The sequence below is a fragment of the Hyalella azteca genome, unplaced genomic scaffold (genome assembly GCF_000764305.2).
Source record: "Hyalella azteca isolate HAZT.00-mixed unplaced genomic scaffold, Hazt_2.0.2 contig1645, whole genome shotgun sequence".
In the NCBI taxonomy this organism is placed as follows: Eukaryota; Metazoa; Arthropoda; class Malacostraca; order Amphipoda; family Hyalellidae; genus Hyalella; species Hyalella azteca.
In genome coordinates, this window is record NW_025931949.1 from 668,459 (window position 1) to 923,176 (window position 254,718).

General features: G+C 38.2%; 7 protein-coding genes across 20 annotated transcripts; 2 read left to right on the forward strand and 5 right to left on the reverse strand.

Moving 5' to 3' along the window:
* The first annotated feature begins 1,627 nt into the window (after window positions 1–1,627).
* On the forward strand, window positions 1,628–122,701 carry LOC108669458 (proton channel OtopLc). 12 transcript variants are annotated; one of them, XM_047883448.1, is made up of 17 exons: window positions 17,639–17,707; window positions 51,173–51,232; window positions 79,655–79,812; window positions 80,498–80,628; window positions 109,036–109,150; window positions 109,736–109,840; window positions 110,625–110,684; window positions 111,854–112,022; window positions 112,578–112,738; window positions 113,068–113,230; window positions 114,374–114,484; window positions 115,369–115,543; window positions 116,654–116,683; window positions 117,860–118,117; window positions 118,599–118,779; window positions 119,086–119,259; window positions 119,519–122,701. In XM_047883448.1, exons 1-17 carry the CDS (start codon window positions 17,671–17,673, stop codon window positions 119,651–119,653), a joined length of 2,223 nt encoding a protein of 740 aa, XP_047739404.1. In that variant the 5' UTR covers window positions 17,639–17,670; the 3' UTR covers window positions 119,654–122,701. The 12 variants fall into 12 exon arrangements, with proteins under 12 accessions (XP_047739398.1, XP_047739404.1, XP_047739385.1 ...); XM_047883442.1 differs by lacking the exons at window positions 17,639–17,707; window positions 51,173–51,232 and adding an exon at window positions 1,628–2,360; XM_047883410.1 differs by lacking the exons at window positions 17,639–17,707; window positions 51,173–51,232 and adding an exon at window positions 35,190–37,341.
* A 10,323-nt stretch (window positions 122,702–133,024) lies between these two features.
* Window positions 133,025–155,034, forward strand: LOC108669451. Of its 2 annotated transcripts, none has more exons than XM_047883481.1 (7): window positions 133,025–133,134; window positions 140,307–140,496; window positions 140,909–141,109; window positions 141,468–141,635; window positions 141,948–142,070; window positions 151,865–151,991; window positions 152,194–155,034. In XM_047883481.1, the coding sequence occupies exons 1-7, from the start codon at window positions 133,124–133,126 to the stop codon at window positions 153,723–153,725; spliced, it is 2,352 nt and encodes a 783-aa protein (XP_047739437.1). In that variant the 5' UTR covers window positions 133,025–133,123; the 3' UTR covers window positions 153,726–155,034. The 2 variants fall into 2 exon arrangements, with proteins under 2 accessions (XP_047739437.1, XP_018012269.1); XM_018156780.2 differs by lacking the exon at window positions 133,025–133,134 and adding an exon at window positions 138,925–139,022.
* Window positions 155,035–157,066: 2,032 nt separating this feature from the next.
* Window positions 157,067–200,386, reverse strand: LOC108669452 (RB1-inducible coiled-coil protein 1). The gene is made up of 25 exons (XM_047883455.1): window positions 200,012–200,386; window positions 197,759–198,360; window positions 197,249–197,322; window positions 196,730–196,878; window positions 196,270–196,392; window positions 195,811–195,965; window positions 195,034–195,544; window positions 194,622–194,792; window positions 194,190–194,285; window positions 193,859–193,929; window positions 193,086–193,272; window positions 192,431–192,610; window positions 191,658–191,839; window positions 190,685–191,035; window positions 188,705–189,577; window positions 187,834–188,392; window positions 187,112–187,201; window positions 185,805–186,812; window positions 185,360–185,464; window positions 184,549–184,665; window positions 182,598–182,678; window positions 181,037–181,987; window positions 180,373–180,532; window positions 179,317–179,384; window positions 157,067–161,106 (listed from the first exon to the last, which is right to left on the reverse strand). The coding sequence occupies exons 2-25, from the start codon at window positions 197,824–197,826 to the stop codon at window positions 160,216–160,218; spliced, it is 7,221 nt and encodes a 2,406-aa protein (XP_047739411.1). The 5' UTR covers window positions 197,827–198,360; window positions 200,012–200,386; the 3' UTR covers window positions 157,067–160,215.
* A 12,319-nt stretch (window positions 200,387–212,705) lies between these two features.
* LOC108669462 lies at window positions 212,706–217,002 on the reverse strand. Its single transcript, XM_018156800.2, has 2 exons — window positions 215,952–217,002; window positions 212,706–215,748 (listed from the first exon to the last, which is right to left on the reverse strand). Exons 1-2 carry the CDS (start codon window positions 216,932–216,934, stop codon window positions 214,503–214,505), a joined length of 2,229 nt encoding a protein of 742 aa, XP_018012289.1. The 5' UTR covers window positions 216,935–217,002; the 3' UTR covers window positions 212,706–214,502.
* Window positions 217,003–238,336: 21,334 nt separating this feature from the next.
* LOC125178802 lies at window positions 238,337–240,146 on the reverse strand. The gene has a single exon (XM_047883457.1). The coding sequence runs from the start codon at window positions 239,907–239,909 to the stop codon at window positions 238,968–238,970; it is 942 nt and encodes a 313-aa protein (XP_047739413.1). The 5' UTR covers window positions 239,910–240,146; the 3' UTR covers window positions 238,337–238,967.
* Window positions 240,147–240,200: 54 nt separating this feature from the next.
* Window positions 240,201–245,238, reverse strand: LOC108669446 (bromodomain testis-specific protein-like). Of its 2 annotated transcripts, none has more exons than XM_018156775.2 (5): window positions 245,043–245,238; window positions 243,120–243,273; window positions 242,746–242,930; window positions 242,030–242,139; window positions 240,201–241,722 (listed from the first exon to the last, which is right to left on the reverse strand). In XM_018156775.2, the coding sequence occupies exons 1-5, from the start codon at window positions 245,064–245,066 to the stop codon at window positions 241,605–241,607; spliced, it is 591 nt and encodes a 196-aa protein (XP_018012264.1). In that variant the 5' UTR covers window positions 245,067–245,238; the 3' UTR covers window positions 240,201–241,604. The 2 variants fall into 2 exon arrangements, with proteins under 2 accessions (XP_018012264.1, XP_018012265.1); XM_018156776.2 differs by having other exon boundaries at window positions 240,201–241,719; window positions 245,043–245,236.
* LOC108669445 (splicing factor 3B subunit 3) lies at window positions 245,160–249,459 on the reverse strand. Its single transcript, XM_047883491.1, has 6 exons — window positions 249,125–249,459; window positions 248,658–248,736; window positions 247,637–247,807; window positions 246,980–247,152; window positions 246,258–246,319; window positions 245,160–245,190 (listed from the first exon to the last, which is right to left on the reverse strand). The coding sequence occupies exons 1-6, from the start codon at window positions 249,269–249,271 to the stop codon at window positions 245,160–245,162; spliced, it is 663 nt and encodes a 220-aa protein (XP_047739447.1). The 5' UTR covers window positions 249,272–249,459.
* Window positions 249,460–254,718: the final 5,259 nt, after the last annotated feature.

Consider the following 254,718-nt stretch of genomic DNA (forward strand, 5'->3'; position numbering starts at 1 on the left):
GCGCTGCTGCGCCGTGTTCGGTACTGCAGGACTCGGGAGCCGCCCTTGCCTTACGACATCTCGAATGTTCCCCATTATATCTAAAAGTAGTAAATTTTCCCTGTATAATTTCAACATGCACACTGTAAATAAATTGTTGGTAACAACCCTCAACTGGGATTCATCAGAGTTTTTTTCGTGTTTTCTATTCAAATGAAGGCTTAATTCTGTCCTGATCGAGAGGGTGTGAGCGCGAGATCAGAACGCACCAGGATCGCAGAACGCTGGCCGCCCAACCCAAGGGTTTATTGATCGGCTGAGACCAGCCGCCTCTGTAGTAGCAACAAGCGCCAGCGCTGGACGCTTGAGGCTGCGAAAATTCGTCCAAGTCCCGTTGATTACGTCTCAGAAGTGCGCAGTTTTCCACGATGTACGAGTTTTTTTTGCAAACGGATTCACTTTTTTTTCACCTAAGCTGCCAGTAAAACTTTATTGTTTCAATGAAGCTTCTTCTTGCTAGGTTTTATATAATCTGTCTGCATTTTCTTTAAATTCCGAGTAGTAATTTACCTACTTACTTTTATCATTAAAAAATCAGTTAATATAAATAGCCTTGGTTGAACATTTTTTTTTTTTTTGCTCACCAGAAGCCAAGGGTACACGCAAAAGGCGATCGATAAGGACGCTCAAGCTAAGCCTCGTCAATAAAAATTGATTTTCCACCGTTCTCGGCCTGTATGAATAATCATTCCCCTTAATACTAATATGCATACAAACGAAACCTGAATGAGGAGAAATAGCAATGAAATTGGAAACGGTGTGCTTGAACTCACAAATAACGAAGGTTAAATACATCATAAGTCCTAATTTTAGCATTTTTAGCGCATTTTCTCATTTATGGAAAAAGGCGCTATTGTGCTCGTCATGTCCGTTCGTCCGTCCGTCCGTCTGTCTGTCCGTGACTTCACGTTTTCATCGACGAGAAAATGCGCTCTCTGTCACTCACTGCAGTGAGTACTGAGTTATATTTTTCAGGTAAGAGAGTTTTCTCAAAGTTCCTGTTAACCGAAATTTTCAGAAGCACCTTTATCTCTTCAAGCAGCCACGCTCTCGAAGAGAGATTCTACTGCGTGCTTAAGCCCTTCCATGCAGGGCGTCATCCGGCTTGTATTACTGCTCTCATCTCAGCAAGGAGTGCCAGCAATATTCATACGAGGCGCCGGAATTGTTCTGCTTTAGTAAACCCTTTTTACCCTCGTTAGCAAGGATAAAACCGCTTGTCGCTCCATTGACAAACTAAATCTCACTTTCTAAAGAAATTTCTTTTGCCCTAAAATTGTATAGGAATTGAATTTATAGGTTGTGTTTTGCATTCTTGGAAATGTTTTTAACCTAACCCAAGTTTTGACTACTTCAGCTCGCCTCTTTCTCTCTTTTCAGAGCGTATGGACCGAGCCCGTGACTCTCTCTCTTTCTGTGCGCGCGTCGCTCGATTCTCTTCTCTGAGTGGAGTGACTGGAAATGCCCCCTCCCTGCAGCGTCCCGTGACTCTTTGATACCCACTCCCCACTCCTGGAGTGGTCGCTCTCCCCTCCCTCCAGTGTCCCGTGGCCCTCTGACGTTAGGTCCCCACACCGACACAGGGTCATAAGGCTGCCGGGCTGCCTCACGAACATAGAGCCGCGCTCGCTCGTCGTCCAGTTGATGTCAGTCAAAGCGCGTCTTAGGCTTACTGGGGTCAAATCCTCTGAATTTTGTGACGTGCATGTCGGAGTGTATTATCTGTGATTTCATTGAATCGTCTTGTGTTTCAAAGTATGAAATAACGTTCTGGAAAGTCTCGTGTTCCAAGAAGCTAGCTCGTTCTCGTGATTCGTGGCCTGCTATAGGCGGCTTTGTTGAAGTGCATGCAAGCGAATCTCGGAAGCCTGGTTGTGCGGTGGCGTCATGTAGAGAACCTGTGAAGCTTCATTATCTGTGTGTATAAATCATTCAAAGTGTGTATTATAGTCCTTGTGAATTTAAAATGTTATTTCTTTTGCTCGTGCAGTAGGTTAGTCTCATTTCTCCCATTTATTGTGCTTGGTCGATTATAGGCTCGGGTGGTGCTGTAGTTGTATTAGCAAAGCATCGCCCGTGGAGAATGAGAGGCTTTAGTAAATTTCTTAGACGAGGACAAACTGAAGAAGAAGAACAAGAGCAGCTGCAGCAAAGCCAGCCGCAGATAACTGAGAGTGACCCAACGCTGCTCGTGAACCGAGGGCCTGCCCTTGGTGAAGACGTCGACCTTCCTGCTGTGGATCAGAGCGACGACTCCGACGGACCTCCTTCCCACCCTCCTCCTCCTCCTCCTGGACAAGGGAGCCCTCGACAAAGTCAAGGTAAGCATTTGGTGAGGTAAATTTTTCTAACTCATTCTGTTGTTTGGAGTATCGGGCCGAGTGAATAATTATTTTACTGTTGGTGTTAAGGCTAGGCAGGGTAGTTGGGCTGGCCATGAAAACCACTTTCGAGATAAAGTCTGCACAAAGATGGGTTTGGAGACAACGTGGTAGCGCGATTACAAGCTTTCCATCCGGTCATGGAAAAAACCTCACACAATACGTCGGAAAATTTACCTCAAAGCACTCAATCCTCTAGTAAAATCCAGATAACAAAAGGCATCAAATTAACAGAATTTTGATTTGACACTGTTCTCTAAGTTGTGTCATCCGTGTTAATTATTTGTCGAAAAAATTTTATTGTGATTACATGAGTTTTAACAGGGTTTTCGATTTCATCAATGCTCAGGAAGGAAGTTATATTTGAATGTATTGTCGCGCTACAATTTATCTTGCTGCATAAAACACGTACCCCTATAAAATACGCTCCAAGTATAATTTGCGGCATATGCTTTGTTGTTTCGAAATGTTGATGTATTCATTCCTCTATTGGTTCCCACTTTGTTATTTCAACTGTAATCAAAACCCGCGTGTTGTTATTAGCCGTATTAGCCTCCCCCTGAGGACCAAGCGACAAAGCTGCTCTCTTGAGCATTCCTTCCTATTCGAGGAATCAGCGGCGTTATTAGGCCTATTTTAGGGGGCCTCGACCTCTAAAATACTCTAAAACCAGTAAGTAATTTTATGTTACTTTATTAAGATTCCTAATTTTTTTGTTTGACAAAAGTGCCGACAAATTAAATATAATGTGGCCGGAATATAAATTTACTTAAACAATCATGTGTTTGGTCTTCATAAACTTATTATGATCACAAATTTAGAAGGCTTAGCCTTCCTTTACTTAGAGCCTAGTAAATTGCCTGCTATAGTACAGAAGTGCCCTCGGGTAATTCTGCTAGCAAATGATTGCAGGAAAAAATCTAGTTCTAAATAGCAGCATATTGTACTTGACCAAATGGCGTTAGCTTTTTAGATCATTTTTTTTAACTGACACTGTAGCGGCAAATAATTTCAATTATAATTCGAAACACAAGCGGCATTCAACACAAAACAAGAAAAATTTGCTGCAAAAAAAAGCACTCCATTGCGAAAATGTCCGCCGCACCTTATCTCATCTGTTTTTACGAGATTGGACCTCGTGCCACTGAATTATTTGTATCAGTTGTTATCTCATTGAAGCACAGGCATTCCATGCCGTACTCTAGCGCCTATCAGATACGGCGCGTGGTTAGAAGCCCTATACTGCGCTGCAATCGCAGATCGATGCTTGTTGGCTGCTCGTCGTTCCTCCAGTCGGTGTGTGCTGCGCCTGAACGAACGCTCCCTGCCTCATCGATCAGCACGAGCGGACGCTTTGCCTGCCTGTACAACCCTGCCTGCTGCTGCCTGCCTGTACAACCCTGCCTGCTACCTGCCTGTACAACCCTGCCTGCCTGCCTGTACAACCCTGCCTGCTGCCTGCCTGTACAACCCTGCCTGGTGCTGCCTGCCTGTACAACCCTGCCTGGTGCTGCCTGCCTGTACAACCCTGCCTGGTGCTGCCTGCCTGTACAACCCTGCCTGGACTTCCTACAAGAAGAACTTCCTACAAGTCGAATTTAGGTGAACATTGTTTTCAAATTGCTCCCGCGGTCTTATTTCATCAAAGAGTAGACAATCCGAATAAAATGCATTCATATTTTATTCGAATTAAATGTAAGGTCAGTTTGGGACTTATTTAATTTTTCAAATGCTTATCTGCACAGACTAGCAAATGTAATCGGCAAATGGTCGTCCTCTGATATTTATATTATATTTGCAGCGCGTATGAGGTGCACGTAGACTTGAATAAGAAAGTAAATCGTGCAATCAATTGAGCGAAAATTGTGATTCAGAGCATTATTTCTCCAAATGTATCCGTTTCCCCAAAAAATAAAGCGGGTTACTGTTAATATTACACACTCATTTATTTTAAAATTACACAGTCAAACGACACTGCGCAAATTAAGCTGGCCGCCCAAATTGGCTAATTACCTTGAATTTGCTTGGCATTTATTTAACTTTGTTTTTAAATGCGAGCTCAATCATATTTACCTATAATAATTACGACCTGAATATATGGTCTACTTCAACACGAAATCTTTGATACGACAAATTTTCAAGTGTCAATTTCTGTGCAAACTCTTTACTAAAAAGTTAATTTTACCTTGTGGTTGAATCTCTCAATTCAGCCAGTCTTAAATATGCACAAAAAAAATCAAAGGGTTTCGTGTCATAAGTTTCATTTAAGTCGTTAGATTGAGGTGCAATTCTCTTTCAATTATTTTGATTGAGATTTTGTACAATATTTTTACTCGTTCAAAAATTAAATCACACCTTGGAAGGAAAAAAATCATCTCTCATGACGACGTAGTACATTGCGAAGCCATGCCATCCGGAGCAACGCTTGTCGTCGACCTAGCACACTTTTTCATTCTTGTCTATTATCTTATCCTTCATTTTTGTTAAATCTAGACGAGTGACCTGCTTTAGTCGTCGAGTACAGTGCAGAATAATTGTTAACTTCCACCATAGATGTACTGGTGTATCCAAAATGTTCAAATGAATTTTCTTCAAACGATTGCCTCATGGATTTCGCAACGTCTATTCATAATTTAGTTTTCATACTTTAGTTGATATTTAGGTTCCGGGAACTTAAAAAACTGAATCATGTGATTTAATGCTCAATTCCAAATGAAATTAGAACAAATTGAGAGTTGTCAAGTCATTCTCTCTTGTAGTATAACTTTGTACATCGATACAAACCGTAGGCGTAAATTAATATACACATTGCAGCTTGTCTTGACCGTAAAGAAATCCTACTTTTTCCTCTCATGGATCAAGAGAATTTTTCGGAAAGTCTCGGCAGCTCAACTTCCTCGAGCCGACAAATTGGTTCGGTAAAGATATATGTTGACGCGCTCAAAATATCACGTTACTGCAAAAGATGCGCGTATTATTCCCAACAGCATGACGGTATCTCGCCTTTAATTTAATTCAGGGACAGTGACATACGAGCTTCAGTCTTAAGTAACTGAACTTGCTCAGCTTAAGTTGCCGAACTTGCTGAATTTTCTCACTAAAAATCTTGAGATGCGGTGGAGGGCGTCCGACACGCCGACCGAGGCTCCTTCTCGGTCATCTTAATTCAACACGAGAAGATCAAGCGAATTGGTACTACGAGCCTTTAAATTTATGAAATTCATGATAATAATTAGACGATGAAGATGTTCAAAAAATATGGATAAAATTAAGAGGCAAAAATTTGCTACGTAATAACATTTGTTGACTTGCTAGATTAACGGTAAATAGGAATTCTTATAACTTACTATTCTTTGCATTGAGGCACATATATCTTCTTAAAATCCTTTGTGCATTACTGGTATCACTATTACCATTTAACAACATGTGCTATGGATACGTATTCTTTAACCTTCAATTAGGAAGTCTTGTCTGAGTTAAAAATAATCCTGTAGTCGTGCCAAAAGCAAACAATAACAAAGACGGTGGGTGAAGGAACAGTAGGGGTTTACTGTAGAGGATTATTCCATCTCTTCCTAATTCTGTTCCAACTTTTTTATGAGGATTAAAACCGATAAAAAGTTACGATAAGCCGTGCTAGAGCAACGATGTGTTATTTGCACCGCATTGGAAATGTTCCCACTTTGAATCAACGATCTCATTAAAGCGAATAACTGCAGTTATAATGATACCTGATTACCATTACCTGAAATAGACTCCTCCAATCGATTCCGGAGTCCATTCGCAAACCCGAGAATTCGTTTATAGTCCGCGAACCGCAAAACATCACTGCAAACATCGTGTGAGGTTTCGGGAATGAGGTTAAATACGATTATATTATGAATTAACATCTTAGATAAATGATAATGGAAAGGGATTCCTGAAACAAATAAATTTATTATATGAGCGATTTGAAATAAAAGGAAAATTAAAATTCTCAGCCTGGGTTTATTAAGAACGCAGTATATGTGAAGGCACGACTCCCCGGCATATCGGCTTAATTGAATTACAGGAATGCCTACACGCGGAGCTCCACGTTCGTCAAATTTAAGCTTAGACTCGTTTATTAGAAAGCGTTCTCATGAGCGTGAAGCGGCGTGGAAGAAATGGCAAGAGACAAGGTAAATGAGAGACTAGCGAGTAAAGTAAATATGCACAACTATGTGTGACAACTAACTGTTGAAGTGAGTTATAACTCTCAATTTGGGATGCAAAAATTTTTCTGGAATTTTTTTACACGTTTTCCTAGAATTTGATGGCTACTTATGTCACAACTTAGAACTATCGAAGGTTGAGTAGCTATTTTTGCGTGATATTGACCTTGATTTGCTCAGGCATTTCAAAAAGCTATATTTTTCATGTTGCAAAGTTTGTGAAGAGACTCCTCTCGCGTTGTTCTCTTTTGTTTATTCTCTCTGTTTTTTTTTTTATTGTGAATACTCAATCACACCAGGCCACATACGCATGGTTTGAATTAGGATTCTGAAAACATGCACAAAACTATTGTCTCCATCTTCTATCGATCGCTAATTTTCCTCTCGTTTTATTAAGGGTCTCTATATCAATTTTTACTATGGGAGACATTTGAATTAATTTCAGAAATTATTCTCTAACCGTAGATACTTTCCAGCGAGCTAATAGCCAGAAAAAGAATACAATACTTCCCTACCTATTATCCTACGTAATTGAATTTTTCATGTGTAAGTAGTTATATTTTGCATGAATGGTGAATTAAGCCGGCACCGTGTAACGATTTCCGATGATCGAGAACCAATGAGCTTGGAAAATTGCCTCAAAGCCCGCCTCCTGATAATGGCAGAGATTCCTGACGCAAATTTCTCTTGCACATGATTAAAATCGCATCGCTGTCATTTTATAAACTAAAAATCTAGATGATGTAGATAGGATAGGATTGAATTAACTTTTCAACTTTTTCTTCATTTAGCGCTTAAATTGAATAGACTAGCTTTTGTCTCCAAACAAAATATCTAGTTTAGAAGTTTTTCATTACGATTTATCAAGTTTCGTCATAAGTGCATTGAGTTTCAAGCACCAATATATATTGATAGCTATGCTTATTTCAGTCGAAAAAATTCTTTTACATGCACAGCAATCATGAATGCGATGCACTCCGAATATTAAACTCAACTGGAAGTTGATGAGCCCTTAGTCGTCTATTTGATTTAATTGAGAACCAGTTGCAGTGATGCGAAATACAATAAGTAAGGAAACATTACTAAATAACAACATTTAGTCGTACGAAAAACTGCATTTCCTTTTTTATTTTTGAAATCCCTCGGAAAATATTGCACTCGTACAGCAAGGCTTAGTTAAACGATCTCAAGGGCTTATCTTCCAGTGCCGAGTGCAAGACCGTCTTAATTGTTGTCGTCTTAATTTTCTGGTTCTATTGAGCATGGTATAGTAGAAGACATTCATTATAAATATAGCGCTAAAATATTGATGAAATTTCTGAATTTTAAAACTACTATTATATATTTTCAATGAAATAGGTAACTCTGATCAAAAGTGGGGCCTTGTCAGTTTAAGCCTTTTGAGTTGAAAAAATCAAAATATTTACTCGTGTTACATATTTATTTTCGGCCTATCTAGGACAGAGTGTACAAAACAAAACCTCAAGTAACAAATAACGTAGTTGGATCACACTTTTATTTTTTAGCATCTGCGGTGCGGTTGTTTCAGGTGCACATTTATTTACACCTGCCTTCACAGCCGCGTTCCGCCTTCGTGGGAACTTTCAACAGAGAACTTTCAACATTTTAGCTATGACCGTTCACGTATTTTTGACCCATCGAAGTATTTCAATAAATGAATTTCCAACGTATTTTAATAGTAAACTTTCAAAGTATTCATCATAAGTGACCGTTCAACCTATTGTAACAGTTGTCATTCAAAGTATTTAAATAGTGACCGTATTGCATATTTCAACAGAGACCGAAATACAGATTTCATCTGTGACCGTTCAATGTATTGCGACAGAAACCGTAATAAATATTCCAGCAGTGACCGCAATACATATTTCACCAATGACCGTTCAACGTATTTCATTAGTGACCGTAATATATAATTCAACAGTGACAGACCGAAATAGTTATTTCAAAAATAAAAATGTTCAGCCGTAACCATGTAAAAAATTCCAACAGTTAAATATTCCATTACAACTCATTCTAACATTGACCGTTCGGACGTAAGAATAAGATGTCATTTACAACGTCTGCTGAGACGTCTGCTTTTCAATTAGACATCTTATTTCTCTTGCTTAAAAGTTTAAGTTTTAAAGTTGCAAAAAATGTCATTTCGTGTCATTTGAATAAAAAAATAACTTTTTGCAGCACATTCAAAGGCAGTTGCAATATGATACAATTTGTGTTTTAGCGCATTTTCTCATTTATGCAAAAAAGGCGCTATTGTGCTCGTCATACATGTCCGTTCGCGACTTCACGTTTTCGTCGACGAGAAAATGCGCCCTCTGTCACTCACTGCAGTGAGTATTGAGTTACGTTTTTTCCTTATTATTTTTATGTGTTTTGTTAATTGAAGAAGCAAGTTTTTTTTTTGCTTTGAGCCAATTTCACGATGTCGCATGTATTCATTTACCTCCAGAAATTGACGAATCGGAACAAATGCAGTAAACGATGTTGTTTTCTGAGGGAGCTTTTGTGTAAATTTAAACTGGTCACTTTAGACCTCATGTCACAGCTCCGATCCGTCTTTATTCATTTTTTATTGCTTTTGAACTGCACTTTTACATTTTCCCTGACGACTTGAGGGTTCTACACTGGATGAAGTTTCGATGATGATAGAGTCTCGCTTCAATGCAGCTAAGAATTTCATCCAGCAAAGTAAATCTTTGAGCGGTCTTTAAAATTAATTGTTCTTCGTATCATTGAATTACTGTTAAACGAACTCATTGAAATTTTTCAACTCAGCAATACCAGAAATTCAAATATGGACTTAATTATTGAACTCTGAATACGAGTTATTGCGCCATTTCCAACAGAATATTAATATCACAGCAAATACGATTCAGTTCATATGTCATTTCGCAGTGTATAAAAAAATTCCCATTTTAGCGCGCTTATTCATGCTTCCATGCATCTCCCATCGATTTTTTTATTTAAAAAACAAATAAAAAAATTTACATTTCCAGTTTCAGGCTTTGATGACTTTGATGACTTTGATGACGTGGTGTGGTGCAGTAGGTCTTTTCCAATCCAGGCTTTCAGGAATTCGTTTTGTCAGAAATCCGTAATGCTCGGAGGGTCAGTTCCAGTATCGATGCGAGCAGCTACATGAAAAGATAGAGTGGGAGGCAGGAAAGATTGATGATGATGTCTGGTACCTTCTATCTTCGTTAGAGTAAATCCGATTTCCTGAATTTCCTCGCGGTATTTGGGATTTACTGCTGGGGGAAATTTTGTAATGCTTCTGGATAATTCAAATGATGACTTATTTTTCAAAAATTCGTATGAGGCAATCATACTTTTACTTTTTCACGTTGTCATATGGAAACATATTTATATATGTACATTGAGATGAAATAATATTATTTGTTATTGTCAAGCATCTTGCATTTTTCGTCTAGGCACATATTGCAAGCATGATAAAATTATATCAATGATGCCACAAATTTTCATTCAGCCATGCTTTGTGTTGTTTTTCATGTATAGGCGTCGCATCTTAGAGTTATGAATTATTCATCAGCATCCATAAGCTGTTTAAGCTCACTAAGCTCGTTGTTTAGCAACCAGTGCAGCCCTAATGCGCAGCGAGGGTTGACACGTTGCTTCCTGCCTTGTTCCTAGCTGTAGCATGTAACTCTCACGTCAGATCGGAACGCGGCTCCACAGCAGGACTAAGCCTTTATTTCGACGTGTCGTGCATCTGCCCAAAATGTCTGCTATTCAATAAAAAATATTGTAGCAATTGACGATGTAAAATAAGAATCAAACTGAGCTTTCATAGGAATAAATAAACTCTAATTTACTTGTAATTTACAATAAATACCTTTTTGTCCCATTTTTACCTCTGCTATTCTGTACTATCAAAAAAATTGTAGCAATTGACAATGTAAAATAAGAATCGAACTGATCGAGCTTTCGTAGGAATATATCTAAACTCTAATTTACTTGTAAATTTCAAGTACTACCTTGATTTTACTCATTTTTACCTCTGCTATTCTGTACTATCAAAAAAAATTATAGATATTGATGATGCAAAATAAGAATCGAACTGAGCTTTCATCGGAATATATAAACTCAAATTTACTTGTATATTGCACTTACTACCTCGATTTTTTCTCATTTTTACCAAATTCGCTTTGTTCACATATTTCTTGTGTAGTCACCTATTCGTTCCGTACCATCAAATGAGAAACAATGCCGTCACTATTGTGTTTTTTAATGAGCCGTAGATCGCTTTATTGAAGCCGAGTTTTATTTCGCCTATATTCTCACCATCACCTCTTGAGAATTGTTAAAGCTAATGTGTTCTTTGTGGGACCAAGTAATTACTGATGAATCTTGACTATGAATTTATAATAGAGGCTGTCAAGTTGAGAGGTCATTAGCGTTGTTAGCGCTTCTATAAGTAAACACGTCTGGGCTCACGCACGCAAGATGGGGAGACGACGTTTGCAGTGCTTTCGGATACTTTTGCAGAATTTAAGAATGGGCTTTAAATCTCGAGTTTATCGACAAATGGAGTGAAAAATTCCATGAGAACAGGTGCTCTGTTGCTGATGATTTCTGATGTCGTCTTTATTCTGTGTGCGAGTTGGAAAATTGATGGTTTGGGAATTAATTGTATAGACCGAGTGTTGCGCAGCAATTGTTAAAACAGATTGCTCTTAACGCACCTTATTTGAGCAATTCCAAGTTTATGACGTTTACCTTAACAATACATTCTTAAATTTGTTATCAAGCATACGTACGTGAATGGTTAGTCATTTATTCTACGATTAGGCTGGGGTCTTTGCTTCCCATATAATTTTACATCGTATTTGTCAAAGTTAATGAGTTTGTGTGTGTTTGAAGTCTGTCACCGAAAAAATATGATTTAAGGCTATTTTCGGGCGCATATCCTCATCCGCGATACTTATCGTGTCGTGATATTATCTTGGCCTAAAAGTTTATTCTCAGTGGCAGAATACAGGGGCAAAACTGTGAGGAAAGGATTATTTAACAATGTAAGGAACATTTTTAAATTGACATTTGACAACTCGAGTTAAGAGGAAAATTAGTTTTTTTTCAGATTTTGAATTTGGAGTCGAATTATATGAAAAATTTGGGTTAAGAAGGATCTTTCTTCAATGAGGAAACATTAGTTTTAATATTATTAACGGGATTTGGAATGACGGTATTTTACAACTGCAAGGATTATCCTGGCGCGATGCGCAGGGAATTTATAACCAGATCTGGAATACGATGGTCTTCAGGTTAATTCAAACTTCATTAATTTTACATTTTATATTATTTGTATATGGTTGTTAAGTTAAATATTCATTATCATTATTTTTATTCATTGAATAATACGTTATTCGTTGTATTGAAGGAATAACGATCAGACTGTGAGACCCATCCTCGAAATGAACTTTCTGTAAAAGAAACGCTTTCGCATTAAAGCAATACTTTCTGCATTACTGCTCTGCCCACTTCACCAATATTAGTGCATTAATTATTAATTTAAATATTACAGTGTCATCAGGTAATATTAATGCGTTTCGATGCCATATCCATTAAATACATGTAATTATCAGTGTTGACTCTGCACGATTGCTCTCGAATGTAAATATGTTTGCGCAATCGTTATTCATGAGCTCTAATTTTTTCATGTAAGTTACTTGCTATAACAGCTGACGTGACTCACCCACCGAAGGTTCGAAGAACCCAAATTTTGCTTCAGACTTGCAATCTCCAGAAATATTAGAATAGACTAGTTCTGTGCTGCGATCACAGCCAGCTTGGAAACATCGACTCTACAGATCTAAAGACATGTTACAAGGGATACAAATGTTACAAAAACTGATCAAGTACTTCTGATGTGAAACAAATATCCAAATTTTATGCATCTATTAATTTTTTAGATAGAATCAAACTCGATCGCGACATTCAATAATTTTCTTGCTTATGTTCAATCAGTGGAGTTGAATGTCACCACAAATCTCTAAACCATGTAAAACTCGAATCGTTTGTGTAAAATTTTCATAACAGTATCGTCCTTGGTATGTGTTACTTTCTATAGCTTTTTTCAGTTTTAGGCCTGACATTTATTGCAATTTCTCGGTTGAAAGCGAAACCGATTATTTTATTTAAGGGAACCATGCAAAATCTGATTTCTGATTGCCCGTGAATTACGGAAGACAATGAATTGACAAAAATGGTGGATTGCGTTATTGTGTCTCTCTGGAAAATTTTTAAATAAAATCTTTATATTGTAGCAATTCATAAGTTCTATCAGTACTGTAGGGTATTATATGCTTCATGAAATATTCCCAAATTAGAAATTGAAGAAAAGCGAACTCTTTCCGAGGTAGTTTTCACTTTCAAGAAACTCGCCGTTCCGACACTCATCATCCGACTTTTGTGCCGCTTTTTCTTAGAAAGTTTCAGTTTTCCTGCCTGTTTTTGAGGTACTTGCTATTTTGAACTTTTTGCTGAAGTTTAGTTTCCAAAACTTTCTAGTCTCAAGACACCGAGTGAAAAATAAGAAACGGAGCTGAGCCGTGAAAAAGCAGTCATAATTTTTGGCCGCGGCTCGCTTGCTGCAGGACCAAATTTGAGTGTGCTCCTTCTACTCCTCTTGGATTTAGTTTTTATTATTCATCTCCGATTGCTGTTATTTCAACCACATTTTATACGGTAAAATGTGATACTTGTAATGCATCCATTTATTAATCTGTGATTAATTATTAACCTTTAATAATCACAGTTTACCTGTTTCTTTCAGCAAATCTCACAATGTAGATTAAGTCGTGATTTATCGCATCCCAAACACCGCAAAATATGCATGCGTATTATATAGTCAGTGCCGTTGTAGTTGCACAAACCTTAAGTGGGTTGAGTAAATATTTTTCGCCTTTTGTGAGGGCGAATTCTGTATACAGAATTCGCCCTTCTGTATACATTATATACACATTATAATTTGTATGTAATGAGCACAGAATTTTGTAATGTGCACAGAATTCAATGCGTCAACAAAATGGCACGCGAAACATGAGTTAAACCAAGGGCCATTAGTTAGAAAGGCAAACGACTGCAATTAATGGAGCGGCAAATTGTGCCATAAGGCCTTACTACGAGCTGTCATAACTCGCACTGTGTTTTAGCAGGCTGCCATTCTATGTTAGGGTGAAATATTAAACAAGGCGGTAGCCATCATAGCAAAATGAGTCCCACGCAATTCAACACGCCACAACTATGCGGTGTTGAATGCTTCGTTGTGGCATTTTCTTAACTAACTGCTTAGTAATTTCATCCATTTAAAAATGCCTTCAACCGGAGCCCAATTTTCAGGAAGTTTTTGTAACTAGCATCTCAACATCCTGAAAAATTCAGTAATTTTGGAAGTTAATGTTACCTGGTGTTAACAGCGTCTATACTAAAACACGTGGTTCTGAATTTGACATCGGAAAATGGGGCATAGAAGAAGATAGAAGGAAATAGAAGGGAAATGGGGCATACTCTCAGAAGTCTTAAACTTTAATGTAGTATCGAATTTTCGTCGTTTTTTGCATTAATACACTGAAATATTTTTTGCTCGGTTCAGCAGTTGCCAGTTTTCTACTGGACGTATGATATGAGGCGATGGTGAATTATGAAAAATTTGCTATGAGCTACTACAACATTTTTCAATACCTACAAATTTTTTACTGGCCCAATGTTATTGTTCTGTTGACGGTAAATTTGATCATGCTTCATTATTTTGATTATAAATTGGTCCTGCGATATGTCGCACAACAGTTTCTTGCTGGCGGTCTCCTGGCACTGCAATCCGCTTACTCCGACTTTCCATCCGGCCGGTCCACTTAATTTCGGCCGCAGCACCAGAGAAGTTCTGAACGCCAGCAACGTACAGTATTGAAAACTAGCGCCTCAGTCTCCCGAGAACAAACTTGCATTTAGTTGGAGGGTAACGTATCTCATTTTACAACACTTCTCTTTAACTTCACTTCTTGTTTGTCTGTCTGTCTGTCTGCTACAAATCTTTTAATCAAAATTTGACACACTTCTACTTATCCTATTGATCTGAAATTTTGCGCACTTGCATAAAGTTGGAGACAATGCAAGAATCAAATGACAAAATAAATGATTTTGGAAATAAATTTTTTTTTCAATATTTAAAAATTGACAAAATAATTTTGTCATCTACAAATCTTATAACTGATATTTGACACACTTTTACCTGTCCAATTGATCTGATATTTTGCACACTTGTGTGAAGTCGGAGGCAATGCATAAATCAATTGACAGAATAAATAATTTTGAAAAAAATTTATATATTAAAAAATTGAAAAATTAATTTTATAATCGATAATAAAATGAGAAATTCATTGTACATCATTAACATTTGGGACATTGGATTCTTTAGAAGTGTTGTCTTTAAAAAGTAATTTTTAAACATATATTTTTTATAATCTATTTCAATGGTGCGGTTAAAATTACGATGGATACTTCACAATTTTTCTTGAAATGTTTTTGCATTCACATTTTTAATCTAAGAAAACTAACTTGACTTCATTATTGAGCCTTTATTCTAGCTTTAGGGATAGATTTGTCAAGATTTTCATTTCCAATTAATCTGGCTTAGAATTATTCACCACTGACCATGAAGTTATGCGGAAGAAATAATTAGGCCTATTCATATTAAATTTTTAAATTTTTATTTCAAAATTCTTAACCTCATCAAACTTTGAGAGAGCATTCTGATATAGTTTTTGGTCGATTATTAGCACTGTGACCGAAGATATATTGTATTCCGCGAGATGGCAGCATGCACTGCATCTCCCATGGCATCGCACGGAAATGTCAAAAGATGAGACCTTCTTTAAATGTTGGAGCATATTTCGGGAAAGCTGGAAAAGAGGCAAGTTATTCTCGTTAATTGAAGCGAGTGAACTCATTTAAATAATCTGAAATGTCATCATTACTCCTATTGACATTGCTACTAGTGAACTAGGGAATACTTAATTGTGTTAATCTTTTTCTCACTGCATTTTTGCCTCTCAATTGAAATTTTCATGGTTTGGGATCACCGATCGAGTAAATTTATATGATTATTCATTTATATGAACAGAGGTTCGATCCGACTCGTTGCAATTCATGTTCTGTACAAGTTACCATTTTAAATTAAATGTTTTCTCCCTGCCCTATACTAGCATCGGTGAGGACTGATTTTTGGTCGTTGCTATGGCGCCGAACATTGACATTTATTCAGCCACCGCACTTCTCAGTACGTTAGATTGTTACTAATCAGTAGAAAGAAAATAAACTTCGTTTGTGTGGGGGAATTTATCTGTAGCGTGTCTTTAACCTTAAACATGAGTACGCAGAGGTTCTTCTTAAAGAATGTAATCATATACAATTCTTACATTGCAGAGCTATAATTATTTTATCATTTCACGGGTTTGTCTGGTTTGTTCATACTGTGAATTCGATCACATGAAGTTCAACGTAATTCTAATGCATACTTCTTGCCACTCAACTATTTAATATATTATTTAGTTTCATCCACGTATCGTTATAGGCTCTCGGGCAGAAGCCACGTAAGAAATATCAATGTAGCATTGTTCTCCTGCTAGTGCATCGTGTATGGTAGATAGTGTAAGCTTTCTAATCCTCTTTTGCAGCGTCAGATGTTTTAGTTGGTTATCATAAGTTCTGATGACAGTTGTGCGTACTGCTTCGTCAGGTGAATGGTGAAACGTTACACTTTCGTTCTATTTTTAAAGGTGTATTTATGTAACATTTTTCTGCTGTTAATATCAAACTATGTCGCAGTTTATTGAAACAAACATGTCATGTACTTATTAACGACAAGTTTGTTTATTATTTTTAAAAGTACACGTGTGCAGTAGCATTATTACGCTTCTGTCGTATACGGCGCTCAACAACATTATTAGGCATGCTAGGCGGAGATCATCTACTTAATAACGTTCCCGTTTCTTAATATAACATAGCCTAGCATGTCAATAAAAGGATATCCTTATCGTCCAATATTGGGAAACACATTTTTATATTATGATTAACAAAATCTCCATATATTAGCTGGTAAGTTTTTGCATGTTATCATCGATGACTTCAAACTCTACCCCTGCCATCCTCTATTTGCTCATATAATAAACATCACGCTTTTAATTGGCTGGCCGGCGTAACTGAAGTGTGTTGGCGAGAGCAAGAGTTTATGCAGCGTTTGGCTGTTGGCTCATATAGACGATGAGGCTCCCCTCATTGCTTGGTGCTGCAGGTTGCCCGCTACCCACCGTCCCAGTGATTCTAAGCACTGTCGTAAGGTTGGTGTGCATTGCCTAGCGCTTGTGCCGGCAATCACACCATGAACCGCTGCACTCTATTTCTTATGAGAACGTTGAGCTAAATGCTTTGATTTTTTCCAGTGAAATTTGCTGAGAATGTGTTGCTGTTCTATGCAAGGATTTTTTATTACGAGCATTTTTATTCTTCTTCATATTAGTTTAGTAGAAAACTATTCATTTACGTATTAATTATATGAAAAAAATAAACTGTTTTGTGTAATTTTTTAAGCATAATAGAAGATAATGAGTTTAATTTTTAGTTAATTTTTCATGCGATTTTTAACTTCATTGAATCATGTTCACGATTTTCTTGAGTTCACGTGTTCAATAGATTTGAATTATCTGCGAAAGCTTCGTTCGAAACCATTTGAAAATGGACTCGTCACGATTGACGGAATTTTTATTCTTTGTTTTGATTTCCCGGTATTAATTTGATGATGTTAGGATTTTGACATTCATTGTGCATCTACTAGCCGTTAAATTTTTTTTTTCGTATGGATGTTGTTAAAAATTCGAATTTCCTCAATTTTCCGATTCTTCATTATTCTTAATAATTAAAAGAATTCTCACAGTTTGTGTAATTTCTGGTGACGAAGTTCGTAGCTTATATGAGATGATTGGATCCAGCATTAATATTGTTCACTACTGACCAGCACAACTATGACTGACCAGTTCGGTTATCCAATCCATGAATCTCGTAAGTTGTTCCAAGTGTGAATGCAGGCATAGAATTACAGAATGAATCACTCTATTGCACAATTTGAATACAATGTACAAAATTAGCAGAAGTAATTGAAGTATCAATGTTCAATGCATAATTTGTGTTGAAATTAGCACCTGTCCATGTAAGTTGTTCAAAAAACTATGCAGACCGAAAATTCGAAAACTAATGCAATTGCTACTTTATGCCAATTACGAGTAGAATTCCATGTTATTGGTAGGTTTTTATAGTTGATATAAATACTCGTTGAATCAGAATCAATTTTTTTTCGAATCCCTGTATATAAACAATGGCATGAAAGTTTTTCGCTACTATAATTCCAATGATTTCGTTAATAAAACACACTACCATTACTTAATCAGTCCTCAAATTGAGATACCTTTACTAACATTATTATGTTATATTTTATTGAAAAACAAATAAGAATCACCGTCATGCCGACCACAGCAACGATCCTGCTCACAGACCTGCAAGGTGACTGACTGTTCAACTTGCTGCTCGACGCGTGCCTTTTTGGGTTCGCATAACTTTATTTGGCTCTGCGACGCAAAAACTCTAGGACCCCAGGGTAGCACGCTAGGAAAGTGATCATGCTGTGCGGTGCCATGCCAAAATCTAAACTAGAATTTGAGTTGAAAATTGTTTGCACCAAACCGATATCAAAGTAGCATTTTCTTTCCAATTGTCTTACTAGTCTCGTATAATTAATGTTCCATGTAGTGATTACATCTTGACTAATGTTGAAATCCGTCGCATATTCGTTATCGATACCAGAAATCGAACACGTACGTGATCATCATGTGAGATAGCATGCTATTTTGCATTGACCTCTGTAATGCTCAGGAAAAAAGCGTATACTTAAATTATTTTTTCGCAAATTACAGATTCGTGTTGACTCATTTTCTAACCTCAGCTTTACTGATTTATTAAGATTCTAGACTCTCATCCTCAATTCGCAGAAGTTCAATTTTTTGTACACGGATACATTAACCGACGCAAGTTTTATGATAACAGGTAAAGATCTCATAAGTAAAATTACCGTCAGTAATCAAATGATTAAATAACATCGACTATCTCATTCTTCTGTCAAGATAACGCTATACTTACAGTCCGAGCTCATAATTCCCGCTAGCAAACCAAAGTCAATTCGACTGAAGCAAAACCTCGTTCATTAGATAGCAAGCAATCATAAGGCAAAGCTTCAAGTGAACTTCTTATATACGGCACGAGAAGCATCGCTCTCGGGAGCCATCAACTGATCGAACTCATTGACGTAGGGCCGCCGTAAATGAGTTCCTTGTCTGACTGCCTACTCATGCTTTGACTTGGCGTCGCCGTAGCCACGACCGACTTGGCTGATCAGTCAAATGAGGCTAATATACGCTCACTCCAGTGACTCCACCTCGTGTGTGGCCGTAGGCTTGTCAGCAAGTGCTTGAAATTTAGGCCTCAATCGCAAATTGTGCACATAGAGAAAATGTCCAATTTCTACGCACTTTCTGCCGGAGAGTAAGCGTATTGGTGTCCTCTTTCTGCTCGTATTATAAGAAAGTGAATCACTCTTTGGATATTATGAACCTTTAATTTTGCTTAGTGCGTTGGCCTTACCGTAAGAAATTGATTCCAGCTCTTCAGAAGTGGTCCCAGGCTCAGACTAAACTATTTCAAGCACAATATGGAAAGTTTTACTTCCCATTAGCTTTGCCAGTCCTTCAACAATCTAATGCTTTTCGATAATGGTAGAAAAAATATTACTCTTGTGTAACGAGCGGCATTCTTTTGTGCGTGGCTGAGGGGCATTCTCCAATAAATAATTTCTACGATTTGTAGTTTTTGTTTTACGAGACGAAATGAGGCCCCGAAATTCAAACGTTCACCTGATTACGTTCGCATGCATATGCTTCATGAGCAATAAACATTTTTTAAATGGCGAAGGCAGCTTAAGTTGACCCTATATATCATCACCCTTCCATTGCATTCCAGTTTCATAGTTTATAACACATGTTATGTATGTGTGTATAACACATGTTCTCTAGTTTGTTCCTAATTTTTTGCGATGCAATAAATCATGAGAAAGTATTGCCGATTGAAGCCAAGATTGCCGTATAATTTATTATTTTATTTGTCGAAATACGATTTTGGGACAATATATTTGAATGTGCACGATTAAGTTAGGGTTACTGCGAGCTGTCCATCCGTCTTCGCGTTATTAATCATTGTTGGCTCGTTTATATTCCTGTAAGTGGTTAAACTATCTTAGGCAGTCGCCTTATGGTTCTAATAGAAACATATGGTTTATGGTTCTAATAGAAATATATTTGTTTCAAACGCATAGCTTCTTCACCATAGATTCGAGCTAGAACTATGTTGATTTTTCAATGAATTCTTCAGAAAAAGCCTTTTATGCAAGTCACAATTGTGATTGTAATTAATAAATTCTTCTTTCGTGTAATTTATATTAGCGTTACTTATCCCATAAATAAGAAATGTTAATTTCCATCAAAAAATTTGCAGTTGAACTTGCGATGCATATCAAATATTGTTCCATTGAGATTCAGCTCAACTCATTATGGAAGTCGATCACTTGCCGCTTAGTTGCCATCGATCCTATACACGTAGTCGTGAGAGGAGCAATCATTTGAACTTTTACGTTCGTTTGGGGTGGTTTCCCCGATAATTGTTTGACTTGACACGGCCTTCCCTTAATTTGGCCAGAAAGTTAGGTTAACTTCATCCTCTGAAGTTTATGGCAAAGTTACCAGCGCATAGGAAAGATTTCTGGTAAGAGGAAATCGTCTTGGACCTTCCTGGTGATGGTCGAGAGTTCAGAAATGGCATCCACCGCGGAATCTTAGCTATGCTAGGGAAAAATGAAGTTTTGATTAATGTAGGTTATCTATTAATTGATTCTGTGATCTCTCGAGTGTGTCGAAAATTTTACTTCTATCGAGTGTAATAAATACTTCGGAATATTTTTTGCTAATAACTTCGTCGGAATTTTCATTGTTATTATACAACATTTGATTCGAAAATTGAGGTTTTAATTTACATGTTTGTAATTCCGCTTTGAGCCCTGAAGCTCATGGAAAATATTAATATTCATTCCTCTCTTAATTGCTACAGACCAGCAATTTAGCGATTAATGAGGTCGTTATATAATAAACAAGTAAAAACAAGGAATTTTGACCGGCACTTTGCGGCTATAATTCACGCAATTTTCCTGTTTGCGCTCGCAATGCCTCAAGGAATTAACGATCCTAAGAGGATTTCTGGAACGTCCTTTTCGGTTGCATCGTGCAATGAAGGAGGTCAGATCGATGACCTGAAGAATAATGGGTTTACGTAGCAGTTTGTTGCACGAATTTTTATTATATGGACTGCTGGCATTAATTGTTAGTCACGTTTACATAAACAGAATACATTTTCCGTTCCGATTTTCTGTTATCATGTTTGATCAAACAGTTTTGTCTTATTACAAATCATTTAGGCAATCACCTATTGACAACAATAGGTATTGTTGTCAATTCTATATCAAAGTGTGTACGATCGTCTAGCACATGTAATATTTTTTGCTATTCTTCCCCAAGTATTCTACTAGACTGTTTTTAAAGTTTCAATGATCTTTCAATAATATAATTTGCGAATGCTGACAAGTTAGCAGGTGCACTGCAAGGTACTCTGTCGCGTTGCCTAAATATTTCTGCAGTTGGAGCGCCGCCAGCCGGGCCTTGCAAACACCTCCACTGCGCTAAATGTGTCTGCCCTATAGTGTCTGGGTACACATGCTCATTTGTGCTCTAGAGACAGCCATTCAAATGAAAAATACTGGATCATATAATATATGCGACAATCGAATTTTCGGCATAATGAACAGATTAGAAACAGATGAACAGATTATAGAATCGAATTTTCGGATGAATGAACAGATAAGTTAAGATTTTTCTTAATTTTGGGTTGATTGGTTCGCTCATTTGCATGTATAATGTCGAATTACTGTTATGAGAACGAATTTGTAGTCCAGGTATGTGAAATAAGTCTAAAACCCGAATGGTTATATTGATACATTGATGACAGACAGCCATCACGAATTGAAGTCGTTATTGAAACATTTCTCAGTGTTTCCTAGACTTTCCGTCTGTTTTTATTCTGTCCATTTGCAACAGAATAAATTCACGTACGAGTTACAAATGAACTAAGTCTAATATAGTTCTTATCTTGCAATGAAGTTCAACCCGAAAGCGATAAAAATCGAAACGAAATACCTCGAAAGTCCGCTCAACAATTTTTAAATCACTTTTCGCTTGGAAACTTCGATCGGACAATGGACATGAAACTTTCATAGTCTTGTTCTGTTGTTGCTCGAATTTTGCGTCGTTTGTTCTGGACGTAAAGTTCTGAGCCCGGATAAAATTTTGAGAGGTCGGCAGAATATTAACCTGGAGCCTTCGAAATACCCTCGCCCGTTCATTGTGATCATTGGTTGCGTTTTACGAGTGCGATTTCTCCCCTTGCATAGATAGCGTTACTCCGAATTTATGTATCTCGGAGAGTAAACGGATTTATTTTATTTCTACATCTGGAGATTTAATCCTTATTTAGCCGATCAAAATTTTAGAAGTAGACGTAATTTTCTGAACAATAAATAGAGAGCAAAATTGCGTACGTATAAATAACTCTCGTGTCCAGATTTGGAAAGCTGACATAATCGCATAAGCGTTTTTTTTCTTATTATGTTAAACTTGACTAAAATTTGTCATCGTTCTGTTAAATTCGTTGATTATTCGTCTCATCGAACTGATGACTGGTTTAACTCAAATCACGATTAACAGTAAAATGTTGCTAACCGTACTTGCGTGATAAGATAATATTGTGTGATTTTAAATTAATAACGACATTTATTTGATCATCAAGAGCAAATTTTTAATGAAATCGCCTCTGATCATGGCAGGAGTAGCTTTTTCTGACCTGGAACAGCCGTTATACGTACGTACTCTATTTGTTTGCCTCGCAGGCTGGGCTTTAATCCACGGAGAGCACCAGCCACATTTGAGCATCGGGATCGATAGCTACTCTTTCGGTGTCGGCCACTTCCGTATAGCACCCCTTCGGGGAGTGCCCGATAGCTGCCGCGCATTGCATGCGAAAAGTTAATATGATTTGAATCTCATTTAGGATACATTTCGATAAAGCAACAGATTAAATGTATATAGTCAATTTAAATTTAAGGAAATGAATGTTAGTATCCGAATTTGACATCATTTGAAAAAAAGGTCAAATGTGATTTCCTTCATAGTTGAAGTCAATTGAGTCAAGCAAGTAAGCACCTCGGCTTTATGTTTGACTTCGGTTATTGGAGTTCTTATGATTAATCTCTTAACATCCTTCAATAGGAAAGTTATTTAGTTTCGGATTGCTGTGCATGGAATGCTTGCTCATGACGAGGAAGTTCTCTGTCAGTTCGGTATCTCTCTTGGGCGTGAGTGCTGAACTTCTACTAATTATCGTTCGGTCTTCCGAACGAGAAGTTCATAAGTTGTCTCAGCAGTTGTGATTGTTACAAGCCCTATTAGTATTCGCTTGAAAATAGTATTTTACAAAAATTATTTCCCTTTAATTTGTGTATTGAAATATTCCTTCGTACGGGTCATGTTGTTTTATTCCACATTGGTGAGCCGAAAACTGGTATGATATTAAACACCGTCGCACGAAATCAAATTTGCTATTCAAACATCGATCGATTTTGGTTATTCGAAGCTTCCTTCAAATCGGATGCGCTGATCAAGGCTTCTTGTATGGTTTCCTGGACGAGGAAATATTTTAGTTGGGAAAATATTGTATTTGACTTCTGGCTCATTCCAAAAAAGATAAAAGCTTTTTGAACATACTGAAAGAAACACACGGACTTATAATTACCTTCAAGTAAACTTGTATAATGTTACCTTGAAATTTGCACTAAATATTTTAGCCTATCATTTTCCAAGGCCCATCCTATGAAATATAATTTTTAATATGAATTCTTTTGTACATATTACACCGTATTAAATAAACCAATGAAACCTCCATCTCTTCATCCGAAGTACAGGAACTGCTTCCTTGTCATTATATGCTATTTCTTGCAGTTTGTAGGACGTATTATTATTATTATTATTCCACGAAGAGATTGTCGTGGCGTCTCGTTCAGATCGAACTTCGAGGGCACGTTACAAGCGGTTAAAAAACACGTATAGTCAACAACAGTTTTTATCTGCACTGCTATGGAAGAAGAAACCTACAGCGTCCAGAAAGTTTATGTTTGATAGAAATTGCCAAAATGGGATGAAATTATTATTTTTTACACAATAAGCTAGATATTTGAATGCAGGATCTATAACCTTTCACATTTATTCAGATCGTTTCAAAGATAACATGGTGCTTCTGTTGAATAAAATAATGTAAACCTAAAATATGCGACCATTAAAAATATTGCTGCTTGCACCACATAATCATCTCGTGCGATGGTTGCTACAGATGGGAGGGATGCTTTAAATGATTGTAATAAAATACCAAGTCATTAATTATATTTATCTTTATAACTCAAACAATTCATAGCAAACTTGATTATATTGGCCAACCAGTATATGAAAAATTGAATAGATTTACCATTGAACTTGTTTATTACATTACATGAGTAAATTTTTGTTTGATTTAAAGAAATATAAAGTCAGAGCGTCATAAACTTCGTCGCTCAGCTTGACTCCTCTTATAGAATTGGCACAGCTCGCCGATGAACCGTGCAGCAATCGGTGCAAACTTCAAGTTATATGAAAAATCCCGGGCTACAATACGGTGGCGTTTTACTTATTTTGTTGTTCAAAGCCTTCAAAAAGATTCTCATTTTGTGGCCCTCTAAGAGCTCCTTTTACCATGGCTACCGAGGACCATTCAATTTGTAGTGAAGCGTTGTTCTTGCCAGAATTCTAACCAGAAAAAAATTCTTTCAGAACAAATTTTGACCTTCAGTCGCACTCCCGACGAATGGCTTTGCATTTGAATGTTGCTAGTACAACGATGTTTTTTTAAACTATCATGACATGACCGAGTTTTCCTACGAAACCTCGAGTGTGTTGAACTCGGATTGAAGAACGATTTAAATATTAACAAAATTTTATCCGTTCTAAGATCCCTTTAGCGTGATGAAACATGCTGCACCGATTTTAAGGGGTTAAAAGACTAGAAAATCCGAAATTTGCAATTAATCTTTGTTAAACTAATCGGAAATCATTATATTATCTGTACAACAATCCAGATTTTTTATGTAGAAACACTTCCAAAGCAGAGTGGCAGTAATAACCGTCGTCTTGGAAGGCCCTCTTATTTGACTGCCGCCAAGCCAGAGGAATTCATCTGAAGAAGGAAAGAGTTGAGGCTATTCTTGTGGCCACGTTTATTGACGTGGCCCTCCAGACAGACTGTCTGACTGACTTCCAGTCTGGTGAGCAGACTTGTGGCATAGTCTGCACTGCCAAGCTCGTTGACTTTATGACCTAATACAAAAAGTATGACTTGGATTAAATCTCGCCACGCTGTACATGTATGAGTCTCTAGGAGCGTTTGTACTTGAGTACAAAACTTAATGCTCTTGAATTGTATTGCAGCGCTGCAGTGTTATCGCCAACACTCGCATCACACAAATGAAAAACTCTTGAAAATGACTTAACGACGTGTGTTCTGCCATGTACTTGGCGATAACACATGGTTCTAATTATATTATTATTTTTATATTTTATTTAGCATTATTTTCGACTGAAAATAATGCTATTGTATTCGTTGACACTGCAGATTTATTTAAAATATATTTTTTTAAGGTTACGAAGTTATGGAATTGAACAAATAATAAGTTTTCGTTTATCACTCGAAACGTCCTGTCTCTCTCTTTGTTGTCTTTCAGTTTTTCCTAAAATAAAGTCACGTCTTGACAATGGAGGATTGTTTACCTTCTATTAACGTTAACGTCTTGCAGCTGATTAAATTCAATCTGAAGACCCAGTTTTGGTCTCCTAGAATTACAGCGTCGGAGATTCAAGATATCAGACCAGGATGGGTGGCTCACAGTTTCTTGGTGTCCAATTGAATTAACTGTCCTGACTTCGGCTTGGTCAATTCCAATAAAGCGAGCGGTTTCTCCTATACGGAGTCCGAGCACGTGACATGAAGCTTGTTCATCTACTGTAGAAACATGAAGGATTAAAGGGTAGTTCACAACAATTGAATTATTAAGTATAGTAATTAGTACAGTACAGTATAGTCTCTGACGCTTGTTATGAAGAGGGAACTACAGTTACTTGATAATTATATAAAACCTCGTTAAGGCTCTCGCACGTTTTTTACTTACAAATTTGAATCCCATTAGTATGTGACTGAGTAATTACTTCTCTTCTGAAAGCAGCATATCTTAATTTCTCTCAAACATTCATACGAGATTCTTGTGTGAACCTGTTTTTTTAGTCACCTTTCATGATCAAAGAAGACGGGAAATAAATTTGTAATGTTGGCCTCTTATGTATGTACAGTACTAACGTTGATAGGAAACTGTACCTTGCAACCTTTGTGGACATCGCTCGTCTCAGAGTTTAATAAGGACAATAGCGTCTCGCGTAGAGTATGATGGCTTTTAGGGTATTATATATCTATAATTTTCGCTAAACGATGATGCTCGTGTTTAAAATAACAAAAGGAAACCGTTGTATCAGCATTTTATCGTAATGAATACATTCGTAGAATTTGATTTTAAACAATTTTCATAACGGTTACAATATTAGAATTTAGCGTTTCTGTTCATTTTTGAAAAATTTATTTTATTTATATATGGCTAAATGTTATAAAAGATTTGTTACACTAATTAATGAGGCTCTGCTCAAGCTTGATTCGAAGCTCATTATTAATTGTTGACTCACTGGACTAAAATTCCAAACCAAAGTTTTAATTCATAGTTCTAGAGTCAGTCGTGCATTTTAGAAAAAAACCTTAACACTAGCGTTAGGTGTTAAAATATTGCTCGAATCAAAGCTCTCTTTTTGAAATTATTCAATGTTGTGAGCGCAGGTTATCAGATACAAAATTATACATAGAATATTGTTTAATTGAATGTTCAATGAAATATTACGTTATTTAAACCATGTTCTTGATTATGCCAATATATCAATCGATAACAGGCGTATTTCACCATTGCTGGTATGCGATCGATGCATTTATTGTTACCATGGCTGTGCGAATATTGGAAGTTGTAGCGTATCTCTGTCTTGAGCACAAGAAAAAACTCCTTTTAGCGCATGCAAATACAGCTTCTGACGCATGCCGACGTCAAAGACGGCATTGCGACACTTTGCCTGAAACACGGTACGATTATGCGAGGCACAGAAACGTCCTGAAATTATTCAATGTATTCAATTCAATTATTTAATGTATTCAATTCAATCGAATTTTCTTTAGGTATCTATCTAAGATTCCTAAAGAAAATAAGGTGAACATGTTAAATCTTCAGGACGACTTCGATCCATTTGATCGATATAATATTAGCTTGATTCATTTTTTTATCGTTGCGCATGTCATCAAATCTGGATTTAAATTCAGCCCAATTTGGGTTTAATTTTTTTTCACTTAATTCTATTCCAGGCTCACCAGTGAATATAGGGGGAAAATTTACATTTTCAGTCGTGCCTCTCCGGAAGAGGCACACAGGCCACCTGTTCCGTTTTAACCTTCGCGTGCTGCTGCCAGCGTTAGACCGAAAGCGCGATTTCCGACTTGGTATTTTTTCACGCTTTTTTGCCTGACGAGGCTTCAGTACACCTTTCTGTGTTGGCTCCGTGGGACGTGTCGCTCTCATTTATAAATGAAACGAAATATATTTTCTCGGAAATTTTTAGAGGAGAAAAGCTTGAACCTATGGAATCATTTTTGCGATAATTAAAAAAAATTCATTGTATGAGAAATTTCAAATTCTGAATTTATTGAATAGTTCCCTTATTTTACATTTGAACTTTGTAAGTTTGACCATTCCTGCCAAATTCAGTACACTTGCCAATTTATGTTCCTCGGGCCCAAATGCGCCATCGTTTTTTTTTTCCCTGACAGTAGCTAAGAAACGTGCTAATTTCTTGTTCCGTGAAACGCACATTAAATAAAATAGGTACTTCTTACCTTAGTATGCATCTCGCTTCATAATATGCTCATCACATCGTAATATGCTCATCACATCGTAATATGCTCATCAGATCGTAATATGCTCCTCACATCGTAATATGCTCCTCACGTCGTAATATGCTCCTCACGTCGTAATATGCTCCTCACATCGTAATATGCTCCTCACGTCGTAATATACTCCTCGCATCGTAATATGCTCCTCACATCGTAATATGCTCATCACATCGTAATATGCTCCTCACATCGTAATATGCTCCTCACATCGTAATATGCTCATCACATCGTAATATGCTCATCACATCGTAATATGCTCATCACATCGTAATATGCTCCTCACATCGTAATATGCTCCACGCATCGTAATATGCACCTCACTCCGTAGTTCCCAGAACCGGAATTCACAAACCTTACAATTCCGCCCTGTGCTGCATAACCACAGAAACTTTGGCCGCAGTTGCGCTTCTCTTTGTCCGATATGAGCACAACTTCGCGCCTGGTCCTGGAGGGCCTTCGTATCGCACAACGCGAGGGTCCTGAGATATTCTTACAATAACTTGAGCACCGATGCTGATTACTTGCGATTCAGTGCGAGGCATGCATGTATGATCATTGTTCGAAGTCAGGACTTGTATCACATGTTGTTGAAAATTCTAAACAAATGTAATCACGCTGGGCAATTTAATAGGACTATAAAATATAATACAAGTTTAATAAGTACCTGTAATTTTTTATGCAAATAAAATTTTTTTGTGAAAATTTTTTAACTCTTGATTTTCTTAGTACGATCTCAAATCTTAGAATGATTTCCATTTGTTTTACAATTATTAATTGCCAAAAAAGTGTAAAAAAATCATACAGAATTGTATCTTGATGACTTTTTTGATGCTCACAAACACCACAGAACTTCTATACCTGGACGTCTTCAAGGTATTTCGCATCCAGGTAAAATCGTCACCTGAAACCAAACCTTGCATTAAAGATTTGGGACTCGGTTTCAACTTCAGATTTCTAGCGATAGAATGATTCGTCTCAGCCGTAGAAACCTTTGCCATTGTTCTTCTCTTAGACATTTTCCGTTCCAGTAAAGCCAACTCAACTTCCAATTAAATTCCGGCGCCAACTTGAATTGTACCATCTGATATTTAATCCGAATTTATTGTATAATGTTGTGCAGGTAATTAATTTGTTAGGTTTTGCAGTTAAATTCTATGATCAAGATGGCTTCGGTGCTCATGTTCCTAAAGAATCCTATAATAACTCCTATACAATAAATAAGTGCCAAATACATCGTTGCCATCGAATGTCACGCGAAAGAAAAGGGAGAGAAAGTACTTTCTTCTTGACACCGCTTATCCCAGCCTCGTGTAGGCGACGCTTTTTTCTATTTCCTGCGAACCAAATATTTTTTTAAACCAAATGTGTTTTCTGTCCCTGCTGACTCTCCCCTGAGTGTTTTTCATGCCTAAGCTTCACGCCTTTACCTGACAAAAAATTACTTGGTTGTACAAATTTGTCTTTCCACGTGTCTTTGAAAAAAAGCTTTTATGGGATAGCAAAAACGTCGCCGGAAAAGTTCTGTGTTCGTCATTTCGTGCCTAGAAGTTGAGCGAGACAGACGCGAATTTTGATGTTGGCTCATTGAATGTGGCTTGTCGGGTGTTTAATTCATGAAATGATATAAAATTTATTAAATTGTCATCGGTGATGCAGTCAACCTGACCGTGTCTGAACCATTCCACTGATCGCGAATTTTTATGCATTCATTCCTGCGTGCCCGAGGCTCACTATCAAAATTTTTCGTAAGAGGTTGGTGGTTCTGAGATATGCCTAAAATTGTTGAGAACGCAGCTCGACATGATGTTTGTGTAATACCATAATTAGTAATTTTAAGGAAATACTTTAAGAAGAAAAGAAATAGTTAAGTCGTATTCGCAGATCGTTCTGTATCTGTAATGATGGCATTACTCCTAAACGGATGGTTGGCAGCACAAAGAAGTTATCTTGTGTCAAATCATTGCTTTGATAAGAAAAGAAAATTCTAAATATTCTCGTACGATGTTTAATAGGAGACGAGATGAGAGTGTTGTTTAGAATGTTATCTTCAAAATTTACTTAAATTATTAAATTGTCCTGTATGAAACAATCATGAACATCGATGCAAAGAGACAGCAATTTAATGTACAATTCAGTTAGATGCAATAATTGTTCTTTACACATTAATAACTATTAAAATCTCATAAAATTCCATCAAGCTAGAGATAAAGCTAATTTCTTTAAGTGTATGTGCATTTTCCGTAGATTTTTAGTTGGCCCAGTAACTTTTGTTCATTGTTAAAATCCGGCGTCGGGCGTGGCTCGGATTTGACCAAGTGCGTTTATTAGTTGGTCAGTGTTTTCGTTTGATGAAAATTATTTCCGTTTTACTTGCTCTTAATTTCATAACATTGGAAAAAGCGTCTCGGAGTTGTACTGTATTTTCAAAGAATCTTCCCCTGTTTTTTTCTGAGATTCAGTAGCTTGCGCGTGCACAAGCTAGCGTGCTTTTGTTGGTAAACATGCGAGCGATAAAGTACCAAGTAGGGATTATATGTGAAATTTTGGCTCTTCATCCCGATCCTTTAACAAATTTTAGACACATACAATAGACTTTACTTATGAGAAACACTTTCATTGCGATGCTTTGTTTACATGAACACGTGTGTATCCGCTTATAAATTTTCTATGGTCCAGTCGTATAAATCAACGCTTGGCAACAAGAATGGCGGGAAAGACGCACCCTAGGCTTGTCAATCAATAGCGTTGGCATGGAAACAAAGGCAACACAAGACCGAGGACTACATTTTCCACAATGCATGCTCTCAATTTTCTCTCACTCGCACTGAATGCGATTGTCAACTTTCTTTCAAAAATATTTGTTTATAACTTGTTTTTGAGAATCAAATTTTTTTAAATGAATGAAAGGAATAATTTATTCATATAGTTTAATTTTTCTTTCATTTTCATAAAAATTGTTTCATATTTTGCGATAGAACTCATTCCTATATAATTTTTGTAACCGGTTCACAATGATGGTGCCAAATATAATTTTTTTTAATATCAAGTGCTAGAGGCATGAGTTCTATTTGCTTACTTATGTGAAAAATAGTCTTCGTAAGTTCGTATTATTATTTGTAAGCAATTTTCTTACATTTGTAAATCAATAATTTCAGTCACGACTCCAAGAATTTTAAATAATTTCCTATTCAAAAGTTAGAATTTGTTCAAGTGTTGAAAATTATTGTGATACTAGCCGAAGGTATCTCTCTCATTCTCCGCCCAAGGGATCTCTCTCAATCTTCAATAATGCAGAGGCAAAAGACTTCGTTGGCTATAATCTTCCGTAACCCATGTTATTTCGGAAGGATCCCAAGGACCACGAGGTGTCGGTTTCTGGATTTTATTCTGATACAAACGAACCGAGGTGAAATCCCCTCTTCCAAACAGACAACATCAAAATTCTGCCTAATCCTAAATTTTATTCGACTTATTCCCGCAACGCTCCAACAGATCACACTTCTCTCTTAAATTTTACTCTAAATCTCAACTTTATTCAAGCCCAGCAGAAGTCTATCTTAGGAACTATGGTATGCGTTTGAGGTCCGAATGTGAAGGCGCAGATATTGCTTTCGTAGGAGCCCGGCGCACACCTTTAGTTCGCGTCCCCAAATACCTCGGCCGGGACACACCTTGCAGCGCGACGTATGGCGGGATTTGTCCCGAATGTCCCGCCTCTATCGGAGCCGAGACAAGGATGGATTTATTATGCGTGGCATGGCAGGCAGGAACCGTTGTTTACATCAGGTAGAGTTTTGCTTGTAGTTAACCAATTCGCTTGTTTTTTTTTTTGCTGTCAAAATTAATTTTCAATTTCAAGAACTTGTAGTACGAATATTGCGTATTATATTATATTGAAATACGAAAATATAATATATAAATATTGCGTATTGTGCCGATTGGTGTATTTTTTAATATAAATCGAATTGATGTTTCTTATTTGGCTTGACTTTCTTTCGGATAAAACCGATAATGGAATCTAATCACGAGTAAAAAATTATTAATGAAGTTTTAATTCCTACTCAATTCCGTATTTTATCTATTTCTTTGTTTTTTCGTTTATGGCTCGTGTCAGCTCCCAAAGTTGAAATCTCTTTAATCTCTTAGCCCTCTCTAGTCCCCTTCCTTGCGAGGGCTGACGCCTCTTTGGTAGCTCCCTCTTCAACCATTATCATATTTCTTCACGCTGTGTTTAGGCAACCACACTTTGGGCTTAACACTTAGTGTCTGGAACCCCCCTGAAAATGAAAGCTAAAGTCTTGTGTGGACCGGGTTGTGCTGGGATATTGTTTTGCAATAAGCTCGCAAATGGTCGGCGATGGAAATGTTTGGAGCACTTGGATGATGGGCGATTCGGGCGCAAGGATATTCTCTGGCAGTGAAAAAGATCGGCTTCATTTGATCTTGAAGCTTCCATCGAATTTTCTAGGTGGCCACACCTAGGCGATTGAAATGGTTACCTTGCGATACCGCATGACGATTTAGTGTGACGATAAAGAAGAATCCAACTTTTAACATTACCTGTGCCTTTTGTTAAATTTTGCCTTTTGTATGCTTACATTGCAGGTAAAACATAGTTTTTTAGTTGAAAAATAAGACGCAATGGAAATATTTTGATCCAAAAGATAACTGGACATTTCTGTCGCTCCCTTTCGCATTGTATCAATAGCAAAAGTAAATTGGAGTAATTGAAGAAAAAAATAGTTGTCCTCTAAGTGAAGGCAAAATGGCTTTACGTTCACATTTCATCTTGTTTGGCGTGATGCAAAGCACTTTTGCGCTGCTAACAACCAATTCGAGACTCCCTAAAAGACGGCAAACAGGGTTGTTGTTACTTAGAGCTCTCCTCAACGTCCTAAAATGCGTCGTCAGGGCACAAGAGCCAATGTCGACGCTGACGTTAAGACTTTACGTGTTTTAATGTTGTATAAAGCACATCTGGCGCTAATTAAAAATCATTTGAATTTGCAATTTCCAGAAATATTGGCCATTCAAAAAATTAACGTCTATTGCAAACATATGAGATAAAACAACTATTTCTTCCTGCTGGTCACATTTAGTTTCGGAACATATATTTTACACCAGTTGATACAACTCGCGACATAAAATTGTTCGCTATGCATAGAATTCTTATTGGACTCCTGAATATATTGACGGTTTCTATAGTATCAGAAAGGCCTGAACCGGCCATAGCCACAACACTGGGCAAGGTTGCCGTTGCATTCATCAGCTTACTTTTACTACGTAGTTCGAAACACTGGCTAACAGAGATTGTTCCTTTATAGGGGCTCGACTCTCTAGTCACAATATTACTCTGTAAATTTATTGAATGTATGAAAAGTTGCCATTGTGGTGCATGTATAGACATTGTAGACATTCTGTCCTTCAGTTTTCGTGGCTTTTCTTATTTCCTCGTTAAAACCTTATAGCTCGAGCAGCGCTCGCGTGCTCTTCTCCATAAGGCGTTAACGCACAGCAGGGAAGGCGACCTAGACTGATACGAGCCATTCAATTTCCATGCTCCCTACGGTTATTTAGGAGTAGACGAAGATTCCAAAAGCAATCAGAATTCACTCAATGTCCCAATCAATTAAATTGTACGTACTCGTAACATTGCGTTCAGCAGCATTAATAGAAAATAAACCTTATTGTGTGCGATTTCCAGATCGCTCGCTGATCGGAAAAGTATAGTGATAAATAAGTACGCAATTCGTTATGAACATTCAATGTCTTCCTTCGATTACGCAGTATTAAGAGGCCTAAACGATTATTTCTCTTAAATTCCGCATTGTTTTCGAATGAAATCTAATGCCTTGAAGTAGCCGTGTGACTCACCGTTGGACATGTGGTATTCCGAGGCGGTGAATTATTCCGATCAATTCAAGATGCTAATTGAGGAATCTTTTATTGAGAAATTCAGCCATGGCTAACCGTATCCTATTCATACTTTGCGAGATATTCATAATTACTTCAGCTCAAAGCTGTTGCTTCTGCGCGTCGTCATCAATCTTTGTTCCCTCACTTGTTAAACGGCAGGGCAGGTTTTTTTTATTACTGCGGCACAGCAATTAGCAGCCATTAGCAGCCCCATGGGTCCCTAAATACATGTAATTTTTCCGCTCTATGAGGCTCTTTTGCATGCGAGACCACAACATCAGCCCTGCATCCTAATGCGAAATTTCATTCAATCGACAGCATGAACGTTTTAATTCATGTTCAGTCTAATTTAATAGTCAATGTCATTACAAATATTTAGCTCACACTTTGATAGCCAATTAAACGAGACTTGTAGTCGATGAAATAGGAAAGACATTTAAATGATAGAAAATGAACCAGATTCTTGGCGATCGAAAAATTTCCCACTCTGTTTTTTTTTGTGCACAATATGAAAATAAATTCTGATTCAGGTTGCGACCTTCATGAATCAATATCGAACGATAAATATTCGTGGCGGCTTAAGCAATAAGAACGTTTAAGATAGATACTAATTTTTCTTTCTGTTGCGATCGGAAGATTAACAAAAGCGTAGCCAACACGCAGCGATCGTTGCCGACAGACACAATTTGAACAATGATCCTGTCGTAAATATTGCGGGTTTGCAATATTCCAGCAGGTTCGGTAGAACGCTGATCTTTACGGTTAAGCCAATATTCGTTCATATTTCACTGCACGAGTACAAGTTCTCCTTTCAAAGAATCTTCTACGGACAGCCCCACATGCCATAATGTTCCCAGAAGTGTCTCTCCTTTGTTACTTCCCTCCGACTTGTGCGTGGCTAAGATTGTAGCTCGATAACGTGATATAGAAGCCTTAACATAATGAGTAAATTTTCTTCAAATATGAGGATCTTGCGAAGTTACCATCAGAGTCGATCATCCCATCATTCTCGTGTATGAATGTTCTTCGTATTTGTTATTTATGTGAATGTACTGTATGTCTATGTATATATGTGCTAACGTGTATGCGTGTTCTGTGATTTTTGTGTTTATGTTCATGTATGTCTGTGTGTTTCTGTGTTCACCCTAGTGAATATCTGTTATAGATGTTATGATATTTGTTTAAAGTTTCCCATTAACTTAATAAAGTTTCCCGTTTGTCAAGTTAATAATATAAAATCACCATTCATTTGATTCTGATGATTTTTTATTTCACGGGCTAAATTTTTATTGCAGGCCATTTTTTCTTTCTGTTTTTATTTTTTTTGGGTTCTGTGACACCATGAGTGCTGAGTCTTAGTGCGCGAGTTCCTATACGATGAGACCACTGCGAGAGAAAAGAAAATGAGGTGAAATTATTTACAAGCTTACAGTAAAAGAGAAGGTGGCAAAAGCAAGACCTGCAAATGGAGAAATCTGGCGAAGCAAAGGGCCCGAATGCTGGTCTTCAACCTGGACCGAGGCAGATGGGGCGCTGGAATCCAGACCAGTGGCAGCCTGCCCAGGGCACCGGCCCCAGCACCTTCCTGGGCAGCTATCAGCGGGCACGGATCGAGGGTCGCCGAGGACGCACTTACTGGGAATGGAAGGCCGCCGAAATGTTGAAGGCAGCATCAGGAGAAGAAGGAGACGACGAGAGGACGAGTCTGGAAAGCGGATCTTTGACTGAAAGACAAGGCACGCAAGACCAGAAGACGCTGATGACTGCTACAACGCAGACTGAAGATACAGGAAAACATTTTCTACCTCACGTTGGTGAGAGGAATATTCATCATGCCAGGGAGGGTCGTAAAGAGGCTGCAGATTCAGTGGCCAGAGATGCAGCATCGAGGGGGGCGAGCGACGCGGCAAACGAGGGTGGCCTTTACTCCGGTGGTCCCGCCAGTCAAGATCGAACCGTTGCTGCAGCTGGAGGGGTGCGCGTGCTGCCGCCGTTCGCTCCACCGCAGTCATATAATGAACTTAGTCTGAGGCTTCCGCTTCGACCATTAGTTCATGAACAGAATCAAGTAGCTGAGCAACAATTATACTTGCAGTCGAGTGTCTGTGATGCCAGTGTAGGTGGTGGTCAGCGCATTGCCAAGGTCAAAGTTACGTCTTACGTTCAGCCTAAATACAATACTCCGCCGACCTCAGTGTTGCCGTCTGCGCCAACGAAGGATGAAATTTACAATGAACCTTTGAATTCTCGCGATCTTAGATCTCAGCCCATAGGCGAGGAATCAGAGACGCCATATGATTTAAAAGAGCCTCCTGCTTGGACTCGTCAAGATTCTTCTTCTCCTAGTCTTTCCGGTATCTTAAAACGACCTTCGAAACAGAAAAGTGAAGAGGGGAAACCTCAGAGTTCTCCAAAAATAAAATTTAAAAACGAAGTGGAGGAAAATGATAGCAGGGAAAAATTTGATTTAGGGGAAAAGCCGCCCATACCAGGGAAAAGTAGCACAAGTAGTTCATCTAATGCGTCTCCAAACGTTTCTAACTTGAATCAGCATCAGTTAACAGAACACGTATTCAGTAAAAGTCGTGACACCAAAACCAGTCCGTTCTCTGGCCAGGGAGTCTTCAGAAATCAGAGTTCGTTTGGAGCTCCTTCACAGCATACCAGCTTCCCGAGAACGTCAAGTGACGCCGTCGTACGTCGCCCAAAGGACAGTACACGTTCCCGACGCGGTGTTGAACGAGAAAGCGGAGCACTTGTTTGGGTTTGCCAGCCAGGCGGAGGGGCAAAGCTCGACTGGGTACCGACACCAAACCTGTCAACTTTAAGGAGCCAGGCTCAAACGCCAGGTGCTCTCATTACGCGCCAGGGTAGCTACGTAGATAGGGGCATCCGCCCCCCAGACGAAGGGGGCGGTAGACATAGCATTGAGCGCATGCAGTCGTCAAGAATATCAGGCAGCGTGGCGTCCGGACCTGCGACCACATGTTCCCCACCTATCCTCAAACACACCCAAAGTGGCGAGTCAAAAAACGTGCATAGATCTGCCCCAGGCAATGCCAGACCTGAGGGCAGATCTAAATCTGGCGAGGCCGATGACTGCGTTGTTGCCGTTCCAGGCAAGGCGTCTGGACAGATAGTGAGAATAAGAGTGAGGCCGGAGGTTCACGCTTACTTGGCGGGACTTCCTGTGACGTCTTCGCCTGACTTGGGCGAGAGACGTGACAGCGTCCGTAGTCTTCACAGTACTCACAGCAGCTCGGCCTCGGCCCTAACTGGCTGTTCGGAAAGTGGAGGAGAAGGATCTGCAGGATACCATGAGCAGGAATACGCTGCCGTCGTCGACGAGTACACGCTCCTGCAGAAGGCGGTCGTAGACCACGATCCTGAGGCCCTGAGGCTACTTTCGGCCGCAGAAGCAGCATTGGATCCTGGTCACAGAGTCATCATTGCTGCAGGTCAGTGTCAGCTGATTGATGCTGCATGTAGGTACCGACTTATCACTCGGTGTCTCATCTTCTATAGTTTTGTTATCTTCCTTACGCTTTAGATTCGTACTCTTTTAACTCCGCTTATTTTTTTCCATCAGTGGCTGCTAACCCTTGAACATTCGTACCTTGAAATTCAATCGCAATTCACCGTTTAAAATTTGAATTGATAGAGCTGGTGGTGCAGCTGAGAGTCAATGTCACCTATTAATCCGAATTTTCAGTTTTTTAGATAGTTCGCATAATTTTATTTGTTGATTTCTCCCTAATTGGACGTCATTAAAAGTTTCCATTGTAGTATTAACTGTTTTGTCTCTTGCACTTTCTATTTTGTATCGACTTTCCTAGCGCATATAATCATTTCCAGCATTTTTCACCGGTAAAATTCGCCTCCCACAATTTATGGATTATGGATAAAAGTGCGAACTTATAACGCCAATCGGTGCTTCCTTAACTTTGGTTGTTTTACGCAATTATTTATTCCAGGCACATAGGCACATACATGCATCATTTTTGCTGCAGTTAAAGTTCCCCCAATACAGCCGTTCGAGGCTATTTTATTCCACGTGCAAAATTGCGAGGAGCGCTACCTGGCGGTGCCGCCGACGATATTAAAGGCAAACTGTCGCTTCCGCAGCTGGAAGTTTCAAGCCTTAATTAAAAGGCTTGTAACTAAGAACTAAGTTATTGTTCCTGTATTCTATTTAAATATACGAAATGTGTTTATATGACGTAAATAACACCCAATTTTGCACAGAAATTGCTTGCAGATCACACCAAAGGGTCTTTATAAGAATGTGTTTAACAAATTCTGGTACGTTACCTGAATTCGTGCGAGTGCCTGAATTATATTTTATTTTCAAATCTAATTTTTTCCGATACAAATGCTTACTAGAATGCTTTTTCCGATACGAATATTTGAAGCTAAAGCCTTATTCGGAGAAATTATTATAACGGTACCACGCACTATCTGCTCTCATAAACCGTATCCCAAGCTGTTTCAACTTATGCGAGATTATTCAACCGAATCTTCTAATATAGCACTACAACTTGCGTAACTCAGTTCATCCCAATATCATTAGCGTTTTCCTACTTAATAGGACTTAATAGGCTAATTAACTCGTTTAAAATATTTTCCTCCGTTAACTGGTAGCTTGGCAGCTCATTAGCATCTCTAGGCTAAAATCTAAATAGATCGTCTTAGCTACTAGTGGCGTTGCGCTAACAAGCTATAATTAAAGCCATATCTATAGTTTATGAGAACTGCTCCCTGGAGCACAATTTCTATTCATTAAAGTTGTTAGCACGCATTCCCCTGAAGATTTTGATTTTTTCTTGGAATCTGATGATTTTTTTCTTGAATTTTTAGGCTTTTTGACTTGTTCAATGTTCTTGATATTTGATTATCATTAATTTTAACGGCCTTAACAACTAAATTACACAAATTGAAATGACCAAAATTTAGACTATTTTTCTTTTATATATTTTCTTTCATCAGAGCAATTGCTGGACTAATTTCCTCTGCTTGGGGAGGACAATCAATGTCATGTTACGCAAATGCAATCATTATAAGTACTTCTACGAAGCTAAATTATAACTTTCATTATTATGTATTTGAATGCCATGAGAGAAACTTGAACCTTTTTCGTGACTGAGAAAAATTAGCTCGAGCTCTTAAGTATTTAATCAAATTATGTTAGACTGGATGAGGCGGTTTCTGAAATTGTGGAGAAAATGTGATTTTTCAAATGATTGACTCGCAATTTTATTGAGAATAAAATGACTTTAATATGCGTCAATAAGCGAAAAAGTCGTTCTCATACATGGCATACACCCGAATGATTCCTCTATGATAAATGCTGTCACGGCTGTATTGGATCAATGGTGGACGTTGGTTACATGGATAGTCTGCATATTCTTAACTTATCACGAAAAATATTCGTTTATTCTACGCTGTGTACGACGTTTGCGCTGTTTGCTCGACGCGTTGGAGGCGTTGTCAGACGTCTCTTTAACTGCCCATTGCGCGCCTGCGTAAACTCGTTATTTGACGTCGGGTCGGCCTCAAGGATACCTGAGAAACAACGATATATACTTTTTTAGTATTCTTTAGGCAATTATGTCTATGTAGTGGATCCGCCAACGCAACCAACATTCCAAACATCGCTCTAACGTCTCTTGTGAAAACTAATTACATTCTGTTTTGTGTCGTATTTTACGTGTAAGATACTGACGGTGTTCGATTGAGTCTCGCGATTTATTAGAGCTTTTGTAGAAGGGATGCAAGAACGTTGCACTTCTAAGCCTGGATTGCGTGATGGAGGACGGACAGGGAGTGGCGGTTAAAGTGTAAAGTTTTTGCAGCTTGAATGCTGGGCTTGGCTCAGGAAGATAATTTTTATTTCGATCTTTGTCAAGATTAAAAAAAAGCCTTCAATCATTGGAAGTTCGCAAAAATCACTGTCAAATGATTGTGATTTAGAAGATCAACTATTCAACACGAATTTTCGTCTGGAGATCGTGAAATGTAGTAATTTTTAGACAAACAATGGAGTTTTATGATACATCGTAAAATAATTATCTAGTCAAGTTTTACCGGTGTGGGAACCGTTAGAGCGTATTTTTTTTATCATGTAAGTGGTGCTGATATTTTTTATGTAGATGTCTTTCTTGTGATAACAGCGATTTTCTTAAAAATTTCTATTATTATTCGTCGCAGATCTTTTATATGCAGATCTTTGCAAGTTAAATGCCCTTGCTTAAAACGATGCGAAAAGTATTTATTGTACAACCAACCTTTTTTAAGCTGCAACGGGTATTATGCGCACTTAATCTTTCTTAATTGTATCGATGCAAAATTGATGATGAAGGGCTCTGATCACGCTTGATTATGATGCCACACGTCTGCTTAGACTGAGAACCGTTCATGCAGACGGTACCCTAAACATAGCCGTGACCTAACGTGCCTGCAAGCAACAACTTCTGTCGTCTGTCCGTTCTGTGCTTCTCGTTAGACAAGAACAGCTGAGCGATTTAAATTAACTGCAACTTGCATTAGGAACAGACTGCTGTTCCTAATGCAAGTTGCAGTTAATTTTGACGGCTTCCATTTAGCATTTTTTGGAAGTTGAGGAATTTTTCTTTCTATTTTAGTGTACTGGCCTCTTTTCAAGTTCTAACGGCTAGCGGTTTATTATAATTACGTTATGATCCAATTGATCATGGCGTGTGAATATTGATTTTCTCATTTAAGAACCACCCTAAAATCAATACTATTCTATTTTTGGTGGTCTGAAAAGAGACTACACAATGTATGGAGTAACCTCAATACATTGCGCCGGAAATTTAATATCATTCCATTAATGTTGCTTGAACTTTGGCGAGCCCTGAGAAGAGGCTACCCATTTACAGTATTGGATCGTCACCTATAAGGGCCTGCTCGATCGTTATGACTTGCATGGTTGCTGCTCAGCCTTATTGCCTGGGGAAGCGACACTAAAGAGGAAGCACATCTTCGAGTTTTATCATGGAAGCTTACCAGTAAGAATAACGTATGCGTAGAGTAGGTTATGGATGTTGCCGCAATATGTATTTACTTATGCCTTGGTTATCCCTTGAAGATGGAGAATGAAAAATTAAGATGAAAACTATAAATGTTCATAGATTGAATGCTTGAAACTCGTTTGATGTGCTCACAGATTCGCTGGATTACATTTGAATCGGCGCGTTAATCGCATTATGAAATAAAACGTTCGAGGCAAAATACCTGAACGAAAGGAATGATAGAAAGACGTTACTTGTTATCGCGGATATCAGATATGAATTCGCCTAATGATTTTTCCTATCGTAAAAAATCGTTTTTTCTTCATTTTAACATGCTTTATTTTTTAATAAATTGAATTTCTCCAGGTACAACTTAGTCATACTTTTTTAATAGCCCAATCAAATTTTTTTAACTGCTCTGGTGACAGATTTCATGTAATTATAGTTAGCAAGATTCAGTTGATGGCATGAATCCTGAAGGATTCCTGCTTTATACTGACTCCGCATGTTTAACTGTGCAAACAGCTTTTTTAAATAGATTCTCTAAACGATAATCTATTCTCTCTTTAAAATAGATTCTCGGCTGAAACGATTCTCTCTCAGAAATTGGTTTTGTCGATAATTCAACCAGGCTTAATTAAGCCAAGACCGGACAAGTTGAAATTTCAACTCGTGAAAAGAAAGAAAATTTATGACATGAGGATTCGTGCTTAGGTGCCTCATCACGTACAGCTGCATCAAAATTATGATAAACTACAAAAGAAGACGCTAGAAGCTTGGTTTTATCCTTGTTGTTCAAAAAACGGAACGCGACTAGCGATGGATTGCTTTGACGGTTGGTGCAGGGGCTGGGTGTGTTTTAATTTTGAAATGTCTCCGTATTTGATCGTACTAGTGTTTCTCCGTAACTTGATTTTTTCTTACCCAGATCGTTTGATTTAAACCTTGTCGGTAGCATGATCAGGCTGCGTATTGTCACGAAACACGTAGTTGTTTTCAAGATTTATTAATATTTACAGTGTTATTCTTCCTGCAGCAATTTCTGGAAAAATTTCTATTAAGAACAGGAAGCATCGAAGCTAGTCACAGTTGCAACCATAACAAATTATTGTGTTATTGTTGTGATTATTGGTCGCTATCGACCAATAATCACGCATTCCAAACTTTCAAATATCACGACACATGTAAACGATTGCTGAATTCGTCTGTGTATCATTAGTTAAAGTACTTAAAAGAAAGTTGTTATCCAATTTACTTGATACACAAAATTAAGTCTAAGCAATCGCCCGAATCCCGAATTTGTCATTGGAATTAGCTTTGGCTTTCACTTTTCAATAGCTTGCTGATTAGCTGAGTTTGCATTTTTGTCCTTTGAATGCATGGTTGCTCAGTGCGCTGCATTGTGCGTATTTGCACCAGACGCTCGCTGATCGATGTCATCGTTGCCTTCGTGACCCAAATGATCATTGACCACGTGCGCCTTAGATGGCAGTTTGCCCATATAGATTTTTAGTTGGAGGCTACCACCGGAAGTATGATTTTACGCCTTGCTTCCGTTGGCGCCAGTTGACTGAAAAAAAAAACAGAAGTTCACTTGAGCGTTTACTCTCGTGAATGTATTTTTAAAGCACCTGTTGTGAAGGTATTTTTGATTATGTATATTATATCACATTTTTAGCTCTAGCTATCGCACTGTGACAGAAAACAATTGTCAGGTCCCGAGTGCATACAACATTCTTAACTGAACTATAGTGAACGACTTATATTTTGTAAGTTGAAGTTATAAGAAATGTAGGGAAATATGAAATAGGAACAAAATTACGAGAACTCATAGTACGTTTGTACACTATAGATGTTACTCACATTGTTCGTAATATGAGACTGTTGAGCAGAGCACGGACCGTAGATATAGGCTTGACGGAAGTCTCAGCGTATTGTTGTTTGAAATGAACTGATTGATGATTTGAGTTACGTATTCCGAAGAATTGGTCAATATTGCGATTCTGTAATTTGTTACTCAAATCTACATAAGCAATCGAATCTGTACGTTACGGACGGATAATTCAATATGTGACGTTGTTGGTCAACTCTCACTGGATAATGTTAAATGTCTCAAATCATATTTTTTCTTGTGCTTAGAGAAATATGATTTGTTATTGCGGTCGAGTTGTTTCGCTTGCACTTCGCACAAACGTTACGTTGAAATGGCTTTGCAGAAAATAAAGCGCGATGATATGAAAAATATGAACATCTTTTTAATCAGACATGTAAAATTCAAACATAACAACCTGAAATTACTTTCTTATAGATTCTCGTGCCGACTACATAGCAATTAAAAACGTCGCGCACGATATCTTGTGAAAACCCGTACGAAGGCTTTTCCTTTTCTAAAATAGTCTAAACGGAAATTCCACCGCTTTCGGTGAACAGTAAACTGAATAAACGGAGTCTTATTCCGCGACCTAGTGGAGGGAATCTTTGATGAAGCACCCGGCCGTTAAAGTGCAGCCCGTGTGTTTGAGTTTTGTCGGACATGGCAATATAAAAAGTAACTTTGAAAGTTTTTGTGGTGTAAACAATTTTATCAGGATGAAGAACAATAAATGTAAATTGCTGCCATGGCTACATTGAATGAGGCGAATAAACAAGCAAACTGTAACGAGTGTCGGGGAAAAGCAGCGCTTCAACGTTTCAAAACTGCATCTCCATGCGGCCGCAGTGGCCGCTGATTCTGGCTGGAACATGACAGGTGTAATTTCATTGCGCACAAAGTGCTAAAATCTCCTTAGAAGTTTTTCTAATATGAAGAGCCTGTTTCTCCCATCTAGAGTAGACTAGAATAGAAGTATTTCATGAAGGTCTCTGGTACCGGAAATTTTTATTCGAGCTCCTTCTAGGGACCCAGACCGCTGTTCAGAAAGAGTGTGTTGCCGTGCGTAGTGTATGCTAATTTCATGTATTGGGACACTCCGCCGGACCAACATCGATAAATTTTATGGAAATTGTGAACGCCCAGGCCAGTTTTAGACTTAGGCTTGAAAAAGCAAAAAATTGCAATGGAATTCTGGAGTCTTACTATGTAAAATGCTCGGCACTGAGTTTAATTAGCATTTGAGTATTTTCTCTCAGTAACATTGCTCTTGAAATTAGAATTATTAGCTGAAATTTATCTTATTAAATTTAGTGTTTCGATTTCTTTGACAATTGTATCGATAACACTAACACTTCTGGCGTTAAAGGGACTGTGTCGCTCTCAGGAAGAGAGATGCGCTAAACATTAAAGTTGAACTCCATCGCCTTGAAACTTCTGAGTAGTAGTCAAATTCAGGCGTTGGAGCATTGTGTTGTGCGCATATCAAAGCAGCAATTGCAATTTCGGGGATTTTTATGGGTGACACGAATCCATAATCATCAACTAGTCGTGAAAATGCCCGATCACCGAGAATTTTATCGATCCAAAACTCGACTTTCCATAACGTACAGTACGTAATACCTGGTCTTCCTGAGGTTAACTGAAGTGATGGGTTAGCCTACTGAAGCACAGCGCGCTTTTACTGAAGCCACGGCTGAGAGCCACTGACTAAGAGGACGTCCTTATTTACGAGTGAGTGGATGGCGGGCCGGAGACTTCCGCTCCTCTGGAAACTGGTCATGTTCCTTAAAATCTTCTACGTGCCGAGCCAAGTAGCAGTGAAAATAAGAAACCAAGTATTGCATGAATAAAAATCTGGATACAATGATAGAATTGATTATCATTACTATTCAATCCATTTAAATATAATATTATTCATCAATCGCTATAAATTTCATTTGAAATTTTGGTAATTGCCGAATTTTTTATATATTTGTCGGATTTTTTCAGAATTTTCAAAGATAACTTCCTTTTTGAATATAGCACCCGAATCACGTTGCAACGTTCACTCTTTAGAGAGCTCACTGCTAAGTGGGTCAATGGTGGCGTATTGCTCTCTTTGAGTCGCCAGAAGTGCAGCTTTTCTCTCTAGTAGACGACCGCGGCAGCCGACGCGGCGACGGCCTTCCAGACTTGTTGACTCTCCGGCTCCACGGAAAATTGTCAATTCGCTCGCCGTCATTGTTTTCCATTCCCTTTTCTCAACTTCTAGATCTGAAGAGTTGAAAATTAATTAAAGGTGCACAAATGATGCATTAATATTTGAGCAAACTCTAATAGTATTGCTCTCGATTCAATGATATCTAATTTTCGCTCAATTGTACTCGGAATAATTCCATATAATAATAATTCCATATTTGCCTTGACTTCCATTAGCTTGTGTCTAGTCCAAATGCTTATCGCCGCCTTCCATGTGACAGGCAGTTTACGACCCTGCACTTGCTTTAGCATTACATAGGCGTGGTCGTGTGAGGCTCCAACATAGGCTCTCCGGAGCAGAGGATGCCGCGCTGTCGATCTTTCATGTTAGCGAAGACTCTTGGTGTTAGTTTCCATGTGAAACCCGAGGAACAGAGAAATTTGTTCTAGCTTTTTAGCGCATTTTCTCATTTATGGAAGAAAAGGCGCTATTGTGCTCGGTTTTTCGGTTACTGAGGCTTGCTTATTCGGCAGAATCGTGATCGTATATACGTCGCTTGATAACAAAGAATATTGTCGTACTTCAAATGGTATGGTATGCTCTGCGACAGGTGCGTGCGGCACAGCTGTTGAAGTACGTTGTATATAGAAGACTGATTAATAATTCATACTGTCACGAGCTGTGCACTGTGCGGAACTCGTGCAGGCGAACACGGTCAATATCTGCCGTGTAGTCTACTCTTATAATAATCGGCGCGCTGGCTATAGATTCGAACGGAATTGAACTGTGTGGACTTTCTTGAAGCATGTTGCCATGAAACTGTGTTAAAATTATAAGCCACGTGTTCACTGAATGTTGTGCGAGTAAATTAGGCGGTTTTTTCGAGTCATTGAATTTCGAAACTTGTTTCAGTTGTATTTACCATATTTTACATGAGTTAGTCCAAAGTCAGCTCGGAATATCAAAGCAGTTATATTAGATAAGAACGGGTGGAGGAAACTTGACTCTCGGCCCGATATTTCACATTCAAGAAATGATCCTACTTGTTTTTTCCTACTTGTTTTTTCTGTGACTAAATGAAGAAAAACTCATCAGCCTGCGACATTTCTCTGTTGGCGAAATTTCAAGCACATCTTCATATGACGTTCTCTTTTCCAAAATGCACGATCTGAGTTTTTTTGCTCTGGTAGCTTTCTCCTGATGACTGTTGTTCTTGAGCGAAGAGCGATCTTGGTTCCTTTGTTTTCTGGGTTGGAGACGGGAAATTAAGGCGCTGCATGCATCCTATGTACAAATGGCGCGCGCGAGCGTGCAAAGAACCATTTTCGATCTTTTTCTACGTCGGTTCTGCACCCCAGGCTTCTGTTAGCCACATTGTTGGGGACTATTCAATAAATAAGCATTCTAACCCCAAACACTTGGCCAATGATCGCAAATAAAAAGGATGAATAAAAACTGATAAAGAAAGAACTATAATAATAAATGAACGATAAATCCAAGAAAACAAAACTATAAACCGTGTGTCTAATTAGCCTTTCACTTTCAACCTTTAAGAATCCTAGGTTCGGAGCCTCGCTGAAAAGCAAGAATAAATACAAATCAAGGACTTGAATTACCGGAACTCTAACAAATGAATAAAACAGACATAAAAACTAATATAAATAATAATATTAAATATCATCAAAAAGGCCACCACTATATCAACACGAAGTTTAACACGATAAACAATGCAGGTACTAACCTCTGTGGTGGATCACGTAGCAATGACAAATAAGTAAACATTTATTTGCGAAATCGTCGGTGGTGAATCAAAACGGAAATGACAAATTTAACGAACCCTATTGTGATCCCTAACAACATGTATACCAGTGCCGTATTCAGATCAAGAAGCATATCTTGCGCACAAATAAGAAGTTGATCGTTCAGGTGCATATTGTTCAATCGATTTAGTTGTACGTAGCAAAATAGCTACAAATATTCTCACTAAATCTACATGGAGCTTTAATCATTCATCGAGAACCACAGATGTCTCCAACCGAACGTTCGATTTCACGGTACGCACGACAAAAGCGATCGCACAGCACAACATTAGCTGATTGTCCCGACACTTCCCGCCGTCCAAAGAGAAATTATCAATTATTATGGCGGTCCCGTGAGTGCGATAAAGCACGCGGTTGCGCGCCCTTCGACCTACATTATCTGCGGTTGGAGCAGGGCTGCCGCACCGTTCAATCTAACCCAGTGGTTCCCAAACTTTTTCAGGCTGGTGCCCCCTTTGACTCCCTAGTTAACTTCTAGCGCCCCCCACAGACACATAAAAAAACATACGCCTCTTTCTTGAAATTTTGTACGCTGCAATTTTAAAAGATAAAGGTTAAACACAAATGTGTATTTCACAAATAGAACCCCATTTAGTGAACCAATATGTTTTTAAGCTGTTTTAAGTTTTAACTGTTTCAGCACTAGAAACCTAGGACGTCTCGGGCAAATTTACGGCCGCGGACTCATGGCCAGTCGATCGCACGACCAATGTCCAAATTTAATTATCAAATAATATCTCCCAAACTAATGAACGCAGCTCAATAAAACTTGGAACATGTATTCATCAGAACCTAACGGTCATTTTTAGCTCGCAAAATATTTTAAATTTCACCTACATTGGTGAGTTATATTGCGCTAAAGGCCGAAATTCGCAGCGATCAAAGAATTTCTTCCAAAATACTGAATAGATTTGAACGAAATTTTGAATATACATTCCTAACTACCAAACGGTGATTTTTTAGCTTCTAAAAATTTTTCGATTTTACCTTCGTTTGAGAGTTTTTTTTTCATTTCACCGTCATTCTTGATTTCACACTCCCTTATATTCAGCCCGAGAGGTTAGAAAAACAGCTCTGGGTGAAAAAACCATTGCTGGGTGTCTTGTGGCGCACGTGTTGTGTACAAATCGTCAAACAAACGTTGGAACTTCTGACTTTGACTTTGGACTACCGCCCCCCTATCGCCCCCAAACGCGATCTTCTTCCTTACCGCCCCCCAAAATCTTTCCACCGCCCCTAGGGGGGCGATATCGCCCACTCTGGGAACCACTGATCTAACCTAACGCTTGCTGCACTTCGGTTGAAATTACATCCATATAATAGGTAATTGCTAATAATAGGTTTATAATTGGTACAATAGGTTGATTGTGAAAATTTCGAACATAATGACGATACCTTGCGCTAACCTTCGATCCTTACCCAGCAACAACGTAAAAAGTTGTTTACCGTCTTCTTTTGGAATTGCTAATTGCCTTACTTTATTATTTTTTAGTACGAGGCTGCAATTTGCTTTGCGTGGTTTGCCGTACAAAACTAGTGCTTGTACTCATTAATCATCCAGCTTTTGCGTAGACCTAGCATCATTTGTGTGCTTGTGCAGCTACAGCGAGTTTGTGTGTTCAGCAATGACAGTTTAATCACTCATGAGTGGCACTTCGGATTGCGTTACCATGTGATAAAATCTAGTTCACTTTGCTCGACTGACAGGAAATGGTTCAGGGTGGTGCTTGAGATTCTTAACAACTTTTTTTGTTATTTTGAAACTAGGAATAGAATGTGAGGAGAAAGTTGTCAGACAAAGTGCTACCTCCTCTGGCACGTCGTAATCCTCTTAGATGCTCTTGGGAGGAGGAAATTTGAGCGTGCACTGCCTGCTCCTGTTGGCCTCCTATTGACGAACTCCTTCACTCTATATACGGTGACACTTTTTAGGCTTCTAGACAATTTATGATATGTTTTAGATTTAAGCTGCTAATGTACCACTTTAAAACACTACATCGACGCTCTGAAAATAATTGTTGCATGATAGTAGGTTTAGTTCAGCCCTCAATATCTTATACCTAAAATCCATTATTTGAAAAATTCTTCGGAACAAAATTTTACATTATGAAAACGTTGTGATACATGTGTCTGCGTTAAGTAACTTTTGGTAGGTATATACCATACCGAAGTATGTAAAGTTACTTCCGAATATGTATGATGAAGAGTCGCCTCTTTAGTCGGTGTGTGTTGCGATTGTCGCTCTGCGCAGCTGTGCAGCTTTAGTTTATTGAGAACAATATATGCACATCAGGCACTCAAATTTTCAAATTTAGTTGTTTCTCACAACTTTTAGGACTCATTTAGGGACATTTATCTGTTCCACTCTTATGATATAGTCGAAAGCTCGCTATACACAAAGTAAAGTAAGGATATTGTTCACATGACCGAATCAAATATACACGAACCAAATAAATCCCCGTTTTCCTGGATTACGTTATTTTTCCATGTTTCCTCTCGTACATGCTTTACTTCCCTTGCGCACTTTGTTCAGCCGGAAGCCCTGTGGATAATGAATTTTGTATTGCGGAGTTCATAATTTTTTGTTATCGTTTGAACGGAGCGTGTGCGGTTTGTTTCATCACAGGGACCTGTAATTACAGCGGTTCTGTCATCACCAAAGGCAGTCTGCTACATTTCCGGTTGGTCATTGGCTTCGTAATCACCGCGCTATCGGCATTCATTGTAGCAAGGGAACATTCTGGGTTCTTTGAAACTTTCTGGTTTAAATTTGTCCGACTAACGAGATATTTCCATCCGTATTCAACAGTCTTACCCAGCATTGTTTCATAAGAAAAATTGTTTTAATGTGTAACTGTTAAGAGAAATGGATAAGTGCATCCAGCCCGTTGCTATGTTTTAAGAAATTTTGTACCGCCAATTTGTTAGGATTTCCTTCCTGTCTAAGGTTTTATGTAACCCTACCATCTATTTTGTATAGAATTTTCTTTCGGGCTGTGATGATTCAGAATTTTTTTTATAGCGAATCTTATTTTAAAATGTGTTACGTGTCAATCATTATTGAACTGTTGCCTAAAATTTTTGCATCTGACTGCATCAAGCACCTTTATATATAAATAATACATAATTATATTATGTAAATTTTTGCTATTTCGTACTTCATGTGATGTGGCCTCGGCCAATCGCGACGTTTAGAAATATGTTTTAATAGATAGTGTTACAAAACAACGTAACTGATTGCATGACAACTTTCAATATTAATACTCTGAACGTGAAAGTCAATTTTATGAACATGCGTATTGGGCAGGCTTTAGCTATGTTTCTGTTGCACGCCATTCCGGATGGAGTAAAAGAACGGTTTGCTTTATTAGGGAACGAAATAAACGTCAGTAAAACTGCCTTGATACTGTTTCTAAGGACGCTAAGCGAGTTTTGATTTCTTGTAGCGCAGAGAAAAATTTATTGTATTCTAGAAAATAGATATTGCCTTTCCACATTTTATCACTGGAGATTCTATGAAAGTTAGTCCCCAATTCGTTGGTCGAGAAGTTTAATATATAACTACACGTTTTATAATTTTCTTCAATGTTCTGATGATAACTTCTGCGCTATGCACTTCTGTGGTTTTCACACAATAGTTGATTTTAAACATTCTAAATAGACGTACGAATATTGAAAATGAGATGGTGATACTACTTAGCGGGTACTGGAAACTGGTGTCTACAATTAAACCGTGGCAACTGAAGGATTACTGTACATTTTAGTCTATGTAATCATTATACGAGTATGCGTTCGAATCATTTTCTTCGAAGAGAAAACTTTCAATATACAAGGACAAACACTTTCACTGGAAATTTATCATGTAAATTTAAGTATTGTAGTGAGTAGTAATCCATATATTGACACAGAACTTTACTTCAAAAGATACGAAGGCAGTCTAATTGTCTAGGTTCATCAAATTTTCTTTAACAATTTGTGCTAGCACATCCATGGACATTGAATTCTTTCACGGGAACCAGCTCATCAGAATTCCTGCTGTCCGACATTGATTCGCGAGTTAGAACGAAATGTTTCATTTCAAACAAAGATCTGATTGAACGTTTGGAACATCCAAATTTGGCCTGCTAGGTCAACAAAACGAATTTAGGAAGAGAAACATGATAAAGTGATACTGTTTGCCTTCTTCAAATGGTCGTTCGTGGATTGACGTTTAGTTGAATACCATTTGAACGAAAATGATACGACCATATCCGATTAGTATAAATACTTTCCTGCAAGTGTCGATGCATAAAGGGAAAATCTGAAGTTGCTTTTCTCTACACAATATTCCTTCATGATCCCTGGAATGTCGTGAATTTTAATTTGTAAATTTTCTTATTTCTCCAGGTACGGACGACAATGACCCGTTGTACTGCTCGCTTGGAAGACCTGTGGTGGTGTATCACGGTAGGACGAAATAGATTTATTATAAGAAATTTACTGCGGATTTTGTTATCATGAAAAGAGGATAATTTATTGTTTTGAAATTGATAACTGTTGAGTATTCCTTAGCTCAAACAAGGATCTATATTAATTTTCATAAATCAACGCTTTCGAGCAATCTTCCAACAATGTCTTAATAATAGATTTGAATTTATAAATCATACGGAGTTTTCCACAAATTTTCTACCTTTGTCTACTTCTTTCATTTACAGTAATTTTGTTAGAACGTTGCTTTCTCCTTGTTTTGCGTCGCCGGCTCCAACGGGTGACTTTTTCGGACAACTTTCCAATCCAACGATGGGCTTGTCTTCCTTTCCTTCATTTCCTTGCAGCGACTAAACAGAAATTCAAACATTTCTGTGATAGTGGATGTGTGTCGAGGTCTCATTTTTTTCGATTACAATACAGTCTACATGAATGTTTATAATTTTTCGGCTTTAGATTGACGCGCTACTTAGCGTTTAATTTTTTCTGGTTTTTGATTTACAGGTCTATATGAATAACATACTTTTCCAATGAATTTAAATTCAGGTGAACATTTTCATGAATCGTTGTTATAACTCAATGTTCTTTTATACGTGAATATCGCATATGAGCGCAGACATTTCAGACTCGTTCTCGGACATGTGTTGCCGGCATGCCGCCGCCAGGTGTCGAAGGTCGCCAGTGCGGTCAGTCGAGGTCGTTGCCTCAGACTGAGCTTGGAACGTACAGTTGCTCTATTAAAAATAGTTTTGAAGACCTACAGAAGAAAAAGTTCTCGGAACAAGCAACGTACGCATAAGTTTGTTTTCATATTCTTACACGCGTACACGTAGTGAGTTTGCTTGAAACAATAATTCAACTCAATACTCGCATGCAGTATCGTATTAAGTTAACGAACTCCGGCTTATGAGCCCGACTGAGCACCGACGGTCCCTGTAATTTCCTGTAATGGTGAGAATTTGCGCGACGTAGCAGCGGATCCAGACGATCCGCATAACGGTTTGCGTACGGTAACGTACTGTTTTTTTTGTACTTTACTTCGCGCCCTGAGGAATAATTCACATTAAGCAGTTGTGAGCAGTTGTTAATAATTCATATTATGTATATTGTACACCAGTTGTTTCGAACATCTGCATAATTTTTATCCATAACATATCCCAAAAAATTTATTTTGACATTATTCGTCTGCAATTAAAAAGTGCAAGGTATTCTTCGATGTACTCTCAGATAATGAATGTAAGAGGGGATTTATATGTCTTATGAGATAGTCAGTTCAAATCAATGGAAGAACAACCGTGAAACGGGAGTTTGGTGAGGCCGAACCTAACTTCCAACTGCGGTAGTGACGTACATCGAGAGATTACCTCAGCTTAGTCCCAATCAACCAATTTCTCTTAGGTGTCCTCCAGCCGGAAAATATTTGTGTTCTAGGAATTTTTAAAAAATATATATACTATCCGCTTTGTAGTAAATATCTTCAGAGACTTCCATGACTACTTTGATAAGCAGGAAAATAATGATTTTGTACAATTTAAAAATATGATTAAATCTTATTCTCAACAACGGATAACAAAAAATAGTTATTTGTCCCTTATGTTTTGGAATTCAAAGTGCCTGCTCTTACCCGAAGGGTTCGCAATCGCATGCAGCTGTCAAGCCCATGGTTGAATTATTCAACCATGGTCAAGCCGTTCTCTGGTTTCAAAAATTATATGGTTCTGCTCATGGAAAAGTAGATGTTGAAACACATCAATAAATGCATGCGGCAATTGTAAATGTAAAGAATCTCATAATGAAAAGTGAATTGTATTTGATGTCAAATAGTTACAGATAGTGAGATACAATTTTTCTGAAGTAAACTATTTTTGTGAATGGACTAAACTTAGTCGACCGGTAAAATTGTTAGTTCCAGAACATACAATGTAGCAGATTATTGTTTATTGGAATTAGTGGCGTCAGATGGTGAAGCATTGATCGAAAACCCATTTCGCAAGCATTCTCTTGGCATTGAGTTTACATGAGTTAGCATTTGTTTGTAGAAAATATTCTCCAGTTAGAAATTCAAAGTTATGATGTTTATATTACATGACTTGTTTATTTGGAGTCCAAGCCGAGCTGTGAAGGAAGGAAATTTGAAGGACCGATACGTTTTGTTACAATATTATTTGTGCGTTGTTGACTAAGCTTGACGCCAATAGGACGCTTCTTCTCAGGCTTCACAGCGCTCCGACTGGGGTCTCACAGTCTCACTGGCCGCCTCCTCAGCCTGTCAGTGGTTTCTTAGCCTTCGTCGGTGTGAGTGGTGTATTCGAAGTCCCGAAATTTAGTTCCGATGCTATTCATGTTGTGGTTCTGCATTAGTCTAAAATCTTAATATATCATCTTTATTAAACTCTTCCATTTTGAATGTTCTGCGAAATTTTCTCATTAAAATGAAACATTCTTTTATTAGATCAGTTTAAATTCAGCGCGATATTCAAAGTGGACGCCGACACGCCGTGGGTTGACGACTCGCGCAGCTGTCGCCATTTTCGAAAGCAATTTTTGTTTAGTACAAATTGTTAATTGCTTGTGTCAAATTGGAGTATAAGGATGGAGGTTGTCGAACAAAATTATCAAAATGGCGATGTTCAGGAAGATAGATCGATTACTCCTGAGGCTGACGACCGCAACTACCCAAGTTTTCCGGCGTGTACCGACCCTCAGTACCCTGCGCATCATTCGACACCACTTCGTCCCAGCTCAGTTGTCCCTCAACACTCAAACTCTGTTCCTCATCACTCCAAAATCGGTGTTGTACACTATAACGCTCTTCTTCACCACGGCAATGTCTCTCATCACCATTCTCCGCCTCAATATTCGAGTGTTCCTCCTAGCATCGAGGAATCCGACGTGCACGAAACCATTGCAATGGAAGAACTTGAAGAACTAGAGCTGCTCGAAAACGCCCGCGAGAAATACACTGATGATGAGTATGAAGAAGATGAAGGTGAGAAGCAGCAGTTACTTTTTGACGTGAAATCTCTGGTTACATAAATATTTTTCAATGAGGGTTTGAACTTTGAGCGATCCTTGTATATTTTATATTTTTGTTGCTCGTGTATTTTATTATCATTTGGGAATGATGGATCGGTTGAACGCGATTAAGAATTTGGTGGTTGTTATGACGTACATTCTTCATGTAAATATATGGCGAATCATCACTATGTGCTAGAATCAAAGAATTTTTTGAGGGGTTAAGGAAATTTATTCTTTACCATCCAGCATGGGATTAAATTCTAGCCGATGCCCGTCGCCAGCATATGCAAGAGTCATGACTCCTGAGAGAAATTTTGTTTGTAAAATATGTTATTATGTCTAATGCCGTTTAATTCGCACCAAATGTCTGCTTAGTCTGAGCAGAGCATGTTCTGTTGAATTGTATTGGTTGACACTTGACAGATCAATATATTATTTATGGTCATATTTCATATGGGACTTTCACGTTTCACGTTTTATTTGCACGATTTTTTGAAAAGCCGTGTCCTGATAAGGAACTCTTAAGGAGCCTCGTGTGTTTGGAATTTGGATAGTTTTACGATAATTCCAAGCTGAGGGTTCTATAATAATTTCCTGGTAAGACTTCAGATTATAATCTAAAGCTAAATTTTCGTTAGGCATACACAAATCGTAAGCCATCACATCTCGGGCGAATGTTGCTGATCTTTCTGTCTGCACAGAGCTAAGATCATGAGCGAACCAACAGATAATTATATAATCAACGGTCGTCAGTAATAGAAAAATTAGTCGGAACTGCTCCTGTATTGTGATGCGAATGAGTGATGAAGTGGTGCTTACATTTTTATCCAGGAGCCGAAGCAACCACTAGGGCAGTTGATATTACTGGTTTTAGTGGTTTATGACCAGAAAATTTCAGAGATTTTGAAATTGGATTTCAAGTGCAGTATTGTATTAGTTACTAGATAGGTTCTTGACTAAATACTTTTTATTGAGGACAATACCAAGCTGTTATCTTACAGCTTCTGTAAAGTATATATGGCCTTGCTTATTATTAACCTAACTTAGCCTATTCGGCTCTTCGGCTTGACCTTGGCTATTTAGTCTTGCTATTGAATGCAATCACTGAACGTCCTGTTCTAGCATTCGGAGTGTGTAGGTCGAATTCCCGTCACTTAACCAGTAGCGGAAGTGAACATAATAATCGGAATAAATTCGTTCTGGATATACCGTATGCGTTAGCGTTCTGCATGCAAAGTTATTTCCCAAGATTTTTCAACATGCCATCAGTGCTATTCGACCAAGCGAACTCTAAACATATCAGAACTCCCAAGCGAACTCTAAACTTTTATCCTCATGCTCTACCTGCAGTATGAAATAAGCCAGTCAGAAAGATAAAGGAATGTATCAGCGTCATTCTAGTCTACTTGTAACAGTCATATGTACAATCTTTATACAGCGTTCTTGGTCCAGATTCAACATGGCTTCTGGAATTGAGACTGGATGTGAGTGCAGCACTGAATTTCGATAATAATAAGAGATGTCTGGACTATCTATTGAAGCGGCACGTAAGGCATTGCAGCTCAGCGGTGTAGGTGTTACATGAGCTCGGTAGTCTCCAACGTTGGTATGCGAGATACCGACCTACTTCAGTGTGGGCGACTCCAAACATTATTGTGCTGCATTATCACAGCGAATGAGTAGTCTGGAAGGTTGGCCTGAACTTACGATTCTACTCGAGAGATGTGTTTCGATGTGCATAAAATGAGGAACAAAAATGTGGTATTTAATTTTTTGAGCCCATCTTCATGGGTAACTAGACAATTATACCTTTAGATCTTTTACAAATTATACCTTTAGATCTTCATCTTTAGGCGAATATGGCCAACGTTTAAACAAAGCCAGCATACCTAAAATGATATCATGAATTATAGCCAGGACATGGAAAACATTTACAATCCAGCTAGCATGACCTATGATTAAAAATCGTTATCGAATCCAGAAAACAGATCACAACACTTTCAATAGCGCCCGTAAACTCGGCTACGAATTTAACAAGGGTAGCGCGCAGTGCGCATGGCTCAACCGCTCAAGACGTCTTGTCGGCGCGTGCGGTCTGGTCGGCGGCGCGACCTTGCGGAGGGCGTAGTTGAGCTCTCCAGCTCTCATGTCTGCTGCTCTTTATGGGCATGAACGACTCGCACATCGGCGCACTCTCTTTCTACTCTTTCTCTCTCATGAACGCTTTATCCCTGTCAAAACAGATCCTGTTCATATGTACGCTCATAAGCTCATTGTTTCTTCATTAGAATGCCCCTCCATCATGATCATCAAGTTATGCGTTGTTCTTCTGCGATGGGAACGAAATCATGATGTTATTTATTTGACTGACAAATTCGTGAAAATTAGTTTATTTCAATTACTATGAATGATCAAGTATATTTTTATTGACGAACATGTTCTTCTCGAAATGAAGATGACCTTTTTATGTTTTTTTTGCATTTGTGATTTAAAATTGCTGTTATATTGAATTTGAAATTTCTATTTACCCTGAGCCGATTTTTTATTGAATTTTCATCCTCTTATTGAAAGTAAAGACGATGTCATGGTCGTTTGTGAATTGTACTCATCAATTGCTCAAAGCGAGTCAGCTGTCAATCAAAGCGTTGGCCAAGGATTAAATTAAATACCGAATTTTGATGATATGTTTTTACATAATTCTTTACCCATTCACATAGAATATCGTTTTTATCGAACTAATTTCAATTTTTTCCTGAGCTGTGCTGAAGTTCTTTTCGATGTGAAATTCCAACGTTTATAGTAGTACCTATATAACAATAAGTACGAGGCTGCTATGTTACAGATCATTCTCCGGGATCAAAAGTACATCAATAAAAACAAAAGTGAATCATCCCATGAGTCCTGAGGACTCCGAGGAAGGCCTGAGGGCTTAGAAGCCAATTTGGTTGATGATTAAAGGGCGCTCTTTAAATTTCGTGTCCTGTTCTTCCAAGCCAAATTGAAAGTGGCTGAGCCTTGCAGCCATGACTGGAGTGGCTGTGACCTCAGGATGCTCGGTCATATTTTGCTTGCCACTTGTTGCTCGGCTTGCGCTGGTGTGCGTGAGTGCCTCTACGTCGTCCTTTCGATATGGCATCAGTTCCGTTAATTTTTGTTAAACACAGTTTAACGGTACCGGTACCAAGTACAATATGTGGGAAAGTGTAATTGGACTGTCATTTCCGATCTTATACTCTTATGTATGTATATGATCTTATTGAACACTTTGTTATTGTTTTAATGAGATCCTGTTATATTCCTACTCGCGTCGAATTTTCGACTGTCCGGAGAAGAAGAGGACCATTGCTCTGGATTTACTAGCCCTCATAGATGGTAAATCTGCCCTTAGTTTTTATGTGCCCAAGAGATATTCGTGGATGCTGCCTAGCCTGGATTCTGGGCCTGCATATGAGAAATATTTTACTCGGTCTTTGGGGAGTCGAATTCGCGTTTCGTATTATTTATTTGAAGTAAATATTAGCTAATCATTGTTCTGTGGAATGTTTGTATTATTTTCAGACCGAAGAGTCTTGTGAGATGATGCAAGGCGAAAATATCTGTTTAGTGATAAATTACTTCATGTAATTATTTTGTTTAATTGTTAATTCAAGTAATTCCTTCACTCAAGTAATCGATCAAATTCATGTATTGCCACACTGAAGTTCTCTGATAATTTGGTGCTTTTCATCATTCGGTTCATGTACATACCCAATAATTTGAATGTAAATAGATTCAAATCGTCTTCGAAACCGATTTATATGCTACTTCTTCCCTCTTGATCTATAGATACTCTTGGTCGAGAGCTTTTGACATAACCGCGGTGGGTTTGTGATGCAAGCCACGGTCTGCTATCCATGATGTTCGAACTCACCGAATGAATGATTGCGCCGCAAGCTTACGGCTGCACTCTGCCGTACTGGACCTGGGACAGGCAGGCTGCTTGTTGCACTCCGTCGTACTGTACAGGCTGACTGCTGCACTCTGCCGTACTGTACAGGCTGACTGCTTGTTGCACTCCGTCGTACTGTACAGGCTGACTGCTGTACTCTACCGTACAGTACAGGCTGATGCACTCAAGATGGACTCCTGACGTGCATGATTGATGAACTTTTAACGCGCCTTTGGACAGACTGATGCTCTTATAACGCACTAAACAGTCTAACCGATGCATTTCATATACTGCATTCTGGCTGATATTGTCTGACTGGCTGATATAGTTTGGTGGACTTTGACGTATGGAGTTACTAAGGTAATGAATTTGTTAAGCGAATGATTTTTACTGTTTTAAATTTACGTACTTTCTCGTTTATTCTTCTTACGCTCTCAGCATGATTTCGAATCTCTAAATTGAGCTGTTTGGTTAACTTGACGGTCTTGACCTGAAATAAATCCTGGTCAAGAAGGTAACTCCTGTGACTGTCATGCGAGCTATACGTTGATGCGCCATCCTAAGCTTTGAGTAGAGTTTTGCTTTGGGTTTTGAATGTCTACTGCAGCTCTCATCGAGGCATCTGCCTAATTTTGAGCAGTTGAGAGCCATGTTTCTGTGACTTAACGGGTGCGAATAAATTGCGTCGATTATTTGCTTTGTTAAGTAAGCTTCATGTGTTCCAACCTACCACCATGTTTATTCTCAGGTCCTTCTCTCCCCCCTGAGGACACTGAATGCGGTGGTCGATGCATGACACCTACCCTGTGTCGCTTATATATTTCAGACATTCCATAATAAGCTTATAATAATTAAACCTTCATATTTATGCGTTTTTTGGTAATTTTGCTCCATTCTGTAAATTAAGATGTTACCATTCTAAGGTTTACATTTCCTTCCAATTTTTCGTACGCTCATTTGATCACAGAACAGGCCCGTAAGATTTTGTTAACATGAATGTTCATTTTAAACTCGAGAACGAAACTCATGTTTCATTAGCTTATTGTCGAACATTGAACATCAACAACAATAACGTAATTGTAGCAGCCTCTTGATGTTGGCTATCGCAAGCAAAGAATAAGAAAAGTAAAAGAAGAATGCATCTGACATAGGACTGGAGAATAAACACCGTTTCCATATCTTGAGCCAGCAAACGATTCTCACTGCTCAGTTTTTCCATGTTAGAAAAATCGAATTTTGCTTGTTTCATTTTGATTGTTTGTCGTTTAACGTGGGCGTTTAGTGCCGTGACTCAGAACAGCGATATACTAAGTGACTTGGTCTTATTCTTTTACTATCCTTTTCATCACACCAGTTTTTTCCCTCTCACATTTCTGTGTAGCTTAGCTACTCAAATGTTCCTGTTCATCCTCGTACTTTGACTCTTTAAAACTTTGCTTTCGTGTATCTTATATTCAAAAGTATTTTAAAATTTGACTATTCTTTCTTAAATGATAGTTTTGGTTTTTTGGTCTTAAATTTTTCCGCTTTCAATAAATTTCTCATTTATATGTATCTTCATTTTAATTCAAATTTAAAATGATTTGTTAGTTGATAATTATCGTTACTTCTTCATACTACTCAGTCTCAAACTATCAATCGTTCAAATTTTGTTATACATGTGGCTTACTTCATTTGGTGAAAGGTCCAGCAAACTCCACTAAAACATTTGGAACGCGGCAGATAACGTAATGATGGTCTCTATTCTTGAAGGTGTCTTTATACGGAGCTTCCGTTGCAGCTCCTCCCTTACGCCTGTGGCCGGTAAATTAGCCTTGCCGTCTGTAGTGGCGCTCGTGTGGCTCCTTCTGCTTGTTTCCTGTCTTATTTAGCATTTAGTTCCTGAATATATTGCCAGTTTCAAGCGCTCGAGTAATTGTTCTGGAGTCTTGATTTTTAGTGTATTTTCAGAATTAATGATAGTTTCAGAAAATTTAATCACAACCTGCCGATGCATGTTTTGCGCCTTATAGTTTTAGAATTCGTATTGCATTAAAAAATGAAGGCTTATGGTGATACAAAGAAACTTTTGTTGTTTTCGATCGAACATCAAGAGAAAGAAAAGAATAAAGGATCGCGACTGAGGACGTACTCGTGTGTCATGTGACGAAATTTCGGACTGAGAAGCAGTATTTATAGACTAAGATTTCGCAATTCGATAAATCCGCTTCTTTTGTGTAGGTTCCGATTACTGGTAATTAGAAATCGTAATGCAATTAGAAATCATATGTCGATTTACCATTTCTCAACGTATTGTAAACTTCTTGTATTTTATATTAGACAGTGGGATAAATTTTTCGAATAAAATTTGTTATCTGGAAATTTGTAGTTTGTCTCTGGATGTTGGTATTGCGTGAGCGGGTCTACCTTGTCATGATCTTTTACGAGCTTTAGATCTTCTTACATGCTGTAATTTAGTGCAGTTTGGAGCGATTCATCGAGTGTCCTTACCGATCACCGCGCGCGATCATTCGTAATCATATTGGAGTTATGAGCGTTGCTTACGCATAATCTACTATATGAGGCATAATGTGCCACGCATAATCTGATATACTATATTGCTTGTTTTGAATAAAAATGTTTTGTACTATATGAAGCCGATCAAAAGTTCATCCTTCGCGGTTGCTGCTGTTGTTAAGGTGTATTTTTTCTCGTAAGTATTTTTATTTTCATCTATGTGTGAAGATTTAATATTTAATATTGATCATATTATCTATTTGATACTTATTTTAATGGCTCTGCTAAATGCATCGCCAACATTTGTTTAGAACTTGGCTAAATTGTTTTTTAGCGCATTTTCTCTTTTATTGGGAAAATGCGCTATTGTGCTCGCCATGTCATGTCCATCCGTCTGTCTGTCTGTCCGTCCGTCCGTGACTTCTCGTTTTCGTCGACGAGAAAATACGCTCTCTGTCACTCACTGCAGTGAGTACTGAGTTATATTTTTTTTATTTGATTTTGGTACTGACATAAATATATTGCTCTATTTACTTATATTTGCTTGCGTTTATTTCACTGAAGAATATCACGTACCGGTACGTGCTTCTGAGTTAATTTGTGTGCCTGAGCCAGCAGCTAGGCGGCAGTCTTGCCATCAGTGCCGGAGTAACTGACTGTAGCCCGGGGCTCTTGTCGGGCTTCGACCTTCCGCCACCGAAACTCTGGACGATTACGAAGCTTCTGCGCTGTCGCTCCTGCATCGAGATTTATCCAACAGAAAGCTATGAGCTTTCTGCGTGCATTCTAAAATTCGAACTCTATCATCTTGGGTTTTTATTTATCTTAGTTTTTTGTTCCATGCTAAAATTAAGTCCAATAGATCAGACGTTTTTATATTCATTACTTGTTATATTAAACAAACATTTAAATTTAATTGCGGAAGGCGAAAACTCGATAATGGGTGAATTTAATGTTTCTTCAACGTTTGGGTTATATAAATGCAATTAGCCTCTTATTAGAATGCAATCTGATTATTTAGCTCAGGGTTGAAATTCTAGTTCTCTAATAAAATGCATGGAAGAATGTAGGAAAGCCAAAGTTTGATTTTCTATTAATTCTGAGATGCTTCTATTACTAAGATTGTACATGAAACTTTAACTTGTAGCCTGATTCAAAACTTTCATGGCCAGGGACCCATCGGAATGTCAGTTTTCTGCGGCGAATAAGCTCACAGAAAACGTTTCTTTCTCAGAGACTTTCTTATTTTTGATTACCTGACTTGCGCAACTCCATTGTTGATGTCGTGTGATGGTGATGCATAATTTTACCTATCAGGCTATCATAACTTTTAATTGTGAATTTTGAACTCGGGTATTCTCTATGGCAGCTTTACTCAGTTATTTTGTCCGAATAAGTCAATTCTAACGATTTTCTGCTACGATCCGCAACTCAGGCAAATCGGAATGGATGACATTACACTCAGCACTCTTGAATGAATTAATTCGAGACAGCTTCTACATTCTACAACTTAATCAGAAAGATTGATAAGCATTTCCTTTAGAATACGAACTGACCAGCTGCACGGACTTAATGTTTTTTTAATCAAGCAATTCCTTCTTGCTTCCGAATTGCGTTTAACCCTGTTTAATTTTGCTACCTCGTTTCTATTTCTATCTAGTTTTCTGGAGCAGGAATTCGTATTCCTCTCAGAAAAAGAGAAGATATATGGTTGCGGCACTAGGCACGCGTCGGACACTTGTTGTATCATGCAGGGTAAGAATATCTTGCGTGTTGCGCAGTTGCGGTCTTCAGATGCTTGCTGTGATCACTTGTGCAGCAACTGATTCATCGCAGGAGATGCTTCTGCAGCTGATTTTAATTAGTGAACGTTCATTCATTTTCCGCCGCCAGTGGCCAAGCAAGGTGAAAACGATCCGAAATTCAGATTTTTTTATGTGTTCGTTTTTATTTGTGTGTTCCTCTTTTTGCTAGTGCTGTCTCAGAAGAATGTATTCTGCTCTATCTCTTACATATTATTTGGACTAAAATTAAGAGAAATGTAGATAATTTCTTTTCCTATCCTCCACGATTGGCTATACTTGCATTGCGCATATGTTGCTCGTCAAGTTTGACATTTTTTATTTCATGAACGGTCCACCATGAATGAATGTTGTCTTATTTTCATTTAAATACGTTTCTTATTTATTTTTATTTGGAAATACCCCAGCAAAATCTAATTTTCTGATCGAAAAACCGTCTAGCTTGAATGAGACGCGAGGAATAGAGAGAAGGGATAGACTTCGCTCTGCCACAAAAAAAAAAAAATGCAAATGATCCTAATACACAAACAGAGAAATGATTAAGACTTCAGATAATAGTATAACAATAATCCACATGAACTCTAATTACATGACACTATACCAAACTGCACTCGTACTTAGGAAGCACTATGCAGCCTAATAGCTTTGTCAGCCTCACAAGGACGAAACAGACGAATTGCTCCAATTTGGCTAGGTCGTAGAACGGGGCTATTCCTTGCAGTAGTGACTAGTGCGGAACACTAAGTACCTTGCACACTGCAATAAAGGGCCCAATAATATGCCAAACTCACACCATTGGCTTCATCATTGTCACTGTAGGCAATCGTAAATACGAGCCTCGTCCTCGAAATTAGGTACATGTACTCAATAATGTAGTCTACGATGTGACGTAAATCTTGAGTATCTTCCTAATTACTGATTTGTTAGCCCGAACGTTGTGAGATGTTTTCTTACCGGCTCTATGATAACCTCATATGTGGCGGTTGTGAAATGATACAAGTGTGAGTTTTTTCATGCTCAGTCGGAGATTTATATAGTAAATATTTAATGATTCCGACGATGGGGGATGGTCGGCAATTATAACAATTATGCAGGAAAATTTTGTTGCAATTACTGTTTACTCATCACCTATTGTTTTATTTACTTCTCTCTGTTGTTTTATCATTGTTGTGGACAACATATATTTTGAGAATTTTTTCTTAAAAAAATAATTCGTTTGTACTTGGAACAATATTCCGTTGCGTGCGCGCTAAAATTAATTTAAATTTGTGATATTTGTATAAATTTTAAGCACCTCATGCTACCATAAGCGGAATTTTTGGCACTCTATTCATTTGCTATACATTTAAATCAAATATTCACCTTTTAACTACAATACACCACCCTAACAAAATTTAGAGTCGCCCCAGCTTCTGCTAACCCAAATCAGAAGCTGCCGCGTCTGTAAATTTTCACTGGGTAATTATCATGTTTTCCTTTCGTTTGGGTGGTCGTGCTATGTGAACCGCGTTATTTAGAGGCCTAGGCATGTCTGCATAGGCTACCTGCCTACACACCTGCATGTGCCACTTGTGTTCATTGCTCATACAGATTGACCTGCTGATAATCTGGATAATTCCTGATGCCTTTTGTTGCATGTTGTCCTGAATTTTTCAGTGAAATGTTGTCAAAATGAAAATAAAAATGAATCGCGTGAAAGTTCTAATTTTCAATGTAACAATTCACACCATTCGTTTTTCAGGTACAATTCTATGACACTTATCATTTGGTTGGGAAATTTAGTTTGATTTTCTCATCCTGCCATATCTTATTGGGGGATTCGTGGGTTTTTTGCTCGTCTGTGGGCCAATGTGGCAGTCCTTTCCAGAAACATTATTCCGGAGCGCCCAACACAAGGCTCGTGTTAAGTGACTTAGCGTCTCATTTGTGAAGAGAGATTGTCACGTTGGTTAAGCATCTTTGCACTTCCTTTCCGAGCAAGTGCAATTGTTTGGGCGGCGTACTTACGTGCAAGCAGTCTGCTTTTTGGTTGCCTGCCATCCAGATGCTAATGCTGCTTCTTATCAGCTTGACCTCGCTGGTCATTTGAAACTTTCCTCTCCGTACAGCTGATTCACTTTTTGGTTTCGGCCAGAGAATAATTATTTTTATGCGCTAGTGCTCATGTGTCCACCATTCTATTAATTATTCTGTCTTTAATCAATTGTATTGGTGAATAGATTTTCCTGCATTTGTTTACTATGCATTTGACGTGAATGAAATTGAATATTAAAATCCATTGCGATCGATTCCTAAATTATACAATATCATTATCACGAAGAAAAAAAATTGAAAACAAATTCCTTTACCTTCTAAATTTCCCACGACTCAATTTAAAGATTGTTCTTGGGATAAATTCAGAGTATACATTGATGCACTCTTAATGCCAAACTACTCAGTGTTTTAATCTGCGTCTATCTCTCCTCATCACGTCTCAGCATTGCACTGCGACAACCGCTCACTCTGCTTTTCATTCGAAATATCATCAAAGAAATTTTGTTGTTCAAATTTTATGACAAACTATAACGTAAACTGAATGCTTGCTCGGCGTAGTTAGGTAACCACCCTGGGATGCAGGTTGGCCGCAGGGTAATCCAACTAGCTTATGGAATCCTAATCGGATTGCGATGAAATTTCAAATTGCCGTTAATGTTGTTTGGTATTGTGGGAACGCGTGCGCAGAAATTATTTGCAATGGAGGGGTTTCCATATTTCCTACAAAATTATAGTGAAAGGCTAAAAAAAACACACACACACTATGACATGAATAAATGATTACGTGTTTCGAAACGCAATAATCAGGTCGAATCTTCAGATGCAGTGCCGCTCATTTGATCGAATTTGTATTTATATTGAAGCGAAAAGCCATTCCGTCTATTTTAAGATACTTTAGAAAATACATACTGTCGAGCAAGATTGAACGTGTTTAATGTTTTGTTTGAAGGTTATTTAGTTTGTTGGTGCATGAACGTGTTTAATGTTTTATTTGGAGGTTATTAAGATTGTTGGTGCATGAACGTATTTAATATTTTGTTTTAAGGTTTTTAAGTTTGTTGGTCCATTTACGTGTTTAATGTTTTGTTTGAAGGTTATTAAGTTTGTTGGTGCACGAGTAGCGCCAGGGTGAGGGTACCAGCTGTGCCACACCAGCATCCGCTCGTCGCCTCAGCCACAGCTGTAGTCACAACCGCCCTCCAGTTGCTGACGAGATGTCTGCTTCTGAGCGCGCGGTAGCTCCCGTCAACGAATTACGTACGCTACGGTGATCTCGTTGCTCAAACACTGAAATGATTTGAAGTGCTCGTGAGAACTTTTACGAACTGTGGCTGTTTTCTGTACTATTAAAAAGTAGTATTCTATTCGACTATCGAAGACGTAGATTATAATAGTTATAAAGTTTACGTGTTCCGGATTGTGTTGTGAACAATTTGTCATTAATCAATACAAAATATTTTTTAAATGTTTCGTCTTATTCAGTATTCAGATGCACCAATTATTTTTACTGATTTATATTCAATTTATTAATTGGAGATGCGACTAAATATATGAAGCAAGTGATTCTGAGCATACGACAGAAATCTTACTTGTTGTTGGCTAACACGTCAATATTGACGCCAAGCATGCAAAATATTATCTATGCGTTCACGATCGTAACACGAAAACTTTATAGCTTCCGTGTTAGAAAATCGTCGTTTTTCAATTTGCCCTGACTTATATTTTCAAACTTTTAATTTCTCGACTGATTAATGTTGGCTTAAAGTCTCTAATTTGAAGACAAAAACGATCATATCGCGCTAGCAACTTATATAGCTAATATCGTTCAATGCATCGATGGGTTTCTTGATTTTGAGCAATGAAACATTAGACTAAGCATATTTTTCACTTTTTCAAATTATTCTTATCAGTATGTTTGAAATTTTAATTCTTTTGAAATATTAATAAAGTTAAATACCAGTAAACATCAATTTACAAAATACAAGTTATTCATATTTACATATTTATTGACCAAATCCTAATAGTAATGGCCAATTTCAGTTATTAATTTTTCAATGGTGACTCTTTTAGCCTAGCAAGACGAGTGGTGGTGAAATGTGGTCTAACAACGATGCTAAAACGAGCGACGTGAAAATTTAAAAGAAAATCCTTTTCTTTTTTCTCATGCGACGTCGGTAAAATTCTGGTGGCATTGATGCAAAAATGGATATTGTGGCTACATAATTTACCTTAGTAGCTACCGTGGCTACACAATTTTCCTCCTGACCAAGCATGGTTTGGAAGTCACGAGTTGCCACCATCAGCGGTGCTGGTCGACCGGCCGGAGAAGGCTTTTCTTTCGAGTCTTATAGGTTCCCTGGTAAAACCTCAAGTGAAAAACAGCCTATTGCGGCACTGTCTTATACTTCTCATGGTTTCAATGGTGTCGAGTCTCCTGGAACGTCACTTTCAGCACAAAAGTATCCACGCAGCCACATTTTTCCTATTGGTCGGTCTCCGAGTTACGAGAGGGCAATCCTCAGCAGCCTTAAAAATCCCGACAAAAATCAGCAAAAGCAGGCGCGAGATTCTTCATTGCGCAGGTTTGCTCACGACGAAATTCGAGTTTCTGGAAAGTCATCCAAGCCTAAACGGACGGAATCCAACTCATCGTCTCACCATCCCGAGTCAGTGACAACGCTCACATCATTGGCATCGAGTGAGTCTGGACCTGACGACGAAGTGAATCGAAGCATGATGAGAATCGACGATCCTGAGTCCATCGAAATGAGCAGTTCCGATGCCGCTAAAAGGAATATTTGGCCTTTAGTTTTATCCCCCGATACATTGTTATCTGAATGTGACTCGGAATCGCAGGCAGATACAAGTCTACCTCCTTACTCAATGAACTCGAACGCTCCTATCTTGCCAGCGGACTCGCCTAAAGCGCCAACTCCATTACGAAGGCGCACGAGTTTCTTACCCAACGGCAAGGTACCCAGCGGTGATCGGGCCACTCAGAACTGCATTGCTACCCAGACTATTATATCTATCCCCAACTTCACTTCAGGTGATATTGACCGTGAAAAAGGTGATTGAGTCTGCTTCTAAATTTGTTTTCTCTCTTACGTTTGCTCTGTTTCTCATGTTTCAAATGCATAGTTTTTTTGTTATATATAGATAAATTGTAATAAAAAATATAGATATAGATAAAATTGTAAGATGCTTGTCAAATTTCCTTTAACAATTTTCTAATCTAATTTTATATCTTTAAACATATTTAATCAGTTTTTTTCTGTAGAGATTTTATTTTGCTGTATAGATATTTCGCAAAATTTTAAGCGTTGGGCTTAAGTAACAAAGGCGCATATCCAATTAATCTTGTATTCTCGAACTTCAGCCAGGACTTCCATCAGCTTTATTAGAATTACGGAATTCGATCATACATTCATGAATATAAAAATTGTGAAGGTACCTTAAGTTAGCTTAGACTTTAGCATTTTAATCTGAGACGTCGGTTGTAAAGACCAACAAACAAGGCCAACATAGCTGTAGAAACATAGAAACCCGAGAGCGTATAACTATGGTGGAGTTAAATGGCGGTGTATCATGTTACTAATTCAGTTCAAGAGAAATAAACATCGGCACGAATTGGAAGTAACTGAGTAGTAATTAAGAATCTCGTTCAAGTCCCCATTGAGGTTCCCTTCAATAGAGTTTTGGATATTTTATTGAATCGAATGAAATGGATTGAATCATACTATGAATCTAGATATCATTTTAATTGTCCTACTAATTCTTCCTACGAACTCTGTGTATTTTCAATCTTTTACTCCTTAAAATCCTTGACCGCTGCAATTTTAAGATACAATAAAGATCAGATTTGGAGTAAATACAAAAGGCGACAAAAAACAGTACTACTGCTTGTGTGGTGGGCGAAGTTTTGGTAGTATACCGCATTCTCCATGTATGTGCATATGCTACTGACATTCATCAGTTAGTGTGCCAAGCATTGCTGCCCTAGAAGGCCGTATACCATTATCACAACATTTTCTAAAGACACTTCTGTGCGCTCGTCGTTTTTGATGATGTTTGATTTTCGTGAGCAAGGAGTTGCCATTAAGTTTTGCTTTCGTCAGTGAAAAACTTGGAAGAAAATGCGGAACTGTACCAAATGACTTTGAGTTCACTCCATTAAATTTTAAAAGAAGATTTTGAATGAATTAATGCATTAAAAAACAGTCCGTTTTATGTGGACCTCCCTCGTACTGTATGTAAAATAAATGAAGAAGAGACAGACACCGGCGATGGGTTGAGTTTACCGGGACCGGGATTCAATCATTCCCTATAAGTTTGTAATTATTTTAATTCGTATTTACCAAAACCGATGAAATGAAGAAGAACTGTGAAAAGCAATGCCGAAGAAGAAAAATTGGAGTCTGCCTGCTCCAATAAAAGTTACGGCAAGTACGCACTTACAATATAATCAAACATAGTTAAAACCAAGAGTGATCACTCAAAGTAAATAGAATGACCAGTAAGGGATGGCTTTTTAAACTCCTGCCCTGAACGAAATTGCAGCCTAATATTCAAATAGTCATATATGTATGTATTTTCTATTATTTCTAATATACTAGCAGCCTAGCAGGTTAGCCCGGGCTCTCTTTCCCTGCGATTTTAGAACCCCGAATGCCGTCATTCCTGTAGTGCATAATCCTGTAGATGATAATAAAGCGTATCGATGCTGATAAGAAAAAAAAATCCCTTTAAACCTTCATTCTATATGGAACAAAGAACTCACATTTTACTCTCGTTTCAAAGTATGAAGAAAAATATTTTTATTTTTTGAATGTGAACATTCTGCATCTTTTAAATTGAATTTATTAACACCAGTTTCAAAATAAAATTTCAATCTTTGATATAATCCTATCATCACAGTTTCGCATTGCCTTATTATTCTCTTACTTGAAATACATTGTAAGGTCCAGGTGATACACCGACTCAATAGGTGTGGTAGATACGTGCTCGAATGGTCGCTAAATATTTTCGGAGCCCGTCATGAAACAAACACATAAACAATATCTCACATATGTTTATTACATTATAGTCTATATTTTTACTCATAACGTATATAAGCCAATAAAACTATTTGCATAGCGTGAAGATCGATAACGTGAAGAAACGAATTTTATCAATTTGGTCGAGTATTTCAATCATTAAAGGAAATATTAAGCATATTTGTTTTGTGGTGGTTTCATGACATTGAGGATATGATGCTCTAGGTTGAGTCTATTTTGCCAAGTCTACCCCGTGTGTTGATGAGACGTATCCTGAAATAACGGCCACTCTGCCCAATCCGGCGTGTGTGCTGCGGTACGCTGGTCTATATTTGCTTGCCTGTTTGTTTTTGCACTCATACAGCTTGTCGTTAGACTGAGCCTCTTTATCGTTAGCGTAACTGAACAATATCTTGGCTTGTTTTTCATGACAGAACTTCCAGCTAATTCGACCGACTTTTATGTTCGCTGTTATCTTAAAAAATTTATTTTTTTGCGCCAGGGTGTCCCGCTCGTAACGGGTTGGAACAAATTTTCAGTATAGTTCAAATTTCTGAAGTAGTGAGATCGTAATATTGCAAAGGCGGTTTCAAGTAGTTAGGGACATCTGACTTTTACGGTTGAGATCATAATACTCAAAATTAAAGATCTGTGAATACTTTTTTACTGTTGATAAATTAGTATACGGAAGATCAGCACGCAAGTTTTCTTTGCCCTACTCCTCACGTTTGCATCCAATCAGTCATGATGTGCAGCGTGGTGTAGGGTATTTGTAAAACTCGCTCCATAATGCCCTGAACACTTAGCTTTTTCTCTTTGTTAACGTCAAATAGCTGCGACGTCCGACAGCTCCTCTTCCGCCCCGATGTTTTGCGGCGATCCACGAGTGAAATTCACTTCTCTTGGCGTTCGCAGACTAGACAGCTCACTACCTTCCTATATACTCGTATAAGTATGTTTGCTGCGCTCATGCGGGCTTGAATTTGTGGGCTTTGGGCGTGAATGCGCTCTTAACAATCGTCATTTGAAGCTTAGTTCACAATTATGTAGGCATTTACTACGAGTTTAAATTTCTGAAATTGTCAAGGCGTTGAACTGCTGCCCTAAAATGTTTTGTGTGTGAAACTTGTAGAATCATTCGTAGAACACTGTAACTTTTTTATTTACATTATGACTGGTCACGACAAGAATATTATTTAGCTTTCATGGCTTCCGTGCTATTGATTTTTTTTCGTATTCTGCTTGCTTTTCGACAATTCTGCTAATTTCATTAAACTCGGAATTCCATCGAAAGCCGGACTACTCGCATTTTATTTTGTTTAACGGCATTTTAATTGCCGAGTACTCTGAACGTGAGGTATCTTAAGTAAGAGCGGATGGGATGAGGCTTCTTCAATTAGCGCTTCCGGCTGCGTGTTTCCTATTAGTCGGATGGCTCGACTGAGTTGATGAGTCGCCGTCGAACATTCAAGATTCTAACTTTTTGCCTCAACTTGTCGGTATTATAACTTTGGGTGGTTCCTAAATCTTATTCAATATCCCGTGATGAGTGATTTGGGAACACGTACGGAATTGTTCTAGGAAATCGATTGTAAATGAATATCATAAAGTAAAAATGTATGGGAAGCTAGTGAAAAAATATGTTTTCAAGCTTTCATGTTCTTGCTTTCATGTTTTTTATTTGAAAAGTTAAAAATCTTATAAATTGAATTTTCAGATACGTAATTCATCTCTCCGCGATTGCAACGGACTGATGTCTGCCATCTAGTCGTCTCAAATTTGTTATTAGAATAGACAAGTTGCCTGAAGCGCAGTTGTCTCATCGACGCGATTCTCTTCTCTAAATTGCACTCAATTGACCGTTATTTCTCGCTCGGCTCATCTTTCAGTCATTCCTTAGTTAATACAGAGCACACCATTTGACGATTTTTGATTCAAATGTTAAAAGTAATCCTGCTGCACCTCGTGCTTTCGTTTGTATTTAAATCTAATACATTTTTGCATACTCGGTGTCGGTTGTCATTGCTATTAAAGGCTATCGCAAATTTCGGCTCTGCAGCCGACTTGATTGCTGACATTTACGAACTATTTCTGAGTTCTGCAGAGAAGTTTTAGTTTGTATTCTGTGTTTTTATTATTATTTTTTTCTTTTCCTGAATAATAAGATTGAGATTGAGGCTTCATAAATAAAATTGGTTTTATCGGTTGAAGAATCATTTTCTGTATGACTCAAGATTAGGATTGACTAATGGCTGTTCTTCACGGGAAGTGGAGCCAATAAATATACAGTTATAACATTTTTTTCGAAAGTAAATGACTTAAGAAAATTGATTCGTGTAGAAAATTATAATAATCATGCCTAGAATTGATCCATTGTTTAACAGTACTAGCCCGATTCGAAGGATCAACTTTTGAAAAAATGAAAGTGGACGTATAAACTACCGACGCATTATAATTGCAGGTATATGCGTGCAATTATAATGCGTCGGTAGTTTATTTAGAGCTTGATAAATTTAATAATCATGCCTAGAGTTGAACCATTGTTTAACAGTAGTCCTATTCGAAGGACCAACTTCTAAAAAAATGAATGTGGACGTATATAAGAATATATACGTGCAATTGCAATGCGTCGGTAGTTTATTTAGAGCTTGATAAGTATGACATGAACAGCGGCTACACATCTCATATCAGCGGCTTCTGCGATGCTATTATTTATTGCTATAGCTTTTTTTGCAAGCTGACTTGCAAGTGTGTGCAGCTCTTATAGATTGGTCCTTGACTTGAATGCAGTCAATTAACGGGCAACGAGTCCTGAGACGAGTCTTTTCCTTGCATTCGGATGTTTATTCGCCTCCGACATTACCAGGAGCCATAGTGCTTCAATATGCGTTTCTTGCTTGGCGCATTTGAATGCTTGTCTGTTGATAAACTCGTGTGTTGCTTGCTTGCGGTTTCGCTCTCTTTCCTGCGAGGTTCATTACTTCCTAGTATGTTAATTTTTTTTACTAGATTTTCCGTTCTGCAAGATCCTAATAGTAAATCGTTTTCGTCAAACGAAATCGCCCATTTCGTTTGACGAAATGGGCACCTCACATAATATAGCAGCATTAATTAGAGCCTTTTCATATCATGTACGCAGATGTGCGAAATTAAAAATGGACAACAGCAGGTGTTATAGGGCAGTCAACTGTAATGCCCTACTATTTTATTATTATTATTATAATTATTGGTATTATGTATTCTTATTGCTAATAACATTATTATGATGAAATATTATTTTAGAACGTTGATAAAATTTGCTCACAATCATTATTAATGTATAGAAAAAATTAAAAGAGCCGACATGTAAGCCTGAAAATGCACCATTCCTTCTGATAATTTAAATAAAATGTAACTGTAAAATATAAAGGGTCCTGCTCAGGGCTCATTGGCACGGCGATGACACACGAGATGTAGCTGCAAATTATTAACCATTGCTGGTTTACTGGTGGTCTCTGAAATGGTCTTCTTCCTTCCGTCTAAACTTTTTGTTGCCACACTTGCATGATTTTTGTCACGCTATTTGCCTGCCGTGTTGTCTCGTGTCACCTTGAATCGCCAGGGACAGAATTGATCAATTTCAAACGTTATAAATGTCATATATTTACTCAAGGTATAATAGCTTTATGGTATAATTTGGTATTTGATTGAATGTTCGTAATATAGAATTCTAATTTGCTTAGGTAGTTCGTGTTTATGAGAAAGAAAGTTAAATGCTGTTTTTTTTCCGTTATTGTTATTTTTAGGAAGAATTACATGAAAATATATCTAATTTTTTTTAGTTCCTTGGATTTTTTGTGCCCTCGTAGACGACGTAGAGAGTGAAGCGTGACTTGCGTCACTTGCTTGATGTTTTGTGATGTTACTCGCTTGTTTTGTGGCGTTTCTTTGTGTGGTGCGGCAGACACCATATGCTTCACGCGCTGGGTTTAGCTTGTCTCGTGTCTGTTCATTGCTCGCTAGACCATCCAATGTCTAGCTGTTCCTGTACTTTGTTTTTGCAAGGATTATAATCATCCGTACGCACTGGCCGCGTACAACAGACTTTTCACAGATTATTCTCAACTTATATTACTTCCTTTTTATTGTATTTGTTATATCTAATTTATCTCGCGTTTCTGTGTGTGTAAGTGCGAGTACATACAACATTCTCACGCTGCAGCTCTAGTGAAATCCGAGACACCAAGCCCAGCAAGAAAGCTTTCGTCCAAAAAATTCGCCTCATTCTGGGATGCGGTTAAAGTTGTATTCATAAAATTGAGTTTTAAGACTTGAGTGAAGTTTGGTTTTATTACGAAAATGATATTTGGGAGTAACGTAGACTTGTTACCATGAAAAAAGCTAAGCACCATGATACGGAAATAGATTATCGCAAGTTTAAATTTTGATTAAGTTTCCTCTTTGATCCTGATTTGGTTCGTTTTTTGATGAAATTTAATTTGAATTGGTTGAAAACCGCGGGATATTATAGCTTACATTTGTTTTTAATTTAAATTTCGTGTCAATCATTCAAATTCTTCAGAGGTCAAGGTTTAAGTTAACCGGTATCACAGTCACGTACTACTCAGCAGGATCATTTATATGAGCGTATTTGAGTGTAGGCGTTGAAGCCTCCATATTGCATGTAGCCGACACACCAACACACAGACACAGCTGTCTCAACTTGATAAGTCACTAATTCTCGCTCACCTGAATTCACATGTATAGTTGACACTTACTTTTCGAGGCAATTTTTTTAGCGGACCTAATTACTTACTTCTGTTATCAGAATGTCGAATTAGTTCATGAATAACATTGTTCCTACTCGCGCGTTCGGAAGGTTATTCTATGTTTTGATTTATTTTTTGATGTACGTTGCAGCGGCAGAGCTCAATTAATGTCGTGATGATTTACCAAATTTTCTTATTTCTGATTACTTCTGTTGAATTCTATCTTTAATACACAGTATAAATGTCCTGTTCACCTGAGGCTCCCATGTCTTGTGCGAGGTCCCAAGACCTCGCACCAAAGCCCAAAGTGAGTATAGTGAGTTTTATTAGCAACTTTAGGTTTACTTGGGGGCTGGCTCTAGAGTTAAAAGTTATCGGTGGGGGCTATTACCTCTAGAAGAGTTCAGCATTCCATAGTGCGAGCAATTGCTACTTAACTCACACAAACTGGTCGTCTAGCTACCTTATATAGTGAAGAGAACTAGATCTAGTGATGATTTGCCTCCCATCGCTTCACATTATGAGACTGCTTACGATCTGGACAGCAAGCGTCTGCTGGAAGAGGATGAAACTGGAAGAAACACGATGAAGAGAACCAAATAATCATCGCTGAGTCCAGGTGTTACAAGCGGTCAACGTGCGACTTTTTCATCTTCAATCCGAAAACAACAACAACAACAACTAGAGTTAGGACTAGGAGGAGGAAATATTTGAAGCTGTTACATATATTACATATATGCGTTACGAAGGACTTAGAATACATGATTTGATAAGATTGAACGACTAAAATGTTTATTCGTTGGCTTTCGTAACGAATATACGTTACAGTTTCTAATATTTCCTCTTTATTCTAGAGCCAAAACTCAACTAAACCCAAACTTATTCTGCTCATCAAAATCATTCGTAATGAATATGCGTAACATCTTTCTTGTATTATTTCAATTCTCGCCTTATCTTTCATCGCGTAATGTGAAGAACGCAAAATCAGTAAATAGTGTCGGCCTATAAATTAGCGCAGTTAGTGTGTTTTTGCTAGCCATGGGCTTGTTTGATCAGTGCTACGGTTTGTCAGGATCTTGTTTGGCGTCCATCATCTTCAATAGAGAATATGAATAAGGATCTTGTGCAGAGCGCCATGTAATTCAAGGATCGGTTTTCACTAGCATACTTTTAGGATGACGTAACGCGTTCATTTAACATGGATATATTGCTGAAGAAAAATCTTGTGACGAATATTAGGGTATAAATGTTGTTGTTGCACGTAATTATTCTGCTGATTTGACTTTTTTTAGTTGGCTAATTATTCGTAGTAGTTTTAATTGTCTTCTGCTGAAGATTTGTCTTATCATGTCAAGGTGGACCTTTACATAGATGCAAGAATTATTCGAAAATCGAGTGGTCGAATGGGAAAAGCATACTATTGTGTTTTGATAATAATAGAATCATATCAATTAATTATGACTCAACGACTTTGAATTGTCACAATTTGGTGCTTGGATTACAAGTAATTATTATGTAATAATAATGGCTAGGTATTCACGTAATGTCTCGCCTGGTATGCCGCACCGCAGCCTAATAACCGCTCTGTGCAGCGTCGCCGATGCTGCTGGTAATTAGCTCTTGTTGAGCGAAAGCGTTTGTTCTGTATACCGGTTACGGCAATTGTGGAGCTGCATGCTTTGATTGTTCTTTCTTTCTTTCTTACTCTCATCGAGTCGAGTAAAATGACAACAAGGCTTTACCACACAGAAATTTTACGATTTATTTGTTGAATCCTGGTAGCGTACAATTAAAAAAAATCGATACCATGTATGACTTAATTATGCTGGGATGATTTCAGTCATTGATTATTATTGGGAGCAGTTACCCTATATTTTCCATCAAAAGTTATACGGCGCTTACCGTCTTCAAACTAACGGGCTGTTAATATATTAATACTTTTTACATGGAATTTATTAATAATAAATGTCTTGGTTCGTATGTGCCGTTTCTTCTCGAGTCTCTTTTCGTTTATTGTGAAAGGTACTAGCCTACTTTTGAAATTTCTTTTTTAATCATCATTCCAACATTAAAATGAGAAAATTGCTTAAATTTCTTCTCTGTTGTGTTTACTTCATAGTAGGTTCACGAAGCTCGTTCGTTGTGCGTATGCTTTTCATTTGTCTGAAGTAAAATTCCTGTTCACTAGTAAACTAGGAGGTATGTGCTCATCTTGAACGCGGCTCTTTCGACCGTCGTGATTTTTTTATAGAACGCCCCTCGCAGCGACGTGCCTTCTAAAGACTTAGCGAGTCTTTGTTCCAACTCATTTCCATTTCCTTACGCGTCCGCAAGCGCTTGCCGCTTTTATTCGTCTATAATTCACGAGTTTAATGTATTGGAAAGTAACGTTACTCTCTGGACCATTTGCTTCCGTGGCCATATGGTCTTTTTCTTTCATCTAATGTTTCTTTTGAGCTTGCGTTTGAAATTTGACGCAGAAAAATATGAACTATTCCAGTGCGTCAACAGCGAAATGCAGAACATGTAGGGCTGCCTGACCCCTCAGTTGCATCGAAAGGCATAACATGTACGTACTGTAGGTATTATTGATTCTGTCAGTTTCATAGAAATTCAGCAATTTACGTGATTCTGTCAGTTACATCGAAATCCAAAACATGAAGAACAAAACACCAACACAGCAAACATAAACTCATGTGTGATGTATTCTTAAATGAGTTACCGTATCTTTTTTTTCACGCAACTCTCTTCTTAAACATTTTCAGCTTTTGTTCATTTCCTGGTTGATAGTACATAGGAGTGTTATTGTATTGCATCAAAAATTCAACAATTTTTTTACCGCTATAATTTCGGTACACGTTTTCGTGCTATTTACGATTAGTCTGTGGAGGAACATGAAAGTAAATCAAGCCTTACACTAGAATGATGATTAAGAGAAGTTCGACTACCTATCTCTCCAAAATCTTGCTTATCTCAATAATAACAGCTTCAGTTGCCGGTGTCACTCCAGTAACTCTCGCTTAACTATTTTGGCAGCAAAACTCGCCAAATTTTAGATAGCGGCTTTCGATTGCCCGAGTCTATGCAACTCTTCAATCAGACTGTAATTTTTTTTTTTTTCACGCCTGCATTGAGTCGGAGACGACGCCTGTTATCCGATCTTTGGTGTGGCATTTGAGATCGATTAGACCTCTGTTAGAGTTGTAAGGAACCCATTCATGGTTGCTTGTGAGCTGTGCTCCGTCTCCAAAGGGGCCTGAAATTCATGCCTGCAAGTTTGGTTTGTCCTCCACTTTAGTGTATCAGTGTTAGTCTAAATTGCTTTAATCCTTTTCGATATTAAGTATAATTTATTGACTTTAAGTGTTTTTATGTTGCATTACATGACACCGTAAGCTGTTTCTGTATTGCATATATCATGTTTGATGGATTTTTACCCTAGCTTGATTTTGAACTCATTTTATCTGTATGAAGGTTTTTTAGGCTCGCTTCGCATTTTCAAGTAACACTGAAAGCGGCTACTCATCAAGAAAGACTGGCTTCTCAGTCAAGCTCAACTATGATTTCATCTAAACGTCAAACGATACATCCATGTGTTGATTTATGAGTGCCAAGTGCCCAGTAAAATGAGCACAGAAAAATACTGAACCCGACACCATCAGTGGTGGAGGTTTAGCTGGGCGGTTGCATGGCATTGATTCATGAACAAGAACATTCCTCTCGTGGGCGCAGTGAGTCGAAGCACCTGCACATGAATGACGTGCATGACATGCACAGTGTACACTGTACAGTGTACTGTAACCGCAGCTGCACTAACATCATCCAGGGTCATGCTAATTTTTCATTAGACAGCTTCCTGGGCAAAAGATAAGCAACCTAATGGAACGACTGCCACAACTTGATACGGTCACTCTCTGCCGTCTATGAAAAACCGAGTTTAGTTTTGTACGCTGGTGCTTGTATGCAATTATTTTCAAGATGAGAGACACTACAAATAATCAAAATAACTGCATAGTGCAGCATTTAGTTAGGAGACGACGGCGTTTCAGCTTAACAAAATAAACAAAAACATGGAACGGTTTTCGTGTTGCTCCGTGCAGTGATTGTCACAGTCCTCGCTATCCGGTAACTCCCTTCCGCTGTTGCATGATGTAGGGATCATTTACCCCCTCCTGGCGCATAGCTCATATGTGTTTTTAGTTCGTGTTTCCATGCATATTTTGATCCAATAATTTAGCCTCTCTTCGATGGATCCACATAACCATGACCTATTCTCGATTTTAACCATGTTGCAAGACGTGATCAGCTAGCGAATATTGTTTGCTTCTGTAACTGTGATTGCCTGGCTTTTACGTTCTTTGTATGTAATTTATTTTGGTACTTTTTTGGAGTAGAGATCATTTGAGCTATTGAAATATTTCGTGACTGTGTACATGCTTTGACAGCGCCAATTTGTGTCAATTTTTAGTTATTTCATTAATGTTGGGCATACTTCTACAATGAAAATAATTTTTAGCCATCGTTCACAATATCGTCGTCACCATTCGAGGCTTCATTCGTATTCTTTTATGTTAATTTTTTTATTAGTTATTTCATTAATGTTGGGCATACTTCTACAATGAAAATAATTTTTAGCCCTCGTTCACAATATCGTCGCGCACCATTCGAGGCTTCATTTGTTTTCTTTTGTTAAAAAATATTTTCTCCTTTTAGATAATCGAAGCGAACTTTTTGAGTTATTTATTTACGATTTGATTCCAACTTCAATCTCTATGTTTTTCATCGTATTTTAAGTTACGATAACGAAAACGACTTTAACGCGGATATTTTCCATGTCTTGTATTCTAGTCCTGTGTTGTGCACAAATTTAAAACATTGGTACTTATTTTGAAGCCCTGCCTTGTGATCACAATTTTTTTACTCTGCTGGGGGGCTAGATTAGCCTACTGTAGTTACCCACCCCAAAGTTTTCTCCAAAATGATTGTAGAAAATCGTTCATGTGGGAGGGAGACAACGTTACCTGTTATCAATGCGCCAACAATTTGGTGTTTGAGATTGCTCTTGCCATGATATTGTATTGTTATGAAATCAGAATATAGTTTTATGTCTTCTTCATTCAGTCTGTAATGACGGCGGTCCTCACCTCAGGATGAACAGTGTTAAATCGGAGACCTCTTGTCATACAAACTTCTGAAAGTTCTGTTCATCTCTTTTTAACATGAAGAAACTAGCAGTAAATCTCGAAAGGAGAAGCGGCCCTAAAGACACACCCGTCCTTCATTAACTTGTATGTAGAGAGTCATAGGCGTTTTTTAAGATTACTCTTTTGTTTGTGCAGAGGGCCGCGAGTATCCATATCTGCGGGAGATGCGCGAGCGTCTGCTAAGCAGCGACGATCCTCCGCCCCTTGCCGTCATGGATGAGCACCACAACCACCCTGAGGCGCGTCTGCTGCAGTGCCAGCAGCAGCACACGCCTGTTGGCACTGTCGTCAAGGTCAGAGTCGTTCAGTAACATCTTTAGGTTTGGTGGGCTAAACCGTGGTTGAAAATGTAAGAGAAATTAGCTATAACATCTTCTGCTGTATCGGGCTAGAGCGTGACTGAAATTGTTTGAAATTATTTGCAACTACTTCATGTTTGTCTGGCTAAACCGTGGCTATTTGGAATAAGAATTAGAATTGTGCAATTATTATTGTTAATTTTTTGTGTCCGATGCACTCGTAACAGATTGGTTAGTTTTACAAAATATAAACTTGTTCTATGTAACCATTACTGACATATCCGGTGTTCCCGTTACTGACTAGTTCGGTGTATGTGTAACGGACGTATCATATTTACCGGTAACTGACGTGTCCATTGAGCCCATGNAACTGATGTAAACAACGTAACTGATGTAAACAACGTAACTGATGTAAACAACATAACTGATGTAAACAACGTAACTGATGTAAACAACGTAACTGATATAAACAACGTAACTGATGTAAATAACGTAACTGATGTAAATAACGTAACTGATTTAAATAACGTAACTGATGTAAACAATTTAACTGACGTTAACGACGTAAGTGACGTACCCAACGTAAATGACTTACCGAACATAACCTACTTTCCCAACGCACCTGACGCACCCAACGTAACCGCCGTGCTCCACGTAACTTTAGCGTCGTACCGTGCAGCTGAACGCGGACGGCTACGGCTCTCACACGTCTCCCACACACCGCGTAGAGTCCTGCTACACCAGCACCCTGGAGCGCCGCCGCGGCCCTGTTGCCGTCAACGTCTTCGGCGGCCTCGCCAAGAACGCTAAGTCAGTCTTCCTGATTTTCTGCTTCTCTGTACTTATGCTTATTCTAAACCTGCCGCGTCTTGAGTGCAAGTGCCAAGGTGGCTTAACAAAATTTTCAGTTTTTGTAGCACTTGAAATATTATATTTATTATATTGATCATTATATTGCACTAGCAATATAATGATCGGTTTTTGCCGAGTATTCTTTTAATCCTTGAAAGAAAAAATAATTGGTGCATTAATTTTTTTGCTTGCTATTTTTTCTACCAGTAGCATTTCTCTATATTATAGCAATTCCATTTTCATATTCCATTTTCGACTTCGAGCTGAATTCGCACATTTTCGATGCTGCTGTTCAATGTATATTGTTGCTGTTCCGACGGAAAAAGTGAATTTTTAACGTGAATAAATTAAGGTAAGTTGATGAAAATGGTCTTCTTGGAACGACAATTCTTGATGAAATATTGAACCTTTATACGCATTTATTCCCGTTAAAAAAAATGGGAGCCAGTTCGATAAACGTTTTAACACGAACTATAGTTTACGTATGCCAAAGACTTGATTGATTTCATCGCTCATACAATTTTTGTTTTCGTTCGTCCCCTCTTTTCACTGCCTTTAGTTTTTCTGAAAAACCTCGGGAGACAAATCACTTGGATCTAACCTTACCAAAACAATACTATATTCCATTGAAAGCCAGGGACTTTATGATCAAAGCGCCTAAGAATTTTAATTGAGTCAACTAGGGAAAATTCATAGATCTGTTCCTTGCCAGTTGTGTGTATTTGAAAGGAAAGTTAGTGGCAAGGCTAATCTCAATATTTACTGAAATTATCTTCATTTAGTGGCATCTATCTTTTTCGAACTGTGAAAATATCCTGCTACCTTTGATTCCTTGAAATAACATATTTTTTCAATTTATGATAAAAACGCTTTTAATTGCCTTGTATCCGGGCTAGGTATTGTTTGGGACAGTCTCTTGATGGTCAAAATCAATAATTTTTTTCAATATTATGCGTGCAAGTCACAACAGTCCCGTATTTTTTTTTATTTGCGTCTGTTAATTCCCATTGGGAAGCATGCGTGCTCCCTGGCAGTTGTTATCGTGGCGGCTGGAGTTGCTTGTGTCAGGACCTAGAGGCGCTGACCGCGGCATGGCCTGCTGTGAGTGTTATGGCTCTCTCATATGGCCTCCCTGGTCCATCATCTTGCTCCTTAGAGCCACTAAATTAGCGGGGATGTTAGGCTCACACTGACCACATCCTCGTCCCTGCCTACTGTCAAGGGTGTGTCAGCGCTTGTACCGGGCTCTTAAGTTTTGTCAAATCTTTTTGTGATGCACTGTTTGTATGTAAAATTATTTACCAATCTGTACTCGGTTAGACCATAATTGTACAGCTGTTGGCTATCATTTATTACGTGTTGCTATGGTGTAAAATTTGAATGTCCTCCCGACACAGGATGCGAATAGAAATGGCAATGGTTTTTGCAAGTTCGCGAAATTTCAGCTATACACTTTTGTATCAACTAAAATTTATTTTGTTAAACTTCAGAGCAGTAACTTGCATCCGCCAGTTTAAATGGAGTCTCCATGCAACCTTCATGAACCATAGGGAACGAAATGCAATTTGCGAATTGTGTAATCCCTCGTAGTTTGGAATTTTTAAGTGCTAACATATTTTATGCTTCATGAATGACGAAAGGAGTAATGGGCCGAGAAGTAATGATCAAAATATTTATATCTGAAATAAATTGTGTAAAAAATCTGATGCCAAGTACCACTTATTTAATTATTTGCGAGTATCGCAAATTATTCCTATCAGTTCGGTGAACACATTTTAATAAGCCAACGACATTGTCGGAATGACATGATTTACGACATGTTGTGTGTTGTTCGAAATAAGGTTTAGTAAACAATTGACCTTGTTGTAAACCTTTGACCTTGATTTACAACATGATTTGTGTTGTTCGAAATAAGGTTTAGTAAGCCATTGACCTTGTTTAGTGTTGCTCACACTGCTCGGGTCATGTCCCAGACATCACCGAGTATGGGTAACCAAAGGACGCGGTCAGATCTAAGTCGTCCCCGAGACCCTCCCTCAGCTCTGGTATCCTTGAACTCTTCTGTCCCAGACGTCCTCATTCTGCTCTCCATTCAGCCTACATTTCATGACCTTCTTTCTTCTTTAATGGCACACAAAGCAGAAATTATTTTCTTCTGACCGTTTTTAGCTCATTTTCTCATTTATGGAAAAAAATTACCATTGTGCTCGCCATGTCCGTCCATCTGTCTGTCCGTCCGTGACTTCACGGTTTAGTCGACGAGAAAATGCGCTCTCTGTCACTCACTGCAGTGAGTACCTACTGAGTTACATTTTTTCTATTTATTTTCTGAATTGCCTTTTTCTATTTTATAAATGAAAGGTTGTCGTCGTTGACCTTGACTACTGGTCTCTTTACCTGGTGGCCTCCAGACTGATTTTATAGCTCGTTCCATGTTGTGACCTAGTCTTAGTGGATAATTTTACTTTTCTCGCAATCGAAGTCATTTTCGTGAATGATCATTACATGGTTATTGTTACTTAACTGTACTGATTTTGCTAACATTTTTTGCGATTTTATTTGGCAATGTTTTAATGAAATGTATTCGAACGTTCCGTCAAAATAGAGATAAATCAGAGAAATGAAGATTTAACCAGCCCATATGTAAGCTTGAATTGAATGATCGCGTGCCTAGACTCCCATTACTGGTAATCGCAATGCTGCTAATAATTTACTCAGTTTGCAGTAATTCTATATTTCTCGTTGGATGTTTTTTTAGAATAAAGAATTTAGATGTTTGAAGTATAGTCCTTAAATTGTGTCAGTTCCTTAAGTGATCGTAGAAAGTAAATTAGCTTATCCTCAAATGGGATGCAAGTAGTAAAGAGAAAATGCAATCGTTTTATTCATTGATTATTGTCAGTCTACTTTGTGCAGATGCCAGGAAACTCGATGACATGAAATATTTTATTGATGCTCTCTTTTCATTTTAAGTTGTACTTCATTTTCTGTTCAAATCACAGAAGAAGTTCTTGTTTATCATTGGAAATAATAGAACCGATGCGAACGAAACAAAATGTCTATTGATGGTGCAGCTAGGCAATCATGATCCAAGCGTTGTCATGTAATCCTTAAATAATTCTTTTCGTAATATAAATCACTCTTTTGTCTTAATAAGTTTCTGCTACACGTTTAAAGCGAGCTTCGATAAGGATAGATCATAATCATCATATGCCCTGAAATTTTGATGGGTGATAATTTGTTGTCCATAAAATTCATTCCGAGTGTTTTTGTATCTCGTTTTTTGATTAAAGGGTTCGTTATTCTTGCTAGCTTGCATTGATTCCGGTCGACTGAAACATAGCTCGATTCTAACAATTTTGCCACTGATAGTAAAACCAAGATAGTGAGTGCGACAAAAAGGCCGTAAAGCCATTACCTGAAAAATATGGAATACCTCGCACGTGTTCATGTGTGACAATAGTCGTTTGCTGACCCACAACTAAAGCAATGACTTTGTTTACACTCGGCGCATGTTATCGAGAGCCAGGTTATGGGATGCTGCCTCTCTGGGACAGAGCGCTTCTCGCTGCTGCCATCGATCGGCTGCGAGATGCGCGCGTAACTCCGTGGCCGTGGCCCCTGCTCTCTCTTACTCTGTGTCTGCCCTCCCAGTTGTACTCGTGCCCCTCCTCTCTTACCGGGGTGTGTGTGTGTGTAGATTCGTGGTTTGATTCTCTTTATGATATTTATCAGACGAGAATCTTGAAATTCAGTTCGAGTTAAGTGGGTGTGTGTAGTTTCGTGGTTTGATTCTCATTATGATATTTATCAAACGAGATTCTTGAAATTCAGTTCGAGTTAAGTGGTTCTATTCGAACCAAGCAATTAGTAACGATTTGTGTTGAAATTATTCTTAAATGTCAACTGTACATCGAGAGATCATTAGGCTTTGTTAACTTGAGCTATTGGTGTCATCATTTGTTTAGCGTTGTTCCTGTCTGTCTACCAATATTACACAAAATGTTGAATTGTTTGCAACGTTAGATAACTGAACTAAAGATGAAATGCCTGAGAGATCGCATGGTACAGCCTGTGCTAGCTTCTTTTGGTATTCATGGGTGTTGCTCAAAGCTGTTCTTGTCGCCCTGGAGTAGAATCGTGCCAATTTTGATGTATTTTTGGTGCCTCGTATCTCTTGAGACGTCTCTCAGGAAGAGTCTATGGTCTGTTTTATGGTATTTATGGAAGTGCTAGACTGGCGCATCGAACTAGAAAAGAATTCGCGTTCTCTTGTAAAAATTTTCTCCTAGGGAACGGTTGCTGCAGACATATCAGAAATAATGGGTAGTTACGAGTGACGATGAAAATCTTTTAGCAACCTATTAATTTTACCCTCATAACTTCGTGTGAGAGAAACATTTTAACATGCCTCTTCTTTCAGAATTTCGCATTTGTTTTCTTCTTACTCTCTTACAATGAAAAGGATAAGTGAACTGCATTCTATTAGACTGATGTCCATTTAATTTAGTGGAGATTCCAATCTTGTGATTGCAGCCAAATTGGAATTTTCGGATAATGCAACCGCCATCATTTCATTAGTGGATGCGAGTAAATTGATTCACTACAGCAACCTATTTGGGACAGCCCTGTAGATTATTCTCGGGGAATATAATTATTAAAGTGCTGATTCAAAGTGCGTGTTGCATGATACAAATTGAAATCGGTCATTTAGTGCCATTGCTTTGCGTTCTGATTTTTCCACTCAGTTAGTACTGCATATAATTCATATTCTCTTATCTTCGAGTTAGCATACCTATTGAAGAAAAGCTTTGATATTTTTCCCCGCTTAAATTTCTGATAAGAAATCTCAGCAGCGCTATATGGCCATTTGTATTTCGTGTTCGAGGAGTTTATAAGGCTCCCTGGTGACAAATATGTCAGGAATAATCCACGGCATTGTGACTCCAGCTTTCGAGATGATGCTATAGAAAATAATGCTATCTTGCTTCAGATGTAAGAACGTCTGTAGAACTTACATCATTTTATAATTAAACGAGTGTGTACATATTAAAAGGCTATTATCACTATTTATATTGATTTTTGGTCAATGTATAGAATTGCAGCAAGAATTCTGTGGGAATATCTAAAATTATCGAGATAAATTATTTTTTATGAAGTAATCGTTCGTAGATGATAAATATTTATAAACTTTATATTATTTATGTCCAAAATGAAATTGACAGTACGATAAACTTGTCAAACAATCGACTATTGTAATATCCATCTAAATGAATTCCGGGAGGACATGCGTTCTCTAATTGGCTCGTGTATGAACTCTTTTGAGGGCTTATTGGAGACGCTGGAGTGGGAAGTATACGAATAAACATGTAAATTGGAGAGGAGCTGGCAGTGGTGGTGGGAAGGGCAGCTGGCAGTGGTGGTGGGAAGGGCAGCTGGCAGTGGTGGTGGGAAGGGCAGCTGGCAGTGGTGGTGGGAAGGGCAGCTGGCTGTGGTGGTGGGAAGGGCAGCTGGCAGTGGTGGTGGGAAGGGCAGCTGGCAGTGGTATGGAAGGTTCTACTTTAAGTGAAGACAGGCTCGCTGCCTCCCCGTTACCCTCACCTCCCGTACCTGCATCGCGCATGCGCAGAACTGGCCCGCCTTCCGTGTGCATACCCTAGCTGTTCCTGAGAGCTTCTGAGCGAAATGTGGTTATAAATAATGTTTATGCAGTGGCTTGACTGCATCATATCTCGATATTGGTTGTCAGTTGTCTACAGGGTGAAAAAAATGTATTAGCTTCAGACCAAGACATGAAGCAAATGTCATCCGGAGTAGCTGAATGTCTCTAAAAACTTTAGTAATCGTGTACAAAGTAGGTATTGTTCCCGCTTCCTACTTAACAATCTCATAAGCTATTGGAAAGCTTATGAGATTGTCTTTGTTTATTCGCCATTAAGGGTAATTAGAAGGAGGTACGCGTTTGGTTCGGGCAGCACAACCTTCCACGGCAGGCTAAAATAGCATCGCTGCTCACTGAAAAATAGATGAGCTCCACTCCCTGGATTTTGTTTCCAGCTCTCGTGTCTAATTTTAGCTCCAGTGCTACGTAGTTTGCGGGGCGAAAATTTACTGCTCGCTCTTCCGCAACGACACGATGAACACAAACTCGACTCATTCAATTTGAAAATTTTTCTCTCAGCTGTAAAGGCTGTGATGAAAATTTCAAATGAGCTGAATAAACAGATAATTAATAGCAAGCGTTCCTGATTCACTAATACATTTTTGCAATTTTATAAGAATTACGGTGGTTCAATTCATGGTTCTATGTTACGAAGCCTACCATATTAATTGTCATTTATGCGAGAATATGTGTAAGGTAAGCGTAAGCCGAAAAGTATTGCTTTGTTCTTACGAGGCTATAGTGCAAGAGAAGCATCGCTGAGCCAGCGCAAGACTTGCTCGCTCTACTGTAACCGCCCCTTTAACCTGAGGCCTTCGCCTGCCTGGTGGAGGTGGTGGGACTCGGGCGACGGACCGGGTGGTGGCGGTGTTGATAGAAACTTTATAAAATATCTCCAAGATTCCTCGCACTCTCATGTTTTTGAAGATTTCTACTGCCTTTCCCAAAAATTACCATACTTACTACTATGTCTGAATTTGTCGTTTGGTTAAATTTGAGAATCAAATTAGTTTGTACTGTTTGCGATGGTAGATATGATTATTTTTTACTATTTACAACGGTATGTATGATTAGTTTGCACTATTTGCGATGGTAGATGGTTAACAGTACAAGGGGCCAGAGTTGCAATAAACCTAAGTTTTTAAACTATTCGACCCATCGTCTTTTACTAAAAATTCAACGTTTATTGGTATAACTGGTTAAATGGCACTAATTGCTTTTATCATATGTCACTTATTCCCGTTATTTGTTAGGTTTTATGATGAAGTGTATTGAATGCAGACGTTTCTATTGAAGCTGAAAAATGGCGTTTGAAACGATTACTTTCAAACATTATTAATTTCTAGAAACTAAGTTCTTAATACGTTTTTCCCACCCTGTAATGTCGGTCACAATGCCTACATATCATTTTTAAATTTCACTTCAAATAAATTTCAGAAATTATCTCAGTATAACAGTTTCAAGCTTCACATTTAAGTTCGAATTCCACTGTATCGAGACTCTCCAAGTTTCAAGGGTGAACTTGAAGCTACTTTTACAAGTTTCATGGTAATGAAATGAGGTCCTCTTTAGGGAAAATAGGAACTACGAAAAAGTTTATTTTACCACGTTTTTCTTAGCTCGCTTTCGTGTCTGTCTGTGATGATCAAATCTTGCAATCGATATTTCACCAACTTTCCCGCTAGCTAGCGCTCTGAAACTTTTAGGGAAGCTCAGCTACCGATAACAATACAATAATCAATGATTTGTTGCACGTTTCCAGGCGTATATATTACCGAACCTTTCTTTATTACAGCCCCGCACCCAGATAAATACCGGAACAACAATGTATCCCCTCGAATACAATTTTCTACAGAACTTTGAAAAGAATTTTCTTTTGTGCATATGCGTGGCCAACTGAAATGAAATGAATATTATGTAGGATGGTTGACCTTTACTGATCTCTGTTTGCTTTCATTCTCTTGGTCTTTTGTATTTAAGTTAAAATATTTTACAACATCTAAAACGAAAAACGTGGGGGCGCATATGTATTTAATTGTTTGGTGATTACTTGATATGATGAATATGATGGTTCATTGAACATTTGATAAGTGTATTGCTGATATAATTCGAAATAGTGGTTGAATTCAAAATTGAAATTAAGGCATGCCTAAATGAAGATGCGCCCCACGTTTTTCGTTTTAGATGTTGTAAAATATTTCAACTGAAATACAAAAGACTAAGAGAATGAAAGCAAACAGAGATCAGCAGCTGCCGAAAAATTATTTCCTACTTTTGAGTCCACATGAAAAACGTGGTCTTTAAAATTGTTTTTTATACATTTTATTTAGGTTTGTCTAAAATTATTCATCACTTGTAGCATTCACGTTTCGCTATCTCCTGGTCATGAAATGAGATTTCGGAACTTGACTTCTGAAAAGATAACTGAGAATGTTCTACTGTACCTTTAAAAGGTTGAATTGTTCTTCTGCTGTAATTCTTGCGAACGTTTCGAATAAAACAAGTCAGTAATTATATCGTAATTCTTTCATCTTTTAAGAGTGAAAGTTAATTCGAATTTCTCTTGACTAATTTCTGTTGGGCGAGTGTGTCGAGCCAATTATCTGTCATTTTCATCGGAGTATTTAAAATACTTTTATAATACATCTGGTACAAATCAGTCCATACATTAGATGTAACTCATCATATAAACCAGTGTTTCAGTCACTCGGGATTTTGTTTTTCTGGTATTGGTGGTTTGTCTTCTGCTCGTCTCATCTCTATTCGTGAGGTTTAGATAGGTATAAGTATCCGTATTCCGCGGCCAACTTTTCATCATTTACTGAATTCTCTCTTCACTATCACATAGCTCAGTGCAAACTTTAACGGAGAAAAGTTTGTGCCAATCTGTTTAGCTGCTGCGCGATGGAAGTTCCCAACTTGGCCTGCCGGTTCGTGCTAGGAAGACTGAAAACTTGAGCCTGTTATGTGCCTCATTGAGTCCGTAGTTGTGTACTTAATCTTCTAATTGGCTCGGAGGTAGGTTTTTGTGCCCGATGTTCATTCGTCCGGTTTTCACACAGAGCCGCCGGTTCTAATCATTGAGTTAGGTAGGTATTTATTTACTTCTATTGAGTTTTTATATTTTTCCTGTTATTTGATGGTCGAATGAACGTTCTCTAGGAATAAATCTAGCATAAATTGCACTTAGTAAAATGCAAATGGAAAGGAATAATTTCCTCTGTTGGTGTCATGGAAAAAGGGTATCGACAAACGGCTTCAGTGTAGGAAACTGTAAAATACTTCCCTCGAAAGTATTGCTGAAGTCGAGGAATTCTTTAATCGAACTTTGTTGCAACCTCAGGCCAGGCAATGATCCTAGTGAACTGTATTCTTGTCTGTAATCTGTACACGGCAGAGCCAAAACCGAATTTTTGCCTCAAAATTTAACCAAACTTTGTATGTATATATATGTATATGCCGCCTGAATTTCAAGAGAGTTGGCGCTAAAATTGGCAGTCATGCTCCGGAAAAATTTCTCCGAAATATTTCCTCGTAAAACTACTTTCTGTTTCCGGACCGCGAGCTGGGCAGCCGTTTTCGCTCTGCAGCCATCGTGATTATTTTTGTTACATTTTTGTCTTTATGGCTTAATCATTTTTATTATTGATGCGGTTTTGGTTGAACATCCTGCAGTCATATGAGATTTATTGAAGCTATGCTCAATGCAGGTTCGTGTCAACGTACTTACTTGTCCGATTTTACACGTACTTGCTTGTGTTTTAGTAGTAGGGTTGCCAGAGTATTGCTTGTCAACCTTACAGGTAATTTCCACGCTCAGAAACGTCATTCCTGCAGTATTCTAGCTTGTGTTACGATGTTTTTACTGTCAGTGAGCGCGAGCATGTTCGTATCGCTGCAGACATGATATATAGGAGCTCATATGAGGACAGCTATTGCCCGACGAACTGCTTTTTTAAGTGTGCAACCGCGAGGGCATGGGACTCTTGTCACTGATTTCTTTGCCTTGCAACTTGGATGTGGACAAATGTAAATTGTCACTGTATGACTTATTAGAGAAGAATATACAAGTTCTCATTTCATGTTGGTGTTAATCGTGTAAGACCGAACTATGCATCGTTTTCTTGTGATGGAATTATTTCTTGATGACTTAAATATGAGGTTCCTGCCCGCTTGATTCACACTTCGTTCGTTTGTGTATTGAATGGTAAATATATTTTAAATGAAATTTATGTTCCATTACGTTACATTTGTTATCCGTTACTCATCAAGTGCCTGACCTCAGTTAAATTATTCAAATTTTGATTATTTGTTAAGTATGTGACCAACCAATACCATGCAATTTCTTCTTTGGAAGCATCGGGCTCCGCGTATTAGTACAGAAGCCATTCTTGCTGACCACCGCACTTTGGGGCAAGTAATACTATGGCGCATCATTGAGACTTGGCATGCAACCATATTTATATCTTGTTTCAGTGGTTGCTGCGAATTCTGTACTCGTATTATGTTATTATTTATTTATTATGTATGTACATAATGCGAGTAATGTATGGAAATGCATGTTAAACTTTTTCAGTACATTCTATATTATGTATTCACAAACTTCGCGCACGAGTGTATGTATAAGGATCAGACTCAATAAATCAAACTTTTGGTGCGTGTTACATAATTGAAACCCTCATTCTAAATCAATCAAGATTAATCCTAATCAATTGGTAATTGTTTTAAGTTTGATTTGCTCTACGAGATTAATTGATTCGATAGCATTGCTTTAGTGCCATGGCTGTCCCTTCGGGGATATGCGCTTCACGTAATCCCGTCGCAACCTGTTGGTGGTGATTGCATCGGACGGCTCGTGCTCCTACCCTGTGCTTAGCTATCACTGTTACCTCCAATCAAATGCTTTCTGGTTCTTATATCCTTTTTCAATGGTTTTTCGTATCTATTTTATAGTCCTGATGCTACAAATACTGTCGCTTTTGGGTAAAATTAATCCATTTTTCGTTGAATTTGTTGAGTAAAACATGTAGACGTGACTGGATTTCTTAAGAATATTTGTTCGCTGCGGCACAACGCGAACCGTTTAGGCGCTATAGCTTTTCAAAGCCGAACTCCTCGCCTCGCATATTCTCTGAACTTTAAACCTTCGATTTTATGAACATCCTTCCTGCAAGTAGCACCGCTCGCGTTTTCATCCTTTTCAAAGGCTGAAAACCTTCGATTTGATAAAGATCCTCCCTGCAATTAGCAGCGTTCGCGGTTTCAACCTTTTCAAAGGTTGAAAACCTTCGATTTGATAAACATCCTCCCTGCAAGTAGCAGCGCTCGCGGTTTCAACCTTTTCAAAGGTCGAAAACATTTTCACTTTTTAAAATGGCTGTGACAACGCATGGCTACTGAAAATAAATTAGTAAATTTACTAAAGCCAAACTAGAAGGCACCACAGCAGCGCTGCATCCGAGAGGTCTGAAGTTTATCGCCCTCGCGTTGGGTGCGAACGTCTCCAATTGCCACGGTCAGTGCCCTTCAAGGACGCCTACTTAAATTATGCACTTTGCCGGCTCGCTGTGTCCTTTTATTTAATCCAAGTTATTTCCCTTTTATGATTGCTTTTATTTCCTCTTCGTCTTTGGGGTTGAGATTGCTAAATTCTGAGTTAGTTTTTATTTGTATAACACCTAACGGCCCTTATTTAGGTTCATATAGTAGTAACGTTCGAGTATCATGACTTTCTCCACTCATTCTGAAAATTTTCAGCCAATGCTCCTGTGTTTGACGATTGTAATAATTGTAATTGTGATAATTACAGATGGTAATTTCTAATGCTGCCACGAAACAACTCGTTTATTTAAGTCACAGAAGCTCCGCCAGGTTATGATGCAAAGCCTTCTTTTAAAATTTTCACATAAAAACCATCGACTGTATAATGATTTCATGTACTGGACTGCGCTCCCTGCCTAATTCGTTTACGAATCATTTGTCTGTGCCGTTGATGTTACGTCAGCACCAGCTTCCCAGTGTAGCCACGGTGCTCTTGTGCGCCGCCTCTATGCGAGCTCCAGGTTTTATTCCAGCAGCCGCTACAGCCATCACCAGTGTAGCTTTAAAAGCGACCGCTCTCCGAGCCTCGGCACTCCCTGTAACAACGTTACAATATATGCCGTTGCAAATGTTATGCATCACTAGCGCTACAGTACGACGTCAGCTCTTGGTGTTGTACTAGTTCGTGTGATGCTGCTGCTGCAACAAATCACTCTGATGTGTCTTCATCATTGTGACATTTCCTCATTAAAGTAATTCACCATAAAATGCCATCATTCCAAGTGCATTTCGCAAACATAAGTACATGTAGGGTAGGTTAGGATAAATTACAGTAAAAGATGAAATGTCTCCGACGATGAGGTGCCAGGGAAGTAACCGGCGTCTTCATGTAACATTTCTTGCATCAGACTCCCAAGGTATCGTTGCTGCCGAGCAATTATCTCCTATGTCGATTGATAACGAGAGTTCCTAGTCAGCGATGACATCATCTTTCTTTCTTATATTAATGTGACTTTTCTATGTTTACTTCCGTTTTTATCCGTTATCGTCAGCTTCATAAAATGTGGTTTTTCGTTTTATACGTGAATTATTCAGTACCTACAGATGAGTCGTGATCGAAGTCAGAAGTGGAATATAGATATTATAAATAGTGACACAAATTTAAAGATTCATTTTATTAGGGGAAGTTAGTCTACGGATTTTCTCTCCGAATTTAATTACCCCCGCTCTTCTTTATCTTGTAATTATACCGGATGTTGGCCAGTGTCGGGCGTCTAATCGTATTAATTAATTAATTAATACTTTGTCTTCGGGCGCTAATTGGTTAATATGCCTTTAGATATGAATCAAATTGGCGACAATAAGTATTATGCCGCTCATTATGGCACAGACCAATAGTTAAGATATTTATTGTTAAAATGAAGCGTTTTAAACTTGTATTACTGTATTTTTAGTGGCTTTTTAGTCCTTGCGCGATACTGACTCAATTTATCGTCCGACGTAAATTTTCTAAAGCCGCGTTTACCCTGGTTGATGGCGAAATCATTTCTCGTGCGGCCATTTGTCTTTATTCGTCAATTTAATGCACGGCACGAGAAGCTTGCAATCGTCATTTGCATAATCGAGCGATTTTTCCCTGCCCTAAAATTTTTATCGCAGACTGGATTCTGGTCTTGGATGGAAAATGTCTAAAATATGAGGTCCATTCACTTTTGGGTTCGGTGTTCCTTATGTCACGTGTTGTAGATTCGTTTCATAATAACTCTTACTTGATTTTGAGATCATTTCTAATTAAATAGACAGAAGTATGTTATATTAATATTAATTGCACAAATATTTATTTCTACAATAATTTCCTCATTATAGAACTGATTCTAGCCCCATTGAGTGAATTTATCATGCTCGTGCTCGTATTCAATTTAGTATTCAGTCTAAATAAACTAAAAATTCAACATATCTTTAAGATTGGTTAATAAATTCAACAAATCTTTACATTTTTCTTCGTTAGGAATTTACTTGATTTACAACCCGCCCCATTGCGCCATTGATATTATTTTTACACTTCTTGTTTCTTAATACCTACTCTGCGTCGTGTCTCTGTTTCGTATAGTAAACTTAGTGAAGGGATTCTCAATGACGCTGCCACGATCACGGAAATGGGATGCTGGCAGTTATGCCGTTACCAACAGACTTATAGTACGACTTGCTTGCTCTGTTCTTTTCTGTCAACTTGGGACAATGTTATTGATGCTCTATTGTGTTGGCTTTCTCTTCTCATAAATGCAACGTGATCCCGCTCATATTTCCTGAAGCCTCTCTGTGCGGACGAGTATCATGGCTAATGTGTTTTCAGCCCTCACTATGACACCGTGTATACCAGCCGCCACTCTTAATGCGGCCCTAAGGAGGATGTGGCTGCATGTTCGTCAATAGAGCACCTGCTTTGTAGCGTCGACTGGCTCGGTAATAGTTCGTTTAACTTTGATTTTATGAGGTTCTTCCTTGCCAATGTGCAACTCACATTCTATCACTGCCGTTTGCAAGTAGCCATGCAGATACGACCATGTGAGAATTACATCCATATGCGTCTATTTTTCACCGTTCTCAACATCGTCTTCTTTCCTTCACTAACTAATTAAGGTCGTGAAACTCGAAGTACGGTTACTGCCGTCATTTAGGTCCAGCAATTAACACAGACGAGGTCCAGAAAAGAGATCGTCGACGACTAACACTTGAATTGCATGAAATAAATCCTGGGCGAGCGGGAGCATTTGGTGGCTTCGTCGCCTCGCCAAACTAAACGCCGCAGCCAAGACATTAAGAGGATTATTTTATCGTGCCAGCGAATAGATTATGGCTTTCAGCTTATGTTCGCCAGTGCAGACAACGCTCTTCGCTCCTGTCTGATTGTGTGCAACGTATTAAGCTTTGAAAACAAGACGGGTTCTTAATGTGGTGATGGTAACTTGTGGCTTAAAGCTTGACGTTGGGTCAATGCAATCCGATGCATACTCGGTCAATGATTCGTCGCGACTTCTTCCCTGGTTATGAATTGTAATAACATGCAAGCAGTGAATTTACTTGCAAATTCATTATTTTACACCTTGTTCCTTTGCGCTTATTCTATAAATAAAAATCATGCTCTTACTCTAACGCTTCTATAGACTTAATTATTACCATAGGAAGTTTTGTCAAACTAATCTATGCAGCTTCAAATTAACGACCGATAAAACCCAATGGGAGTGAAAATATCCTGGCAACCCTTTCGTTGCGTAAACCCGCAATACTCTGTGGATTTAGTTCATTTCAATTGTTCAGAATTTTGATATTAAATATTTTCACGCTTCAGACGCAAGTGAGTTCAGCATATATTTCCACAGAATTGTCTTACTGTTTTCATGGCCGAGAAGTAGTGATCGTGGCTTGCTTCGCCATGAATGGTGCTGGTGAGGAGAGCTACGCAGAGCTGGCAGCGGCGTCCGTAAAGCCGTAGTGTTGCTATGAAGAGAGGAGCCCAAGCCTCCACCCTCTATAACGTCTCTTACGCCACCCTCCATACTTTTGAGTTGATATTTCTTTTGCACATTGCGAGTGCAGAAGCCATAACTGCCTGACGATTTTTACATATTCTACTCCATTTAGTTGGTGTTGAGACCCTGGCCTCGCTTCACTCTTCGTTATTTATCTTCCCCTCGAGGTGTATAGTTTATCCGTACGCCTAGTTTTATCCTTGATGCCGCATAAATAGAGTACAAAGTGAATGTTTCTCCATTATTAAGCCAGCTTTTTCTGTTTTATGATTTCCAGTGTGGAAACGTTCTTGTTCATATTTTACGTGTCTGAACCATAGCATAACCATTTGAGGAACGACTTGAGTTCGACTATCCGTTTGACGTTCGATGTAAGGGATTCTCAATAACGCTCTCACGATCACGGAAAAGGGATGCTGGCAGTTACGCCGTTACCAACAGACTTATAGCGCGACTTAATTGCTCTTCTCCGTCAACTTGGGACAATCTTATTGATGCTCTATTGTGTCGTCTTTTTCTTTCCCGATAACTTTTACTTGAGTTCTTTCAGGCCTTGCACGACGTAGAATATGAATAAAACTTTGTCGTCATTTTATTCTTTTCACTTAATTTTTTATCAAATTTTTGCATTTTCATTTATCTTTTAAGTAGTTCCCATTGGCCCTTTTGTCCATGGATTCCGGCCTAAAAATTGTACTAGTTTGAGCAAATAGGAATTTTTAGCTTCTCTCAAAATCGCCGCGTATGTTAAGAATTACTAGACTCTTACAAAACGGGAGTTTAGACATTAATTGCATCCTGTTCCGACTGACTCAATCTAAAATAGAAGAATCGCCACCAAATTATTTGATGTATTAAATCTTATTAAAAGATTTTTTGTGAAGCCCGATGAAGAGGCGAGTAATATTCTAAATTAAAATTGATTAATGCATTGTCAATAATTTTAGTTGGTTTTATTAGTTGAATCGTTGATATTTTTTCCTTGAAAATGTCCTATTATACGTCCATATCCATTGCATTGCTCGTTGACTACTTCAAATGGTAAATAACACAACTCGTTACTTGAAATTAGCGTTAAAATACTACATTTAATCTCATCGTTGATTTAAATATTGTGGGACTGTTGCCCTGGATGTGTATAAATTTCAAGGTTTTGTTTTTATCAGCATTCAACCGAGGCTCGATGTTGCATAATAACGGTGCTTTCCGTCCATGATCTCGTATATTGTCAAGCTACCGGGCTATTGCGGTCAAACATCGTGCTGCTTCACGGTAGGGCTCTTTCTCTAGAGCCTGTCTCGTATGTAGCGCAAGCAGACAAGCGCTCTGTGGGGAGCTTTTCCTTTTCTTTATTGGTTCCGGATCCACTTCAGATTAAACGTTATTCGTCTTTCCGAAGAAAAGAAGTGATCGTAAGATTTCTGTTTGACCTTCACGTTTAAATTTTACCGTTAAAAATTACTCAAGCTATATAATGTTGGGTTTTGCATGACCAATTGACCACTCACTTTAATTCGAATTTGGTGTCTCATATTCCCCTGATGCCAAATAATTTATTTATCTAAGCTAATGTGGCAGAGTGAGATGGAAAATAAAATGTATGTTCTGTGTACAAAGTAGTTTCAGCGTGTGAGGAGGAAAGTTCTGCAAATTTCTGCGTGTTGTACTTTTTGTGGGCGTTTAATCTTTCTTTCGGCGTTCGTTCTTCACTTTGGTGACTTTTATAATAACTTGAATTTTTTCCAAATGTTAAATATGGTGGCGGTGTTGTTTATTCTGCGAGATCATTCTTCCGTTGCCTTCGAGTTCACAGCAATTTCTGTTCCACGAATCTTCGGCTCACAAAGTTTCTTGCAATTTAACGGAACTTACTAGCCTTTGTCTCCCTAGCTGTTCCGTTTTATTGAATACGATTTTATTTGCTGCTCTTTGCCAGCTAAAAATGAACTAATGCTTTCCCTTAATCTTGAAACTTTCTTTGCTCTAACCCTGTGCGTAATTATTGGAACTTTATTCCCTTCCCCCTTCAAATGTACACATCTTCATTTTTGTACATGGTAGTTCAAATGACAGTCATTGAACTGGATTCGAAGTGTGAATGATGATGATGGAATGATGTTTAAATCGCATGGATGTATAAGTTACAACAGCATAAGCCACCTAACCTTACTAAGACCAATATTCTGTGTACGTGTTTTGAGCATTGGCCCCGTCATGAAATATATGCTCAAACTTTGTATTTCCTGACGAGAAAAATTTGTCGCGGTATAAAGTCCGAACACCCAGAGATTCTTTCGTACAGCTCACCTGTCTAAGGCTGTCTCTTTGTTGACGTGTTAAGACTTGATAGTTGGCAGCTCGTGTTTAGCATTGCGGATGAGGGTAAAAGACGAGAAGAAGGGGGTTGCGGATGAGGGTAAAAGACGAAAAGAAGGGGGTTGGAGGCATTAGTGTAGGGTGACCCTATGGAGGGAGTCGATGTGCGTTTTGGGGTGCAATTGAGGGTGAGGAGCACGAGGGTGAGCCTGCTACCCTCTCTTGGACGGCAGTTGAGGAGCACAGCTTGTGGAGTGAACACGTGAGACGCGCACTGCCCAACTGCTGCGCAGTAGTGATCTTTCTCTACAAACCAAGCTCGGAAATTACCGTGGTTTATAAGAAAAAAAAGTGCTATTATTATTCAAGCCTACTGTTTCTGACGTGAACTTGAACTATCCTTGGGATGAAATTCAAGTCAACCTTTAGCGATGCAAACTAGCGTTTTTGGGATGGACTTTTGATAAAGGGTAGAAACGTGGACTTGGCAAATATCAACGCTATTACGCGATTTTTTCCCATCACACGATGCCTATTATGTTTTATTGCTGTTAATTTCATATCACATAAGCCCCAATAAGAAAGCGGAAGTGGACGCTGGTGCTGGCGATTGATTCAGCGACGCCGTCGTGTAATCTCGGCGTCCCGGTAGCGGCGACACCCCCGGAGCCGCTAACAAAGCCACGGCGTCGGCACCTCCCTCTCTCCAAACCATCAACTCTCTTTTGAGACATTTCACTTTCGACTAGAAATTTCGATGCTAACTTTACCTCGTGTTCTCCGCTTTATTTTGGTTGGCAAGTTGTTTAGGAGCTAAAAAATATTGTTTTAGGTGACTGCACTGAAATCGCGGATTGTTGAGCAGAAATTCCGTGTATTTGTCGTACTATTTTAATGTATGGCGTACTATTTATTTTTAATTGCGAGAAGTGTGCGCTTCAGAGCCTAGTAATGATTATGTATATTTTTTATTTATTGGTTAAAGCAAGTACTTATTGAAAATTTCCGTGTAGGTTATTTATATTGAAATCAGCACCGATGCTGGAATTAGATATTCAGAAATACAATCAAATTATTCGTACGTGGCCCAATTGTTAAACCAAGCATTCAAGATCTAGCTTGCATGGTAATTATTGTTTATACTATTTATAATTTTTGTTAGGAGAGTTAGGATTTGACATCGACTTTGCCTGCGCCTGAGCGAGGTTTCCTCCCCTGCTGGCGCACTGATCTCTCGGAGTTACGTCGGCAGCATTCCTCTGATGTCACTCAGTGTTTATGTGCACGAGACATTCTCTTTGCAGCCATTTCTATGTTATTTATTATAATATATACTAAAGCCTTCCAGTATTAACTGGTTTTTCTTACTTGACTTCGTTGCTTCAACCTGATATTGCTGAATTCGTTTCATTGCTGTGAAAAAATTGCTCTTAGGCTCCATTAATATATTTAACTTTCACCAATAGGCTCTGCGGCAACTACTTGTTTGTTTTTCCTAGTCATGATCCTTTCTTATGCAAATATTTCACTCGGTGAATCGTGCTAGGTAAAAATTCCACATCTAGCTAGGTACCCTCTGTTTGGGATCGTGAGTTTTAATTAAATAGTATGCAAGTATGAAGCTTTCATAAAGGGTTTTTACTTCACTCTAAAGCTAAACACAGGTATCGCTTCGTGGATATACATATAAAGCATCCTCTTTACCCACCCTTTTTGAGCGCATTCTTTCGTTGAGTTATTTATTGAATTGATCTCACATGTCGCCATGGTATCACATTTCTGGTCGTGTTAGAAGGCAAGAGACGAGTGTGTGTGTATTTACTGGTCAAGCGATTCCGCGGCTTTGTTGTGTTCATGAAAGGCCATGAAGTCTACCACCGCCGCCCAAGCTCGAGGCTGTTCGGAACTCCCTCTATTGTTATTGCCGGTGCAGTTGTCCATTTGTAGCTTTGATGTGGGGAGTTGGCGGATAGCGTTTCTTATGTGGTCCATAACTGCGGTTATCGATGAGAATTAATGTACTTTATAGTGCCTGACAAAACATTTCTGGACTCTCAAAAAAAAAGAACGTGGAAAGTTCGGAAGAAAAACGTTACACGTATTACGTTCGACAATGTAAGCTGTTGTCAAATCCTTTTGGTTCCTGATATGGCGACAATGATTTGACAGACATCCAGACGGAATTATTTTGAGCGTTGCCGTTTCAGAGACTTGGATTTATTTCTAATTGTGTCTAAACAATTATTGGTCCAACGTTTTTCAGTCGAACCATGTCTACGTAAGCTACTCACAAACTCGAACTTCGCAGGCGCATTAATTTTGCTATTTTACCACGTTTTTCTTAGCTCGCTTTCGTGTCTGTCTGTCTGTGATGATCAAATCTTGCAATCGACATTTCACCAACTTTCCCGCTAGCTAGCACTCTGAAACTTTTAGGGAAGCTCATCTCCCGATAACAATACAATAATCAATAATTTGTTGCACGTTTCCAGGCGTATTTATTACCGAACCTTTCTTTATTACAGCCACGCACCCAGATAAATACGGGAACAACAATGTATCCCCTCGAATACAATTTTCTACAGAACTTCGAAAAGAATTTTCTTTCGTGCATTTGCGTGGCCAACTGAAATAAAATGAATATTATGTAGGATGGTTGACCTTTGTGCAGTAGTTATAAACTCTAAAGGAACTCACAAGCAGGGGTTTGGGAACCTTTAAATGCACGTCATCCTCGAGAGGATATTCGTGTTTAGACTGCGTATATCGATGATACGCTTCGTATCATCGATACGTACGTCAAGTCAAGTAAATTGGCTCGCAACAACGTTTTTCATGTGTAGCAACGGACTAAAAAGGAGAAAATATAATACTTTAAAAAACTAAAAAGTAGAAAATAAAATGTATAAAAAAAATTTTTAAAGACCACGTTTTTCATGTGGACTCAAAAGTAGAAAATAATTTTACGGCAGCTACTGATCTCTGTTTGCTTTCATTCTTTTGGTCTTTTGTATTTCAGTTAAAATATTTTACAACATCTAAAACAAAAAACGTGGGGCGCATATGTATTTAATTGTTTGGTGATTACTTGATATGATGAATATGATGGTTCATTGAACATTTGATAAGTGTATTGCTGATATATCTGATTTGAGCAAATTTTGTTATTTACTGTTGGTATATTGATTTATCATGTTTCATCCAATATAGGTAGTTTGAAATGTGTATAAGTAATTCAAGCAAGTAAAGATATGAATCGTGAATAACGCAGGTCAGGGTATGTGAAAATTTTAAAAGAATCAAATTTTGAGAATTTTAAATGAACGCGCGGACTATATCTAATCAATTTAAGAGGCATATTAAGACATTTGAAAAGAAAATGCATTAAGTATCTAAATAGTTCACCATTAAACAGCTCACTATCAAATCAAAGGTATATGGAGACTAGGAGTAACGAATAGTGATAGAAAAATTCGAAATAGTGGTTGAATTCAAAATTGAAATTAAGGCATGCCTAAATGAAGATGCGCCCCACGTTTTTCGTTTTAGATGTTGTAAAATATTTCAACTGAAATACAAAAGACCAAGAGAATGAAAGCAAACAGAGATCAGTAGCTGCCGTAAAATTATTTTCTACTTTTGAGTCCACATGAAAAACGTGGTCTTTAAAAATTTTTTTTATACATTTTATTTAGCTTCATCATTTACTCCCGACTTCCTGGAAATGAAATAATTCTCGAGATTTCATTAGTTCCGTGAGACTCGTATGGTTCCTTTCAATAGCTATATTTATTTTGCGTTTTTATGTACACACACAGCTAATCATAGTCCTACATATCTTCGCCTGATCGCATGAAATCTGCTGCTTGCCATTTGCATGAACATTAAAGGTCTACCTCTGTTTTTAGCGATTGCTAATAGTCGAATTACAAGCTATCAAATTGCAGGTACTTTTATATTGTGGTATTTCATTTTGGTTCTTCCTGTAACTTTTAGGAATCTTCAATTAATCATTCTTTAAACATCAGTGTACCTACCGTTAAATCTCTGTAGAGTTTACCGCTTATTCAACACTCGTGCCACATTGTTCGTAGGCTCTTGAACTCGCGCTGAAACGGAGGTCCGATGGCCCCCGTAGCTAAGGTTTCTGATCCGAGCCATCGAGTCGTGATCGCCTCTCAATCGGCTACTGGAGGACCACTTCTACTTTCTATTGTTTGCACCAAACAAGAGAGTGCTTCTCCAGTGTCCTGAACGCTAAGACACCGACACCTGAACTCGCCTGAACGGACCCTGGATCTGTCATGTCGCTTTTCCTCCTCTAATGGCAGTTCTTCTTTGGTTTAGGCTTAATCATTTCTTTCTTTGAAAATGCGACGCTGATGAAGTGTCGCTGATACTGCACAACTTATGGTTTACCTTATTGAACTATTTGTAGAAGCAAATCTTGATCATCTTTTTCGACTGCGATTTTGACTTAGTTTCAGCAACACGGAATATGTATGGTTTTTTGTGCGTGAATATGTGCGAGATGTTTGTAAAATGCTCGCTTCAAAGTATGTTTAGTTTCCCTGCGAGCCTGCATGGGTCATACACACTTCGTCCTGCCTAAAAACTGATCTATATCATAATAAATGTCATATTGATTGTTGTTTCTATAAATTCATATCGTCATGATTAATGGTGGCGGTGCGTGGAATTACCTGAACGCAGACCTACTGCATAGGATCGAACGTGCATGTTTATGCGTCAGGGCTGTCTTTGCATTTCCCCTGTTGTCTTTGTATTTTCAAGCTGTCGAAATATTTGGAGATGCATCGAGTGTAGTCTATTGACATGCAGAGCTAGTGGACTATTTTAAAGAAATGTTTATTTTCCTTAAAATAACTCGGGACCTAAACAGTTTGGGTATTTTTACGTGGGTATGGGTATGGGAAAATCTCATTACCTGCGTGTTTAGGTTACGAAACGTTTTTGGCAGCTGATGCGGATTGACTTTGGCGAAAAAGTTTCATGTTATTATTTAACTGAACATACATTGGTTGTGCACCAAGTTCCCTGTTACAGTTCTTTGTCCGTGTCATTGTTTGAAGCTGTATGTCATTAACCTCGCCGCATGCCAGAGGTTGTACGTGAACGACGAGTGCATAGTTACGTCCGTAACCTGGCTACGCAACGAAGGTGTCAACGCATGCGCTTGCGATCAATAACCATACCATGAATTATTGCCCCTCCGCATTGATCGACTGACGCTCAGTTACAAGAGCAACGCAGAAGTCACTGCATTCTGAAGATTTTGCATTTCTTCGCACGTGTGTTGTGCTTTTAAATTGTTGGCAATTTAACGTAACGTTACGTTGAAAACGGATTTAAACATTATGACATTTTAATTTTCAAATTCCTGATTGAAAAATAAATAATCCAATTCTAGTGGCACAATTGTACTCCTCATGTACTCCACAATTCTACATCTTACAGGTTGTACGTGCCGCTGCATAGGAACATGGAAGGTCTTGTCGGAATGAACGTGAACTGATCCGTGTTGTCAGCATTTCGCTCTATTATTTCTCCTCAAACTTCAGCCATAGGCGCTTAGTGTTTGATTATTATGGGACTTCGTTTGTTTGGGCGGATTTTTTTTATCGTGGCGAGCACACAGCAACGACGAGTGATCAAGGGATACAGCTCTATCACTGCAGAAAAAACGAAAATCATAACGTTTGGATGTTGGTTGATGAAGAGCACGGGCTTCATTTCGCTGTTCAGTAGATGTACCTAAGTTCTGATTATGATCGACATCATTTTACTGACCATCCTAATTACGACACTGTCTTATTCAATTTGGCAGTCTTATTTTAATTATATAAAGTAACGTTGTGGAGAGCTAGTTAGTTCAACTCATTTTTTAGTGAGGTAGATTGAAAAACAACTCGAGGTAGCGAAGACCGCGCATCCGCCTCATGAAAATAATGCTATTGAGAACCTGCGACGTATAATGTTTATTTATTCTGACGAAATAGTAGTTGTTAGCGAATGGATGATTGTAGGCCGCCAATGGCCCTCAATTGGGCTTGGCGGTCACCCAAACCACGATAACCCATGCTTGGACATCCCATTTAGTCTTGAACAGTAAAAATTATTGCATCAATGAGTGGATCGAGTCGAAGAGCTCGACTTGCTGCTTGCACGACTCGTTTGGTGTCGAAGTGTTGCTCCAGGTTCTTGTCGACATGCCTAGCTTCTCGTCTTTAGCTTACATGTATCGTCGAATCATGCCATGAATTACCGTTATCCGCGCAGCTACATTCTCACAATTATATATGCAGAAAATATATCAAGTGACCTCTCACTAGATATATTTTTATCTCGTCTGAGCAATTAATCAGAATTGCGTGACATCAGGAAGATGGAACAAAATTGGTGGCGACAACAGCTTGAGAAGGAAGCAAGGGAAGACGCTTCCCAGTTGTGGCTGTGTATGATAAAGAGGTGTTTGTGAGATGTGCTCTTCAGCACGCAGCAATGAATCGGAGAAAACTGCCGCGCTTCAGGCGCGCAGCACTGAAAGTCTGATGAATGGCATCTTCGTGCGACTCTGGCGTGGATGCTCCTGCGCCGAAACGTGAAAAGAACATTTTCAAATATTTCCAACGCGTTCAGCATGATCGGCGTTAATTTTTTAGTCAACTTATCTGACTGTCTATAGCCTGATTAGCTGTTCTAAATCATTTAGAGATCAGAGATGCAGAGAAATGTTTACATGTAGAAAACAGTTATTTTTATCGTGGTAAACTATTTTTTGTTATATTTCCACGTTTAAGTACGAAGTTTCTCTCAGATTACTTTGTATGTGTACCGTCCCTGACTACCAGTGCGTATGTAGCACGTCTGGCCCGTCGTTCCCTCGTGACTACAAGTCGCTGTTTTTATCTGGGATGTATACAGATGCTCGCGAGCTGCCGGGACTTCCGTCACCGCCAGTGAAATGCGCGCTCAACTTATGCTGGCATCGCCACCACAGTTGCTAAACTTTCATTATTTATTCAAAATTATTTACTGGATGCTCTTTTCTGCAGTTTTGCCTACACTTTATTATTTTCGCCTTATTTTACCTTCCTCGAACAAAAGGCGGTTTTCCTTTTAAGGGCCATTATTTATAATTACCTTCCATGAAAAATGTAAATGTAAGCGATTTTTAATGCAAATGTACAGTATGAGTTCACCAATTTATTCTAGATAAATATCTTGCAGTTGGACTTAAGAGTTTTTCGTATTATTTTAGTTTATATTTGACTTGGTTGAGGCTTGTTCCTGTACCCTAGTCGAGGTCTTCAGCTGCTTGGAGCTTGACCACGCATCAGCCGACCACGATAGCGCTGCAACAGAACGCCTCTTGTGCTGGGTGCTCATTATGATTCGATCTTAGCTTCAAATGTCAACCAATATCTATGCGTACGCATGCTTGCTGGCATCATAAATGGTAGCCACTCAGTTTCACGGCATGTTCCGTGCTCAGGTAGTGACTTTATTCGGGTCTGGGGCGAATCAGTTTCAACCATGTCTGAACAGTCGCTCCTATGTATATTTCGATTTAAAATGCGTGCAGACGGAGGCTTAATATGTTTAGAAACGTATTCCTCGTTTGATTACTCAATAAAAATGCATCACCGTATCTCAATCAAAGTGCACCATCGAGTATTATAGTTTTTTGTTCATTGTTGTTTGAAAATCATTTTCAATAGGTTTCCTTATTCGGAGTGTGCATTCCAGACAACGAGAATTTGCCAGGATCATTGTTCTAGTTCTTCGGCAGGGACAAAAGATAAATGTGATGTTTTGATACCGAGATATTTCACTTTTTAATTCTAATTACTTTACATTAGAAACCCATCAAATTCATGTCTGCAATATTCACTGTCTTGTTCGTTATTGTTGCCGCTCTGACTAAGTAAACAAAAGGGCCGCAAAAGAGGGATCATGTTGGTGTGTGTGGCACCATTTAGCTGCATCAGTTCCCGCACAAGCAGCCGCTTTGGCCCGGGAACACAAGCGAGCAGCAGAAGCTCGACTCTATTTTTACCCTTGAGCCGGAAGCTTCGTGTCGGCCTGTGGGACAGGCCACAGTTTATCTGCGTTAGTAGCCAAGCTCTCGTTTGTGGGCCTGGAATCCTTACGTCCATTACTCTAATTAGGCTCTCGTTTTTTTTGCCCGACGAACGGAGGAAAATGAGACCTTTGCAGGATACGGAAAAAAGGTCCACTCATGGACGATTGACCCTCGTCGTCTGCTCAAGCCTGTGACGTCGTATCATGCCTAAGGAGACTCATATTTTACAGTCCGATGGCTCTTGCTATTGTGCATAGCTTTTTATAATAAACACGTTGAATTTTATTCTTTGTTGTTATTTTTAGGTTTGCCATTTGATGTCGTTCAATGAATTAAGCCAGCAGACTTTTTGTCTCTGTTATTCTCAGTTTTTGCTTCTTATTATTTTCGGCTAAGACTGCTGCTTTGCGATCATCTTTAATAATTTGCTTCCTTGGTTAACTTCCTGCGCTATAACTACTGTAGTGAATAATTATTTACTCGCTCCTTCGAAGGTAGCAATTATTTGCTTGCAGTTTCGAATTTTTTCTAATTTCAAAGGAACTGCATGAAGGATAACTCGAAGTTCTATTTCTCAGAAATAAATAATTTCAATTGGATCGCTTGAAGTTTTATCGATTTTTTTCTCCCCAATATATAAAATTTAACTCTGATAACTCCATCTGACTTATACATTGTCTTTTCTTATGTACATGAATTTTATTGGTACTAAGACAAGCTATTTAATTTCTTTACAAAAATTTTAACTCATTAAATCGCTTTGTCCCGAAATAACACGGCTTGACCTTGCCTTCTCTCCGTGCTATGGTCCACGCGGTCAATTTGGGCCCTGCATTGCTGCTTATCCTAAGCTCAAATTGCTGAGTTTTCAAAATAAGAGACGTGCGAAATTTCTTTTCGCTTTTTGAGTGTTTCTGAGTTTCGGATGATATTTATTTTATGGTGCATCCGATGTGAATAATCAGCATGTTGTCTGCTTATTTTATTTTTAATTACATAATTTCGAGAAATTTGAGAGTTAGTTTGTTCCTTTAACCAATGATTAATCAATACACATTATATTCCAGCATTCCAGTATGAACCAATTTTCGAAACATTCCATGAGAATGTAAAGCATTTTGTTTATCAATGGAAATGATTCTGTGATAGTAGTGATATTGGAGGAATTTCGGACCACACAGTGTCCGGACGCTTCTCAGAAGATAGCCTTGCGGTGGCCCACACCATTCGCCTTGGTGTGGAGCCGTATTAACGGTGCTCCTTATCAATTTGAAAATTATCCTTTATGCTGCCCAAACTGTGACGATGCGTGCTCAATGCAATATTAGTTGAAGTAATTTATGTAAACATAAAAGTCTATCAATCAGAACAACGAAAATAAATTCTCTATTGCTAGTATTACGCTAGGGTCGAGGCTGCGTAAAGCCTTTTGTTGGTGTGGCTCAGCCGGAACATGGCCGAGCAAACAGTGGGTGTAGCAACTGTTGAAGGATCGATGCAACAGCAACAAAAGAGCAGTTATTATCAACAGCAGCATTTTTCTCCACAATTCCAAGGACCTATTACGACCTCTCAGTCTCAGGATCAATCTCCACCCGCGGGAACAATCCACTCATCCGCCACTCTAACTCTAGACCCTGTATCTGGACAAGCTCTCACCATGGAACAACAGCAGCAGCAGTACCGGCAGTCGGGCTCTCACGTGAGTTGTGTCTCCGACAAAGTTGATGCCCGGGCCGAAGCCCTCAAAGAAAAAGAGGCCCTCGAAGATCGCCTCGAAAGAAGCGTAAGTGGTCTAAGTGGGCGGATACAAACCTGCGATGGCCCAACTGTCCCGTATGATCCACAGTGCGGATGCATTGCGCCAATTCCGCCTTATCCTACGACTCCTAAGTAAGTCTGAAAGGAGTGTCCTCGCAGCTTCTATATTCATCGTATTATTGCACTGAGCATATACAGTATTTCGTTCATTTAACTGAAAAATAATCACCAGTGTACTGTTATGTGTGACTTCTCTATTGTAATGCGTGTAGAAAATTTTAAACTTACTTTTTTATCAATTCGGATTTGAGTAATAATGTAAGAATTTTTTCATATCCAAGGAAAAATTAGCTCTAGTTTTCTTTGAAGATTTACGATTGACTTAATTCGTGCTACACGCAATTTATTGTGTTATTACTTTACAAAAACCCTTGCGTTGTATCTAGTCTCGTTCATTGATATCCTTATTTTTTACCTCAATGTGATCTCACAGCTCACCTAGTGAGAATATTTAGTCTAGAATGTGGTAAACTTTGCCTTGTCAGTATGAAGTTTGTTTGGTGCGATATGGGGCACGTCACTGGAGCATAGCAACAGCCTGAGCTGGTGTTGCAATTGGTCGCGCCTTTACAGCGTCGAGCTTGTGGCGCGAGCGTTTCCTTGACTACAGCTCGCCTTGTGTGTGTATATTGATTGGTAGCGGCGCTCTCAGCTTCCCCACTTCTTACTCTTCTCTCGGAAAGGCCACTCACTTCGCACGTTTGGCAGCCTTTATCCTGGCATAGGCTTAGAGAGCCTTTTTTCGTTGCCTCGTGCGTGATTTTTCGTATTACTCTGTTGCTCTTTATAATATAAACCAGAAAGTAAACTCTAACTTCAAAAATCTGTTTTTTTTTCTATACCAAGACTATCTTTGTATTAATAAATTGATCAAATTGAACACGTTGCTTTGCACTGTATTCGTGCATATAATGCTTTGTATTGATAGCTTGTTGTAGCTCACGCGTTATGGCTTGTTACCGAATACAGCGGCTCGTTTGATGCCACTTGAATCATCGTTAATGAAGGCTTTCAAAGTCGTGATTAATGAAACAAACAGTCATTAATCTGATAACTTGAGCCCCCTACTTCTCGGTGTGCACTGCGGTGCGAAGCAGTTCAAACGTGCGCACTCGATCGTTTTAATGCAGATTGCGGCAAGAATCTACGTTTCGCTCAACAAAGCAAATCCTCATTACACAATGTTTTAATCTTCTGAAGTTTTGAAATATCTACGTTGTTTCCGATCGGACGTAAGGATTTTTTTTCTGGAGTAACGTTACACAAGTGAAGCGTTTCAAATCAAAGACAACATTCGTGTCATCGGTTTCATGTCGCTATTTGCAAAGTTTTTGCCCACTATTTCACTAAGAAATATTCAATGTAACTAAATGCCCGGTTTTCATCAGGACGTCGTCGTTCATCACGTTGTCGATGCTGTACGCGACTCTGCTGATCGTCGTGTGCCTGGGCTTCTTGCTCTCTGAAGTTCTCACTCACAATGTTCCTCTTTACTACTACGAGGTGAGTTGCCTTACAGATTCCGCACTTAACTTCGTTGCTGTGAACAGTGCGCTATTTTGTTCTACTGCACTGGGGCTGTATTATCAAAACTTGGTAAGTACGCAAAATCGACTTATGTGTGGCGTAAGTGTTGCTATGAAGACGTAACTCTAGAGGTGGTATTATCAAAATATTTGCGCGGCAACCTACGTAACGTAACTGTACGCCTGTTGGTCAGGTGGTCAACGCGAAAGACTTGCCTAATGTTCGTAACTACGCCGTTGGCAGAATGGTATAGAGCAAGTTTGATTTACTCTTCCCTGATCGGAAATAAGTTATTAAAATCACTTATTTCATACTTGAATAATTTTTTTAGGGTTTTTAATGGAATATTCTTCAAATTCCGTGGGTTATACCCTTATAGGACAGAACTCGGATTAGGTATAACCTTAACTTTTGATCCTGGAAATAGGCAGGTTTGGTAGATTTTTAATAATTAGCAGCAACTTGAGTGCTTGTTACACATCATTCGAACACATAATATCAACTACATAATTTGGGCAGCAATGCCTTGCTATATTAATCATGCAATTCAACCGATTGCAGGCGTTTTTCACGTACCTGTATGGAGGCAGCATTCTGTTCCTGTTGTACGTGTTCTGCTACCTTCTCACCGGCTCTGGAGGACCTCCAAAACCTAAAAATTCTCAGGTGGTGTTACTGGTAGAATTAATTATTGGATCAATTTTGTTAAGTTCTGTTTAATTTTGTTTCAGTTTAATTATCATATTATGAGTCATTCATATCATTCTCACGACTGCCAGTGAAGCATTACGCGATTGCAATGAGGTGACTAGTTAATCTGTTCACACTCCGGCCCATGAACCTTATTGTTGTTGTCTTCGTCGATTTTGTACTCCTGCAGTGTACAAATAAAACATATTGTACCATGACTAATTTATTTGAGCATTAGTTTGCAATATTTGCATGCCTATCTGTATTCGATTTTATAAACAATATTTTCACTTCAATGTTTCGTGGTATGTTCTGTGTGGTTTTAGATTTTAATTTAGTTCTGGCTGGTAGACAATTATAACTCGCTTTCTTCACCTTCGTTTTGGTGCCTGTTATTCATCCTTAACTGCTTTAACAGTGTTAGGAGGTTCTCAGAGTTTTCCTTGCTGCCCCCAGTAAATAATAAGTTCAAATCATCCGTAAAGAGTAGAACCACTAAAAAAATTCGTTTTTCGTCAAACATCGCTGAAGGTTTTGAACTGGAATCTGATATCAGTGAAAATAATTGCAGATAGCAGTATCCATGAGTAATAGTAAATTGTATTAATCATTTATATCGAATCTCACCGCTTGAAATCTGGCCTGCTTCAGCATCTAAATTGGTTTTTAGTTCAAGGGTTTTAGTTTCCACTTGGGCTAATAATCAGAATATTTTCATTTGGTCCGAATGCACATGACAATAAAGTTGTATTCACGGCAGGGCCCTCACTCCGGCCAATACAATGTGCCCGACTATGATGAGTATTATTCAAACGAGGAGGTGAGTCTTCATTAGTTGCCCACCGTGTTAATAAAGGGCTGCTTCTGTTTAACATGGCCGCGATGTTAAATTCAGCAATAAATAAACCTGCCAGTGTCAAGACTACTTTAACGCTTTGCTTCCATTAACCATTTCGCTCAACTGCTACTCCGTGTTTAATTAATGGTGGCATTTTTCGGTGATTAGTTTCGAGTGCTGGTTCATGTTTGTTTTTTGCTTTCTGCTTGTCGATTCGCTTAGGGATATTTTCCAAGTTGTCATTTTCACAACTATTTTGAACAGAGTTTTCCTGGGTGATTGCGCGGCCGCTACATAAGTAAAATTAACACAGTAAGATGAGTATCGTGTATAGCTTTGCGATTTGGAAAACATTGTATTTTGGCTCCTTCCGGTCCGTACTCAGCGATGTGAGCTCCATTGGCGTTTACTTACATTAATACGTGAGTTCTGCTTTGATTATAGATCCGTATTTATAAACAAGTTCAAGTGAGGTGTTGTTGACTCTCATTTTAAATGTATTCAATTTGAATGTATTCATGGAAACTAACCTGCAAGCCTTCAACAAGTGTAAGTGTTACTTTAACAAAATGCTGCCACTAAAATTTAGATTTAATCTTGTGCTGCCAAGAGAAAATGTCAATTTTCTGAAAATGTCTAATCACTTTACAGAACCAGGAAACCACTTCATCTTGGGTAATTCTCGTAAATTTTTCGATTTTTTTTACAATGCCAATTTATGGTATTTGTGACAAGGTTCTCATTTATTGATCTAATCTTGGTTTGGTTCTCATTTTTTCCCACACTCACAACGCGTCCTTTTCATTATCTTCGATTGTCTCATTTGTCTATTCTAATTTTATTCCATTCTTATGCAACCTGCGATCTTATGCATCGTAACTTATTTACTTTCATTATATCGCTTCTATTAACTTTTACAGTGTTTCAAGTTCAAGACTACTTACTACCTATTCGTTCTTCCAGATTCGTATTGTTTGGATTCATCGTTAATTGGTTCATCCATCCATTTATCCGTTGACTGTCTTTTTATTAAATTTTCTCTATACGTTCAACATGCTGTTCATAACTAAGTTTATCAATGATAAAAAGATAAAAGGCAATGTTGAGATTTGAATAGCTTGCCAAAGTTCGCCAGTGTTTACCGTTGTCAGGGTGCATCGTCCTCCCAGAAGCGTAAAGGCGAGGAGGCTCCAGGTGATGAAACGTCCCCTACCACTGAGAAGCTCACCGGCCCCGCGACGCCACCAAAACCGCGCAAACATAAAATTTCCGACAACGAACACAGCCACGGATCGTTTTTCCTGCGCATCGGGGCTATTGGTTAGTACCTAGACGCATACGAAATTGTGCTATTAGTTTCATTCACCACCCCATACTGCAAATTGTTTCCTTCTGTGATATTTTATTTTCTATAATTATTCAATTGATCAATTAGTATAGTACCGTATAGTATCTTCGGCATTGAAGAATAGTCCTAGATAGGCCTGTCGCCGATTCTTGTACTTTTCTTGACTAGACTGGCCTTTTGGTCAAATCTTTTCAACGGACGGCAGATTTAAAATCGCTTCTAGATTTCAGTTGTTCCCTTAGGATTTGTTGCCTTTTGCATCTAGAATTTATATTATGTAATGTATTTATGTAGAGTTATGAGTAAAAAATTTCTGCTTCATGTAGCTGGAACAAATTTTTACCTTAATTCTCATTCTAATTTTGTTTAATGTGTTGAACTTTAGCTATTGCTTAACTCACAACAATATTAACCGTATTTTTCTGTCGAACGGATAGTTTCCTCACTCTCTTACGAGTTGTCTAATCCTCTATTTCCGATAAGACTTATTTTACCTTGCAACTAACGATATTTCTTTGTTCTTGCAGCTTTTGGTCTTGGCACGATGATATACAATGGCCTGGAGTTCGGCGTGTTCCTGGAAATCCCTCTGAGCTCTCCCTGCCACATGATCTTGAGAGGCGTCAACCCTATCGCTCAACTCGTCTTCACATTCATGCAAATGTACTTCATCTTCATGAACGCTCGAGTAAGAAACATTTATTTCTCTGAAACAAGCGATTGATATTACCCATAACAGCCGGATCGATATACTACACACGCTGATTTTTCTGAGTGCACCTCTAACTAAACGCTAACTATCAAATAGAATTTTATGTTGTCAAATTGTATTCTGGATGCCAATTAAAAATTTTGTTATCACAGCTTTATTCAAGACATGCATTAGGAAAAGTTCATATTCCTCTGTTAGTATAATTTTCCCCCTTTATCCTTCATTCTGACTAAAAATTATCTAGGTGCTAGCTATGCTCTTATGTCTAGGTTACCGCTTTTCTATTATTTTCGCCTATTTTACAGCTGAACATCCACAAGTTCAAGGTGATCGCTCGCTTTGGCCTGATGCACATGGTAGCGACGAACGTGTGTGTCTGGATCAGAACGCTGGTGCGCGAGAGTCTCAAGGAGATCAACGAGTTTAAAGTGTCTCAAGGTAGCAGCGGCGAAGACTACATGATTATGGGTACGTTGACCTGCATAGTATCGATGGTTCACATCCAGTGACTGCAGCTTAGAGAAATTATAACCTAATCGCTGCGGGTGCGATGATATTCTGCTTTTCTTATGTATCAAAACGCCATGTATCTTTAAATCTTCAAACTTCGCGTGACCTGTTCTAGCTATGTTTTGTTTTTGGGCAGCAATCACTTTTTCTTAAATGCATCAGATGGATGTAATTAGTATATGGTACTCTACTCTAAACAAACTGTCCACAATTCTCAACTGAACTGTGTTGTTAGTAGCTTGATCGTATGGGACAACATGTGAGATGTTTAGAATTGTGTGAAACAGCTTGTGTTTGAACATTTCAGTATAAAAATTCGTGTGCGTATCTTGTATAAATTTGTGGGGGTACCTGAGGTGTGCACGATTTCCGGACATTTTGTAGTTCCTTGTTTCTTTTCCGTGCAGTGTAAGTTTTATTCTAAATTGTCGCAAGACCTGAACTGTTCACGAATTTTTTAAACGCCAAAAGTATTCTTCCATAGACAAAAATGTCTCCATATCTAATCGAATAATAAACTAGCTCAACTAATCATGTGGATGACTTGTTTTACAAAAAGAGGAGAAAATGTTTCACTGTATGCATTTTATCAAAACTGATTTTATTCTATACTTAAATATTGTGCCTACTCTATTATGACGTACGTTTTCGTCTTCTATTCTACCTGTGACATCAAAACGCCTCTTCGCCTGCTTTTTCATCCCTTATATATTGGAATATTCTTTCATCACTATTAATGACTGTTCCCTTGCTTTTCATTCTAAAACGGACTTTTTCAATTTCACTGTCAACTTCTTCTCGTGATTTTTTTTCGTAACTTACATTTTTTCTGGATTTGATACATTGCTCCATATATTATTCCATCGCTTCCGTGTATTCTTCCATCATATCCAAATATTCTCCCATCGCTTCCATGTATTTTTCCATCGCTTATTTATTTTTTCCATCACTTCCATATATTCCTCCATCACTTACATTCACGTCTCCATTACCTTCTCCCGTCTTCTCAACGACTCTAACTCCCTGTTGCGCCACTTCTGACGTCCGCGTCGTCTTGGTTTGTTCCGCGTTCCGCTGGCCACTTTCTGTCTGCCTCCATAGAGGGCATCCGACGCGCCCTCGAGAGGAACGGGCTACTCGCCCCCAACCGATACCTCTACAACCTTGACGAGTTCATCGAAATGCAGGAGATTAATGATACAATGGTTGCTGGTAGGTTTTGAAGTGTCGTGTGGACGCTTCTTGTTTTCGCATGACCATTAGAATATTATTAGCAACACTGACACTGTATGCTGTTCTTGGTCATCATTCGCATGCTATGGCATTGTTTTCATTTATTTTTCTTAGGTTGTAATTTCAAGGAAGTTTGCGTTTCATAGCGTACAAATATTAATTTCGGGATAATTTAAGTACACTTAATTCTTCATTCAATTATAGTGGTTTGTAAATCTTCAGTTTGGAATAAAACACTCAAGATTTTCTTCTATTTCTCTGTGGATAAAATTGCACTCCGCTGTTTCATCTGTGCTTCGTAAGGTAAGACACTGCACTGTTCTGCTAAATCTTAAATGGGCTTTACGGTTCATTTCGGTTTGGTTTGAATAATTTTTTCTTGTGCTTCTAGTGGGGATTCTTGTATATCGCTATTTTAGGTACCATGCCTGCGGTACAATAGATTTTTTATTTAAATTTTTAACGCTTATTTGGTCTCCCATGCCCTGAAGTGAGTTTTTCATCTTATATCAAATTGCACGCAACTGCGAATTTTTTGTTTTGTATGCTTTTTCCGTCTTATGATTTTAATTCTAAAAGCTATTACCTCGGCTGTTGAGCCTGAGCCGCACTCCGGGCAGTTATATGCTGGTTCTTACTTTTGATGAAATCACTCGTTCTGATGAATCGTGCTGCGGTGAGTATTAATAGACATCTCGATATGGTAAAATTATAGATTAGTACACTTGAATTTATGTGCGATTTTGAACTTTAACATTTTTATCAATTCACTAGGAAGTTTTGCCAAGACTTATATCACAGTATTGATGTCATCTACTTACAATCATTGACATGCAAGCTCACACGGTTACTTGGTTGTGCAGCGAGCCGACGTCTCACCCAAGAAGACATCATGAACCGAAGCTGCGGGCGCGTCGAGATCATGGGCAGCATTGTCTCAGATTCCGCTCCTTACCTCTACCCCTTCATCATCGAATACTCCCTCATCGCAGCCTGTGTCCTCTTCATCATGTGGAAGCACATTGGACGTAGCCCCAAGTAAGTTAACTTATAATGTTTCTGTTCGATTTTCTCATCGCAGGTTAGTGAGAATGAGAAGCTTCCAGTGAATAATGCTGATTGATTAGTTATTGGTCCTTGGAGACTTTTTTGGTGTCTTTTTACGTGCTTATGCATGCCTCTGGAAACTGTTTTGAATGATAAAACTTGAACGAACGTTTCTAGGGTTGATTCATTTATTTTTTTTTTGTCGAAATTTAACGCATGACCAGAGCATCAGTTGAAAACGCAGTAAATGAATTTAGTTTATATTCATCTCTAATGTCGTTGATGGTTGTGTTAGGTATGTCTGTCAGTGTGCAGTGTATTTTTTATATTCGTTAACTTAAACATTGTTGGATTCGTTATGCTTTTTATTAGCTATCATTAACTATTTTATCGGATTTAAACCATCTCAGAAACGTCGATCGTATGATTTCATCATTACCTTCTCTTTCTCATAATCCAATCTTATTATTTAAATTTTCATTTGTTCGTGTAAAACGAAATGCTGTTTTTTTTTGTTTCGTCTTGTATTGATTTGCATGATGAACGATCTTAGTATGATCTCAACGACTTGAGTAAGGAAGTGTGTTAATCACACTGTAAAGTAAAGGAAATGAGGTTAAGAATCTAATTTGTGGTAATCGTAATATGTTTCTTTGTTTTTTGCCTTTAATAATTGAACGAAATTGGTTATCAAAGTCTTGTCATGGATGTTGAATCGATAGTTTCACGCTCGGCACCTCAGAATTTAAACGATTGATTCCAGTAAACTGTTTTGTGTTACCGTTCAGAAAACCTCACAGGTTTTTTAGAAGCTTCATTGGATACGGCTGCTTCCATGTCGTATCATATCTGTCTTATGTACGTTTATGGTCTTTATCTTGCATTCACAGCTCGAAATAAATGTATTTTTACAAATTTATTTATAAGCTATCCTGTAACCTAGAACCTCTTAAAATCCGCACGTCTTTGTTATGATGGCTACCATGATAATTCCGAGATGAACGGAAGAAAAGTTTTTGTTTCCTTTATAGAATACATAATACTTTGCTCTGTCTTTCGGCAAAAACAGACGAGTGATGTAGGTGTCGTTTGGTATTTCAGGTACATGCGCTACTCTGCAGTCCCAGATGAGTATGTTTATCTGTGTCGTAATATTTCCTACGTAGATCAGGCACTGGCTCACGTAGCGCGTTGCCCGCCACCGTGTTCCCAAATATAATATAGTCTGGACGTCAACGTTCTAGCTCTTTACAACTAAATTTTAGCTATTTAGAAATATCTCCCGTGATATTTTAGATGGGATAGCTGTCTTCGCTAGTTGGTTAGCAAAAACGCGTCAGTAAAATTGGAGATTCAAGTTTCAAGATTCACTCAGTCTGATTTAATGATTTCTTTGGTTGAATTTCAATGAATCGCCGGCAATTAGCTGGCAAAACTATTCGTCAGCATTCGATTCCTTTTGTTCTATTACCTGTCGTATTCACTTCAATCAATTATTTAGCAGAAATTTCAACACATAGTTCAATCTACGTTCAAAAATTGTAATCGCTGTCATTTCACAAATTCGAAACAAACAACTCAAATGTTGATAGCACAATGACTTCCCAAAAAGTTCGCTGCGATTTCTTGCTTGCATTATTTATTGTGTAGCTTGTGCTGGAAGAATAATTTGCTTTATCTTTTTAATTCCGAGCTAAACTTTGTGAGTATTCTCGAATACACTATTCACTCGTCATTGAACTAACTGACTAATAACATATCCATCACCTTGATTATGAATGATAATTGATATCCAGTATCATCGACAATTCGATGATGTCTCGTATCATCGAATTATCATCGGAGGTTACATGATGATACTGTGCTTGCGTAGCAGCTTTCCTATAACCTGCGCTCACAAGCACTTCTCTTATTCTACTACTGTTTTTAGCTACTTGCTACAGAACTATTTCTGCTCAAATATCTGCTTTAATAAACTCATTTTCATGCTATATAAAATTTAACCAGGCTTCAAAATATACCTTAGAAATATAAATGCATAGCTTCTGAGATAGTGACTCTAAATGTTTGTATTTAACTTATTCTACAAATCATATTTGTTTCTTGATTTAAGCGCATTTTCTCGTTTATGAAAAAAATGCGCTATTGTGCTCGCCATGTCCGTCTGGCTGTCTGTTCGTGACTTCACGTTTTCGTCTACGAGAAAATGCGCTCTCTGCCACTCACTGCAGTGAGTACTGAGTTACATTTTTTATATATAAGTAATTCTTCTCTTGCCACAATATTGATGCCATGCTGCGTTCTCAGGTACGTGTTCGACCCTGAGCTCGGTGACGGCATTTCGGTCGCGTCGCGGCGCTGCCAAGTGAAGGTTGACTGCATCGGGGCGAGCAAGGGTCTCTTCTGCGGCCTGTTGGTGCTCGTGTCCACCCTCATCTGCCTTATCCTCTTCTTCGTACTCGTCAACCAGGAAGATCTGCGGCGCCTCGCCATCTACCTCGCTGACGTGTCGCACTGCGGCATCATGGTCCTCAGCATCGTCGCTATCTTCATTGGATTCTGCAGGTTAGTTATTTTAGTCGAACCTACGCTGTGATGTGCGACGTTCCACTCATTTAATTCCTTAATTTTGGCACGATTAATCTTAATTTTTCAAATTGTCGTCCGAATCGCAAAACGTTATGAAATTTTTTACTATATTTTCTATCACATCTCGAAATTGTGTACATTTGCTGTATGTTATGTACCCTGCATATGAACAATTTTCAGCCCATTTTCATAAATTTATTTCATTTGACAGGGCTCTCGTTCAATCTGGTGTTAGCTTACAGGCGAAACGTGTAGCGACCAACAATCATAGATGCAGTTTTTGTGCATTGTACGTATTATTTAGTGTGTTCATTAAAGAACGAATTATTATCGTCTTTCCTCACTCGGGATTAAATACCATCATTACATGGGAATTTGCCCGTTATCTTTAGACTCAGATATTTGCGTTCATGCAGCATTATTATTTTATTTCTAAATTAATTCGCAACGATTCCAGAGTTCGCCAGCTTCGCTTCCACGGAGAGCGAGAAGAAGAACTCGACGACATCCTGCTCATGGTTTCTGCTTTTGGTCTCTTCGCCTACGCCATCTTCTCAGCCGTCGCTGGCAGTCTCTCTGCCTACACTGAAGAACCTAACCTTCTCGTGCTAGTCACGTCCAGCCTCTCGATCTTGCAGGCAAGACTTGTTCTATCAACTTTGAAGAGAGATAACCTATTGATTAGGTTTAACAATTTTAAAATGTTATATATTTTATTTAATATTAGCAGTTTTTTCTGTATTATCATCTCTTTAAATCTGATACATATTTATTTGAAACCATTGAAGTACGAGGCTGATTTTTAATGAAACTAAATATTATTATTAATTCTTTTTAATTTCGGAGGCGTTGTTGCGATGTGATCTAATTTTACGAGCCAAATGTCCTAACAAACTCTCTTCAAATCGTGAATGCTGTCGTATAATTATCGCTTTATGTTCCAGGTTATAATTCAGATGGTGTTCATCAAAGACACCCAGCGACGCCAAGTGCGACTCCCTGAACACGAACGCACTAAGCCTGGTCGACAAATCATCACCTTCCTCCTCATCTGCAACCTTGCCATGTGGATTGTCTATACCTTCGAGACCCAGAAAGTTGAAGCAAATCCAGTACAGGTAATAATAATCCCAGCATTTCACAGCTCAAATTGAGGTCCAGCTCGTCAGTTACAGTTGGTGTCACTAACCCCGTGGTAATGTCAATCTCTAGTAATATCTGTCATATATTCCCTAAGACTATTTGACATCTTGATCTGGCAACTGTAATAAAAAATTCTTCGTAACAATTTGGCATTTCTATACATAATTTAATCTTTTAGTTATTTATACGTTTTATCACAAGTCAACAATTTATTAACACCTGTTAAATTTACAGCTTGAGTTCTTCGGCAAGTTGGCCTGGACAATCCTTTTGCGCTGCACCATTCCCCTGGCTATCTTTCATCGTTTCCACTCGACCGTGGTCCTCGCTGCTATCTGGAAAAACTCGTACAAGTCGCGTATCGAATGAGGACGGTGGTGCGGGGCATCAGAATTGGTTCACGATAAATTGGCAAGTAACACACGTCACCTTTGCTCCGGTAAGCACTTCCACCACCACCCAAAATTCCAACACGATCATGGCTGCCGAGGAGGAACGACCATGATCTGCTCTTCGTGCTCTGCAGTAGCGTCGCATAACAGCAGCCCGTCACAGCGATGCTATTGTTGTCCACATGGGGGACTTTTTAGATCATTGGGCGGTCGTCAATCTTCCTGCTCCACTCGCAACTCTCGATGCTGCAGCAACGGCTTAGCGTCTTGTCACAATAGCAGCCACATTCTCATGTGCAGCACACCTGCCATCACATGCAATGGCATTGCCATCTCACCCTGTGGCGGCAGTGGCCAATGCAGTCTCTCTTGCAACGGCCATCCACTGGTATACGCAGCGCATAGTCACTGCAACTCTCGTGGCAACTGCAGCAACTTAAGTAACATTAACTGCAACTCGATCGGGTCCAACGTTGGTGCTTCGCGCTGCTGCTCTCACAACTCACACTGCGGTACGCTGAATTATTCAGGGAAAAGCAATTCGAGCAACCCTCGTCATGTCTCCCTAGCTACTGGCGATCCCCTGTACGAGTCTCCCCAGAGGACGAGTGACATGGAACCCATGCTCAGTACTCCTGGAAGCCCTCCTCCTCCTCCTGCCCTTTTGGACCAACGTTCTGAGCACAAAGTGTCGCTCTTTAGCATCATTTAATTATATGGGTGAGAGATTAGGTTTAAAGCGAGAAAAATTGAGGAATTGACGAGCACGTTTGTTTCAAATAAACGTGAAGCCACTTTTTGGGATTGGTGCTGTGCAGTGAAGGATTTTTGCGGTGGTTTGTCAATGCTTATCTCAACTGTAGTACGTAAAATCTTCGAGGCAGATCTTTGAGATTTTGTTGTGTGTTAGTTTAGACATGTGCAGTTTTCTCTCCGTGAAGACTTCTACTGATACTAATATATATTTGTAAATACACCGTGGCCGTGAATTTTGGGAACGCGATGACAAGCTTGAGTCAACAAAAGACATCTTTTCACAGATTTCATTAGTTTGAGTCGTTTTTCTTGAATGTATAGTCCTCTGATCATTATGTAGAGCCACATCAACGGTGACATTGACCCTTTTATACCCTTATTTATAATTTTCGATAGAAAGTGTAGGTGGCCTATACCGCTGGTTCTAGTCTTATAGAGCACTTACGTCTGATTTTTCAAGACACTTTTTCTGCTTTATGGTAGTGGCTTTTTTATGGTATTTTCCAGCAGAGTACAATTTCATTGTATGTATGTACTTCTTAGATTGAGCAAATTATGTATGCTTCAAATTGGAAGGTATACCTACAGCTCGTGGGACGCTGAATTATTCAGGGTCGTAAGGATGATTCTGCTGTCGGAAATATGGTGCGGCGCATTTATATTTCTACTTTTTGTAATGCTTTCATCTAAGTTATAGGAAATTTGACTGTCATTTTATTACTTATGAGCTAACGAGTAATCTCATAACGATAGCAAATGTTATATATACAGGCTTAAAATGTATTTTGGAACATTTAGTCGAGCTGCTATTAAAGTTTACGTTTTTCGTACGGCTGCCCAGCCCATCCTCAATTATTACAGATCACTAGGCTGCTGTTGTTTCGCACATTTTTCAGCATGCAGCGTGGTAACTATTTTTTGTATACTTTCCTCCGCATGTGCTAAACTTGTTCGAAATCATCTGTAAATATTGTAGAGAATGTTTCGTCTGTATTTTTGTGGCAGCGTATTTTCTGTAAGAAGAATCGTCATTTTGGCTTGAAATGGAAAATTTCATTTTTCGTGATTTCGAAAATTTCATTCATTTCGAGTACGATTTTCGTGTAGAGGCATACCACACATTTTGAAGTTTTAGAAACATCCTTTTTTGGAATAAGAGTATTTTGGTACGTACCGTTATAAAATTCATTTTGCTAGGGAGATGAAATTCTCGTTTTCTGCTGGCCATGATTAGTTTTTAGTTCAAAGATGCTAAGAAGCAAACCAAATTTGAAGTCCCAGTTTGCAGTTTCGTTAGGCCTGACCTCTTTGCGTATTTTAGTTTGAGGTCTTACTTGAAAAAAGTGCGTTTCTGTCTGGTTTTATGGAAAGGAAAGAAATTCTCAGTCCTGTACATGAAAGATTACTTTTTCGGTGATAATTACATGGCTGTATGCATGTAGTTAGAATCAACAGCGGAACTGATTTTGTTGACTGAAGAGGACACAAATTTTTTGGGATGAAGGAATTCAACTTATTTTTGGAAGGATTGTTTTCTACGACTAGTTGTAGAAAACATCATTGATTCCTGAAAACAATGACTCCTTGGACCATTGAATCCTGAAACACGACAATAATGTACAGACTTGGCAAGCAGTCGCGTTTCTTACTACTCTTCACTGGTGGCATTTTGTAGACATAGCTCGTGCTTGTGGAGCATTGTAAGATAATCTAAGATATATATTTAGTCGATGCATTGCAGCTGTCATACTTTTCTTATCGTGTATCCTTTAGCAAAAGCATCCTGCAACGTCACTGCCATGATAACGGAGAAAAGTCTACGTTGGACACTGAACTTGGCTTGCAACAGCAGGGCTTCCCCTGTTGGTCTCAAATAAATCTGCTCAAATTGATTCCCTTTTCCTTCTATTACTAATTTATCGAAACTCTTCAAATTTTAAGTTCACAATCTACTATCATTGGCAATTGAAACAAGACTTTCGTAACCGGTCAGTCGTATTCATTTTTAATTAATCTAGATTCGATTTTTTAAAACATCGGTTTTCTAATAACCATTAGATTTTGTAATAATATTAAGGCAATGAAGATCTCTGTGGTGTTGAATGTGTCTGTACAAACGACCTGCGTTTTGTCTCCCTCTCATTGAATTGACTTGTGTTTTGTCAAAGCATTATCGTTAGTGGCTCATTTATCTCTTCGCCCAATCTTAATCGTAACGACGAACTGTATCATGTTTATTGTATCAAAATAAATGTTCATAATGTAAGAACATGTGTGCTTATTTCATCCAGTTCTTCAGCTCAGTGTGTAAGGAATTTATACGAATAGAACAGCTAATAATTTTAATTGAACTCGAAACGACAAAACTTGGACATCAGTGTAGTCCGTCAAGAACTGTAGAGGCTGATGCTCACGAAACTGAAATCAGAGACAAATTAACTAAATTAAAAGAATGTAAGAATACTAGAAATGACTTCATACTATTATATTCAGTAATTCCAATTCAACGGCACAAGATATGACAGTAACGCAGTTTCCATTTCTAACCTTAAATTAAACAAAGAACACGGCAGAATAGGCAGTAAGCACTGGTAGCATTCGAGGCAGGACGCACGACGACACGAGACGAGAGGTGAATACAGGGAGCTATACTGTAATATAACGGAATTGAGGGTAAATCGAGTTTTAAATGCTTTCAAAAACTCTGTTAATATGTATGAATGGGTCATTTAAGCTCAATGATCATACAAATCAAATCAAATTCTTGCGAATACCAACTTCAAAATTATAGCCGTTGGCGAACTTTGAAGTGGCTGGAATGAAACCGTGTAGAGGCATTTGAGGTATACAGGGTGTCCCAGACAGATCGACAGAGAAATTAGACAGATCGATGTAGCCATAAGCGTTTGATAGAACTTTCAGTGACATGTGCTAAAATCGTGCTTGCGCAAAGTTTTAGTAAGATCATTTTGCATAATCATTACGTTTCTTGACACGTTTCCTTTCCGCTTTTTTTTTTTTGTATCTTGTGTGAGACAAAAACATGGCAATCTTTGTTGAGAGGCAATCATAACATAACATAACATAGTGATGTCGGCACTGAAGTGTAGGCCTGATGTGGCCTGTCGCCGATTCTTTTCCTTTTCGTGCCTTGTTCACAGAAGATCTAATATCGTGTTATTTGATCTCACCAAAGATTGTCATGATTGTCTCTCACCAAAGATTGCCATGATTGTGGCTCACCAAAGATTTCCATGTTTTTGTCTCACCAAAGATACAAAAAATAAAACAGCAAAAAGAAAACATGTCAAGACAACGTAATGATTATGCAAAATGATCTTTCTAAAACTGCGCAAGCACGATTTTAGCACATGTCACTGAAAGTTCTATCAAACGCTTATGGTTACCTCGATCTGTCTGATTTTTGGTGGGGAGATGGAGAATAACATAGGAAACAAATCCTGACCTTCCAAATTTTTGTAACTCTATTACTTTTCGAGTTAAAGCCATTCAAAGTTGAATATCGTTTTTTGGGACACACTGTATTGGTGCAATTAATAAAATATTAGTTAATGGCCGGCCCAACTTGGTGAGTTAGCAGAAGGAGGTTAACGTGCACAAATGCAATTAGTAGGGCTACTTCAAGTTGAGGCTCGAAAGCCGGCAATACTGCCAAAGTAATGCGTCAAAGACGACTTTTAATTGTTGGGCCAAGCCAAAGGTGTGAAGTTGCATGCATTAAATGCCAAAAGGGCCCATGTCATGCATTAAGTCGAGTTAATTAGTAAGAGATAGGACGATAATTGCACTCCAAAGTTGGTATAGAAACCAACATCCAGAACACTGTTAGGTATCACCTATCGCTCACGCCTCCATAATCCATCCTTTAATGGTTCACTAGCTATCTAGAAATCAACTTAAAACTATACTTATTCTACAAGGTCCCGTTCAATGAAAACGGAACATAATTTCTTATAAGTGAGATTCAATTTGTAACATAATTTTTGGATGACATCAACAATTTGTATTGTGTTTGGTTTTCGGCCCATTTAAATATGACCTGACAGAACATATTTTTTCATCAGAGTTAACCCTAGCCGGTTGTGCCTAGATATTTTCACTTCGTCATGGAGGTTACTCGAATACCTACGTAGCGGAGATTACTGAAATTTAAACAAGAAAATGTAAACAATTTACAAGGCTAGTGCCAGATTTTTATTGACTATCGGTAAAATAATATCTATATACTAATTTAACAATATTTGAGAAAGCTAATTATGCGTTATTTAAGGAATAAAGCACAACGCAAATTGCACCACACACATTTTCTAAGAATTTACGTAAATTCTATTGTTTCTAAAAAAAATTACGTACGTTCTATTGTCATCATAGATTCGAGGACGAACCATGTAAACCCAAATGGTCCAGTGGGAAGTAACATAGCACTGTAATTTAAAAAAAACGTACTTTATTCTAGATAGCAGTTACCAAAATTAGAGAATTCTACTTCACTTAATTGTTTAGGTGATATGCAATTCGCACACTGCATATGTGCGAATTGCACATATGCAATTTCGTGTAAGCGAAATGGACCAAATCGACACTTCTCCGGACCCGCCTGCGAACTCGCTCAACTTAACCAGTCATAACTCCTTCAATACTGAACGAATTTGCTTGAATTTTGGAATATAAGTAAGTATTATCAATGCGCTGCGGCAAAAATTATTACAGATTTTTCATTGCTTCGTTTTCAATTAAAACGAATAAACGCATTTGTAGGCAACCAACCCAGTCCTAACTCCTTCAATACTTAACGGATCTGTTTGCAATTTGGAATCTTAAGTATTGCTGTAAATGCGCTAGTACCAGAATTGCAAAAATTAAATAAAATTCCAATACTTCAATATGGTGAGAAAACTTGAACATGGACGCAATGATTTCGAAGAAGCGCAAGGTGTTCGCACGTCGGGTAGGTTATATACTTATTGATGTGTGTTTGCCTAGTCCCAAGTAGAGATAGTTTCTCAAAAGTTGTTTATGTTGTTAAAAGGCCTTGTATGACCGATTCTTCAGAATTGCCCGGAGGCCGTGACCGAGATAATTATTATATATAAATTAGATTAAGTAAACCCTGGGAGCTGTGACTGCTGTCAGTCTCTCTCATATCCAACTAGTAAAAAGTCGCAATCAATCCAACGAAGAGCATTTAATATTTTAACGCTGCTTTGGCCTACTTTCGTTGCATTGATTTCGACTTCTACTCGTATAGATAGATATGAGAGAGACTGACAGCCGTCACAGCTCCCAGGGTATACTTGATCTAATTAAAATATAATAATTACATATATCTGGCCACCTTCGGCATGGTTTGTCACGTGACCTAGCCGACGCACGACATGGGCGGACTGCTGGACGTAGTCTGGGCGACATGGGCGGACTGCTGGACGTAGTAGTCGTAGTAGCGGACTGCTGGACTTCAAAGTCTGCCAGTCGACATCATCGAGATCGCAATATCCAACCATCGGCTACCTTAGTGGACGGTGCCAGCGTACAAGACCGTTACCTTTCGTCCGTTGCGCGGTCTCGACGTCGATGTCTATAATACGCTACTAGTGTATGAGTCAGATACGCTAGTGCGCTTAAATTAATTTAATCATTTTGGCGCCAGAGAGTTGAAGCGCAACGCAGCGATTCTCGAGCGCTATGGCGTTCGCTGGATAAACTCATGGAAAGAGGTCATACAGAGCTTCTGGTGACGTAAGCGTAGAGAATTCAATGCGGTTTTTGAAGACAAAATTTCCGCTGTGAGAGCAACGTGGGCCGATGCTCCGCCGGCAGCATTTGCCCCGTGCCCGTTCGACTGCGTGCTCCAAGTATTCACTCGCGTCACAACTGACGACGTCATCGGTGCAGTGCGCGCGCTGCCCAACACGCGGTGTGCTGGCGATCCGCTGCCGACGTCGTTACATAGGGGAAATGTTGTAACCCTAGCACCTTTTCTGGTCGAACTTTTCAACCGCTGCCTCACTGACGGTGTTGTTTCGATGAACTTCAAATCAGCTTGCATTACGCCTCTATTAAAAAAACAGACCTTAACGCTTCCGATCCCAAATCATATTGACCCATCTACAACCTGTCGATTTTGTCGAAACTCCTGGAACGCGATGTGGCGCGAAAGCTGATTAATCGTCTTCGGCAGTGCGGTCTCATGCTTCGTCTCCAGTCTGCATACCGTCATCTCCACTGGACGGAAACCGCTGTGCTGAAGGTGCTTTCAGACATTCTACGAGCAGTAGAGGTCATAAATAGACTCAGAAGCACGTAATATTCCTCAGTGAAATAAACGCGAGCAAATTTAAGTAAATAGAGTAGAATAAGTAAATAGAGTAGCATAAGTAAATAGAGTATAAATTTATGTCAGTAGTGAGTAGACCGCGGCGACATTGCGGCACTAGCTTTACTCGACCTGTCGGCCGCGTTTGGCACGTTCGAGTCGGGACGACCACGCCACTTTATGGCGTTGACTTGACGTATCATTCGGCCTGCGTGGCACGTACAGTACTGATGTGGTTCGAGTCCTATCTCAGCAATAGATTCCAATGCGTTCGACGCTTAATTGGAAATATTGGAAATTTATTTAATTTTGACAATTTCTCAACTAGCGCATTTACAGCAAATGCTTATATTCCAAATTGCAAGCAGATCCGTTAAGTATTGAAGGAGTTATGACTGTGTTGGTTGCTTACAAATGCGTTTATTCGTTTTAATTAAAAACGAAGAAATTGAAAAATCTGTAATAATTTTTACCGCAGCATATTGATAATAACTACTCATATTCCAAAATTCAAGAACATTCGTTGTAGTATTGAAGGACTTATGAGCGGTTAGGTTGCTTAAAAAATGCAGGTATTCCGTTTTAATTGAAAAATGATTGATGTAAAACTCTGTAATAATTTTTACCACAGCGTATTGATAATACCTACATATATTACAAAATTCAAGCAAATTAAGAGCTTACGAGGACTTACGAGCTTTCAAGTTTAGCGTGTAGTTAGGTTTTACGTTTGAGTCCGCAGGCGGGTCCGGAGAAGTGTCGATTCGGTGCGAAAATGAATCCATATTCCATGACTCCATAAATGAGAAATGCACCAATCATGTCTCAACAGAACTGGGAACACGTTTCCAAACGGGAGTAATAAATATTGATCAACTAATCCTATTCGTATCCACAGGATACTTCAATAAACAACGGACCGAGACCTCTAGACCACCTGGAAATCTATCCGAATACTAAAACTAACCAAAAACCAAAATACTTGGTTGCGTGTGGGACAGGCAATATGACACTGTTCACTAATACTAGGGTGACTGGGACCTGCGCTATGCTTCTTTATAAACCAACTTCCCATCAACAAATAGGCAAGTGTATTACATGGTTTCCAAATTCAAATAAATGGAAGAGTGTCAAAAAATACAAAACTAATAGGTACTTACGCAATTGCAGTGTCCTGGGCCATATTTTAAAAAAAATTTAAGAGATCGGAAGTTCATCAGTCAATCATTGGCGGCCTTTCAAGCAAATTCCACCAATCATAGACAAGAAAATAGAGCTTAAGAACTTACGTTCACTTAGCGAGTTTTGAAAGTATGGCCTCTGTCTTTAAATTCGACAGTTATCAGGCGGTAAACAAGCCTATACTTTACTCTGTCAAAATAAAATAATGAATTTACATTACATTGAAGAACTTTTACCTAACTACGATTTTATATAAACAAGAAATATACGAGACAACTATAGCAAATTAGCCTATGGAGCAGTGCAGCATAGCTCTACTCCTAGCAACAGCAAATGCAGTAATAAACAGATGGCCGCGTTCCAGGATAAAGCAATAGGCTATGCGCTGTCGGCTATACAAACAAAAAGTACACGTCACACGCGTACTGGAAGCAACACAATTAACTTTCGTTCATTAAACGCTTCGCCCGGAATAAAATTATTAACACCAAAATCCAATTTTCTGAATACATATTTCCTTTTTTTTAATTAACTAATTCAAGTAAGTTGAACACGGACCGGAACCTCATCACCGTATGCGAGCATCTAAAACTGAATCCAGCAATGTATTTGTTCTGGTGGTGGCTTTGCGCGTTAGTTGCTCTCGTCTTTCTCATTAGAGATAAGGTACCCCTGTTAATGTAAGCCATGGCCTTCACACGCGTTCGTCTCGAGATCGCTTATCACATGGACATATTGGAAAAATAATGCAAGCTCATTTCCACGGCCTCTTGGAAGGCTAAATCATCAAGTCTTAAAATAACAGGCATTAATGGCAATAAGTCCTAATAACCTAAATTTACATATGTGGGGGCTCTTTGTTGTCAGTAGGCGTTTTAGTACAGTCCAAGTGGAATTATAAATTGGTTTTTATACCATAAACCTATTATATCGACCTCACGATGCTGGAGTTGATATAAGCTCCAAAAAAGAAAAAGCTATTCAAAAATTTTGACCAAAAATTTTCTACTCTCTCACGATTAAAGGAATTGCTTCTCTTTTTTTTTTAATTCGAGGGAAGTTTTGTTACTGTAGTTTGGCAACTATACATAATTTGTATAAAAAATTTGTATACTTGAAAATATTTGTTTACATTATCATCATTCCAACAATATTTTTTGGAAAAAAGTTTTTGCGGCTTCGCATAAATTGGTAACTCGATTATAACGTTGTATATCGAAGGGCGAAAAAACTTCACGTGGTTATCAAAAGAGGGACCGGGAGGAAGGGTAACTCAAGTGCTGGAATGCGTAGGGCGACTCCCCAGAGAGGGCAAATTAACCAACAAAAGAGGGTAAAGCTGAGAACAGAATGGACAGCAGTGCGAGGGTAGCAACCACCCCACACCCTCAGATAGAGCAAGACAAGTGTATCTACCACGCGGTCCTGTGGAATAAAACTTTCTCACGATATAGAGTGAGTTCATCAAGATTACAATTTCATCTAATCCATTAACGAAATCCTGTCTGTCAAAATTTAAAATGAGCCACATGTTGCTATGCCGTTTAAAGTTCGTGCAAAGCATGACATTTTCAATATAATTCAAATACTAACGCGTCATGGATCATGCCGAGTACTGCAAAGCGATATTCTTTGGAACTAAAATGAAAGAATCTAATTCGTCCTAAACACTCATTCGAATGTAAAAATTGTCGGCTGAAATTTGTTTCAGAAGAATTCTACAATTTCGTACTGCAAAACCTTAGGGACTTTAATTGTTGCTTAAAGCAGGTGCAATCGGACGCTTCCTCAATACTAAATTTAACGATTTTAAAATAGAATTAGTGAAAAGAAGTTGACAGCCCACACATTTTTTAAACAAGCCAGTTTTTGTTGGCTAGATTATGATATAAATGATCTTCAATTAACTTTAAATCGTTAAATCTATCACGTGATGTCTCACTCCAAAATCACACCACTTCTGAGGTAATTATTATTCTAAAAGATGCACAACAAAATCCGTAGATTAAAACTTTCTGCAGGTCTCGCTTCAAAAACGTTTCAATCATATAACCTGTAAGTAATTTAAAAATCATGATCCCAGTGCAGTTAATAATACAGGTAGCTGTTTTATTATATCAAGTCAAAACTCTGTGCTGATTCGAATCATTCACAATTTACAACAGTTGCAGTTTTTTGCTGAAAATGAAGATTTATTTTACTGAGATAGCAGGACTTGCTTTGCTGTATTGTCAGTAATCAATTTAAAAGCCTTAATAATCAACAGAGGAAGCAGAATTATGACAATAACATTAATGTGAGATGTTCCAACAGCAGCATTTCTAAAGAATTGAGGTGAGAGGCACTTCACTTCAGCAACAGAAACGGAACTGCAATTAAGAAAAGTGTCCGAAATGCTTATATAATCAACAGAATATGGAGAATGGCGAATACACCATGTCAGCAGAAGTCAGGCGGCGTGAGAAGTCGTCAGGTGACGCTGTTTGAAGCTCGTTAGTGTAAAGCCTTCCTCTTCCCTCACCCTCGCTCTCCGTGTACTTCCACGCCATCGGCACCCAAGTCCATGAGCTGCAATATATAACACTGAACTGGAATGCTACATTCTCGAACTGCAATGTTTGATGTTATATGTATTATTCAATCTATTTATATTATCTCATTTATTAAAATGGAATATCACGATGTTCTAGGAAATCAAATTTCGTTGACCTCGTTGCAAGAAGACTTTGGTTGCGCCTGAATATGCTACTTTATGAAATTTAAAAAAAATAACAGCTTAAACTTTCAGCCTGGCGCACCGCAAATCATTTGCTGCACCAGCTCCTTTAAAAACTTCCATCAGCGTTCGTTTTTAGGAGTAAGTTCAGATAAAATCTTCACTTGAATACACCGACCACCGTAGCCCTCAACTGCCGCGCTGAATTTTACTTGATCATACAACAGCTTTAAACACAACATTTTTCGGAGCAGACAAGCAGGGAATTACAGGAATCAGCCAAAATTGCACTAAGTATCACAGTTGTGAGAAAGTTCTTCAATCGCATTAAGAACCAATCCTTTATAGGTGACCACAACCACAGCATAATTCGTTCCTATTTATCATGATTTTATTAATCAATTCCGCAGCACTAAGTAGCTGAAGCCGATGGAAAAGAGTCCGAGAACGCAGACTCGCCCGCCTCTGCGCCAGCATTGGTCGGGCTGCCCTAGCGTGTCCCGCCTTCGCTGTCCGATGACCTCTTGCCTGGAGAGCGCCAGATCTTGGCCTTCCTGAGCCAGTCTATGTTAGAGAATAATTTTGTGTGTTAAATCAAATAACGATACTAACACAAATAACGATACTAGATTAAAGTTAATTAAATAAAACCAAATTATTGACTTGCCTGCTTTGTTAACTTTATTTTATTAGCAGTATTGCTTCCTCTCTAATAATAATTAATCTTGAACTGCCAGCAAATTTTTTAATGAAAAATAAACTTCTAATTAAAGTTCATTTCAACTTCATTTAACCACAAAAACTTCAGAAATTCTATGACATTCCTCGCAAAGAAAAACATCATTTGTTGAAAAAACGATGAACAAATGATATCCCTACATTTCTTATTTTATCAGTTGCATGTTGGACACCAATCAATTAAATGAAACAAATTAAAATCAATCTATTAGAATTTGAAGTACTAAAATCTAACTAATTCAGCTCAAAACATTCTCTCCGCTCTTCCATATTTAACCGAGTGTACAAGCTCTTCTTTAACAACTCTTTTAAAATTTGTTCAAGTTTCGAATACGCCGAATTCTTACGTGAAGGCAGTGGATTTTTCAATTGAACGCTGCTGCTCCAGTGCCCCAGTGCGCGATCAAGTAGCGGCATGCAACGAAGGCGTGGTCGGCTCAGGCCTCGGCAGGGCGGAGCTCAGCACAACAACCGCGGTGTTCGCGGCAGAAGTCAACCACAAAGTGACTCGCCGTCTCGGCGGTTCGGTCTCATACGCGCTGGTCTCTTATACATACTGAGGGTTTATTCATGCAGGTTAGAGTCCGGTTCCTAGCTTCAATTATATTCGGTTTCCAATTGAAGTATTTTAACACGATTAGTAAAAGGGTTAAATTAAAGTGAATGCGCTTTGTGAAGGCCACCCGTGTGATATCAACTCCATAAATAGCTTTTGGTTCACGTGATTTGGGTTGAGATTCAAAAGATTAAACCTCATTTACAAAGCAAGGTTGTTACAACTAATTCTAAGCTTATAGTGTTGACTCTTCTTCTAATGCTAGCATTCTATGAGTACTGAAGTAGTTTCTTACAATCTAATCTCACAAATTAATTAAATGGAATTTAAAAAAATTATCAAATATTATCGCACATGACGATGTTTAATTTTAACCAATGTTTCAACATCAAGCTCAAAACTTTTGAGTAAACTTAAATACACTATAAGAAAATAGCGAATTTTGCTTCGCAGAAATAAGTTTTATCATTGTAATATGATTTATAAGTAAATGAAAAGCTAAGTTACGCCTTTATAATATAAGTAACATAACCAACTCAATCAACGGGAAAACGATAAATAATTTAATATTCATTATTCCTCTGAATAATAATGATTATTAAGCCTTCAAAAAGGAATTATAATATTTTGGTTTAAAAATTTTGGAAAATGTTCTCTAATTCAGAATTCGCACTGAAGGAAAACACACTAAAAAGACTGAAATATCTACACTGAACAGTACACCATACATTGAATTTTGTTATTCGACACATGTAGTACAAAGAAAACATTTCTAATGGTTAATAACGCGCAATGCACATTCAACCTATCCTTCCAAGTAAATAATAAAACTACCACAAAATACGTCTTGTAAATGAATGTTGTTTGCCCATCGTGCATTGGCGAATTACACTGTAAATGTTTTCGAAAATTAATTAACTAATTCCGTTTCATATTAAAATATGTATAATGATAAGCGTCTAAATCTGCAATTTACGTAACAACTTGTTAATCCTCTTCCACTTATTTCCAAGGGCCGCATGCAATAACTCGATCGTGATATTATTAAATCAAAGGATCTTCTCAAAATCATCGAAAAATAAAATAACATGGAGATTAGCCAGCGCAAAGAAATGAAGACTCGTCAGTAAACTACGGCTACTACTTTTCAACGTGCAGAGACGTCATGGTCATTTCGTGAGTATTATTTAATTATTTTATGTCTCAAATAGAAATTTCGCTTTCATTTAAGTACATATTTAGTATATATTGAGCAATGCAGTCCAAAACTTGAGTGATCTGTCGAGGAAGCTCTATCGCAAATTGTAATTCAAGAAAAGCTTATCAAAGAAATCATTCCCGATATAAGATTCCTAAATTTTTTTTAATTAATTGCAATTAAACTTATTTAATTATTTATTATTATTGCAATTAAACTTATTTTTCATTACAATATTAGTAAAGAAAGTTTTATCTAAAGTAATTTTTAGATAATTGTGTTTGAAAAAAAAACTCGGTTAGACTTAACCTTTAACTATTGTGATTTCATGTATCATTTGCGAAAATACTGTTTGTGCGTTTGTATAACACAATAACAGTAAGTAACATAATAAACTTCCTAAGCATTTTACAAGTTAGCCAAGTGACTCGTAATTGAATATTACTTAGTAGATCCCGTGGATTTATGCAGAAAAATCCTATTTTTTTCCCTTTGCAATCACTAGACCTAGTAGCATGAATTGTTCCATTGCGTTGCAGCTTCATCAACATATAGCAACAAATAATTGGTTAATATTGCTTGTATGATTTGTGCAGTGGACTTTCTATAGGTTGATTTGGAATTTATTCCACGATAAGGAATATAAGAGGAAACGTTTTATATGATTCGAATCACTTCGATCGGATTACATCGAATGGACAAGAATATTCTTTTTTAACTTCGTACCCATCAGAAAATGGCACTACATGAGAAAATACATGAATAATTTGGTCATCCATCACGGCATTCACAGCAATTAAAAGTGGATTACAATTCCATTAGTCGACTACTTACGATGATTTTGAATTTAAAATGTACTCGTTAATTTTTTCAATTATTAGGTGCACAGATTTAAAAAATTTCAAAGAGAGTGAGAGAAGTAATTAAGTTTAAAAAATAAATAAATGCTGTAAATAAAGCATGAATACAAATTTGAGTACAAGTAAGGTTTCAAAAGAAACAAAATTCTAAGTCTCAAAATTAAATAGAATTTTAGACCCAATACGTACTTGGAAATTAGAAAAATTGATTTCAACCATAGGACAAATAGCTGTAGTTAATACAGCATTATCCCGGCTTTAATAATGCTAGAAACAATAATTTTCTGGCGCATTGCACGGCAAGTTGGCGATAGAAAAGTAATGCCCGCTTTGAGCAATAAAATGAGAGAGAAGCGATGCAGTTATTATAGATTGCACTTACATGAACAAATTGATATTGAAAGTTGCAAAAAATTATAAACTTTAATTAGAAATGTCCAAGGTATTCTAGGCGTTTAGGATCGTATAAACATGACATTGTTATGTATATAATTTCTTATATAAACATTAGTTCCAATGTATTAACAGGATCAGAGAATCTTCTCATCATACTCATCAATCATAGCAATAACAACTAGAATCTCGTTTTTCATAAAGTTAACGTTATTGGTAAAGATGTATTATGCTGCACAATTCATAGTTCTTGTCTGATTTTTAATAATGATTTAGATTTTTATATTTATAAAAAATCTAAATCATTATTACACCGAGTAGATAACATCATAAGCGTGATCTACTAGTAGATAAATAAGAAAAGTTTACTGTATGCGCGAGGCAATCAGAAAGCTATAGTTCGGAGGAGCAACTAAATAGCTAATAACGCACCAATAAAAACATTCTAATAAGTAGGACAGTAGAGTAAGTTCAGTCGTCGCTCGTGATGTACGTCGTTGACCATGAAAGAGCCCTCAAAAGTATTGTATAAACGACGGGCGGGTGTTACCGAAATGCCGCTCCGATTTCCATCACGATAAACGTAAACAATACTACAATGGGAGATCGCACCCAAACCAATGGTCAGTTATTACTAGGTAGTGAATAACCTGAATTTTTTGTATATTTGTTAGCTAAATCCAATGAAAAATATAAAATTGAAATATAACCTTCGTAAAATTCCTACCTTTCGTGGACAACAAAATAACATTGAAGAATCAGCAACAGCATTGACGATCTCTCCAGAGAATTTGCTTTGTTGGTTCCAAATATACATCTGCTAGATTAATTAAAATTAAATCAAAACCCGTTTCATACGTTATTGGCAGGACGGAGTTTTTATGAACGTAACCAAAATGTGTTACTGCTTAAATTAAATTTCACCGCAATTTCCATAATCATGTAATGGCTTGTGGTAAGACTTTTAGGAAAATACATAAGTCTCAATTTAAAGCCAGTTACTGCAGCAGTTTTTATGTCAAATGACTTCAAGAGCCCTAAACAGAAGCAGACTAGAAAATGTCGGCATTAGATTGGAAATAAATTTATTTGATAACAACAATCAACGTGAAATACGATTGAATGTAAGCTATAGAAGGGGCAGAGCATCTGCTTCCAGTAACGAGGAAGATTTTCAGGAGATAGACTCAAGTGGCACACAAAGCCAAACACGCAGCTGCCAAAAATATGAGTATATTTTGTCATAACTTGTGGACAAACTATTGCTCCCACGAGAAAAAAGACATTATTTGTGGCCCGGAGCACCTCCATTGAACGGAGAGGCTCACTAATTTTGCCCTCATTTTATACGTGGACTTTACCCAACGCATTCAAGCATAAGATATAAGTTAAATGTAAAGTTTATAAAGTTTTAACCAACAGGGAAGTGGAAATATCTAAAGTTTGATGAATGAGCGAATATGCAACCCTTTGGAGAATCTGCCAAATTGTACAAAATAATAGAGATAACCTTAAAGCAACTATAAAGCCAATGAACATATGGGTTCCTTATAAACAATTCATCAATGAAGGCATCAGCAATGTTCCAGTTTGGCTGAATGAAAAAAAAATTCTCATGCTTAAATGTATTTTTCCTCTCGCGCAGCTTATTCATTTCGATTGAATAACATAACAATTATGTTCGTTTTTGCAAAGGAATGCAGCATCAAATTTACTTGTTGAGAGTATATCGTGAGAGAACAATTCGTTTCAATCGAATTTAAAATCAAATTTTATGCTTCAAACAGTTACTCAAATTGAACAACTATTGAACTAACAACAACAGTTGTTCAAATTTAAGAAGTAATTCTTTTAAATTAAATTTAAAATAAAATTTTAATCTTCAATATTAGTTGTTCAAATTGAAGGTATTGGTTTCAAGGCGCTGACATAAGCCCTTTGCAGCAGCGCATCTGTCATGGGAAAGAAATAGCCGGACGTTCAGAAGCATTGTCACTTGATCGCAGTTATTTGTTCTGATGAGTTAATCAGTAGCGACGCTCTGCCAGCCCTTTGTTTGCACAGCGCTGCTATTGATTGCTGCCTAATTGGGTAATCTTAGCCTAGAGACACCTGTTACGGATCATCTACTCAGCGCTCGCCAGATCCGTGAACCCGATCACAAGGATAAATGATTATCTTATTCAACTTGTTCATTCACAGATCCTAATCAACCATCTGTTAAAGCCGCTGATTACTACGAACTGCTAGGCAACGTGAATTTACACTGCAATTCAAAACTTTTTACGATTCATAGTAGAGAGTGTCATAACAATACGAAAATATATGATAAATGCACGCAAATACTACACAAGTAAATGGAAAATTGCCATATTTTAAAATATGCAAATCGCAATAACCACCTCTCGACACACATAAAAAATATATTTATTAAAAACTAAGATGGATTTTTTGTGCGTGTATTATTTTTGACATTTTGTTTTACTTGAAAATGGGTGTATTTCTGATATTGTATAATATAATATAGGATATACATATGATAATATGCATTTTCGATTACATACATTTAATAATATTGTTGTAATATAGGCAGAAGGGTTTCTTTTATGCAAGTTTGATTGAAGACCAAACCATGCTTCTTATTAATAATCTTCTTATTCGTTTTTTCAATGAGTCGAACAAAATTTCTTGCTGGCGCCGGGAGACAAAAAGGATCTTTCAGCGCCAGCAAGAAATTTTGTCAATTTTTTTATCTCCAAGCGCCAGCAAGAAATTTTATTCGACTCTTTGGAAAAAATAATAAGAATATTTTAACATTCTCTAGTCTTCAATCAAACTTGCATAGCATAATAATATGTATATAATATGATACAATGATATGAGGGTTGCATTAGACTTACAGAAGTAATGCATAAAGTATTAGCATTTATCACTAATAAAAGCATAATAAAAGGCCGAAGCAGACGTTACGCTGGTCATCTTCATCGCACATAAGTCGTTCAATTCCCTCTCATTGGTCGACGAGATGCGGCTTTAAAACCTTCAGTGTCGGAGCAAGAGCTTGACCAGAACAGCATAAATGAGCTCTGATCAAGTTACTCCATTGTGAGGAGCTTTGTGAGAGATTGTCCCGTCCCAGCCATTGTCGGGCTAGACACACGACACTCGTTCTTTGAGTCAAGTGCAAACTCACACGAGTCCAAAATTTTTTTCTTATTGTAAGGATTGTCCATCAAGGTGGACAAATTCTAGACAAAGTGAGACTTTACAATTTCTCGACCATAAGATTTGTTTGAATATAATAATTCTCTTACTAAGCGGGATTAATGCGTAAAAATAGTCTTATTCTGACTGATGATCGAAAACTTTTTATTATAATACGCAAACTTCATCAAAACAAATACGATGAGAAACAGGTATTAATCCATATCTACTGCTTTGTTCAAATAATGTTTGGTATCTTGGAGTAAAATGAAAAAAAAGATCGAGCTCATTCCTGATAAGTAACAATGATACAACTGACCAGAAACGTTGAGTTAATGGGACACTTATCATAATATTGAGGTTGCGGGAAACTGAACATCAAACAATTGATAATATCTATTTACTAGCACATACTTCCTTTGATTCGCAAGATAATTTAATATTAAAGGCAGAATAACCGGGATGAATAGTTTTCAATAGCCATCCATTTTTTGCAGAGTTGCACGCATTTGACGTACAATAGACGGTCAAAAGCCATGCGCGTCGAGCTAAACAAAAGAGAACTCTGCTCTATAAGAAAAGACAAAGCACGTCTCCTCACAGCATTACAACCAACAAACTCCTTAGGGTCAAACGCGAACTTGTGGGGTTCAGTCCACTGGGATAATATGTGTAATATGTGCATATCAACTATACTTTGCACAGAGTTAAAATGAAAATTCTATGATAACAATCAATGAATATCCGCTACCATGCAGTGAAGATGATATATTTTACTTTTGAATAAATTTACGAATATACACGAATTATGGTTTGGATCTACTTTTGTAATGCCAAGCTGAGATCCCCAAATCCGATAATTGTTTTCTTACTCGGAGGACAGTCGATCGAATGTAAACGACTTTAGCATTCCCAATGAATGTATCAGCGCAATTGTATCTGAACAAACCAAGGTATAACACATTTTTTGCCAGTGTTTTCATTATTCGTTCAAATTCTATCAAATTTAGCTTGCATCACGTTCGAATTTCAATATTTTATTTATGTAAGGATATTATTTTATATACAGTACAAGAACATTAAATATTTTGTCAGATAACAGGGGTAAGGGGTAACAGGGGATGAGATTAATTGAGGGTTAGAGAGGTGAGAGAGGTTAGAGAGAGAGAGCGTCAGAGGGGGTGAGAGAGAGAGGATAAGAGGGGTTGAGAGAGAGGGTTGGACACAAGATGGAGGTCGAGTGAGAGCTGAGAGTTGTATGAGCACAGCAGGTGCTGTTTGACGCTGTGTGTCTGTGTAGTGTGTGGTTGTGTGGTGCTTGCAGTGGAGTGAACACCATACTTCATGAGTGTGTAGTTGTGCTTAACGTAAAATATATTGACCAGGGAAATAAATTGTGCTTGTTGACGGTACGTTTCATAGGTTGAAAAAATCGAAGAGATGCTTGTTAACTCAATGAAAATATTATAATCAATTGTAGATTTACGTGAATGCATCATTATTAAGTTTCAGAAATGTCTGCATTTAGCAAAAAATAGCATAAAAATTTCGTGGTTCCTTCATAAAAATTACGATGACATGAATGATGTTCAAAAGCACGTGAATAAATGATGAATTCTATATTGCTACATGATCACGCATAATTTATTTGAAGAGTAAAACGATTCTTAATGAACATGAAAATGGGGACATAACACTAAAATCTATTAGTTGAGAATCGATACTGAGGTCAATGAATTTAAGCGAACCCAAAATACCAGCGCCGACAGAACTCCGCTCGAGGCCATTAAAACGAAATAGAAACATTTAACTTGCGAGCCGTTCACCTCATTGCATGAAACTCTGATGTCAGACTTTCTCGAGATTCGTCGTCTTTTTAATTGAAAAATATCATTTAATAAAATATTTTTATAAAATTTCATAAATTCAAAGATAGTTGTATGAAAATAATTATTAAATTATAGATACCTCATGTAGAAGTAAGAGAATTCATTTTTAGTTTTTGGCATGGCTTCCATTTCATGCACTGTTTGGGCATACCAGTGAACAAACTTCGAGTTCAAGCATCGTCATGTACTATAGTTAGTCTAGTGCACCCCTAAAACTTGGAAAGAATTATACAAAAGTTTAATTATTTATGCAATATGCATGCCTTCTTCTTCGATATCATATGTGGATCATGCACAATGCGATTCCGTATATCCTTGGCTACTGAAATAATTGTCATGATAATCATGGCCCTATACTCATGCCTGAAATAAATCCGGACCTCGACTACACAGAAGAATTTAAAAATATTAAGGTTAATGTATTTGAATGAGAAATTAATGTTGCGTAATTAACATGCCCGTTAATAAATGAAATTGTTCCATCGCAGAAAGTCTGCGGTGAATAAAACACGTATTTCAATAACTTGGTTCCACGTTACAATGCACGACGAAAAGCGGACCTTATTTCATATTAGAGCTTATCTGTTCCTATAATACAAGAATTTAAATTATTAATGTCGAAAAGCTCACTAAATTTATGCTTCTACGAAAGAGCAAATCATGGTGAAATGAACCGAAAATTGCATGCCCCATAGTGCTGATTTGCAAGTTGACAATGATTTGATTAATACAAACGGTATTCCATCCTTAAAACACGAAAATATTAAAGATTTAGTCATTTGAAGTTTTATTTGGGTTCACCAGATATTGCAGCAGTGAAGCAGCCGCGGATCTAGCGATGTGCAGCGGTGTGAAAATGACCGACGCTTGCACAACAAAACTCCCTTCCTCGACCGTCTCTGCCACATCTTCCCCGTCACCGTCCCCACAACAGCAAAAAACTCCGCCGTCACATCCATTTGAATGGGATATCAACGACTCTAATGTTCCAAAGGTAAGACTAAAATATGACGGTAATGGCTAAATTGCGGTAATTTAAGCAACAAAATTACAATTAACAACAGATTTAACACAATAAATTTCATCTTTCAGTGTTGAACAATTGATTGCCAATTAAGGTATCCAATATTTTCACGTATTCTGGGTTGTTTCAAATGATGATTCGAGTACATTGATTGGAATAAAGAGAAACTTTATCCCATACTAATGCGCTTTAAAGAATTTTTAGAGACGAATGCATGCTGATTGATACAAATTATTAATAAATACAATAATTATGCACTAGGCAACAAAAATCACTTCTAGAAGAATAAATGGTTGAATAGTCGGGAAATAAATATTCAGAAAATAATAACCTTGCCTAATCAGAATAATTAATTAACACAAATGCTCAAACCGCCCTTCAGGTGAGCCAGTACGACAGGTTCAGCGAGTGGTCGGACGGGCACAGCCGACACGTGTATGCCCCGACACTGGAGGAGGCGCGTAAACACGCGTCAGGCTGGGCCATGCGGAACACCAACAATCATAACGTCAACATCTTGAAGAAGTCATGTCTGGGTGTCGTCCTCTGTAACCAGCGATGCACCTCAGAATCTGGTATCAAAGTAAGTTATTATTCAATCAAGGTCGCTGTTGATTTATTTGGAGGCTTGCGCTGCTGCGAAAATTTTTCATTCACTTCTATTTTATTTGAGATGGCTGATATATGGCTCACGGGTTCATATACAGTATTTTTATACTCAGTAAACCCCATTTCTTATTTGAGATGGCTGATATACAGTATGTCTCACGTTCATATACCGTATTTTTATACTCACTAAAACATATTTCCAGCTGTTGGCAATTCTTGTTGACCTGTTACCATTCCGCATAATGTAAAAATGATCAAATACACACTAAGTATAATAGTTTCAATACATATATCCTCATTAATTATTTTATTTATAATTATTATTGATAAAGGTAACGTTACGGCCGGCCATCTGCGACAAGGCGCGCAAGAAGCAGCAGGGTCGGCCGTGCCCCAACAAGCAGTGTGGGGGGCGGCTGGAGCTGATGCCCTGCAGGGGGCACTGTGGCTACCCCGTCACCCACTTCTGGCGACACACTGAACACGCTATATTCTTCCAGGTGACAACTCCATAACCACTGATGATAATAATAACTTTATTGTTAAAAGTTATTATGGTTTCATTATTATGAAAGCGGTCTGCATGGTAATGCGACGAAAGCGAATGGAAAGCATGGAATATTGTGGGATAATTTTTTAGAAACATTGTTACAAGAATTGCTAAAAATATTTTCTTAATTTTCGTCATTTCTTACAGACAAATAAATGCTTTCATATAAAAAGGATAGGAAACTGAAGAATAACGTCATGCTCGTATACAATATGTTTTCCTGTAATAACAAGAAGATAACATGAAGGTCCCTGCGTTGCAGGCGAAAGGCGTTCATGATCACCCGCGGCCTGAAGCCAAAAGTACGGCGGAGGCGCGCAAGTCGGTGTCGGGCAAAGCTGTCCATGCTACGCGACGGCCGCCCACCAGAGCACTTGAACATAAGGTAAAGTGTGTATATTTACAAAAAATATAACTCAGTACTCACTGCAGTGAGTGACAGAGAGCGCATTTTCTCGTCGACAAAAACTTGAGGTCACGGACTGACGGACGGACAGACGGACATGGCGAGCACAATAGTGCATTTTTTCCATAAATGAGAAAATGCGCTAAAAATATGATTGCGTGTTTAAGAATCATTTGTAGTTTCAAACATAATTAGATATGTTGAATACGACATGTCTCTATCACGAATAATAGTTATTCATTCACAAAATACATTAAAAAGATATCCGTCCATACTTTACTGTTCAGAGATTTGAATATAGTGATCAGAAATGACCACCTCGTGTTTTATTATATTTAATTTGGTGTCTTAAGAGTATTAACACAAATGAGTATATATCAAAATTTTCAAAAGGCTAACTACTAATAATTAATATGAGTAAATTTTTCGAAAACGTGATATATACATCCAGAATTCGATAGGTTTTAAGGAAGGCGATCATGAATAAAAAAATTACGAAATTATGCTAATTTAGTTAGGTTTTATTCGTAAATTTCCACAACATATAGAACCGTTCAATCGTTAGTTAAAAATTTATTGGTTTGGTTTATGGTGTAAATATGACCGAACAATTTAGCATTGCGACTAATATGAATCAAATACCCTGCCTCCACAAAGAAAAAGAAATTGACTTATTGAATCAAAATACCGCACATTTTTCCGTGTAAATCATAAAGTGAGTTTATTTTACTGCACTAACGTCGGTCAATGTGTCGACAAAAGCATGACTATAGCGCCCCTGCAGCACTTGTGATTCACAAAAGCACTTGAGCGGACACAATACAACACCAGCACATTCCGAACGTAACTCCTGCTTTCGATAGCAAAGCTTTTTATCGTTAAGGATCTCTTTAAATTCTGTGAGGCTCAAATGGATGGCATAATACATTTATCGATACATTCAGCTTCTATAGAAGCATTTACTCAGCCTAATTACATGTAGATTTTGGGTAATGTTTACCAATAAATGTAATCGCATTTCATTTTTACATGGATACATTAAATGTATGATATAAATTTGAGGCACAAACGTTAGAACCTTTACATGCAATCTAATTCCGTTCAATAAAAACACATTCAATTACAATTGTAAACGTGAAACAATTCGATATTTAATATTCACCGTACTGTTATGCAAATGAAGAGACTATACCAACTTGATTTATCGAGATTTAGAATATTAATGATATGCTTTCCGTGATGTTGAATTGCCAAAAGTGAATTGAATTTCTGTTGAAAAAAGTATATTGATACAGAATTCCCTGTCCAGTATGATTATAGTTTACGTTCTGGTCGATTGAAGCAAGTAATCCATGGCGTCATTTGGGCAAGAGATAACTGAGTGTGTTCCATCGTAAGTGCCTGAAATAAGGCCCGTAATTTGAATGGATTGTTTAGGAGGCACTACGAGGGTCGTTAGCACCGGACAATGGCATTCGTAAAGGGCTCAGTGATAGTCGAGGGTCGTTCTTTGGAATGCGGCGTTGAGGGCACAGGGTATGTGGAGTGAGGGTAAAATTATAGAGTTATATAGCTGGCTCAGAGGGTAGAGCCATGTCATATACATAATATTTAATATGGCTAAACTTTTTCGGACTGCTTTCTCTTGTGCTTGTACAAACAATGACTAAAAATGCGCCGTGTACAAAATAATTGAATTCAATTAAAGAAACTCAACCAACTAATATAATTTGCTATATTAAAGATATAATGTCATTCTGCCTATTGCCACACAACGATATAAGTGAAATATATATATGAGATGGCCGAATGTAAGTGAAATATAAACACACTAGAATAAATCTTTTATGCCTCGCTGGACATTTGATGCCCTGGGCAAGAAGAGACACTATCTTCAAGTCAATCTAGCGAGTACCCAATCAGATCGAGGAGCACATTGTGCAGAGCTGACGCTCTCGCTCATGACAATAAAGCCCGCCGCTCAACATCAAGTGGCAACTCCTGAAGAAAAATGTTAACGCGCACATTGATGGTCCAGTGGCATTAGTGTGGGAAAATTCTAATACAATATAAAGCAAAATGCAGACAACATGCACGGCGGAGTAATCTTACATTATTCAATTAGTCAAGATGAATACAGATAGAGACAGGTTGTTAAAGTATGATAATTCGATTAATATATTTTAAACGTACGTACATCGTTTTATCTGAAGCTGTGACATTGTAATATACGAGTACGTCACTCCCGTCTCGCCGGCTCGTTAACATAAAATGGAGCACATATTTTGTTCGGATCGCTAAATCACTTTCAGAGCATTCCTGTGTGAGCAACACAACTATGATGATGCACATTGACAGCATGGCAGGGAAATCCAGAAGGATTAGCACACACTCTGTGTGTCTTGCGTGTCAGACCCGCATGAAGTTTTGCTATAGGCTGGAGGCCGTGTATATGTTGCTACTTCGGCAATAGTACGCTTTGTAATTATGAAACAAAAGACTAGTGAACGGTTAGGCTAAATTTTAGAACTCCGTAAATGGACCGTAATTGATGATAAGGTATATTCCATGAATTATTGGTATATTTAAGCAAATGATTATGCAGCCCATTATAATTAATAAATATGCGAGTTTGATCTGAATGATGCATGAGAATTAAATCATTCAGACCACAATATAGATCGATTTTGAGCTCAAACAAATAACATCATTGAAGCCTAAATTGTCTCATTTTCACATTTGGCAAATAATAGCATGGAATAAAATTGCTCTCAAGCGACTTTACAAATAATTCACATTTTCACAGTGCACATTTGCACTAATATTACGTTCATTTTAAATAATCTCTGCGAAACTCTGTTCTATGATGCGTTGTTAGGAAAACTTCGGCAGCATCCACTAAAAACTACAGGCGACGTTAAGCATTATTATCTTTCCGTCATCTGGCATTGCGAATGATGAAGGCGCGATCGATACACGGCGCACCGTCGATGTCGATAAGCAATGTAGCACCAAAACAAAACCACGATATTATCCCCAGTAGTATGGAGCCGTGGCTTATGCACGGCTGTTTATGTTTCTGTTATGAGGATGACAGTCCCGAAAATTGATACATATATTGATATTAAGCGAATAAATGCCTAATTTGTAACTGCCCTAATATATTTATAAATAGTACGTTCCGAATGTTGCGTAAACGACGGATCATTGATATGTCCTATATATCAGTAATGTTATTTCTTGCTGCGTGTAAGGAAACATTTTATTATATAGATCCACGTCATTCTTGCGAAAGATTTTCACCTGCGTTATATGTCCGAAAGAGTACGTGCAGAATCAGGGCTATAAGGTTGCACAAAAAACTCACCGCTTTTGCTCTACCTCAAAATTGCTTTCCGAATTTACTTCACTAAGACTCTGCTTTCCGACTCTGATCGTGTTGAGCAGCAACACTTAGCAGTATTATTGCAAGCGTCATGTGCAGACAGGATCACTAAGCATTAAACTGCTATAGAACCCTATAACTGCAGCCGAAGTGTGATGGCAGCAGCTAATCCGAAGCTGATCCTCAGGAGCTGCGTTGGCCAAACGTTCAGCCTTGCTAATCTTCAATGACACTCTTATTGCCCCAGCACTCGTTAAATGGTCTTTATCTCGCAGCCCTCCGCTTTATCCTGCTAATGAGATCACAAAGATTTCCTTCAGCGGAATCCGCGTTTAAGCCTTGCTGGAAATGAAAAGTAACTTAGTCAGTGTTTTTGAATACTTCCATAACATAGTTGTTTCAGTCACTGTCATATTGAGCGTATTTGATGATCATTTATTCTGACACGATCTTTTATCTTTAAATTATTCGATGTACTATCTTATCACATCTGTATAAAGTCAGGATGTTGGGTAATGTATCATCTGTACAAAGTTAGGGCCTGTTAGGTAATGTTCATACATGTGTGCGACTGTGAAATAGGAAAATGAAATAAGGTATATAATAATCAGAACTTGTAAGTTACTCAAAACCTTTGCATGTGGCACAAAAGCCATTCAAAACTTTGTAAAATGATTATTGTAATTTAGGCGTGCGTCCTAAAGAGAAAGTCAGGATGAACAGAGAAGTCAACAAGTGGCCATATTGTGCGCCGTATTTGCTGCCATTCCGGGGAACTCCGCCTTTTAGGTGCGTACGAGAGCATCATTGGCGGCCCATACAGTCATGTATCGACCGTCCGTGTGAGAGAGGGAAGTGAGGGAGAGAGGAAAGTGAGGGAGAGAGGGAAGTGAGGGAGAGAGGGAAGTGAGGGGGAGAGATGTGAGGGAGAGAGAAGTGAGGGAGAGAGAGAAGTGAGGGAGAGAGGGAAGTGAGGGGAAGAGGGAAATGAGGGAGAGAGGGAAGTGAGGGAGAGAAGGAAGTGAGGGAGAGGTGGAAGTGAGGGAGAGAGGGAAGTGAGGGAGAGAGGGAAGGGAGGGAGAGAGGGAAGTGAGGGAGAGAGGGAAGTGAGGGGGAGAGGGAAGTGAGGGAGAGAGGGAAGTGAGGGAGAGAGGGAAGTGAGAGAGAGAAGGGAGGCAAAAATCCTAAGCAAAAGCAAATAAGAGGTAGGAAGGAAAAATGAAAGCGTCGGTGAGATAACAGTAATTTGAGGTTAGTAACAGGGAGATTTATGGTCGTACATGAAACGAATAAATAACTTGTAGACCGAGCTTTTCATTGCTATGTGAACTTAAATTTTTACTCCTACTACCTTTTTTATTTACCATTTGAGAGCAAAGGCAAAGACAAACATCTGGCAATGACTAGGATTACATCTATCGATGCAATACAATCCGTATATATTCGTATTTATAGAACCAAAACTTCACTGTTTACCGTAAAGCAGTCTTAAATAGATTTGTAATTTATCTGACTAGACTATCATGTACGAGGTACCTCACACAAACACACAGAATGCAGGCACACAGACCAGCAACTTGAGATGATATCGTATAGAGTGCGTGGGAGGACAACTATCGTAAAAGAGATCCGAAATTTGCCTGAACAATGCGGAGTCTGAACGTGATTTATCCTGATAGCGTCCAACTGGGAACATATTTTGCAACCGATAACGAATAAGTCAAGTCTGCAGGCATCATAATATTCGTATATGCATCCATCTAACGAAAATAGAAGAATAAATCCTATTCAAGTAATTTCAGATTAATGCTATATGGTCCGAAGCATAAACTATAGTTGAATTCTTTTTTTAGCGAATGTCAATAGTGTGTTCACAAATTATGGCTTGATCGTCCTGAGAAAGAGACGTGTTTTTTTAGGGCACGTGCGGCTGTCAGGGTAACTGAGGTGCAGATCAGAGACGCGATAATTAGCTTGTACCACCGAACAACACCAGGCCAGGTGATGCTTCAGTTAGCCTTTTCATTTATGTGGGTATAGAAATGACGGCTACATAGGATTATTACTCCGCATTTATAAGCGCAGTAACGTATCACTGTTTGCAACAAACGTACTTCAATAAAATGCGAAATCACCCATTGTATCTAAAATTAATGTTTAATATAAAATAAGATTAAATAACCGTAGTCATAACAAATAAGTTTTTGGTGCAATTGATTCAACTTAGGAACTTAGAAGTGAAACTACTTTTGTTCACTCTTCTGTTCCAACTAAACTCAATTGGACGGAAAATCTGGAACGAGGAATCCAGGTAAAATGAAAAAATAAATCGTGCCAGCGGAATTTCGAAATTATATTCAACGATAGACGCAGCGAAATCATTCCAAAAGAAGTGAGCGCAGATAAAATCTTTTCTTTGGTCAATACCGAACAAGTCAGGAGCTCCAGTTTCCAGTCACAATCAGTGCGTAGATCCAGGTCACAATTTCTGGCCGTTTGACTGCCATTGATCGTTTGCTTTTCGTATTTTATCGCGTTCATTTATCTCACGAGAGGACGAATGTTGGCTGAACGCTGCCGTTATTCTGCCGTGATGTGTGATGGTCAAAGGCCAATCAATCTAGACTGATATTAGTCATGATAGAGTTTAGCCATATACGTACCAATAAAAATAACATCTTAGATACAACTATAAAATTAATGAAAGCAAAACCATAAATAAAACATCTTCATACACTGTATAAAGATGTTTTCTTTATACCAGTTTTAATTTTCATGCCCCGATGATGAAATCACGTTCATTTGTTATAACTCATGCTGAACTTAGTACCAGTTTTAATTTTCATACCCCGATGATAAAATCACGTTTATTTGTTATAACTCATGCAGAACTTATGCCAATAATTCATGCATGTCTTATAACTCATCCTATATCTCCTGCATAACTATGGAGATCGTTCAATTTAATCATGTTCTGGACACCCTTGTATTAGACCGTTAAACAACTGCACAAAATAAAGGCGTAGTCGTGATGCCTGATGAGCTAAATACCGCGACGAGTTGACTTCGTTATGACACGCTGCTTCTTGTTTTTGATGGACTTGGAGGCAATCAAGTAATTTTGAGTAGACTATAAATTAAATAAAATACGGGAGTAACAGGCGGAATGGAAAAGGAGCACTCAGAAATGAGTTACAGAATATTATGGAATAGGTATAGTAACATTAAACAACCAAAAATATTTTCCTGAAGGACTATAACACAGTTCTGAATGTATTTTTACCCAAACGCATCCGTTTACAAGCTCAAAAATAATTTCGGTCGTAAATAGCCGCATAAATATAACCAAAGCTCAATGCAATAAAACAGTGAACACACCTCAAAAAAATTATCTCGATAAAAAGACGGGCAGTTCGTCGTAACATCATTTCAGTCGCGTTAAGCGATCATTGTGACGTGGCGGCAGTTCATAAAACAGAGTTCACCACACGCCCCTTGGTCGTCATCAGTATATATGGTACGCTCGGCCCGAGCCTGTATGGCTTCTGTGCCACACAAAAGCCACACAGGGGAGAACCGTCTGTATAAGTGTAATTGGGCGCAAAGAATTCATGACTGATCCATGGGAACGATGGACGTGATGGCACTTGAGCGTAGGGTACGGTACTCACGGTGGCTCTTGAACGCAGTCTTTGTATCTTTCTTTGGGATAAACTTGATGATTGATAATAGAAGGAACATTGCAGCAACTGTTATGCAGGTCTGCATTGTACACAACAGGAAACATTCGGTGACGGAAATCGCAGTTTATGATTAGTGGTAAGAAAGAAATGGTTCTGGCGTAACGAGCGTTAATGTAAAAATAGTCTGTAAAAATAGTTAATTTTCATTTCCGTTGGGGTTGGATGCTATCTTCCCTCAATGACGCGAACCAGTGCACCAATTAACAGTTAAGCAATTGAAATTATATTGTGAGAACTTTAATAAACATTAACTTTTCGTTTACTCACTGCCCGCACATGTCCGTAAATTCGAGCACTTCAAATAATGTTCATCGAGTGAGATTTTTTGCAAGCAGAGAACTTAACCGCAGGCATGGAGTGTGCGGGCGCAAGCAACAACAGATAAAGAGTTCATTGAAAAAGCTGAATTGTTGCATGCGCCGTAACAGATTTTGCAACAATGCTGCAATCAACCTAGCAATCTAAATCAAGAAAAATCATATTAAACAGTCATGTCCGTGACCACGATCCAAATAGAAAAAGTGAACCGGCTGTAAAAAGCTCAATAAACACAGATTCGTAGCGTTTTTTACACACGCGCTAAGCACGCGGCCATTCTTGTTGCAAGGCACCTAGCGTGCGTGTGATCGAGGGTGAAGTCATGGAGCTAAAGAGGCATTAATAGCAGCGCGAGTTATGACCAGGGCTTGTGTTGCATGGCTGGGAGACACCGACGGTTCTCAGTCACAGGCTTGACCATCTCAATTGTATGGGACGCATTGTAGGGTTAAATCACAAGCAATAATATTGGTTTAGTAAATATTCGTTCATATATTTTCTAACTTCCAGCTTTATATAATATTTTTTAATGACAATCGTGCCCAAATCTCAGAGAAAAATAGAAATTGATGCAATGTAATGTGCTACAGGGCTCATCCTATACAACCAAAACCTCGAGAGTAAAACTGGAGACGCAGTGCAAAATTAAGCGCAGTTTTAACGGATATTTCACAGAGCTTTGGAGCAAACACTGCACAGGCGGCTTAACTTTACATCTGTCGACGTTCGTTAGCAAGTAAAACAGCCCGACGACTTGGCATTTCGATTGTCAAAAAAGTTTTTCCGTGCAGCTAGCTGACGATGTTTCTCAACTGGCAAATTTGTTCATAAAAGCAGATAATTTTAACAAAACGATACTAAATGATGTATTTTTTTTTTATGTGAATAGGCACCACATGGTATAAAAATAGCGCAGGACAAGCAATAAAATCTCGAGATTCGTTTTCTGTCACATTATAAATTGAAACCTTACTCGTATTAATTGTTGAAATTAAATATTCTTCTTCAGATAATGCAGAAAAATGAATTTATAATAAAAAATTTATGATGATTTTCTTGCAATCTACGTCCAACAATTAAAAATAACAACAAAACATTTCATAGCAAAAAGCGTCCAAATATTAATAGCGTCTTAAATTTAAAAGGATGTCGAAGGATTTAAACTGACTAAGTCAAACTTAGCAAGTTTCAACAACTTGCCATCGTAGGAAAAACACTTCCTTTCTAAGAGATAACTCCATAATTATAAAAGCAACACTAAATGTTTCTGATCACGCAGCTGACGGCAATGCTGCAATGAGCCCACTTAAGAGCTGTCATGGTCTATATAACCATCCATTTTCATTAGACTAGAAGCATTCATCAAACTTGCCATTAGTCAGACACGAAGTGCAAGAACATGTCCGGCGTTGCAGCTTCCGCAGGTCACTGCGTTACAGTCACATTGTTTAGCGCGTCACAGCGCCCTCTGCCGCGCAACAGATCACCCCTCTCATGAATGCGGGGCAAACCTAATTATCAAACCTATACATCCTTCGAGAAAGGGGCGTGGAATCTCAGTGTCTCTTATTTGAATGAGATTTCTATGAGAGGACACGCTTGGTGCATCATACTATTATTCATGATGGTTTGAACGTACGAGGAAAGGAGAGTCGGAAAATCTTTACTGAATACACAAATATTAATAAAAAAACACATCCAGAGCTAAGACAAATACCAGCATCGTGAAAAAATTCGATAGGAAAGATGTATATTATTAAATAAATTCAAGCTTATAATTAATGTTTTTATATAGAAAACCAATGTAAACGGTTGAAATTTTAATTAATTACACGATCTGATTTTCAAGTTGATATTTGTTCCTAAATATGCCGTAATGAATCGGAAGAAGTAGCACACGGGCCTCATAGAAAGTGTAATAGAACTATTGTACCTTGGGCCACGCATAAGAATGCGAGCACGTGGTGAGGCAGAGACAGATGATCACTCCGCTCCACAAGCCCACGGTTATGGACCAACCCGCCATTTGAATATTCGAACAATCGCACGACTGTTGAGTTCAGCTGCTCTTCACTAATGGGAAATTGACGAGTGTCTTGTAAAAGATTATTACGCCATAAAAAAATGTAGAATTTATGTTTGCTCTAATAACCGTCCTCAGTATTTAAAAATAGCAATTCTAAGATAACATGCGATGCCCAAATTCTATTACTATACCAAAATACTATTCTCTGGCATCAGATTACAAATTCAATATTTATTAAAAATCAGAACAGAGCAATAGAATTAAAGGCACAGTTAAAAATAGAATCATTCTTCGTTTTCAGATCACGACAGGAGTGAAGCGGTCGTTGTCCGGCAGCTCGTTGAGGGGCGGGGATGGCAGTGGCCCTCCTGTCAAGATCCTCAAAACTGGACCTCCTCCTCTGTTGCGAGACTACAACCCCAATACAAGTAAGATAAATTGTAATTTATTGATTTACGGTGGAAAATTTGATTTTATTCTGACATGTTACTTTAAATTTTGTATCAAACCCAATTTTTGAACGAACGCCATATACATTCAAGAAGTCCAGAATCTCTCTTCTAGAGAAAGCTGACAGAAATATGTATATTCACGGGACAAAATATTTAAGGATACTTGAATTTGTTGCAGACGTGTGTTCTTGCCCTCCATTCGAGTGTTCGTGCACGAAATCTTCATCAGTGAGTCAGAGTTATGGTTACCTAGGACGGTCGCCAATGGCTGCAAACACTCCTAGTTTAGAGAACTACACTCCGAGTTTAGATTCGTATTCTTCTCACTTAACGGGCATGGAAGGGTATTCGACTACCTCTCCGTGGACACCGGTTGTAGAATGGCCAAATCAAAGTCAGCCAATTCACTACAAAGAGGAGCCCTGGGCTACTTGGTCCACTAACCAAGAGACCGCAAGTGGAATATTAACACAAGGGAGTTACAACAACCAATCCGAAGTTCATGTTAACAATAATTTTCTGCAAACCCAGGGGTCGAATCTCGGCGTTGTTGAAACTAACCAACTGCCGATAGATACAGCGTACCAAGCTGATGATCAAGATTGTCTATTTTCTTTTGATACGTTTCAACCAGGTGACATCTTCGCTCTCGATGAACATCAAATTGAGATCGGCGCATCTTCGAGAGAAGCATCACAAATAAATCCATACATTGCAAATAGTTCTAACCAACAGATAACATTATCGAACTCAACCAATACAACGCAAACAAGTCAAGCTGTAGATACAACAGCGAATAGATTTTTGCAGTGTCTTGATGATATCATAGGCGACTGTTTGCTTAACGAATCTTGTCCTGAAAACCCACAGATGCAACACTCACTTTCGTTAAATAACACCGTAGCGAATCAGCAATATTGTGCACAACAACCATGGCCGCCGCAAGGCGCACCCACTATGATGACGACAATCACGAAGACTACCAAAATAACGGCGTCTATAGAAGAGAAGGTGATGCTCAATCCTTCAACATTGTACCCCGAAGCCACGTGTTCAAGCTATCCTCAGTACGGTGGAGTCCAGAGCGACACTCTACAAGCGTCTAATTCATTGTACCACAACCACGACATTCCGCCCCAGCTTATGTCCAACGTCATGAAGTCTGAGGGAGCCATTCCCATGCCTGGGAAATTTTCTGGACCGTTCGGATCCAACGATATGCCCCTCTCTTGTTCGGCTTATCAGTATAACGACTGCTACCCTCAGATCCAGGGTAAATCGCCAATATCAGACCCTCTCCAATCCCCTCCTACATTCCAGAACTTGGACACCCACGAAACTACTCATGGATCTCCTGTAACAAGCAATGAATTTTCGAATTACAGTGTGTGTTCAACAAATGCCGGCAACGACAACTCGCCAGACAGATTCGCCCAAGATTCTGTCCATTTCTCGATTTACCCGTCCGTAAATGATCCACCGGATAATTGTGGCTTGAGGATCTCAACTTCGATGTATGGCGAGCCTCAGCAGCACGAGTTCGCTTACCCTCGGCCAGACGCAAGAACAAATTCTAACTACGATCTTACCATGTTTACGTCGTCTTACTGCATAGCTAACGACTCAAATCAAAGTTCACAAACCTGCATTGATAATTTCGCTAAAAATGTGAGAACAGAGGTGACGACCGGGGTTAACGCCGAGGCTTAGTGGAAATCATAATATAAATGTAGGTTTGAAATGTAAATCTGAGACCCGTGAAAATAGGTGCGACAAATTAGTCACGAGACCAGAAATAAAGAATTTCTTATGAGATTTCAAATTGTAAAAAGAGTCGTTTTGGTGCTGAATCACATGTGAGATGAACCGTTTAAATTATGTTGCCAATTGGCAAGAAAGTAATGCTTTGTTGCAATGCTGATTTCCACCTTTAAAAAGAATCTATTAGGCGCGTGATGTTCTGCAAAGTTGCGGTTAGGCTCTAATTATTCACAATTAGGATGAAAACGATACCTGTCGCAGAGCGCGCAGTATGTCTATAGGTCTAGAAATAATCTCAAATGATATAATTCGTGCAATGTCAGCGTCAAACTGTTTCATGAGAGTAAGTGCATTATAACGTTAGTACAAACAAATATACGACATTCCGTGAGCTACCTGGCTTAGAGATCTATGCAGGACAATATCTCACAGCATTTGATTATTAATTTTCTTAAACTGTATTTAGTTTAATTTGGAATATTTTCCATATTTCAAGTAATTTAATGGTGAGTGAAAACGAGTGGCTTAGATGTAAGAATAAAATATGGAAAAGTGGAAGGGTTGTTTCTGAATAAATTGTGCTTATGGAAGACGAGGCTGCTCAATATGATACTTGTCAAAGTAAAGGATCTCATTATAGGTATGATGTTAAGTGCGTAGTTGATATTTCTTTCATGCCTTTCATCACCCACGATTGGAGTCGGAAATTTGGAAATTCAAAAGCCCTTTAGTGAAATGAAACGAAAACTAGTCAATTAATAATTCATAAATTCATGGATAATTTAATAGTAATACTGCTTGTTGTAGGGCTCTTGACCGAGAAATTAAACGTTAAATTGGTTAAAAGTATGGTCATGCGATGGAATATATCGAACCTAAACTATTGCAAAATAAAAATGCAAGTCTGCGTGCTTCAAATGAATAAGTGATGATGAAATAATTATTTAAAAATAAGTAGTTACAAAATAATTATTTTGTAACTACTTAGGGTACTGCGCCTTTCTACATAGACTGCTGGTTTATATGATACGGAAATGTGTGCATTAAATATTATTTGTATTTCTTATTTACGTTAATAGTTGTGACAAATCTTAATGAGACTTGTTTAAAGACAAGGATATTATCCCTTCGGCATAGTAATGTTAAGTGGAGCTAATGTTACTGAACAGTAATGCCATGTAAAGAAGCTAGTCATATGGGACATTTTGTTGTTACACCACGTGTACAATATTACTTATAGGTCATTACTTTAATTACACAATTCTTATGTATCGTCTGCTATGTCTGTACCCTTTGTCGCAGAAAATTCGCTTTTCAGCGGAGACTTCTTGCCAATAATGCATGCCATTATCAAGTGCTCTGACAGCTTAATTTCAATTACAACAGATATTAATGAAAAATTACAGTTCCAAATTCAGTTTTTCTCTGCGCAGGATTTTATCATCCAGAGGCTACAGTTTACAATGAGTATTATAACATTAGTGAAATATTTCAAGAAAACTTAAATAACAATTTGACAATCAGTTTACACGGTCTGTCTAACGATACATAATTTATCTTCAATTGAGCTATACAAATTATTTATGTGAAATCTATAGTGCTGGTTGCACATCAGAGCAAGAAGCAGATATTACCAGAACGATATCGGTAACATCAAGATTAAAACATTTTCGGAATTCGATCGAGCTATCAATAATGTACGAGTGCAATAGATTTGTTCCCTAAAATTTCTACTATTTTTGTTATTGTTATTAGATCGTTATTTACTGCAAAATACACATTAAAAGGAAATCCCTTTAAGTTACTATTGCCTAATATGACTCGGAAAGAAACAGGCGTAAACACTTTATGAAGTGAAGTGTAGGGGATTCGAACATCCTCGATGACATGGGAAGTGTTGAGGGTTGGCATCGAGGGAACGGGAGTCGGAGAGCGTATTTCCTACGAGGGACGGGCCCATTTGATGAAGGTAAATTGGCCCAATTAAGTTGAGGAGGGAGAGCCTCGAGACCGACGATACATACTACGAAATGAAAGAATTTCAGGATCCATTGAAAAGACTTGGTAGAGATGTGGCCAAAGTGAGTATTGAAATAGATATGTAAGTTACCGCTAGTGGGTGTAGGATGCTGACTAATGTTGAAAATATTGAATACATCACAATCCCAATTACGCTTCTTATCCCCTGGCTTGGGTAAAATTTTACCGTTTCCAACTCAATACGAATCTAATTGCCTGATAATCAGCTTTACATTCAATAGATAAAGGTTAATTGGCCTGAAAGTTTGTACATTATTTTGAAAGAGCAAATTAGTAATTAGAGAAGTGATGCGTAGTTATGTAACTTCACTTAATCAATGTAGTTATAGTTGTAATTACCAGAAAATTAATTCGAAGATACTCAAATTGGAAAATACTAAACAGAATAAACAACATGCCTGAATTATTGCACGATCCAGGAAGGATCGCATTCATGCGCTTACTCATTCAGATAAAATAAAACTTTATACAGCCTAGTAAATTAAACTTTTCCACAAGACAAAAAATAGACGCAGATGCAAAAATATAATACAGTACTTATAACGAGACTGTAAATTCATTCTACTCAAGTTGGCCGAAAACAATTGGTCACAAAAATGGCTTGACTTAGCTCCACGCTGTGCTCGAGCTACTGCCTGTTTCCGTGCATAAAAAGGCAATGTAATTAGAGTTCAAAATATAGCCCATGTCGCGAGTCGTGAGGTTGAGGCTGACTACGGATCAAAAGTTTTGCATTACGCGGAAGGGTCGCGGGGCAGCATAGCTAGACAGAGCGTCGCCACGTTGACTGTTCATGAGGAAACAGGAAGGCCTGAGGGCCAAGGAGGGGAGGCAATTGGTATAAATTGCCTAGGATTGTTTGAGGGCAGAAACGGCAGAGATACGATCAAGCACCGTGGCAGGAAGAGGGGGTATCGGAGGAAGGTCTGTCGGATAATTCTACAGCTTGTATCAATGCAAAGAATTTCAAATTGCAATTCGGTAATAAATTATTATTTTCCATCACGCTGTCACGGCTTCGAATAATAAATAGTATGTACAATGGGTATTATTTAAATCAATCTTTTTGTCGTGGCCGAACTCATCATATTTGGTGCAGCTCTCGTGCACGAATCTCAAAGCCGAGGTGAGGAAACAGAAACGAAGATTAACTTGGATAACAAATATCTGCGGCGCAATTATTACGATCTAAAATAGTCAACTCCGTGCTCCCCCATGCAGAGTTTTGAAGGAGAAATAAACAAGCCATGATTGTTTCCTTTTATTAGAAAGAATTTCCGTGCATGGCCGCCTGTGCCAAGCTGATCGCGCCTTCCGATGAAACTTGAAATGACGCAATACCAAGACTAAAATTCTTATGAAAATTCTTAAAAATATTGTCAACCCAATTACTTGAGGTTGAATGAAAACTTACATTCTAGATTAATACAAATTTCTTACGCGTACCGCTTACTCAACACGAGCTGAAACGTGGCGTCAGAAAGTTATAGATTATGACCACATGTGCATTAGCACTCGAATGATGAGAATTGAATACGTTGTGATGAGTAACTTCTCTCATGCTTGAGTGATACGCAAATAAGAACTAAAAAGAATAATCAATTCCATTAAGGCAACTTATCCAGTGCCCAACAGAAAATACCTAACCTTATTTTATTCAATTAACAAACCTACAAATGTTGTCAGCTTGCCACCTTTGCATACAAACGCTGGAAAATCATGAAATTCTCCGCACTCATGCAGCTGACTATTCAAATTAAATCAAATTATACAGTCTACATTCAAATTAATGATTTCTAATACCACATTTTTGAATTGACGTGAATCTTTAGACAGGTCAACTCAGATTGTGCGAGATCAAAACATTATTAAAGTATTCGGTATTAAGGAAATTACAGGTGACCAGACTGACCAGCCTGCAGAACACTAATTTCACGACAATCAACTCTGCATGGTCGCGAGACTCTCACTGAACTTTAAAACAAAATTTAGAACTAAACTTAGAATACGAAAAAGCTCTAAAAATAAGAGAATGAGATTGTCAGAGGCTCATTCGTTCCTTCCTCAACAAACGTGATCTTTGACAAAGGACAATAAAATGAATTAATCATGCTCCCCATAGAAAAATAATAATAGAAAACATCACTAACAGTGAACCCTACAGTGACTTTCCTCGGTGTCACAGTCAACGAATGTACCTCCCAAAAATAAATGACGACAAACGTTCTAGCGTTAAAATCTAGCTCTACATCAATACTGACAATGCTATGCGTGTCCACTCCATCAGAACTATTAGTTCCCCTCTTAAAAACGCTAAGAAAGACCAAGCAATCAGAATTCATAGCTTCTTTCAGATCAACACAAGCCTATTGATCATAGAATCTTATTGAGCGCAGAAATAAAATGGTGGATCTGTAAAAACTGAGAAAGTCAACTTTTAAAATCCTGAACACTTCAAGTCAATAGTTTAATAGGCACATGGTTTGCAAGCGCTTCAGCTACTAAGTTTCCCGCAACGCAAGTCAATAATTAACATCACCAACGAGGTGGAAGGTCTAAATTAGCACAACATTTTCAATTAAAGCGAAAAAAAAAATTTATCACCCACAAGAGGTGAATGTTCTCAAATGGCTGACCAGTTATCGCTGACGAAAAAGAACACCTAAGCGAACACTAACCGAAAATGAACAGCGTATAACACCTTAACGAAACTAAATATTAAGAGTGACTGGTAAACAGCGAAAGAAAATGAAACACTCGTACAAGGGGTCGCCTAGACGTGGTCGTCTGCAGGGAAGAGACAGAGAAGATAAATGCAAAGAACCCTGCCTACATAACAACAATCCCGCAACTGAGACCCACCGTCAGATACACAGAGCTCTGAGGCTCAGGAACAATTCCTCAAGGGGAGAGAAAATCCCATAGCACTTCAGACGAGCATCAACATGCATCAGAAGACCCCAGACCACTCAGAAGAAAGAAGACATAACCCAATCATGTGCACCTTGAATACTTCCACAGATCAAACCATTGAGAAGCATTATTCTATATATCAAACTGACAAACAAATAAATTAAACGAAAATGACGTGAGAAACAAAGAAGGGCAGATCTAGAAGTGGGTCACGCTAGCATGACATTCAAGACTCTAAAAGACGTCACAAAACTGTTTTTGAAAGAAAATAAAATAGCATATAAAGCTTACATTAAGAATAATGTGACTTCTCATCTTCACTGACTTTTTTAGCTTCACATCAAGTCGGGTGCCCGAGTTGCAATCCTAAATTCCAACTAAAAATCTAAGTCCTGCCTTCAACTTGAACGCAGCATGTCCATCATTATAAATCTAAACCATTAAATAGCTAAAAGAGATGAGTTACGTAAATCAAGGCATTTCTTCAACACATCCGCGGCATAGACAGTATACCTAAGGTATCTAGAATCCAGATTCCTGATTTGTACACCAATAATGATTCGAATAAAACAAACCTAGAAATATTGTCAGCTTACCATCATCACATACAAACGCTGGGAAATCAGAAAATTCTCAGCACTCATGCAGCTAAATATTCCAATTTAATCAAATTATACCTTCCGTGAAAGAAATGTGTGAAGAATTGAGAATACTTCCGCTTTAGTCACTAGACCAAATTCTTTATGAAACATGGAATTTCCGAGAAAAAAAAATCAGAATAAGTCAGCAGCCGAAAGGAGAAGCACCTAAATTGTAGTCATAAAAGAACATTTCAGGAAGATTTAAAAACTTAAGAAACATTCAATGCGATGAATTTTTTTAGTCAAAGAAACAAAACTGGAGCGAAAACGAAACAGTACAGCTGCATTATGGTAATATTTCTTTCGCATTTATCGTTATTGAAGATGCGCCATTGAAGCAGAATCAATAGTTTATTATAATCAATTAATTTATTACGTTATTAGACATTAAAAAGGTACTCGTGATGTTTAAATCTGCACAACACACAGGCGACTCATTACGACGCCACTAATGCTTTACATAGTCACAAAGCAGCATTAGGACCTGCAGCGAAACTGAGTTTAGCCCTTGTCAGACTGCATAACATTACAATGTTGTAACCATATCGAGAGTAGGCAGTTGTGCCAATACAGTTCGACAAGAGTTAAATACTATGAAACATTGTACCTGTAATAAAATATATAACTCCAACAGGCTGTCGTTGTGCTAGCAATTATAATAACGATTAGGCGAGTTTGATCGAGCTTGTGCGAAAAGTGTTGCTATTCTTCACGTTAAAATGTACTCTCATTTAAGAGTGAAAAAGAGACCTCTATTCCTATTTGACTTGCAATTGAAAAACTGTCCAATGGAGAATTACTAGCTTAAATAAAATTTGTTTCAATCATTCTAGATCTCACTTCGATCATTCTATTTCGCAAATATCAGAGGGGTTAGCTGCCGTCTGTGAAGACATCTGTTGTCGGCCGTGGTCCGTTGATGACCCCTCAGCTGGTCCGAGTTCGGCGCCGGGGGTCGCCAGCCCTGAAGACTCGTCTGCTTCTTCAGCTGATGACGCGTCTTCGGTGGCCGCCAAAGACTCAAGCACGGAGGCCTCGGTGTGAATAGAGGAGGTTTCGCATGTTGCACTCGCCGGACAAGAATTAGCAGAATGAGAACGACGGAGTTCCGTCGTGTCAGGTTGAGGTTCTCCCACAGTAGCTGTGGCTGCAAGAGCGGAAAGACGAGGGGCGACACGTGATTTCAAGCACAAATCTAAACTACTGGAATCTTCTCGCATGACGGTTAACCTAGGAGCAGCCCGGATAGCAACGCTCATGCTAGAAGAATCCCGACTAATTTGTTCTTGAGTTCCTAGAGTAAAGCGCACCTTGGGGATACAACCAAAGGATTCTTCTGAATCAGCAATCGATGTAACATCGGTAGACGTTGTTATACTCAAAGAACACTCTTCAATGACCGAGTCTTTCCTCTTGCTTTTCCGTTTCTTGAGTTTTGTAGCCGAGTGTCCTTTGCGAGCACTGCATATCGTGTCGCTGTATGAACCTTTTTGTTCCAGGCTTTGCCTAAGGCACTCAAGTTGCAACTTCTGCTTGCTCACTAGTTCCTTTTGGTCACAAGTTGCGAGGAGAAGAGGGGTCGGCTGCACAATGGACAGATACTGCAGAAGGCATGCAGATGGGTTGAATATGGGAGGCTCGGTGGGCATCGCCGACGCTTGACGCACGCACTCAGGAAGGCGAACATGCACGCGGTAAAACTTCGTATCCATCGGAACGCGGAATCGGTTCCCTTCCTGTCAAGAAAATAAAGTAACACATTAGAACACAATTTGAATTGTTTAATACAAGAAATTTATAGTATGAGATTCCATAATGCAACAAGTATTCAACAAACTCAAACTGACGATAATCACAAAATTTTGCAAGCATAAATTGAAAGTAAATCATCATCTAAAATCATTTAACTAATATTGTGACTGAACAAATCACTATACAAATGAAAGCAATAAATTCCTGAAATAAATTCCTGATTCCTGAGTATTGCTGAAGGCCTCGAAATAAATCACTTTAAGAGACACAACATATCTGCATTAGTATTTTTTTATAGTTAGAAGTCGGTAACGAAGAAAGAACGAAATTTCTCGTCCTCTACACCATATTTGGTAACGACAAATTGTAAAACTAAGTAGCTAAATAGAAAATTTAAGCTAACTAAAATGTGAGCAAATTATACGAAATTAAGAATACGCACTTGAAAAACGCTCCGTGAAACTTTTTAAAACGCTTCATGTAAACGAGACAGCACTGTAAATTACATACCAATTTTTAAACCATCGTTTCCCAAACGTAGACTTTCAACGTCATTTTGCTATATTTTTGTCCATTTCAGATATTGAACGTAGTAGAATTAGTGCATCACCTAATTTCTCATTTTTAAGAATTATTTTAAAGCAGCGCACTATCCAAGTGCTCTTAAACTACAAATATTGACTTGAAATTTATAGACAATATAATTATGCTGGTTCAATTTGAATGCGCAACTACGGAAAATGCCGTGGGACCATTTCTTCGCAAATAAGTTTAGATGGCTTTCAATCTAATTCTCGTCGCCAAAAGCGTTTTCCAAACGGCATCATATCTAATAACTATGTTTAGCTTCCGGCATCATATCTAGTAACTAGGTTGAGTTAAACACATGAAGTAGCTGAAAGTTCCAAAACCATCCGGTAGAATTTCAATGCGGCCTTTAAAAAGGGAGGCTGAAACATACATATGCACCCCGTCAAGTTGCCGTCGAGGCATCGATCGAGCTCGCTGTCTTTGGTTGCCAGTTTTGGAACATAAATGGTCATTTAACATGGCGAATAGAGTAGCATTCCAGATTTCAGCGTACGAACTGACATGCACCGGTTTCAGAACATATACATCACGTGATTTTGCATGATGGAGCTAATATTACTGTCTAATAATATTAATATGCAGAGAAATGATCAGCACGAGAAGGAAACGAAAAAAAATGCTCCTCCTTCAACTATTTGCAAGGAGAAAATGCATTACATAGAATGAGAAGCCTCGCAGTCGCTTCAACACGAACATCGCATGAGAAACTACGCATGAGCAGCGATGATGTCCGTACGCCAGGAGAATGGATGCCATAATCCTAGTGGGCAATATGATTTGTCGCATCTTATCTCATCAAAACGGGAAGCTTGCCGCCCCGCCGGCGTCGTGTGCATCTTTATTGTTGTCTATTCTGAGATTTGAGCCGAGTGTTTTCCCGCAGCCTATAATGCAACCCAAACTAACAGACGTAGGCTTATCGATCTTTTTTTCTCCAACGCTAGTAACAAACCGGCTTCGGGCAGCACGCAAAATAAGATAATCTTTCAACAACGCTCTCTCAAGGTAGGATGCTAGCTCTTTAAATTAGAGCGTTGGCTATATTTTGAAGGTGAAAGAGCAAATGAGGCGGGCGGAGAGGCGCCAAGGCAACCTGCTTGCCGAGATTTGATTGCAGTGGCCGCAGGGAAGCCGTTCATGCAGCTGGAACTGATCTTAAAACCTCGACACCAGGACTTGAGTAGCCAACAATCTCCCAGCTCCAGATAAGGCGACGCTCAACTATTCTTTTAGCGCCATAGACGGACGCGTCTCACCCTACACAGACACTCCGGCAAGTGGGCGCGGAAAATCAACACTCGTGCGAAACCAAACTGTTGTAGAAGTACTTTTTTGTGCCAGGGGATTGATGACGTAAAATCATTTGACGATTATAAATTTGTAGCAATAGGAATATTAGCAAGCTTCCTACAACATCATTAGTATTGAATTAAAAAAAAATATTCTCTACATCAGAAGAAATACAAAAAATATGTTCTTGTTCTAGGGTTAAAAAACACGCACCAAGCAAAATTTAAGAACATATTTTTTAAATTGTAATTTCATGCAAAACAATTCGGTGGCTTATTATAAAACTAACTCCAAAATGTATTGGCCTATCAAGGTAGGTATCAACAAGAATATGGAAACCATGTAATTCTACTGTACCCACTATTGGTTTCGCCAAAAAATTAATCTTTAAATCGTAATATTAGAACTGAGCATCGTGAGACTAAAAGTTTAATGAAGCATGCAATCGATGCCTAGTTGCCAAATTGCGGTCTTAATGAAGCAATTGGAAGTAAAATCTCTTCTGATAAGTTACCTGGAATTCGGATCTTCCAAGAGTACTTTTTTGCGATAAAAACATTGCATTGAACAAAATACACACGAATAAATCATATTGCGCACGGGGAAAAGAATACTGAATTAAATAGCAGAACTGAACTAACTCGTGTTTTGTGACAATCATATTTCACTCTCAAGCCTGGGTACGCTGTTTGGGTTGCCCCACACTTATCAGCGTTCTATGGTCAATAAAACTTCACAGTTCATATTTCAATTGAAGATGCTTTGATTCCCATATTTCACTGACTGGTGAGAATAGAACCCCCTTAAACTTTTAGAGGGGATTAAAATAATTAGGAAAATTTACCTTGAGAATTTCGACTTTGTTGAATGCTCATACCGAGATGAACAACAAGACACCGAAATTTCCAACATTTCAAAAAATTATTTCAAGGCGCAGCGAGGTGAACATCGAGCAACAAATGAGCAGAGAACAAACTGAGACAGAGAGCCATTAGGCTGAGAGTGTCTCTGGAGGATCTTATACACCGTAGCAGCATTTTAATATTAATCTATAATTGAAACTTGCTTTCGTTGAATATTTAGCAACATTAAAATTTTTAATGCAAGTTGAATGTGACGCTATGCAATGAAAGATGAAGATTAATCGCTTGAACAGAACAGCTGATTAAAAAGTAGATAGAAAGTGCAAAAGAACCAGCAAGTAGGGCTTCTCAAGAACGTGACGTATGAGTGACATGTCCAGGTCTATTGTACGTACGCAAGAAGCCCCGCCTAGACATAACTAGCCACTAGCTCGTCCCTAGCTACAATGAGCTCTGAAACATGTTGCACAAATTGAACTTAAAGGCTTTGCTGTGACGCGGCACTTTTCTTCACAACTCTATGAATAGCAACACTGCAGATAGCTTGCACAAACTAAAAAAAATATACGGGAACTCCACGTGATCGAACGCCGACAGGGTATTTGTGTATATAGCTATTATTTGGTCAAAATACATTCTCACAAAAGCATCCAAAAAACTAAGAATAGAGGACATAATCGAAACCAAATTAATGTAACAAGAAGCTTAGTGTTCAATAAGTATTGAAAAAGAAACACGAGCTTTGAGCTTCGAACACAGCTTGCTGTGCGCGGTTTACACTGCGGCATCAGTAGCTCCTTATGTTAGCATAAACACGTACGAGTGTGAGTGCCAATTTGCATAGAAATTGAGACGTTTTTCCAGCTAGTAGTTACTGAGCGGTAAGCAAAACACGCGAGTTTGTTTCACTATCACGGAACGTAAGAAAAAAAAAAACAACATAAGCGGGGCTATTAAGTGGGCGGCCAGAGCCTAGCGAGGTGTTGCATGTAAACATAGTGCCACAAATTTGCATATACCATAAACTTTAATCAAACAGCAGAAATGCGGCTTTGACGGAGATTTAAATAACAATGTTACGCTCAGAGACGAAATCTCTCAATAAGAACATGCATGGAGCAATGGAATGATGGATCAGCGTGTCGACGTGAATGAAATATTGAATGAAGATGCATTGAAATAATATTATGGCAGTGCTGATCTTATTCATAATACTACTAAGTTTGTGTATTGGAATTAAAGTGGTATCAAATATATGAAAGAATGCCATTTAAATTAATTCCACATACTCGGTTTAAAGTTTTTAAATTTCACGAGCATTGAATAATAATTAATTTGATCAGCCTTACATTAAGCATCAATTTTCTGATTTAGAATGCTCAGTCGCGGCCAAATTTTGGAGTAGATCGCCCTCAATAAGATTGATGAGCTCGATCAGTAATAGAGACTGCAACGCCTCCATACCAACAGCCTCGATTGCCCTGAAATTACCAGTGGCGGCAGCTAATTACGGTCAATCACAGCCGCGAATCCCAGAATAAGTTGTTTGGCAAATCCATTGCCCATACTGCCCATTTTACTGCAATTGAAACAAATAAATTGGTTCTCAAGAATGCTGCAGAGTTTTCCGTGCAGCGGCATAATTACCCACGGAGACGGCCTTCAGCAGAGAACATGCGATCAATTTGAGATAAGTCCAGCTGAGATTTCTGAGTAGCTTGTAATAAGATACATAAGGTGTCCAAACGCTCACCATAAAAGACGCTTCGCTTCATTTACCAATTATTATGAGAACATAATAAGTGTAGACAGAAACGAACAAAAACCAGGCAATGTGCCACATATAGAGCACCATCTGTTAAAACGATTCAATAGAACAAAGGCAGCGAAATACAAACCAAATAGGATCTAATGCGTAAGAGTTTTTCAGCTAAAAACAGGATGCAATAGCTCGGTAACACGGATTTATCAGCTGATTATACAATGCATAGGCGGTAGCGACAAAATACTTTATGTTATCCCACACGCTTTGCTTTTCACTCGCCTTTCTGTGGACAAATTGATATTTACTGCTGTGTTTTACCACTCGCAATGAAATAATTTATTACTTGAATTAATTATGAAAAGTCGCAAGCATAAGATAGGAAATAACTTTTACCCAAACAACTTTTTACATAAAAAATCACGGCTAGTTGCGGATTATATAATTTATTATACATTCAACATTCAATATAATATCTCGCCCAATACGCCACTCAGTCGGCCACTGAGCCGAATAAACAAAACACAGCACGACAAAGAGATTTAAATATTGCCGTACGTAAATCTGAGTGAAGTTTACGTAAGAGAAGTAAATAAATCTTTATGTTATAGCAGGCCCCTGCAGTGGACGGTACTTGTGGCAAAGAGCGATGGTGTGCAAGATTAGGCACTTGGCTTGTGGTGATTTTGGCCGCTTGTGAGCGCTAAGCTCTCGGTATCTCTTACTAATCGCGCGACCACACAAGCCGAGACAGAAACTTCTAGGCGAAGCGGAGTCAGAAACTCGTGTTAATCTGACCACTTCCAAGACAACACATCTCATCGTCACTTGAACGTTGTAACGTAACATCATTGCAAGGCAATGTTGGAAAAATGTGGTGGAGTCAGTGCGACACTAGAGTGATTATTACCGGGAAGTGTTTTGCGGGAATGATATCACGAAAATTACTATTCATTCGATATTATTTAACAGACGTCGAGTATTTGATTCAATCGTAATATTTTGAAGCAGTATTAGGATATATGGATAAGTAAACAGATAGAAACGCATATCCCTCATCTTCGAATCGCCATCAATAACGAATACTTGAAAGTCCGTGCCTTAACAAAATAGCCCAGAAATAAAAGGGATAAGATGAGCGAACACCTACACAAGTGCATATTAATCAAAAGTAATTTTTTATATCTCTCAAGTAGACAGCTAAAACTGATTATCGAAACACAAATTTGCCATGAAAAATATAATGGCGCAACTGCTCATTGATTGTGGGCCAGCAGCAAGGAAAGATATCGGCAAGCAAATAATGCACGCCAGGCGATGGGTGAAACAATGAGTGTATCGCGAGCAGCGCTGAGAACAGAAGGCAATAACACGGCAGGGGCAACGCCGGCCTCCCGAGATGGTGTTGGATAGTGGGATGAGAGGCGGCGTAAGACAAGATCGTCTACCAGATACATGGATGCGCATCGCATCAACAGTCCCCATCACACACGTATCAAGAGTAGCTGCTTAAGAGTACACACGTATTGCTGCCGAGGGGACAACTATAAGAAATATTCAAGATAGTCTAAGATGAATTTCAAAAGATTCAAGGCATACTTCACTTCAATATTAGGAAAATAAATTAGCACACAACGAATATGTAATCACGTAAGAAGATTTAGAAAAATTATGAAATACGCAAGGATTGGATGGGCACAAGAAGAAAATCTCAGAAGTGGTTCACAAGGACATGGAGGTGTCATCTGGTCTTAACAACTTGGTCAATTCTCCAACAAAATTTAGAGTCGCCCCAGCTTCTGGTAATCCAAATCAGAAGCTGCCGCGTCTGTAAATTTTCACTGAGTTATTCTGAAGAAGTTGCAGATGAAAGAGTTGCAGAAGTTGCAGAATTGTGCGCAGGTGAGGGTGAGGCTCGAGCAGGTGAGATGGAGCGCACATCTCGACCATGCGGGCACATGTGCTAGGATGCGACGTACACTATGTGGCTGGACAGTAAAGGAGCGTCGCCGCAATATTCTTCTAAGATTTGCAAAAAAGACATCGTAACAAAGACTTGCACTCGAGCTCGGCAGTGCAGCGGTACAATAACATTACTCGAGGTAACTGTCATCATATCGATATTAATAAAAATGAAACATCAAAGCATGTGACATCCGCCACAGCACAAGTCAAGCCCCCGTAGCACGCGCCACGACAGCACAGCAAGCGTTACGACGGCACGGCACGAGTGACGCTGCCATTGCATGCGTCACAACCTCACAGCACGCGTCACAATACCACAGCGCGCGTCTCGACGCCACAGCACGCCCCCCGACAACTCAGCACGCGTCACTACGACACAGCACACATCTCTACGCCACAGCAAGCGTCACGCAGCCACAGCACGCGTCACTACGACACAGCACGCGTCACACAGCCACAGCACGCGTCACTACGACACAGCACGCGTCACACAGCCACAGCACGCTTTGCCCCGCGTCCCAAGTGTTCAGCACACAAATGCAGTGACGCGCGACATAATAACATGTCACGGTCCAAGTAGCGCGACATTAAACAACGTGACCGTAATCGAGCCCACTGAGGGCAGACAAGTTTTAATAACCACCAGCTGGCCTCGGATGCTCCCCCTCTTGTCAGCTCCATGTCCAGCAACCAGCACGACGACTGGCACAATAATCAGTTCATTTGCAGTGACGGTAGAATTATACTCGGAATTGCCACGCACTTTTCGTTTGTGATCTCAAAAGGTTACATATCGTTAACAAAGTGCAAATTATTTTAATTGATATTTCTTCAATTATTTGTAGGAAAACAAAGAGAAACGAAGAACAAAACGCTTCCAGAATAATTGATGAGCATAACTACAATATGAATTGAACTCACAACGCATCTGAAGACAATTGTCTTCACATGTGCTTTGTTTACACATGTACAAATCTTCAAAAAAATAAATCCGAGAGCCAAGGCTTCTTAGAACACATGTTTTACAACATGAGAGACACGTGAACCATTCATTTGTACAGTGATCGAGTAAATGTCACGGATGACTGTGGTGAAAATAGACGATTTATTTAGACGGGTATAAACATACACGGCCCTCATGACGCCGATGATGAGAGATGAAATTAATAGGATGTGCGGGCCTCCGACCAACTTACCACATGACACAATGTTAGGATGGCCACGTAGCTGGTCGCTCCATCTGTCTCCTTAAAAATATTATTCATCTCATCATGTCAGGCCAAACATATGCCGCGGAGTCAGCTGGTCAAATTTATTAGACACATTAAACAGGCCTTTTTTTTTGTTTGGCTGAAACAATCAATTTGCAGTAAAATTATTAGATAATCATAGAACAGTTATTGAAAAAAGCCATGGCTAATTTGGCGATAAATTTGATACACAAGATCAAACATGTAGATGATCCATGCTTGAATACGCATGAAGTATTTCACAACACGTTGTGTTGGCAGGGATTTATCACCGAGTTGTGACGTCAATATAATATTAAATAAATATAATCTTATAACAAAGAAGAACAGTAATGGCAGGCGCAGCACGTGATCGGCGCAGGTGCTCAAGGCTTCACCTGTACCCGCATCTTCTAAGTGAGGAAATTTGTTCATCTTTTTATCCTCTTGTTCTCCAATTGCAAGCTGTGACGCGACGGCCTAACTCATATACGAACCTTTGTAAACGCTATGAAAATTAATGAAAGAGGAAAAATAAGTCTTAATTAAGTCTGTTCGTAATTAATAAATTACGAACAGAATCGAGAATCTGAGCCGCATTTCTATTGATTTCGACAGAAAAACTATTGGTCAATTTTAAAACTTCAAAATAAAACGTTGCTGTTAAATCTCAAACGGAACATACGCCAAATTTTCCATCTGAAACGAAATTCGAAGAATTGATGGAGTAAGATGCAGGATTCAAGAGGACAAACTATTTGTGTTTCCAACAATAACCCGAAAATACTAAATCAGTATAAATACTATCTATGCAGCCGACGGTTGCCCAATAACGACACTGTATTAGCAGCAATAATATTATATTCCGCGAATTAAATGCGTTGAATGCAAAAGTGTAATATAATTCAACGCGCAAAAGATCCGACTGAGGAGAATTAGCGAGCATCTATTCGGAACACATTTGAGACAGAATTTGAATCGAAGGCTGAGGGTTCTTTGAGTTGCCTATGCTAGTCGCCTGTATAACACCCATCATGTGATAAGCCAACAGGCAGCAGCACTGATCTCACATAAAAGATTACGAGATAAAAAATTTTGGCTTCCAACGCATCGAATTCTGAAAAATTGTGTCGTTCACGGAAAAAATAATAAAAAATAAATGTAGGATAGCAACAGTCATTAGAGATTGATATACAGTAACAATGGAATGATACTAAACGTGGTGTGGCAAGCGACAGTGTGGTATTATTCAGCGATCATAAAAAATTTACGGTCTCCCATACTATCACACACTATAGACGTTGCGTACGACGAGCGCCACACAAGCAAGTCAATGAGCCGGCAGAAGCAGGTTTTTCGCAAGTCTCCAAGTAAGGTCGACCGCCACTACCTCCATTAGGTCGCTACTCATAAGCCAATAATCGCGTCTAGAAATACTCGCGAGCAAAAAAGAACAAATCTCGGCTGCAGTGATTGAACCTGTTTGCTGGGCCAGGCTAGGCGAGCAGGCCAAGCAGAACAACAACTGCATGGCACTGCCAAGCAAGACGCAGGTCACACCGACAACGCATGATGGCAAACGAGCTCTACTCGAGACAAAATTTTATTCAATTTAAGATCGGAGGATAATGATGCATACAATCGTTCTAAGGAAGAGAAATTATCCAAAATATGAGAATATACCAACGAAAAGTGGGATCTATTCTGCCACTTATGAGCACCGTGAGGGATATCAAATGACGTTAGTGGAATGCCATCAAAAATGCTCGTCAGGCAAATATCAAAAATACATTGAGCGAAAATTAGAGGAATTTGCATTAGTCCATTGACTAATGCTAGAATTTGTAAGACTTAAAGTTTTTTATGGTGCTTGGTGATAATCATAAAAGTGATAAAACTTTAAGGCACACGTGTAGAACATGCGAACGTTGGTCTTTCCTAAGACTTTAGTGTTCTCGAATATGGGAAGTCTGTGAGTGCCAAAGTGAACGAGAAATGCAAGCAGAGCGGGTGCTTGTTTTTAAAGTTGAAAGCGGCGGTGCCATAGAAGGAGCACCAAACAAGTTACGGGCGGCGCTCCATGCAGTAACAGCACCAGACTCCTCACGATCAATTAATAAGAGGAAGAAAAATTTCACCTGCTCCACCAGGTACTATCATTTTTAGGACGTGCATAGCCACATCCACGGTAAAATCCGTAGATTGAAAAATTATACGCATGAATTACAATCTAATCTATAAATTAAATTCCAGGAAAAGTTGAATGAAAATTACACTAAAAATTTTCAACAGAATCAATAATTGTCCGTTAAATTTCAACAATTTTACAGCAATCCCTTGAGCAAATACCACACTAACTAATGAAATTTAAAGGGAATCTAATTAATCGCATATCTCGCGTGTAATACGTACTGAATGTCCGCGAATTGTTATTCTTCGAAGTTGCGGAGACTATCAAGGACGAGGCAAAGAAGATGACATAGCTGAAGAGGGAGTAACTTTAAGCGTTATAAGGATAGGACTCAAGCAACAAGAGGGCGTGAGTGCGTCGTAATGTTTAGCAAGCAGAGGTAAATCTCAGCAAGCAACCGACGCTGCTGGATACAAACAGGGGCGGACAGACATAAGCGATAGCAGGAAACTTGAACTTGGCTCAACTTTTTGAATATATAAACATTCCGAGCCGTGCAGATATTAACTCGTGTATGACGCAAGCACTGCACTCAAACACAAAAATTGTGAGCTTGATAAGTACTTAATTTTTGAGCCTATCTACAGGTGTAGATTTACCTGTATAATTAGGAAATATTTTAATTGATGGGCTAGTTTCACTACCATTAAAGAGTATTTCACTACCACACACTACCTAGTTTTACTACAAAGCCTGGGCTTGAGCTGCAAAAGCTTTCAATGTACTTATATCGTATACAAGGGAGAGCATTAGAAGAACTTCTATTGCGTGACATTAACACCAAGAATGCGTTGACTCATCTCGTACAGATAAATATGAATGAAGTAATCAAGAGCCTTCACATTGACGCATTCAAATCGCGAGAACTATAACAACGATTCAGCTTGCTCTTTCTTGCAAGTAATTATTTTTCCTTATCAGATTCTACAGGTTATGAGAACCAGCAGCCAAAATATGCATGATAAAGATGTAGCTCTGTAACATGATTCATTTTAAAGCTCATTTACTTCACTTCGCTATCTAATTAGCTCGGTAGCAGCCGCTATCCAATTAACACAGGTGATCTCGCTGCAGGCCGAGCAGACATTTTACGAAATCCCAGGCACCATGAATTTTCATGAAAGTGGAATAAGAACAGTTCAGGAGCATCATTTCCACTGTTAACAAGGCGAGTTTTAAGACCACAGAAATTACTTTAAACATCCTCAAATTACAAAATTGTACAAAGAGACCCGTTTGATAGATGGCGTTTTGTTTGATCAGAAGATGGTGATTCATCAAATTGATTTCACTCTAATTTTCCACTTATATATGAATCTATATTATATATTATATGAATTATTATATGAATCTTATATTATATAAAATTATATATGAATCATTCATAAAATTTCAAAAGTCGAGTTTAGGAGTTTAGCAATTTTTCTATAACCGTCCCAAGTACCAAAACGTAAAGCTAGAACTCAAATCTCGGCATAGGGGCGTTCGTAGTCTAATAATCAAGAGTACTCTCGAGAACAAGTTCACCCCCCAAAGTGAGGCAGGGGGGCGACGCTCCTCCCCCGTTACATGCGTCCTCCCACCCGACCGCAGCCACCTCAGGCCTGCACTGATTTCTGTCCTTGAGCCACTGGCAAAAATAACGAGAAATCTGAGAAAAGTTAACCCCCATCGTCTGCTGCAACCGGAGACCACAAGGGCGGCCTTACTCCTTCAGGCACACTCGTGCTACTTCTTCATTTTATGATCTATCTGAAACTGGGACCGAAGAAACTTTTTACGCCCGATCAACCATCTCCATCTTATAAAACAACTAATTTAACACAATAAATCTAAAACGTTTCCAAGATCATACCTTTTCCTCATATTTCCCATTCAATAGCCATGAGAGTAGCAAGCAATCATATATAAGGCTTCTCGTCCACAAACAATCATACAAATTCTAGGAACCGCGCGCCATGTGCACGGTTGGTTTTGTAACGCATCCTTAAAGTTAGACAGATTTTAATCAATGTTTTTGTACAGAAGATAATCTTCTTTGATCAAAGGAAGAGAAAACAGCGCCGCGGTAAAACTATTATAAAGGTTGAAAATTTCTTCGAAGATGTCGGCACTTAAGAAATCTCATTCAAAATGGGCAAACATTCTACCGAAGCTATATTTAGAATCAATAAAAACGTTTATTTTCCGCGGAGGAACCAAAAAATTGTAAAGTTTAACAAGTTGAGCAAATGATTTTCAAACGAAGTCCTTCAAGGGTACTCTGAATCTCATTAAAATTTATAAACCAGTCGTAAGCATCTCGTGGCGGTCCACACGAAGTCTGCGGTCGGGAACGGACATTAGTAGACAGAGGCAACTTTATAAGCACGAACCTGATGTGAATAACCTTCAGCACTTGAATACAAGGACGAAGATTGCAGAGTTAAGATGCTTGAAGACAGATAAGTTTCTGTTCTCAAACTCGTGCTTAGTGTTTAGGATCGGGAAAGAATGACAAGATGAAAAATATCTACGAATCCTTCACAGGCGCGATTCTTGAAAGTACTATTCTTACACGCCGTATTAAAATAACCTTACTTCAGCGTTTAACACAGCACGAGTGCTGATCTGCGTTCGAATTAAACAAAATATCATATCGTAATTTCAAATAATTGCCCTCACAAAATAACCAATAACTCACTAGTCAAATGTCATGAGGGAATTATTTCAAAGAAGGGAACTTCAACGCCCGCTCTGTAATGATCTACACGAATGCCTTGTGCAGTCAACTTACGTTGAATTTTATCCACTTCATTAATGAAAGGCACTCGTACAAAAAATATTCGATTTAAAGACCTACTTGTTTAGTGCTAAAAAAATTGTAAAACTGTTTTAAATTTAGGATCAGTGAATGCACCATAATTAAGCAGACGAAAAAATAGCATTTGAAATCTGACCGAAAACGTTGTGACTTAGAGTGTAAATATATTTGCACTTATTATAATTCTTAATTATTAAATTCACACAAAAACAGACTGATTGCAGAGGCAAGCTAGCAAGATTTATTGAGAGGACGAACTTATCTTGCAAAGCGGCATCACAGCCTCTTCAGTTTATACGATCTTAATAATAGTGTAGTGCGCGCTGCATCAATGTACCAGCACATCACGCTGCGATCGTTTCAATGTTCATTTCCAGCTCACAATTATCGGCTAATTGAAGGCATAAAGATAATGGATAAGAAGAGCCATAAAGCCTGATCAACGAGCAGCAATGACAGCTCTGTAGTCCGCAGATTACCGATACTGAGCAGCATGACCAAACTACAGAGGTGATCATTCTCAACACAAGAGACATCAAATAAAGGCCGGGACATGGATGAGTTATAAAGTGAGCAACAGAGATTTTCTTGATCCCATTTCATCTTGAAGTGTGTAATACTAGTATCGGGGTACATATTCATCATACCTTTGCATGTGTAGTGGACAGGCAAAATCTAAAATGGAAAATATTTCCCAGAAAACTTCATGGGCAGTCCGAACGTACATGGATAAGATATTTATAACACGCTCCAAGTATTATCATATAAAACAGAAATCATCAGTTTCGAGTTGTGCACTTCACACTCGAAGCCATAAGCGGTCCTCCAGTAGAAAGCAATACAGAGTATTGACTCAACCGAGTTTTCTGATACTCGCAAGTAATGAGGCCGAGCCACAGATGAGAGGACCTAAACCGCTCCTTAACCAATAAGCAAGAGAATACGATTTTTAAGTAGCCACGGCGATGCGGTCAAATTTTTGTTACTAACAAATGTGCGCGCAGCAGTAAGAACTCACATGTACAAGCCAAGCATATTCATGGAAAGTGAAGCAAGTATAGCTTATTAGAAAAACAGGGCGTATGAAGCGACTTTCATTTCGAAACAAAAATTAACGGATGATATCATGTAATTCCATTTGAATTGTGATCAAAGAAACGTAGAAGAGGAGTAGGATTCTAAACGCGATGTGCACCGTAACACGCAAATTAACTAGCATAGTACATTTATACTGAGAATCCCTGCTACATTAAGTGGCATTTTGAAATTCTAGTCCCGAGAGCCGCCAAGAAACAATCTAGAGACTTCGGCTCACATGTAGCCCAGTGAGATGGAAGGTTGGCGAGGCAATCAATTCGTGTCCCAAGAAATCTAATCACATCAGAACAGCGCAGTCTGACTCTGCATTAGAAGACAAAACAAGGCTTCTTGTAGCCATCATCTCAAGCCCCATAATAACTAAAATACAATATTTACACTCAACCTTACGGTGAGGAGTCAACAATGTTTTAAATTGAGATGATACGAACACATCTCCGACATTAAAAAGGTAATAGATAGAAGAGGTTGCTATTAACTAACAAAATTTCTCAAGGATTTAGCTTGAATAAAATTAGCTTAATGTTCATTATGAGCAATTTAGAAACTAATATGCTTAATAAAACACTCGAAGATGCGATTAACGGTAGGCAGGGAAGCAAGTAAGCGAGTTGCTGGTAGCAAGCATTAGGCGTCAAAAGGTTTCAATAATATGTACATGGCGCCCGGGTAGTGATAGCTGCTGCTGTGCGGGAGCCTCGGGCACAAATCTCAGCAAGAGGGACCGGTTTGGTGCGATGCAGCGCGAGGGTGGGGGAGACATCCACCAGCTGAGGTGGAGGTGTCGGGTGAAGCAAGGTAGTGGGTTTACCCACGAGCCAAGCCGAGATGAAACTTTTGAGAGAGTGACAGCCAAAGCTAGCAGTGGAAAAGCGGGTAAAGAAGAGGGCAAAGAAAAGGCGTAAATCATGAGTGATTCACACCAGGTATACTAAGTGAAGAACAGACTAGAACGAGGTATATACGAGAATATCGCTTATATTGTAAGGACTAACTATGAATATCGATGGAATGCATGAATTAAACCCACTAACACTAACAGTCAAGCTCCATGACTATGGAAACATCATTTGAGGCAACTGTGAAACTTTTAGCGATCCAAAATGGCTTCCAAAAAACATCTCTCAAATATACCATGATCTAATTTACCAACATCGAAAACTTTCGGGCTGTTTAACCAGTTTTGAAGTTATTTACGAACGAGAGAGTAAGGAATTGCAGTAACGAACCCTCCTCCAGATGGAACTATAGACAACAGGGGCACAATTGAACGCCGTAAAAACTCTGGGCAGGCGCGTCATGTGTTTGCTTAAGACCAAAGTGAAGGAACGCAACGAAGAGCAAACAACTCCAGCGGAGGGCAAGCATAAGTGAGCGTTGCTTTGCAGGGGGACCAACGGCTGCAAGCAAGACACAAGTGCTGCAAGCAAGACACAAGTGCTGCAAGCAAGACACAAGTGCTGCAAGCAAGACACAAGTGCTGCAAGCAAGACGCTGCAGTAGGCCGAGAGTTGCGGTCACTTCAAGATTATGAATAATTAACAAAAATTACGGACAAGCACTGATAAATGGATCATATAGATTCCTAAAGCCTAGTACTAGAAACGAGCTTTTTAAATTATAAGGAGGATATTGGATTAAAATGAAGTTAAATACCAATATATTAGCGTCATTATTCCAAGCAGATTTATCCAAAATCTATTAACTAAAAATTTGCCTCCAATTCAAACAAGAGAATATTATTAGCGATCCTAAATTTCACGAATAAAATGAAATTATATTCAAAGAATAAACCGCAACTTTCTCAAAAATAAAGAACCAGTTCAAGAGCATGTTATTTTTAATTCATTCACAATAATATTTCATCGGTCCCTCCGTAACCCGGAATATGAGCATGTGGACGGTTCCAGTTGAAGGTTTCTATTACGAAGCGCCGAGGCCAGCTCATGAGCTCCAAAACAATCAAGCTGTCAGTTCTGTAGCGCAATGACGGCCCAAAAGTAGCAATTGTAGCGTCCTTCTTAGAAGTGCAGCGTTGGCAGGCAAGCGAAGAAGCATGGCCGTATTGGCGTAAGTGGTGGCGGTCAAAAGCGCATATTACAGTACCCGTGAAAAATAGCCAAACTACGGGCTGATGAGTATCGCGTAAGAGACCTACAAATTACACTGCTGTACGGGTAGAAGCAACATCAATAGCTCGACACTCGCAGATCATGGGCGCGAAATCATCGTCTAAGAAACCGAGCAAAAAGTGTCGTTGCAGCTATGGTGTGAGCAGCGGCAACTGGCCTTGGCAAATACGACCAATTTGATTGTAATCGCGATGAAAGATGACTATACTTGGCTTCCCGCAGTCCTAATTTAATTACATTCTCTTCATGACATGCCATAGTAGAGAAGCATGAATCAGATCGAATTTACAAAAGAATATGTGAGAAATGTGATGCCGTATTAAATCAAGAGGTGGTTTCTGTGCACGTTAAAGTGTTTCATTGAGGAATTGTCAGAATATGCGGTTCACGAAATGACTAATATTTATCAGCACATATGCAAAAGTTAAACGTCAAAAATTAACGCAAAGGTGAGCTATTCATTCGATAATAAACCGAAGTTAAAATAGAAATAAGAAATTAACAGAAAATAAATAGTAATTGATGTCAAAATTGTAAAAAATTACTAGAAAGAATCGCATTTGATTGAAAACTGATACAGATACCGAAAACCGATTTGTCTGGCAAAAAAAATGAAATCTGAAGTCAAATGCTCAAATCGAACTATAAAACACCAAGAAAAATCTGCAAACGACATACTTCCCTCGTCCATTCCCGTAAGTTTGGATTAAACTGGGATAGATAGAACTCGATCAGCCCCCTTACAAAATTGCCCATGCCAACGGAATATGGCTGACTTCCCATCTTGCGAGGACTCTTGAACTTCATGCGATTCTTTAGTTCGACAACGCAACCAATTTTCGTGCTTCATTACACGCACAAAGGTTGGCTTGAACAGGATAAATGTCGATACGGATGGATGTAACACATCGGCAAATTCATGCGTTTCTTAAGGGCATTCAAGCAATAGATTAATATCGATATCCGATAAACCAGAAATGGTCGTTAGTGGCCAGAGAAACGTGTCATGGTTACATTTGATAAGCGTCCACTTCCCTACGACTTAAAAATGCCGCACATTTGCCCATTTATGCCAAAGAAATTCGCGATTGATCCGTAGCCTTCCAAAATGCCAACGCCGAATATGAACACAAATTGTTAATAAAATCTTAGTTACAATGGTTCCAAAGCCACACAAAATAAATCCTATATACTCTAATAAAATTTAGAGTCGCCCCAGCTTCTGGTAATCCAAATCAGAAGCTGCCGCGTCTGTAGATTTTCACAGGGTAGTATATGAACAGTCGAATCAATACCAAGTGAAGTACAACACAGGTTGCGTGGTGGGATTAGATATTTAGCGCACATTTATAGGACAACAAAAATAAACACTAGAGAAATTAATAGCAGTGAGATGAGCGAGGTAAGACGCGCGTACTCTAATTCAAGAAGTGCGCGGCATGTAAGATCATGGCGGAAACTAAATAAGAAATTTGTATGTACATTATACCGAAGATTGGAAACAGGGAGAGAGAGGCAGCCGTACGGGGGTGAATAAGATTAACGGCGAAACCACTAACAAATTTCAAATTTTGGATGGATATCTAGTGATTAAAAAATACATTTAAATAAAATGGAATTAAAAAACCAAAATGAATAGTTAGGAATACTAAATCCTGAGAATAGCAATCGAATTTTTGGTGACACTTTTAAGGAAATAAAATAAACTTGAACACAACATGAAAGCGAATTTGAATAAACATTGTAGAAAACTCGCACCAGAGAAGCTACGAAATACGAGAAAGGTCGCGTGAATGAGAAATTACCAGAAAATCGTGTACTCAATAAAGCATGAAACTTGAATTGCAGTCGAAAGCAAGGTAAAATTTTTATAGGATTATTCAATGGACAGAAATAGTTTAGAAAAGCCCGATGAAAAACAAACACAAATTTTTCCTACTAAATTATTCCAAAATTCTAAACAAAATTAGAAAGAATCCAGTCGCATTATAGTGCTAAATTAGAACCATTTTAGGTGAAAACACAACGCAATGATCCCCATTATACCGTATTACAAGTATGAAAAGAAAGATTATGTTATCAGAAAGTGTTCTCTGAAAAGCTCTGATGTAGGAGTACTTGAAGGTTCAAAGATATTGTGCACGGCCTTTTTATGAAGCCAGTACGGCGCGTCAGGAACCTAGCCCACGCGATAAAACAAGGATCACTGCATGGCCACACAAGAGAATATTCTTATATTATCAGGAATATACATGAAAATGTGTACTTACTTTACGCGCCACGCAGAACTCCTTCTGAACGACCTCGGCCACGAGGGGCGTCACGAAGCCCGTCAGTTCTGAGGGAGTAGAGAACGTCTACGTAATATACTCAGTTCTCAAATGTCGTGATTAACTCCAGCATAAATAGCGTCACTGAGGTTGTTTTGGTTATCCAATACATGCTAGATGATGTTTCAAATGACTTGAACAAAAATTCTACCTCTTCACAAATCACAAGCCATGATAATTTAATAGCTATCATTTCTGAATCTAGATTAAATTTGTTAAAGCTTCGAAGAGCCCAAAATATTAGTAGTTTTAAAAGCATTTAACCTAGTCAAGAAACTGTTTGAGAAACCATGCCTTTAAGGTTGATCATTCATTAGAAATAATCTTCATGTCTCCTAGAAGAATTAAAATAAGTTTAATATGAAAGCATTAATTTTTCATTAGTTTGACTACAGTAGTCTTGATATTAAAGCTAATAATAGCGGGTGGGGTAAAATTGTGCCAAGTTCCCTAACTATTTCAAATTGCACAATAAAATTAATTTTCCTGACGAGAAAATTAATTATTCAAGTGATGAATTATCCTGTTCTCATTAGTTTTGTTATTTTATGCAAGGAGTATCAATTTTTCCTTCACAATAAGAATGGCTGTGCACTATAGCGGGCTACGAGATATAAAAAATGTACTCCAATTACAAAAATATTGATAATATTTGCATGAAGTTCTATGCATGCTACTGACCAGCGTCAAGACCGCGCACCCAACTGTCAGATAACATATATAAACTTTCTTCCAACGAAGAATATATGAAATAAAACCTGCATGAAGTATGCATGGAACTGATCAGCGTCAAGACTGGGCACCAACTGTCAGGTAACATACGTATATAAACAAATATATGAAATAACGGCAAATATATGGAATAAAACCTGCATGAAGTATGTATGCTACTGACCAGCCTCAAGACTGTCCACCCAACTGTCAGGTAACATATATAAACTTGCTTCTAACGACAAATATGTGAAATAAAACCTACATGAAGGTTATTGAACTGACCAGCGTCAAGCCCGAGCTCCTGGAAGCAGTCAGAGTGTAGGAAGTGCAGGAAGTTATGGTGCAGCAGGAAGCGGTACTGCTGATGCTGTGGATCCCACACAACCAGACACACGTCGCCTGGCTGGCACGACCCGAGCTCTACACTCACACGCAGCGCTCTCTAAACAATGTAAACATCGCTAGACTCTAATACACAATTATATATAAGATACACAAATATATATATACCATATACAAATATATAAACCATGAGAAATTTTTTTATAAAAAGTACGCTCTGGTCTTCAATTAAAACTGAATAAATAAAGAAGTTCTGCCTAACTACACAAATATATAAGCAATACGCAAAAATATATATACCACGGCTGTCAACATCATCGACACAAAATTGACTTACTAACGAAATTATTCATGAAAAACTCTTATTTCTTTCAAATACAAACTATGAAATAATTCACCTGGTATTTCATTCCGAGTTGCGCTTAAAGAATGGAACATAAGATACCTACATTCCAACTCGGCAAATTTAAGAACATTTCAGGCATACATAGAACGCAATGATCCCTTACTAAATCTCACTTCAATACATTACAATAATGGCAATATGAATAAAACAATTGACGATAATTTTCGAAATTTCCATTACTGATCAATTAAGCCTTACCTTAGCGGGGCTGGCGACAGCGCCCGGCAGCGACGTGGCGGCAGTGAAAGATTTCGACATCTCAGCGGAGGTGAAGGAGAGCACAGCTGACGCTGGGTCCGTAAGCGCTGTAGTGTCAGCCACTGAGGTGTCAGTGGCTGTGGTGTCAGTGGTTGTTGTGTATGTGGTGTCAGCCACTGAGCTGTCAGTGGCTGTGGTGTCACTGGCTGTTGTGGCAGTTGTTGTGGCGTCAGCTACTGAGCTGTCAGTGGCTGTTGTATCACTGGCTGTTGTGGCAGTGGCTGAAGTGTCACTGGCTGTTGTGGCAGTGGCTGAAGTGTCACTGGCTGTTGTGGCAGTGGCTGAAGTGTCACTGGCTGTTGTGGCAGTGGCTGAAGTGTCAGTTGCTGTGGTGTCAGTGGTTGTTGTGTCAGTGGCTGTGGCGTCAGTGGATGTGGTGTCAGCCACTGAGGTGTCAGTGGCTGTTGTATACGTCGCTGATGTGTCAGTGTCCGCTGGGACATCGGGTTCAACAGATGCATCGGGGTCAACAGATGCATCGCGGTCAGCAGATGCATCGGGGTCAGCAGATGCATCGGGGTCAGCAGATGCATCGGGGTCAACAGATGCATCGGGGTCAGCAGATGCATCGGGGTCAACAGATGCATCGGGGTCAGCAGATGCATCGGGGTCAACAGATGCATCGAGGTCAGCAGATGCATCGGGGTCAGCAGATGCATCGCGGTCAGCAGATGCATCGGGGTCAACAGATGCATCGGGGTCAGCAGATGCATCAGCGTCAACAGATGCATCGGGTTCAACACATGGATGTGTGTGTGCTAAGCCATATTCCTCAACAGAACTCTGGTCTTGAAATATATTTGCACTAGGAATTGTATCTCTAAAAGCTTCCATAGGGTCCCAGTTCAGCCACGGCACGTTATGTGTGCCCATCACGAGCATCTGTTCATCCTGTGTTCGAAATAAATATTATGTAAAGCGTGACAACATTTTTCTCACGACCTAACGTGCGCATAATTCTATCTAATTAAGGTAAAATTTTTTGTTGCATCTTTTCATTAAGTGTGTAACAACAGAGATAATAAATAATAAAAACTTCATAACCAAAATCATTTTTGCACCATGAGGAAACGAGGATTGAACAAACAATATTTTGCAAAATTTTGGCCGGGAGCAGAGAGCGAATTTTGGCTCTGACATCACAAGATTTAACTATAGAGCAAAAAACATACCTACTTGGAAAAATTCACAACTGAAATAATTCAGTACTATATGAGGAATGTTCTTCAGTACTTATTCGAATTTAAATACCGAAGAACAAAAATTCCAATTTATTTAAGAGAAATGTCACTCGTTTGCTTGAATCACAAATTCACTAAAAACTTAAAAGCAAAGAAAACTCTCACAAAAATTCATAGTATCTTTAAAGAAAACGTTATCTTTAACGTTTTCTTTAAAGATACTATAAATTTTGTGGAGTTTTCTTTGCTTTTAAGTTTTTAGTTATTTAAGAGTGATTTGTAAGGGTTATGGTAGCTTTATAGTGTGTTAACGGACTCACCAGAGCCTGCATATCGCGACCAAGTTCATGCAGCGCTACAGTGAAGGATTCTGGCCCCTCCTGACAGCGCTGTACGTGGTACTGTGAACAGAACAACTAGGACAACCAAGCTTGTTAGTACCTTGAATTATAGCAAGCAAGTGCGACATGACAGTTGACGGTGCACATTAAACGTAGAAAAAGTAGTTTAAAAAAGTGCATTAGAAAAAGTAGTAGTTAAAAAAGTGCATTAGAAAAAGTAATAAAACCATGCCACGATGAAGAACACTGAGAAATTAACGAAAACCCTTGTTAAAATTTGAATTAGTTAAATAAGCAAGCAGAAAGTAACATTTAATGCAACACAGCAGGAACATTAACACATAAAAATAAATGAACCGGAAAAATAAGCAAGAAGAAAGCAAAGATTAATTCGGTGATAGACAACATGCGCTCAGGACGTCAGTGAAGCAGCCTGTAGTGATAGAGGGGAACACGGGCAGAGGTGCACGAGTGAACACATTACAATATTAAGATGATACAATTGTTTTCACTTGAATTATCTTGCAATATTTAAGAGATTTTTGCGTGTAAAACGACCGAAATGGCTGCCTGTCATTAACAGCATACCCAAAAGCAGTCAATGCAACTGTTCACCTCGGCTGTACACGAGTCTGGTGTTTCGTACACAAAGAGAACAATCGGCAATTCCGATGAACACGATTTTGCATTGTTGAATTTTCCGAAATAGTTTAAAAATTATTCATAAAAATAAGAGGAGATCATCCGTTTATTGAAGTTTTTACAGTAAGTGTTATTAATGAAAATGAATTGTTAATCGATGAAGCTTCGTGCATCATACTTCATGTAAAGACTATATAACGAGATCATGTCGCATGAATATTCTGAACCGAAAATACACCAGAAAGAGAATGTTTTTCCATACCTTGTGATCGTACGACATAATCAAGATTATTATTGTAAAAGTTCATGGTTTTAACAAGACCCAAATAATATTGGTATGACAGAGTTCACATCAATTATCCAGGACCTGACGTGTATGCTACTTTGGTCAGCTCAATGCCGCAACATTCCACAAATGTACAACAAATGTTAGAGCGCACGCAACGACATAACACGTGCCAAACTTTTAAACACTAGCAACATTATACAGAACACAAAAAATAATGAAGAATTATTCAACTTTAGGTGTTCAGCTTCATAAAAAGGCAGAAGCAGTGAAAAAAAAGCAGCCAATTAAAACCATTTACAAAATTTAAAGATAAAAATTAAAAAAAAAAGTTTCAAGAGATGAGTCACAAATATCAAGTAGAAGCAAAACGTTCTAGAGGCGCAGGGTCAGGACAAGAATGTGATCGTGTCGGTTATTAGGAGATTAACTAAACTTCCCAATTATTCTAGCAGGATCTATAATGAACTCAACAGCCTTTATCATCAATAAGCAATGAGTAATAAATTAAGTCTCTGCTGAATAGTAAGCGCTGCAAATATTAAACGATTACGTCCAGAATAAAGTGAAAAGTTGAACAAATGTCTTGCACTTGAAAAAAAGATAAGATTATCACATAAGTAAGAGTAATGCAATTGATATGAAGCAGTGAGCAACCATGACGAAACTTTGCAACGTAACAAAGGGTGCGTGGACGCCGAACACTCCGAAATTTAAGCATAACCAATGCAAAATTGCAAGCACAAGGAGACAGCATATAAAACATTTATAACTTCATATTAAATACTGAAATTGAAACAAGCTTTTTTCAATCCACAAATATAATCAGCTTCATAGTAAATCAATCTCAAGTTAAAGAAGCCGTGTCTGACAGTCTAGATTGCTAACGTTTCTATCTTCTCGACATAATTATTGTTTATTGTAATTACTAAGCCCTGCTAATTTCATAGGAAATAAGGAATAACAACAACAGCATCTATGGTATTTAGTGCAGGTACTTACGGCTAGTTCGCGGTAATAGTCGTTCGTAGTTTGAAGAGCGTGGGTTTTTTGCTGCAGAGCTTCCAGATCACGCTTGTGCCGGGCCATCACTGCAGCTAACGTCTGCACCGAGCGATTCTGTTGCAACAAAACATTCAATATCATCTTCAGATACCGGCGTAAGTAGAAATGAGTGCAATGGTTTTAATCAACATTTCTTAACCATCTTCCAACATGTATTAACTGGCACAAAAATGGGCATTATTAAATCGTATCGAGATAATATTACAAATCCCATTTCGCCTTTCTCGAACTTTCATCCCACTTAGACTATTGATAAGGGATGACCATATGCCATATCGACCAATAACATTGATGCTAAGATTCCCTTAATATGTTTCACGATTTGTAATTTGATCATTTCATGATGTGGTATTTTTACTTACCAGCATATATAGCGCAATACTTCATATTGTAATGAATCACTATGGCGCACAGAGCTCTCTGTCGCAAGTGGCTTTTGAATGCATCCGAATGCCAAAATTATTGAACATTGAAGGCTTACATTCATGAAAGTAACATTCAACACATTTTGTTCCATCTTTTATGTACGAAAGGCACCGGAATTGCGCTAAGAATATGTAAACAAAAAATATAACTCAGTACTCACTGCGGTGAGTGACAGAGAGCGCATTTTCTCGTCGACGAAAACGTAGTCACGGACGGTCAGACGGGCGGACATGACAAGCACAATAGCGCCTTTTTTCAATAAATGAGAAAATGCGCTAAAAATGGAGCATGCAACTTGTAAGTTTAATTGCACGCGACTCACCAGAGAAGCTCTAAGTGTCCGACTCTCGTTGGACAGCCTCGTGAATTCGTCGACGTAGGCCTTGCGTTGCAGGTTGAATTGTTCCTCTAGTCTTTTCTTGAGCTCCTGATTGTACAGCAAAATGAATTTATGAAGTTTTCTCTTATTGATGAATTATAGGCATTTTTATATCATACATTCACAGATCAACGGAAACTAAAACAGTAAGTTGTGTGTAATTAAAAAATTAGCTTAGCATTCACAGTGTGCACAGTGAATAATGCAATTTGCCCTTACAATCTAAGATGCCATGAGACAATCTACCGAAGGCCAAGAAATATCATCAAAGGCATCTTATGTATTCATGAATGTAAATTTTAAACAAATAAGCTTATGCCTTAATACATATTTACGATTAACCTTCATGCTAAAATGAATAAAGACAAACCTAGACTGGCACTCTTACCTCTTGCCCAAAGGACGGCCATGAACGCATCATCTGCACCTCCCGACACTGAAGGTTCTGCTGGTACGTTGCCCTCATCATGTCCAAGTACTGCGTGATCTTCGTGACCAGAGCTGCCACGGCTTCTCTGTACGCAGAGTTCTGGGCTATGGCTGGAGGACAAGGCCTCCTCTGGTCAAGAGGCAGAAGCCAGTGCATGCCATCATGTACAGCCTGTACTATTAACTGGGCAACAATTGTCGTGTTTCGGGCTGTTTGATCATGAGTTATTTCATCAGAAAGTTCGGATCGCAGGAGCGCTTGTTGGCTTGCATTCAGACGTTTGTACATGTCTAGAACCTGTAGGTAAGAAGTCGTTTGTTCGGCCTGTGAATTTCTGCTCAATGTATTGACAGCTGTTTGCAGAAGCACCATACTATCTTGCTGTTGTTTGATTTGATCCTCTAAGGCTCGTTTTGTTTCAATCCAAGAGGTTTTGACACTATGGACCAAGCCTGACATGTTCGAAAATGCTGTGCATTCTCTTCTGTTTTCAGAAGAAGGTTCTCCCGCTTCTTCTCCAAGACTCACTCTAGGCCCGTGTTCGCTTGCAAGTTTTACATCGGCCACGCTAATCCTGAATTCGAGCTCAGCTACGCAGGCATCTTTCAACATCTTCTGGGTCATGGGTGGAAGAACCTCACAAACAACTTCCTTCTCAGTGAATAATTCAGGAATTACCTTCTGTATATCAGCGTCGAATAACTTCATCAACTCGTACCTAGCCTTCATGCCTCTCTCTGATACAAGATCTTCGAATTCAACGCTGAGGTTGTTGACTATATCCTGCCGGAGGTCATGGTAAACCTTGTCACGAAGTTCCTCCTTAAGATTTTTCATAACAACTTCACGCAGTTGTCCAGTCATGCGCTGCGTCTCCGCCTGTACTGCCGCCTGCACGGTAGCTTCTTGACGAATCCTGAGCTCGTCTCGCAGACGACACAGATCGTCGTCTGAGCTGCCCCCGCGCTGTAATACATCACGTACGCTTCTTATTAAAACAGCTCATAGGAATACGTCACGTACCAAACCTAAAAATGTTCAATAAACGCCAACAATATATTCATTTGAAACGCATAATAGCAAAATAATACTTTCAATTTAGGATTCAAAAGACTACAGGCAATGTGCTGAAATTTAAACTAAAACAAGGCTTGTTCCAAGTTTTGAGTAAATATCCGTCACGTTGTAGTTAAACAAAATCACAAGGCAGTTAAATTACTCTAACGTTTCATATATTAGTTGATTTTTTTAAATCATATCCTCACCTCTGGCGTGCCAATAGTTGACACAATTCGCTGGAATCTGCTCTGCAGCATCGCCATCTCCCTCTTGCTCTCACTCTTCAACCTCTTCGTCTGTAATACGGCAACCATATTAGGGATTTTAAATACTAAGTAAATACTCGATAAAAATTAGCAATCCAAGCACAAATCATAAGACCATAAACTATAAACACTATAACCTTTATATATAAATGATAATAAATAAATTATAAGATCATATAGCACTATAAAAACTATAACAATATAACCTTTAAAGAGTGACTGAAGCCAGTGCAACGACTACAACCTTAATAAAATGATAGCATTCAAGAATAATGTCGTTCAGCCAGCAACTAAAACCTGCAATACTTGAGCATTCCTCGTGCTGGAGTGAAGAATTAATTAACAATCGCGTGTGTAAGTATAGGGTTGATCGGCGGTTAACTCAACAGTATAATAAATATAACAATGCATTGCATGACAAATGCGACATACGAGAGCGTGATAATTCCCACTCACTCACACTTACAGTTTCTTTTTCTACCGCAACTTTCGCCTCATACATAAATTTGAGGAGATAATAATAAGAGGAAATAGGTTCCTCGCAATGACTCAAATTAACTTAAGACCAAAAATCAAAGGGGGTATTTTACATGAGGCAAGATCTACGAACCAAATATCTATAAATCATCTATAAAATATAAGGCAAGATCTACAATACTCACAAGTTCAAGCAGATTTTGTTCCTCCGCTTGGAGCCGCTCGGCATGCCACTTCTGCTTGGCTTCCTCGAGCGCAATCTTGCTCTGGTGTTTGAGATTCACAATTTCTTGGTCCTTATCTATCAACATCATCTGGAAGCTGAGATCTTCCTGGCTACGTCGCTCGGAGTTCTCGCGTGACATCATGTAGCACTTCTCGTTCAAATCGCATAGTTCTTGTTCAAGAGACGAGATCTTCGAGACGTGTTCACGGAGTTCATTTTCTAACTCGTCTCTTGAACGAACTTCTTCCCTAAGTTTAAGAAGTTCCTGCATCTGATATTGTACGTGTTTCTCTTGATTTTCCAGTTGATTGGTCCTGAACTGAAGCAGGTCCTCTCGTCTCTGTAAGTCCAGCTCCTGGCTCCTGAAGGAGTCAAGCATCTCGGTCTGTCTGGCCTCGAACGCGGCTTGCGCCTGCACCTGCGAGCTCGCGTCCGCAAGCGACGTTTCCAATTTTTCAATTCGACTCTCGTACGACGCCTTCATTTCTGACATCTCTTCGTCGTGCTCCTTCTTTAGTCTGCGGAAAAATCGTACAAGAAATACAGCTAATGCATGAGACATTTACAGAAGTCTTGATTAATGGAACGCCGTAGCTTCACCAAAAGATGTAAGCCGAAATGGTCGAAAATGTAAAGCGCTAAATGGGAGAATTTATACATGCCACGCAAATAACATTTATATAATTCAAGCAATTAAATTATCATGACAACATGCATTTTTCAATGGAAATAGAAAAATTTCTATTGAGCTATAAATTTAAAATTTTCATTCATCCCATATTAAATTTTGCAAGTGTGAAAGGCAGAAATTGAAATAATAACTGACGTACCTTTTACTTTGCTCGTAGAGGAGCTCCTCCTGAACTTGTTTGTTTAACGAAACCTTCAGCTGGAGCGTTGTGACCTTTTGCTCCAGCTGCTCCATCTCGGACGCCACTTCTTGCTTCCATTCGTCCTTCAATCGCAGTATTTCAGTCTCGTGTTCGAGACTCAACTTAGCAATGTCATTCTCAGCTTTGGCCTGAACTTCCTGCAATGAGACGTCGTGTTTGCTCTGCAATTGCTGAACTGAAGACTCGTGAGTCTGCTGGAGTTCTTTGATAGCTCGTTCATGGTCCATGTTGAGGCGCTGAACGTTCTCACTGTGGTCACCTTCGTTCTCTTGAATTGTCTTCTGAAGCTCCATTATCTGGTGGTGGTATGTCTCCACCTGAGAATCCAAGTCAGCTATTTTATACTCGGTTACCTCCTCCCACTGCCGGCGATCTTCGGCTAGAGTTCGGTTCCTAATTTCTGCGAACTTTTCGAGTGCAGTGCTCATCGTTTCAGTGGTAGCCGCCAGCAGTTTTATCCCCTGCTCTTCAGTACCTTCCTTTACTCCTTTCTCTAGAATTTCTTCAATGTCATCTTGGAGCCCAAGCATTTCTTTGAGCAGCGCATAGGGGTTATATTTCTGTGTTGTTCCCGTGTTAGACTCGTCCAAGCCGTCAAATTTCGAGGTTGTTGCCGTGTTAGACTCGTCCGAGTTTGTTTTCGAGTCATGGGGAAGGCTAGGCACTTCTGCAGCGTCTTCAAGATCATACTCGGCCGTGACATACTCCTGCGTCATCACGATCGAGTCAGGGCTGGTCGCGGGCTGCACGAAGGCAGCGTCCGTCATCTTGTCGAACTCCTCTGTGTCTGTCTCCGACTCGCGGTGCTCGCTAACACAAATAAAGGGAACATTTTATTCCACCAATAATACTATAAAAACAAGCATCAATTTAGTGAGCAAAATAAAGACTTAAATAAATACTTTGATGTCTCCGACTCGCGGTGCTCGCTAACACAAATAAAGGGAACATTTTATTTCACCAATAATACAATAAAAACAAGCAACAATTTAGTGAGCAAAATAAAGACATAAATAAATACTTTGATGTCTCCGACTCGCGGTGCTCGCTAACACATATAAAGGGAACATTTTATTTCACCAATAATATCATAAAAAAACAAGTAATTTAGTGAGAAATATAAAACTTAAATAAATACTTTGATGTCTCCAACTCGCGATGCTCGCTAACACAAATAAAGGAAACAAATTTTATTTAACCAATAATACTATAAAAAAGAAGTAACAATTTAGTGAGAAATATAAACACTTAAGTAAATACATTGGTGAAAAAGACGAGATTTATAAGATAATATATAAATCATATAATGTTCCTGCAAAGGGCGATATATTTCTATGACGTAGTTGTCAAAAAGCTATAAAATTATTTGACAAATGTTAAAATTGATTTGATTTGTTGCCATCAAGAAATTGAAATGAAGTAACTGGTAAAACAGAAAGTGAATTATGAAGTCATAGTAATTAAAATTGACGTTTCTATTGAACAAAAAGCTTGGTGCCAGCAAACTAAAGGTCAGGATAAGTTCACAAAACGGTCTCATGCTCAACAGTTCAAACAAAATACATACTAATTTGGCAATACATAAGGAACTTGAGTAAACGTTGCTTCAAAACATGGAGAAGAGGCAATAAATCAATGAATTGAATATAAATTAACGGCATCTATCTGCACGAGGCAGAACTAATAGGTGGTGGTCAGCAAACTACAAAGTGTCAGCTAGGAAATATATAGATTGTGTCACTGTAAATTAAACTACATGACATTCTAAATAATAAGTTGGAAATAAAGAAGTAAATAGTTAAGCGATGAAGTAATTGTGACCACGGAGGGATATAAAAAGGACTTACAAAGCAACCGAACGAACGTTAGGCGATGCAAAACAAGGCAGAATAAGACGTGGTAGTAAGGTTAGTTCACCTGCCCACAGCAGACAAGGAAGGGGCGCCGCCAGCAACTAGTGACGTGTCTCCACTACTAGTGCTAGTTACGGTGCCCCCAGCCACTTGCTCAGCACTAGTGATGCTCGTGTTGGCACTAGTGAGACTATTTAGAGAGCGAGCGTTAGAAGAGCCCACTAGTGCTCGAGCACCGTAGTATGCGACACTAGGACTAGTGCCACTCTGGTTACTAGGGCTCATTAAGACACAATGGCTGGCACTAGTGGCGTCCACTAAAGCTGTGTGGATGTTGGTAGCAGAGCAGCAGACCTCGGCACTGGCACTGCTGCTGCTCAGAGTGCCATCCATGAGGGAGGTGGCACTCGTGCTGCTGTGGCCGCAGATGCCGGGAGCAGTAGTGTCGTTAACGCCACTTATTTTGATGTTGCATCCATTACGAAACTCAAAACTAAATTAGAAGAATGAAACCGCAAAACAGCCCAATTCACGCCGATCATGCATAGTAATGTTTATGGATCAATGCTGCGGAGGAGGCTATATCAGTCAATTTCAAATACTACGTACAATGTTAGTGATATTAGCAAGCGCAAGTTTGTAGACCGTCCTAGTCTCGTCTGTACAGCGTGCAATAGTTCACACATTCTCGAAGGGAATCTGTTTTTGTCAACTGCTTCAGATAATCAAGATTGAGAAATGCCCATTGAATGCTTATCATAACTCTACAATATAAGTAGGATACCAAATAGAAACAACAAGAAATGATGCTAAAGCACTACATACTCTGCAAAAGAATTTTACGCCTAAGAAGCAGCATAAAACATCCTCAATTAGGAACTTTTTTTTTAGGAACTAGAGTAATAACTAACTTAGGAACTAAACTGAGTAATTCATTTTCATTCAGGAGGAGCCTCAATTAGGAAAATGAATTACAATTAGTAATTAATTCAGGAAGATCCTCAATTAGGAAGTAAACAGAGTAATTCCCTTCTCACCGGAAATGATGGGACTGAAATGCTGGCTCGGACACCGCGGCAGGAGGAGGCGCGGTGGGGGAGGCAGAGAAGCCCGCGGTCTTCAGTATGGCGGGCACGGCGTCCACGCGCTCAGGGGGCTTGAGCAGCTCAGCGTACTGCGGGGCCGCGGTCGCCAGGCGGGACACGTAGTCCTGACTCAGCTGCAACAAACGCATAGTCAGGCTACAGACATTACTTTACACTCGTCCAGCAACACGTAGTCCTGACTCAGCTGTAACAAACGCATATTCAGGCTACAGACATTACTTTACACTCGTACAGCAACACGTAGTCCTGACTCAGCTGTAACAAACGCATAGTCAGGCTACAGACATTACTTTACACTCGTACAGCTACACGTAGTCCTGACTCAGCTGTAACAAACGCAGGCACAGTCAGTCTCCAGACATTACTTTACACTCGTCCAGCAATAGTGTCCCCGCTGTGTGGTTAAAATTAAAGCTACAGTCTGTGTCATCAGTAGAGTCAGTTCGAGTTTCAGTTGTTCTGTTCCCGCAAGTCACGGAATAGTCAAAACAAATATAAATTAATACAGCATACAGGCAGTGCATTTTGTCAATTAGCGAGTTAATTACAAGAATTTAATTCAAAAAATTAACCTTTACTTAGCTTAGAAAACATCCACATAGAAATAGCAAGAAATTGCTTATTGCTTTCAAGTTTTTAGAGAATTTGCGATTCAAGCAAACGAGTGACATTATTAGTGAAATAACAGAAATATAAACACAAACCTGAGGAATTCTATTATCAAAGTCACGGGGCTTCTTGCCCCAGTGGGAGGGGGGGTTCTCGAGCAGCCCCGGGAAGAGGCTCGTCAGGAAATGTCCCTCCAGCTGCCGGCGGATCTGTGAACGCTGCTCCACTTCTGCAGCGTGCAGGCGCGTGTACTGCTGCACCAGCGGCACCGACCACTGCACGCATAATTTGTACGCAATTGTAGCCTTCGCTATTATATTAGGGCAAATATTAGAATAGAATAGAAAAGAATAGAATGAAAGTGTCGGCGTTGAAGAAATAGGCCCATGGTCTGTTGCCGTTTCTTGTACTTTTCGTGACTTGATTCACAAGGGATTCGGCCTTTTGAACCCGATCTTTCATAACTGACGATTGATTGAGATAGCTGCTGCACTTATTGCCTGGTCCGTCAGTCACATATTGATATATACATATTCAGTAAGTGATGATAGTGGAAATAAACTAATGAATGATGAACATCCAATTGACCCTGGCAATATAAATACTTGAATCAAAATTTTATCTGGACTACTGTATCGGGATACTTTATGTTTATCGGGATCTTCTTGTATGAATGCCTGAGACTAGACCTCTTATGGCGAACATGAGATCCTCCTAAATCTTCATGTAATGAACAATTTGAATGCTGACCTGCTTGAAGGCATTAGAGTAGAGCCTCCTTCTTATTATCTCAGCGACGGCGAGACAAAATAAGCGCGGGGCGTTGACCACGTCACGCACGATGTCGCAGTAACGCTCCGTGTTCTCCATGTTCGCGATGAACAGCATCATCCAGCTGTGCTCCACCTGCAGCTGCTCCACCAGCAATATCACTTTGCTGTAATGCAAGGCGTTATGGTGCACGTTACACATAATGTTCCACCAGCGATATCACTTTGCTGTAACACAAAAGCGTTATGGTGCACGTTACACATAATGTTCCACCAGCGATATCACTTTGCTGTAACACAAAGCGTTATGGTGCACGTCAGGAACACATAATGTTCAATAGATCTGAAGTTGAAAACTTTTAGGAAACGATTTCAATGATGAATCGAAAAATATCTACATTTGAAGTCTATTGGACCTAGTCAGTCAAATCTGGCTGAAATTTGCAACGCTGTTCAGCAAATTTTTTTCGTCGGTACATCATAGGCATTTACAAGAACATTGCAAGAATTTACTAGGACACAACTTCTTGCAATTAATGCATACATCACATCTAACTTTATTACCATACTTGACGTGAAATGTAGGAGCACATACGTACTACCCTTGAGCTACTAACATGTGAAATAGCGACTGTAAACATAACCAAATTGAATATAAACTGAAATTATTTAACAAGGTTCACTGCTGTTAGGCCTTATCACTACGAGCTACGATTCCAACATGACATGGCCGAAATTAAACAGAAATCTGACCTTGTTTGTCTGAAGAGATGACACGATATATCAACCTTACTCTTCTGAACCCTCTGCAAGATGTCATTCATCTGAAAATGTTACAGAAATTTTAGTTACATGAATTGTTTCATAATAACACTACTTCTTACGCAGAAACGAACTTGACGTCCAAAATCTTACCCGTCAAAATAATGAGGTTTTTAACAAATAAAAGGTTCATGTTACACTCAGGTACAAACATTTCAATTCACATGTACGTGAATAAGTAAGAATGCTACAGAGGCATGTATTTCTAGATGCATGAATATGCTTAATACTTTCACTATAATTATCATGAACAATAACCGACCTTCTGGAAGTCCTTGACGCGTTCCTGTAGAGCGCAGAGCAGCTCATCGGTTCTCGCCATGGAGTGCGGCAGCTCTGTTTTGCGTGCCTTGTATACCTAGCGTAACAAAAAATTATCGTAGAATGCACGAGTCGAATGACACAGTAAGACAGGGTGTTCTTTGGATTTAGAGTTGCCCTTGAAAGAAATGAAATAGAATATTAACCGTCCAAAGAAATCATAAATTGATCAGTAAATACAGGTATTCTTAGGCATGATTATGCTAGAATATTCAACAAAGTTGGAGATAATTACTAATATTCACTTGATCACATCAACGCTCATATGATGCGATAAGCAGAAAAATATCAGAGACTTGAACACATCTTTCTCAGCTATCTGAACATTTCTCATCACCGTCACTAGTCTCATTGAAGGTTAGAGCAAACTTACGTCGCCCTCGCGCTTGATGTTGTCGTAGAGAGCCCGCGCGCCGTCGAGGTGTGCCTTCAGAGACTGCAGGCGGTCGCTCAGGCCGCTCACTTCGCGCGTCGCGGGGCTGCGGCACTCGGACAACAGCTTGCCGTAATACCGCTCGCGTTGGCTGTAGTTGGCTTCTTCTCTCTGTAATCATATAGATGATTCAATACAAAGGCATTAGAGCAGACTGAGCAGCTATATCAATTTTTACTTTACAATGCAAATTTGGACTGCGAACTATGTCAAGAAAAAGGTGTACGTTATTTCGGAAAGAAAAGATATGCAGTTCATGAAACGGAAATCATATTACCGAAAAGAGGTAGGTACCTAGTGCCAATGGATAACAGAACTATCACGTACACGAGAATAATTGAACATGGCTTACCGCCCACTCAAGTCCCGACTTGGCAAGGCTGACGTAATGCCCCAGAGGCTCCTTGCTACGGTCATTTATCCACTGCAGTAGAGTTTGCTCCGCCGGAGAGTCATCCTCGTCAACACTATCCTCATCTTCTTCGAACATCACTCCCATTTCAGACTCATGACTCTCCTTCTTGCGTCTCGCTGGCGCAAGAAAAGACGTGCGGTCTATAATGGCGTCGGAATGCGATGCTTCGCCGGCAATGGCCACCTCACCCTCCTGCCCTCGTCTTCTGTGGACTTCCTCACAGCCCACGGCGACACCAGTCTTGCGGTCGACGAGGCCGGCGAAGCTGTCCATGTCAGCGCCGGGTGCCACCTCGCTGGCCACCAGGGACTCAGAAGCTGTACGGGAGCGGCGGCCGCTGCTGCGGACGGCAGTGATGCGGCTCGCTGCCATGTCTTGACTGCCCTCGCTCTGGCATATGGCTAAGCTTACAGGGAAATTGGCCATCATAGCTTCTACTTCGGGAACCCTGCGCGACAGCAATTATAATATTGATAAAATTTTCATGAAAAAGAATCTTGAGCAAAATAGTATAGTCTACCGATTCTAGAAGTGTGTTTCACCACACCACTGACTATACCTATATAAAAATTATATCAAATAACTCGACTGACTCTTGACTCTAGGTTTTTGCAATACAACTTTATGTACTTAAAAATTTTATTACAATACAATTAATTTATAACCAGAGGACCAGTCAAAGCATTAGTTTCAAATTAAGATCACTACACTAACCTCTCGAGAAGCTTTTGATTCTTTTCAGCATTTTCTTGGTAGGACGAGAATATCTCCTTGAACTTGACATAGGCTTTGTCAAAAGTGTCGGCACATTTCTGAAGGTGTGACAAGAGTGCAGTCCAGCCAACGTATTGACAATCTTGCTCTTGAACCTGAAAGTAATAATTAACAATCATGATGATCATGATAATGCTAATCAGGGCTTGCAAATGAAGAATGTTCTTCAACTCTTAGATTTATTGCCATGTCTACAAATATATTTTTATTGAAACAATAAGAAGTTAGCAATGTTTGAAAACTAAGAGAAGCAGACTAGCCAACATAAAGGAAAATTTCTATCAAAATTTAGGTAAACTTTTTGTGTTCACAAGATGAAAAACTTTAAACTTAATTTTTTCCAAATAGTTCAATGGTTACATAAAGAGAATTGAATGATGTTAGAGAAGAAACACTCACCACACAGGTCACTTCCTTGGCAACCTTGGCTCCTAAAGTCAACAGCTCAGATATGATCATGGAAATGATCTCGAGCTTCTGGTACGGTGTAATGCGGGCGGTGCTTTCAAACCTTCTCCACAACTGCGGGGAAAACAGAACACGTCAATAAGACTATAACCCATAAAAGCTATAACCCCACAATTATGAAGCTACATGGTTCATATAAATGAGGCTTTTTTAATGTAAAAATTTTTGTTTTGTAAGGTACCTATTTGAATTAGCATCATTTCAGTATTTCAATGCATGTAAGTAAGAATAAAATGGACTGAGAAGCTAACCTCACAACTACGAAGCTACATTCTTCATATAAATGAGGCTTTTATATTCTAAAAATTATTGTTTTGTAAGGCATTCGAAGTAGCATCATTTCAGTATTTCAATTCATGTAAGTAAGAATAAAAATGGGCTGAGAAGCAACCTTTTGAATGCTGTCTTTGTAGCAAGAATAAGTGGCAGGTGGCATAGCCTCTTCTGACTTCTCTTTGCGGAACAGGAAGACAGGACTTTGCTCTGTGCCTGCTCTGTACTTCACAAGCTGGCCTGCAGCCTCACCCAGTCTGATGCCATCTGTAACACATTAATAATGATACGAGTTCGAAAATTGTAAAGAATCATAAAACTATCCATAAAAAATAACACATAGATATTTGATTTTCATAGCATATCTTCTTATCAAGGTTATGTGGAGCAGTTTAAAAGCAATGCTAAAATATAGGCTAATATAGAATAACAGCACATTTACCAAGCATTATTATTGCATTACCTTATTCAGAAGAACAGAGTCTTCATAAATAATCATACAGTGATATCAAATGAATATCTATTAAAAAAAATTAAAAATCAGTGATGCAGTCAAACAAATAAATTACAATAAAAGCAAATCATGCATTCTAGGCATGCCTGAGTGACAGGAGTTAAGCTATTGATAATAAATTACCTGCTACAATGAGGATTTGGTTGGCAGGACTGATGTGGTAGTGGTCCTGTAGGCGTGCCTGTAGCTCCATCACGCTGTAACGTCATCAAACTTTGTAGGTAATGCTTTTAAAATTTACCACCACTTGTCAAATATAAGCTCCTTAACTCCAGAATCATCCTATATTATTGCAGATTTTTTTTTTGACAACATTAGCTCCTCTCAATAAAATACATTAAAAATAATCCCAAAAATGTTAAAAAAATATAACTATTAATTTAATGAAAATTATTATTTTTAAACAATGTAAAGCCTGTAAAACTCAATGCACTGCAGGCTAACAATTGCTGTAAAAACATAGAAAACCTATTTATTTAGAAAATTCTTCTATGCAGTGACAATAACAAAGAATAAAGTGATTAAGTTAAAACCTACATAAAATTGTTTGCACAACCAAAGTACAAGTACTTTCCTACAAGCAAGCAGAAAAGTTACAAAATTGTAAAGCCAAGACAAAGTTATGAGACAAACCTCTTGGCATGCAGGCCAACTTCCATCTTGTAAAATGTAGCTTTGTCCACGTCAAACACAAAAAACATCTTTGCAGCATCAAATGAAGACAAGTTCAGACAAAACTTTGCAGTTGAGGAATAGCAGGGAGTTCGCCCACTTGGATTTGTAATTTTATCCTTTTCCTTGACATCAGTCAACTTGGTAGGACTTTTGAAGAGATACTTTGTTATAGCCCTCTCCTTTTGGTGAACTTTGCTGTTACTAGGTTTTTTAATTGGTGAAAGTTCTGTGTAGAGCAATCCTAAGCCAACATAACCTGAATTTTTCTTAAGTTTTGATGGCCTTGATTCATCAATACTAGAATTTAAAACTCTTGCCGAAGATGATTCAATCAAATTGAAAGAAGTGGACCCTACATATAGAGCATCTTCATATGCAGCATCTTCTCCCAATAACTTTGAACTTGAATGTGGCTGCGAGCTCTCTGCACTTCCGCATTCCAGTATACAATCCAGGAGTAAAGTCTTTGGTGATGCAGACAATGTTGGAGGCTGTGGCACGCTGCTGGATGATGGAGCAGCAAACACCTTTGCCCCCCAACACAGCCCTGGCTGGTCTGACTGTAAAAAAAAGTATTTGCATGAAATAAATCATTGTATACCGAACATATTTATAAATATCAAAGCAAAGAAAATTTGACACATAAGATAACCAGTCAAAATTCTATAAAACTAATAGAAAGAAATAGCATAATTCAAATCCATGCATATATCATAATTCCAGATTCATACACATTGTAAAATTTTAAACAAAATAGAGAGACATCACTTTCTGACCCACTTTCTGTTGGCAATTAGAGTTGGAAACTCAACCTCCAAGACATCTTGGCAATATTTTAAAAATTAATGGCATAGTTCATGGTAATTTATACTTATTTATTTTAAAGTTCTATTATATCATACAGCATACAGTTTATACCAGACAGAATTTTGAGAAGAATTTTCTTCACATAATGCATATTCCGCACTCTGCAGCAGGGGCCTCTTCCATTACAAATGCAGAGACCTACATAGATATTGAAAATAAACTTGCTTTATTTATTGTCAGCAATGACATATTAGTCACAACTGAATATGACTTGCCAAAGTATAGGAAAATCATAGAAATAATAATTATGAATACCATATTATGCTTGCATGCTATATATATATGGTTTCCAAAGATAATTAAAAATATATTAGGATATCTTCTTAATTATTCAAGGATAATTAAACGGTCAGGAAGTTGAATTCAATTGCAAGCAATAGCAATAAAAAATATACAAAAGCACTACACATATTATGCTTGCATGCTATATATGGTTTCCAAAGATAATTAAAAATATATAAGGATATCTTCTTAATTATTCAAGGATAATTAAATGGTCAGAAAGTTGAATCCAATTGCCAGCGATAGCAATAAAAAATATACAAAAGCAATTAAAAAATTTTTAAATAGGTCATGAAGGCTAATAGGCTAAATTGCTAGCTATTTGATAACTGAAATTCAGTCTTTATCCCCTAAGACTTTTGAGCCAACTTGCAGGAAGTAAGCCAATATCCTAATTCCTAAGATCTTTCTGGTGGTGGAAAATTGGGCAGCAGCTACCCATGGACTGGGTAAAAATGCCCCTGCATCTGCCCAAGTGCCCATTTTCACCCATTCCAAAGGGATTTTCCAAATTTTTTCAGTTTTTTCCATTGTTTAAAAAAATCAGCCAAGAAACAGTCCTTTTTACCTGCAATTTTAGGAATGTCAGGCATAATATTCCAAGTTTGCATTAAAGTTGGTAGATTCACAAGATGATAGCATAGCCCTAGCCGGGCTAGCCCTACCTTTACCTACGCATTAGTAAACCTCAAATAAATTTCATGTCAATCATGTAAAGAAAATTTGAAAGCACAATCTGGTATATTGGGCTGATATTTTCTAAATCATAAGTAACAAATTATTTCACAGGTAATTATTGGAAATTTTAGGAAATATAGGCAATTACAACTTTTCCAGATTCTCCTAAAAGAATTAACCCTACTGGGTCTGTCAGCCTCATGCTCATGTCAGGTCAATCTGACTTAATGAGTCTGTTTGAGTCAAATCAGTCAATCATTATTCATTAATGAAGTTTGAATGAGCATTTCAGAAATTTGGTTTTCTGTGTTCATACTAAGTAAATTCAAATTGAAGGAACATTTACTTTTACTCAAACTCTCAAAGAATTAAAAAAAAACTCACCTCAATGATTGTGTTTAATAGACAGCCTTGATAATTTATGCTACAGATACTATAATATGGTTTTAAATAATAGACCACTAGACAAATTTCAGAAACGGCAGGTAGTCAGCTGAGAAATCTACCTTAATAAACTAAGTAGCTACACTGCACTGACTGCAGCAAGATTGACTGAGCCTCAGCCTGGGAGCCACGGTTCATGGGTTACTTGACTTGCTTCCAAAGCAAATATCGAATTAAAAATCTACTCTACAAATCGAAAAGCAATCATAAAAAATACTAAATTCATCTACGTGACTCAACATCACACTCCATGATTGCTATTACATGATGATTCACACTGCTCGGTCTACTCCTTGGCAACAGCTTGAAAATAGTAAAGGACAACAAAGGAAACGGACGAGGCCTAACACGACGCGAACAGCTGATCAGCGCGAAGTTTATAACTTGACGATTCCAAGTTAGTAAACCTGGAGAATTTACATGAAGCTTCCATCCATTGCAATTGATTAAAATGTCATAAATATCTTATCTTTCAAATTAAAAATTAACAAATCGAAAATGTTTTTAAAAATTCCATTACGCAGTTCATAATTGCAATTGAGTTTAACAAAGAAATTGTGTTTTTAGACGATTAAGGCAATCAGACTCATAATTTTGTCAAAACAATATTTCATTAAACGGACTTGCAAGCTTTTAGATATCCCTACGTTGTCAATCGTTCTAGTTATATCGCTTTTAAAAATTTGTATTATGGAACAATTGAGGTAGAATTCAGAAGTTGTTTGATTTTAAATTTGCATATTTCTGCGGCTACAAGGAATCAGAATCCTCATTAAATGCAAAGAGTATGACTCAGAGCGTAAATTGGTGACTTCCTATCGGAAATCAACCCAAAATCTAAGTGCATTTACGTTACCTAAAGACTTCATTAGCACACAATATAAATATTTCAAATGAATTTCGATTACGTTAGATTTCGTATATATGCTATTGCTATCCTACAAAATATAACGACACGTTAGTAGAGCTACTATACAATAAAAAGACAATGGTCGTTTTGTGTGCAAGTGCATGTTTTTGTCTCTCAATAATTAATAAAGAGCTCTTATTTCAGGCAGCACGTGGTAACTTCATTGGGGCGAATGTTCTAATATTTTTTTATTCACCAACTGCATAGTTAGAAAGTATTTCATACTTGAATCGATTTTATTAAAACAACTACTACGGCACAAAAAACATTGAAAATGTAATATATATAGAACTTTTTCCATTGTGATTTGAAACTCTCCCGGGACACAGCAGTAGGCCTATCATCTACGAACATCATTTGTCTACATGCACGTGGGACCAAAGACATAAATTTTAAAACGAATGGTTACTAATTTTTTTTATCTAATTCAATGACAGTAATAGAATTTGCAGCGCTTGACATTATCTTTAAATTTTAGAGTTACTACACGAGTTCCAAACTAAGTACATCAAGGCCGATACTCAAACACGATGCGAACGACACGAGCGCCGAGCCCAGACTCAGGATGCCGGCTTACGGCGACCCGACCTGCCTACAGCAAGTGCAGCCTATGCATGTGATGTAGGAGGCGTGAAGCACCGACCTACTCACACGTGCAGCCTGTACATGGGATGTAGGAGGCGTGATGCATCGACCTACTCACACGTTCCACCTGTACATGTGATGTAGGAGGCGTGATGCATCGACCTACTCACACGTGCAGCCTGTACATGTGATGTAGGAGGCGTGATGCTCCGACCTACTCACACGTGCAGCCTGTACATGTGATGTAGGAGGCGCGATGCTCCGACCTACTCACACGTGCAGCCTGTACATGTGATGTAGGAGGCGTGATGCATCGACCTACTCACACGTGCAGCCTGTACATGTGATGTAGGAGGCGTGATGCTCCGACCTACTCACACGTGCAGCCTGTACATGTGATGTAGGAGGCGCGATGCACAGACCATATCACACGCGCAGCCTACGGAGACAAAGAGATCGCTACACGTAATTAAAACACTCATCCTAAAAAATATGGCCGTAATTTACCAAGATTAAATTATTATGATACAACGAACCGCGTATTTGTATACGAAGCACACGAGCAGGTAGGTACGAGAGTCCGCGAAACTGTTTATTCTTCGAGCAACGCTGAGAAGAGAAATATAAACCAGTTCGCATTCGGGTTTCGTTTTATCAGCTATGTGAGTTAATAATCAAAATATCACAAACTTTATTCTCATGCCGACGAAATTAAGCTCGTACTATAATATACAACAGTCAGCAAATGCTCTAAAACAAACACACACATATCATTCTGAAATGTTCTGTAAACCTTTCTTTATTTATAAAATGTTAGCAAGTGCGTAGGTTATATAGGCAGAGTGATTATGATCAACAAGATTGGCGCAAGGTTCAAAAGAGCAGCTGAGGGTTCAAAACACGCAATTAGCTGTGAAATTTTTGGTTAAAATCGGCAAGGTGCGCCGGTCGAAATAAATTGGCAACGAGCCAGAATGTCTTAATTAAAGCTGACTTCACTATATTATATTATAACGTATGTTTTTGTAATGTTTGAGTAGGTTTGTTAGTGGGTGAGCTTGAAGCCTGGCGCCTTGAATATTTTGCTGTTTTTCGCGAGAGTATCCACGACATTTTTTATGTCGGCACATTACCTAGACCTGAAAAATTTTCATTAGCGGGTGAATTGTAAGGCACTATAAATTGGGATGAAATGATTGGACATAAAAAAATCTTAATTTGATGTTGAAATAGTGCATATAAATTTAGTTGAAAAGACTCAATAAGTATTTTTCATACTTATTTCTCATACTACGCATTTCAAGGAGATTCAAATGAGAGTTCTATCTATAATGTGGGTTCGAAGAGCATGCATGGTCTCTCTTTATTCAAGACATATTATTTTATTATTATTGTTGTTATGGGTTAATCATTTATTGAAAGCCTTTTACTCTTCAAGCTGCAAATGAGATTGGAATTCAACTGAAGTGCAGCCTATGCAACAGGTTGTTCCTAGAAAAATGCACGTACATGTGGATGAAATTTTCGAATGCTAACTTTCGTTGTAAACTTAAAATCTTTCACACCCAAGGCTATTCTATCACATCGCACTATCTAAGGTTTCATGTTTCTTACCATCTCCAGACGTTGAGGTGTGAAGTTTCTCAAATCTGAAGATTCACTCGCACTTCTTGACTCTACAAGTAGAAGCACGCAACTGAAGTAGAAGTCGGTCCAAGGAGCGAGCATAACTTTACAGAGGGCACTGTCCGCTGGAGGTGCGGATGGCTGGTGACCAATAGATTGGAGCCATCCGAGTTTGCAGGTGTTTAGGTGGCCATAAAACAGGAGCATAGGCTTATTTTTTAATATCATTCCTGAAAAATTTCCCGCGACAACTTTTCACACGTATATTTGTTCAAATGTATGCCAGCAGACGCAATTTTTTTTCCGGCACTTATACTCACTGGGAGTTTGGATGTTGTCTAAAATCACGTTGGGTACTAGAATGAATAACTCCAACAAAAGCAATGAAGTGTTGTTTCTTGAGTCGGTCTGCCACAAAATCTTTTTTCCTTTACGATGGGACCCTTGAATTCTAGAATTTCGAATGATCTTAAAATTTAGGAGTAAGACTTTATAATGATGCACGCATATGACTAATTTCGGAATGGTTTGTTATGGTTCAGCGAACTCAGATCGGAGGACACATCGTATATTTTTTAGAGTTTTCATTCTCTAGATGTGAAATGTAAGTTTCACAATCGCTAAAAAAATGAGTTCAATCTGGCTGAGTAAATGTACAATTTCTACATGAACTACACAGCAGATTATCCACGTATAACAAGTAAACCATTTTTCCCTTTTGAGCATCAATGCAGTCCCGTACGTGTGTAACTGAATAATTCTTCAATTTACTTCAAGTTGAACTATAGCATAAAGATATCCATTAAATCTCAGGGTGGTCTTTCTTTTCTCTTTTTCATATTATGGTATATTCCAGATTACCAGATTATTAAAAAAATATAACTCAGTACTCACTGCAGTGAGTGACAGAGAGCGCATTTTCTCGTCGACGAAAACTTGAGGTCACGGACGGACGGACAGACGGACAGACGGACGGACAGACAGACAGACGGACATGGCGAGCACAATAGTGCATTTTTTCCATAAATGAGAAAATGCGCTAAAAAATTGCACGCTTTCTGGAACACTGACAATGACATCGCCCATAATCTACCCCATATTAATTAATTGTGAAATTTTAATTTAAATGTTATAAAGAAATTCAAATAAGTTGTTAGATGGTGCAAAGATCGATATTTACCACTTTTCCATTCAATTATAACTATCTATAATATCATATTCATGATATTTTATTGATTTAAAATATGTTACAATTATTCTGCTTCAGTCATTTAAAAATCAGACGATGCAATTTAAATTAAATTAGTTATTGTCAAATTTCGTCAGAAAGTTTTGTGGAACAACTCATGCAGTCTTAACATGGCGCAATGCGAGCCATAGAGTCTGAACGACTAAAACCCAATCCATGAACTTAAACTCTGAACTTTTTTGTGGTCTTTTTAGGAAGCGAGCTTGCTGGAAGAGTCAAAAAAGGTCAGTGTCTACTACTGGAAAAAAATGCATGTGACGAAATGCACGATAGTCAAGACAAAGAGTGATACCTGAAACCCTGGGTCTCTTCTACCTGACCGGCGTATGCCTAACAAAAAGGCAAGCCGGGCAGCCAGCTAGTGGAGGACTCGAGGATGGACCTGGAAGAGGTCGCCTGCCGAAGACCACCACTGCCTTGGATGTAATGGAATGGACCATCATGATTCCTGCCTTCCGGAACGTAGCCTTCAACACTTCAAGCCGTCCGTATCTAGGCCGTGGGTCGAACCAGCCCTCGGTCGAACGGCCACTTGTCGAAAGACGATAAATTTTGGAACAGAACTATGCTATCTGAAACCTAACCTCAGATGCGGTGAACGTAAAATTACGTAATTTAACGATGCCTGGAATTCAGATTCGAGACGCGGCCTGGTGGTGCACGGCAGGTTCTATGCGAGGCCGGTGGAAGACAAAGCTGAGTGGTTCACGGCTGATTGGTGGATGTCCGGAGAGATCCAAGGCGTTCGATTCAGGGCTTATTGGTGCACAAAATTGGTGGTGCACGGCTGCGCTCCCCCTGGAAGTTGTGTCACTTGGAAGCAGGGTTGCCAGATAGTATTTTTTTCGGACAAATTGAGCGATTTAGTTTTTGTCAGTTGCGTTGGTTGGGTAAAATTTATAAAGGAGGTACTTCATTATTAAATTTTGAAATGTGCGAAAAAATGAAAAGATAATTTTTACACCGGAGCCTACATATATACTAGAATATATTGGGTTCTAGGCCTTTTATGTTGCGGACTTCTGGCAACCGTGCCAGCATGGCACATTCATTGCATCACGGCAAGAAATTTCATCTAAATCCTGCAAGCTGATGAAAAACAAATAAAAACTCTAGATTTGAAACTACGGTTTTATCGAATTGATGGCTTTACTATGTCATTGCAGCTTATTTAAATTACTTAAATTGAAAAAAACTAATTACATAGTTTAATAAAAAATAAATTTAAATTAAAATAAAATTTTTAAATTAAATTTAAATTTTCCCCCGTTAAAATTACTTCCACGTGTTTCCTAAAATGTGTGAATAGAGGCTTGAAGAATGATAACCATGCTAGTCCCTTAACCGACGCCATAAGAAAGTTCGCACGAGGCAAACACACAAGCCTCGGTGACCGCAATGCTTCTTTCTCTTCGATTTGCTTAGCTCTTTGTTTGTCCGGGACGATTTCGATGTACGCGTCTGATCTTCATTAATACATCGATATTAAATAACATATTGTTCTTCACAATCTTCTCATTTCTTCGTCTTAGTTTTCCCTTCTTATTTTTCTCCTCTTTGTTTTATTTTTCTAATTTCTTCTTTTTAGCGCATTTTCTCATTTATGGAAAAAATGCACTATTGTGCTCGCCATGTCCGTCCGTCCGTCTGTCTGTCTGTCCGTGACTTCACGTTTTCGTCGACGAGAAAATGCGCTCTCGGTCACTCACTGCAGTGAGTACTGAGTTATATTTTTTAAATCACTTTTATCTCTCAACATTATCATTCAACTGTCAAGCAAGCTCTTGTTTGCATTAGGGTTCGTCCATATCAGCTTCTTTGGTTGATATTATAAGTAGAATAAAAATATATATTACTTCCGCATTAAGAAATACAATAGACTATCCGAACAATGAAACCAATCATTTCAGGACAGAATGTCAAGGAAACATGCACGATAAAAATCATTATTTACTGAACGTGTTGACTTCAAATTTCATCATTATCGCAAAGAATATATCGCGATATTTTTCCTTTATGACCAGCTTCTGTCAAAAAGAAAAGTCGTGTTTTGTACGATTAAATAATTTATTTAACAAGTTGAAGAAACAGTTTGCGTACAACGATCATAAAGCTAAATCTTAATTATCCGCTGATAACAATCTGACTTTTTCTTCAGATAAGAAATATAAATAAAAGTATTGAAAGGGAATGTTTCATGTTGTGGATTTTTCATTTATTTCTGTTTCCAGATGTAGGGTTGATGTGAAACGTGCATAGTTGGTAAGTGAGTTGACGATGGCGTCAACATTTCAGCTTTTTGCCTCCAGGTGAGGTGCAGGCAAGCGTCGGCATCGCTGCTACGTGATAGATAAGAAGAACCAGACGGTCAGATAGTGAGGAGATAAGTTTCGATAAGTTTTCAATGTTGTCAAACGGCTCCATGTTTGGAAATCTTTTATCAATGCCATTCCTTATTGATTTCATCCCAGTTCCATCAGCACAAAGGTTTGTCTCATTTAGAAGAAATCATGCAGAAATTCCCGAATTCCATTCATATGTCACTCCTATGCATGCATGAAATTTCGGGCAATCTAATATGGTTTAGCGATCGGACAACGGTACCTGAGTTGTTAAAAAGTAATAAATTTATATAATGTAACCAAATCACCATACCGGTAGCAAACCATGAATAAATATCAGTTATATCACTCATCGCGCACTTGAAGTGCTACTTATAACAATAAAGCCCTTGCATTACAGAAGCCGACATAACAACACATCAGCGCTATACGAACTCTCAACATAAGTTTGGGACTTGATGAGAAGCGAGGAAAGCTTTGAAGCGATGACACATTAACTTCCAGTTGTCGATCACTGACGAATTATAATGTGAAGTGCACTCAACATCAAGTTTTAATGCAATGATACAAGTCGAAAAGCGCAACACTTCGCACTTTTCACTGGCAACCATGCAAGCAAGTTCGATGTTAGGGTCATGTATATCTTTTGTATGCAGCTTTAGACAGAACTACGAATTTTAGATGAAGGAATACGCATGTGTCTATAATAAATATTTTGTGTAACCATTAATGCATCGTTATTTGAATAAAAGCAGTTTAGATAATTTCTAGAATGCGGCTTGAGGCGCTCTAAACTTCGAGATGCTGCTCAAGTTAATGGGCAAACAAAATATTTACATATTTTTGTTATATTATGAACGTCTCCATGGATTCCAGGACTTTTATATCCCAATCATAATTCATGTGAAATAAATAATTCATAATTTGTCCACTCTGTTCAGGTTGCACAATAATAGGATTGAACATTTAAAGTCCCTGTTAAAAACGCGCTAGTTTCAATACTTATATTTGTGCCTGTCTTCTTCGTGAATTGTCATCAATTTATTATAATGCCAACTTAGTTTAATGTTATCCGGGTGCTCTTTTATACGTCTATGTTTCATGTTGAAACGTGACTGTTGCCTCGCTTCTAGAATATGGCTGTCATTCCTTAACATGACTGTGGCTTCATTTTTGGTCCCCTCAGTTTCGTGCCTAGCTAATGACTTAGGCCCCAACCCTAGAGCATGGATGCTGCTTCAATTATAGAACGATGAAGCTGCTTCGATTCTACTGTAGGGTTGCGTCTTTTCTAGAAAACGGCTGTCGCTTTGTTGCTATAGAATCGCTACGGTGTTATTTTTGATATGCCTTTGTTTGTAGAATTTAATTGAAACTTTTTAATTAAGACAGCTTTTATTTTCCTTCAAATAAATTACACAGTTATTGCGTCGTTCCTAGAATTTGGAGGTTGCTATGTTTCTAGGAGATGGCTTTTACTTTATTAATAGAACATGACTGTAGCCACCATTTAATGATGCTTTTGTTCAGTTTCTAGAACGTAGCTTTGTTTTTAGAACATGAATGTAATTTGTTTCTAGTACATGAATGATTCATCGATTCATGCAATTGGGTGTCATTTCGATTCTAGAACATGGATACTGATTTTCTTCTAGAAAATGGCTGCAGCTTCGATTCTAAACTTTAGATGTTGCTTCGTTTGCAGAAAGTTTAAGTCATTTTGATTCTTGAAATACTTATTTTTCGAACTTATTCATTACTTTTGTTCTCGAACATAGATGTTTCTTTGCTAGAACATTGACATTACTTCATTTCTAGAACATTAATGTTGTTTCGTTACCAGCACATTGAGGTAGTTTCGTTGCCAGAACATTAATGTTTTTTCGTTGCTAGAACATTGAACATTAAATAAACATTCAATAATTCAAAGGTAAATCCGTAAACAAAATATGGCACAAATCGCTTGATGCTAAGTGGTTATCAAGCAGACGCCCGAGTCACTGCCCACCACTCCCCCCCCCTAGGTTGTTGGAAGTATTTTGCAGTCGCTTGTGTCTCTGTGTGCCGTTAGGATATTTTATAGGACTCGTTAGGAAACTGTATAGGACCAAGATTATCACCTTGGAATGTTATTTAGCTGTATTTCATCTTCATTTTACATGTAGTCCGCGTCAATCAATTACTATTTCATTTCACTTAGAGATGACATTCTCACTCGATATTGCGACTAAAACCTAAAACGGACGATTTTTATCTCGTTCATGATGATGACAGTTCACGCTGATGGGAGTTACCTGCTCGTTGAACCTTACAAAAATAGTTGCAGAGTGCGGCCAAAATGCCAAGGGGTTTAAAAAACGTGTTGATTGAGCGTGAAAATGCAAAACAAGTTTGAGTCAATATAAATATACGTCTGTTACACTAATCCTGATATCAGTAGTTCAAGAGCTAAATTCTATTATGATAATGGCGCCAAGCCATTGAGGGAAACTGATTGCAGACAGTAAATCATTTACAACTTATTATTGAAAATATAATTCATAGGCTAGAAGCTCGAAGTTCAAGTACGTGATCATTTTAAGAAAACAATGCGATGATAGATGACAATAATTATATAATTATCACTTAACCTTTGATGTTTCTTGCTGCCATTAGGGCAATTTCATAAGCGGTTCTGTAGCAGAAACGAGAAGCTGCTATCATTGGAACAATTTTTTTCTATATTACCTTTAATCAAGAGTCATGCAAATTAAAGATAAGGGTCAAATTTCAGTCGATGAAGAACTGTCGATACGCACCTTGAAAATATCATGAACTAGACTGTGACTGAATAAAGCGCCTACAATGAATGCGTCTCACGGCACTGACGACGGATAAAAAAGGCATCTTGTGATGAATAATTTCATCGAAAAACATCATGATAACGATTTCCACAGACAGACGAATGATTTCAGAAATATAATGCTAGTTAGATAGTTCGTATAAGAAATAAACTGCGAAATTTTTCAGCATAGCTATGAGATAACTTTACATTCGAATTACTGTATTGTTTTAAACGCATCCTTAGTGATATTATTAGATAAAAACTAAGAATGAAATACAAGGCAGCAATTTATGTATAAAATTAGATATTAATTGAAATTCCTACAATTCTCATCGAATGACAGCTCCCTAAACAAGTCCCATCGCGTTGATGCATGACCGGATTTTATTATATATGTTTTATCGTGCCAGTTACTTTACATGAGTATCTTATTACAATGAATTAAATTTAGCCCTTTACGCCCTGGCGTGACGAATTCGTCACACAGAAAAAAACATCGGTTTTCCAACAATTTCACGTTTTCTGTCATTTTTTCGAAAAATTCACAAGAATAAAAAAAGTGTTAGATTTATTTTTTACATATGTGTACCAAGTTTCAAAGTTATCTGTCGGTAAGTAACCGAAATAAAATTTCCAATTTCCAATGGCAATGTCCAATTTCTACAGAATGTCAGCTTTGAAGTGAGACTTAAAACCGAAAAAGTGAATTTTACGATTTTCATCCCAGAAATTCAGGGCGTAAAGGGTTAAGTGGATATAGACTTACTATTGACTTTCTATTTTTCTATATTACTATTACTTTCTACTATTACTATCTTTTAACTTACCTTTACTACTCCGCTGGAAGAACCATTCGACCGATGCACGATGCGAACCCGAGACTGCTTCAGACCGCGCGACGCCTTAGATCCCGTTTTATAATTGTTAATAATTGATTGTTTATCGTTAGAGAGCCTTGTTCCGATGGTGGTATTTTCTAATCGCTCCACTGCCGGTAAATTCTTGAACCTGATGCAATTATAGCAGCGTGTACAAGAGGATAAGTTAGATTTTTTTCATCACATTGTTGAGTGAATACTGTCACTTTTTTCTGCTCTTTGTTTCTAATTTGTTTAAGTAATATTTTGCACTCTTTCTTCACTGCATCCCGTTCAACCGCACAGAGGATTAATGTAATTCTGACAATTGATTTTAAATTCTGAGCTTAAGACGTCAGTATTGAACTATAACAATTTTCTTCCATTTGCTCACTCAAACAACACGTCTTTAAAACCCCTTGCCATGTCGGTGACATTCTGCCATTAATGCTGCAAGGTTTCAACGAGCAATTATCTCTCAACATCATGAGCTGTCATCCTCTTAGACGTCCTAAAAACCAACCGTTTTATGTTTTACTTTCATAATCGAATAGAAATATTATCTCTTGTTGGAAGGAAATACTTCTTGACAGTTTTTGAATAAAATAAAGATGAAATCAAATGAACTAAGTAAAGGTTCAAGATAATAATAAAAGTCCTATAAAGTAACCTATAGACCCACACTCTACAGTGAAATTCTCTGGTCAACCTATGATGTAAGGTGGAGCCGGGGATGGCGCGTCGATCAACTTGCGTATGAGGCTTGAAGAACCTCTTAACATCAATCGAGTTGTGTTATATTTTTTACTGATTTATAATTCAGTAATAAATATTAAATTCATAAGTATCACGTCCGTAAATCAAGTTAACTTTCGAAACATCAAAGTCAAAATTACACTGAAATTTACGATTTTTTGCAATTTTCAATGGCTTTGTACCAACTCTAGAAATCGTTTGGGTGGAAAATCCTTTGACGGGGATTCATTTGCCAGATGTCCACACAACAAATCATAGCTGGATTAGGACTTTTATAGCCATTGGCTACTGGAAAAATGCGAGTCGGAGCAGCGTGAAGAGGTTGGGCCATCCGAGGCTAGGCCGTATCCAGAACTGCCTCTCATGATCGCCCATGCTTACGAATTGGCTGAAGACATTATCAACTTTGGGCAGTGTGTCACTGGTCTGGATTACGGTGCTTCAGTGTTGTCTGCGGCTTTTAGCTGTGAGGCTGAGTGTAGTTATTGCATGTTGGGATTGTGCGATGGCTAGGGCTTGGTCAAGAGTTGATTTTCTGGCCCTGGCGGCTTTTGGCTGCGAGGCTGAGTGTAGTTATTGCATGTTGGGACTGGGCGATGGCTAGGGCTTGGTCAGGAGTTAAGTTTGTGTCCCAGGGTTGCGCTCTTCGACAGTAAAGTTTCGACGTTAATTTGGTCCCGACAAAATCGCGTATCCGAATATCGAAAGGAGTTCGGCAAACGTGATCGGATGTGCGCATGGTTGAACTAATACAACCTAATTAGTTGAACTAATACAACCTAATTAGTTGAACTAATACAACCTAACTAATATTAGTTCAACCATAGGTTGCGCGAATCTAGCCCCTCTTCCTGACGGTCATGGCGCCTCTCAAAATCATTCGATTTTTTTTTTATTCTTGACGTCGAGTAAGTCATCGCTTTCAACGAATTTACTTTGTACATCGAGAGATTACTATATGTCTTCATATTTCTAATTACATTCTCAGCAGTTGAATGTATGTTTTTTTCGTTGAATGGAGTAATTGACGTCTACCACTAGAAGCTTTTCAAATACAAGGGGCACGACACTTACGGATAAATTTAGGTTATTTCTTGTCGAAGATTTCTTTATAATTTAAGCGGAGAGATTATTTGTATACAAGCGACAATTTACAAGCTTGAACAAATGGTGCCCATCAAGTCTTTTATAATCTTGATAGTGTGAACCAACTTCAACTAATCTACCGATAAATTCATTACCCTTAAAGCATTAGCTTAACTCCTACAGTCAAAACTCAAACGATAAGAGAATGTGAATAACCGCAGGAAAATGAGGAAGCAAACTAAACACTTGAACGTTACATTTAATAATTAGTTGCAAAGCGAAGGCTTTGGTGAGTTCGAGCTACGAGTATTTTGTTCCAGGCGATATTTTATAGGAAGAAAAAAATGGAAAATAATTTATAATTACGCACGATAACCTCGGGGAAATAAAATGAAGAGACATACATGTTGGCTTTTATTCTCAAGACGTTAACTTGCTTAGTAGAACAGCAGTTTGGGTAGTCATGCTCTTCACTAGACAAGGTGGTAAGTGCAAGAGGAGTTTATTGACAATAACCTAACGGCAAGGCAATACGCAAATATATTCAATGCAAATAAAAAAAACGTTGATCAGAATGTGGGCGGTGATGATGGTAGCGCCTACAATTACGTTAATAGTTTTCAATTTAATCTCTCAGTGAAGGGAAAAATATAAGGAACTCTTGCTGCGGCATTAACCATCAAGACATTTTAAATACGTTCATTATGCCATTAGTGACTCAATTCGTGTAGAAAGCTGTGATGGACGATTGTACTAATGATGACTCGCGACCAATAACTTCTCAAGTAAATATGCACGAGCAACTCAAAAAGCCACACAAGTACTAATATCCTTAAAATATATATTTTACTTAAATTAACATAGCTTACAACCTCACAAGATGGCATCGGAAGTTCGGAACAAACAGTCCGAAGGCTAACGAAAAAGTGTGGTTTATCCACCTAATTACGGGCTTTAATCCCTTGACACGAATACGTCAACGATGCCTTAATTATCGCTGCGAGAACATAGATGTAACGTTCCACGAATCTCAGGTTTAGAGCCAAAGAAAGAAAACTGCGAGATTCTCGGAAAAGTGAAATAGTTTCCAAGATATATGCATCAAGGAGGATAAGTGGGGAGCATATCGGACTACACAAGTTCTAGAGAGTTGCAATACTAAGATACAGTCGCCAGTGCCAGTACTTTCTATAGAAAATCTCACATTCCCCACAAAATTGACGCGATATCGAGTCATATTTCCACCTGAAAATGAATATCAAATTCCGGTGTGAGTACTCGTTGACATAGCGCAACTCAGAGATTTATTATTAGTGTTTACACTAATAATAATTCAAAACACTTGCTTGAACAAAACAAAACCTGAAAACAAGGCACACAAAAAACGAGGGCAACAATTTTGGTAGCCAAAATTATTATTAGTGTTTACACTAATAATAATTCAAAACACTTGCTTGAACAAAACACCTGAAAACAATGTACACAAAAAACGAGGGCAAAAATTTTGGTAGCCAAAATCATGAGATTTCAAGTTCCATGAGTACTACATATTAAATTAAGAGTCAAAACGTCAGATAATTTCCTCTGAAGTATCTCCCTACAAACGCTGAGGGTGCTCTTAACTTGCGGTCGCTTATCTACACAGCAGTGGGATGGCGTCGAGCCACTGGCAATCGGGAATACGCGAGTAATTGATAGTTACTTAAGATAGCAAATGAATGGATTTGCATCAAGCATAAAAAACATCAAAAACTATGTCATCAGACTCATCTCATAGACTCGAGAAAACATTTCCAGCTTTTTAACCAATAGTATGAAGTAGTACCAGGATCAGTGGCAGAAACTCTGCAATGTCATATGTGTACAAATTTCCAGCAAAATCTGTAGCCGAATAAATCACTTTGACACTACTGACATTGTTGAGGTCAGTAAGTTTTCAAGGATAACTATAAGGCAGATTCTGTCTAAGTGAACTGAAAAAATCAAATATATGTAGGGCACTTGACATGAAGTGCTGCAGAATCCATCCAATAACATCACTATATATAAAAGAGAAATAAAATATTATATTAAAATGTTAAACGTTACAAATGAACACCTATAATCGATCAATGAATGTACAGGAGTATGTTCACACAAACTTATCTGAGGGCAATAATGAATATTGATCATCACCATGTGCTTCACACACAACTTTCAGCAAGATTCCCAGATAATGTTGATATTTTTTGTGAATTTTCTCACACGGAATTCGTTGACAAGCATTGATGTAATTCGAGGACATCGCACGATACGGAGCGTGCGCAGGTTAGGCAGGTCGCGCGCGTGCTGCTCGAAAGCCCTGCCCCGTACGCCGTCCATGTCAATCAAGGTGAGTTTGGTGAGGTTTTGGCAGCGCTGCATCAGGCGACTCAAGCCCTCGTCCGTCACTTGCACCAACGATCGAAGAGTCAATTCCTTCAGGTATGGCATCGTGAAACTCAACAGGTTCAAGAAGTAATCCGACACGTTGTCATGATAGCTTATCAGTTCAAAGACCTCAAGTTTGGCAAATGTGGGCTCCCGAAAGAGTTGCACAAGTTCAGCATTGTGGCTCAAATCAACAAATTCTAGGCGCAAAGTTTTCAAGTTGATAAGATTACGCAGGGTGGACAATTGATTTTCACATGAAGTGGCGTGATAGCCAACTTTGAGGTGCAATTCATGCAAGCCAATACATTGAACGATGAAACCGAAGCCCTTGGTCAGAATGCTGGGAGAGATGGCGAGCGATTTGAGTTTACTTGAGACCCTCCTGATGAAGTAGCGGTAAGTGTCGTCACTGAAGAGGAACCCAGCGACATCAATGTGCTCGATGGTACGTGACTGACTACTGTTGGCGAGCTCGCGTAAGAAATTGTCGCCAAAAAAGAAGCGAGAATGGCCGACTTGAATACGGTTGAGCTTCTTGAGCTTTACAAGCGGCAACAGGAAGTCTGGATCGATGAGCAAGTCAGTGGAGATGAATTGAGAAAAATCAACAATCTCGAGGTCAAGACAATTGTTGGCAAGCTGTTGAAGAATTGTTTGAGGCACAGCAGGTCGGTGTGGGCACCTAAGTTCAACAAGGCGCGGGCAGTGCGATGAAACCGCTTGAATTATCTCGGAGATGTCAGGAGGATGGACGTTGCTGCTTTCGGGTATCTTGAGCGAGCGTAGTTCACGGCAAGAGCGAAGGAGAGACACGAAGCTTTTCCTGCGCTCTGGCTCATCTCGTTTGAGGATTATATCTTTCCAAAGGATTGGATCTCGACCAACATTCCTCCACCTTGAACAAACAGGAACCACACTTCTGCCTAGCTCCTCTGTAGTCAAATTACGGAATATCTTCAGTAGCAATTCATCCGGAAACTTGTTGACCACACCATCGCAAGACTGCGGGGCTTCTTCGATGCAAGATTTCCTGAAATAAAAAATTAATTTTTTTTTACTCATGAACAAATGAATCAAGGGAAAATACTTATATATTATAAAAAATATAAGATATTTATAAGAAATTTAACGATTTTGATTTAAAAGGAAATAGTGAAAACAAATTGTCCCACACTTATAGATTAAGAATTAATTAATGGGAAGTAAGGCTTGCAAGTTACCAATAGAGCTCACCTGGACCTCAGTCTGTCCAGAATGCTGGTAGTATTCAATGCATCATCCAAGAGAGCAATTTCTCTGATAGACTTCTTGATTGAGCTTTCTTTGGCTCTCCGTGCAAATCTCAGGGACTCGCAGGTGCGTTTTGTTCTCTTGTTGATAACAACACTGTCACCTAATTCACTCAAGATCAAATTTTTGAGAGAGCGGCGAGTGACAGATGTGAGAGGTAAGCTGTGCTTCCTGCGGAACCATTCATATGTTCGATGTAAGACCGGGAGAGAGATGCTTTCTGACAGAGTAAGTTTTTCTTTGATATAGAACAAAAATTCATCATTGGCAATGTCTTCTGGAGTCAAAGGCTTTAGATGCAAGTTTCCAACATGCCTCACTATAAACTTTTTCCAGCATACTTCGTGGCTTACCACTTGCACAGGTTTCATTGCATTCGAGCAGATCAAGAATAATTTGCGAACTTCAAGAGAGACTGCTTGGGTCTTAACAAAAGATTGCAAACAACCAAAATCTTTGGATGCCAGCTTTCCAACAATCAAAGCATTCTTCTTCGAGTTGTGCTTTCTGTGGCAAAACAAACAGAAAGAAGACTCTTTGACTTTGGCAGGTTGTTTCTTGACGGGAGCAGGACGTTTCCTGGGATTAATCTTGTAGTACTGCTCTTTTATTTTCTTGTAGTTACCTGCATGGATGGTTTTGCGGTAACAGCTACCATGGAACGAAGCACTACATGATGCAAGTGTTTTAGCATTCAAACCCTGCAGCTTTTCTTCAATTTTCAAATAAATGGGATCACCAAATGCAGCTCGTTCGGATATGAATCCGAGAACTTTGCGGTGATTGGTTGGGTTCTTCACAAGCGGCTCACTCGTCACTCGTTGGCAAATGTAGCAGTAAGCAAAGAGCACAGAGTTTGAAGAGGAGCCATCTTCTCTGATGTGTTGCGGTCTAGGCAACATCTCTAATGGCGACCTAGCCTGCATTTTAACAATTTAAATTAACAATCCAAACCAAATCTGAACGAATGAATGAAACGTTTCAAGGTATCGCAATCTGTTGAAGAAAATAACAAATGAAAACAATAAAATAGTCTGGATATGAAGTACAGTGTGTGCCTGCAGAAGTTATTTTTTACTTACTTACAAATCATTCCCTCATTTTGCTAAATAAAATCATCTCTAATGCTTGTGTTCTTAATTCGTTTGGATTCTGCTAAATTAATTAGTTATAACTACACTTTTCTGATAAAATTTCAGTGTTTAAAACCTATAATCTTAATAGAATAACATCAATCTTCAGTCCATTTCTTCTCTGCCCCTTGGAAGGATTTAGTTGCAGGATAAATGCAAGTAGGACACTTTGATCACACACACTATTGTGCCAGTAACATGGCTGCAGGTATAGATCAGTAAAATATCAGAGCCATATGAACTGCCTTGGTATTGTGATCCAAGGGGCAAGGACACAGCACAAGTTTTGGCTTCTTGTAATATGTGAATCAAAGACTAATGGATAGACATATCAGTTCCAATATTATACTGGCAGGAAAAGTTAGTCCCGACCTCAACACTAGTGAAGGTTAGTCTCAAACGATCTTTCAATGTTCCAATATATATGGAACCACTAAAGTGTGGTTCAATATATATGCACCTATTGGGGTTTTTAATAAAAAAAATGCAAGCATGTTAGAATGAAGGTGACTCCGTTTCACAGTGTACATAGTGTACAATCAACTACAATAACTCAGGGATTACATTACAGCACTTATTATAAGAAAACATAAAGGCTTTTGCCAAAATTGTTTCAACTGATGCCCATTATAGAGATATTTTAAAATTAAACTTTTGTTTGAAAAGATCATAGAAAACCCAAGTTAGAATGGCACTTGAAATATGATCCTTATGATAATTCCAAACTATTCAAGGCTAATCATGACAGTGCTGATGATAATTTAGGAAAAAACTATATTTTGAACCAAATGTAAAGTAGTGTGAATTCTGTGCAAGTAGAAATTTCTTTATCTTTCAACAAAAATGAGTTTCATCAATGTACAAGATATTACATTGATGACCACCTGATAAAACCTCAACTAAGTGAAACGAGGTCTCTACTCTCAATGATTCAGTATATTTTTTTGCAATTTCATACAGAATTATTGTCAAGAATCAAAAACTTTACATTCATCAAATTAATTGAGCAGATTAAACTTTATAACGAGATAAAATTTGTCAGATCTCACTAGAGATACTGTGTCTTGGTGTTGCTGCAAAATTTACAAGAAGGTAGTGGAGACAATTCAAAGGTGATCTAGCAGAACATGCCACAAAAATTCAGCTGATGAGCCATTAGCTCAATTTTAAATTTTGAATGAAAAAAATATTAAGGCTCAGATTCTCATGCTAATCATAACTAGATTAATCTATCACCTTGAACAATATATATTACAAATTAATTATTTAATTGTTTTTATGGGTGCACTTGAGCTGCCATTTAAAATCAATCCAGCATCACTCTTACACTAGGATTTAATGGAAGGTTGAGCATAGCATACCCATAACAACCCACCTTAATTCAAGTTACATAAGGAACAGAGTCCATTCTAAATATTGCAATTATTGGGCTAATTTGGGACTATCAACCATGTCATTGTCATTGGGAAAGAATTGAAGATCTGTTAAATTAGCAGGTGAAGCTATAAAGTACATACAATTATATTCCATTGAACAAAACACCATAAAGATTTACTCATCTATTCTTAGAAATATTTATTTTCAGCATTGAATCCAAGTAACCGCCTAAAATATTTTGTCATGTTAATGAAATTATCATTTCACAAGTGAGAGTGATGACAGAGGTGTGAGAAGACAGGTGAGGAGTGGATGGCACCGAGTGTGCTACATCAGAGGGAGCAATTGTGGTGGTGACAGAGTGCAAAGAACTATTTAGAGTGTGCAGGCTGACTCTTGATATTTTGAAAAGAAAAATGAAGAACTAAATACATATTAGCCATAATAAATGTATATACTTCCTTGCTATTGTAGGATTCACATTCATTTTTGAACATGGATCAAAGGGAGTTTGTGAAATGTGATGCTTTAATTGAATATACTTGAGCTCCAGCCCCCAAAGTAGGTATGGGGTATACCAAATGCAATTCTTGCATAAATTAATATGAACTGTGTGGCTGACTAATTCAAAGTCTGACCTGAGGTCTCCACAAAAGCAAAATTACAGCCATAAAGGTGAATGTGAAGAAATACTCACATGGCAGAGTTTTCATAGCAAGTAACAGGCAGTTTAATTGTTCAAACTACAATTTTATTCATCATTATTTTATATTCTCCTGCAAAATTTGCAGAACTATAAAAATTCTGGCAAGATATGCTCTTGGACACAGATGCTCAGTGATAATAAAATTTATAATTTTCTCCTCTTTGAAAATGTAGCCTTATTTGATAGAACACAAATATCATTTTATAAGAAATCGAAGTCTCATAATGTATATATGAAGTATAGACAAAGCAGATGTACAAGCTTGATCGACTGGAGCCAAGTGTCAGTTGGAACTCTTGCAGTGAAACGCAAGAGTTCCGCAACACTCACAGTGAACTCCTGTAGAAATAGAAGCTAGTGACAAGTGAGGTTGTCTACTCTTCCTCCCAGACCCATAATTGTTCATAAAACAGGTTCTTTTCCAATGGCTACGTACCTCATTTGCATTTGACAATTCATAAATTATTAAATTTATTGTGAAATGTATATGCCTACTTTGATAGGCATATACATTTCATAATAAATAGTAGGCATGAATTTTTGCACTTTGCCACCATGATCAGCAATTATCAATTGTAATGGGTGTAATATTTGCAAGGTGATTGTTGGCAAGATGATTAGACATTTGACAACTTTCTGCAAAAGTGTGTAATTCTATAATTCTAGGATGGTGCATAAAGTGTCCTTTTTTTGTGGATGCATGTTCATCTCCAGACTGTGATTGATTGTGATGCTAACCACTCCATATGGTGATTGGCATTTGGTTGGTAGGATTGTGATGTCATCCACTCCAGACTGTGATTGGTTGTGTGATGGCCTTTCTAATATGCTATGTGTATTGGTTATTTTAATACCCCCTCTAGAAATCCACACAGTCCTGCATCCTTGCCTAATATTAAAGACTGTCTGCTAAACAATCCTTTTACCACTAATTTGTGTGAAACTTGGCATGATATTCAGGATAGGAGTGGAAAATTTTCTTTCAGATTTCTAAAATAGGCTGTATCTATTAATAGATGGTAACATGTTTAACATGAATGCTACCGTATGTAGTGTGGAAACTTATGCACTGGAGTAGCATTAACATGTGGTACATTGTCATTTTCACCAATGGCAAATTTGGAATATAGAGCAGAAGTCTCATCTCTTCCAGTCTCATCCCAAAGAATAAGGTTACTAGTGCGCACTCATCATTGTAGTGGCGTTCATATAGGTTGTAATGATGGTTACAACACTTCACATTGAAGAACAAGTGCCCCATGTTCTGACCTTTAGCGTGCTACTGCCAGGACCAGCCTCTCCCAGAGAAGCAGATTTAGCAGCATTTTTGTTTTCATTTTAATCTAGTCAAATTCAAAATTAGATTCAACAGAACCATGACAGAAAATAATGGCATATGACACAAGGCAAATCTTCCTGGAGTCGTGGACCATCGAAGCATAAAACATAGGTTACAAATTGAGGAAAAAATTGAGCCCAAGTGGCACCAAGATTGGATTGGTACTACACAGTACCATGCTAATTGTCACACATGCGCTTTTTTGACCAGTTTCACAACATTTCTGAGATGAATTTATGGAACATATTTTAATAGCATGTCTAATTAGCATAAGTTATTAGAATCAATTGTGACCAAGCCAAGAACAAAGCTATTTATCAACAATACCGTTAAATGGGGTAACTTTGACCACTTTTTTTTTCAAAATGATGCCATTTTTTTACTAGATAAGTTAAACTTAAATTGAAACATGCAAAATACAGGTCTATACTCTAGCTTTACTCACCATAAATTGCTGGCTCCTGCCTCTCATAGTTTTGATGTAATTTCAAAAAAAGTGATGGTCTTTGTTACCCCAGCTGTTGGGGTTTCTTTAACTGGGTGGTAAATTCAATTTTATTTTTTGGTAAAATAACTCCAAATAACTCCAGGTTGTGGTGCATTGTAGTAAAACTCTTCTAGTTACATATGCAAAAGACAAATTTTAGGAAAGTGTCATAGTTTGCAAATGGGGGGCGCCGCCCCCCCAATGGGCAAAACGTGACCACCTAATGGCAGCCGTGATGGGGTAACATTGACCGGTTTGGAAATTAAGTTAAAATTACCATATATAAGACTCTGTAGAGTCTGAAACACGGTTTGGAAATTAAGTTAAAATTACCATATATAAGACTCTGTAGAGTCTGAAATATAAAGAAAAAACATTAATAGGTGTATCAAACATAAAATATCTTTTATAGGTACCTATGGTAATTCTAACTTAATTTCCAAGCCGGTCCATGTTACCCCGTCACGGCTGCCATTAGGTGGTCAAAGTTCCCCCATTGGGGGGTGGCACCCCCCATTTGCAAACTATGACACTTTCCTAAAATTTGTCTTTTGCATATGTAACTAGAAGAGTTCTACTACAATGCATCAAAACCTGGAGTTATTTTACCAAAAAATAAAAAAATTAGAGGGGGTACTCTGACAGGCTTTAAATAATAGCTCTTTTTCGTGGGTCACATTATTAATTTTTTAACCTATTAGATATGCAAACTTTTTAAATCTTTCTATTGTGTTGTGTAGCCTCAGTATTAGGCCTTTGATAGCCATTGATAAAATTTTTCTATGTCAAATCGTTTTTGAGTTTTGGGGGTTTTTGTTAAAAAAACGAAAAGTGGTCAAAGTTACCCTGCCGGTCAAAGTAACCCCATTTTACGGTACTTTTCTGCAAGCAATGTCGAATTTCATTTAGAGTTCAACTAGTGCACTAAATGCTAATTTTTAGCAAGTTTCATATGCATAAGTTTTATAATCAAAACCAAGCTTGACCTTTCCAACAACAACTATTTATTCAAAATACACTACTGCAAGTACTTATGGCAATATATGTAATTGTAATCCCTTGAACACTTTTACAGCCAGCATCATGGCTGGTCTCCAAGTTTCAGTAAGCCTATAATATCTCTAAATGATCAATGTAGCTTGATGAATATGTGCATATGCATTCAGTTCAATAAGACCTAATGGTGACATTTAGTCCATGATCATTTGTTCAATTTTGCTCTGCTTTGCATGTTAAATGGTCCTAAATTTTCAGTGAGCCTAATATATATCCTATCTTTCCTCACAGGCTATTCCAAATTACTATGAAACTGCATGGAATTCTCTATAGGTAATATATTCCTAAGTTAACATTAGAAAATGGATAAAAAACCCACCACGTTACACCTTCCACCGCAGTGTCCATTGATAAACTGAGCTCATCAGAAAATGCCACGCTTCCAAAATCGCGCATGGTTTGAAGTCCGATACCATGTTGACAATGCCTCCCCCAATCAACTTCACTAGTCCTTTATCCGTATCTGATCAATTTTTGCAATGAACATGTTCTAAAATAAAAAAAATTATGCAATTTTTTGCAGAAAATTTTCACAATTTCACTAATACCAACAAAGTTTCCAATTTTGCAATTTTTTGCAAAAATTTTTCACAAATTCCCCAATACCAACAAAGTTTTTGATAACAGACAATATTATGGGATAAACTGCACATCTTTCATGGTGTATGGGTACATCATGCTGCCTGGCAACCTGCCATGTAAACAAATGACAAGACGCCATCACCAAGACCTTGTTTTGGTAATGTCCAATTTGATTCCACAATAAATACGGTAGATTTGATCTACATTCCAGACAGATTTAAATGATGGAAAGTTGTTTCAAAATTTAAACACCTATTGATATGTGTCCAGACATGAATTTTTTACATTTTTGCCCTATTTTGTCAAAATTGTCTAAATAACTTCACTTCATATTCTGATTCATTTTGTCTCACATCGCAAGTTTTCGAACGTATTCATGTCTTTTAGAAAATGTTGGTTGTTTAGAAGCAGTAATCATCTTATTTTTAAAATCAGAGAGCATTGAGTGATGTCACTCATGTGACATATGGCGTATTAAAATTTAATAGTGGTGATGCTTGCAGAATTTTAACCCCAAAAATTTGTGTACAAGTATTTAAAATTCATAATTTGATACATGATATATCTATTTTGATATAGATAAATACAATGCAAAAGTTAATGATCAGTTATAAATGTCAGAAAAAATTATTTAACATGGTTTCACAACTTAAAGGACCAGCCCATAAATGGGTAAGCAAGAGGTATTTGAAATTTTAATGCTCAATGTTTGCTGAGCTTATATTGACCAGTCAGTGGCAGAACAATGCAACATTTCTCCATTTCATTTTCTAAATTAAGTGACAATGACAGGATTTTCTAAGTATTTTTTGAACCTTATTTATATGTGGTAATGGAAATGCTCCTACTATTTCAGAAACTTTTCATGAATACGCAGATGAAAACTAAAGTTCCGTAATCAATGGAGTCTTCGAAATGACAAAATTGTTATATACCGTATTTAGTTATACGAGTTGGATCATCAATCATCACAGGAGTTGTAAGAAAAACTTTGTTGTTTAATATTTTTAATTTAAAAGAAATGCACTATTTGATTTTCAGAAATATGATGCAAAAATTAATGATTCATAGTAAAATTTAATAGACATGTTGCTTTCAGAATTAAATTGAAAAAGTTGGTACCTATTTAGAATTTATAATTTTACAAATTGCAAAATTTCAAAATTCATTGTACTATCACATAAGCCTGATATAAGCTTTTTGTTCTTTTCATGAACAAAGTTTATTTAGGTTTTAGCGACTGTAATGGGTAGAACAATTAGCAGCCATCCAATGATCGGTTGACGGCATCGGCATGATACTGTTATGGCGGTTGAGTGTTGACACATCCAAAAATTTTTATGCAAAGATTCTCATTTAAAAGATAATAAATTGATTTGCAATTGTTTAATCCCTCTAATAGATATAAATGAACATCATTCATTTTTTTAAGCAAGTCAAAGTAATAAAATAATTCATTTAGATTTTAGGCTTCCAAAAATATTTCAAACCTCTATCGGAAATAGGTAACATAACGTAATTAATCATTCTCTTGCACTAAATATTATGTACCGTAAAATGGGGTAACTTAGACCGGCGGGGTAACTTAGACCATTTTTCGTTTTTTTAACAAAAACCCCCACAACTCAAAAACTATTTGACGTAGAAAAATTTTGTCAATGGGCATTAAAGGCCTAATACTGAGGCTACATAACAAGTGAAGCTAGAGTATAGACCTGTATTTTGCATGTTTCAATTCAAGTTTAATTTAGCTAGTAAAAAAATGGCATCAGTTATAAAGAAAAAAGTGGTCTAAGTTACCCCATTTTACGGTATACAAATGATAGTCAGATACCCTCAACCATGATCATTCCAGTAGATTATGCACTGGGAATGAGCTATATTAGTTGCATGTGGGATTTTGTTGTGAACTTGGGATATGTAGTTTTGCTCCTCTGAATGGCATGTTTAGTGTGCAGCATGCAAGCATGGAAAGCTCTGCTTGGCAGCATAGTTGTAATTACTTAATGAAGTTTAGTTCATTGCATTCAATTCAAGAGACAAATCTTCAACCAACTAATACTTTATATAAGTCTAATTTTAATTGTGGAGTGAAAGCTGCAGGCATGCAACTTAAAAGTGATTACTTTATAGAAACTTTTAGAAACCTATACATATGATACACATTTTAAGCCTTTAGGAAGTTCATTTTTATGCCTTCAATAAAATTTTTGGATCAAGAAACTGGTCTTGGTGTATTGAAAATAATATATGAACCATCATTTTTAAAATTCATTCCTGCTATGAAAAGAAGGCATAAGTGAAAAAAATCACAATACAGCAATCCCTTGATTAGCACGGTTTTGAATACCGCGGTTTTGATTAACGAGGAAAAAAAATTTGCAACCTACCCTTAATCTACGCGGTGCCAGTTTTGACTAGCGCGACTTTTTTTTTCACAACTCATCATTTTCCTGCCTCTAGCCAGAGGTGTTACGTTTGTAACAAAAGTGTTACTTTTTGCTTGTTAGATCTTATGTTGTTACTTTTGTTACGACTTTTGGAAAAATTTGCCAAATGTTGTTACTTTATGAATTTCAGCCATTAATTCTTTAAATAAGGTCCCGTTCTGTAGGCACTTGTGCTGACTACAGAGTCGGTTTAACCGTGCCTTGTCTCGTTCATAACTTGAATGGTTGAGTTCAGCAACATTCGCCGGTAAGTGAGCCATGCCGGTGCTCTAGTTACTCGTTAGCCTTCAACTGGTCAAGATTGCTGCCATATCTACTGCTCACTTTTAGTAGACCCAAATGAAGAAAGAAGCATGAATGTTTGCCGTGGCCTGGATAGGCAAGTGAATTGCTATCGCACAATTATGCAGGAGAGAAAGAAATCTACTGTGCAATTGAAATTGGATTCGTTTTTCATTAAAAAATAAATGTTAATTCATTTGCATTTCTTTTATTTATTTCCCCTATTATTTATAAAAAAATATGATGAATTTTAGTGGAAAAAAAAATTACTATGTAACTTTGCTATTTTTGAGGATTCATTATAATTATTCCCATATATTCTTAAGTTTGATTAGCGTGGTTTTGCTCAACATGGTAAAACTCGGGGATTTATTAACCGTGTTAATCAAGGGATTGCTGTATAAACTTCACCATTAGTTCCTTTTGAACATGTGTGCAAAGTTTCATTAAGATGCATTCTTTAATTTGGAAGATATTTTAGGTTCTCTCACTTCTCTGGAACTTTTGATCTGCTGATTGTCAGGCTGTAAATGTGTCCAAAAGGTATATATATAAATGTGAAAATGAAGCTGACACAAAATTAAGATAAAAGTAAATTCTTACAATGCTTGTAGGAGCTTATTGTAAATAAACATCTTCATTATTAATTAGGTCATACTTGGTTTTGATTTGAAATAATTATATACACATGCCAAGTCTGATCAAAAATCTTGCTAATAAAAATAATAATTCTCACAGCTCTTGCATATTGTCAATAGCATTTACTTAGGTCAAGATCAGTTCAGATTTGAAGATCTTATGTGGGGATGAAGTGCAAAAAATTATTGTTTAGCAAGTTTATTAAAATTAAAGCAGAAACCAAAATATCCGGCCTTATATATTAAATTATTATTATATTATTAAAAATTTAAAATTAAATATATCTAATTTGCCATCAGAAAGTGTCAGTTCTCAGTTGACTAAAAAAAAAGAGTTCTCAATTGCCACTCTACTATGCTTGGGATCTATTGGGCAAAATAACAGTGTCTTTGACCTATGTTGTGGCAAATACCAGGGCTGGAAAAGTTGTATTTTATTTTCTTCTGAAATATTGTGGCTCTAATGTCATGTATTTTGTATGGTTGAAAAAATTGCCGTTTGCACTCCGCAAATATATTGCTCCTGGGGGAAAATCTTAGGGCAAGCCAAGCTCATGTCTTTTAGCTCACAATTGTTGATTTTTCTATTTCATTTATCTATTGTTTTCATTTTCTGCAAGCATGGTTATTATTTGTCATATTTCATGCATTTGTATCTAATTTTACTCTATGTTTTTATATTGTTTCATGTATTGAATGACCCCATAAACTTTATTTATTGCATGCCTATCTTGAGTTAGCAGAAAATCCTGCAACTTGCACCACCATCACCAGTTGATGAGTTGGCTGTTTAGTCTGCACTTGATTAAATTATTTATAATGTCAAATTTACGTATTTTAGGTTCATTGTCTTATGGATTTTGATTCTTATTCATTCTATTGTCATTTATTGTTACAATGGTTCATTTAATTTCTGTCAGCTTGATTAATTTTTAGTTCGATGCTTGTGCTTGCAATAATTACTTTAATTGTTTTCTTAAATCATTTTTGCACTTGAAGATTTTGCACTTGCATTTGCCCTTGACTGTTTTAACTCTATAATATATCCCTTAATTCACTATCCTATTTTTGTTGCTCACGTTTAAAGTTAAATTAACTTTAATAAATCATCTCGCATGGCAAATAAATTATATCTCTTATTGCATGTATATTTAGGTTCATTTGTTTGTTTCAGTTGCTGTGTGTATCATTCCACCCATAGTTTCAAATTTCAATAGTTTAATAGTTTCACAGTCTCAAGTTTATTTGAACGTTTATTGATTCAATTCTGATTATTAGTTTTGGCAAATTACTTTTATTGTATAAAAATAAAACTTAATGTTTTGGCTTTTCTTTTAATAAATGAAAATAAAAACTCAAATAAAAACAAATCCTTAAGTAATTTATTAATTCTCATTTTCTGTGACAAGCACTATACGAGTAATTTTTACTAAGTGAACAATGAGTTTGTTCCACCGCTAGTGCGCCTGGTTACAAAGTCATTTCATAAATTTCCAACTTCCGCCATCCGCAATACTTTGACAATCCTGCCAAAATATCCTGCACAACGTAATAGCAACAAGTCAATCTAAAATGTTTCCTTAAAGATAGTGTAGTTGCTGTCACGTCAGAGTGGCCAGACTGCATTATCACGTGATCAGTTGCCACTAAAGTGAGGACAAATGTTAGTGTTACTGTTTTTAGGGTAAAATTAGAGATTAGGGGTAACACATGCATGGGACTTGGTAAAAAATTGGTGGCTGCTGGCTCATAAATGGCTTTTGATGGCCAAGTTATGGAATTCACAGCTTGAAGAAATTAAATTGTGGCTCAAAGAAATGGAATCACAGCTGGCAAATACATGCAGCCAGGCTCAAAAAATTCAGTTGCGTTTGCCCAAGTAGATACAGTGGGGGGAAATAAATATTCGTACACTTGAAAAATCGTATTTTAATGTATGTAAGTGAAACGCAATGAAACGAAGCAATGAAACGAAGTTCATTGCTTATCGTTCGTTTGGTTACTTGAATTCCTGAGGCACTCAGGTGACTTTGCAACTCTCCTCCAGTAATCTGTGGATTTTCTTGGATTTTTATAAATCACTTTTCCTGTTAAGTTTGTGTACTTACATACATTAAAATACGATTTTTCAAGTGTACGAATATTTATTTCCCCCCACTGTATATTCCATGCCTGTGCCATTCTTTACACCAGGGTGCAGAGAGTAGGTGAATATCAAAAAAGCTTTGGCAATGTACCAGTAGCAAAATTTACGCCATCAGAAGATCTTGCCAACACATTTGTATAGAAATTATTGCCTTTTAGAAATTAGTTTGAATTTATTGCAACTCTTCAAAGCAACTCTTTGCAACTCTTTGATGCAAATTGCATCAAAGGATGCAATTGCATACATTAAGGTTTCTGGTAATTGGATGGATCAGGATGCAGTGGAGATTGTCCGAAAATCAGTTGCAATGAGTACCGTCAACCGGGGTAATTCGGGACGATTTTGAGCGTTTTTTGTTAATAACTTTTTACGATGAAACATTTCATAAACAAGTTTAGGCTCATTTTATAGCTCTTTGCGAGGGCTATCGAATGGCATTGTCAAAAAAATTCCATATGCTATTCCTAAGGCTGTCTCTTATACACATCTATGAGGTGCGAATGCGAATTTATTTACAAAGTTTATAGATGTGTATAAGAGACAGACAATAGCATATAAACAAATTCTGTAAGCTCTATGTCCACACAGATAAAAAGTAAATTTACTCTAGCTTCATTAGAGAAGACAGTTTCCAACACACTTTTCTAGAAGAAATATTCAATATATTTGTCATTTTCTTTGTTATTTGAATTTTAAATTATCAAAATGAATTAAATTGGCATGAATTTTGATTTAAAATGAATTGTTATTTGAATTAAATTGGCTATAATGTTAATGATATTAATTTATGATAATATTACATAATATTCAGCATAATATAGTCATGATGATACAATCAANTTTTTTTTGGAATGAGATAGGCAAAATCTGTCAATTACGTTTTCAAGCCGACACCTGGGTGCAACTTTTATGTAAGTAAAATTTTTTAATACAGCGAATATTTTTTTTGCTCCAGACCTTAGCAGAAGTAACTTTTCAAAATAGCGCTTTTCACCATTTTTTTCAGGAATTTTTCAAAGCTAGTAAATGTCGTATTTTTCGACTCTCTTTATACTACATAGATAGGAAAAATGTTGACGTTTATGCCACTATTTTTAGTTTTGCAATATTCCAATTAGTTTTGCTACTATAACAGTTTTACGCCGTGTCGGAGGACTGTCCCGAATTACCCCGCCAGTCCCAAGTTACCCCGGTTGACGGTAAGTGTTGCAGTGCATGGAGAGTAAGGGATATACTATCAGTTTCTTGCAGCATTTTCTTATTAGAAATTACCCAGCTGGCCGGCAGTGCATCTTGAAAATTGCTGGCAACGTTTTGGGTTAAAAATCCATACCTTGGCGATGCTGCTAGCAAACTCTGCACCCTGGACTATACAGACTGGCTGATAACAATAAGTACTGCCAATCTTATAATTGCACCATGAGGCAAAGACATGAACCATAACTCACTGGTTTACTAATAGGTCTAAAAAATATAACTCAGTACTAGTAGGGTAAACGCACCATATTCTGACATCGTGGGTAATTCCAATACTTCTCAACTTTTTCCTTTATATTAAGCTTTGTCTTAGTTCCACGCATGCATAGATGGTTGAAATAGTGATGTCATACTATTGTGCACCAGATTTACGCAAAACACCAGGTTTGGTGGGAAAATGTTATGATCCTCAGAGTGGAAGTCCACCTCACCCAGTGAGAACATTGAAAAACATGTCAAAGTTGATAGTTGACCTTGATCTACCAAATAGTGATAAACTGTTTGTGTAGAAAGAATATTATGGTTTGAGACTTTTAAATAAGTCTGTGAATATATTAGGAATCCTCCAAGTATACTTGTATTTGCTGATTTTAAGTGGTAAATAAATTAATAGATGATTAAGTTAAGAGACGGTTTTAGACACATAAAAACTAATTCGATACAGCTCAGAATTAGAGACGCACAGCTCATTCTGAGCTGTGTCGTATTCCAATATAGCTCACACAGGGCGTTGGAATTACGAATTACGGTTTTGAAACGCTCTGTCCGCAAGTCTATGAACATCACACCACACATTCCAGTCAATCCAGTGACATCGGAATTAGTCTAACAATATGCCAAATTTAGTCACACAGCGTCAGAATTCAGCAATTTGGTAAATTTTCAATTCTAAAGGCTTTTAAATAAATATGGCAACAGTTTGTGATGTTTCATCATTGCTGGCGCAGTGGCGCATAGTGTGGTGTTTTGAAAGTGACATAAAACAATCAGATCTCGAGTTGCACATACGGTGATTTTTTTAGAGCCATTCATTTCTTGCTATGCCCCTAAAGTGTTGGAATATGGTGTGTTTACACTTTACTCTACTGAGTCAGTGTACTGTACTCGAGTCACATTGGACAGAGCAATCATTTTTTTTTGTCGACAAAAACGTGAAGTCACGGACAGACCAACGGACGGACGGACAGACAGCACAATAGGGCATTCTTTCCATAAACGAGAAAATGTGCTAAAAATGAACTTGAAGAAGAGAATAAAAATTTTTTTTCCTTCATCACTAAATTCACTATGGCCATAAGGGGTAAGGGCCCAGGCCCATCCCCAGGTTTAGCTTGATTTACTAGTTTGGTAGCATTTTTATGCATGAAGCAGCATGATTAATGAAAAATATATATAAAGGTATGTAAATGATTGAACCTGTGGGCCACTGTGCAGAGAGTGGATGAATATTGCAAGATCTTTGGCGACGCTTCTGTAGCAAAATTTACGCCTTCAGAAGATCTTGCTGACACACATGGTGGTTTTTCAGGAAATCCTTGGGCATTTAGCCCCAGCACTCCAGCAGGCACACTGTGGCACTCCAAAGCAAAAAAACCTAGGTAGATCTAGGTTTTTTGCTTCCTGCTAGGTTTCTAGGTTTTTCATTAACAAACTGATCCTAATTTAATTTTTTCCAAAATGGTGCACTGAAAGCAGAAATCGGTCAATAATTATTGCCAAGAAAGGGAGAACTGCTACGAGACTTGCGCGATGGAGCCATTTACAGGAGATATGAGAAGTAGATTATGCATGGAATCAGGATTCAGGAATGATCACGATTCATGAATAAATATTACTTACCAAGTTAATATGCTCAGGAAATGAAGACTAGTTTAGTCAGTTATCAGTAATCCATTCGACTGATTTGAGGAGAAACTGGAGATCGGAGTAATAACAGGCTGAACAGCACTTAGCAATCAACACACTTCAAAACTGTTAGGTGAATTAATTATGCGCCAGTCGTGGACTATAGATGTAACGGACTATAAACAAAGGACAATAAGGTAGACAACACTTAAAAGAATTTCGCACGCGTTAAAAGGGTCGAAAGCCTTAAATTCAGTTGCAAGCCTTAAATATATATTATTTTTGCTTTCAAAACATACATTTATCTCCTATGTATATTGATTATCGGCTGCCATTCAGCAACAAAATAATGTGTCAATCAATCTAAATAGTCATGGCACATACAACAATAGGGTGAAAATACATAGATAACAAAATTATAACCTAAGCCCAACAACTCATTGCTATTTAAATTAAAAACTCATTAAGCAATTCAAGTGTTTTTTTCCTTCCTAATTTTTATTTGTTCATAATTCTCTTGTTTAATAATTTTATCACAACGATTATATCCTTGACTTAAGGTTCGTTTGAAGAACTACGAAAGGCGATGTTGAGGAAATTCTGGTAAATTTTAGTAGACCGAATCGACAGTTCTGAGACGAATTTCCACTGAAAATGTTCCACATATACTTTTTTTAAATCGAAACCAATCTTGACCTAAAAAAATGAAGGGTAGTTTTTTTCGATATTATTCGAACTTCGAAGTAGTTCCCTTTGATATTATTTAGCAAATTAATGCTACTTTTTACCATCTGCGCACGCATTAGTTTGTCAAATTACAACAACAAGGAGATAATTAACAACTAAATTATGTATTGACTTTATCATTTTTCGTGCATTGTCATAATTTTTTCATCGTTTGGTTTCATTCAGCTTGTTGAAAGTTAATTTTTAGCCCCTTACAGATGAGAAGCCAATTAAAAACAAAGCTATTTATTGACATCTAAATAAGTATTGAGAAGTAGTCATTAATTAATTACAATCATTATATAAAAAATCTAAGGAGATTATTTAAAAATTTTGTATAAACAATCGTGAAGGTGAAGTGCAATAAGGCTCGCCATTGTACCTGTCAACAAAACATTTACAAATTAAAAGCAAAAAGCGGTCAATTTTATGAAGAAATACGTGTAAGTGTGTAACTGAGGTCATAATTATTATTAGCAAAAGTTTTTCTGTGCATACCAGTGTCTGTTTAAGGAAGAATGTTGATTTTATTAATTTATAAATGATCTTGAAGATTAGAGTCATTTTGCATTCCGTGAGTAAGTTAAGACTGTGTTGGCACTCTAAGACTATTTTGCATTGATATACCGCTTACACAACGAGTCGACGACTGCTGTGTGCGCAATCTTCATTGCGCAGCTGACAGCTGCACTGCCGCAGGCAGTGTTATCTAGACTGTCAGCATGGGAGGTTGTCTGCCGGAGGCTGCGAGGCGCTCCTCTAGTTTAAGTTCGGCGTTCACAAAACTAAAATTACCAAGGTAATTTAAAATTGATATGTAATTGCACCGTGCCGACACATTTAGATTGAAATTCTTGCATTTAATATATTCATCAGTCTTCAGCCAACTATTTAGAAAAAAGTAAGGTTTCCAGTACGATGGATGGATCAGGATACAGTGAAGCTTGACCAGAAATCACTTGCGATGAGTTCCCGCCAAAAAAATGTAAACAAGTTTACAATTGCGTAGTTGCAGTCACATTAGAGCGGTCTGACTGCATTATCTGATTATCACATGTTCAGTTGACACTTGCTGTACAATTGGACTGTTATTAGGGTAAATTTAGTTATTTGGTATAACATGTGCATGCAACCTTGTAAATAAGTTCGTGGCTTGTAAATAGTTTTTCATTACTCAGCGTAGGGTAAACGCGGTATATTCCGACACATTAAGGATGCATCGAGAAATGTAAAACTATAAAAAAAAACGTATGCATTACTCAAGTTCTGTTGCCTTCACATGACTCTCAAAACACTTCACTATGCGTCAGCAACGATGAAACGTCACAAAATGTTGCCATATTTATTAAAAAGCCTTTAGAATGGAAACCTACCAAATCCCTATATTCCGTCACTTTGTGTGGCAANATATTTTTCAAATGTTTGAACCTTCACAACTAGCTATACCATAACTAAAAACACTTAGTAAAGTACCATGTGACGAGAACAAGTGTTCACCGAGGCTTCCATGATATATTATTAGAATTAAAATGTCAAAGTTGATTTAATCAAATGAATAATGATTTTTTGGTAAAAATGAATAATTTAGTTAAAGATTGCTGTCTCTGAGGTATTGCCGTGACTTGGTGGCAGCGCTAACAATGTTGTTTTGATCATTTAGAGCTGTCCATTCCCTTGAAGATATCCTCTCACTAACATGAACCTTGTTTCAGCTGTAGCTTATATAGGTAACTATTGAAGACTTCTCTGCGGAATTCATATGATGTTACTAAGTGAAATATAGTGTGATGATAAATCGTTCTTATCGATATCTTCAACTTACAGTTTGAGTTGGAATTCTATGATGCAATTATTTATTACTTTACTGACAGCGGTCATGAATCGTTTCTCTGCACACAATTTTTCCCATCTAAATGCTAGTTTTTAACGCCTAATTTGCCTCAGATTACATTAGCAAAGAAAATTCAAGCAGAGTGTGCTGCTAATGGGGTTAATTTCATATTACATTTATGGGAAACCATGACCATTCGAGCGCTTGTGCCGCAGCCTTTTTGATCACAAGTTGTCTATAGTGAAGCTTTCATTTGACACCACTTCGCTATTACATTGGTTAGTACGGTACATGTGCTGTCTCTTATACACATCTAGATGTGTATAAGAGACAGATCGTAATCCATCCAACGTACCGGAAACCTTACTTTTTTCTAAATAGTTGGCCAAAGACTGAGAAATATATTAAATGCAAGAATTTCAATCTAAATGTGTCGGCAAGATCTTCTGAAGGTGAAAATTTGGCTACTGAAGTGTCGCCAAAGATCTTGCAATATTCATCCACTCTCTGCACAGTGGCCTAGCGACACATCTTGAAAATGATTGGCGATGTTTTGGGCTGAAAAAACCATATATTGGCAACACTGCATCCACCCTCCCCCTCTGCACCCTGGCCTGTGGGCTGTAATGGACTTGGCAGTCAGCAATCACATTGGCATTTGCAATGCTTTGGCAGTCTTTATTTTTTCCAATTTCTTGTACCTTAGCAGCCTTAGACTGTTAGACACAATGATAGCTAAGTCATTTAGTGTCATAGGCTCGTAGCCTATTATTATATACTATAGGATTCCATAAGTTCCATTATTCCATAGACTCTACACTCATCCCAGTCCATATTTTTACTTACAGACTACAGTCTACAGATATGCTTTCCTATCCACAACAATAGCGGCTATTGTTGTGGGTGCTGAAGTTTGCTGGAGTACAAGTTATAAACACTAAAATGGTTTTGAGTGTACCAGTTTGAAGTTTGAACTGTCAAACTCAAAGTGTAGATTCGTCAAGCAATATGTTTATTGTGTTTAAGCATAAGAAAAACGAAAAGCATCTGATCAAGTGATCATAATGTACTAAATTAAAAAAAATTAGAGTGCACATAACGAATAGCAGTTGACCAGATTGCAAGGCTCCGAATATAATAAGAACAAAACTTCTACAGCCGAATTACAACGACCGTTGTGAGAAATGAAAGCGTGTTGGACCGTCACTTAGACGCGTTCAACAGTAAGCTGCCGACTGCTTCTTTGCACGTATAACGAAACAACGGAATTTCTAGAAAATGCATAAAGTTGCAGCCTGAATTTTTTATTCAAAGAAATATCTAAACAATAAATAGCTTTAAAGATATTCCCTTATGAATGGAGATAACTCCCTTTTGAGTAAATTAGCTAATACGTCTTACGAGCTTGTAAACATTTATTGTTAGAATTTAAAAGACTAAAAACTGTTGGGTATATATAAACCGTTTTTATAAAGACGTGTTATAAACAGTTTTTATCATATCTGTACGCGCTTTGACGGCTTTGTTCATTTTGAATGAAAGTCACCAGAAATAAAAACAGTGAGCAGAAATTATGATTTCTTGCAAACAATTTTTCTTAGACCGTGAAACAAGCATTGTTAGCAGTTTCGGAATGCATAAATCATTAAATTTTGAGTGGTTAAGAGCAAAGAGTGTAGTATAGAGAAGCAGCATTTTAAATGCTGCAAATGCACGTGAGAGGTGTCGTCGATCAGTTCCTAACTTCCTATATTGCAGTTGTTATTACATCTTGGATTGCTATGCAGGATCTACACGACCTCACTCCTCAGTTCGCAACAAATTTAATTCTTCTGCTTGATCTGACTCCAGAAGATCTTAATTTAATAATTAGTCAGTCGACAAAAATAAAACTGCTGCAAAACTAACTTACACTAATCTGAACTGATAGAAGAAGTAGAATAGAAGTGTCGGCGCTGAAGAAATAGGCCCATGGCCTGTTGCAAAACTGATTTACACTACTTATTTCCTTTATTTCACTCAAACCTTCAACGCTCCCCAGAAGTTGACCATCGAATTAACAATCGTCGCTTTCAATGTTAAATTTCGCCATCGTGAAAATCTATTTCGATTTGAAAGAAAAGCTGCTGGCGGTAAACGATCTATGAAAACGCGCTGCACTCGAAAATGTAGAGCTCACAAATAAATATTAGACTTTCAAAATATCTAACAAAAATTGAATTAAACAAACTCTAAAATTACAACGAAATGAAGTCTCACAGTAGTTATGCGTTAGAGGAGACGAGAAAAAAAAAACTTTCTCATATTACATTTAGCGCCTTTATCGTGTCTTCTATCATATAATAATCTACTAACAGAATACAAATGTTCGAGTTGACACTTCATTGTATGTTGGTAAGCAAAATCTTCCACCAATGATTCGGTGCGTAAAATTCTGGAGCCACATCACACCAGTATACTTTTATTGCACTCTGTTAACAGTATAAACAGTTTTTTTTTGTGTTTGTATTTCAGTTCAAATTTGTTAAACATCTATCAGTACCGCATTTCGTTTTGGATAGATGATATTCATTTCTATCGCCCAGACCTTATTGAAAATCATAAATTTATTACACGGCTGGTTCCCAGCTCTTCAACGAAAATATTATACTGTTGCCTGCTGTAAGTTTGGTGTTTAATAAAACTTGCAAAATTAGTGATAAAATTTGCCAAAGGACCAAAATGTTTTAAAATGTATATAGTTTCCGGGAGACCAGCGAAAAAAACACTAGGCAGACTAAAAACACAAGGCGTAGAAGTGTTATTCTTATTATAAAATAGGCATTAAACCCAGGAGTGAAATCGGATACATTGAGTAAAAAATGATAATTTATTGGATAAAATATCGAGTATGAATGAAGAACAAAGGCGAAAAAAAATGATTCCATTCAAGAATCAATGTTGTGATTCAGGTATAATTCGAAGTTATCCCTCGACATTTCCTGCAGCAATCGCAACTACTTCGAAAAAAGCTCCAGCAATCGAGTCAAGAAATTGACGCCTCAGACCACGCTCTTCTTATGAGCCAACAATCTAACAGCAAGAAGGCAAGAGTATTTTAATCAAGGAAGAACTGTCAAGAAGTAGTTAGAAAAATCACGGCCAATCAAGAACAACGAAGAAGAACCACAAGATTGTTCCTTATTCTTATATAATCATTCCCTGAATTTAATTGTTATGCTTCAATTGCTTCTTTCGATGATTGCGAGACAAAAGAATTCAGTGCAACAGAGAGACCAAGCGCTCTGAATGCTTGTCCCGGAAGATCTTATATCCTCAGCTGTGTTTGTTCCAATTGTGGTCCCTTCCTGTCTACGTTTCCAGAGCTCAGAGGTATCGCAATAGCAGTACGGATAATCAATGGTTAACTAAAAATCAATTCAACATTCAACATTGCTTGAATGAGGTCGCAATGTTTCGCCGTTGGCTTATCTTCATAGCACAAAATTTCTAACAATAATTTTATATTCCTTCATTTCATGCATAAAAGTTTCACTCAAAGGATTGATGCTATCATGATTGAACTAATACTTTATAGCTCAAACATGAATACTATTTCCACAATTGAGTTCAACCGAAATCAACTAACTTCCAGCATGCAGCAGAACTGTTCTCTCCGTAGACTTGCTTTGAACCTGCCGTAAGGGTTTTTGCGATATAATTAGATTTAAATATTGTCGACCCGAAACCAAATATGTATTAGTCGTACACAGACAGAAATGAAATACATACGGTAAAAATGATTTAAAATGGTAACGGAGTGCAATAAAAAAAAAAAACCGTTGAGCGACGTTAAAACTGTGCGCGAATGTGTCGGACTGGTGCACTGGAAAAAATTCGTANTCGTAATAGCTTTAGCCTTCGAGTTTGATGGTCACAGTGTGCATTGTAAAAAATATAACTCAGTACTCACTGCATTGAGTGACAGAGAGCGCATTTCCCGTCGACAAAAACGTGAAGTCACGGACGGAGAGGCAGACAGACGGACGGACAGACGGACATGGCGAGCACAATAGCGCGTTTTTCCCCACAAATGAGAAAATGCTCTAAAAAGTAATTTTACGAATGCCCTAAAACCATTACCCAGATTTACCACGATTCAGAATTGTCAAAGATAAGTAACCAATCATCTTATCGGAAATGGATCTCGAGAAACTGTTGCTTCCCTTATATTTATAAAAAATGCATTGAAATATAACTTGAATGAATAATCAGCTAAAGTTCGCAAGGCAAACGCAATAAATTAGGAGTGTTTTAACCCAAGTTCTATATCTTCCCGTCAGCGCGACATTTTGGTTCATGTGATAAATATACTGCAAAGGCGAACGCAAATAGAAATGAAATCATAATCTAGAATTTGACCGAAAAAACTATAATTATATACGATTATACGCAAATAGTAGTAGTAGTAGTAGTGGTAGTAGTAGTAGTAGTAGGGAGAGGTTTCTAGCGCTTCAGATCAGTGTAGTCTATTTCGCGCCGAAGGTCCGATATTCGTTTTGCAGGGTCAGGCTTCTTCGTTGGTTTCAGGCTCGTAGCCTGCTTCATCTGGTCTAGGGTGTATGCTTTTCTATTTCCAAGGCGCAGGTTCTATCCTAGATCGTCTGAGGTTGTCAGTCCCAAAGATGCTTCGGGGAACTTCTCTCAGCATCTTAGACAGCATTTCATTTGGGCTTAGGGCAGTAGTGTTGGGGTAGTAGTTTTGCCGGGTATCACTGTGGCTCTGGCATTCCGCCATAACATGCAAGACCGTCAGGGGTACCAAACAATCCTTGCAATACGGCATAGGACGGCGTTCGATCAGATAGCTGTGAGTGAGGCGCGTGTGGCCAATCCTTAGTCTGCACAGCGCTACCTCCATCTTCCGGGATTTCTGGTAAGATGAACTCCACGTTCGTACACAATCCTTGATTGTTCTTAGTTGTTCTCTCTCACGTTCAGCCAGTGTTTCTGCCAGATATGGCGGATACTTGCCTTGATGATAGGGTAGTGGTCTCGGCAAGGGACCTGCTCGCTATAGATCGCCTGGTTCATCCGCCCTCTCGTTGCCTCGCACCCCCACGTGTCAGGGCACCCAGCAGACGATCACCGCTCTCCCCGCCCCCGCCAGGCGCACCAGCCCGGTTAGGATCTCCCAGACGATGGGGTACCTGCTATTATAAGCTCTCAAAGCCTGCACCACACTTTTGGAGTCTACAAATATTGTAAAGTCGTCTCCGGGCAGTTGGTCTATGAGGCTAAGGGCACAGCTGACACCGACCAGCTCGGCGGTGAAGATTGACGAGCTCGAACTGAGTCGTCTTGACACCGCCGCTGCACATCCCACTGCGCCGTTCGTCTTAGAGCCGTCGGTGTAAATATGCGTAGAGTTTGCATGCTCTGGAGATGCATGTTGGAGAAAGAGGTTTCTCATCTCGGTTGGGTGTGAGCTTTGCTTCCGTGGGTAGTTTTGGTCCGGGCAGAATGTGTTGATTGGGATGCGCCATGTAGGGGTATCCTCAAATATGGCTGGTATGACTTCTAGTACATGAGCCTGCGTTGCTGCAAGCAGTGTTTCATAGTCTTCGGATGACGGAATATTGTACGGAAAATTGTTTGGTCGATCTTCAGTTATAACGCTGCGCCATGTTGGGGATTGAGGTAATTGCTTGAGACGGGCTATCATCTGTAGAGTGAGCTGTATTCGGCGGAGATAGAGTGGAGGTTCACCGCTCTCTGCATATAAGCTGAGGATGGGTGATGTTCTGAAGGCTCCGGTGCATATTCGTATAGCTGAATTATAGATAGAGTCCAGTACAGATAGTGTTTCTTTATTGGCGTATTGGTATATAATGCAGCCGTAGTCTAACTTAGATCTGGTTGTGGCTCTGTAGAGGCGTAACAGGGTTAGTCTGTCGGCTCCCCATGTCAGGCCGGCCACGTGTCTCAGCAGATTCCATCTCTTTAGGCAACTGCCTTTCAGAGCCTGTACGTGGGGCTTCCACGAGAGCCTGCAATCGAACGTCATCCCGAATAATTTAGCTGTTTGGGATAGAATAATCGGTCTGCCTTGAAGGGACAGTTGAGGAGGCTGTTCAATGGAGCATGCGCGTTTGAAGTGTATAGCGGTCGTTTTTTTCGTAGGAAAAGGCAAATACGCAAATAGAACTGGCCAATAGAGCTGGCAAGGTTCTCAGCGTACCTCGGAAACGCTCAGACGAGCAACGATTATTTTAAAAAATTGATATAAATCAAATTGTTTTTGCCACACAACACAGTTAACACGCAAGAATAATTGGTCATGTACGAAAAAAGCAGGAGAGGTATAAACAAATTTAATTAAAATCCAAATGAAGCGTTAACTTCAGAGGCCGTGCCCTGAAAAATCATTAAGTTGCTTCAAAGCTTCTTAAATTTTCAGCGGCAGTGTCATCATTATGGAACTAATATATTCAGGGAAGACAGCAAGAAGGAAGAGAGAGTTTTCAAGGAATTAAAATTACGAATAAGAACAAGAATTCAGAGGTAGTCTCGTACAGTGAACAAACTCTGCTTTGTTAGCATGGAACTCATGATACGCTGCCAGAGTACCATGATAGTTGCTTAGATGTAGCGCATACTATTTGCCAGATAGAAATGACATTCTGAGATATTAAAGACAATACATGCTGAAACTTAAAATTATTTGTTGATGGCGAGAAAGTAACAAATTATAATTTTTGTTGGCACGATACCTAGGAGCTAAATTTTTTCATGCAGAGATTCGACCTCAGAACTCAACTATTATACAAATAATACGCAACAAAAATTTCACATTTATCAACTCTAAGCAAAGATAAGGAGAGGAGAAGCCGTTTAAATTATTGAACAAGTAAGAGCTCAGTCAGGTCAGTAAACTGCCTACGAATGGAACGGATCTTCAGTGGACTGCCAATACCAATTTGAGTCAAAACCTAAGAACGTATATATCACAGATATAAATTGAACTAAACATGACCGTTGTCTCCTGGGAAACACACGGCAAAACTGTCGCACCCACCACTTGCAGGGACAATTAACAGTATCGTAGTAGTTTGCCAGCAAATGACAGCAGATGAATGCATTAAAACAGTGAAACGCTAGGCGCTGCCGCGCTAAAAAAATATCGTGGGCAAGCTCATCTATCATTTAAATAAAAATTTACACTGGAACGAGCTATATAATTAAAAGCATAAGCATCTGTATGATTACTGATGTCGGAAATTGGTCATCAATTTGTAACTAGTTCCTTTAAAAATACGCGTGCATTGGAGCTATGGAACAAAGCAACAAATTAAGAAGTTTTAAACTATAAATAAAGTCCAAATCAAATCGTCAAGAAAGAAGACTAGTAAATAATAGTTATATTCAAGTATTTATCTGTTGAGCGTCGATTTTAACCTATCATTTTTTCACTAAAATACGGAATATCTTATACTAAACTTGGCCACCAAATTATTTAACTCAATATCACAACCACTCTTGAGATTTGTGACATGCCATAATTAAAAGTAAAGTCAAGAGTTGCAGCCGACCAACATCGCCTTGATCCGTTCAAAAAGATAAGTTCCCAGATCAATTAATACAAACACTAAACGGCGTAAAAGTGTTCATTGGAAGATATCTTGCTTGATTCAAGGCTGATGACGTAGCCAGTCTTCCGGTTGCAATGAGAGCTTTGTGCCGACGCGACCAACTCCGAGCGTTACTTGGAAGGCTCGCAGTCTTCGCAGTACCACGAGTAACCACGACGCTTGGGGGTTTTCTTCAGGGGAGGTTCGAGGCAGTTGAAGTGGTATGCCTTGTGACATTCGTCGCAACTGCTGGATAGCAGTAAACATGAATCGTAAGCTTTATTGTAATAATTTTCCTTCTTCTGCTTAAGAACGTAATCCAAACCATAACCTAGAACACAGTGGAATAATTCGCACTAACCAATGTCGCAAATTAAATCATCAAACATGCATAACCTCGATCCAGTCAACAAACCAAGCCTACTTCCTAGTCAGTATGACGCTCTTCCATATCTCAAGATTATTCAATACAACACAACATCAAATAACCAAGTTAGTATTTACATTGAATTAAAGTTCTAAGTTGAAGAAGACATTAAGAGCAGTGGTGACTCACCTGACGGTATTGGTGACCCCGCCAGTCTCGCCACAAACGTCGCACTTGCTGAACTGCTGGCTGCACCCGGCGCTGCCGCCGTCGCTCTTACGACGAGAGCACGCATCACCCTTCACAGGAGCAAATAAATTCACATAAACCTTATATTCAGACTTTTAATTCAATCAAGTCTTCTCGCCAAATTGACAGAAAGAAAAAAATGCAAAAAAGTATTCTACGCTCTTCAACAAAACCTGTTCCTGCTCTACAACTAACATCAAAACCTGAATTAAATTTTGCGGAAGCAAAGCAGCACTGGAAGAAATTCCACTTACTAGTGCCTGTTAATTCAGAACTGGTAATAAATCAGAAGAGCTCAAATCATACTTTTTGTGTGCATTGTAGAGTCAAATTAATTATTACTGTGACCAAAGTTGTTAAAGTTAAAATCGCAAGAATTGAGGACCGCGCATAATCTTCTTGCATAAAACCCAGTCATTAGACAAGCATGGATCATCAGTACTTACACTTTAAGAGGAGTTAAACCAAGATGGTTGGAGGTAAACCTGCAGCAAGGTGGCTTGTGAAACAAAGACCACTCCAATACAATGTTGCACGAGCAGACCTAAAGTCTCACCATGGCTTTGATGCTTTTGTAGTGCATAGAATAACAGCCAATGCCTATTCTAATGCAAGATAATCAATGAGCAAGTTTTGAGATTGAAAAGGAAACAAACCGCAGTGGTTGGAGACGCAGAAGTTTTATCAGAGGAAGGACGCTGTAGCATGGGCTGGGTAAGGGTGTACCCAGGAGGAAGGTTCGGGTAGCCAGAAGGAGGGGGAGACACCCGACTGCTGCTCTCACTGCTACTGTTGCTGCTCTCGCTTGCGTGGGACGTTGCACTTGCCGGTGCGCAGCCCACTGTAAATAATGATGCTGTGAACAACAAGAGCCACGGCAGGATAACTGAAATATTAATGATTACATAAGACAATTATACTAAAATTAAAATTGTTGATGCCACGACTGCTGAAATATTACCGAGGCTGTAGATATTTGGTATAATCCACGGAACCAAAATATTATGGAATTAGACGGCACTTTACTAACCAGTTGAGGCAGCACAGGCGTCATCAAGACTTGAAGAGGATGAAGAGCGGAGCAAGACGTTGGCGGTGGAGGACGAGGCGTTGATTTCTATGATGGTGCAAGAGGGGGGGTCAGGAGTGACACCCTCGCTGGGACGCGGAGGCAGCGGTTTGATCTGGAACATTGTAGTAAAACTTGCATAATTCCATTTGTTAACTTAACAGAAGCCACATAATATATAACTTACTTCAGGTCACAGCAGGATAACAATCCTTTAGTAGCCCATTGGAAGAGATTGATTGCATCAACTCTACAGGGCGGGGCAGCAGTAGTCAGATCTGGTATAGTGGTAGGCGCACGCATGCAGACTGCCTGGTTCATTTCATGATTGAACTTGAAGTAAAGGGATAATTATCAACATGAGGCCATATATAACCGTGAGAAAAAAGTAGGCTTCAATAATCAAACCTGTCTAAGTTTTACTAATTGAGAATGTTTGCTAATGCACATTTTTTAAGAATTTAGTGGTACGAATTATGTATATATTCTGTTTTTATGCGAAGATAATAAACTCCAATAGGACAAGTTTATAAGGGAAAACTAATCTATAATTTGAAGTAAACAATGTAACTCGGGAATAAATAATTGATGGTTAGCGCATAAAAATAGCTCTAATGAGAAAGTGTATCGGGCTGTACAACATCCTCATCATACAAGGTTCAGCATCAGAATTTCACTCAAGAACAGAAGCCGTGTGTACAGAACATAGTTCAAGGACGAATAATTAGATTACTTGTCATGAATTTCAGACTTGCTGCTGATAAGTCCGACCGTATAGTCGACGTTACTTGAATGGGTTAGCGGCTGTATAACCGCTGATAGTCTGGTTGCTTCTCGGGTTGTCTGGCGTGGCCATTGCTTTGACGTTGGCCGTATAGGAATGTAGCGAAAACCTGGTCTTCATTTGTAGATTCTCTTACAGGGATCGTAGCTGTATCAATGAATGTGAATTTATTGCGATTGGTAATGTTCGGAAACGGGCTAGCGGACGGCCACCCGGCCGCGGGCCATCATGACAGAACAACCTTCGGCGCGAGAGAACAACCTTCGGCGAACAACCTTTCAGAACAACCTTCGGCGCCAGTTTTAGGGTTCTTATATAGGCTGCCACTACGCAATCTGGACTGATGGAATCCCCGACTGATGGAATTTCTCTCGCGATAGGCTCGCCAACCTTCGACGTAAAGAACGCTCGGTATCGAAAACAATCGTGCCACACACTACACCGTTTTAACCCACATTCCAGTAGCCATCTCAACTCCCTAACTCTAAATGAAATTTATAACGGAAGTAATCTAGTAATTTGCCCATGAACTATGTTTTATCCACGTGCAAAGACTAACAACTGCATATCATTAGTCAGCAATGCTGAGTTCAGTATGTTAGTTTTTGTGTATGATATAGACTTTTGTTGATCTTTTCATCAGTAGTTAATTCTGTGAAGCTGTCTCAACACTCGGGACAAACTTTGATTCAACACAAACTCACAACAAGAGTGACACTGAATTATTAACTTTACGGATGAAAACGCATAAATTTACTAAAAGATGCTTCTGATTTTTTTGGCATATTCCACCTAAAATTAGCCAACATTAACCACCTAGTGAACAAAAATAAATTTTAGAAAGCAAAAGTATATTTGAAACCCAATGAAAAATTGCCGGATTCAGAGAGCTTGGGAAAGGGCAATAATCCTTTAGTTTTAAGACTAACAACACAAAATAAAACTTCCGCACTTTCAGACTGAGACGCAGCCAACAATGCAATTCTTGACAAAGTATTGGACAAATTCATTTTCAGCTTTTAATCCAACTTAAAAATAATTTACAGAAAAAGATCATTTAGAAGTATAGAAGTTAAACCAAGGCTAAATAAAGTGACAACCTTGAGTCGTAGAGGAGCTAGCATCTCCGACGTCTGGTTGCTCTACCAGTACGAGGGGTGGTGCTTCTTGCGACGCTTCTCACCGCTCTTCTCTTTATCTCGCTCCTTCTCCTTCTTCTAGGATCCATCTCTGTGTCGCTTTTCTTTCCTGAAATTAGAAATTCCGATTACACATAAGTCTAGATTACAAATGAATCTCAAAAAATAAATGCACATCGTAAAATTATGCCAAATAAAACAAAAAAGCACAATCAGGGTTGGTGATTTTTTTTATTTTTTCATGATTTTTTTTATTTATTTGATTTTTTTCAGATTTTTTGTCTTTTTGAAGTGTTATTTTTTATGTTGCAATTAGCCTACTAACAATAACAGTATATGGATCATAATGGATGGCTAAAAAGGGCACTTGAAGGGCAACAGGCCTTCATTATTGAAGGCCTTCATTATTGAAGGCCTGTTGGCCTTCGATAATGGCCAACAGGCCAAGGTGATGTTTACCACTTAAGAATTTTTGGGTAACCAATTATTGATAAGTCTATTCATTAGCTTTGTAAAGTTTGTATGGAGCAAGGTAATGAGCTAAATATTGATCATTTAACTGGCTTCAATATACAAAAACACACTTCTGGAATGCAGATCTCCTAAACATTAAAGAGTCACATAACAGATAGGTAACTGATAGCACAGTGCACAGCACTATCAATAGATCTACTAGTTTTATGTCCTATAAATCTACCAGACTCTACCTTCTATACACTCCGACTAGTAGTGACTGAGTGACTGAATGCACTGTTCCCATTTAATTCAGACCAATAAACCAATACTAAACATAAACTGAACGATAACCAAACAAACCTCATACGACTTGAAACGAGACTTAAGTTATGAGAAAAGCTAACACTGTTTAAACTACTTATAGCCTTATAAGAATTAGCTAAACTGCTAGCTACGTACAATGTATTGCACACTTGATGCCTCTGTACCAAAAACATTCAATTTATTTGAACCTAATACACACTAAAGGCAACAAGTTTATATACCAATTTGTCATTCATAGTACATTTATGCTAAACCATGAATAACAATACCACAATATAAATTAAAGACCACCACTCAATATTTTTAAATATATGAAAAATCAAAAAAATAAAAAAAAATCATGATTTATTATAAAAAAATCAAGTGATTTAATCACATGATTTAATCATTGCCAACCCTGTGTTAGACTCCTGCAACACAGTGATGTTAGGCTCCTGCAACACAGTGATGTTAGACTCCTGCAATGCAAACAAAAATGTTACAATAATTCAGTAATTAATGTTACAGAAATTCAGCAATGCAAACAAGTCAACAAATCCCTTGCAATTATATCATCCGAAGTTTAATCTTGACGGTAACTTTATGAACAAAGTTATATCAAAGGAATAAAATCAAAGATAGCAGAAATGATCCCCTATTAAAAAGCACCATGTCTTCAAACTACAGCTGTATCTAGGGTTTTGAATCTTATAGACGTCGACAAAATGATATTTTGACCTAAAAATGTGAAAAATTGCCAAATAAAGTTATCTATTTGCAATTAAATTCGAGTTAGATCCTATTAAGCACCCATTTGTTTGTAGAGAAATATTCTAAGTATTTTGGTTGCAACAAGTGGCGAGTTGTTTCAAGCCAGCAAAGGTTGGTTTGGGAATAGCCAAAATAGAAGTGGCATACATCACATAGCTAGGCAATGATGTGGCAATCCGCCAGGGAGCAGATAACTTCACTCATATCAATTTCTCATTATTTTAAAAGGAATGAATACCACAGGAAAAAAACTACCTAACATTCCTAGGCTTAAGAGATGAAATAATGTACCTAGTTCATTTCTTTTTGGATAAATTCACATGGTTCTCAACCAACTTGCAGAACTATTTGACAAGGTACCACTGTACCTCATAATCTATTTCCAGACAGGCAAAGAGTGGGTTCTCGAAGCCCACGTCAACACCCACAACGTGATACACGAGAGTGTTGCTCTTGTGCGCCTCCAGGGGCGACGAGATGGTCAGACGTGCCTGTCCGTCCCTGTTTAGGATGTACACAAGCTTTTGCTTCTCCACAGCACCTGCAATAACACCACATGTAACTATGATATATTTACGTCAGAAACTAATAGTGACAGGACTCTGAATATAGGGAAATGAACACGCCATGTCTAGGTCTGGCATACTAAGTAAACACTAGGTAATTCTCCTGCTATTTGGTATACAATATTGAGCCGCCACAAGTGTGCACGCAATCATTTGAGGTTAACAGAGGTATTACATCAAATTCTCCTATGCTTTCATTGCTTTGTAGTTCAAAAAGACAGTAGACGAGCCATTTGTTAATTTGTTCTTTATTGCATAACTGATACAACATAGTGATGATTGCAAATGTTTAGATAACAACAAAAAATAATAGGCATATATTGAGGTACAGCAGTATAATGGCACAATCAATAACCATAAATAGACGAGTTGTCACTTTAGATAAAAAAGCCATGTTCACAGCTGTGACAGAATGAAGGTATTCCCTCTTTGCTATTATAGTAAATGTGAACACCTCACCTATCATGACAGCACGCCCCTTGGGGTCAATAGCAAGGTATTGGCCCGGCACAATGCGGCGGCAGCCACTCTTGCCAAAAGTTTCCAAGTGTATTCGGTCGAACTGATTCTTGGCAGCATTGTATTCAAGGATAGAAATACGGCCTGAGTCCGATCCAACCACAATGTAGTCTGAAAGGGAAATTGAATTTAAATAATAACCAAAATGTGTTTAGTCATGTAGAGAAAATTATGTGGTACTTGGAACTGAGCTATATACATGTCATACTAAGTAGGTTTCATTGAAGACCAGAGGTTTTATTGACAATTTTTTTTAGTTTTTTCAATACCATACATCGCATAATATTTTTTTGTTACACTGGTAAATCAAAACACTGTTCACAAAATAAAAATGTACATCGATCGTGATTTTTGATTTACCAGTGCAAACAGAAAATATTGTTTGATGTATTGAAAAAAAAATAAGAAAATTTCCAATAAAACAAATTTTCTGGTCTTCAATGAAACCTACTCAAAGGAACAAATTCTGCCAATCTATACTAATTTCATCAGTCATGCTTATGTCAGTCAGTGTTAATTTACGTCAGTCAAGTATATATGTCATACCGGTACTAAGAAGCATGACAGTGCAACTCTTTCCTCATAACATTTGGTAGGAGCTATAGTTATATTAATCATTCAGGCTTTAAAATACCTAAGAAAAAATAGGGAAAAGAATATATACCTATTTTATGCACTACAAATTAGGCAATTAGGCAATGTATAAATTTATGTTTCACTCTAATGGCATTGACTTCATTTCACTCTAATGACTTTGACTTTATTTGCCAAGATAAAATTATCAGAATTCAGTCCAATATTTTAATAATTATCTAAAAATACAAGAATAAGTAGAACTAATATTTAATTAAAAATTTAACTGGTGACACTCATTTTCATTTAACTTGACAACTTGTCATGGCCATAGAGATATAAGATTCAAATTACTCGCAGCAATAACAATCAATGGTATGCCACAAACCTTTACTGCCTCCAGTGAGCCTGAAGGACATGAGTGAGCGCACAATCCCAAAGATGTCTGTAGTTAGGATGGTATGTACCTGTGAAGTTAGTAATAGAAGAATAGAATAGTAATGCACTTGAACATATTAGTAATAGAAGATAACATATTGAACATCTGCGGTATATATATCTAAAGTTCTTCCATGATTCCAATGTGAAAAATCCTCAGATCAACATTTCATTAAATTTGATTTTACCAGATCCAGGTTTCCAGACTGGTATTTTGAGATATAGGTATACTAGTTATCATTTGATTTTATCTATGTATAAATACTCATTTTTTTAACAAGAACTTCTAGCCCTACTATTTGAACTTACAAACTGCAGCTAAAATGATTTTTCTAAGTTAGGTATGTTTTTGCAAACTGCTAAAATGAATGTTTTGATGAAAAATTAAAATAATTGCAGAAAATGTCATAAATTCACCTTGCCAGTGTTGGGGTCTGGCCTGAGGAGCTCCAGAGAACGGCCCCGGGACACAACCAGCTCTTGGCTGCGTGACCCGGAGAAGTTGCCATGCACGGCATGCGTGATGCCAGAGGCACGCTGAAGAGTTAAATTATACAAGAACATCTAATCTCTATTCTGCAATGAAGAATTATTAAATGAATGATATAATAGAAAGGAATCTCATGTTTAGTGCAAGTTTATACCACTGCATGAATTGTTATGAAATGGCAGGAGTTGGATAAAGTTTGTCCCAAGCAAAAAACTTTCCATGAATATTTTGTGTTACTTGGGCCACTGTTGTTATTGGGTATGCTGAATGTGATAAAAAAAATTAGATATACAGGTTTGATTGAAGAACAGGGCATACTCTTTATTAACAATTTTCTTATTGTTATTTTCCAAAGGTACTACTGTAGATATGGTTCAAAATCCAAATGTAAAATTAATCTAAGAACAGCTTCAACAACTTGACAAATCTAGTGGTTTGCAAATTGATAGCTGGAGACTCATCCTTGATGAGAGCCTCTGCTATTGCCAGTCTTGTAGGATTGGGGGCCACAGTCCTCAGCCACGGCATATATTGCAAAACTAAAAATGGTAGTGGCCTAAACTTCAGCATTTTTCCTATCTAGGTAGCATAAAGGAACTTAAGAAATCATAGATTCACTAGCTCTAAAAAATTGTTGAAAAAAAATTGAAAAGTGATATTTCAAAAAGGTACTACTGCTAAGGTCTGTAGTAAAAATATATAACTCAGTACTCACTGCAGTGAGTGACAGAGAGTGCATTTTCTTGTCGACAAAAACGTGAAGTCATGGATGGACAGACAGACGGACGGACATGGGGAGCACAATAGTGCATTTTTTCCATAAATGAGAAAATGCACTAAAAATATTTTGCTTGAAAAAAAAATTGCAGACAGGTGTCAGCTTTAAAACTTCATTGACAAAATTTTACCTCAATTTAAAACAAAATGGCAACCATTTCTGAATGACGTGGTATTAAGAGACAACCCTTAATATGCATTTAAAATAGAACCTTGGTTAGCAAAGGCTCCAGTTAATGAAAAAATCAATTAACAAAGAATTTTGATTACATTTACCTTGCTCAGCAAAAAAATTTACTTGACAAAAAAATTAATGCATCATTGTTTATTGCAAAATTGTGCATAGAATGTCATAGATAGAATTGTGCACCGCGTAACTTAAAATGAAAAATAATTAATATAAACTATGATTTATTTCTCTAAAAAATATGATGGTGGTCACTAAAATAGTTCTTTCTTTGCCAGGTATGTTTTTACAATCTTTTTCTGTTATGATGAATTCAATTGACCCAATTAAAATGGTGCAAAATTACAAGCCCAGTCCTGTAAGCTTACAGATACGGAAGAAATGCTATAGGGCTGCTGATATGAAGCTTGCAGTGGACAAGGTCATTGTAAATTTTCAATGGCTGTTCATGGATATGGTAATATCACATCAATAATATGGTAATGTATGGATATGGTAATATCATATCAATGAAGGAAAAACAAGTAAAAATCACAAAAATATCATTTATTCGACATCTACATCATCTACATAGGTAGAGGAGGACTTCAGGGTACATACTGTTAGTAATGGATGAGTACACTGTGCATGTTTCAAACATTTTAAACTAAAGTTTAATTTCAAGTGTCCTGGATTATCCCTTTTCCCAATAGTAATTTGGGACCCTTTTGTGTCTGGCACCTTATGAATAACATATGGAATTTTTTCTAAGATGCCATACAATAGCCCTTGCAAAATAGCTTTAAAATGAGCCCAAACTTCTTTATGAAATGTTCATTGGTAAGGAGTTATTAACAAAAAATGCTCAAAACCATCCCTTATTACCAGGGTTGGTGATTTTTTTACTATTTTTTCATGATTTTTTATTTATTTGATTTTTTTATTTTTTCAGCTTTTTTAAATGTTATTTTTTATGTTGCAATTAACAAACTAAAAATAACAGTATATGGATGGCTAAAAAGGGCAGTTATTTCCTCCAAGAATGACACCGAATTATACCATGGCACCAAATTGCAAAATGCAATTCAGACAATAAAATGCATTTCTTCAGTTCACCAGCCATGAAGGAAGGTCAGGCAGCAAAGTCCTTGACGTGCCGCCACAAGACATCAACGAGCATAGGTGGCAGCAATTTGTCATTGGACTGCCACATTTGAAACTAAACAGAAAGTATTTGTATACTCCATTCATTTTGTCTCTGGTATAGATTATCTTTTTAGTGGTACCTCTTTACTTTAGTCATATTATAACCATGGTACTTCCTTTTTTCTTTGGTCTTGCTTATCATGGTGAACTTGATTCTGCACAAGCAGTTTTCTTTCCAAACCAATAGTAGGTTTATTAATTTACAGTTTACACGTTGCTGTGTTTTAGTGATCTTAAGTAGCAATAATGTTGTTACCAGGGGTATTCTTAGGGCAGACCAAGCTGATGAGTTTAAGCTTACAATTGCTTTTTTTTTTCTATTTCATTTATTCATTGTTTTCATGCACTGCAAACATGGTTATTATTTGTCATATTTCATGAATTTATATCTAATTTGCCCTATGTTTTTATCTCATTTCAGGTATTGAATGACCCCATAAACTTGCATGCCTAATCTTGAGTTAGCAGAAAATCCTGAAACTTGCGCCACCATCACCAGTTGGTGAGTTGGCTGTTTAGTCTGCACTTGATTAACCCTTTAGCGGGCAAGCATTGAAATATCCAGAAATTAGAATTTCAGTAACAATTTCAAGAAAGTAAGAAGTATTATACAATATATTTATTTCTATGAATTTTTGCAAATTTTGCCTATTGAAGGTTTAAATCGCGCTTGAAGAATTCAATAAATGCGATCAGTACACAAAATTTTTCTTCATAATTAAAATTCAGTTTATGCAAATGATAAATTAGAAACATAAAAATTTAATTTAATTAAATTTAATCAAGTTGCCAAAATAAATAAATATATATATTGATACTTCCACCTTTTGAAGAAAATGCGGAAAGAGCGTCAATTCCTTTGTCCGAGTCAAAACCTTCATTTAAATGCTCATATTTCATTTTGTGGACTTTGCAGCTAGTGATGCTATAGATAGAATGATGGTCAGATAATTAGGGATTGACTGAGGCTTTATAAGGATGCCTCAAAGACAAACAGGAAGCCGAGGTATGGCTTTTTGTGACGTGATTTCAAGTGATCATTTATGGTAACTTACCCGTGAAAGGGTTAAACTATTAATACCGTCAACCGGGGCTACTCGGGACAGATTTGAACGATTAGTTTTAAATAACAGTTAATAACTTCTTAAGATGAAACATTTCATAAACAAGTTTAGTCTCATTTTATAGCTGATTGGCAGGGCTATCGAATGGCGTTGTCAAAAAAATTCCATATGCTATTCGTAAGGTGCCAGACGCAAAATAGAGATTGTCCCGAGTAGCCCCGTCGGTTGGGGCTACTCGGGACAACGGGAATAAAACTTCATTTCAACACGCCACTTTTAAGAAAATTTGATATTTATTAAAACGTCATAGGAACACTTGAATAGCCAGCCAGATATGAAAGAGCGATGACAAGTGAGGTAATAATTTAGAATTTAACAACATTTCTTGTCATCGTTGAAATTTGTTCATGGACGCAACCAAGTTCTGATAACTGAAGTCCAAGATAAAATAAAATGCGGTAAAAATGGAAATTTTAAAAATATCATAACTAATAAAATAATTTCATTAAATTTCCTAGCAAACTCCATGATGTGATTCAATGAAAGCCCAAAATAAAAGTATTGGGAAGATGATTCACGCGTCATTGCCAGGTCCGTAGCACCGGTTTTGTACTTCCTGTTAGGATAATGACGAAAACTAAGCGCATTGAAACAAAGTAAAGTTCAATGAAGATAAGTCATTTCAGAATAATTTATACGCTATACGCCTCTACCATATAACCTCACGAGATAGCGATCTGCACTACTACATGTCCGATACTCAAGCGATTTCAAGATGGCGACACTAATGCACGTCCTTAAGTGGCCAAGCCATTTGGCTTTTCTTTGACCTCACGACTCCCTATGATGACCTCGATCGAGGGCTCGCGTGCACGAGACGGCCCTCATACAAACCCTCGCTCTTGATGTGGCTTTCTGCATATAATCAATTGAATCAATAATAATATCAATAATTTGTAGTCTAACCAAATTAAATTATTCACATTCAATTATTCGACTGACGTAAGTACGGATATTTCTCTCTGTTCAAATCATTTTAAGTACATAAAAAGCCTGAAGGTAGCCGGTTTCATTTAAACATCAACAAAGCAGTCTTCATAAAAGCTCCAGATCAAAGAACTCGAGCACGGAATTTTCTGATTTTCTGGCAGTTCTACGACAACCGCGAGATTTCCTGACAGAGATTTCAAGAATATGCTTCGTAAACAAAACAAAAACATTTTCAAAAGCGCCCAACAAATAAAACTGGCTATAGTTGCATAGATTCCATTATCACGCCAACACAAATTATGCATTTCAAATAAGAATGCAGGGAAACGAAAAAGGTCTGGCACGCTCGAGACGAGAGCAGACTGGGGAATATAATCGATGTCGCAACACGCTAGGCAGGCGCACGAAATAAGCGATCGCCGTGAATGGAGAGCAAATTATCACTCAATTGCAGTCCAAACTTGACTGCAATAGTTACGGCTTGTCTAGAACAAAGGCACGTGTGTTTTGCTGACTTTAGCAAGGCGTGAAGGCCAATGTGTCACTGAGAAATAAAGTGTGTGTTTACTTCTGGGATACATCCAACTATTTATCAATGTAGAAACTAAAACTACTCGAAGTGTGCAAGTATTATAGAGAACGCTCTGAAATTTTCCTTGAAATTACACCGCAAGCAATAATAACGAACGTCTAGAGTCATACATCGTAATTAGATACCTCGACATATGAAGCAAGTCGGGTTTATTCATAGTAAATCAGGGAGCCTTCAGGCGGCAAAAATGGTCGCCACATGCGGCAGCAGCGAATTTTAGTTTCGTCTAAAACTCGTGAGCGGGCGAGCTCCCGAAAACGTGGCAGTCCAATGCATTTATTTAAAATTTCCGAGACGAAGACCATAAAAATTTGCTCTGGTCCGCTGCACTGAACTCAAAAGCGCGGGAAAAACAAAAAACTAAGGCACGATTTGCATAACATCCGCGCGAGAGTACGAACAGATTAAGCAGATTAGTTCTTTCGTACATTTTCTTGGGGAATAGTGCGAAAATATGAACGATTTTTGAGGAAGTGTATCAAGAAGTGAATGGATGGGGGAAAATACTCAAAGACTCATAAGAAAGTGAATTAGCGAAAATAAGTGAATTCCTTGGCCAACATGTAACTCAATTGAGCAAGCCTTTCAAACTCACATTATATCCATGACTCATATCACCTCATTTACCCATAATGTGCGGGTCGTGGAACAAAAGTGAGTCAGACTCATTCTGAAAGTCAGAATCACTCATGTCTCACTAGGATGTGAGTTCATGCACGACAGCGA

Excerpts from the sequence above, each read along its gene's own strand:
- LOC108669452 (XM_047883455.1), bottom strand. The coding sequence starts at position 197,826 with ATGTTTTTTGTGTTTGACGTGGACAAAGCTACATTTTACAAGATGGAA. Across the intron at positions 195,545-195,810 it reads AATCAAAAGCTTCTCGAGAG|GGTTCCCGAAGTAGAAGCTA; the intron begins GTTAGTGTAGTG and ends GCTGTCGCGCAG. Across the intron at positions 191,036-191,657 it reads TTTCAGTCCCATCATTTCCG|CAGCACGAGTGCCACCTCCC; the intron begins GTGAGAAGGGAA and ends CTGCGGCCACAG.
- LOC108669451 (XM_047883481.1), top strand. Across the intron at positions 140,497-140,908 it reads ACGACTCTAATGTTCCAAAG|GTGAGCCAGTACGACAGGTT; the intron begins GTAAGACTAAAA and ends ACCGCCCTTCAG. Across the intron at positions 151,992-152,193 it reads AGACTACAACCCCAATACAA|ACGTGTGTTCTTGCCCTCCA; the intron begins GTAAGATAAATT and ends AATTTGTTGCAG.
- LOC108669458 (XM_047883410.1), top strand. The coding sequence starts at position 35,349 with ATGGAGAAATCTGGCGAAGCAAAGGGCCCGAATGCTGGTCTTCAACCT. Across the intron at positions 113,231-114,373 it reads CGAAGACTACATGATTATGG|AGGGCATCCGACGCGCCCTC; the intron begins GTACGTTGACCT and ends CTGCCTCCATAG. Across the intron at positions 119,260-119,518 it reads TTGAAGCAAATCCAGTACAG|CTTGAGTTCTTCGGCAAGTT; the intron begins GTAATAATAATC and ends TTAAATTTACAG.
- LOC108669462 (XM_018156800.2), bottom strand. The coding sequence starts at position 216,934 with ATGCAGGCTAGGTCGCCATTAGAGATGTTGCCTAGACCGCAACACATC. Across the intron at positions 215,749-215,951 it reads CTGGACAGACTGAGGTCCAG|GAAATCTTGCATCGAAGAAG; the intron begins GTGAGCTCTATT and ends TTTTTATTTCAG.
- LOC108669446 (XM_018156775.2), bottom strand. The coding sequence starts at position 245,066 with ATGCTAGCTCCTCTACGACTCAAG. Across the intron at positions 243,274-245,042 it reads TAGCTCCTCTACGACTCAAG|ATCAAACCGCTGCCTCCGCG; the intron begins GTTGTCACTTTA and ends ACAATGTTCCAG. Across the intron at positions 242,140-242,745 it reads CTGCGTCTCCAACCACTGCG|GGTGATGCGTGCTCTCGTCG; the intron begins GTTTGTTTCCTT and ends GCTCCTGTGAAG.
- LOC108669445 (XM_047883491.1), bottom strand. The coding sequence starts at position 249,271 with ATGTTCTTGTATAATTTAACTCTTCAGCGTGCCTCTGGCATCACGCAT. Across the intron at positions 247,808-248,657 it reads GCTCACTGGAGGCAGTAAAG|ACTACATTGTGGTTGGATCG; the intron begins GTTTGTGGCATA and ends TTTCCCTTTCAG. Across the intron at positions 247,153-247,636 it reads GGGGCGTGCTGTCATGATAG|GTGCTGTGGAGAAGCAAAAG; the intron begins GTGAGGTGTTCA and ends GTGTTATTGCAG.
- LOC125178802 (XM_047883457.1), bottom strand. The coding sequence starts at position 239,909 with ATGACGTTCGATTGCAGGCTCTCGTGGAAGCCCCACGTACAGGCTCTG.